This window comes from Pogona vitticeps, chromosome 2 (genome assembly GCF_051106095.1).
Source record: "Pogona vitticeps strain Pit_001003342236 chromosome 2, PviZW2.1, whole genome shotgun sequence".
In the NCBI taxonomy this organism is placed as follows: Eukaryota; Metazoa; Chordata; class Lepidosauria; order Squamata; family Agamidae; genus Pogona; species Pogona vitticeps.
This window is the reverse complement of record NC_135784.1, coordinates 64,238,690-64,456,903: the sequence shown is the minus strand read 5'-3', so window position 1 is coordinate 64,456,903 and position 218,214 is coordinate 64,238,690. Positions and strand designations below refer to the sequence as shown.

Below are 218,214 nucleotides of genomic sequence, written 5' to 3'. Positions count from 1 at the left end.
ACCTGCAGCTGCTATTGTAGTGCTATTTTTACTATTTCACAGGGAGTGGAGAAGACAAGGGATGCACAATCTTGGGCTGAAACTGACCACATACATGCGTGCACACACCCACCCACAAGGGCTGGAGAAGGAGAAGGAATGTGGAAGGCACACCAGTGAGTGGCAACCCCCCCCACACACACAATTTATGCTGACAGATTCAGAATAAATTGATTTTACATCTGAGTTAAAATAAATGACCCTCTGGGGAAAAGTAAAATACCTCACTCCCAAATAAAATAACATGATTTCCTATGAAAACAATCGGCACTTCCACATGTGTCAGGTATCACCTTTTAAATGTTTGGTTTAAAATATGCTACACCTGATTCAAAAATGGGTTGAGTCTAAAGAACACCATAAAAACAATGAAGAACCTTGGCCTTTTATAGATCACTTGATGTGAACTCATAGGTATGCTGCTTCACTTGAATCTGCTTGCCCCCCCCCCAATGATTTGTTTTATGGGGAACACTATCAAAAGGAAGCCAATGAGATCCATGGCGGTGCGTAGCAGTCAGCTACCCATGAAGGCTTCTCTTGGGGCCAGGGACTCTCGCAGCCAGATCTACTTCATGGAGTTGTTCTGTGAATAAGACAGGTCACACCTTAAACCCATGGCCAGAGTGGTTGGCTGTGAGCATTAACAGGGACAGAAAAAGAAAGCCACACATCTGGAATTCTGTGAGTTTAGAAGGGAGGATCTGCATCACAGCCTGGGATAAGCTGAGCCTCTCTGGGCGGTGAGAAATGCTTGTCTTGACTTTGTCTGGATAGGCCACACAATGCAGGGATGTGCACTGTGACTATCCAGGTCACAGTCAGTCGCATCTCTCCCCCCTGCCCACAGCTCCTCATTTGAGGGAACTTTTTTAAAACCAGAGATACAGAAAAACATGCAGACCCAGAGACAGAGTGGGCTGGAGCCTTTCTCAAAAGAGCACAGGGCAGGCTGGCCCCATCTGTCTGCCCTTTCTTTGGGTACATAAGTGGTTTGGGGGAGGGAGGAACCTCTGCACACCCCTACTCTCTCTGTTTGATTCGTAGTGTGTTTATGCACCAAACACAAACCTTGACCCTTTGGGTAAAGTTGGTGTAACTTGTTGTGGCTCATTGCAGCTAGTAGAGGAGGCGCTGGGACATGTCTCATACCTGCATACCTGGCCATGCACCTGATTGCACGACTGAAATGCATCCCAACATATCATCAGTTAGCCCTAATTAGCTGCAGCAAGTTATACAAACCTTACGTGGACTCCAGTAGGATTCTGGCCCTTGGCAGCACAACTTTTTTTGCAGTCCCATCATTTCCTTCTCCTGCTCTTTCGTAAACTTCCTGTCTGCGCCCTCGGCCCTTCTTTGTGCTTCTGTGCCCTCTGCCTTCGTTAGTTCAATTCCCCCCATGCTCCCAGCTAGGAAACGGGCTGCAGTCGTACGACACACTCTTTCATTAAAAACTTCCATGATGGTATTGTCTTCTGATACATAATGCTGAACATTAATAAGGTGATAAGCCCCTGTTATTCGTAAGCCTATTAGAGGCTTCTGTGGATTATAGTATGGTATTAGCTTTATCTCTATCAGCTGATAGCAAAAGTTGTGACAATGAGGTAGTCATCCACTTCCACAGATGCCATCAGAGTAGCAGCTTTTCTTTCCGTCCCATCCAGTGAGCAATATAGAGTGTTTCGGCTGTGCCCCCTGTCCTTCCTTCAAATGCAACAATTTTTTTTCCTGAAAAAAAGAGAGCATAGCACAATTTAGGTATACTGGTGTGCAAGCACTCAAGAATAGTGTCATGACCAGAGTTTTCCATTTGGACTCAGGACACTTGGCTTCAGATCCCTGTTGGGGGTGCAATGGTAATCCACTCTGTAAATATCTCATGCACTTTGAAAAACCCTTCAGAGTTGCCATAAGCCAGAAATGATGTGATGGTGCAGAACAGCAAGTACGCAAGGCCCTATGTGGAAAGCAAGCCGGCTCAACTCCTGACATGCTGTTAAGATTGTCAGACACATTTCTGCCCATATTGATCACAGCTGGACTCTTCTGAGTCTGTATGTCAGTGTTGCAAAAGCTGTTCCATGTTAACGGGAAGACTTGGCTGAAGAGACAACACGGGTCTGAATGTAGAAGGGATGCCATATATCGTTATGCATCACCAGTGATGAAGAATTATGGGAATCTCAGCCCCAGAACAAGGGCACAACATTTCCCATCCATGGCCTAAGTAAAACCTGTAGTTTGAAACTGTTTATCAAGAATCCACCTGGTATTGTGGACGTTGAATAGCAGGTGCTTTTTTGTAATCACCTAAAGAAGGCTTGGATGCATGGCTAGGCTCCACATCAGCAGACGCGTGAGTTCAGCCCATGAAATCCCTCTCTGTATAACAGGGACCAGGAAGAAGTAGGCCACCCCTACCACTGTTCTCCATGCCTGAGGAGCCGCAGGGGGGGAAATGCACTGGCTTTTTTAATAGGACCCTTCCAGGAATCTGGGAAGCTGCTGGTTGATGTGTTCAGATCCAGGAGGCCCAAAGATAAGGAATGTGTGACTCCAGGGCTGCCCTAAGCTTGCAGTAGAAGGAAAAAGCTTGATCAGATTCTGGAAGAAAATACAAATTCAATTTCCCACACTCGGTATCTTACCCAGTTCTTTTATCTGTTTTTCCAGATAAAACACCCTTTTATCTGTGAGGTTTATAAACACCCTTCTTTGTTTAGAATTTGAAATGCAAGACTTGAAACTGAGGGGAGAACACGTGGAAAAGTTTTGGAAGGGTTTGCTCTTTGTTAGCAGGAATAAGAGCCCAGCAAGAGTGGCAGCAAGCATACGTCAGAACTTTATGCCTTCTATAATTCTGTGTAGTTAGAAGGAAGACATTCTGGATACACGACCCAGTTTTCTAAGAACCTGTGTATGGCTGCTTTCTGTGCTAGACTAGAGGAAAGAAGCTTGCAAGTAAAGACCTTGGCCTCTCCTATAGAATGGGCATCCTGGAATTGACCAGGGGTGCCAGGCATGTTATGTGAAAACACCTGGAAGGTGTTTTCCAAAGAGGAAGTACAAGGTTATTTAGTTCTGCATCTTCCCTGACACGGTCTCATCATTCGTGAGCCACGGTCCATGAAAATATATGCCAAAGGAAACTAGTCTCAAAAGGTGGCACAGAACTATAGGTTGTATCTGCTGCAATAAATGAACAGGGCTGCCTCTCTGAATATTGTTGATGCAGCCTGGCTCCCTTCTTTGAGACCTATTTGATTTGGGTGTATACAGTCAGTGCTGGTGGTAACAGCATAGGGCTGTACTGTACAATCTAAGAGGCCAGACAAATCCAGGGCAGCTGAACCCCTGGATGGAATTTGCATCTGAATATTGACAAGCAGCTGAGAAATTGTTTGTTGTGCCTTCTTTCCCAGCCATGTTGGATCACTAACTTCCACGTCTGTTCAACAGACCTTGTTCACATATATAGGGCTCATTTGTATGCACTCCTTCCATAAATTAGCCACCTTTTAGGAATACTAATGCTACCGCTGGACACAATAGGAAACCAATCTATAATTCTCTAGTGCTGGGAAAGACTTAGGGTACAACTCCACAGTGAGAGAAATGTGAATTAACTTTCAATCTCTCACTGTAAAGTGGCACTGGGGGAGTCAGTTCTCCTTGATTTAAGGGGCCACACAAGCAAGAGAGTAAAAACCTTCTAACTGCAGTTCTGTGAAAGTGCCTGTAGGTGGTGTGGTTCAAAGGAAGTATCTTAAGAAGACTTTCCTGTCTCAATTTACTAATTTCCTCATCTTATCTTGCTGATATAAAGCTCATTAAACTATAAAAAACGTATAAACCAGAACTCTGTCTGAGGAGAAGCTATTAAAAAATAAAGACATGTCTTGAGAGATTAGTGCTTGTGTGTATGTGCGCGCACACTCTCCTGGTTTCCCTCATGAGGCAATAGGTGAGAGGGGCTGTGCCAAAGCACCACTTTGTGTGTGCGCGCACACATTCGTTTGGTCTTTCCTTTCTGCATTAGTTCAAGTGATCGCATGCTTTGAACTGAAGAAGACAGTAGAAAACCATCTGTTGAGAAAGAATATCTGTGGATCAGGGATATAAGACTCTGGACTGATTCACATTTCTTATTCTGTCATGAGGTCAAGAGGAAAAATGCAAATCAGCCCAGTCCAAAACACATAGTATTTCCCACATTCCCCCCCCCCGTGTAGTAAGGTTTTTAAACAGGGCTTTATTATTATTATTATTATTATTATTATTATTATTATTATTATTATTATTATTATTATTATTATTATTATTATTATTATTATTATTATTATTATTATTATTATTATTATTATTGTTGTTGTTGTTGTTGTTGTTGTTGTTGTTGTTGTTGTTGTTGTTGTTGTTGTTGTTGTTTTGCATTGTTGTTGTTAAAAAGGAAAATTACAAATAACAGAAATAACAGAAATAAACATAACAGAAATAAAACTAAAATATAAACTCAGTAATAACTACACACAATACACACTAAACTTTTTCCACCCATGCCACCTTAACCCTTGGGACTACAGTCATGGCCAAAAATATTGGCACCCTTGCAATTCTGTCAGAAAATGCAACCCTTCTCTCAGAAAATAGTTGCAGCTGCAAATGTTTTGGTACTCACATGTTTGGTTTGCATTGGAACAACACAGAAAAACAGAGAGGAAAAGTCACATCTGATATAATCATACACAGAAACCCAAATATCACATCCAATAATTTTTCTAATTTCCTTAAAAACCAGTGTCCATGCTTTCTTTCTTACTTCACACTTCCACCACATATGCATATAGGTCCCTTTTCCCCTTTTTACATCTCCAGCATAGAGATAGCATGCTTTTATTTATTATATTCGATATTAAACAGAGCTTCTATCTCACTTGTTCATTCAAACCATATGAATACAGCCTGAGAGGTTCTACTCTCCCTTAGCAAAGAATGTTGAATTTCTATGTGGCCAGACTCTTTCATTTAGTAAGATGTCATCTGCTGAATTTGGTGCATCTGTGGCATAGAAATAATGGCCAATCTCCACTGAAAAATTACACCAGCTGAAGTCCACTGGCATGCATTTTAGCTTTGAATTGTTGCAAATTAAGACGTCAGCACAGGTAATTGTTATTGTGCATTAAATCATGTGACTGCTTTGCCTACAGCAATTTCTTAAACTTCTGGCAATTCACAACGGGCATCTATGCCAAAGGAATTAGGTCAGTAGGTATAACTAATAGGATTCTGGTCAACAAAATTATATGGCGTATCAGCATAATCAAATATCTGATGTGGTGGTATATACAGCATTCCAAATGTAATACATTCTGAGAGAGAAAGTCATACTCTATGGAAGAGGGCTCAAGTTTAAATGCCTTTAGAAAATTAATACTGGGGATTATTTTGCTATGCCAGTAAAAATAATAGATATATCCACTGGAAAAATGTGAGCGTTTATTGATCATCAGTAAAATCCAGTTGTTTACAGCTGAAGGGAAATGTAAACCACTGAGAGAAATGAAATTACAGATAGGCAAAGAGACATGCAACACGACATGACACACCCATCAGCTACCAACAACATAGATACTGGGCATTAGCTATCACAGGACGGCAGGGAAGTTAGCAGCACAGCAACAGACTTTGTTTCGCAAAGCCAGTAACAGAATCATAGATTTCCCTCCACAGATGCAGACTGGCATGTGGCTGTGTGACAACATTAATAATTTACTCTGTGTGTCCTTATAATATGCTTAAAGCCTAAGATATGTGTTTTACTTTATACATCCTTACTTTTGTGAACTTTGATATTTTGAGGGAGGTATTCTCTGCTTTTCAGTGTGCATTTTTAGGCTATAACATCCTGCATTTTAGTTTGTTTTTTAATTTTTTTATTAATACAAAATGAACCTACTACTACACAAAAAAACCCTATATAAAATACAAAACAAAACAATACAATAAAATACAATTACCCATGTGCACCCGTCACCTTCAGGACTAGCATTACACTTCGTTCCATTCATTTTCACTCCAAAATTTCATTGTTTCTTCCCTCGGTGTAAACCCCCTCCCTCTCTGAAATACATGTTCCAGAAATACATTCCATATTTTCTTAAAATCATTGTTTTTCATTTGGCCTGTACTTATTTTCATATCACATGTCAGTTTATCATTAATTGCCATATCCCATAATTTTCTATACCATTCCTCCAAGTTAAATTGATTATCATTTCTCCAATTCCTTGCAAATATTATCCTTGTTGTCGTAATCATTATTACTATTAAATCCTTATTTTCTTTCACCAAGTGATCTTCCTTTAGAATGTAATTTATATATATAGGGAGAGTGGTCATAACAGCCAGATAGGCGGGATAAAAATAGAATGAATGAATGAATGAATGAATGAATGAATGAATGAATGAATGAATGAATAAATAAATAAATAAATAAATAAATAAATATGTGTATTTCTAGTAATTTAGATTGAAATCTGATTTAAATATTTGCCTGTAACTTAGGTTTAGCTTACATGTAGCTTAAAGCACTTGTGCCTACAGTTTTTCCATAGCTGTAAGATTTTTGGATAGACATTTAAGTATTTCTGTGGATATGGAATAGAGAAGCAATGTAGATATACAGAGTTTCTAGAGATAGACAAGCTGATGTTGCCTGGAATTATTGCATCAAGGAAGCAACTTTTACCTTGATAGCCAGATGAATTTTGATATGACTGGAAACGGCTATCTGATTTCTAGTAAACCTTTTCCTAGATAAAGGTCAGTTGTGACATTCCTCAAGGTCTATAACATTCTATACAGCTCTTGGGGAGATGTTCCAGCATCAGACTTTGTGACCTGACAGTGGACACAGGATGCCTTAAGCCTGAAGAAATGACAGAGAGAGAGAGATAGGATAGCCTTCTTCAAGTAGTTAAAACCCTATCTTGCAGAGGTTCTGGCAAATTCCCACCTTTCTGCTCCTCCCTCTTTTGAAGGACTGGCCTCACATGGGGCAGAGTCAAGCAGTTCCCTCCAATGGCAAATGCAGGTGGGTGGTAAGTGGGCATGAGGTGGCGTCAAGGTGTTGGAAGCTACAGCTGCATTCGCTAGGCAGCCTTGCCCCGATGCTCCCAAGTTGTCAGCTGCTTTCAGGGCCAGTATGGGACACTCTCCCCTTGTCAGTGTCAAAGAAAGTGTAGACTGACAGTCCCATCAGTTGACTAGCATCTTCTTTGCATCAGAAACAAAATATCCTGGGCTGAACTTGCTTTTCTGACCAAGCAGGGAGGCCCGCTCCTCTTTCACTAATGAACATTTTGTTCACTTTTTGAGGCAGCTATTACGTATATGGGTGGGTTTTTAAAAAGCAGCTGATGTAATATTTTGATGACTGCACTAGGGACAGCTTCTTGAGCTTCCCTGAACTTATTCATACTGCGGCAAAGCTTATTCCAGCCCCATTCTTGTCAAGAAGGCCCTGCTGTTGGTTAGCTGCCCCCCCAATACTCACACAGCACCTTGACTTTGCTCATTTGCAAAGTTCCAGCGTCCTTCTGCCCCCCTGAATTGAACTGCTGTTTAAACAGGCATTGGAGTTTTCATAGCATTAATTGGCCAGGCTGTGGCACTGTGATCTCTTATCTGTGTCATATAATTGGATTTTGTGAAAGTTGGCAGGATCACCCCATTATTCAAACGCAGGAATTTAAATGCAAAGTTATGGCTACTACATAGATTAAATGAACTGGGGACCAATTAAATACTATCTCATTTGAGCAAATAATTAAAGTCCTTTTCTCCTCCACCACAACCTGGGCCTTGGTTTGATTGGTATGACTAGAATTTGCCTCATTTTTGTGAAGCTGGCAGGCTCCTAACCCTGGCTTGTTTTGTCCTTCCTTCTCTTAAGAGTCACTGCAGGATTAAAAACATGAGGGACTTCAAAAAATTTGTACTGAGTGAGGTTAAACAATAAGGGTGAAACTTAAGCTCCAGAATCCAAGCCCTTGAGACAATAAAGAGCAGACCATCGGCTCAGGCTAGATGCGCTGGTGCGAGTGAAGAGGATGGCTTCCCTTCCACTGTAATAATGGGGACAATGAGCTTCTGATTGGAATTCTCTTTCCACCTCAGTTTCTATTAAATCATTGCAGCGGCCTCCTATTAGCCAGCTGAGTGCTGGCTTGTGCCATCCACATGCCATAGCCAGGGGTGAGTAGGGTTGTACCACTGGAAGCCATCATTGGAACTGGCAAGGGAGGATTAACCCTCTGTGCTCTGGATACTCACGTTTTTTCAGGCACTGTTTGGAAGATGGGGGGGATTTATTGGCATATCAAAGCTCTCAGGACCACCTAGGTTGGGAAGATTTAGTGATAAAATGTCTGCCACTTTGCATAAATTAACCACTTCTGTGATGCTAAGTGCCTTGAGATGAAAGTACGCATTTCAATCAGATGTCTTGGTCATATAAAATGCAGACACCACTCTTTCCCATTTATGAATTGCACTGAGAACACTGACATATTAGGAGAATATTCAAAAATTATAAACTGTGCAGCCCAAAAATATAAAAGATTCAGTTTTTAAAAAAAAAAACACATTTCCAGCAAACAATATGATTCGTTATGATGACTGAGTATTATGGGAGTTATAGTCCAATACATCTGGAGGTTGGCAAGTTAGGAAGGACTGTTTAATCGCCTTTGATTTTTGGTACTATCTAAAGCTGTGGGGGAGACTGATTGATTGATTGATTGATTGATTGATTGATTGATTGATTGATTGATTGATTGATTGATTGATACATACATACATACATACATACATACATACATACATACATACATACATACATACATACATACATACATACATACCCAGTGTGGTGTTCTAGATTGAGTGAAAGATTAGGACTCTGGAGAGCAGGGCTTGAATCCTCACTTAGTCATGGAGTCTCACTGAGAGAGTGGAATTCATAAAAACCCTCCTTACACATAGATCCGTTCTGACTTGATGGCAGACAAGAATAATGACAAAGTTGCCGGGGGGGGGGAGATTTATCCCATTAAAGAACTATGATGATGATTATTCCAATGCCAACAAAAGAAGACTGTTGTTGCACAGTGCTTGGCTTCTTGTATTTAAGAGTTCAGAACTATGGTTTCACAAGAATTATGCACCGTCCTATATAAGAATTTTGCAATTCTGTTCACTCTAAAAATCGATTTGTGTATCGTGTGCAGACCTTTTTCATGAGGCCAGACTTTGAAGCACATCTGGGAAAAACTAGTGGCCATGCTGGCTGTGGGATTATATATTTTATAATATATTTTACTTTTACTTCAAGAACTCTCCAGACAGATAGGGCTCAGCACCAAAACACCAAGTAATAATGAAGATTATGCCTCTGAGCTTATGCAGAGTGTGTTTCCCTTGTGAAGAAGACCCTCTGCTTGTCTGACCTGGAGAGCAAAGGCTTCTGTGGCAGAGGACTTGACTTCCAGGAATGTTTGCAACCCTGTCACTTAACTGTTTGAGCATGATAAACTGGATATATTCATTCAATGCATCCGTGGGATTACTATGGGACTTGTGGGCTAAAAAAAGTAGCATGCTTGAGCTTTGACTGAGCTGCTCTTCTTTCCTAAAATAAAATAATAAGTTCAGCTGCACTGATTTGTAAACAATCAATCTGAACTCTAAGCTAAGCTTGCTTGCTGGAGACTTCAGCTTACATACCAGTGGCAAAGGGTAGATTTGCTGATTTCATCCATCCTTTTGCATCTCTTTTCTCCTAAGGAAAAGAGAATTTCTTTAGCCATGCTCACTTCTGCATCTTCTGCCTGCAAGGATTGCAGCTCATTGGCAAAGTGCATGCTTGGTATGTGAAAGGTCCCAGATATCCTTTCCCTGACATCCCCAGTTAAGGCTGGGAAGGTTCCTTCCTGAAACCCAAGAGGGCGAGTTGATAGTCTGGAACCCCATGGGCTAAGGGTTCAGCTCAGGGGAAGGTACTTTATGTCATGTTACCTGTGAACCTTGAGCTTTATGTAAGTGTAATTACTTATGTGCTCTGGCCATTGATGGTCCTTCTCTACCTTGAAGAAGATGAGTAGCTGTCCTTCTGCATCTTATCTTGACTACTCTACCTCCCAGTGGTTGAGCTGCCAAAAGAGAGCGAGGAGCTCAGCCAGACATCACGCCAGACAAGGCTTTGGAAGGGAGTCTTCCAAAACAGGGAGCAGACCGAGTGCTTGGTTGGAGAGTGTGTTTGTGGGGGACAGAAATGCAGCAGTATTAACTAGCATTGGTCTTAAAGCTTGATCCTGTTCAGGTTGAATTTTGAAATAAAACCACGTTCTCATGTTTTGTGTCCCATCGCCACCGCCCCCCTACCTGGGGGGCTGGCAGCTCAGGTGATCCCGGGCAATAATTCCATGGGTTTCAGCCTGTTTTTGTCTCTCAGGGCAGCTTTTATTAAAAGTACACAGAGTCAGCCCCTCCTGCCCCTTCCCTTGCATTCACATGGGGTTGAGTTTCAGGCAGCGAACCTCTGGACAGAGTCCATTTGGCTGGGGCCCCAGTTGACTTCATTGGGGTTTCTGAAAGTCCATGTCCTGAGAAGAAGGTGGGAGGTATGAGTCCTGATCCAGGGCAGAGTCGTTTTAAGGAGGACTGGTACAAGTGGGTGTTGGGGGCCAGACTTTATAGTGCTGCTTCCTCCAAAACCTCCTTGGCTGCACTTGTTGCCATGTGAGTCTCCAGAGCCAAAGTCTCCAGAGGGTAGCTGCTGCAGCTTCTGTTGGGTAGCAAGGATGCCAAGGCTGGAGTGGCACTGGATCAGTTGGGGGGTGCATTACCAGAGCCTTCAGTCCCTGAACTGTTCACTGGCCGAACAAGCTGGGTGGGAAGAGGTGGCTCCACTTGTCCCCTTTCCCTGTTTGCACCTCTGTGGAGTCACAGAGTTGACCCTTTGTCTGACACAGTTGATGATGACCCTGAGCCCTGCAACTCCAGCCAACTTATTCCCACCCTCACGCCCTTCTCCAGCTGTCCCACATCAGGCAGTGGCCTTTCCTTCACCTGGAATGGCACATTCCTGCCAGCTAGGATCTTGGTTTACTCTCTCCTGGGCTCCTCTGAGCTTGTGGGGCAGGGACAGAAGGCCTGCTGGGTGACCCTCAAGGTGACCCTCTCGCACAAGGGTACAGAGAAATGAAACCTAATACACTTCGCTAGACTCAAAAATCAGAAATCTGCCTCCCTCCTTAAAAATGCTCTATGAACCTCTTCACTAGGCACAGGTTCATTAAAAGGCTCCCCTGTTGTTTGGTTTTCAAAAACCACAAGAATTTCTCAAAATCTTGGTCACCTTAGTTGGCAGCTCAGGGAATACAATTTTCCATTCCATGTATTTTTGTCGTATGTGTACTTCTTGCACACAGCAGACAAGCTCCTAGCACAAGCTCCAAAGAATCCTATATCAAGAATGAGAGGCAGAAAAGGCAGTGTGTGATTGTAATTTGTCTGATGGCCCATTTCCAGGAAATATCTGACGTAACCCAACGCTGAGCTCAGCGAGATACATACATTAGCCTTCTCATACAGGAGTTGTTGGATCTCATGATTAACAGAGAGCAATGCCTGTCCTGAGCAAGGGGAGAAAAGAGAGGAAAGCTAATGTGTTTTGTGCCATCCATCAATGCAAAGGGAATGTGTGTCCTCTTTGTTCCTGAGAGAGCTTGCACGTTCCTCTTCCTCCCAAACAGGCACTCCTGATTTTCCAAGTCAAAGTCTATTGCTTGTTGAAAGAAGATTTGATATTAAGAGGCAACAAGGTATTTCACAGTACTGTAAGGCTATAGAAGACTTTGGGATGGTATCGGTCTCTGCCCAATGATGCTGACTTGGGCTGAAGGAGCATCATCAGGGGCAGCACCCCATCATATCCATTGCTATCCAGCTTCCTTATTTGCCCGGTCTATGTGCCCTTTATAACCCTACCCTTGCTCACTGGAAGAAGCAGTGGGGTTGAGGTGGGCTGTGCTCCAGAGGCCCAAGCAGCTGGGCACACCCTGCTTTAAACAAAAGCCCCAATGAAAGCACCGATGTGACTCCAGGCTGCAGACAAGTTGTGTTTGTGTTTTGAAATGCCAACGGAATCCAGGCTCCCCATGAATAGTCTTCGGGGTCCAATTATTCTCCTTTAAAAGCAGGTACGAAACCTGAGATGTGACCTGTCCCAGGGCCATGGTGCACTACCGATATCCCAGGATCGTTCTTTTCTTGGATCATTCTGCAAATCCCCCAGATAGGACAGCAATTGGCTACTTTGTATACACTAAAGGTTAACCATGGCTTCAAAGTGGGCAAAATCTGGTCTCTGTTTGGAAATGGAAACAGCAACTTGGGACTGGTTCTTGCTCAAGTCCAGCTGTGAGCAACCAGTTCATGGCAATGGCTGGCTATCACAAACACCTAGTGGAGCAGTGCCTGCCCAGACTTTGTCTGCAGAATGTACCAGACGTTGGGGCAGCTAAAGAGGTCAGTTAAAGAAATGGATGAATACATTGAATGTACATATTGCTGCTGTTGTTTTTCACGGAAATAGCAAAGAAAGGGTGGTGGGCAGGTCCCCAACCTATGCTGTAAAGCAGAGGAAGGCAACATAGCCTCCCTCATGGGTTATTGACCTGCAACTCCCATCCGCAGTAGCTGTCATATGGCCAGTTGTGATGTATGATGAAGCTGCAGTCTAGCAGCACTGGGAGGACTGCAAGTTGCCCACTCCACCAGTAGGAGGTAACTTCCATGAAGAAAAGCAAAAAGTGGTGTGCTGCTTATAGACCACCGCCCCACCGCACCTAAAACATTTTCTGGAGGGGTTACCATTTAAATTGTGCAGGCTACATATTGCCCCCACCTTCAGCAAGCTGGGTACTCAATTTCCCGACCTTGGAAGGATGGAAGTTGAGTCAATCTCAAGCCAGCCACCTGAGCCCACGATCCATCTCAAGTCATGAGCAGAGTTTTTAACCACTGTACCAAGAGGCTTCTGGTCTAGGTCTCTACCATCACTGCATTCATTGCTGCAGGGCTTTCATCAAATTGGTCTTTCATGTCTCCTTTCTTCATTCACTGACTTTTTTTTTTTGAGTTTTGGCTTAAAGTAGAGATGGAGAAGTCGTGACATGTCAGTTGTTTGTCAGCAACTCCTTTCCTTCATCACGACTGACTATGCCAGTTAGGGCTGATGGTAGTTGCAACACCCAGAGGGGGAATGGGTTCACCAGCCATGGCTTCAAGGAGGCTCAGAACAACAGGCTGCTAGTGCCAGCCTCTCCCTCTTCACTAGGTGCTCATTTCCTTGCCAGCTGTGCACTACTTTTTTTTAGTTGAGTGCATACTGTGGTCTCTCTCATCTAGAGCTGAATTTGTGCATTAGGTGTATGGGAACAATTAAGTGAGCACGCCTCATTTAATTGTTTGTGTAGGCCTCTTTGGTGCATTAATATTTATTTTCCCTGGCCGTCTCAGCAGAAACAAAAATGTTTACCTTCTCCTCCAACCCCTGCTCTTCAGTTTGCATGCACAGCAGTCTAACCTTTGCCAGAAGCACAAGACAGGCCTCGTTAAGTGAGTTGTTATTCGTTTATTGGAATGGTCTGTTTTTATAAGCAGTGCAGCAACAGTGAAAGAGACGGATTTTTTAAAAAAAAGTGGGACAAAGCAAATGGAAATAAACCCAGAGCTTCCTGTCTTCAATCAACAATGTGAGCATGTCATTCTAGCAGCAATTTCCTGATTCCCTGGTTTAATTAAAAATTGAGCTTCCCAGGAAAGAGTTCAGCTCGCCCCCACCCACCCCCCACCCCCATTAAAAATGCATGTTTAGGGAGCTGCGATCGAGAAGGATGAGAGGAGTATGCGACGCCAACTAAAAAAAGCTGCCACATGGTCACCCCAACTGATAGGGAAGGAATAGTCAAAGGGCTCCCCAGAGTGCATGGCTTGGGGTGGTGGTGTGCGCTCACACTTGTATGTGTCTCTCTTCTGCAGAATCACTGAGTACAAAATGAGGACAGGTTTGGAGAGAGGGAAGGGGAAAGGACTGAAGGATTAAGGAGGGAGAGGGAAATGATCTTCTGGAAGGAATGACAATGTGTCAAGAATAAAGCCAGTTTATCTGAATAGGAGAGCTAAGAGAGACCAAAATGTCAACTTGGTATTTCATGCAGCTCCTAGAATTCCCCCAAGCTACCTTGACCATGAGAGATGCTTGTTAAGTATGCACAGACATGTATGTACACACACACACACACACACACACACACACACACACACACACACACACCATGTTTTTTTTTTACTGACTGATTTCAGACTCATTTTCTCCCTGTGTCCTCTGTCAGATTTCTCTTTCTTTCAAGTGAGGGGGTGGCTCTGTCATTAGGCAGGATGAGGCCACAGTTGCTGGGAGGCAGCAGCAAGGTATTGAGGAAAAGAGCTGGGTACTACCCCCCCCCCCGTTGTTTCCTACCTAAACTAGGCTGCTGCACCTGGATGTGAAGTGTTCTTTCCCAGCCACAGTACTGAAGGAAGTTTCAGTTGCCAACGGTAGGCTTTGCATCTTGCTTTTGCCCTAGGCAGCCAAATGCCATGAGCTGGCCATGTTTGGCATGGTCTGACCACCTTAGAAATGAAGGTGCTTTATTAGGCGAAGTAAGCCACCTAAGGAAGACATATTCTCTTCCCTTTACCGCTGAAAGTGGTCAACCACCCCTGGTGGATGCTCTGTTTTCTGAATGGATTCTGGACTTCAACCCCCAAGTCCTGCTGACTTCTTTCAACTTATGCGTGAAATTAATGGAGAGCTAAGTCTCCAATCCTATGGATAGTTGCTTGGGAAGAAAACTCATGGAGTTCAGTGGGATTTACTGCTGTGTTCACATGAATGGGAGCAGTCAGTCCATCTGTTAAAGCTGTGGCAGACAATCTGCTGCCCTCCAAATGTTTTGACTGTTGTTATGCACTGCCAACCCTACTAGGGTTTTCAAGATACATGGAATGTCCAAGAAGTGGTTTACTATTGACACCCGCCAGTGAATTTCCATGCTTGAATGAGGATTTGAACCCAGGTCACCTGAATCTAACTCTTTGCCCGCTACATGACAATAGGTTTCCAATGGAATTGCTGTTTTGACTACAGTTCCCATAAACCCTCACCACTGGTCATGTTGACACTGTACAGCAAGTCAGTCAAATCTGCTCTAAAGCTTAAACAGAGACACTGTTGTAATTTGTTCCAGGAGCAATTCATGGGGTCCTTATCTGCTCCAGCCCCAGGAGCGCTTGCAGGGCCACCCCCCAAATCTGTTTAGTGATGGAGAGCACTCCCTTTAATTCTCCTAGACAGCGCCTTTATAGAGCGAGCATTCTTACACGTGTCTATTCACTCCTACGGAATCCCATGGGCACAGGACTGTACACACCCCGCAACCCCCGTTGCAATCACTCTGAAAAGAACCCGGAGATCTAGGTCAGCACATCGGACAGTTCCCAGCCCTCTCGGAGAGCTTCGACCACGCCAGCCACTCTCAAGAACGCCCCATCTGAGACCCTCCCCTCAGCCCCTCGCCCACCCCGCTCGCTTCCTTTCCTCTGCCCAGCTAGCAAGACGACCTCTCTGCCAATCTAGCCCCACCGGTGTCCACGTCCGCTCCCTTCTTTTCGAGTCCCCCCCTGCCCACAGTGAAGATGGCGGAGGCGGTGGCTTCAGCCGCCTACGCCAGACAGGTGGGCGCTACCACGGCAGAGCGGCAGGAGGGGAGTCGTGGGAGGGAGGGCGGAGCGGACCATCGGGGCAGCCGGGAGCCATGTTGGGGCTGCGGGAGGGGGCGGGGAGGAGGAGGAGGAGGGTGCCGCCGCCTGCGCTCCTTCTGCCGCCGCCGCCGCCGCCGCCGCCGCCACGACGGAGCAGCCAGGCCCGCACGGAAGGCAGCCGCCGCCGCCGCCGCCGCCGCTGCTGCTGCTTCTAGATAGATGGTGGTGGTGGCGGCGGCGCAGGCGGAGAAGGGGGCAGAGCCAGAGGCGAGGCGGGGCCGGGGGAGCGCCAAGCCCGGGGAGCCGGGAGAGGGGGGCGGGGAAGGGGCCGAAGGACCATGGCTGAAGGGCGGCCGCGGCAGGAGAGCCACCAGTCGCCGGGACCGAGGCTCCGCCGCCGCCGGGGGCTGCCGCCGTGCCTGTTCCTTCTCCTCCCTTTGTTTCCCTTCAGCCTGGGGGAGCCCGGTTGCGCCCGGCGGGCTGAGCCGGGAGGGCCGAGCGGGGGGCTGCTCTGCCTGGCGGTCTTTCGGGGGCCGTGGGGAGTCTCCCTGGCAGACCGTGCCCGAGGGGGCGACAGGCGCTGCCCTGGTCTCCCGTCGCCTCGCCCGGCGGGGCCCGGGGGCAGCCCTCCCTCTCCGGCTGGACCCGTCGTCCCGCCCTGGCAGGAGGAGGAGAGGAAGAGGAGGAGGAGGACCCGATGCCCGGCAGGCCCCCGGAAAGAGTGGGGCACCGGCGGCGGCTCCTGCTGCTTGTGGATTATAAACGCTTCCGCACTTCTTCCGGATCATCATCCGAGCCGGGCGGGGAGCCTCGGCAGCTCCGCGTGTGGTTGCTGGACTCCCTGGGAACGTAGCGCGAGGCTCGACGGCGCGGATCCGGCGCTGCCAGGCACCATCGCCGGCTATTCTGAGCCCAGTGCCGGGAAGGGGCCGGAGAAGGCGGACAATGGGGCGTCGGAAGGGAAGCGCTGGACGGCCCCAACCCCACCCCAGCTAAGCGCCTCGCCCGGTCTGGACGCTTCGGCTGCGGAAGCCCGGAGCCGGCAAGTCTGCTTCTGTGTCAGACGATTTCCCGGCATTGGGAAGCGCCGCTGCCTCTCTCCGCCGCTGCCGACCTGCGAGTGCCCGGGCACAAGAGCGACGCCGAGTGCAGGGAAGCCCGAAGCGCCTTTGAGGTGCCCGAGAATGCGACTCGCTGCCTTTTCCCGTCCCGGCCCCCGTTCCCCTTTCTGCGGGTGGCTCACCCTGTTGACTTGCCTTCGGCTGGGCGCGGGCCAACCCGTGCCCTCCGGAGCTTCCCCACCCCGCTGCGACCGGGAGTGCTGGGGCGTCCTCCAAGACGTCTGCTGGCCCGGGCCCTGCGCTGGGCGGGCTTGGCCGGACGCCGTTTCAGCACCACCGGAGCCTCGGACAGCTCCCGGCACCGAGACAGAGCGGAGGCGGCCCCCTGCCTGCCTTTCCTTGCATCCGTCTGACTCTACCAAAGGCTGTTTACAAACTCTTTGTTTTGGCGTGGATTTTAGGAGCCCATCAACTCCGGGATTCCTTTCCTGTCTGCCATTAAAGCCTACCCATCCAGCTATGCAGAATGAGCTTACGCCTTCCTTATGTGCCAAGAAAAGGAGACGAAGAGAAGGACCCCTGCCCGCCTTGCTGAGGACTCGTAGGGCAGCCAATCGTCACCCCCTCTTCCCTCAATATAATTACCAGGTCCAAGTGGCTGAAAACCAGCCTCCAGGGACTCCTGTGATCACAATAGCAGCACAAGACCCAGATTCCGGGGAAGCCGGGAGGCTGCTCTATTCCATGGATGCCCTGATGAACAGCAGGTCTCTGGAGTTGTTTAACATTGATTCCCAAAATGGCCTCATCAGCACCACTGAAGTGCTGGACAGGGAAAATATGGACCTCCACTACTTCCGAGTGACTGCTGTGGACCATGGGCTTCCTCGCCTCTCTGCCACCACCATGGTTGCTGTCACAGTGGCAGACAGAAACGACCATAATCCAGTCTTTGAACAGAATGAGTACAGAGAGACGATCCGAGAAAATGTCGAAGAAGGTTATCCCATCTTGCAGCTGAGGGCCACAGATGTGGATTCGCCACCCAACGCCAACATCCGGTATCGTTTTGTAAATGAACAAGCAGCCCATTCTGTCTTTGAAATTGATTCACGATCTGGGCTGATCACCACGAGTGGCCAAGTGGACAGGGAGAAAATGGAGAAATATTCCTTGGTGGTGGAGGCAAATGATCAAGGTAAGGAACCTGGCCCTCATTCAGCCACTGTTAGAGTCTATATCACTGTCCTTGATGAGAATGATAACGTCCCACAGTTCAGCGAGAAGCGATATATTGTTCAGGTCAGAGAGGATATAAGGCCTCATTCAGAAATTTTAAGGGTGACAGCCACAGACTTGGACAAAGACAACAATGCTTTGGTTCATTATAACATCATCAGTGGGAACAGTAGGGGGCAGTTTTCTATTGACAGTGTGACTGGTGAAATCCAAGTGGTGGCTTCTTTGGATTTTGAAGTTGAGCGAGAATATGCCCTGAGAATACGTGCCCAGGATGCAGGGCGGCCGCCCCTGTCCAACAACACGGGCATGGTTAGCATCCAAGTAGTGGACATTAACGACCATGCTCCCATCTTCGTCAGTACACCCTTTCAAATATCTGTCCTGGAAAATGCTCCCTTTGGCCATTCAATGATCCACATTCAGGCAGTGGATGCAGATTATGGAGAGAATGCCCGCCTGGAGTACAAGCTTACTGGGGTCTCATCTGACACCCCTTTTGTGGTGAACAGTGCCACAGGCTGGATTACTGTGAGTGGCCCTTTGGACCGAGAAACTGTGGAACATTATTTCTTTGGAGTAGAGGCCCGGGATCATGGCTCACCCCCTCTCTCTGCTTCCGCTAGTGTAACCATAACTGTCATGGATGTCAATGACAATCGGCCTGAATTCACCCAGAAAGAATATTTCATCCGTCTCAATGAAGATGCTGCTGTAGGCACCAATGTCCTCAGTGTCACAGCCATTGACAGGGACGTAAACAGTGCCATCAGCTACCAGATCACAGGAGGGAACACCCGGAACCGTTTTGCCATCAGTACTCAAGGGGGAGTGGGGCTAATCACTCTCTCTTTGCCCCTGGATTACAAACAGGAGAGGCGCTTCGTGCTCACGGTGACTGCCTCTGACCGGACACTGCATGACAACTGCCACGTTCATATCAACATTACTGATGCCAACACCCACAGGCCAGTGTTCCAAAGTGCTCATTACTCGGTAAGTGTGAATGAGGATCGTCCTGTAGGCAGCACAGTGGTCATGATCAGTGCCACGGACGATGATGTTGGGGAAAATGCACGGATTACCTATTACTTGGAGGATAATATTCCTCAGTTCCGGATTGATGCCGACACTGGTGCCATCACATTGCAGGCTGAGCTAGACTATGAGGACCAGGTGACCTACACGCTGGCCATTACAGCCAAAGATAATGGGATCCCTCAGAAAGCAGACACAACTTATGTTGAAATCATGGTCAATGATGTCAATGACAATGCCCCTCAGTTTGTTAGTGCACACTACCAAGGCATCATATCTGAGGACAGCCCTTCCTACACCAGTGTGCTCCAGATCTCAGCCACTGACCGGGATGCCCATGCCAATGGACGGGTGCAATACACTTTCCAGAATGGAGAAGATGGAGATGGGGATTTCACAATTGAGCCCACCTCTGGAATTATTCGCACTGTCCGTGAGCTGGACCATGAAAGCATCCCAGTCTATGAACTCACTGCTTATGCTGTGGACAGAGGGATCCCTCCCCAGAGGACACCAGTCCATATTCAAGTTACTGTCCAGGATGTGAATGACAATGCACCCGTCTTCCCAGCAAAAGAGTTTGAAGTCTTGGTGAAGGAGAATAGCATAGTGGGCTCTGTAGTCGCCCAAATCACAGCTGTTGATCCTGACGAAGGACCCAATGCTCAGATCATGTATCAGATTGTAGAAGGCAACATCCCTGAAATTTTCCAGATGGACATCTTTTCCGGTGAGCTCACAGCTCTGATTGACCTAGACTATGAGACCAAGCCAGAGTACGTCATCGTGGTCCAGGCAACATCTGCTCCTCTTGTCAGCAGAGCCACAGTCCACATCAAGCTCGTGGACCAGAATGACAACAGCCCTGTTCTTAAAAACTTCCAGATCCTCTTTAACAACTATGTCTCTAACAAATCCAACACCTTCCCATCTGGGGTCATAGGGAAGATTCCTGCCTATGATCCTGATGTGTCCGACAGGCTATTCTATACCTTTGAACGTGGAAATGAACTGCACTTGTTGATTGTCAATCAGACTAGTGGGGAACTCAGGCTGAGCCGGAAGTTGGACAACAACCGTCCCTTGGTGGCTTCCATGCTGGTGACAGTCACAGGTAAAGATGGTTTCAGCTCTTCTGATAATTGTAGCAATGATGTATTTCCTTCAGTGATGACTAGCCTATTCAGTTCATGTTAAATAGTGTCAGCTTCTTATTATTTGGGCCATTGTGCCATTGGAGTTCTGGAGGTAAAATGGGGGGACGCTTTGATAGTAATTACGTTGGTGGATCTTTTATTTATTTTTCCTCTGGCTTCCTTTAGGGCGTAATTGCTCAGTTGGCTACCAAAAAGGCAAGACTTGATTTGCTTGCTATTATCTCATGGCAGACTCATTTCATAATTTATTAGACAGAGCCAGATTCTTGCCCTGAAGAGTTTGCAATCGAAATTAGATAAAGTGCACAAAAGGAAGGGAGAAAGGATGTAAATTGGTAAGATAAACCTGCTTGTTGCATGGAGAATTCAAAGAGGGGGTGGAGGAGCTTACCGATTCCTTTCTCAGCCTTCCGTTCCTATAAAGGTACAATAGTTCCACAAATCTGGAAGGTGTTCTGGTGAGGCCTTTGTAGGGCTTTTGAAACAGACACAGAAGAAACACAGTCAGTTCTGTTGCAACAAGTGGTGTAACCTGCAGAATTTGTCTGCACAGCCATTCTCCCTGTAGCTGTGGAGAATAATGGGAAGGCCGTGAAAGGGTGGAGAAGAAGGGTATCCAAAGAAAAAGCAACCATGGTCCACAGTTGCAAATTGGGTTGTGCTGCCAGGTTGATGTTGCAACCCCCCAGCCTGTCAGTGGACCAGCTAGGAGAAGTGTAGGGTTTGCCACTGTTCCCACGTCGCTTGTGAGTGTCATTGATTTAACGTGCCTGACACCTCCAAGATACCTTTTGTCTAAACTGGAAGCAGCTTCCACAGAGAACAGAAAGATATGGTTTCTTTTCTTAGCTTCTTTATAAGACGTGAAAGAGGTAAACAACAAAGGAAGGATTTACTATGGATCATTTAATTTGTTTTAAAGGATATCTGTTCCATTCTTTCTCCCTAGGGAGATCAGCAGCATGCAATACAATAATATAACAGACAGTCACAAAAATAAAATAAATTTCACAGCAGCAAAAAGTATCTAAGAGACCTGATTAAAAAGTTGTTCTAAAGAAGTTTTAGAAGTTCTCATTGCTCTCTTACATGTATTTATATTTATTTATTTATTGGACTTATATACCGCCCCATAGCGCTACAAGCACTCTCCGGGCGGTTTACAATTTAATTATACAGGCTACCCACATGTAAGCAGTGGGACGAGACACATGGAGCTCCTGTCTTTCAGAGGCAGTGGGGCACCACCACCAAAAAGGCCCTCTAATGTGTAGTCACCTTACGTGACCAAAGGGGCAGCAAGAAGGGCCTGTTTTCAGGTACGCTTCTACAGAAACACAACCTTTTTCTTTCCACTAACTCGTCCCAAGGCATTTAAGCTTAAAAGCAGCACTTTGTGTTACAGATGGAAATGATGAGCTAGCTACTGCAGTTGGTATAAACAGCTGAAATATTCTATCAAATTAAGACTCTTGGCTGCCGTGTTCTGAACTAATTAAAGTTTCCAAGTTGTCTTTAAAGGCTGCCCTACGTATTGCTCATTAAAATCATCAAGAGGAGAGTTGTAACATTTGTGGGAGTGAAATTGGCTTATGAATACTGACTGTCTGTTAACCTTCAACCATATGCCCACAAAAAATCCTTACATCCCATCTCCTAAGCCTCTGTTTTCCTATCTGAAGACTATGGCAAGACTGAGTTACCAGGTTAATATCCATTTACGTCAAGAGGTCTCCAGGCCATGAGGGCTCAGCACAAAAACATGAAGTAATAGTGAAGACAATGTCTCTGAGCTCGTGCAGAGTTACATTTCCCTTGCTGCAGGACAGCATCTGCTTGTCTGGCTTGGAAAAAAAAGGCTTCTGTGGCAGAGGACTTGACTTTCAGGCATGCTTGCAGCCCTGTCATTTATCCATTTAAGAATAAAGAACTGGACATATCCGGTAAATGCGTCTTTAAGCCGGTGGATCAACTATCTTTCCCAAGGGCCCTGATCTCATTCTCTTCCCGGTTTTTTTTTTCCCCTGCACTTTTCTTGTTCTCTGTCTTTCACAGCTAAGGAACATGTAATGTAAAGCTGGAAAATGTGGCTTTTAATGTTACCATTCCCAGAATCCCCAGGCCAGCACAGCCACCAGGAGTATCGACTGGGGGAATTCTGGGAAATGTTAGAAAAAGAAGGCAGCATTTCCAGACTCCGGTATAATTAAATTCTTTGGAGTTTGTCAAAGAAAAAGAAAATGAGGCAATATATCTATCTGCCCCCTGACCCCCAGGGCTGATCTCATATTATTCTGGCTGGTTCTTAGATGTTGTGTCTGGTCCGAGAATTCCGAAACAGGCAGCTGTGTTAGTCTGTTGTAGCAAAGGCAACAAAGAGTTGTATGGTTTCTTGCAGGCTAATAAATTTTTCTATGGCATAAGCTTTTTTTGGAGGCAGTGTGTCCTGCCGCCTGCTCCATAACATATACTTTGGATTGCTGATCCTTCTTGTGGACCCTTTGTAGGTATTGCTTAGCTGGTTCTACTAAACCAGGTGTTGGCCTCTTGCTCAGATTTCAACCAGAGTATTCATTTTCATTTAATTAGTTGAATCACTCACATCAACGTGTCTTGTCAGCATTTCTGGTTTTGGCTACAGTCCCTTCTTTGTCCACTCTGCCCTCCTAGAAAACAGGGTTTACATGGATCTGAAACATTTAATCTGCTCCTGTGTAAATGCTTCAAATGTAAGAGCAGATCATCATTTCCCCAAGTCTATTCTTCTAAGACCTGTTTGCTACACCTCCAGAAACTGGGTTGCAAACCTTCACCCTCTTATAAGACAAATTCTCCTGCCGATTGCCACATTGTAATATCATCTCTAGTACTGAAACTGGAGAATCCAGCACACATGTACTCCAAAGTCTCTGAAAAACGAACACGAACTGTGAGAAATTTGATTTTTTTAAAGACAAAACGGGGAGGGAGGTTTCCAGGACACCCAGCCAAAGAGCATTCAGGCATACCAAGAATAGGTACCCAAACTACTTGAATTCTACTGGTCTTGGGTGCTCACGATGCAACCACCTCCTTGTATTGCTATCCGTGGAGGCCAAATGATGCCAAAGAACCCAGGTGTGGTCTGTTTTCAGAGGCGGGGAGGGGGAGAGGAAAGGGGGAAGCTTGTATTAGTGGCACACAGGCTCAGCTCCCCAGCTGTGTCTAGGGAGATTTACATTATTCATAGCATTAGCTATCATCTAACCCTACTACCCCTCTCCCCCTCCCCACCCCGACTAATTTAGGGAGTGGGCTGGGAAAAGGCCACCCTTGTTTCCTTCAAAAGCAAAGAGCATGTGGTGCTGCGTTCAGAGCAAGCCCGCTCAGGCTCCTCGCTAGATTGGGGTTCTTCAGGGGTTAATTGTAACTGCGGGGCAGGGCGATATCCTATTCAGGAACACAGGCAAGAGAAGAGGGGGAGAGAGAAAGATTGAGGCATCGGGGCTGATTACCGGAGAGCGAGGGAGCTGACCTTTTCCTGCCTCTTCCAGGCTGTGCTGGCACAGACGCTGCCTCCCAAACACACTTAACCCCACACAAAGGCAGGAGGAAATCACATTTTCAGGTCTTGCCTTAAAGAGCCTTAGAACAACAAGGCTCTCTCGAAATGACACAACGTTGTATTTCCAGGGTGGGAGTGAGAAATAAAAAAAGGCCAAAGCAGGCAAGGGGAAACACAAAAAAGGAAATAGGCAAAGAAGTTCTCCCTCGGGGATGGGGGCATTTTGAGGCAGGGGAGGGCGAAATGGGCAGCTCGGTTGCCTTTTGTTGGTTCCCCTCATTTTGGGGGGGGGAGAGCTGTAGACCACTCCATTAAAGAACTAGCCCATTCTTGCAATGTATGGATTTTAATTTAATTTAATTTTTAAAGCTTGCTGTTGTTCCTTATATATCTTCTCTGCTAATTTGATACATTCTAAATACTGCACGGGAGTTCATGTCTGAAATCAATACACAACTAGTCAGGTCTAAAGGGGTTCAGGGACCAATTTATGAAATGGGTCTTAATGAATGGAAATCCAAGTCTTGGTGCATTGCTCGGTAATACCTAGCAGTTCTTGGTCTGTAATGTAGGGGAAACATTTACGTATTTGAAAAGATCAGCAGCGGTGTTGTCGTGTGTTTCCAATTGGTCACAGCCTCAGCCCCTGAGCTTCTTTCATTCTTGTGTGAGGATTTCTCATCCCATGAACTCAAGAAACTGTAACAGAGGCATCACTGGATACGGAATAAGAGGGGGGGCCAGCATTTCATTCCCAAGATTTCAGAGCCAGAACTTGAGATCAGAGAGGCAGCCCCTTGAGGGATGTCAGGGAGGCAGAGCAGGCAAAGGTTGGGTATGCAGGCAGAACTGTTTCCATGTGAGCTGATTGTGTAAGGTGATGTGAAGCACCCTGCTCCCTGCATTGCTCTCAACTGTATGACAGGCCAATGTGCATGCATGCACTGGCTTGCTCCGGTACCACTTGCCCTCAATTTGCTTCCCAGAGAAGCATACCAATCACCAGCTAGCACCCTAAGACCTGGCAACTTCCCAGGCCAGCTTTTCCTAACCTTGTACTCTCCAGAGCCCGCCCCCTTTCATCTCCATTCGGTATGGCTGACAGACTTCTAGAACTGGGCGCCTGTCTAGTTGTATTTAGCTGCCAGTCTTGGCCGCTGAACTCTCACTCCAACACTCATTCCATTTCTGTTCTGGACCCTGGCAGCTGCTCTTGCACAAGAGCCCATGGGGGCTTTCAAAGAAGCTGTGTATCACTCCCCATAAGAGGAGGCATATCCAGCCACCCTGGTAACAGTAAGATGAACATCCCAATCTAGCTGCATATCTCTGTACAGATGCCCCATTTGTTAAAGTTGTAAAGCATTTATATGGTATTGTTAAATTTAATTATAATGAGAGGAGATTAGTAACTGGCATGCATGTTAAACTGTACTCTTATTAATTTAACATATTACAGGGTAAATATTTTCTAAATGGTAGTGATGTTAATCTGTTGCAGCAATAAAATATAACATTTATTGTAGCCTGAACTTTCCTGGACTGTAGTCCACTTCATTTGCAATAATCCAAGTTTATGCACCAACCAGCATTGCTGAGGAGACTGAAATTGAACAATTCTATGAAGATTTACAACACCTTCTGAAACTCACACCAAAGAAAGATGTTCTTCTCATTCTAGGGGACTGGAATGCTAAAGTAGGGAGCCAAGAGATAAAAGGAACAACAGGGAAGTTTGGCCTTGGAGTTCAGAACGAAGCAGGACAAAGGCTAATAGAGTTTTGTCAAGAGAATAAGCTGGTCATCACAAACACTCTTTTCCAACAACACAAGAGGCGACTCTATACATGGAAATCACCAGATGGGCAATATCGAAATCAGATTGATTATATTCTCTGCAGCCAAAGATGGAGAAGCTCTATACAGTCAGCAAAAACAAGACCTGGAGCTGACTGCGGTTCTGATCATCAGCTTCTCATAGCAAAATTCAAGCTTAGACTGAAGAGAGTAGGAAAAACCACTGGGCCACTCAGGTATAATCTAAACCCAATCCCTTATGAATACACAGTGGAAGTAAAGAACAGATTTAAGGAACTAGATTTGGTGGACAGAGTGCCTGAAGAACTTTGGATAGAGGCTCGTAACATTGTCCAGGAGGCAGCAACGAAAACCATCCCAAAGAAAAGGAAATGCAAGAAAGCAAAGTGGCTGTCCAACGAGGCCTTAGAAATAGCAGAGAGGAGAAGGGAAGCAAAATGCAAGGGAGATAGGGAAAGCTACAGAAAATTGAATGCAGACTTCCAAAGAATAGCAAGGAGAGACAAGAGGGCCTTCTTAAATGAACAATGCAAAGAAATAGAGGAAGATAACAGAAAAGGAAAAACCAGAGATCTGTTCAGGAAAATTGGAGATATTAGAGGAATATTTTGCGCAAAGATGAACATGATAAAAGACAAAAATGGGAGGGACCTAACAGAAGCAGAAGACGTCAAGAAGAGGTGGCAAGAATACACAGAGGAATTATATCGGAAAGATTTGGATATCCCGGACAACGCAGACAATGTAGTTGCTGACCTTGAGCCAGACATCCTGGAGAGCGAAGTCAAGTGGGCCTTAGAAAGCCTGGCTAACAACAAGGCCAGTGGAGGTGATGGCATTCCAGTTGAACTATTTAAAATCTTGAAAGATGATGCTGTTAAGGTGCTACATTCAATATGCCAGCAAGTTTGGAAAACTCAACAGTGGCCAGAGGATTGGAAAAGATCAGTCTACATCCCAATCCCAAAGAAAGGCAGTGCCAAAGAATGCTCCAACTACCGTACAATTGCACTCATTTCACACGCTAGCAAGGTTATGCTCAAAATCCTGCAAGGTAGGCTTCAGCAGTATGTGGACCGAGAACTCCCAGAAGTACAAGCTGGATTCCGAAGAGGCAGAGGAACTCGAGACCAAATTGCTAACTTGCGCTGGATTATGGAGAAAGCCAAAGAGTTCCAGAAAAATATCTACTTCTGCTTCATTGACTATGCGAAAGCCTTTGACTGTGTGGACCACAGCAAACTATGGCAAGTTCTTAAAGAAATGGGAGTGCCTGACCACTTTATCTGTTTCCTGAGAAACCTATATGTGGGACAGGAAGCAACAGTTAGAACTGGTCATGGAACAACTGAGTGGTTCAAAATTGGGAAAGGAGTACGGCAAGGCTGTATATTGTCCCCCAGCTTATTTAACTTATATGCAGAATACATCATGCGGAAGGCTGGACTGGAAGAAACCCAAGCCGGAATTAAGATTGCCGGAAGAAATATCAACAACCTCCGATATGCAGATGATACCACTCTGATGGCAGAAAGTGAGGAGGAATTAAAGAACCTTGTAATGAGAGTGAAAGAGGAGAGTGCAAAAAACGGTCTGAAACTCAACATCAAAAAAACTAAGATCATGGCCACTGGTCCCATCACCTCCTGGGAAATAGAAGGGGAAGATATGGAGGCAGTGTCAAATTTTATCTTCCTGGGCTCCATGATCACTGCAGATGGAGACAGCAGCCCTGAAATTAAAAGACGCCTTCTTCTTGGGAGGAAAGCGATGACAAATCTTGATAGCATCTTGAAAAGCAGAGACATCACCTTGCCAACAAAAGTCCGAATAGTCAAAGCTATGGTTTTTCCTGTCGTGATGTATGGAAGTGAGAGCTGGACCATAAAGAAAGCTGACCGCCGAAGAATTGATGCCTTTGAATTGTGGTGCTGGAGGAGGCTCTTGAGAATCCCCTGGACTGCAAGGAGAACAAACCTATCAGTTCTAAAGGAAATCAACCCTGAGTGCTCACTGGAAGGACAGATCCTGAAGCTGAGGCTCCAGTACTTTGGCCATCTCATGAGAAGAAAAGAGTCCTTGGAAAAAACCTTGATGTTAGGAAGGTGTGACGGCAAGAGGAGAAGGGGACGACCGAGGATGAGATGGCTGGACAGTGTCTGCGAAGCAACCAACATGAACCTGACACAACTCCGGGAGGCAGTAGAAGACAGGAGGGCCTGGCGTGCTCTGGTCCATGGGGTCACGAAGAGTCGGACACGACTAAACGACTAAACACAGTCCACTTCATTGGAGGCATTAAGTGTTGTACTGAGTTGCAAGTATGTATATAGTGTACGTGAGGGAGTCTTCTCATGAGAAGAAACCCTGATGTTGGGAAAATGGGAAGGCAGGAAGAGAAGGGGGCGACAGAGGATGAGATGGTTGGACAGTGTCATCAAAGCGACCAACATGAATTTGACCCAACTCCGAGAGGCAGTGGAAGACAGGAGAGCCTGGTGTGCTCTGGTCCATGGGGTCATGAAGAGTTGGACATGACTTAATGACTAAACAACAATAACAATATAGTGCACATGGTTGTGGTGAGAGACTGTAGACATTGAGCTCAGCAAGAAACACATATTAATGCATTTTTACCCAGCTACTGCCAGTTTCTGTCAAAGGAGATTGTATTTAATTCTATACATGGGAGGAAGAAAAGTGAGGCGTGTAAGCCAGTGCTACCCCACAGGTATCGACTTTACCAAACCAAGGATAACTAGAGATGAGCGATATCATACTAATAGGTTTGACTTAAACTTTATATTACTCTGATCAAAATTATTCATCCCAAAGGGAAGTGAATATGAATAAATTAAGAGAATTTCCTTGAATGAGGAGGACAAGATGCCTCCCAGATTCTTCAATTATCTCTGCGAAAATTCTCATGTCAAAACAAGGAGTGCTGAGGCGGTAACTGGTGCCGTAGAGACAGGAAGTGCCGCAGATGTCTGCAGCTTGGAACATTAATCTGGGGATACAAAGCCAAGTAACCAGCATGGCAGTGAGATCCATGTCTGCCAGACGAAGGGCCAAGCAAGACGCTCTGAGGAACATGGGTTCTGTGACAGAAGGGAACAGGTCTGTAGGTTGTCTTCCCACTCCCCCACTGTAATGTCTAGTTCAGCTTACCTAGTGACCTGCTGTCACTTCACTTGCCCCTGTTCCTCCCCTGCACACACACACACACACACTCCCACCAGCAGGGGCTCATGACAAGGAGCAGGAATAGAATAACACAGAATGATGATAACTGTGCGGGTGAATGGGGCAGCGGGAGCTCAACACCGCACTGTCCTTTGGGGCAACCATCCTGTTTTCCTTTTAAAGCAAGGGTATGCAACTGGCTATTTGAATGTGCCAAAACCTAAAAGCAGGTCATATTGTATGAAACAAGGTACAGTAAGTATGTGGAACATGCTGATGAATAGCTGTTTTAAAGCAAACAAACTACCAAGCCCTATACTTCAGAGTTCTTGCTTCCCCCCCCCTTCTTCCTTAATTGACTCCATGAATGCTTGCTAGAATGCAAAAACAAGACCTTAGAAATGCTAAGACAGGTCTTTGATCAGAGGAGTACCTGAGCTTGATATGACGTAGCAAGAGCTGTAGGTCCAGATTTATAGCTGGAATGGAGGTGCCTCTGATTTTTCCATGTCAGGCATGCTAGTTCACAGCCAGGGATGCTGCTGTTAATCATGCTCAAGCAGCACAGGCAAAACCTCAGTCTGAGAATGTGGGGACTACTGCAAGTTAAGATGGCCTTTTGGCCTGAATCTCTTGGAATCTAAGACTCCTGGCAGGAACTGGCTTAAGAAAGAAGAATTTCTGGCCCAAAGAATACACTGGGCAGGAAGCATATCTCTAAAGCTGCAGAAAAAATTCACCTGAATTATTCTTCATCTAAGATTTGTGATAGGACTGGGACATTTCATGCAGCAACCCTGCTTGTGGTAACTAAGCCAGTGCTATGCTAAACCGAGGGCCATCAAAGGGGACCATTATGCATTGCCTAACCCAGACTGCACATGCACCAGGGAGCCCTGGCGAGCACAATTGCCTTGTCAAATGGGAAGCACATCTGTTCCTGCCTGAATATTCTTGGCCTTGGGGCATGACATCCAGAGAGCAGCCAAAGCCTATACAGGCTACCCTGTAGTCTGAGGCTCAAACCAGAAGTGTCAGACAGACCTCTTCACATTCCCAGTGTGACGTGGTGGAGAGAGTGTTGGACTAAGTCTCAGGAGGCCTGGGTTCAAGTTCCAGCTTGGCCATGAAAACTCACTGAGGAATGTCAGCAGTGACTCTAACAGGATTTCCAAGGCATGTTGAGATGTTTAAACATCTATAAGTCAAAAGTGACTTGATGGCACATAACAACAGCTGTCTTCATCTGTGGCTAAAAAAGCAATTGAGTCTTTTTTGAAGACTAAACCATTGATTATAGCAATAGGGTGTGTGTACTGGAGTCACTTCATCAGGTGCATAGAATGATGGTACCCTTAGTTGGCAGTTATGGGTATACATGTGTACAGAAAGAATAAGAAGAAAACGTAAGCCGTGAGGTCAAGAGGGAATGGAATGAAAGCAATACAAACAGCGATAATCATGCTAAACTTCACTGTACATAAAATAGTTGTGGAGACCATTGACAAAGTATTGTTGATAAACAAGCTGGCTTTGATAGGTTAATTAACATCTATAGTGAAATAAAAATCTGTAATTCCAGTTCCCAAGGCACAGCTGATAGAATTTAGCTACTTGATAAGTCTTAATGCAGAAGTTTCACATTAGATTTTCTCTTCAAAGTTTCTTTCTAACGTTAGCAACAGCATTTTCTGGGGAAATGAAACATTCTTCTACTGGGTTTTCTGCATTCTGCCTTTTCTGCTTTCACATTTCTGTCTAGTTAGCCTTTTGCGTGGAGACTGACTGACTTGTCCTGTATTGAACACAAAAAGACATTGCTGGGAGATGCCGACTGATATGTTGAGTTGGAAGAGGAACAAAAGAATGTGTCTTTTATGTTATGGCTGATACTAATAAGCTTTGTGATGCTGTTGGCTGGGTAGACAGGGAAACATAATTGGCATCTGGACGTGTTGTAGGATCTGGTGCCTCTGTCTGCATCTCTTTAAGTGGCTTGTTGTTGATCTTGTTCCAGATTAAGGGGCTGTCTGTAAAGCAAGGCAGGCCTACCCTGCTAGATGGCTGACCCATTAGGGCAAAGAGCACACTGCTCCCACCTAAGCATCATCTTATGCCTACCATTCCTGTCATTCTAAGCCAGCTATGAAAATACCTTTCAGCTGCAGTAAGTTGCCTACAGCATTTCATCCTGTCCTGGGACATTTCATGTGAACACTAGAAATCAGGATGAGCTCATCAGAGGTAATGATGAACACCTGACAAGAGTGCCATGGATTGCATGAAGGACCACAAAGAAGTGGCTTCATGCATTGGCTGGTCTAGCTTATTCTTGTCTGCGCTGATTGGCACCAACTTTCAACTGGTAGCAGTGCCTAGAGGTTCTGGAGACCTCTTACATGCAAAGCATAGAGTAGGTTCAAACACTGAAACAGATGAGATTCATAGTAATTATAAAGGTTGCCTATTCCTCATTTGCAATCATTCTCACTAGAAGATTTTTTAAAGAGAATGTCTTTTTTAAAAAACTTTTTTCCACAGGCAGTTGTTATATATTTTTGTGTGGCTGTTTTTGGATCTTGTGGTTTGTGATAATCTGAGGGCAGCTCATAACTAAACCAACCTGGACTACCACGAATCTCTCATCTTTTCCTGAGGATTGCCAGAATGCTACATCCAATGCCCCGTGAACTGAATGGGGAAAGAGTTGAAATTCAAATGGAAAATTAAAGATCTGGAATTCTAGAAGCATCAGATACATCTTGATGCACCAGGACGTATTTGCTCTCATGCTGTCAGTGTTTTAAAAAACCATTGCATGTTTCTCTACTGAAGTCAAATAAATTACCCCAGGCCTGAATTCACCCTCTCTTTAATGGCAGATGTTTCTCTGGAAGGGTCCCATTTTTGAGTTTTGCTCCCTTGTAGGTCTGCCAGAGCACCAGGCTAGTCATTTTTAGGGTGTCATGCAAGTTGAATTTATTTAGGTTAGTTGTTAATTAACAGTTTTGTAGTGTCCTTAGACAGTATATTTTTAATCTTGGTTAAAGTTTCCAAGGCAAGAGGCACTTTAATTAAATTAGTAATAATGCATTGTGAAGGCCGATTTTTACCTGATTTGCAAATTGCTTAATTCCCTCACATCAGGAACTTTGAAGAGCTCAAGGTGCCTTGCAGAAATGATGGGGAGGGGGAACCAAGCAAATAACAATTTGCTTCAGGAAGCTTTTGGGTCCCGTTCCCTCCCTCGCTGCTTTCCACATTCTTTCACATTGTACAGAGCAATTAGGAGTGTATTTCTTCAGAAGCGAGTGCCATTGAGTGCAGGTGACAGAATCCATCCAGTCTGTTCCTTCTATTTGTGCAGCAATTGGTTGTTGGAAACATTTTACAATGTGAGCCTGTGCAAGGAGGCATCTAGGAACCTAAGTTTGCAAACAGTTCAACAGTCCACAAAACAGACCATTGTGCAATGGTCCGTTTATTTGTTTGTTTAGTAATTAAGTAAAGTTTTATTATGCGATCATAGACCTGATTATACAAAGATAAATACATAGAGTAAATACATAGTATAGTATAAAATCTTGCTATAGTGTTTTGCAAATTCTCATAGTTGAAAATAAAAACTTAGCTACTAAGTGTCTTATTATTTGATTCTCTCTGGGCAACAGAAACTTTAGATAGCCTGTGGGAAGTAGACCAATACATTTACGCATGATGGAACCAAGATATGGAATACATTCGTTCCTATATAAGCTACATTCTAAAATGATGTGCACCAAGATCTCAATAATTTCTCAATATGTAACTTTGGTCCACAAAATATTGCATGGAAACATTTAGACTTAAACTGTTTCTTCTTTTTCTTACACCGGTACCTGAAAATCATTGGCCTCTATGTATGGTGTTAATTCATGTCAGCTGGGCAAATATTATTATGTGCATTTGGTGCTGCACAGGAAAAAAGAGAATGCTCTTAGCCCTGATAGCACTGGTGAGTTGTGGGGTTAGGGTCAGCATCCTGCTACCATCCTTCTGAAGTTGAGTTCTAACATTGCAGCATCACAGCCCCATGCTGTCAAGCGCCCCCTGGAGGGCTTCTCCACTAGAAAGCCAATATGGATGGTCCCACATCAGGGACCAATTAGTTCCATCCATTTGGGCAAAAATTCATGGCTGTAGCTTCCCTTTGTCAGGATCAGAATCTTCTTTTGTGTAGTCTGATGGCCCTGGGTAAAGCAATCAACAAAGCAGGGTTATTCCCCAGCAAATGACCAAAACAAAACAAAACAAAAACCCAGCTAGCCCTGTCCAAAGTCCTCTCCAAGTCAATTCAGGTATTGTCCTATATAGCATTTGCATGGATCAGTTCACTTCTGTCTTATTTATATGCAAAAGACTACAGTCAGCAATATGTTCTACCTCCATTTTCCCATTTTTCGTAAATGTGACATGTGTTTCATTGACAGTATGACTTTAACAGTGCATGGATATGACACAGGTACAGTTGCTATTCAGATATCTACTCTCAGCCTGTATAGGATGCATCAGAAATGACGGAGTACTGCAGCCACTGCTTTTGGTCTGGCAGTACTTCTTCCTCACTGGATGTTCTTCTGGCACAGAGGCCAATTGCAGTGGCATTGTTATTTGTTTTTTTTTAGGCCAGTCACTTCACATATACAGTAAGTTCTTTAAGATCTCCCAGATGGATACTATAAGGACCTGGTAATTTGTTTACATTCTAATTTTTCTCTACAATTTAGAACTTAGGTTATTTTCTGCAGTGGAGACAGATGAAAGGTATTTATTCAGTTTCTCCCTAAATGTCCTTGTCCACCACTGTAACATCCAGTGGTGTAAATGGCAACTGCCTTCCTAGCTAGTTTCCTGTTTCTGATGTCTCTAAAGAGTTCCTTCCTTGTTGGTCTTGATATAAATGCTTCCCCAAATTGTTTCTTGCAAACATTACCATTTGTTTGCATTTCCTCTGTGCAGGCTCTTGCTTCTTTTTGTTTCCCTGTTTGACCATATCTTTCTGTTCCCTAAGAAAGGTGTTTCTCCTTAATACCTTCATTGACATTTCTTGTTAAATATGCTGGGGGGTCTCTTGGACTTTGGGCTCACTCTCCAACCCTGTGGTTTATCACTTTTTTGTGATAAATTGTGGTGTTCAGTATCTCAACTATTTTGGAAACATTTGATCCCTCTTTCCTTCCCTTCCTCCTTCGTCTTTGCCAGTTTCCTTTTCTGAAGTGAAGTAACATTCTGTTAGACACCGTCACCCTAATATTTAGATGCAAATGAAGCCTGATAATCACTGTTTCCATTATTATTTTTTTAAAAATCTCCTATCTTATACTAGGTCCTAGGGGGCATCCCACAGAATTAAATCCACAGTTGCTTCCCTTTTGATCAGTTCTGCGACTAGCTGGTTTAGGGCAGTGGTTCTCAACCTTGAGTAACTGAGGTGTTCTTGGACTGTGACTCTTGGAAGCCTTCACCACCAGCTGTGCTGGCTAGGGTTTCTGGGAGTTGCTGTCCAAGAAGATATGGGTTATCCAAGGTTGGGAACCACAGATTTAGGGTATCAGTAAATAACTCTGGCGTGCTCTGGTCCATGGAGTCACAAAGAGTCGGACATGACTTAACGACTAAACAACAACAAATACAGTAACTAGAACAATCAATGCCGTGTCAGCTGAAGTCCCACTTTTCTTTCAGTACTCTGTCCTTCAGATGCTGCTTTCACTCTCCAGCTCAAGATCACTTTGAACACTTTGGTCAGGAGAACAAGAGTGTATCCCCAACCTCAACTACTTTCAGAGTCCACTGTCAGAGACTCTGTGGAGGCAGATTCCTTTCAAAGTTTCTCATTGGTTTGGCACTCTGACCGCTTCACTCCAACAGTGACACATATGCACCCAGCAGGCCATTTAAAAAAAGAACCCAGTAGGGATCCAAGAAATTGCAGACCACTAACATCCGTCTTCAGGGCTGCTCTAGCTGTGAGTTTCCTGATTTGCAAGGAGGTTGGTCTCGATGACCCCTGGGATCCCTTCTAGCTCCTTAGTTCTCTGATTCTGTGTCTGTTACGGGTGTATTGGAGGAAAGCAGTATTAAAGATAAAACTGTCAAGCACATGAAAAGGTAGTCTGTGCTGGAAAAAGAATCAAGGTGGTTTCTGCAAAGGAAATCCTATTTCACTCAATTATTGGAGTGTCAATAAACGCAGGGAAAGAATTAATCTAATAGACATTGTTCACTTGGACTTCCAAAAGCCCTTTAACAAAATTACCAAATACTCCAGAGCAAACCTAGCAGCCATGGGATAAAACTGATCCGCTTATGGATTCATAATTTGTTACAGAACAGAAAGTAGGGGGTAGGAATAAATGGCCAGATCTTGCAATGGAGGATGCAAACAGTGGGTGTCCCCAAGGATTCATATGAGGATTCATGAAAAATAAAGAACTGCTAGCCAAAATGGTTATATATACTTCCTCTAATATCGAAGGTAATATGCTTCCAAATACCAGTCATTGGAGAACACAAGTGAGAGGGTGATACTGACCTCAAATCCTGCTGGAGGGCTTTCGATTGGCATTTGATCACCGTGGAAACAAAATGCTGCACTAGAAAGGTCTTTAGCCTAATTCAGCACATATCTTCCACCGCCACCCCTTAAGGCTTCATTATACACCTGCCACATCAGAAGTGGTGCACAGGTGTCATGGATGCCTTTTCCAAAGCACGTTGTTCAAGTTGACTCAATGTGCAACAGATAAGATCTACGTAGATTCCTTAACTTGTGCCAGTTCACATGTAAAATTCATACCTTTTGCATAACTGTACAATAAGATTTCAACCAGTGCGTCTAATCCAGGAGTAGAGAATATTTAGACTGTTTTAGCTTGTGGCTCCCAGCACCTCCATCTTGAATGATCAGTCATAAGGTGCTGTGGGAGTACTTAGAATAAAATGACTGGAGAATCAACAGTTCCCCACTCCTGGTCTCTCTGAGGTATGATTAAGTCTGAAACCGATATTTCCACCCTTTAAACATCAGCTGGTATTTCACTTGACTGGGGTGGGGGTCTTCTTTTCCCAGAGACTGACCATTGGTTCAAGCTCTACCTTTGCTTTCCTACATTGTTTGATCAGGAATTTTAGGGACTAGCAATGGTGGGTGATGGGAAGGGGACTGGTTCATAGAGCAGTAGAAAGGCAGACAGCAGTCTAGAGGGAACCCTCCTGAGAAACCTGTGCAGCTCCACCACAAGGGTACAAAATAAGAAAGACACAATTCCCTCTCCCCCTGGGAAGACCACCACCTGATAGGCTGAGCCATCCTGAAGTGAAAAAGACAAATGGCACACGGAAGTCAATCCACGCTGATGCTGATATTGTCCCTGTAAAGCCATTGACATGTGTTACCTATGTATCAATATACCAGCCCCCCCCCCACCAAATAAATTTAAAAATTAATTGCAGGGCAGCTGTGCGCCAATAATGGTGGTTGCCTTCCCCAGTGACTTGGCTTCAGAAAAAAAAATTGGTAGATTCATGCACACATAGGAATGAATTGACATGTAATCAGAACAAAATAACACAACCCTCTCAGAGAGGGGGAAATAAGCCACAGGAAAATGTTTTGACCGTGTGTAGTGTGACTGGAAATTTATGCAATGATCTAACTGGGGTATAACTAGGGTATGTTTGGCTAGTATGATCAGGCCCTCAGTTTGCTTCTATAGTTCCCTTGGGAGACACTGTCATAAGTCAACACAAATGCTGGAGAACGTGACACCTTTATTAGATCACTTAAAAAAAGTCAAAGAATGAACATAACGTTTTCGTGAACTAAAATCCATTTCTTCAGGCTTGCACCGGCATCTTTTGCACAGTGCAGAAAAATTTTAAATAGAAGTCCCCAAAATTCATGGCAAATATTTGCCAGTTATGCTTCTTAAGGTGTGTTTAAAGCTGGTTACAACTGAGATTTTGGGGTGTAGTTTCATGCTTCACCTCTGGAAATATATAGCTGGAATTTTCCACCCAGATATTCAGACAGAGGTAGCCCATCAATCTGCACAAACCTTTTCTTCTTCTCTCCCCCCACACCGGCATTCTACACTGCCTGTTTTTGAAAAACAAGTGTGAGTTTGACTGGGGGTGGAAGAAAGATCAGACACTGACATGGCAATCTCCATCAGACTGCTGGGATAAGGTTTGGTTCAATCGCCAGGTAAAAGCCTATTAAAGCCCGATTAATAAATGTTAGTGACTGTGTAAACAGATGTTATTCTCAGTTTGTAATCCAACTTGGTTGATGTGAATAGTACATATTGTCTTCTCGGAGATGCTGATTCAGTACCTCATGGGCCAAGCCCATCCTGGATGGGAAGGTTGTAATTTTCATATATCTTAAACCATGAAAAGAGTATGTAGCGTGGTGTGTTTGTGTGTATGTAGCATGTAGCACAATATACATAGTTTATAAGAAGTGCTTATTTCCTGGGGGGCCAGATGCAATCAGAGGAGCTGAGAATTTACTCTTTTTTACCATTTGTATACTTGGGTATCTTGCGAGGCCAGGCCAACAAAAGACAGCCGAGGGCTCACACTGTGTCACAGTAGTAGGCCAAGAGTAGGGAGGGGGTGATCTGCTTTGCTTCCTGTAAGTGTTCCCTGCTCTGGAAGTATGTATATTTCTCATAATAATACATGAAAACCACTGTTTGCTGTTTCTGGCTTCTTGCTCCTGGAAAAAAAAACCACTACATGTTGAGGAAACTAATCTGAGAGGGACATGAATATTCAGCAGCCTGTAGCTCTTCATCGGTTGCCAGGGCCTGCGTTTATTCAGAATGGCTGAGGCTCTCTGATTAAAATCACTCTTGGAGGGGTGGCGCTGGTGGTGGTTTGATGCTTCCAGCCAGCTTGGGGCTTTCTTTGTGTGTTGATTGAAAGGTGGAGAGGGTAGAAGGGTCATTTTCTTAACCATCTGCTTCGCTTTAATGTAGAACAGATTGCGAATCTGGGCAAAAGGCCTGAGCGACAGCCAAAGTTGCACTGCAAGTGTTATTCATATTAACACAGACAGTAAAAACTAATCCTCACAATGTGTGCGTATCCATGTGCGTGCATGCACCCGTGTTTGTCTGCCCATGCACTGATTTTTTTAAAAATGACATATATTGCCTAGAGATAGCCACACAGTGGGTTTCCGCCATGTACATATAGCCCTGTGGAAAACTAGTTGAAAAGAGAATTTGCCACTCTCTTTATCTCAGACATTTTTTTCTCTAATGTTTATGGATGGCAAATCAAATTCTCTTTTACACTTTGCAGGACATTAGGTGCATGGGGATGAGATTCTTTTTTGGCCGCAGTTGCTCCTTGCTAGATACGGATCATCAGTTCACTAAGTGATTACAGGCTTTCCAGAAGATGTCACTTCTGACTCATTGCAATCTAATGTTTTCTCTCTATCTTTTCAAAGGCCTGGTCAGTGCGGTGGTTTTACTGGCTGCAGATGCAACAGCTCTTGTCTCTTTCATTAAACGCTTCCTGTTAGCTTTTATTAACAATTTGGTATTTCATCGGTTGACTCCTGTTTTTATATATTTATTCTTTTTCCAATTAGCATTTTTCATTTAAAAATGCTCTATGTGTCTAACAACAATAATTGGCACAATAAACAATGACAAAGCACAATGATTAAACAACATCATAGTTAAATCAGCTAATAGGTAAAATGACAGTCAGCTCAAAAATATTTTTATTAATACAAAATTTAATAAAAATGCAAATCAAAACAAATGTAGTAATATAGAATTCCCTACGTGACACACAAGCACTTCTAAGATATGTGGTTTTTTTTTTTTTTTAAATAACTTTACCATTACAATTGCTGTTCCAGAAAGTTCTTCTCTCTCTTTATTTCTGCCTGGAGAGGATGAACTCTGCTCAGCCCAGGCTGGGAAGTTTTTTGGAGGTGCTTCCTTCTCCCTTAGTTGCTGTTTGTCCCCGGACTACAATGAGAAGGAGAAGAAAAAGAAACTAGCCATGGAGATCTTTCACCATGCTCTGCAATTCGTCTCTCAAGAATAACACTTGAGAGGGGGGGGGCTGTCAAGCATAGCAGCTAGAGTGGCAAAATAATTCAGTGGCTAGGGTCTTTCTCACTGAAGTCCTGGAAGAAATAAGGAATTTCTCATGGCCACTGGTTGGCGATAAAACCTAACCAAGGGCCACCAGGGATGAAGCTTGAAACCTAAGTTTCTGACTTGTGTCTGGCACCCTGTATTTTTGAACTCACCTATAAGAAGCAGACCTGGCACAAACATCCATGATGACTTTTTGCAACTTTTGTATATATATATATATATATTGGTGCACAGCATAATGAAAAACAGAATAGGTTGAAAACTAGCTATTTTAAAAAAGGATTATTGGTCCAATAAAGTTATTAGCTGTCCTTGCTTTTGCTAAATATGGTTTGCAAGTGCACAAATGTTTATTTAAGTATGTGTTTGTTTAACGGAACTCTATCTCTCTCCTTGATGAATGCAAACCCTTCCAAGATGGTTTATGGCTATGCTGTTTTGCTAAGCTACAGCCCCAGCCTTCAGCTGCATCCCTCCCTTATTTGAATAAAGTGTCAGTAGCTCCCTCTGTGCTTTGCTGTGACAAACATGATCCATGATTCACTGCGGTGCCTGTGACCTGCTGTGGCAAATCAATGTCTGGTATTGATAAGTGGCAGGTGGGCCATGCAGTTTGCCTTCCAAGTCCCAGGCAAATATTAGGAAGAAGAGCTGTGGAAGGGGTGTGGAAATGAGGCAGCTGAGACATTGGGAAGGTGGCCTTACAAAAAGGCCACACTCAGGATCAAAGGTGAGTGTGGAGTAAGTGAGATGCAGAGTGAGACCGAGGGAAAGGAGACCCTCTTTGTTCCTCAGGAACCAAGACCTATGAAGGGGCTCCAGATACCGCATCAGAGCAAGGAACGGATATTTGCATTTGCTTCTTGTCCTTATTCTGGTGTAATATCCATGTTGCACATCTCTTCCTTGGGGGGATGCAGGATCCGTCCTTGCCCAGGGAATAGTTTAAAAGCACATATGGTGATGTTCCTTTGGGAAAGCTAAATAGATCTCCTCTTGGTCAGTGCTTGGTTGGAAGATTGCTTGGAATCCCCATGTAAGCTAGGTAAAGGTAAAGGTTCCCCTTGACATTTTAGTCCAGTTGTGTCCGACTCTAGGGGGCGGTGCTCATCCCCGTTTCCAAGCCGTAGAGCCAACGTTTGTCCGAAGACAGTTTCCGTGGTCACATGGCCAGCACAACTAGACACAGAATGCTGTTACCTTCCCACCGAGGTGGTACCTATTTACCTACTCGCATTTTTACATGCTTTCAAACTGCTAAGTTGGCGGGAGCTGGGACAAGCGACGGGAGCTCACTCCATCGCATGGATTCGATCTTATGATAGTTGGTCTTCCAACCATGCAGCATAGAGGCTTCTGTGGTTTAACCTGCAGTGCCACCACATCCCTTCTAAGCTGCTCTAAGCTATTTAAAGTGTGTGGCTAGGGTTGTCCTACTTTTGAGGAGCATGTCCTCCGTCCGGCAGGCAAAACTAAAAAACTTCAAAATGTCCGGCTTTTGTATCTCCACCCCCACCCCACCCCCTCCCCCACCCCCTGCAGCCAAACCTCTCCCTGTTACAGTGGTGCCCCGCATAGCGATGATAATCCATTCCAAAATAAAAAAATCATCGCTATACAGATTCGTCGCTATGCGGGGCAAAAAAGCCCATAGGAACGCATTGAAACCCCTTCAATGCGTTCCTATGGGCAAAAAACTCACCGTTCTGCAGAAATTCTCCATGTGACCGCCATTTTTGCTGCCCGGTAAGCAAGGAAAGGGCGTGAAAACACTGAGGGCAGCCATTTTTTCTGGTGGCTATTTTGGAACTGCCAATCAGCTGTTTTTAAAACATCGTTATGCGATAATCTGTAAGCCAAACGCTTACCGATCATCGCAAAGCAATGTTTTGCCATTGAAAACATCGTTATACGATTGCTTTTGCGATCACAAAAACCTCATCGCTATGTGGATTCGTCATTAAATGAATCGCTCGTTATGCGGGGCACCACTGTACTTCCTTGGTTGCGGCCCTTGTAAATCCTCCGGTTCTTTCAGAGAGATGGAGATAAGGTGGCTTGATTGTTTAGGGCTGTAGAACAGTCCTGGGCAATCAACCCCTGGCTTGTGGATGGCTGTTTCTGCCTGGGAGCTGAATAAGGCAGGAAGGTGCAAGAGAGATGGATGGATGGATGGATGGATGGATGGATGGATGGATGGATGGATGGATGGATGGATGGATGGATGGATGGATGGATGGATGGATGGATGGAAACCTGAACAGGAGTGAAGTTGGTGCACTTGCTTGCCTTCACTTTTTTTTTTTTTTGACTTATATACCGCCCCATAGCGCTACAAGCACTCTCAGGGCGGTTTACAATTTAATTATACAGGCTACACATTGCCGACCTCGGAAGGATGGAAGGCTGAGCCAACCTTGAGCCGGCTACCTAGGATTTGAACCCCAGGTCGTGAGCACAGTTTTAGCTGCAGTACAGCGTTTTAACCACTGCGCCACGAGGCTCTTACTTTATTACGCTTTTATTAAAATTAAAAAATCAACAAGTAAAACAAGGGGGATGGGTCTCCATTAAAGGAAGGAATAGATTGTCTCCATTGGTCCTGGGAGCCCAGTAAGTGTATATGTAGATTTGTGTTGTTTTTATTTTTTAAACATTTTTAAAACAAGAAAACACAGTGGCCAGTGGATTCTGAATTTTGTAGTCCAAAAAAATGTAACTTTCCCAGTCTTGACCTTTCAAGACTGAGTAGGTTGAATGGTTATGGTATTGCCCCATGATCAAAGAGCTATTTTCCCCAATACCTAATTCCAAAAGTGACACACACCCCCAATATGTCCTCCTTTGTCCTCCTTTTTGGCTTTCTATGTCCTCCTTTTCATGCACATGTATCTGGCAACCCTATGTGTGGCAAACAAATATAAGAGTATCTGGTTCCCATATGTCTCCTTGTCAAGAGACAGGCACAACTTCTGCCATCAGCCATTACACTGGAATGTGGAAAGCAGAGCTGCCAGGCACTGGCACACCGAGTGGCACGTCTCCTCTTGAAGGCGAGGAGTCACACTGTCCTGTGCCCAGCAAGTAGCCCTCAAGGCGATGCCAGGCTTGCAGCCCCGCGGAGCAGCTTCAGAGAAGCAGCCTGCTGTGAGAAGGATAGCAGAAATGAGCAAAAGTAACAGCTGTGCGGCACCTCTAAGATAAACAGACACGTTTCAGTGGGAGCTTTTGTCATTTCTGTTTGGGCACCATTTGAACTCATGGACTATTTCTATGGGTCTGCTTCACTACTTTTCTTGATGCTTTTCCTTATCTTTAAAATAGCAGGGCAAGGAAGAGCACATGCCAGCAACTTCCTTGCAGACAGGTATTTAACAGCCAAGGCAGTGTTTTCCTCAGTGTGTGGCTTCTCCAAAGTCTAAGATGAGTCCTGTCCCCAAGAAAGTTGTGTCTGAAGAAATGGGTTGTAATCCACAAAAGCTCACACTTGTTTGTCAGTTGTTTTGTCTTTCTTTTTGTTATACATGCTAGAACAGAGTAACATGCCTATATTTTTAGAAACGATATAACATGTCAAATGTTTTATTGTGGGTTGACAGAAGACATGCACTAAAAATGCGTGGAGCAGACTGTCCGTGCATTGCCTTTAACTGGCTCCGAAACATTTGTTAATGATTGTGTGAGGAGGGAGAGCAGATGGCCTTTTGTTTGATGACTTGGGAAAGAGAATCCAACCAATGCCTACCAGGGATGTTATTTGAAAGCTACACTTCTCACTTGTTTTTGTAATGCACCTTTTGGTGTAATTGCACTATGGTTTGATTTGCAGCCTGTATTATATTTGAAATTGCAGCCAGCGCTGACACAGGGCTGCAGTTTGATTTGGAAGTTCACCCTTATACTGGGTGCGATGCAATTCATATTCCAGCCCACAGCCACCCATCTTTTCTTCCTTCCTCTGGTCCCTCCTCTGCCAGTCCTTTTATAAGATGTAAATGTGGGAAATGATAATTAGAAGGAACCGGTGATAAAGCAATAGGGCGATTTAGCGCTAATCTCATATAGGTAAGAATTTAAAAAAATTACAATGGAGGATGGTCAGGGGAAAGAATGTGGAGGCTTTTTCTCCTGGTTGTGAGCATCACACTGCCAAAGCCTACATCACCAAAGCATCACCTACATACATGCTCCCCCCCCCCTTTTTTTACAAGAATATATCAGAACTAACTGCATGGGGAAAAGCCTATTCTAATTGTTCCAGCTTGAAAAAGTAGAAACCTCCCAGCAGCAGAGAGAGAAAAAAGCTGCTTTGGGAGCAAAAAGGCCTGTGTAGATTCGAATCAGCCATTGTATAATGTGGTCAGTGAAAAATACATTGTATTCACCCACTTTATAAATGGAGCAAATCCCATGGTATTTGAACACACAGTTGCAGCCTTTAAGAAACTGGCCTAGCCTGGACATCTGCCATGGGTTTCGATATGTTCCTATATCTTTTTCTGCACTATCAACAATATATTGGTACACAGGCACTATAACAGAAATATAATCATAACGGGGTTCCATTTCTGAATGTGGATATGAGTGCATGAACTCTGCTACTCCTGTTCCTGAGACAGAAAGAAGTGTCGTTCTAAAAGGCATGAGGATGCATGTGATGGAAGGGTTATGCACACCCCACACATATCTCTCTTACTTGCCCCCAAAGCAGTGTTTTAGACTAAAACAAAAAAGATTATAGGATACCATTACATGTCAGTGTATCAGGTGTTTGGCCCACGCTCCCATAAGAACTCTGATTGCATATTCGCATAAACTGTTGGCCGCAATCCCCCAAATGTCAATAGCTCTGCTACTGCAGTCTCAAACACTTGCAGGTGTGAAAACAATGACGTGCAGATGATTTTGTGGCCATGAAGCACTTTGGGTTCTTCAGTTTGCTGATGTGAACCTCAAACTCAGCCTACTCCAGTTTTCTTGCATGATCACATGCAGGCACGAGACAGATGTTCATCTCTGAAGATTATTTTCCATTTACAAGAATGAAAAACATCTGTTCAATATCTTCATTTCCTTTCTGGATATTTTCTAACCCAGCAGAAAATAGAATCAAATCATTGGTAAGTAACCGGTGGTCTTTTATTTCAAGACTAGAATCCGCTCTTTCATCACGGTGGTGCCAGAAGACAATGCAGCTCCATGGGATCCGCTGAGATTCTCAATCCAGCCCATGGCTTGTAAAATATTAAGTCAGAAGTGAGGGCCTCAGAGAAGCTCCGTGTGACCCTCCGTGTGACCCTCACCTTTCGGAATGAGTCATCCACAAGCCCAGTCAACGGGAAATGCTTTGCAGAAATCTACTTCCAACCCATTGGGTGGATTAAATTCTCGTGCCATGGACCAGGGCAGGCCCTAACATTAGGCGCAGTGAGGCTGCCTTTCTTTCCTGTGGCAAATACCTGGAGCGCAAGAGTAGTGGCCTTTTACACTTCATCCCACCACCACAGCTGTACTGGAGTCTCTGTGTTAGCCTGATGCCTCAGGTGAAAAGCATGGGGGAGATGCTGCATTGGTTTTGCTGGCTATGGAGGATTATGGGAGCTGTAGTCCAAAAAAGTAAATTTTCCAAGCTTTTCCCCAGGAAATGGGCAAATAGTCTAACCTGGTCCAAAACAGCTTCCTCTGACTTTGGAAAGCATCTCCGAGTTCCCTCCAGAGGGCTGCCATTCACCGACTCTTTTAACTGGCACAGAAACAAGGCAAACATGCAACAGGGGAAGCATCACAGTACAATTAAGTAATAAGGGACTCTTTACCTGTTGCATTTGTGTCTGTCATCCAACAATTAAAGAGCTATCCCAATTTTCCCAGGAAGCAAGAAGTATGGCTCAAGCAAATTAGCTTTCTGTATTTACTTGCTTGTAAACAGGCAGCTCTTTGAGGGTGTTCTCCAGGGCCTTGGATGATATCGGCTAATGTATTAAATGTGTAGTGAGTGAGAGAGCCTGTTCCACAAAAGCCCAGGCTCAGATCTGCTTGCCCGTCCAGTCCTAATGCCTGTGTCTGCTGTGATAATGGCTTGTGAGAAATATCCTAGCAGGAAACTGAGAGGCAAGGCACTGTAATGTCCTAGCTAATGTAAGCCATAAACCAGAAAGGCCTAGGCTTCAATCTGTGAACTCGCTGGGGGGCCGTCAGAAAGCCACCTAGGCTTTCACCTACATCACAGAAATTATATCAAACAACTACAGTACTTTTCATTTCTTTCTTTCTTTCTTTCTTTCTTTCTTTCTTTCTTCCTTCCTTCCTTCCTTCCTTCCTTCCTTCCTTCCTTCCTTCCTTCCTTCCTTCCTTCCTTCCTTCCTTCCTTCCTTCCTTCCTTCCTTCCTTCCTTCTTGTGGGGGTTAACGAGTACTTTCCCTATCAGATACTGTACTAGCATTACCTTGCCAGTACGGTATCTGATAGGGAAAGTACTTGTGATTATGCGTATAACTCTGAGAAAGTGTGTAAAGTCCTTTAAGTTTTCTAAAGGACTTTGTATATTATTATAGGTCATGTTTATATATAAAGGTACAGTACTTCCTTTCCTCTAGTGTGTTCAAAGTGGCATATATGTCTCTCTTGCACCCCCAATTTGTCTTAACAACAAACCTGTGAGTTAGATTGTGCTGTGAGAAAACATTTTGTGAGACTCGACCCCAAATCTCCCAAGTTCCTCATTCCTCTACTACACCCCGGTGGTTCTCCTAAATGCAGTTAATTCACAAATGCACCTTTACGTCTCCGAATCTCCCCTGATCTTGCAGCCTTGCTCTGATCAGCCTGCTGCTGCTGTGGCCGCTGCTGTTGTTCAGCATGACAAGCGAAGCGTTAACCCCCTTGTGGGTCTCTCCTGACAGACAGTGCCCATTTGTTGTGTGCTCTGCCTTGAAGCCGAGGTTATGTCAGCACTGCAGGAGACGCTGAATGCAATTATCTGCCATTCGGCAAGGTTGGCAGCTCATATATCCAAGGAGGGGAGCAGGAAAAGACATCCCGCTGGGCTGTCCTTAGAATACAGTAACTCTCTCTGCACCGTGCTAAACAGCACATGAACCACCCACCCACTGACCCACCCCTGAGCCTTTTTTTTGGCTCAAGTCCATTGCAAGAGCAAACTTTGCTTAGGTCTGACTCAACTTCATTGCAAGACTTCACCCCTTGGAATAACAGGACTGTGATGCTAGCACCTAGGCAACGGGATTTGCTGCTAAAAAACCACAGTCTTTTGGCCTGTCATTCACCATTCACTCATCCTCCTATTTGCTTCTTTGCAACCACCGCTATGTAGTATTTCTTTAGCACTTGAAAATACTAAACTCTGTACAGTGACACAGTTGACAGAGACCTGCTTGGAACAACCTGTTGGGATAATCCATAGTTACATGCTAGAGCAGGATCTACTGTAGAGGAGAGAGCAATTCTCTGTCTTCCCAGAGTGGACTCTGAAGTTAGGCCAAGCAAGGAGGCTGCCTCTGGCACCAGATGTTGGCTGTTATGAAAAAATGAGAAATTGTCATTTACTGTACTATTTTTTAATTTTAAAGGAAGGTCAGCTTTGGGAAGGCATGCCAGTAAAACTTTCTGCCTCATATCACAAACTAACTTGGCTGGATTTGGGTACTGTTTCCCTGGGTGGGGGCAAGGGTGCCATTAGCTACTCCCTCTGAGGCAGCAAAATGTCTTGGGGGGCCCTTGGGGGGCCCTTACTCCTCAGGAGAACCTGGATCTCCGGCCAGGAAGTGACTTGTAACAATTAGATGGGCCTACTCTCTTTCTTCTCACATCTCACAAAATTACAGTATTTTGTTATGTGTTTGCTTGTCATATATATCCCCACCCATGTGTTCATCACTTCACAAGGTACAAGAGAACAGGTCTCTGCCCAGAGAAGTTTAGAATCAAAAATTCCACACAGAGGGAGAAAATGGAGGCAAAGAGGTGGACATTTATTTCTTTATTTCTTTCCAGTTGCAAGAATTTGTTCAATATTTATTTATTTATTGGGTTTCTACTTCCCAGTTAGTGATGTGCACTACTCTGGATGGTGTACATAACAATGCATGCAAACCCCAGTCACCTCGTCCCTTCCAAACCATCAACATAACAGGAAAGATTAACAAGAAAACAATCTTACTGAAGACAAACAAATAATCAGCCCCATGTAGACATCCAAAGAAAAAAAGAAATGAAGGCACAAAGTGTTATGGGTAATAAATCCCTGCTTATGGCAGTGTATTCTTAAAGGCATTTGTAAAGTTCTGCCTTAGCTAATTTTCTGAATACTTGGAGGAAGAGGGGCTGGTGTATCTCTAATGAGAGTTTGCTCCATAGGGACAGGGCCACCAATGAGAAGGGCGGAGTCCTCACTGAGACCTTTCTCACCTCTCTTAGTGTGAGCACCTTCACTCATACCTGATTGGTACGAGTGAAGGTGAAACAAAACAAAGGGAACTGGTACATCCACAAAAATCCAGATTATAAATGAGAGACAACATCTCAGAATGAGTAAGTAGAAACAAGATCTTTATTCTGTATTTCTTGAGTCGTTAAAAAGCTCTGGCTCAACGCGTTTTGGCAAAGCCTTCTTCAGGAGCTGAGCATAATACAAAACCACACATTAGATAGTGAATCATTCACATTTTCTTTTTCTTGCTTTCTTTCATTTTAATTATAGAAGTGTTTGATATTTTATCATGTCTAATGTGCTTAGTATAAATGCATGTATTTATATAAAGTTGAGAGTCCCACCTGGCTTGGGACTCTCAACTTTATATAAATACATGCATTTATAATAAGCACATTAGACATGATAAAATATCAAACACTTACCGAGCTCCTTTATATTATCTGTACCTTTCTTTGGTCTATATCAGCTCCAAAACTAATTGAAAGTGTTTGAAAGTGCAGCCATTAGGAGAGAAGGCATTTGTACACAGCTTTAGAGGGTGGCCAGATAAGCAGCCCACCAGTATTATCATAATAAAGGGAGAAAGTCTATTTCTTTGTTTAACCCATGAGGTACTAGGGTGTTCAATTTCAGGATCCAGTCAATTTCCCTTGAAGAAAGACCTTTCACAGTTCCCAGGAACTTTGTCCATGGCCCAGAACACCAGATCTTTTATTGTATGTTTTTCCCCCCTGTAAAATGGCAAACTAGAGGACTGCCTAGTCATTTATTTCTTAAGTTATTAAGGTAACCTTAGTTACTGTGAAATACAGAATAAAGAGCTTGTTTCTATTTTCTACATCCTGAGACTTTGTCTCTCATTTACGAGTGAAGGTGGCCGTACCGAGAGAGGTTGGTATGAGTGAAATGTATAATTGTTTTTTGGATGAGATATTTATAGAGGTATTGAGGTCCAAAACCATTGAGTCCCACATAGGTTGGAACCAGCTCTTTTTGAATTTGACATGGAAACTAAAAGAGAACTGATGCAGGCAGGCCAGGGTGAGGGATAATGTGTTCGAAGATCTACTTTAGTGTTCTGTGAGGGATGAGACAGAGGAATGCTGTACATCTAGCAAGCCATTATCAGCATGGAGCCTTCTGTAGATGTTTGACAATCACTCCCATCATTGTCTGAGAATAGGGTCTGGGATTATGGGAGTTGCATTCCAAGACCTCTGGGGGAAACTAGGTCAGAGGAGACTGATTTGGATTATCTTAATTTTGGTGGCAGGCCTGGCTTTTTCTACTGCTTTTGCTGCTGCTCTAAAATATTGCAAAGCACCCCAAGCTCTCTTCAGAGATTTCATCTTGAGCAATTCAGATGAACATATTAGATTGAGCATATTGGACTCCACTGTGCCTGTTTGCTAATGGATTGGCGAGTTCCAACTCTTGTTGGCACTGTGATGCTTCTAAAACAGCTGTTCCTCATATGCTGTGGGAATGCAGAGTCATAAAACCGTTTTGGCAAGGAGTTCTTAAGATATGTTAATTTCATCTTAAGAACAGTTTGTCTCACTAAACCTTTGAATATCATCCTTGGGTATTTTCCAGTTGTATGAGGTCTGACTGAACAATAATGAGAATGTTTTGTCTGCAAAAAAAGGAAAAACCTACTCATAGAATAAGATACTCCTTCAAAAGACACACATCCCTTTGCGTCCCACCCAGAAGTGAATGGCTATGGTGGCCACTTGCATATTGCTCATTTTTTAAAAAAGTAAAAAAATTAAAAAAGGAAAAATGTATTAAAAATGGAGGACACAAGAGGATGTTTGCACTCACAAGTCCACATAATAATGTATATGCCTAGATGCACATTTAGAAATAATTTAAATAGAAATAGAAATATAAAGAGATAGTACGCTGTATTGCTTTATCTCTTAAACTGAAATTTCTCACTCTAGTGGGGAAAACTGGAATTAGGTGGCCTGTGACTACATACCCCATCTGCTCTCCAGGGGCTGCTCACTCCTTATGGGCCACCTGATAGACAAATCCCTTCTAGTCTTCTTATATCTTGGAACCAAACTTGGACCAGTCAACCTTTCATTTCTCCTATGGCCACCCCGTGACTGACCTGTGTCCTTGTTGTTCTGTAATACAAGGGCAGGAAACCTTCAGCCCAGACATTTTGGCCTACAATCAGCCTCGCTCAACACGGTCAACTGTAAGGTTTTGAGAGGCATCTTCCAAAACATCAGGAGGGCTCAGTGTTTCCCCCATTTCTGCTATAATGATTAAGATTAACTATGGATGGGATATTTTTTAAAGGGCTCCTTTTGTAATAAATCAGTCACAGTGCAGTGGTGTGGAAGATCATTCATGTGTGCTGCAGTAGTTCATTCATTTTAATTATTAAGAACCCCATTCTTGCCATGATTTATACATAAAAACACATTTTTCTTGTTAGTTGTTTGTTCAGTTTTTCTTTGTTCTTGGTTGGTTGCATTTATTTCCCTTGCTGTTGGAATTCATTTGTGCTTTTTTGAAGAAAAAAAAACTTGTGATGCAAGACATGATGGCAACAGAGGAGCAGATTCTGGGGCATGGGGGTGGGTGGGTATTTTTGACAGTCGCCATTTTATTTTGCTTTTACTTTTTTGGTTGGAATTCCTTTTTAACAACCTAGATTTTACTGTCCTGGAGCATTGGATCAGGAGGAGAGAATGGTGGCCACCACGGAGAGTGTCTACGATCCTCCTTCAATAGCTGTTAGCAACACAACTCAGTGCTTAATAACACAACATCTAGAGCATTATCAGAAAACAGCTCACTTCTGCATGGGCAAATAATTGTATGAATGGGCGACACACATTTTTCCTGTTTGTATGCATGTATTACTTATCATCATGTTTCCTTGAAAAGGAAACGAAGCTGAGCAGAACCACTGGCTAAGCTGGGTGCAGGAGTGTGATCGGGTTCTTCAAAAACTGGCAGCAGTTCCCCATTTTGGCAGGAATGAGAGAAGGAGACGATTTTAAAAACTTAACAGGTTCAACTTTATTCACATTAACTTCGACATCGACTATATTAAACGGGTCAAAACAACTGAATTCGGGTAAAGTCTTATAACTACGGATCTTAACATCTGGTGTGAACAAGTCACTCCTTACATTGGGGCCGGGCCAAAATGCTCTTGATCGGTTATCACCCTCAAAGGGGTGCTCCTTATTGTACATACTGTCCCGCAACAGGGGTGTCTCGCCCAGTCCCCTTTGAGAGGTGGATTGTTGAAAGAGGAACTGAGAGGAATCACCTCCCTCCCTCCACCTTGACTGCAGGGGTAGACCACCACCACCCATTCTAGTGGTCTAACCCCCTTGTCTTCTTGCTTCAGAATATTTGGATCCGGGAGCAATCCTCCACCAGTATTCAAGTTGGGGAATTCCTTTGACAGATCACAGATATTATCAGTGATGGCTTATCTTTCTTCCTTTTGCACCGTCCAATCCCTCGTACACCTCTGTGTCTCATCCATTACCACCTTGATCTCCCCGCCCCGCACCCCTCTTTTATAACGTCTTCCCATACTATCAAGTCTCACTCCTCCCCTTTCTCCTCCCCTTTATCTTCAGCTACACATACTTCTAATGCCTTCTTCTCCCTCCCTCCCTTCTTCTTCTTCTATCTCTATCAACACTCCCTCTGTACATCTGCATGTCTCCTCCTGTATACCCTTGTGTGAGGACAGCGCACTAGCCTCCTGTCCTTCACAAGGAGCCTGGGGATTATGGTCTTCGGAAATCAAAGAGCAGAGTATTTGACTCCCCACCACCACCATGCCCAGCAGCAGTGGCACACTGGCTTCCAGGGTAGACTTAGACAGACCCTTGTCTCTGGAGGTGAAGAGCTGTGATTGAAGGATTGGTTTGAAAGGTCTTCAACCGCAGCATGGGAAGGGGGTGGGATACAAAATCTGTGCTTCTGGAGTACAAATGCTCAAATGGCCTCCTCCCCTGCACCCAGTGCACAGTTGAATAGCCCTCTGGAAGCAGCAAACGGAGGGGAGGTGGAAATCAAAAGCAGTAACTGTTGCACAGCAGCAGCATACAAGCAGACCCTGCCACAAAATGTTGCAGCACAGAGTATTCCTCTTCAGGATTTCAGAGCCACCCCATTCCTTTCCCCTTACCATAGCCTTTAAAAACCCGTACTTTCACCCCAGCATTTTGCAGCCAGGATTTCATAGCCGCCCAGCAGACTCATGCTTCACTGGGCAGTTCAGGTTTCTCCACTCCATTTACCTTTCATTTCCCCACCCCACTCCATTTTTTCTTCTGAAAACATTTCGGTTATCTTTTGAAAACACGGATGTTTTCCCCTTTTCCCTCCTGTGCACGTCTCGTGCCATTTGGGCTGCTTACAGACCAGCCCTTGGAGAACTGAGAATGGTGTCTGCGCGTACGTTGCTGAAGGCACAGCTTCTGTTAATGCAGTGGCAGTGCTGGATAAGTACGTATCCCAAGGTGTTTCTGTGTAGCAGAGAGGAGCACATGCTGCGGTTATAAACAGCCACTACCGCGTCTTTCAATTTTTCCGCCTCAGGAAAAAAAATGTGAAATGTGTATAAATAAAAGCAGAAAGAGAGGGGAGACATATGGGCTGGAGAGTAATGACTTGACTTCTTATTCCTCAGAAACTCTTTTCCAGGAGGGGTGCATTCCATCATAGTCATGCCATCCTGGGGCTGGTTCCCCCCCTTTCTGCTATTACTCTTGCAGGTTGTTAGGGACAAGGAGAAGTTAGCTAGAAGGTGGGAACCAATGAAAAAGCATAAGGTTATGTTCATAATGCAGCCTTCTGTGTAGCCACCCAATATGAGGAACATGGGAAGCTGTCTTTGATCAGTGGTGGAGCACCTGGTCCAGGAATGGGCAACTGGTAGCTGTCCACATCTTATTGAAATACAGCCTCTTTTATCTCTGGATGCCGCAGCCAATCATGAAGAGTGGCAAGTAGACATGGACACAAAATGAACCACGAAGTAAAAAAAAAAATCCCACAAATCGGGCCATTTCATGGTTCCTATTGGGGCACTTTGGGGAAATGTGCCTGCCCAGAATGAAATGAAATGGATGTCCCAAATCCATTTTTTTTCCCAAACTTGGACTGACTCTTCAGTTGACTTTCCTCCCCACCCCTTCTAAGTTTGGTGAAGACTGGATATTGTATGTCCAAGATATATCCAAAAGAGGTTCCCAGCAGAAAAGTGCTATTTTGCCAAGCTTGAGCCTGTATCAGACCTACCTTGTATGATGGGTCCAAAAAATTATAAAAATTATAAAAATTATAAATAAATGCTTGACTAGGCAAGAAGAGAATAAATGGGTTTGCATTATATATTATTAGTCTATAAAGATCTGAGAAAGAATGGTCATAATTTACATAGAAATACACTGTATGCCAGCTGAATGGGGAGGGCTGTGATCAAGTGATCTGCCTGCCTTGTCAACCCGTGCCAACTTTAAATGGACACTTTCAAGGTAGATTCCTTTCCCTTCTTATGGTTCTCTGTCTTTAAACTAGGCTTGGATGAATTGCCCTGTCAAATACAGATTGTATCTGTCTTCAGTGTGGAGGGGATTGTCACTCTCAAATTGGCGTTCTCAGCCACACTAGACGCTGTTCCAAGTCCTCCATGCAGAGCACGTTACCCTAGTCTCTCAAGACTGAAGGATGCCTACACACACATCTGACTGTCCTCCAAACAGAGGACAAACTGCCACCTGACTACTTTCAGACACCCGTGGGTTGAACCTGGAACTTTCTGCATGCAACAGCATACACTCCGCTATTGTCCAACCAATCCTTTCAAATATCACAGAGATGGAAAGGGGATGCCACATAATCTAATCTTCTGTTCAACCCCATGAAACAAGACCTTCAGGCATCTTATGCCTCTCCTTGACCTGGATTTCCAGGTGTGGTTTTATAACCATAAGAAGGATTGTGTTTCGGCTCTTGAATTCCAGTGCAAAGCTGCCACGAGGCACAGGATGTTGTAGCACCCACAAGGGGTGTGTCTAAAAGCCTTTAAAAGAAAACTCATAAGGTAGCCAGTATTTTTTTTTTAATGGCATTTTGCCAAGTGTTTTTATTGTAATATTTTATTTTCTCCTTAAGCGGTAAAGAGCCTCTTTAAACACAGTTTAAGTACAGTGCAAGATATATTTAACATGCTCATTACATTTTATTGGTTCAATTAAATATTAGATCATTAGTAATCCATGTTAATGATTTACATTACAGAACAGAAAATGTTGCATGGAAATTACCCTGGAGTAATAATTGTGGAATGCAAAAGTATGAAACTGTGCAGAGCAGGAAAAAATGTATGTGTTTAGATCAGGGTTGTTTTTTTTGGGGGGGGGGAGATCATTTTTCATACTATAGTTCTTAGAATTTGCTTGATCGAAATAGCACTGGTCATAATAGTTGAGGAATTCTCAGGAATTTCAGACCAGAAAAGAAAAGAGATTTTCCACAATCTCATCTGTTATGTTTAAGTAAATTTACAAATAAAGGAAAGCCTTTGGTTGGTTGGTGAGTTGTAGACACACATTAAAGTCTGACGTTTGGGTGATTCCTTTGCCATATGGGAAGAGAACCATTTTATTTCTAAGAACAACCTTAAAGATTGGCAAAGTTTATCATAAACTTTCCTTGATTGAAAAGATGGGCAGAGTATGGCCTCATTTATTATACAGTGGTGCCCTGCTTGACAATTACCTCGTTAGATGAGGAAATCGCTTAACGATGAGTATTTTGCAATCGTTGTAGCGATCGCAAAACAATATTTGTATGGGGTTTTTTTTGTTTAACTATGATCAGTTCCCTGCTTCGGGAACCAATTTTCCACTTAACAATGATCAAAACAGCTGATCGTTGGGTTTTCAAAATGGCCACCCGCTGTGCAAAATGGCTCCCCGCTGTGTTTTAGGACGGATTCCTCGCTATACAGGCAACGGAAAATGGCTGCGTTATGGAGGATCTTCGCTGGACGCTGAGGTATTTTGCCCATTGGAATGCAATGAACCGGTTTTCAACGCATTTCAGTGGGTTTTTTACTTTCGCTTGACGACGATTTCATTCTACAGTGATTTTGCTGGAATGGATTATCCTCGTCAAGCGAGGCACCACTGTACATGTTTGATCAGGAGGGTGTGGCCAGCTGGATAACATACATAGTATGGAAATACAAAACAAACATTACCTTAAATTTGGTCATTAATTATTTACTGTTGGATGGTAGGCCGGACATTTTAGCATGTATGGACTGGTTAACCCACATATTCAGATGAAAAGTCACATCAGACAAAGAAAGCTAATAGACTATTTTAAATAATAATAAAATAATAAATCTTTCTCTGAAGTAACTCACACTTACATTTTTGTGGTGGTTTTTACAGTTGGACCTCACTTTCTTCTACATTTCTTCCTGCAAATTAGAGTGCAGTGTGTCACCTGTGGGAGATTTCGCTAGCATTCCCAAAGATCATTTTTGTCATTGATAGAAACTGACCGCAAAGAACAACAGTGATCTAAATGAGAACATAACCAGAATCCTCCAATACATGACAAAAGGCGATTATTTATTCATTTAAATACACAACCAAATCCAGCACATGTTTGCAGGATAATGGCTCTTTGAAACCAATTCTACGGTATGTAAACTGTGCCAAGGATGAAAGGTAGTCATAGGGATGGAAATGCAATTATTAAACCACCTGATTTGTACAATATGCAAATTTTCACATGTAAATTAGGCTCTCCGGAATCCAAACACCTGTAGATATTGGCAACTTATTGTTGAATTCATACATTCTGTCACTACTGACTCAACTGTCTGGGTCTTATGGGGCCAACAGTTAGTACAGTGTTGCCTTGATTTACGAACTTAATCCGTAATGCTATGGTGTTCGTAAATCAAAATGTTCATAAATCAAAGCAGCATTCCCCATAGGAATGCATTGAAACCTGATTAATCCATTCTGGCTGTTTTTTGTTCTTATGTCAAGGCATGGTTTGTAAGTCAAAGCATTCATTCCCATAGGAACGAATGCAAAACCGGTTAATCCATCCTCTACCACTGAGGGGAGAATATTTTTTTAACCTAAGATGACTTAAGGAAAGGAGGGAGACAGAGAGAGAGAGAAGACAATGGGGAAGGGAGAGAGTTTGAAGTCTAAAACACATGCTAAACCAACACATTTTAAACCAAGCCAGCACAGACTCTTGCAAGAACCTTTTTGATTTGCAAGGGAAGCATGCAGGAACCATTGCAAAAGCATAGAAAACAAATGGAGCAGATCAGAAATGCAAAGAGAACAAAGCAAAAAAGCAAGGGAAGCATGCAAGACACATCGAAAATGGGGAAAAAAAAACTCAAACAAACAAACCCCCCAAGACCAATCACAACACAGAAACATAACCCCCTCAGCCAAATACCCAGAACAGTTTTTTAAAAGTATAAAGCCGCACCTTACCTTAGTAGGCGACCTCCTTGGATCGCACACTCTCTAACTGCTGGGGCCAAAGAGCTACAAAGAAGCAGCCTTGTCACCACATACAGTTAGCTATTTGAATTTCCCGCCTTTTCCCCCTGCCTTTTTGTGTTCGTAAGTCAAAGCTCCGTTCGCAAGTCAAAGCAAAATTATGTGAACGGAGCTGTTCGTAACTCGAAATGTTCGTAGGTCAAGGCGTTCGTAAGTCAACGCACTACTGTATAGAAAGCCACAGGTTGTTCACTTGCCTGAAAGCCTCAGTTTAGTTGTTATGTTTTCCTGTGTTTTGTATGCATGTGTGACTTTCAATAAAAAAGCAGCATCAGGGAAAGGGCTAACATTTGCTTTCAGTGTACCATGGTTTTGATCACAGTTGTTGCATGCTCCCCAGCCCTACTCCCTCGCTGGATGTTTTTAACAGCAAACTTAAGACCTGGCTCTTTAAGCATGCTTTCCCTCCTGTCATCACCTGATTATTTTTCCCATGTTGAACTATATTATTACTGTTGTTTTTATTTTCTTTTATTGTTTTTATTTTGTCTATTATTGTTAGCCATCCAGGGTAGACTTTGATCTAGATGGGCAGGGTATAAATTTAACAAATAAAATACATTCATTCAAAGAGAAATGGAATGGCAGAGAATCCCAGGCACAGGACTCAATGGTGCATTTGAACGTATTTTGACCTCTGTGACCATTATCCAACTGAATAAACACGAGAAAGCTTAGCCTAGGGAGACAGAGAGAAAGCCAGGATGGTGCCCAGATTGAAATGTTCAATGGAGACCTGAGAGACTCAGGTTCCAGCAAGCCACAGGAGTGAGTGGTTGATGTTCAGCCACTTCCCTTCTAACCTTCTACACAGGGAAAAGCAAAACAGATCCCCAACAAAAAACAAATCCACAGCTATGGAGCCCTTGAGCAAAATCCCAAAAGATCCTTGGGTGATACTGTTAGTGAAGCCGTAAAACATAATTAAAAGGGAACCTCTGGACACCCGCCATTCTTCTTTTCTAGAGACAGGGAGAGTGAGTGAGAGAGAGAGAGAGACAGAGAGGGAGAGAGAGAGAGAGGTTGGATTGAGTTAATCTCATTTTCCACCTCATACATGTCTGAAGAAATGGACTAAGATCCACAAAAGCTTACATTAAAATATTATAGTTAGTTGAAGTTGCCCCAATGCTTTTTTATTTTATTTTGCTTTTGCCTGATATGCTTGCACAGACTAACACGACCAGCTCTTCTAATACTGCATTGATTCTGTGTCCTCTGAGGGGAAATCTGATATCACTGCTTGTCAGACATATTCTTTCAGTTTTCCAGTTTCTATCTAGAAACTTCAGTTTATCGGCAGATCCTGCATCTTTTGAAATATTCCATTTTTTCCCTCACACCTCTGCATTGCCCAGCTTCATAAAGAGACCTAAAAAATTAGGTGAAGAAAGGGGAAGAGTAAAGGGATGAGACTAATGAAACTAGAAAGGAAGATCATGAAAAAAAGATGAAAAGAAGGATGATGAATGGGATTTTTAAAACTTGACACAGGTCTTTCTTTCACTCCAAAGTTCAGGATGTATGAAGGGCTGGAGGAACAGAGAGCAGTAAAATAATGGATGGGATTTTTTCCTTGCATCTTGATAAGCGTTTCATTTTATAATGTAACTTACATGTAAGCAGCAGTTAAAAATTAATGTAAATGTTGAAAATGCACTCCTTTCAACGTGAACATACTTTAAATGGTTTTTGAAAAGCATATTCAATTCATTTGTGATCTTTCCCCACTACTCTTTCCATTTCTAGGAGAAATCATGTGAACTTTATCACATCATGAAGAAACCTTTTAAAACGAGGGATTTAGAAATGCAGAAATCTCATGCAAGAGCTGACTGAAACAAATATGAAAAACAAATGGAAGGATTTGACCATTGCACCTTATGAACTGACATAGGGGACGTGACTTATCCCAAAATTTCAGGATGGATGCAAAAAAACAAACCACAAAGCATTTGCTTATATACAACTCCACAGCACTTAAAGCACTCTTTGGGTGGTTTACAAGTTAATTATGCAGGCTACACATTCCCCACCCCACCCCCAGCGAGCTGGGTACTCATTTTACCAAACTCAGAAGGATAGAAGGCTGAGTGAACCTTGAGCCAGCTACCTGGGATTGAACCTGGGGTTGTGAGCATAGTTTTGGCAGCAGTGCAGCCGTTTAACCACTGCACCACGAGGCTCCTTTGAGATGGCCTCCATCCCAGTTACAACCAATCACCGTATTTGACCATATTTATATTTAATTTTTTGGCTTCTATATCACTCACCTGGTTACTATGCCACTCTGGGCCGTTTACATATTAAACAAATAAAGTATACACAATTCCAAACAATGGACATAATAATACGTCCATTTAATCTTTCCATCTTGGCAAGGCTTTTATATAACTATATTCACGAAGGCTTTCACGGCCGGGATCTAATGGTTGTTCTGGGTTTTTCAGGCTCTCTGGCCGTGTTCTGAAGGTTGTTCTTCCTGACGTTTCATCAGTCTCTGTGGCCGGCATCTTCAGAGGACAGCACTGAGACCAGAGCAGAGAGCCCAAAAAACCCAGAACAACTTTTATATAACTGCAAAAATTTTAATGTCCAATGCTTTTAAGATGTAATTTGTTATGTTTTATGTATGTAAGCCGCCCCGAGTAGACCTTGTCTAGAGGAGCAGGGTATAAATCTAATTAAAGTAAAGTAATATAAAATCAAAATAAAGATAAAACAACCCATTTAAATAATAATAGTTAAAATAATATAAAATCATATAGAACAAGACAGCAGGACTGATAGTACAGTATAAATGTTGAGACGACTCACTGTAATTAGGTGTTGTAAGGGAAGGCTTGTCGGAAAAGCCATGTTTTTGTCACTTAAAAATTCCCAGTGAAGGGTGGATTTTGGGATGGAGGTTCTTCCACAGTTGCGGGGCAACCACTGTGAAGGCCCGGTTTCCGGTTCTCTCTTTCCGGGCCTCTCTCGTGGTCAATACTCTCAACTACCTGGCCTAGAAAGATTGTATGGGATGGGCAGATCACATTGGGAGGAGGCGTTCTATTTGGTATTGAGGTCCTAAACCATTTATGGCTTTATAAGTTAACACCATCCCCTTGAAGTTGGCATGGAAATGAACGGGTAACCAGTGCATGGTGGCCAGGGTGGGAGAAATGTGTCGATGTTTCTTAACGCCACTCAGTAATCTGGCTGCTGTGCTCTGGACCTGCTGAAGTTTCCATAACAGCCTCCTGGGCAGCCCCACGTAGAGAGCATTACAGTAGTCTATTCTCAAGACTACCAGTGCACGAACCAGTGTGGTGGGGGACCCAGTGTCAAGGTAGGGACACAACTGGGCAATCTGCCTTAGGTGGAAGTAGGCAGAATGGACTACAGACGCTATCTGAGGCTCCATAGACATCGCTGGGTCCAGTAGTACACCCAAGCTGCGAACCTCAGTGGAGAGAGTAGCCCCCTCCAAAGGAGAGGGAGGCACCCAATCCACACTAGGGGCACCCACCCACAGGATCTCCGTCTTGCCCGGGTTCAGCCTCTGTCTATTATCCCTCATCCACCACAGCACAGCATCCAGGCAGTGCTCAAGGGATGGGACAGCATCCTCTGCAGAAGGGTGGACGGAGTGATAGAGCTGGGTGTCATCTGCATATTGGTGACACAGAGCTCCAAAATTCCTGATGACCTCCCCCAGGGGCCTCGTATAGATATTAAACAGCATTGGGGATATGATCAACCCCTGAGGGACTCCACATTTAAGGGTCCAAGGGTTGGACATCATGTTGCCAAGCTGTACTCTCTGAGGACCATCCTCAAGGAAGGATCAGAGCCAGGCCAAGGCCAGACTGCCAATTCCCAACCCACAGAGCTGCCCAAGGAGGATACCAGTGGTCAACGGTATCGAAAGCCACTGATAGGTCGAGGAGGACCAACAAGGACTTTATGCCCCTGTCAGTCTCTCTCAGAAGGTCATCTTGCAGGGCAACCAATGCCGTCTCCATGCCATGGTGCGGCCTGAAGCCGGACTGGAATGGATCGAGGGCATTGGTCTCCTCCAGAAGGGCCTGACGCTGATCGGCCACCACTCTCTCTGCTAGCTTGCTGAGGAAGGTAACATTGGCAACGGGTCAATCATTGTTAATATTGTCCGTTGGCAATTTAGGTTTTGAAGGAACAAAGAATAAAGATGTATCTGCCCTTGGCATGTCTTTTGACCAGGGGAATGCCACCCCGCACACCCCTGTTCAGGTCAAAATAAACAGTTGAGTGGGTTACATCCATTCCCAGGGGATTTGCCAGGACTGAACCCCACTATATTTTTTCCTCAGGACTGAGTTCCACTTTACTCCACTATAGCAAATTTTATGTTGCAAGATTTCATATTTTAAAAGTGACTGCCCTTACTTTTCCATAGGTTTTCTATTCTCTAAGATCTCACTAGTGGGGGAATTTCAAAGATACAAGTCCCTACGTACTCCTGGCCCCTCCATTATCATTTAGCATGCTTATTTTCTCCAGTCCACCCCACTACCAGCAGCTTATTTGACTTAATTTCAGTCCACATAACCAATTTCAGTTCACTTTGATGTGGGAAATTCAACCGGCACGGATCTCTCTTCATGGCCATCTGGTCTCTAAATCATAGTTTTCTTATATTCTTCAAAAGATCTGTGGCTGGGAATCACATAGAGACCATCACATGATTGCCATTTCTAGATGCGAATCTATGTTTCTCTGTCACAGTGACTTGAAAAACATATTTATTTTGACATACTGATTTAGTAGAATCCATTTCATTCCATGCATCTGGTGGAATGGATTCTAATCTAATGAAAATTGATGCCATAATAAAATTGTTAGTATTTTGATTACATGGTTGGTTCACCATACTGGAAAATAACTCCAAATGTTAAATATGAATTGATCTTCTTATTTCAGGGGTGCACAGCATTATTGACTTTGAGGGCCATGTGTTTTTGTTAGCTAGGAAACTGGCTCAGTAAGTAGGATTGTGTGTCATTTGCCATCAAGGATTGCTGGGGGCTGGGAAGAATAAAAACCACTTGTGTCTTCTGTGTTTGCAAATTAGGTTGCTGTTTATTTCGTTGCTGCTACAGTAGGTATGGAGAAGCAGCCATTTTGGAAGTGGGATCATGGTCGTTAGTTGTTTTCTTTCTCCTATCCCAAACAGTATTCAGCAAGCTGACAGGATGATTTTTAAATTCTGCTACTGGCTATATAAATACAGCAATGGAAGCTCAACTGAAAGTGAGGGAAAAGGCATGGTATTCTGCCAGTTTCAGGGGGCAGGTTATATATCATTGTCCTACATCATAGGAATCAAATGGATTTCATTTTCATGGCCAAGGTATCTCTCCTGCCAAATATTGGCAATTTAAAGACTGGGAAGATGTGGATTTTGTTAGATATAATCATTTGTATTATGGTTGTTACGGTAGCGGTGACATCATCTGCCCGTCATTGCAGTGGCTGCGTGTCATCTGCCAATAGCGTGACGGGAGGTGGGACATAAGAGGGTGGAGTTAAGATATTTAAGGGGGAGTGAATGAGGTGTGAGTGAGATAGGGTTTGAGATAGGAACTTGATAGGGTCTGGATAGGGACTTAGGGAGTTAGGGCTTGTACATGTTGTGTAGTCCTGTGCTATATATTAGAGTGAAAGTCTGAGAGAGAGTGTGTGTGTGGGGTACTTTATTATCACTGATTGCCTTTTATTTTAATTATTATAGTGATTTACCATTCCTTTTGTTATTATCAATAAACATGTTTTTTATTTTAAAAATCATACCTTTGTCTGAAGAGTCTTATGAGGGAATGGTTGGTGGCAGCGTGAAATAAAGTGAGTGTGAGTGTGACGTGGCAGCTCCTTTGTGTCCTGTGAGGAGGCTGTCACAGTGGTCTTAAGCCGATTAATAATAATAATAATAATAATAATAATAATAATAATAATAATAATAATAATAATAATAATAATAATAATAATAATAATAATAATAATAATGTGCCATCAAGTCAATACTGACTTATGATGATCCTTTTTCAGGGTTTTCCAGGTAAAGAATACTGAGAAATGATTTACCATTCCCTTCTTCTGGGGGCATCCTGGGATTCTGCAGCTCACTCAGGCCAAAAGGCCAAAAGATTTAGGAAGTATTTTTTCAAAATAAAATATCATGGTTTTGTTTGCATCAAGTGCTACATTTCATAAACAACCCAAAAGTAGTCCAAAAAAGCACCAACTTTTATTGCCTTTGAGGACGTAATACTTTCTTATAAAAAGTATCTAAAAATAACTTCCTGTATTTGTAAAACTATTGAATGGCAAATCATCTGGATGGCTTGTAAGATTAAGTATGGGAAATACGTATCCACAGACGGATCACAGATGAAGAATGAGTAGCAATATGGAGAAGTCCAGCAATGAGATCTATTTCATTGAATGTCAGTGAAAATACTGTTAAACTTTTCCATAGGTGGTACTTAACACCCACAAAATTATCTTGTAGAATGTTGGCTGGGGCGTGGTGAAAGAGGCACATATATGCACGCATGGTGGTTCTGCCCAGGAGTAGCAAATTTTTGGGAAGAGTTCAGGCAGGAGAAATGTCAAATAATAATAATACTTTAATTTAGTTTTGAAACCAGAATTAGCTCTTTTAAAGACCTTGATACTTAGCAGAATGCCTTCTCCCACCTAGATCTACTTGTGTCACTCGCTATAGCCAGGAAAGACAGCTGAGGGGCCTAACTCTGAGAGAGACCCAGAAAGAAACACCAAGAAACCGGGCCTTCTCGGCAATGGCCCCTCAGCTTTGGAAAAGCTTGCCATCAGAGATCTGCCTGGCACCCTCGCTGGGTGTTTTTAAGAGCCAGTTAAAGACTTGGCTCTTTAGGCAGGCCTTCCCTCCTGTCAATACTTGACTCTTTTACTTTTACTTAGTCTTTTTTCCATCTTGTTCAATACTAACATTGTAAATTTAGTTCATGGTTTTAATTGTTTTATGAATAATTTTATTATGAGCCGCCCTGAGTAGACATAGTCTAGAAGGGCTGGATAAAAATCAAATAAATAAATAAATAAATAAATAAATAAATAAATAAATAAATAAATAAATAAATAAATAAATAAATAAATAAATTTAACTATTCTTCCAAATGAAAACATGACCCCCGTAACAATTTGGTGCTCTTTTTATTAATAGCTACTAGAATGGAAATGCGGTAGCTAAAAGAGGGAAGGTTAAAACTCCAATATCTGTTAATATTTGGTATGAGAGGGTATGGATGTTAGCAGTTGCTGAACATTTAAGAGATGAAGTAAAAGTAAGAACGAAACAGATGCTGAGAAGTTTATTAATAACTTGGTTTGTCTTTATTCAGTTTATAAGCAAGAATGAGAACCCTAGAGTAAAATTATCTACAACACATCTGAATGTTTAGTAAGGTTATGGCAAGTGAAATGAAATATGATACTAGAATCTAGCAAATAGGCAGAGTTATATAACTTAAAATATTTTTACTGCATTTATGATATGGAATTAAATTTTTGTATTTCTTTCCTAATTTTTAATAGTTGTATGCCAACACTGTGATTTATTTTTCTTATGCTCTGCACTTTGTATGTTTGCAATTATTATGATAAAAATAAAATAACATTTATTTTTGTTTTTAAAGGCTTTCTCTGGCTCAAGTTGTCGGCCCTTGTTCTAATATCTGATACGATCTCTGTTCATTCACAGATGGGATCCACAGTGTGACCGCCCAGTGTGTCCTACGTGTCATCATCATCACCGAGGACATGTTAGCGAACAGCATCACAGTGCGCCTGGAGAACATGTGGCAGGAGCGTTTCCTCTCCCCCTTGCTCACCAACTTCCTTGAGGGCGTGGCCACTGTCTTGGCCACGCCCAAGGAGGACGTCTTCATCTTCAACATCCAGAATGACACCGATGTTGGTGGCCAAGTGCTGAACGTCAGCTTCTCTGCCATGGCACCCAGGAGCGGCCATTTCTTCAGCTCGGAGGAGCTGCAGGAGCAGCTGTACATGAAGCGCATGACTCTCACCTCCGTCTCCATGCTGGCGGTGCTGCCCTTTGACGACAATGTCTGCCTTCGTGAGCCCTGCCAGAATTACATGAAGTGCATTTCCGTGCTCAAGTTTGACAGCTCTGCGCCCTTCATTGCCTCCCTCTCCACCCTCTTCCGACCCATCCACCCTATCACCGGCTTACGCTGCCGCTGTCCCGAGGGTTTCACGGGCGACTACTGCGAAATGGAGATCAACCTCTGCTATTCCAACCCTTGCCATAATGGAGGTGTCTGCACTCGCAAGGAGGGTGGCTACACCTGCATCTGCCACCAGCACTTCACAGGTAAAAAAAAAAAAAAGGTTTGATCCTCAGCTAGAAGAAAGGATTGCTGTGCCTGGAGCACAACTTGGAAAGCTCCTTGCATTGCATTGCAAAACCCAGAACCGTCCCCTGGAATTCTAAGAGATTCATTGTGCAGAAAAAGACATTTTCCAGGCTCTGAGATGGCAGCCATGCTCCAAATGAAGGAAAGTTCTGGCTTCAGATGCTTCTGGAAGGGGGGGGGATATCCAAATTCTCTGTCAGTTCAGCAGAATTTAATAGGGTATGGGATTCTCTAGGGAATCATGGGTCAAGTAGTCTCACTGTCTCTTAGGCTCTACAGAAGCAGGCTCCCAAAGGATTACCTGTCCCATGCTCCCATGAGACATGAACCCTTGTGCCACTCCTCAGCACCAGTAGGAGCACTTTCCTTCTTCTTGAAAGGCCAGTCTAATGGCGATGAAGGCCCACATGGAGGTGAGCAAACCTCCACATTAGGTTACATCTTTCGGGCTGCAGCTCCCAGGATGCGGCCTACCTTTGGGAATTCTGACAAAGGGAGCTGCAGGCCAAAAGAAGCAAAAGTCCCTTCCCTGTCTGACACCTTGCATTTTGAAAAGAAAAGACTGCAGGCCAAAATAGGGAATGCACTGTGGACTAGAGCAGCGGTCCCCAACCTTGGGCCTCCAGATGTTCTTGGACTACAACTCCCAGAAACCTTCACCACCACCTCTGCTGGCCAGGATTTCTGGGAATTGAAGTCCAAGAACATCTGGAGGCCCAAGGTTGGGGATCACTGGACTAGAGAACAACACCGCTCAAGCTTTCTGTCAGCTGTTGTAGATCGGCTCCCCAGATGTTGTTGGATTCCAATCCCATCGGTGTCTTAGGCACAATGAAGGATGTTGAGTTTAATAGTGCATCAACATCTGGAGGACTGCAGGTTCCCCAGGACAGCTCTTTGGAAAAGATGGAGGGTTGGAAGAGAAGATGTATGGTTGGATCCAATACCTATTTCTTCCAGGGTTTGGGCCTAGGGAATCTCAAGTACAGCTGCACACCATCTGACTGCTTACCTTTCATGAACTTTCATAGGTTTTAAGAAGCCTCTTTGTGTACAGAATTTCAGTCCAGCCTCTGAGGGAAGGTTTATTGAATGTGGTGGAACTTAAACCTAGATTCACAGAACTCCACCATTACTTTTTTTTCCACAAAGAAGGCTGATCTAGCAGATCTATTCATGGGACAGCACCCTTATTTCCCCCTTTGCATTCATGTGCAGAGGGCTAAACAACATGATAAGAGTTAACACATAATCCTCCATTGCTTGTGTTGGTCCTGAGCCATATCATTGCTGATCACGCTTACTTGAATGTGAAATGCTGTTCAGGTAGTGTGGCACATAATTTAGTTCTAAGATGGATGTGAACATATTACTGTCTAAACCAGATGGATATATATTAACTAGACAGACCATCAAGAAAACAGCCACCAGCCAAGGTCTGCTGGTATAGAGACGGAGAGTGAGTCAGTCATGCTGGCAGGGGATTCTGGGAACTGTAGTGCAAGAAAATAACTTCTAGCAATTTTTGCAAGCTGCAAATGTAGAAATGGTTTTCATGACTTAGCCCTATATCTCCACCACCACCACTAGAAAAACTGTAAGGCAGTAGTAATTGACAGGCGGAAAAGAGGCTCTGTGGTGCCTTGTTGGTGAAGAGATAACCAAAGTCAATGATAATTAATCTGGAATGTCAGGAAGCATGAGCTCCCATTAGGAGAAGGGTTAATGATATGCTTGCTACCCTGTCACTCTCTGATATCTCCCTGTGCTCTTATACAAGTGGACAGGAAAGAAGGACTTTGTAAAACCAACCAAAGAAACAAAAAAATCAAAGGGGAAACCAGAGGAAGAAAAGAAATGGGTCTTTCTCCCCTCCCCCCTGCCCATCTCTTTTGAGACTATTGCAATATGTAGGTTGCACAGCTTGGGGGAACTCTGGAAAGTGGAGTCCAAAAGCATACACCTGCACCCTTCTAGCTTTTTAATATCAGATAAGACCGTTGGTCCATTTAGCCCAACCTTGTCTGCCTGATTTACAGCCAGTGGCTCTCCAGAGTCCAGGGCTGATCCGATCCTTAAAGATTGCTGATTTGGGGAATCGTGAAGGGACAGCATGTTTCATTTATTTATTTATTTATTTATTTATTTATTTATTTATTTATTTATTTATTTATTTATTTATTTATTTATTTATTTATTTATTCCCTGCCTATCTGGTCTTTGCGACCACTCTAGGCGGCTATTTAAATTCTTGTTACTGTATTTTTATGCTGAGGCAGAGTTGTTTGTGATATTTTCTGCCTCAGCTGCTAAACTAAATCAGGCAAGCTTGGTTAGTATGCACGGTCAAACGGCTGTTTGTCATTTCACACGTCAGGCAGCAAAATGCCTTGAGCCAACCTTTCCAGGGTTTCAAGTAGAAGCGTTGCCCATGGCCTGCTTGCTACCTTCTTGTTTTCAAGTGGAAGTGCCAGGGATGGAACATGAGACCATTGGGGTGCAAATCAGGCACTCCTGAGCTGCGGATGTCTGTGGAATTTTACACAGATGAAGAGGAACTGGCAGGGGAAACTGAAGAAGGCTCTCTGTGCTTTATCAGGCTAGTTATTGATGTGGGCATCCAGAGATTGGATACAAAGACACAAGGGCATAAGATGGTAATGGTGTTTAAGAGGGAATTTTACCATATGTTGTTTTTATTCGGTTGTTGTTGTTGTTGTTGTTGTTGTTGTTGTTGTTTTGAAGTTCTTAGATTGCCTCTAGATTCAGAAAGAGGGTGTAAAACTGAGATCTGGCAATGCTAGGTATTTCCATCTTGGAATGTGAACCAGAAGTGTTCCATCTTTAAGGACACGAAACAAGCTTTTCTGGATCAAACCAAAAGCGCACTTATTCCAACATCTTGTGTCTTGTTTTCCACAGTAGCCAAGGAGTGCCTTCTGGAAATCTGTAAGCAGGACATCAAGTTATTCTCTCCCCTGCCCCCAACACACACATACACACACACACACACACATGTTCCTTTAACCAGCAATTGACATTCATAGGTGTAACACCACGGAGATTTCTCCAGGGAGCAAAACTGCATCACCAGCTGCAGTGCATGGTCAATAATGGTTTCATGGGTATGGGGGGAAAGGATCTTTCAATGGACCATATTGAAAAAAGTGTGCCTTGTGAATGACACAGGAGGGGACTGACCCCTCCCCCTGGCTTTGGTTCAAGAGAGCAGGAAGTTTTACATACATACATCCAGAGAGAGAGAGAGAGAGAGAGAAGGGTAAGAATAGCAGCTGTTGCTGTTATGCAGGCATGAAGACATAGATTTATTGTGTAAAGGAGCCAGTTTCTGATTGTCTAGTCCAGTTTATGGCATCTCCTCCCATCCCCATGCAACACCTTTCCCCACAGTTAAAGAGACGGTAGTTTTCTCCATGACCATTACACCTATCTTCCTTGATATGTAACAGAAAGTTGATGAAAGGGTCTGATTAAGGCAGGCAAGTGTGTGGTGATGGGAAGGTTAATGTGAATTTATTTCTGGCTGGTGCTACTGTTCTTAGGTTACCAATTAACTGTGGCACATCCTATGGCTGAAATGGTTAGCATAAGAAAATGTGTTACTTTCAGGCCATTCCTTGTCAGTCAATAAAGAGTCCCCATTGCGATTCTCTCGGGGGGGGGGGGAGAGTCACTCACACCAAGGCAGTGAGTGACCCTAGGATCTTGGTGAGGACTCTTCATTTACCGGCAAGGAACAGATGGAAAGTTATCAATTTTCTTGCACTAAGCAATAGGATCTCAGTCTGTTTATACTTCGAACAGCAGTTTCATTTGCAGAAATCAGTACACCATGCTTTTCACAATACAGAGATAAGCATCATTGCCAGTTGATATCTGCAAATTTGGTTGTTGTTCAACACACAGAAGTAGGAGTAACTTCAGGTGAAATGTAACCCATGGAAAAAAAGTGACATTTGTTTAACTATTCAGAGAAACGTCTGAACTCAGGCCAGAAACAGATGTTAAGGTCTCCTCATAATTAGAAGTGAGAGAGGTGACTGAGGCAGCCTTCCTGTGTTTGTGGAATCAGACTTCAAAGGTCAGTCACCACACCATGCCTTGCCTTGCCTTGCCAAGTTCCCTCCCTCCCTGGCCACCCACCTTCCCTCGTATCCCCCTCCCTCATTGTTCTAGGCTGCTGTCCACCAAGTAGAGAATGAGAAAAAGGAAGGGGGGAGAGTGAGGGGAATCTGATTGTGAGATGGGAGGAAGGGGAGGGCGAGGGCGAAAATACTGAAATTCTGGACAGCTGTCAGATATGAAATACAGGCTACTGGAATTCAGACTGGGAGAAATGATTCGGGATACATTTACTCTGACACAGGAAAGTGTTCATATCTGTCCCAGGCATAGATCCTCATGGATCCACATGATTTTATGTGGGATCATCCCCAGGCCACTGTCCAATCTGTGGGCAGAGATTGTGCCAATGACTGAGAGTGGTTGATTATCCTACCAAAAAAATTCATGTGGATCCGTGAGGAGTTGTGCCTCAGACCTTTTTAATTTTTATTTATTTGCCCTGCTGCAAAGACAGCTCTTCGCATCTCACCTGTCTCATACCTCCCACACTTGCTCCTCAGGGTTTCCCATTCGCCTCCCTCAAGTTCAGGGAGCTATACAAACACAGACATGCCAAAACAATACATGGTAAATTGGTTTTTACAAGTGAATTAAATTAAACAACCCTCATCCCAGCCAGTAAAATACTTCACTTTTGGACAAAAAGGGGGGGGGGGTCTGAGCTTCCTTGTACATTGTGTTGTCACCTTTAAAATAATCACATTAAAACATGCTAAACCCAATTCAAAACCCATTTCTTTTGGTAATGGGATCCAGTCATGGGTAATCTGTAAAGCTTGTTTCTGGTCTCAGATACTCTGTGAGGCACAGAGTATAAAGCTTCCCAGCAAATGATGTCAGGAATTATTTATTTAAACTATTTTTACCTTGCCTTTCTCCTTAAAAAGGACCCAAGGCGGCTTACATCATTTAAAAAAACAGTATTTAAAGCTCAAAACAATAAGTATCCAAATACTAAAAAGAATAAAACAAATTCCACACTAAAAGGTAGTCAACAAAAGCAACATCAAAAATGTATTTAAGGCAGTAAGGCACAGTCATCTGTTAAAACCCCCCATATCGTTTAGACCAGATAGGCGGGGTATAAATAGAATAAATAAAATAAAATAATAAAAATAAATATCTATTTAAAAAGCCAGTACTTGAGGGAAGTTTGCCTGACAAGAAAGGTCTTCACCTGTCTGCGGAAGAACAGTAAAGACGGGGCCAGCCTGGCTGCCTGTGGGAGGGAAATCCAGAGTCTGGGAGCAGCCACAGAGGAGGTCCTCCCCCGTGTCCCCACCAAATGCACTAGTAAGGAAGGTGGGACCAAGAGGAAGGCCTCTCCTGGTTATCATAACAGCTAGCCAGCCAGGCTCGTAAAGGAGACACAGTCCTTGAGACAGCTTGACCCCAAGCTGTTAAGACTTTGTAGGTTACCACTTTGAACTGTGCACCGGAACGGGTTGGCAGCCAGTAATAAGGGGTTATGTAATCACTATGACCAGCCCCAGTTAGCAATCTGGCAGCTGCGTTTTGGACCTGCTGAAATTTCTGAACAGTTTCTAGAGGCAACCCCCACATAGAGTGTGTTACAGTCATCGAGCTGGGATGTAACTAAAGCATCTCTCACCATGGCCAGATCAGAACTCTCCAGGAAGGGGTGCAGCTGGCGCACTAGTTCTAATTGTGCAAATGTACTCATTGCCACCACTGAAACCTGGGCATCCAGGCTCAGAGATGAATCCAGGAGCAACCTCAAGCCGCGCACCTCTGTTTTCATAGGAAGTGCAACCCCATCCAAGCATCCCTATCCCTTGATCTGCCTTTTGACTGACCAGGAGCACCTCTGTCTCGTCTGAATTAAGTGTCTGAATTAATTCTCTGCTGTGTCAAACAGCCGCAGGCTCTTGTGAGCTGTCACCAACATATCTCTGAGAAAGAGAATCCCCTTTCTGCTACTCTATGTCCCTGTTCAGCCAGGGAGAAACTTTTGCCGCAGACCTGACATGTCCTCTATTTGTGAGGACAGAGGAGAGTTTGTCTGGTCAGAAGGACAGTGGAAGAGAATTCTGATGATGGCCTCTCCAGCTCTAGTTCAAAAACCATGGAATGGTAGAGGCTGACACCAAGTGGCCATTTGGGCAAACAACAATGTAGACATGGCTAGAAGCTCTGAGAAGCTTAAGGTGCAATCTGGATAGTTCCCAGGGTGGGTGCCTGATTGCGAGTTCCCTTGAAGTGACCCTTCTGTCTGCCAGGAAATCACTCCAGGCCAGCCTTCAAAAGAAGAAGGGCACAGATCAGGGTCGGGATGAAGAACATTTCCCCATACATAATGGGATCACCAGGAAATAGATTGCACCAGATTGCTCCACAAGCAGTCTAAATTACAAACAATTTCTCTGTGTGATCATACCCTTAGAAACCCAGTGTGGTATGGTGAACAGAGTGACAGCCTAGGACTCAGGAGACCTGGGTTCAAAACCCTGCTTGGCCATTGTAACTCATGGCAGGGGTGCGGGAAGGAAATGATAAAACCACTCATTTACCTTGAAAGCCTTGTTAGGGGCTTCAAAAAGCAACATTTAGGTCTAGTCTGTAGTTTCTGATTGCAGTAACTGAGCCTTGAAGCTATTTCATTTGGCATATTTAACGGGTACCACGTTTTCATAAGGGAAACAATAGTACACACTAAATGTTTTCAAACCAAACAGTTATGTATCATAAGTTATGTTGTAAGCCGCCTAGAGTGGTCGAAATGACTAGATAGGCGGGGTATAAATATAAATATAAATATAATAATAATAATAATAATAATAATAATAATAATAATAATAATAATAATAATAATAATAATAATAATAATAATAATAATAATCCCAAAACAGCTATAATACCTGACCTTTAAGAACAGATTGGTTACTAGTACCACAGTGGCTCTGTTCAGTCATGAAGGAAGCATATAGAGGCCACATGTTTTGAGGGAAGCACATTATGTTCACAGTTGCCTGAAAAGAGAAAGGATGCTCTAATGAGGTGACCGCTTCACATGAGCCCAACCCTGCACTCCCATTGCAGGCTGATCCATGTAGAGAGTTGACCCAAATAGAAGCAACCTCCTTCGCTTCAGATTGCTGGGCTGCCATATTTACTGTGGTGAGGGAGGGGCAGAATTCTCCCTTCATGCATGCAGACCTCACACACTTCTGTCAACAGTGGCCTGCTAGCAGGAAGGCTTTCTGAACTTGCCTGTTGAAGAGATATATGCAGAGAAGCACAATGGCTGCCACGTGGTATGATCTTCAAAAGAAATACGTCATCCCTCAATACCTCCTGGGCTACTGCCTAGCAGTGGTGCAGGTAACTATATACTCAAACCTTAATAGTATTATCCTATACCCGTACTCCAAAGGTTTTATGTGGGCTGTTACTTGGCACTCTAAAGCCTTGCTCTGGATGGCACCACTGCTTGGAGATAGGAAGCCCAGTGGCCACGCTGGCAGTCAGATTCTGCAAGAGTTAGTCCAAAACCTAAAAGCCTTCCTATTTTGTGAACTAGTCCAATAGCTCTCTGTCCCCCCATCCAACCCCACCCTTCATAGTGAGCAAGGCTGATACAGCAACCTTATCCTCTGAAGGACAGCACCCGAGTATGTCCATTGTTAAGGCTAGCTCTTACATAAAGCTCTTTCCTGAAATTTCTTTATGGGTTGAGTCTTAGTGTTTCATGAACTACTAAGGTAATGATTATTCTGCAAATGACATCTTGGACAATACTTTGGTGTGTGAAATGCGAAGGTCACTGATGGGCCACATGCCACACTGTTTTCCAATAGATGCCTGGAAATGAGGCCTGCAGAATCCCCAGAAGAGCCGAGTGTGCCTGTAAGTGGGTGGTTTAACATGACCACAGACTTTTGTGGTGTTCATGATCTGTTCCCAACAAAACAAAACTCCTTAAAGTGAACTGAGCATAAGGTGTTTTGTAAGGAGAACCACATATTGGAATTTTGTTAGTCACTAAACATATGCAAATAGGTTGTTTTTGTTATTCTCATTCTGCTTTCTTCCTCCTCTGTACTCTCCCTCCTTTTCCTCTCCATTTTTTCTCCTTTTCTCCATCTTCTTTCTACTGGTGACCTCCCAAGTCAAATCTCTTAAAAACAAACAAGGAAACACAAATAGCTGTAATAAACAATACAGGAGGCTTACGTAGTCTTGTAGGCTGGGAAATTCACTTCACAGAATCAACATTAAGTATAGGTTTTCTCTCTCTCTTCTGTGTAATGACCCACCTACCACACTATGTCATGATAATCCAATCCTAAATAATCTTCTGTGGAAAAAAAACCCAAAACCCACAGAGGAAGAGGGAAGGAGGTTTTAATCTGAATCCAAGGTGGACAGGTTGTTACCTGGAGAATTATGAGAGTTTTAGCCCATCTGCATATTTCCATATCATATCCTTCTCCATCCTGAGCCTCCTGATGTGTTGGAATCATGGCCTACTGTCCCACCCCCACCCCAGTTAGCTGAGGATCTTACATGTTGCCCTGTTCATTGGGAAGGCTTCAAGCTCAAGAAGGCTGACATATCACAATGGTACAGTATTAGCTCACATTAAAAAAGGTGTCTTCCTTTTAACATCGGTGACTGAGAAGACTGTAGCCCTAGAGGAGCAGCTAACACTTCACATGATGTGATAGGTTAGAGAGAGTTTGCTCTACAGTCTCCAAGGCATTTGAAAGGTTAATAACTGATTCTTTTCTGTGAAGTCTGGGAACTGCTGTGAGACCATGATGTGCTGCTAAAGGATCTGGTGACATTTGCGGCCCTTCAGAGATCTGATCTCTCTTCCACAAAATGTCAGCTTCTGGGGATATATCATTGTGAATGCCGAAAATGTGAACAAAACTTTCCCTTAAATTTAGGGGAACTGGTTTAATGGACCTTTGGGAAATAATTCAAGAAGCCCTAATTCAGAACTCAGCCATGCCAAGAGACTAATAGTTTTCAGAGTGACATAACCAACCTCCTTTAAAGAAGAAATGTTTAGGTTTCTCATCACTTCCCCCTGATATTTATTTGTGCAGAAATAGCCAGTGTTTTTTTGATCTCTGGAGCATGGTTTCATATAACATTGCTCGGATGATACAGGAAGTTCATGATAACATAGGCTCCTTCCCTCCAGATTTTTGACCTACAATCCCTGTCATCTCCGGCCATTGGTGCTTATGGGTCGAGGTGGTGGATGTCATAGTCCAGATATCTAGAAAAAGCCAAGTTGGATAAGGCCGCTGTAGGGAATAGTCGCAAGGAAGAAAGTCATCAAACTGAAGGATCTTGCAGCTGACTGACCTTTGTGCAGCACCTCAAACAAGATTGAGAACGTATAGGTTATATCCCCTGTCGTGGCTATATTTTCCTAAATACCAGCTCTTTTGTCTGCCATTTCCCCTTGGCTTTGCATCTTCTGATCCCAGAGTGCCACCTGATCATTTTTCTCTCTTCTTTTTACCCGACAGGTGACAATTGTGAGGTGGATAGTCGGGCAGGACGCTGCGTCCCAGGTGTATGTAGGAACGGTGGCACCTGCACCAATTCAGCAGATGGGGGCTTCCAGTGCCAGTGCCCTCCTGGGGGTTTTGAGAAGCCCTACTGTGAAGTATCGACACGCTCCTTCCCTCCAAAATCTTTTGTCATGTTCCGAGGACTCCGTCAGAGGTTCCACTTGACTCTCTCACTCTCGTAAGTTGTCTTCCATCTTGCTGGAGTGGATGGTTCTCCTCAGTCCAAAATCTGATCGCCCTAAGCTTCCGGATTTTAGTTTCTCACTAGATCAAGCTACCTGAGATATGGGTTCTGTCCAAATATGTGTTCTTTGAGCTGTACTTTATAATCTGGATAGAAAAAAAACAGAAGGTGATAAGGATTGCTAGTCACTTTCTTTTTTTTACCTGGAAAGAAGGGCTTCTGAATGTCTAATGAATGGAAACCCAGCATGTGCACCTTGGGCTTAGTGACAGGCTTAACTACTGAATGTTGGCCTGTCATTTAAGCAGTTAGAGCCCTGCCAGTAAGGCAGAAAAAAAGATGTCAACTCTATTTTCTGTGGTTGGATCATAAACTAAATATTTTAGCAATGGTGACATATTCTTGAGGTGACTGTATCCTGTGGATGAGTTCCAGGCACATGCAGCCCAAGGCAATTTTTCAGTCATAGGCTGTGACTGTACTAAAATATATTAATATGCTTCATCTGATTACATTTGTGTGGACGTGGTTTGCCCTACTTCCTGTTTCTTCACTCTGTTGCTTGTATTAGATTTGCCACCTTGGAGCACAGCGGCCTTCTTCTCTACAATGGACGTCTAAATGAGAAGCACGATTTTCTGGCTGTGGAGATTGTGGATGGACAGGTCCAGCTGAAGTACTCCACAGGTGGGTGTGGTGGATACGTTGACACTCCCCACATGGGAAGTCTCTAAAGATCCTGACTGATACTGGGAGGATCTGGCCAGCTTAGTAATTACAGAATATGGCCCTATTTCACACCTAGTTGCTATAGAGATGAACTATTGATGTTCTTACTTTAAAACCTCCAGCCACTCAGAATGTCCCTCTATCCCAAAAAGAGATCTTATTTTCAAACAAAAGAAAATTTGAATCTCAATACCCTATGGCAAGAAGCCAACTGTTTTTTCTGTACCCCACTAGGGAGAGATGGGTTGTATCTTAATTCCAGTTATAATAATTCGTTCCAAACTTACAACTGTACATATAAATTATCACATGTCAGTCATATGCGAATTTGTATCATCCGCCTCCCTCCTTTTTGGTGCTACAGGAGTGGCCATCAAATTCTGAGAGCATAAATTGAAGAAATTACAAGAGCAGATTTATACATAGAGGCATGTAGTGGGTACATGTATAGATCTGGGGGAAAAAACATGCAAAAAAAGGAGGCAGTGAGAAAACATAGTTATATGTGCACCAGAATTTGTGTTTACACGCCTCCCTATATGTTCCTGTTGTGGTGAATCTAAAGGTCCCAAGTAGTCAAATTACATTGCATTACAGAAGATTAATTGAGTGCACTTTTAGTGTCAGGTTGAATGACAGAGCAGCATGGGTGGAGAACTGTTCTTCTGTTTAAGCTGTGGTATAAAACATCATCCTGTCATGTGATATAATGAGACCCCCAACCACATCCCTCATTTGTCTGGTTCTGTTTGAAACCATCAAACCTTTTATGGGCTATTCTGCTTCGAAAGTAATGGTCAGATGTAATAAAGTGACTGTACTGAAAGAAATGACTATTCCTTCCTGGATTCTAAATGTATCTGAGTGAATAAGCTGTCAAATTAGCCCGAGTCCCAAAATAGAAACCTAGAGCATCCATTGCCTTGCTTAGTTGCAAAAGATATATATATACACTGAATGGTCATATATATATATAATATATATATATTATTGCTGTACATTGCTTTGAAATCTTCATTTCTATGTGGTTTATAAACAATTATAAATAATCACACACACACACATATATAAAAGCATCTTCTGCCTTGCTTAGTTATATATATATCTGTGTGTGTGATTATTTATAATTGTTTATAAACCACATAGAAATGAAGATTTCAAAGCAATGTACAGCAATAATTTTGTACCATATGAAACACATAAGCTACAAAATGTGCAAAATTAAAATACAACATGTATGTTGTTCATGAAATTGATAGTAGGTTCAAGTAAGTAGGAATGACAGGTAAAAATAAGTGAGTTTGAAGACTGAATCAGAAGACAATCCATCTCACCTCTGATGGGACAAAGTTACGCGGAGGCATAGAGAGGGCGACCACTGTCCATGTATCTGTGCTCAGGGGTCCCCAGCAGCCATGACACCATGTGGGTGGAGTAGGCTCCGTGTCTCCAGCTCTGACACTGAAGCCTGTCACATAATGAGAATGCCATAATACAATATCACTGTCTGCTGTCAGGATGATGTTGACTTATGGCAACCTTTGCCAGTGTTTCTGGGTAGAAAGTAATCAGAAGTGGTTTCCAGTTCCTTCTTCTGGATTCGGCTCTAGGACGGTGCAGATTGCCCCAGGCCACGTAGGCTAGCTCTCCTCCTGGGAGGCATCGTGGAGAATCAAACTGCCGGACTCTGTGCACTGAGCTATCCAGCCATTAGGGTATCATATGGATAAGTCTAATCTGTATGCCGTCTTCGCTAGATAGGATATGGAAGAAAAAGCAATGAAGATTTCTACCAATGGTGTGCATGCATGTGCGTGTGTGTGTGTGTGTGTGTGTGTGTGTGTGTGTGTGTGTGTGTGTGTGTGAGAGAGAGAGAGAGAGAGAGAGAGAAAGGTTATAAAAGCTGCAAATCACATCCTATTGATTTATTAATTTCTAAAAGAGGACACAGAAGTTTCCTTGTGCCAAATATTCTTTGGCTATTATGAGCTGTTTTCATTACAAGCTGCTCAAGAAGGAGAGCTGCTGCTTGGAAAAGCTGAGTGGAAGATTAATACCAAGGCAGACGTCTTTGCCAGGTTCTCCAGCCAATACATTTGGAATGATTCACGTAAATACCAATATGTGGCTGTGAAGGGCGTATGCCTTCCTTCATAACATTTTAGTGCTTGATCCATTTCTTAGAAACAACTGAAGAACACATTGAGTGAGTTTCGCAATATATATCATAGCAAAACTCTAGGTCTTCTCCTTCCCTTGAGCTGGGCTTGTATGCATCAGACATCCTATTGTGCTGGGACCTGCATGTATGTGGTTTTACCTACACGTCTTCAGAGGCTGAAATACGGACAATGATGGATATCTGTCATCTTGTTGTATTTGGAAGAGTGACACCACTGCACATGCAGCGTTCTCTTGGGATTGCCAAGGGGCCACTTAGAACCCATGCTTCTATACTGTTTTGTTTTAGTGGTGCACTGAATGGTCAAATATATACTGTCACATTGAAAAGCCTTGGCCTCTGGAAAATTGGTGTGTCAGTGAAAATAAGTAGTGGCCTCATGTGCTAGTTGTCTCAGTGAAGGACATTGAAAAAGTAAATGAATGGGAGGGAGAGACAGACAATAATTCTCCATGTCTGAATTTACATTCAGAACCAGTATGGAATCTGAAAAGTTAGCCTCTTCCTTCTTCGATGTGTTCTTTGCTTTTAGTTTGCAAAGTATGATTTTCATGCTGATATGATGCCTCCTCAGTTCTTGTTTTATCCCAAGAGCAGCTTTGCGGGTTCAGGATGAGGACCTTGCAAATATGATACCTTAGTGCCTCCTACTAATCTAGTTTTCTTTTTCTCCAAAATTACTGTAGCAGGGGTGAGAAACTAATCCAGATTAGCATTGTAACATATGGCAACTGCCACTGAGGTTGCAGAAACTGGGAAAGACTCTTTCATCTCTACTGTTGTCCTGATTTGTTTACTTACAAGTTTCCTATTCATGTGTGTATGTGTGGATATATATGGATATTTATGAACTGTCCGTCATTAAAAGATATTAGGGCAATGAAGAACCTATTACCCAAAATGGTGATCCCATCATTCAGTACAATACATATGATAAAGCAGAATCATAAAATAGTATTTTGAAAAGGCTGTTAAAAACACAGTATAATGGACTGGTCAGCTTAAATTGGCCAGGCAGATATAAAAGTTTTGAACTGGCACTGAAATTATTGCAGGTTTGATGCCTGTTGCTTACCCGTGTGAGTGTTATGGGGTAGGGGGACCTGTGACATGTATCCACACATGTCACATCTCAAATATTTGCATCCAACATCTGTTCTTCTGAGAGGATATGATATTACTCCACCTTACAGGTGAGTCAAGTACCATCGTTACTCCCTACGTGCCAGGAGGGGTGAGTGATGGGCAGTGGCATACAGTTCAGCTTCATTATTACAACAAGGTAAGTGCCAAGATGATCTGCTTCTGTTGTTGTGATTATTCCTTTTCCCCCTGGGTGTGATTGGCTTCAGCGGGCCACATTTCTCTCTCGCATTTCTCCGTCAAGCGCACAAGCAAGTGCTGATTCCGCCCATCCTGGCTCCATCCATACCTTTTAAAAACTGTAATATTCTAAAGATAGTTCAACAAGAATTATTTTACTTTCCCAGAGCATTGTTTGTTTTAGCAGAAGAAGAAGCAACTGAGTTAATTTGTGGATTCAGCCCCCAAGTATTGGAATAGTTAACAGTGCACACTTCTCCCCCACTTTTGGAAATAAATCACTTATACAGTTTTTATTCTATTTTTATTTTTATTCTAAGAAAATAAGAAAAAAGTTAATGTTTCTTAGAGAGACACATTGGGGCAGAAAAGATAATGGGAAGCCTAATTTTAACTGGGATAGTGACACAGGGAGTAATGGGCACCCCCACCTCCACCCCTATGGAGGCAAGACATCTCCTGTGACCTCTTTCAGAGAAGATCACAAAGAAATGTATGAGAAGGAAAAGCCGTAACATCAGCAACCTTAAGATTAGTCTAGATTGAAGGAAGGTCAGCATAGGTCAGAGCAGGAAAAGGACAGCCTGGGAAATCTGAGAAGTTCCTTCTTTCTCTACCTGCCCCTGCTCATGGACAAGACATTTTTTTTTGTATCTCAATGGCAATGCATGAAAGTAGAGATGGAGAAAAATTTCTGGTTCGGCAGTTCATCCCAGTACATCTACTGCTGCAACAGGTCTTCCCTGCCAGGTCTTCTCCAAACACTGCTTCTGAATGGCCACCACCATCAGCTGAACTGCCAAACACTTGTTGCAGCAGTAAATGAACTGGGTAAACCTCCGGACTAGCGGTTTGTGCCCACCTCTACATGAAAGCATCCACTGAAATAAATATGCTAGTCCTTAAGGTGCCACAACTCGCTGGTTTGTATTTTTGTGTCCCCATGCAAAGACACGAATTTCATCAGTGTCAGCTGAATTGCACCCCATTAGGTCCAACAGCTTCAAAATACACAAAATGCAACAGCCTTGCTAAAGCTAAGTAGGTCTGAGTCTGGTTAGTTCTTGGAAGGGGACTGCTTGAGGAGACTGTATGTACCATCCTGAGTTCCACAAAAGAAAGGTAAGATGCAAATGCCTCTAAAGAAATGAATGCACGTATTTAGAAAAAGCAGGGAGTGACTTCTAAGAATTCCAACCTATGGTTGAGATGCCATCTCCTGTACCATAACCGCTGGCTGATCCTGCGTCATGAGGTGCATTTCCATGCTCCTGCTCCCTTGGAAGGAGCACGCTGTTGTCAAATCGGAGCATGTGACGGAAGAGGAGAAGAGGAACTCAATTCAGGGCTATCATCTTTGCGGCAATCTAAGTACATCATCATGTATTCGCGAAGGCGAAACATTAGGAAGAACAATCTTCAGAACACGGCCAAAGAGCCTGGAAAACCCACAGCAACCAAAACATCATCATGTCTTGTTCTCCACAGTTGTTTGGAGCTATTGACACTTCATCGTTTTCATTCTTCTGTTTGTGACTTTTCTCCCTATTCGCCGTTCAGCTTAAAGGCTGCCATGGCATTAAAGAGATTTATTTATTTACTTATTTGAATTTTATAATGCCCATCTAGGATCTAGCAAATTGCTACTCTGGATGGTGTACAACAAAGGTACAGAAACAATATACATTTCCTGATCTTGGAGAATTCGGTTAGAAGTTGTGAAAGACGGGGATGTGCTGTGAGTTAGTTTGTTTGGGACTGCAATTCCCAGAATTATCCTAGAATTCCCAAGGGTGGAATTCTAGGAGTTCCAAATCCCAGAATGATGCTTCCAGACACCAAGATTAAGGCCTAATTCTCAGATGCTGGATGGCATTGAGGGCTGCATTCTTACTGCAGTGATTCCTTGGAGAAAGCTATTACAATGCTTTCTAGAAGTGTTTGTCTCACCACCCCTTAGCCTTCTAGATTAAGTGACAGATACAATCTATAAATATATATTACAGTGAATGTCCAAAATTTTGCAACAGTCACATTCATATTTAAATTTTGACAAATCCTGATGAATTTTACAAATATTTGAAAAATCAGTGTTAATGGTATGTTTCTGGAAAGTGGAAAACATATAAAAAATTAAAGCATTCCCATAATAACTCAGATCTTTTTAGTATTTGTTGTGACTATTTTGAGTTGCCATATTTCTGACATTAGCTATAATATGCAAATGGAAAACACATGAAGGTAAACATTTCTGTTATACTTCCCATTATTTTATATTCTTCTTGTGTTTTGCACCATGATTCTACATTCTTCCCCCCCCCCAACACTGGGGGAACTGAATGATTAAATGCATAGGTTAAAAACTCCCTGCCTCTAGAAAATCTGTCGGGGGAAATTAATGTCTCTCATGTGCTAGATTTCTGCCTGGATGTTGTGTGTTGTCCTGTGTTGTGTTGTAGAAGAAGGTCCCATTTCATTCCAAACTTGTATAAAGTGATACTCTGCCATTTTTCCTAATATGTATTTTGAACTGCAGTTCATGGAGACGATGACGATTCAGGCTCAAATCTTGCTTTATTGTTTCAGCCCAAGATCAGCTCCCTGGGCTCCGTGCAGGGACCTTCCAAAGACAAAGTGGCCATCCTAATGGTGGACAAATGTGATGCATCAGTGGCACTGCAGTTTGGAAGCGAGATTGGCAACTACTCGTGTGCAGCAGAAGGAGTGCAGTCCAGTTCCAAAAAGTGAGGGTTTTTTGCCTTTGCGAAATGTTAGGAAATTACCTTTTCTGTCTATTCTCCCCTCTGCCCCCCACCTTAAGCTCCATCTCCAGTTCATGCTAAAGTGCTTATGGGAAAAGAGGAAGGGGAAGCTTTGAACAATTCCTTACACCCATAGCCTTCTGGTCACTTTGATGTCCAGAGAAAAAATAGCCAAAGCCATTTTGCTGCTTGAGACATAACACCTCCCAAGAAGACATATTGTAGCCAAAATTATAAAGCACCTCTCCTCAGCTGGCAAGAAAGAAAGAACAGAAAATGAAAATGAAAAAAAAAATATAACAAATTAACTAACAATTTGTTGTTCTTCCATGACAATGAAATGCACTGCATAGCTGGTTCCATGGAAGTCAACATTCAGCAAAAGAGCTAAGAAGTGTGGTGAAAAATGGGGAAAATGGCACCAAGGAAACACACCATCTGCAATATGCAACATATGGGTATAATAATATGGGTGCAGATTATTCTATTGCATGCTAATTTTCAGAGAATACGTTCTGGAGAATAGAGAAGACGTGATGTTCAAAATGATAAGATGTAGTTTAAGATTAAGATCTCTAGAAGAGTTTGATCCAAGACTCTGTACCTGCCTAACTTCATTTCAAGACAGCCAGTCCAAAGCTGGTGCTCTCCAAATGTGCTGGGCTACAGCTAGTGTCATCACCAGCCAGAATCATCAAAGAGCTCATCACACGTAAACTTAATAATACTGCCTACAATGATCTTGTTAGGTTGATCAGTATTATATATAGGTTCGATGTAGATAACACTCCAGCATGGTAGAGGATTCTGTACACAACAAATGGAGAATGTATAGCCCTCCAGATGCTGTTGGAGTGCATCTGCCATCAGCCTCAGTCAACATAGGCAATGGGTGAGGTATCATGGGATTTGCAGTCTAACAGCATTTGGAGAAGAGCTCATGTTCCTTACCTCTGCTGTGCTTGGCTGAGTCAACTTGATATTGAGCTTTGTGAGAAAGACTTAGCTTGCTGACAGTAAAGTGAATATGGGAAAGATCTGGTGTCCCACAACAGTCATGACTGCCATTGCTTTGTCTCTATTTCTGCATGCCTAGCTGAGGGAACTGTTTGAAGTGTGTGGCTGATTTCATGCCAAAACACCAAAGCATGAGGCTTCTGCATTTCCTTGTGCTTGAGCAAAAGACCTGCTACTTTCTCCATTAGACTCCCATTGCTCGCTTCAAGCCACCATTGCAGAAATCGGACCCACATGGCGGTCAGTGGGTTGAAACAAGGAGTTGAGCAGGTGTTGCAAATGCCATTTACAGCCTTTTCTTCCTCCAGATCGCTGGACCTCACTGGGCCTTTGCTCCTTGGAGGGGTCCCCAATCTGCCTGAGAATTTTCCAGTGGAACACAGGGAATTTGTGGGGTGCATGAGAGATCTATACATTGACAATAAACGCATTGACCTGGCTTCCTACATTGCAAACAATGGGACCTCTGCAGGTAATGTCCACTGCTTAACCATGACCCTTGCAAGATCATTCCTCTCCCAAATCTTCCCTCCCTTTCCCTTGCCAAAATTGAAAACAGCTCGGCCATCCCTGCCTTGATACTTCAGGACACACCGAAACACCACACCCCTTCTAAAGCCATTGTCTTGATGCTGGCATGAACCTCAGCGGGGCCAGAGCCCACCCCACCCCCGGCTTTGTCGGCTCTGAGAGTTTATTGTCAGCAATAAGACAGCTTCAGTCGCGTATGCACCTGTCTTCTAGCAAAGCTGCATGGCCATTTGGCTGAACTCTGCTAATACTGGCATAAGTGCTTTTTTGCTTTTTTTTTCCAGCCAAAGCATGAACCATAACCAAACTGCTGTACCCCTGGATCACTGATACTCCCCACCCCACCCATCTTCTCTGTTGTGTATTTCTTGGGACTGGCATGCTTGTTGTTTCCAGCCAGATATCTATTGCTGCTTGGTACTCTTTGTCTTTGGATCAGTGGGCCTTTGGGGACAATTGTTGGTGTCTGTTGCAACTCCTGCACTTTGAGTAGATGCCTTGAGATCAAGGGACTGGTTTCAATGTGTCCGCACTCTAAATATGGATACATCTGGATCCAGCTGCAGGAGAAAAAAAATTGCATTGAGAGCCAGAAGACTGACATTAGGAGACATTTCTGCCCATTATTAATGAGATATTTCAAGGAAGCAGTAGATGAACTCAAGTCCTCCACACATTTTGTGCAACAGTTCTCAGAAACTGTGACTGCTGGCCATGGGGTTAGCGCTTGTGGGAGCTGTAGTCCAAAATATTTTGAGTGCAGCAGTTTGCTTACACCAGATTTTCAGCCTGTTTTCTTAATTTCCGCAATTTAGGGATTTGGGCTTAAATAGAAACAATCCCACGTTAACAGTGTGGTCCTTTGCCTCTACCTCTGTGCCATTTGTCTACCTTGTTCTTAGGTTGCCATGCCAAGCACTCCTTCTGTGATTCAAACCCTTGTAAGAACAGTGGCACCTGCACAGTGGGCTGGTCGTCCTTTGCCTGTGAGTGCCCAATAGGCTTTGGAGGCAAGGACTGCAGGCACGGTGAGTGTGCTGTCAGGTGGGCAGGAGGGGCTGGAAATAGACGTGAGCATGCGGGAAGGTAGTCTGGACTGTGAAGGGAGCACAAACTAGAAAATCCTAAGTTAAATATGTCATATTGGCTCTCAAAATATGTCATGTTAGGTCTCTGCTGGAAGGTGGAGTAAGGAAGGTAAAGTGATGAGGATGCTATTAGTCTAGTTGTGCATTTGGAAAAAATGGACCAGAAGGGAAGCATGGGGAAAGTGGCTTTAAGGGATAGCTTCCTGTATGCTCTGGTTTCTGAACTTCTGAAGTGTGTTTCATGGCCAGAGTTGGCCTTTATGTTTAATGAAAGCTTATATGTTCTTTTGAAAGATCTCATCTGTTTTCATAGGAGCCTTCTTAAAGATGTTCTATCTGCACATACAACTGTTCAAATACAAACACACTAACATGTTCATAGAGGGTGTGCCTTTACCTGGATCAGACATCACTCTTTTCCACTGGTTCGTAATCTTGGGTCCCCAGATGTTTTTGGACCAAAACTCCCAGAAGCTTTCAGCACTAGCTGTGCTGGCCAGTTCTAGTCTGAGAACATCTGGGGACCCAAGATTGAGAACCACTGCTCAATTATACATACCATGTGCTGTTTTTAACTGGGATCAAGTAGCTGTAACCTAGAACAAAACATATACTTTTAAAAAAATCAGCCCCCAGATGTTCCAGAGTCAGTAGAACCTGCTGAGGGTCCAGTTGTTAAGGGCAGGGCCCATATCTGATTGTGTCATCATTTGATGAAATGTTCCTTCTGGGGAACAGTCTTTCAACGTAGAGAGTTCCAAATTGATTTAATCTTAAAATACAAATATCAGACTGCATTTTCATGTGTTCTTATAAACAAGTGTAATGCAAAAAATTCAGAGAACTACAGAATCCGGAGGATAGCTGAAATCTGATGTAAAGTCTTTGAGTTTCTTCCGAATGGAAGGGGTCATTGGGCTTTCCCTATCACCATTCTGTACTTCCACACCTTTTATGCTTCTTTTCTTTGCTAGTCATGCATCACCCTCACCGTTTCCATGGCAACAGCATCCTCTCATGGGACTTCAAAAACGAGGTGAAGATCTCCGCTCCTTGGTATCTGGGGCTGGCATTCCGGACACGCCAACTGAATGGAGTGCTACTCCAAGCACATGCTGGCCAGTATACCACCATCCTCTGCCAGGTAGGGTCCTGGCACCTTTCTCTGTAGCAGCTCTGGCTCCGTGCTTTTACCAAAAGTTCTGGGAGTTTTCCGGGTCTTTCTAGGAGAGATGAAGTTCCCTTTCATACCTGAGATTAGAAGTAGCTATGGAGGGTGGGACTTTATTGTGTAGAAAATTTGTGACACTGTTTGCCAGTGCAAAATTCTATTTATTGTGAGTCTAGGATACCTTAAAGTTGTGTAAGTGTACCTTAGCCCAACATCCTTCCGTATCTGCTGTCTGTGAGCAATTAGAACCATGAGGTAAATCCAGCCTGCACTGTCTCTGTGTTGCTTACTCGATTGAACTTCCTCTGTTCTGACTTCATCGTCTCTTTAGCTGGACTCCGGCCTGCTCTCCTTTGTGGTGAACAGGGGATCCGGACGCACCACCAAGCTCCTTCTGGATCAAATGCAGCTGAACGATGGGGCATGGCATGATCTCCAGCTCCAGCTCCAGGATGTCCGCAGTGGCCGAGAGACTCGTTATATTGTCACCCTCAATCTGGATTTTGGCTCCTATCAGGTGAGCCCAGAAGACGGTCGTCCAGGGCCTTTGCTGGGACCAATATCCACATTAGGGCGGGAGTCTCTTCCATGAGTCCAGGCCTTCCCATCTGCCTCTCTCTTTTGAACTCCCATACACTCACGTGGAAACCTACTGTGCTTCTGTTTGTCTCCATCTCTCTATCAAGCAGAGGATGGGCAACCTGTGGTCTTCCAGATAATGTTGGACTGCAATTCCCATCTTCTTCCATCACTGACTGTCCTTTCTAGGTCTGGTGGTGACTGTTGTTCAACAATACCTGAGGGAACCAGAGGTTGCCTGCCTCTCCTCCATTTTCTTAAGCACCTGCTAGGAATCTGTTATTGATCCAATAAACAGTAATCTTTGAACCCTGGTAAAAGGTATGAGTAGTGGACGCTCATATAAAATTTCTATGAGCCTGGTTTCTTTTTTTTTCTTCCCCAGGATACTGTAGTGGTTGGCAATGACCTGCATGGTCTGAAGGTGAAACACCTCCATGTTGGGGGAATCCTAGAATCTGGTAAAGTGCACCATGGTTTGGAGGGCTGCATCCAGGTGAGTCCCAGCAAGCTTCTCCGCATTTTGGTTCAGAGATGGGCAGAGCATTCAGAAATGGGAAATTTAAAACCTACAAAGCCAGAGGACTACAAAGTCACAGGCTCTTCCTTTTTCAGGGGCTGTGCCCGCTCTCTAGGTAGACAGGGAGATTTCTTTAGGACGGCCTGAGCCTGTGGATACTTGAAAGCAAAAGGTTTGGAGAATTTAAAAAGAGGAGAACACTTGGCAAAGCGACTGGATCATTTTCCAAAACTGCCGCTGCCACTGGGGGCGGGGGGGGGGGGAATGACCCAGCAGCGTGCTTCACAAGAGAGCCTGGATGACTGGCAGCTTCACAGAGCGTGTTCTTGTAAAACTGGGAGAGCTCATAGCTCCATGGTAGAGCAGGTGGGTTGAAAAAGAAAAGTTGCCACAAGCCCTGGAGAGCTGCTGCTAATCAGGAGGCTGGCCTAATTGGATCGTTGGCTCGACGTGATAGAAGGCAGCCTTCTCTATACTTCTGACCGGACTATTTGTGTCACCCGAGTTCTTTTCACGGACGTCCAGCCCTTACAGTGGAAATCAGAAATGCTTTTTCCCCCTCCCACTTGGGTTTCAGGGAGTACGCTTAGGTGAAACAGCCACAGGGACTGCATTGCCCAAGCCCAGCAGCACTTTGAACGTGGAGGCGGGATGTACGGTGCCCAACCCTTGTGACTCCAGCCCCTGCCCTCTCAACAGCCTCTGCCGGGACAAGTGGCAAACCTACTCCTGTGTATGCAAGCCAGGTAGGAGATGGACCAAGCAGCCCAGCCTCCGGTTCCTGTCTGTTACCTTACATTTTGTCTCCCTTTTTCTAGTTCTCGTTCTGATCACAGCTTTTGGTATTTTAATTTGAAGGGGGGCTCTTATATGTTGGGGTCCATCTTAATAACTTCTCACTTGAGTTGTTTCCATACTTTCAACGCGTTTCTAAATAGAGGCTCTTGCATAATCTCTCTCTCTCTCTCTCTCTCTCTCTCTCTCTCTGTGTGTGTGTGTGTGTGTGTGTGTGTGTGTGTAGTTGGTTGGTTGGTTGGTTGGCTGTTTTTCTAGTCTGAAGTGATTATCCGTATCTCGTTCCAGGGTATTACGGGGGGAACTGTGTTGATGCCTGTCATCTGAACCCATGCAAGAACAAGTCAGTATGTCGGCGGAAGCCAGGGGCTCCCCATGGTTATATCTGTGAGTGTGGAGAAAATCACTTTGGGCAGTATTGTGAACACAGGTGAGATCAAGAAGCCTTCATGGATTTTCCGGCATACATGCATGGGGCCCGGTTGAGATCTGCTATTCCTCCACTTTCTATGTTCCTTTCCATGCTGGGCATATCTAATCGTTAATGGGTAGGCCACTGAGAAGAGGAACGGTGAAGTCCCGCTTTTGTTCCTGATGACTGAATTTTGCTTTCTGTGTCTTCTTATTCCTTGTCTAATGGCTGGTTCACAGCCTACTTTTGACACAGTAAATTCTCTTTGAAGTAATTTCAACAAATAGGTTTCAGGTGCAGCATGCATGGAAATTATGTTTTTCTCTTTCCTCCTAATCTCTCTGTCTCCCTTCTGTCCTTCTCCCTATCTCTCATATTCTCTCACAAACACATCAGCACACATACACACACATTTTTTTCAGTCTTAGGAAGGCAGGAAAAAATATATATGGTGAACTCTGTGCTGTTTTGTAAGCCCCACATTTTGCACAGCATTTAGGAAGTTGCATGGAAATGTAACTTAGAGCATGGCTACAAGGACAGACAATGTTGTGAATGCTCAAGGTTTGGGAAAGTCTGATCCACATTATTTCCCATTTATTGGAGCTGGACCATAAAGAGGGCTGACCGCCGAAGAATTGATGCTTTTGAATTGTCGTGCTGGAGGAGACTCTTGAGAGTCCCCTGGACTGAAGAATAAACCTATCCGTTTTGAAGGAAATCAACCCTGAGTGCTCACTGGAAGAACAGATCCTGAAGCAGAGGCTCCAATACTTTGGCCATCTCATGAGAAGAGAAGATTCCCTGGAAAAGACCATGATGTTTGGAAACACCAGGCCCTCCCATCTTCCACTGCCTCCCGGAGTTCGGTCAAATTCATGTTGGTTGCTGCGATGACACTGTCCATCCATCTCATCCTCTGTCAACCCCTTCTCCTCTTGCCCTCACACTTTCCCAATAACAATAACAATAACAACAACAACAATAATAGTTATTATTATTATCATTATCATCATTATCATTATCATAATAATAAAAATCATTGTCATAATCATAGCAGCTACGCAACCAATTATTTGTAAGTAAGTTCTGCTACTGCCAGCCTGATGCTGAGAATCCATGTTGAAAGCTCATAGCTGCTATTTCAGAACAGACTTTCCGTTTCCAGTGCTTATCAGCTAGCTCTCTCTGCATTTTACAGCACACCGTCCTGACAGTATTTTCCCTATGCAAAATAGGTGTGATAAAGATGCATGGTGACATACGACACAGAATATAAGAGGCATTCCGTCTTTTCTTTCTTATCAATGTTCACCTCCTTCTGGCCTGATTGTTGTCTGGAAGAATGGGTGATTGCTTTTGGAATGTTTGTCTCTTTTTAGGTGATTGTTTAGTATAATGAGAGCAGATGGGGAAGAAATAGTTAGATGGCAATCTTAATAAAAATTTACATCATAATGGATGATAATAGACACACCGTGCTTGCTTGATTCCATGTGCTGCACACTGTTGCAGTTATTAGGTTTCTGTGCCAAATGTCTGCCTATTTTGTTTTGGGGCAAGGAGGAGACACGAAGGGCAGCTTTTAGGTAAGGCCAAAATATTACCTCTGAGAATCCTTATGTGCTGCCATGATTTCTTTAACGTGCTGCTGCCTCTGCACCATAGATAAAGAAACAGAGGCACGTCCAACTCAGAAACAATCGACCAAGCTCATTGGAAAGCCATATAGTAAACATGCTTATACTGGGACACCATGGAAACAATCAGATTTGGCTTTATGATACCGCTGGAAATGAGGGGAGGGCTTCCTGGGTCAATACTGTCCTCACTCTGAATGGGCAGAGCAATTTATGGGGAAAATGTGCAAAGTGGGGGCTGGAAACATTCTTCCTAGCAATTGAAAAATGTCCCCCAAAAGTATTATCTGAACATTGTTTTCAAAGCGGCTGAAATCAAAGAACTGTACCTGCAGTGAAACACAACTATGCCTTACATCAATTAAGTAGAAAAATCATTCCCCTGCCGCGCTGCTGTATTTCTGCTGGCTGTCGGACCTGCAAGCATGTGGTGCCTTGGGTGCAGAACAGCAGGCATCCCTCCATCTGGCATTTTCCCCTGCAGGATGGATCAACAGTGTCCCAAGGGCTGGTGGGGGAATCCAACATGCGGACCCTGCAACTGCGATGCAGCCAGAGGATTCGACCCGGACTGTAATAAAACCAGCGGACAATGTCATTGTAAGGTGAGCGGATGGATACGCTGAGGGCTTTGCAGAGGTGTTTTGGAGCTCTGCTATGCTTAAAATCCAGAATAACACTTATTCCTCTTATAATCTGCAGTTTTGCCTTTCGGCCCCATTTCTGGCTCACTGCATTCATGTATGGCCGTAGTGGAGACACAGCATGTCACCTTGATCTCCATTTCCACTACCTTTTCATTTTTCTTGTCTGGCCTCTTTATGCTGTGGGGCCCCATGCAAGAGCAGCCTCCTTCTTCCAAGGGCTGGCCATTCCCTTTGCTTATTGCCTCTCGCCGATGGTCCTTCTGCCCATATCAGCATGTCACTCCTTGACCACAATCCAGTTCTGCAACTTGAACCCTTTAAAGCAAGTGTAGGGGACTGCCAGAAATCTGAGAACTGTACCCATCCCTCTCTAGACCTTGGAGGGCAGTTTTTTAAAAAAATCAAAAAATTCTCCTCTGGGCCCTCTAAGTGGTCAACTTTTTTTTTCTTTGAAAAATTAAAACTCTGGGAGAGCGTTGGGGGACACACCCTCAAAACAAAACTGCCCACATACCTCCTGGTGCACTTAAGATTTTGAGCCAATTTGGAGGGCATAGCATTTCAACCTCACTTCATTTCAACAAAAAAAAAAATTAAAATGGGTGGGAGGGATTGGGGAGGTGAGGGTGCCGGTGAAGATGAATTCCTCTGGGGGCTGCATGCTGTGTGGGTACCTGTGCATGGTACCTATGTTGCCCACCTCTGCTTTAGAAAAAGAAGGTGCCCTACATGCTGGTGCCTCGGATGTCATGTGGTCGATAAGGAAAGTCCACTGCAGCAAAAGATGTCCGAAAGCATTGTTAAACCTCAGAAGGGACAGAGCTTTCGAAAAGAGAGGAAGACAGTGCTCATGTTATTGTATAATCTTCCTGTCCTAATGGCGGCACTCTCTTTGTCCCACCAGGCCTCCCCCATTTCTCCTGTGAGGCTCCTTGTTTTGGCCCTTTCCCCTTTGCCTGCAGTCGTGTCTGCCCTTTGCCCCCTCCATTCCTCTTCCTGTGACCCAGCTCTCTAACCGCCTACCCTGCCCCTCTCTCTCCCTTCGGCTTTCAGGAATTTCATTACCATCCGAGAGGGAGTGACACCTGCCTTCCCTGCGACTGCTACCCCATTGGCTCCTCCTCGCGTTCCTGCGATCAGGAAACGGGCCAATGCCACTGCAGGCCAGGTGTGATTGGCCGACAGTGTAACAGCTGTGACAGCCCTTTTGCAGAGGTGACTCCCAGTGGCTGCCAGGGTGAGTACGTGTCCGAGAAGATGTGTGTGTGTTTAAACAAATCATGAGGTGGTCCCTTCTGTCAAAATTAGGATCCTACTTTCTGGCAAAGATAGGCTTTCTCTGGAACCAAAACAAAAACAAAACAGAAACAGTCCTCCTAAACGTTCTTGAAGGACCCAGTGAGTGTCGAACTCAAGGTCAAAGTCATGGGGTGGTGCTGCCTACTAGAGCAGTGGTTCTCAACCTCGGATCCCCAAGTATTCCTGGAGTAAAACTCCCAGAAACCTTCACTACCAGCTGTGCTGGCCAGAATTTCAGGGTGTTACAATCCAAGAACATCTGGCTGCATTCACATCTGATATTTTTACAGTTAGCCTTACATATCATGATGTAAAGACTAAAAAAAGAACCACTAAACTAGAGGGCAACAGTTCTTTCATCCCATATTTTGGAAGGAATAGTATGTCTCTTTTCATTAAGTAATATTTTTTGGCATACTTGGGTTTTGTAATGAAACAGAGACCAAAATCTTGTTACTTAGCATAGTAAGTCACAGCTAGAGCAGGCCCACTGAAACAGTATGGAATTTGGTGAGCTGATTCTGTAAGTTCCATTAATTCAAATGGGCCTACTCTAATTGCAACTTACTGTGCTAATCAACAAGATTCCAGACATGTATCTTAAATTGATTCTTCTTAGGAGAACAACTGTGGTAATAGAATATCTGGTAAGATTACAGAATAAAATTTAAACAAGACATTGATGGTGGTAGTATCTTAGTCTATCTTTTTTTTAAAAAAAAAATAGATACAATAAGCAACATGAACAATATTAAAGATAACACAAAGCAATACATGTTCCACAACTGAATACATAGCCAGTTGGGTTGTGCAGTATGCTTCTGAAATTTAATCCCGGTGTTTTGGGGAGCAACAAAATAGCTTTGGGAGCTGGGTATGGTCCATGTTGTTCTCCTCTCTTTTTTATACCTGATTCAGTGGAAGTTCCTTTGGAAGTTCAAACCCTCATACTTAACTTAATTAGTTCTATATGTTCCCTCCAATAAGTTTGGATTTTCTCACACTGGGCCATTATGTGTGCGTAAAATCATCTGCTTGTGTAGTCTTGGTCTTATATTACTGTCTTTTATATGTTGCTTAGCACTGGCTTGGTACAATTTTATCCAGATCCTTTCTCAATGTTAGGCTGATCTGTTTTGGGAGATCCTTTAGAATCTCTCCAAAAGGCTGCTTTCCCTAGATTTAAAGTGTTCTGTATAACATAGCCTCTTCTTCAGTCTTCAGGTAATGTTGTTTCTGTGTTTGGCTTTACAGTCCTCTATCATGCATGTCCTAAGTCTCTAAAAGCCGGGGTGTGGTGGCCTCAGACCAAGTTTGGCCTTCCAGCTGTGGTGCCTTGTCCCAAAGGTTCACTGGGTAAGTGTTTTCCACCTACTGGAAGATGTGTTTGTGGGCAAGGCATAATATCTGTCCTCCTAAGGCATTGAATAGTTTCTGTTTTTGTTGTGTGTTTTTGGCTTTGTCTTGTAGTACTGCCCTAGCATATTGCTGGGAGCCATTACTATCAGCAAAGTTTTGAAGAAATTTGGATTTGAGAACTAGACTCAAACAGGTTTGGTACCCTCAGAAGTGATAAATGGAGTATTATTACAGTAAACAAGGAACTGTATGATTGAGGCAGCCAGAGTTCAGAGGTCCCAAAAGAGAGCCCCTTCCTTTTTCTGCTGAAATTTGCTTAGAGGTGGGAAATGCCAGTAAGATAGACTGCTACAGCCTTCCTCATGGCCACAACACTGTGCATACCAAGCCGTCTAGAGCACTTCAGTTCCCAGGCCATCTGCAGCATGAAACATTGCTGCTGCTGCAGAATTCTGGGGCCTAAGTAAAGCCACAGCCCTGACAGTTTTTAGCCTGTACCAGGGAAGAGTGTTAGTGAAGGAGCATAGAAGGTGGAGGATTCTAGGCCTCACTGTGTTTATGATGACATCACTGGGAACATGGTGAAATCTGGAACTCAGAATGGGCTCATATTGTAACAGGAGCTGATGAGGATTGTTCCAAATTAATTGCAGGTCTGTTCCAAGGCAAATCCACAGAAACTTACCCATCACAATGTTGTACATGTTCTGTTCTAAGCACTGAAGTTGGAGGGAGAGAGCTTTACAGTATATTGTACTGTATACAGTATCTGTGCTCATACATTTTCTCACACGAATGATTAATGATTCTGAACACGGTAATGAGGAAAGTTTGATTTCTTAGGTCCCTGGAGATGGTAGGCCTCCCACCTCAGAACATTTACCAGTGTAAAACATTATACCAAACCTTGCCTCAAACCAAAGATGTGTAAAAACACTGGATTATTGTATTTAAGTGGGAACTTCTGGTACAGTTCCATCTTCTAGAGAGATGCCCCCAATCCCAGGAGACACACATGGCATATCGATTGCTTTAAAGCTTTTAATGTTGTCCCTTTTCTTTACATTTTTCTCTTCCCCCTGCACAGGCTTGCGTGGTGCAGGTAAGCCCCGTTGCTCTCTTCCCTGCTCTCTGCTTTCCACGGCTCTGTGTGGCTTTTCCATTCCCTGCTTCCTGCCTGAGGCTCCCCCCGAACCCCACTCTTTCCCCAGATCCTGGCTCGGCCACCAGCTCTCTTAGGAATGCCGTGCCTGACTCCGATTTCCTTGTGTGCCCCTCAGCTCCTTTACCTTCTCACTACACACTAACCTGCAAAAAGTAACCCTCCCCCCTCACATACAATGTGCTTCTGCTTGTGCTTATTTCTTGCTGTTCTTTTATTTTATGGATTTGGGAATGATCTAATCTGCTGGAGAATTCAGAGCTCCAACCAATTGATGTTTGGTATGGAAAGCCCCTGGCCTTCTCCACGAACCTTGACCCTTGGTAGGGAATGGCTTTGGGGGGCTGTTTTGTTTAGACTTGGTAGGGAAAACTAGGAAGAACTTGATAAGTTCATTGCTACCTGATCTCTCGGGTTTCATGCTGTTGGCTCATTAGGGAAGAAAAAAGGAAGATGCGCTTTGGCTTTTCCATATATTTCACCAAATGTACATTCAGGAAGGAGCTGTAATCAAGTCTTGCTTACAAAATAACTCTATCTAAATCTAAGTGTTTGCAAACACTTGATGGCTGCAATCACATGTGATATTTTTATACTTAGCCTTAGACATCATGATGTAAAAACTAATAAAGTAATGTGTGGAGCATCCCCCCCAAAAAAACTGCTCTCTAGTAAAGAAATAAAAAGGAGGCAGCAGCATAATTATAAGGGGAGACATTTGGGACTCAAGACAGCTATAACTTCAAATAGGAGGGGGAAAGTTCGTTTCTCACCACCAATGTCTTTGCTCTTCTTGTGACACATGTACAGTATCTGGCTGCATCTCTCCCCTCTGTTCAGTAAGCAGGCTCACTGCTCCCAAAACAAACAACACTGTTCACTATTTATATTTTACACTTTAGATTTTATCTAAATTTTATAGCTTTTTCACACTTTCAAAATTGTCCACCACATAATTGATTAATCTGAGAACTACACCACTCATCATCCCAGTGTTGGGTGATGAGGATGGTGGACATTGTAGTTGACACATATGGAAAGTATAGGAAAGAATAGATGATCATATTGCTGATGCCACTAGATACTTTTTCCCCAGAGTTGAATCCCTAATATATATTAAACAGCTAGAATATAGAGCTCCATCCTCCAAGGCTAGTGTGACTCTCCCCACTCTACATTTAAAATTAAATACTCCCAAGCCCAGAAATTTGTTTGGAGTACCAGACCCAAACCCAGCTCACAGCGCTTCCATGTGAAATTCCATTCTTCTGTTATCCCAGGCTTTTTTTTTCATTTCAGCAGTATAATTTAGGGCAAGTGGAAAAGTCATTTTGCTGCTGCTATTGTTAATTGGGATGCACAAATCTTAACTACTGCTGTCACCCGGAGGCTGGCCACTGATTCAGATCTACATCTGCTTGCCCTCTGATTTTGACAGCATTTGGCTCATTCCATTCAGTGTTTTTTTATTCTAGTTGTCAGCAGGCCTCTTGTGGAGGAAAGGAGCCTCTCCTGCACTGTCTAACTGAGTTACTTTAACACGAGTGGCCTGGAGAAGTACCTGCAATCTTGTGCTTGCAAATTTTGTGCTGTGCTACTGTGAAGCTCTAGTGACCTCTGGGAAAACCGTACTGTGCCAGATTTGGCTCATAGACAGTCTGTTCAACATCAGCGTCCTCATGTGGGGACTCAGTCACACCTAACACATTGCTATGGCCCCGGTGTTGATTTGTGTGAGCCTCATCCTGGAAAAAAACAAAACCTTTTCCATTTGAAAGCAGCCAAAATGACCTGCCACACCTAGAGTTATAAGGCATTACAAATGTTATTGCCATACTGATGTCTTTCTCATATGGGCCATTGCTCTCACAGGTCATTGGTGAAGTCACTACTGGTGCCACTGGGGAGGAGGGTGTGGGTGATCCTAATCATGGTACTGGTGCTGTTTGCCATATTGATGATGACATGAAGCATGCCTAAAAGCTCCCAGTAGATATCTGCATTGCTTCTGTGTGGATATCATTGATGTGGGCCTTCTGGCTTTGGGGATACTGGTGACCTTCAAATGTTTTAGAAAGCTGCATAGCCATGATTGTGTGATAGAATGTGGGATTTTTTCACTATAGTGATACATTGTGTGCATTAAATTCAATTTGGGATCATCAGCTGTCTTTGATTAAAATATGTAAGTCTCTAAGCCTCAGGCTTGCTTTTACACACACACACACACACACACACACACACACACACACACACACACACACACACACACACACACACACACACACACACTTACTTGCCCACTGCAGATCGTTCTTGATGTTTTGCTTGAAAAGCAGCTTCAGCAGAACGTTACATGGAACAGAGAAGCTGTGGACGTGGAGCAGTTCAGGGTGTACCTCAAATAGCACTGCCAGGATTTGAAAGCTTTGTTTTTTCTGTGGTGGGTTCCACAGCTGCTCAGTGTGTGTGTGTGTGAGAGAGAGAGGGTTCATTCACAGGAATGCATGACCAGGAAAGGTAACATTCAGCCAGAAGACTGATAAAGGGATATATCAGCCAATAAAATCTGAATTCCACATTGACTCCAGTTTGCAGCAGTTCTGCCTGTATCCACTATCATGGGCTTGAGTAACTGAGTAACTGATAATCATCTTCCAGAAAGACTTAGGGATTTGAAAGATCTCAAAGACTTGATGCCTCAGTGGCATACATTCACATAACATGGTGTCTTACTCTTCTTTCATCTATTCATTCATGGAGCAACTGTTCGATCATGTGATATGCTAGACACATTAGAGAAAATCTGTGACTAATGAATTCCTTTCTCTGTGACTTTCCCGGCTTGAAAACAATTGATCCCCGCACTTGGGGGAAACTCTTACAAAACTGGAATTAATGAAGACAAAATCAGGACTGTTAGCATCACAAATGCTTCTTAGATACTAATGAAATGTACTACAGTGCATATATATCGCCTCCTCTGAACCTACTGATCTTCACGGTTGGTTTTATTGCCAATGCTTTGCTCAGTGTGTCTGATTTGGCATAGTGCTCTCATTGTGGCAACTTTCTCCTGGGCAAGAATAGGAAGGAAACAGCCTTCTTGGCCTCTCAGAGTCTCACTTAGATATTCCTCCTTATCTCAGGTGCAGCAGTTCGACACTGTGATGAGGCAAGAGGCTGGCTGGAACCTGATCTCTTCAACTGCACCTCTCCTGCCTTCAAGGAACTCTCAGCCTTGGTAAACCTCTTTTACTGCACCATCAGATGGGGGATTTGTCCCATAGTTTGGTTCGTTGGGGGGGCTTGGGCTGGTTAGCTCCTTTTTCTGGCAACCACATGATGTGCAAGCAATCTTAAAACCAGTCCATTCCTCAAGGTCTTCCCACACCTTTTTTGGTCAATTGTCAGGAGCTATTCTTCTTTGTTTATTTTTTTACTGCAGGTATGATTGCTCCATTTTAATTCAGTTTCCGGCACGTGTGATCAACAGTATTCAACCAAAGCTGCACTGGGATGGGGTTTCCCTCACCAGTTTTCACTGCTGTGTCACTTGAGTGTTAAGCCAAGGAAGTGATATGTCACTTTCCAAAAAATAGGACCAATCCAGTTTTCTCCTGCTTCCCATAGAGGGAATGATAGGAGAGGACATAGGAGGCAATTTCCCCCTTTACAATCTAGTGCTATTTCACTTTGATAGCAAACGGATGCAGTGATATGTCAGTTATCCATCAATAAATTTTTAAAAAGAAAATCCAGCTTTCCGTTCCTTCTCACGGTGGGGAGAGATAAGAGAGGATTGGGGGTTGTGGAGGCTGAGAAGGAAGAATGGGTAAATAGGGTCTCTTTGAGGTGTGGTGAGACGTCTTGTTCTGAAACCACCCAATCCTTGCATGTGGCTGCAAGGATCAGGGGATTTCAGAACAAGAAGCCTGGCCACACCTGTGGCTGCAAGGATCTTTCTAAATTCTTCCGGTAACCCAGTTTAGTCCAGTCCAGCCCAGGACAACTTCACCATTTCCTTGCACCCTTACCATGCCCAGGTGAGCTGTTGGGAATCATCTCTGTGAGGCTTATTCACTCCATCTGGTGTGTAAATACTATACAGTGACTGTGGAAAGCCCACACCAAACATATCAGCCTCTGGGAGCCATAGTATAGTCTGCACAATGATGTGACATCTCTCAAAGTGCTGTCCTCAGCCTTATTTGTGCATTTGCACTAAAGCAGTAGCTTTCAAATCCTTTATCTTTCAGGAATGTTTATGCATTGATTTGTTGGCAAAAAAAAACAACCCTTGATTATTGGCAGCAGAGTAGTTTATGCAGATCACCAAGCAACCATCCTTTTGGGTCCACAAGAATGAAGAATCAAACTGGCAACAAGCAAAGCGTGCTTCTAATATACCGCCCCATAGTGCTTCAAGCACTCTCTGGGCAGTTTACAAGTTAATTATGCAGGCTACACATTGCCCCCCCAGCAAGCTGGGTACTCATTTTACTGACCTCAGAAGGATAGAAGGCTGAGTCAACCTTGAGCCTGGGATTGAACCCTGGGTTGTGAGCACAGTTTTGGCTGCAGTACAGTCTGCACATTTTAGACAGAAGATTAGAGTAGTGTTGGGGGATATTGTCCCTGAGGAATCTCATGGGAAGGAATCCTGTGGATCACAGAACAGAACTAAAATATAATAATTGTTGGGCTAAAGCACCAAATCAAGGATACAGGAATCTTTTGTATGTTTGTGTGATGGAAAGAATGTAGGACTTGCAGTCAGCACCTTTCACAGGGGACAGCATTCCCAGCTTCCCTCCCAGCTCAGACTTGAGAGATCTGCAATGTGTTTTAGTGTAAAAATCAGAAATTAGGTGCAAAATAGTGGCTGAGAGAAGCAGACATTTGCTGTGAGTTCCTTGGAACACATGCTTAGCTTGGGCATTGGGGATCAGTACCAGAAATAGGCTTGCAAGTCATTGCACACAAAAATCCACTTGGGTTCCCCCACTTCACCATGAAATATTATTGTCTAACAATCTAACTTAGAGGAATGGACAGTAACTTTCAAAGAGATAAAGGAAATTGTGGGTATTGAAGTACAAAGGTGTCCAAAAATACGGTAGCTCTGTTATGCATGATTGGAAATATTCATTTAGAACCAGGGCAGTAAGAATTAATCATTATTATGAGAACAGTAGCAACATTGATATTTGCAAAGAACTGGAAAAATTATAATCAGTTTAACATCAAAGATTAGTACAAAGAAATGTGGGATATTGCTATTTATGCTAAATTAATCTGTTAACTGAAAGTTAGAAAGAGAATATTGAAAACAAATTGTTTTAAGGAGATATGGAATGCTTTCTTAACACATGTATTTGTAAAAAAAATTTTTTTTAAAGCATACCCCCAGCACAAAAATCATTATATTTCCAGAGTGAGATGGAGTATATAGCATGAAATACAAAACAAAACAATACAGTGTAACAAACAAATAAATCCTGTGGGGAATTTTGATCTTTGGTGGGGAGGCATGGTATATTGTGACGTATGTTTGTATTTTAATGTATGTTTTTGTTGTTTATTTTGGAAAATAATGTACATTTATTACAAAACAAAACAATCTTACTTAGGAAATTGTTGGTATTGTTAGACAGCTGGGGGTCAGAAACCATTCCTCATATACTGTACATCAGGGTTTTACTCATTAATCCCAATCTGTTTACTGCTCCTTCCTGTCCTGGCTGAGTCATTAGTCATGCTGATACTAGCAGGCAGATTTTCCAGAGAAGCATAACTGAGCTGAATTCAGTAGCTCCCCTAGGCACAGATCTCATTCAGAAAGATTGCTTTCTAAATATGTGTGTGTGTGTGTGTGTGTGTGTGTGTGTGTGTGTGTGTGTGTGTGTGTGTGTGTGTGTGTGTGTGTGTGTGTGTGTGTGTGTGTGTGTGTGTGTGTGTGTGTGTGTGTTGAGGGGGATTGGTGAACTTGTTTTTGTGAAATGCTGCATGAAACTTGGTAGCCTGCTTCCATTGACTCAGAATAGGTGAAATAGTGCAAATTGTGGTTTGTTACGGTCATATGAAGGACGTGGTGGCACTGTGGGCTAAACCGCAGAAGCCTGTGCTGCAGGGTCAGAAGACCAAGCAGTCGTAAGATCGAATCCACGCGACGGAGTGAGCTCCCGTCGCTTGTCCCAGCTCCCGCCAACCTAGCGGTTCGAAAGCATGCAAATGCAAGTAGATAAATAGGGACCACTTCGGTGGGAAGGTAACAGCGTTCCGTGTCTAAGTCGCACTGGCCATGTGACCACGGAAGATTGTCTTCGGACAAAACGCTGGCTCTATGGCTTGGAAACGGGGATGAGCACCGGCCCCTAGGGTCGAACACGACTGGACAAAAATTGTCAAGGGGAACCTTTACCTTTACCTTTACCTTACGGTCATATGAAAAAGAAAGCACACCCTCTTTGAATTCTATGGTTTTACGTATCAGGACATAATAAAAAACATCTGGTCCTTAGCGGGTCTGAAAGTTAGGAAAAAACAATCTCAGAGGAACAACAACAGCTGCCATATTATACTGTGCCGTGATTTATTTAACAAAAATAAAGCCAAAATGGAGAAGCCATATATCCTGTATAAATCTATTTGGGCTGAAAGAGTGGACTCCTGTCAAGCTGCTATTGAAATTCTCCTCCTCCCCAGTGAAGAAAAGAGCCATTTCTTCCTGTTCTCAACAGAGTTTGTGTATTTTTGGCAAGAATGATGTTTTCTGCAAAGTTGTAATGTTTTGGGCAAAAGAAGAAAAATGGACAGAGCCAGTTCTGGTGCATCATATCCCATCTTTTCCCCAGACTGCACCATTTGTGCATATATGCAAAACACACAATTGTACCAATTGCCAAAAAGTAGGATGAGCACCTTTTTAAAAAATTGAAGCACTGGGTAGGATCCTTGCATGCTGCTTAATAATCAGTTGGTCCTTCTGTGTTTGCCCTGTTGCTTCTTGAAGGGAAAGGATGTTACAGGTTAGATTAAATGTAAAAAAATTGTTGAGTGAGTATGGTGAGTAACCTTCCTATCGTTTCTCTTTCCCCCTGCTGTCAACGCAAGAGGTTTCTCATGTTTAGCTATATGCTTACACTGGATCAGGACCAATGTCAACCTAGTAAAGGGAGAACTGGTCCCATGGAGAAAGAATTGTCTATACAGATCCCTTGAGGAGTTTTCTTTATATCTGAGCAACACTCATATCATTTTGTAACCAAATAAAATATCTCCATATTGATTGGCCCAGTCTGAAGGGGGAAGACATTAAGCAGAGCAAATGTTCTCATCATGGGTAGCTCTAGCTTAGATTCACCTAATTTCTTCAAACAGGATAGAAAACAAAGGGGGGGGGGAATAATGTAATAAAGGAAAACAATATTAGATTAAATGTAAAAAAATGTTGAGGGAAGAGACAGACAAGACATGTTCTTGAAACTGTTTCAGCAGTCTCTTATTTAAATTGGTAGGTTCCAGCATGAGATCATTGTTTCACCCTGCCATCTTTTAAGCTGAGGATTAAATTGCAGCACCATCTGTTAACCAGATGTTACTTTTCTCGTGAGGAAAAAAAATTGCTGGGATATCATTTCTTGATTAAGAGACTAAGTGCTAGCTGTGGGCCATTGACACAAGGATTTTTCCCTCTTGGCAACAGCTTGTTCTGAATGGTGCTCTCTCACTCCCAGAGTCCAGGTTTCCAGCAATCTCCAATGCTAATGTACTTCAGAATAAGAAGTCCCTTTTTACTCTAACATGTGCCCCTTTAAAACAGCAGGTTGGGAACTAGATTTTGATTCTGGGAGGTTCTTCCTGACTCCCTTCTCTGTTTTCTATGTTGGTAGCTTGAGGGTCTGGAGAGGAATGAGACAGAGCTAAACACCATAGAAGCCAAGAAGCTGGCCCTCCAGTTACGCGCAGTGACCGACCAGATGGAGCGCTACTTTGGCAACGATGTGCACATCACGTACCGCCTGCTTTCCCACTTGATGGCATTTGAGAACAGGCAGCACGGCTTCGGCTTGACAGCCACCCAAGATGCCCACTTCAATGAGGTGAGGGGCTGTTCACATTACCCAACATTTTATGGAAACACCTGGAATAAAAATTTAGTTGATGGAAAGCTCGCGCTCCTGCCCGACCAGCAGCAGGATAATTCCTAGCTTAGATCAGAGGTGAAGAATATGGGACTGCCATATTCAGGCTGCTGCTCTTGTAAGGATTCACAAACCTGGGTAGCTTCCTCTTTTCTCACAACCTTTCCAATGTTTTAAGCACATATATGAAATTATATTGTCTGCTGACAATAAGAAATTCCTGTAACAGAAGCAGTTAGTCTCAAAATATGGTGCCCTTTCTTTATCTAGATTCCCTCTTTCTGCATGTATCTTAGTCTATACTTCATCTTGATTTGTTGTTACACACTTTCAAATTGCTTCTGACTGATGGGTGATCCCATGAGCAAGTGACCTCCAAAGTGTCCTATCATGACCAACCCTGCTCAGCTCTTACAAACTCAAGACCATGGTTTCCCTTATTGAGTCAATCCACCTCATATCTAATCTTCCTCTCGCTGCCTTCTACTTTTCCCAGTTTTTCTATAGAGTCTGGTCTTTTCATGATGTGTCCAAAGTATCATTCTTCATGGCATGAGTGTTGGGTGGCTTTGCACACTGCCCAGAACCCAAGCGGGACCTTTTTAAAAAATCAAATAATCTTTTTTTTTAAATTCTAAAGGATCCCTACTTACATTCCAGGTTGTGTGTGAAGCCACCCAACTCAGGTACCACCAAGAAGCACAGTGGAGACTCTAGCCCAGTGGTTCTTAACCTTTGTTACTTAGGTGTTTTTGGACTGCAACTCCCAGAAGCCTTCACCATCAGCTCTGCTGGCTGGGGTTTCTGGGAGTTGCAGTTCAAAAACACCTGAGTAACAAAGGTTAAGAACCACTGCTCTAGCCCACTGCTGCTGCGGCGGCATCATTTCCTCTATGCCAGCATAAATTACATGGCAGGATTTGGGCTATTATGGAAGGAACAGAGGTATAAATGCAATAAACAAAAGAATAAAATGTGTACCCACTGACTTCCAAAGAACTGGGGTGGTGATTTTTCAAAAGGCAGGGGATGTTCATTGATACAGCCTCAAGGCTTCTAACATTCTACCTCTGCAGAACCTCTTGCGGGTTGGCAGTTCAGTTCTGGCCTTAGAGAACCAGGAGCACTGGGATGTGTTGAGACAGAACCACCATGGCAGCGCGGGCCTGATGGAACAGCTGAGAGAGTACACAGGCACCTTGGCCAGCAACATGAAACTCACCTACCTCAACCCTGTTGGTGTGGTAACTCCCAACATTGGTAAGTATACGCACTATAGGGAGTGAAAGGCTCCCTGACTGATTTTGAAATGGTAGCTAATGAGCCACCCTGATGGTCTGCTTGACATGGTCTAGCTTCTCTAGGTACCTAGAGTGGAGGCTGGTGACTAGACCAGGGAGCTGTTGTGTTGGTTTGCAAAACAGCACAAGAATTAGGGAACTAGTAGCCCTCCAGATGTTGCAGGTCTCTCGTCCCTATCTGTCCCAGCTGGGTTGGCCAATGGGGAGGTAATAGTTCATTAACATTTGATGGGCGATAGGTTTCTCAGCCTTGTTTTGTTAAGTAAATGCCGAAGCACAGAAGTCTCTGGTCCATGCAGGAGTCTCTCTCCCTTTTAGCTTCAGGAAAGGAAAATACATTAGATTTGCACAGAGATATTTTGCACAAATTGCAGAAATCTTAAGGGAAAAGTGCACATTGTGTTCTTCCCAGGCTGGAGACAAGGAATGTCACAAGACTTGAACATTCTTGAACATTTCCTGTGTAAAGAGAGAAAATATGATAATAATAACCACATGCAACAATTCTGACTTCAGGCAAGGTTTCACAGGTTTTTCTTGGTACAGAGATGGATGTATATATTACTGTAACTCCATGGCTTATGCTCATCTTTGTGGTTAGAGAGTAAGATAGAGGCTGCCCCCGTAAGTGGGTGAGACATACCTCACAGATGAACATACATCAATGTGTGCTTTCCAGTCAAAAATGGGAGCCCTTTGCTGTTCCTCTTTATCCACACTGAAAGCTGTGCTCTAAAACATCAAACCCCTCCTCTCTTTTTTTTTCCCCATATAGTGCTCAGCATTGATCGCATGGAAAACCACACCCACTTCAGGAGACGCTACCCCCGATACCACAGCACCCTCTTCCGTGGCCAAGCCATGTGGGATCCACACACCCATGTCGTCCTTCCTCTTTCAGTCCTTACACCCCACAAAGTAGAGGGTAAGGAACTGACTCTTCCAAATGCCACCAGACCTAAGGCCAGGGGAAAGCAGAAGTCATTCTCTCCGTCCCAGTGTGCTTGGTTTGACATACGGAGGTGTTGCAGGCCCAGCCTTTCATCATTCCCTAAGCCAAGTTGAGCGCTGAGACAGTTGTGCCCTTACAAACATTCCTGCCACGAGGTTGCCATTCTTCTTTCAGAACTCAGAGAGGTCCTTGTTCAGTTACCACAGAGGTTGTGTGAGCTTATTAGCAGAAAGCTTTGTGAGGAAGTTCCCACAAGAGAGGTGCCAGGAGAACGTGTGATCCCGGAGTGGGAGGCCACAGGAGCGCCTTCTCAGCAAGGCAGCGTCCATCCTAGAAAACTGCTATCCTCTTTGTCGGGAAACGAAACTTCCTCACAATTCAGAAGAACCGAATGTGGTCTTTTGGGTTCACAGGGTACAGCTGAAGTCAAAATATAAGACCAAAGAGGCTGTAGAAGCAGAGATGGCCACCTTTATCTTCTTTGATCTAACGTAGTTAAATATCCAGCAGGGCAAGAGGGCTGCTATTGGTTTCCTCCTGTTTTGTTCCCCCAAATCCAGCTCCAACCACGGCTGTGCCTATTCCTGTAAACAGCGAAACTAATGACACGGTGGAAAGTTCACCTCCAAAGCACTCCCTGCCAGAACCTGAACCTGCTGTAACCATCCTCATCCTCATCATTTACCGTACCCTCGGAGGGCTCCTGCCCGCCCGCTACCAGGTGGATCGACGCAACCTCAGGTACTGCCCCCCCCCTTGTTTGTTCCTCTGCTGGGCACAGGGCTACTCTGCTCAGGACAGTCCACCCTGCTGAGCCCTGTAGAGGTGCTTGGTCTTTAGAACGGGTAAGAACCAGGATGTTTGAGGCTCAGCAGTAATAATTTGTATCCTGCCAGTGACCTGTCTTGAAACAAGCCAAGTGAAACTGTGTTGCAAGCAGCATCCCGTAACAAGACTTCTTTGTTCTTTCCAGGCTGCCCAAGAACCCTGTGATGAATTCCCCCATTGTGAGTGTGTCTGTGTTTAGGAATCACACTTTTCTCCAGAACACTTTGGAGGCACCCTTGGTGCTGGATTTCCACTTGCTTGAGACTGCCAACCGTAGCAAGCCTCTCTGTGTTCAGTGGAATCGCTCTAGCCAGTAAGTGGCCTTCTTGCTTGCACCTTGGCTTCACTCTCTCCTCCAGGGTGTTGCCAAGCACTGCCCTTCACCCCTTTTTTTATTTATTCCTGTGACTATTGAAGTAGACAGGTAACAATCCATTCATAAAATCACAAGCCCAGAGGATGCGATCGAAGGGTTGCAAAAAGTGTCAGTTCATTGAGTGACTCTTTCCGTATATCAGCATGTGATGCAGGAGAGTGACCCCTTCATTTCCATTTATAAAGTCTATAACTCGGCACCGGGTTTTATAAAACTGTGTGCACTTCTTCGCAGAGCTAGGACTTGAGCAGATAGCTTTTCCATGAATCCTAAATCACACATTTTGGCATAACAATGGGAAATTATAATATCTGTCATGTCCCTCCAATGGGTGGCAATCACCAGCCTCGCAGCTGAGCTGGAAGTTGAGGTCAGCTGTTTATGTGGTAAAGTTGCATTTCCCCCTTGAAACAACATCCTCAAACCAGGACTGTTTTTTTTTAAATTTGTCATTATTCAAAAACGTTGGCCCTTGGGGCACCACCACTACATGTATTATGAGCCATGGCTCTGACAGGCCTTCCAAGGTTTAGGATTAATTGTGCTATTAGATTTAATCTTTGAAGTCAGATACTACCTGTATATTAATTTGAAACTGTGTTCCCAAAGTTTGGTTGCTAAAATACTTGTTTGAAAGTATGAATTTTTTTTATTGTTTTCTTCAGATTGTGATGTTTATTTTGTTGTTAGCCGCCCAGAGTGGCCTGGTTGCCAGATGGTGCAGGGTATAAATCCAATAAATAAATAAATAAATAAATAAATAAATAAATAAATGAATGAATGAATGAATGAATGAATGAATGAATGAATGAATGAATGAATGAATGAATGAATGAATAAATAAGTAATTAAATAAGTAAATAAATAAATAAATATGTTCTGGAATATTAACTTCCTCCCTATCAAACCCTACTGTCATTTACTTGATGCTCCTAAAAGGAGATTGGAAGTGCCAGCAGGACCCACAGGGCAGATCCAATCCCCATGATCTCCTCCTCCTTACTCCAACTTTTTTGTGTTATGCTGGTGGTGGGTCAGGAAGAGCTCATGATTTTATCTTAGAATATACAGAATTTATGCTTTTGAATTGTGATGTTGGAGGAGACTCTTGGGAGTCCCCTGGACTGCAAAGAGAACAAACTTATAAATTATGAAGGAAATCAACTCTGAGTGCTCACTGGAAGGACAGATCCTGAAGCTGAGGCTCCAATACTTTGGCCATCTCATGAGAAGAGAGGACTCCCTGGAAAAGACGCTGATGTTGGGAAAGTGTGAAGGCAAGAGGAGAAGGGGATGACAGAGGACGAGATGGGTGGACAGTGTCACTGAAGCTACCAGCATGAATTTGACCCAACTCCAGGAGACAGTGGAAGACAGGAGAGGGCCTGGCGTGCTCTGGTCCATGGGGTCACGAAGAGTCGGACATGACTTAACGACTAAACAACAACAACAGTACAGGCAGGGTAGCATTCACATATGCATGTTCATCATCTGACAACTACACTGACAAATGATGACTTGCAATGGTGAAATAGCTGCCACAGGTCAAATACCAACAGAGCTTTTGTGCCACTTTACATCAGAAAGCATACTCTTGTATGGAGGATTCTGTGATAAGTTGTCAGACAGTGTATAAAATATATGAGGGTAAACTGATTCTCGGTTTTCTTCCCATACTAGGCAATGATACTAGTTTTTATTTAATTTAGTTAAATTATCTTACATCTCAATTTACAGAATGAAGAAGGTATCAGCACAATATATCATATATATATGATCCTCCCAATAAAATCCAATTCAGATTAATATGAGGGGGGGGGAAGTAACGTGGTGTTCATATGATCCTAGGATTATTCTGTCTATGGTCCTCTGTCATGGCATTTTGCTCTCCCCACTGTTGAGACCTGAGCTGTTCAGATCCAGCTCTGAGGATTTTCATTCATTAGTGCTCTCCTGTACTCTTAGAACAGATACTTGAGATATCCTTGTTGAAAGCTACTTCAGTCACAAGCAAGCCCAAGTACAGTACTAGGCATATTTCTAAAATTCTCTAGGAATGTCTTCTTGTCTGCCTCTAGATGTCCTTTCCTTTGAAGGCCTCTGGTTGGATTTCTCTGTGATTGCAGGATTGAGCCCATGGGCTTCTGGACAGCACGGGATTGTGATCTTGTGTACCGAAACACCACACACGTCCGCTGCCACTGCTCTCAATTTGGCACTTTTGGGGTCCTGATGGACAGCTCCCACCGAGAGGTAACTCTTGACTCATTAGTAAGGCCAGGCTAACAAGTAGCAATGAGCAGTAATAGGTTTTGCAGCAAGTGGGTGGAGAGGAAGCCGGGGATTAAAACTGAAACAATGGACAGGAGCATCAATAAAACTGTATATGACAGAGATAGCCATGTTTGTTTATTCATGTGCCCCACTCGTGTATAAAGGCAGAGTGATATGAAGGTAGCTATTTCTACAATCAAAGAAGAGGGAGGCTGAATTGTACTCTTCCTTTGCCTTATTCTACCGTACATCAGGAGGATTCCTCCCCTGACTGACGACTCCTAGTTTTGGGACCTGGGGGCAGTGCCCAGAGGGGGGTAGGAGGCTGCTGCTGAGTGGGCATCCACTGGAGGGGACGGGGCACCAAACAGCAGATCAGCCGTGCAGCAGCTGGTAAATGAACTGCGCTGAACCAGTATTTCATGCCCATCTCTAGTCAGCCCCATTGTGCCTAGTTTGGTCCTGGTTCTTAGCAGAATCCACATGGGCCAGGACTGATAAGGGTGTGGTTTGCTGGCTGTGGGTTTTTTGTTTTTGTATCTGTATCTGTGTGTATACATTTTAAAGAGGAGTGAGGCAGACATAAGTAAACAAACATAACCGTCTCCATTGCATCATTTTCAACCCTTGACAATATCACAGCATAGTATTTTGTTTAGTTGGCAACATTGACAGTCTAGTCCAAAGGTAACCTTCAGCACCACAACAACCCACCAATATATAAACAGACCGACCGATAGATTTAAAAAAAAAGATGAATGGGAGGCAATTTTGCCATTTCTGAAGTACCTCCAGCATTCCTGGTATCCCATTTCAAATACTGTTGTGTGATTGTTTGTTTTTAAATGCCGCTAGAGGGTGCAAAGTGGCTTTTTCTGTTAACCCCCACCTCTGATTTTTGTAAGAGAAGTTGGGGTGGTGTCACAGAAGCAGGTGCCGTTTTTCAAGGTCCAGGAACGGGCATATGTAGCCCCCAAATCAGGGGTGGGGTGGGAAATATGTTGGTGTTGAACCCCATTTCTGCTGGTTTCACCCCAATCAGCAGCCTTGGAGGTGGGTTGTCAAACAGAGACACAGCTAGGAATATTTTAAACAAGCAAATATATATTGACTGACTTAAGATTATTGTATGTTAATATAGAGGCTATTTTGGCATCCCAGACTGGAAATGCTTGTGCAACACCCGTATAGACCTGCTTGTCTCTGACGCCTGCTTTTGTCCTTTGGGTTCTCCTGACAGCAGCTGGAAGGCAACCTGGAGACCTTGGCCATTGTCACCTATTCTCTGGCATCCGTCTCCCTTCTGTGCTTGCTGCTGACTTTCTCCTTCCTGATCTGCCTGAAAGGCCTCAAGTCAAACACCCGGAGCATCCACTGCAACATCTCTGTCACACTCTTCTTCTCTGAATTACTCTTTCTTTTGGGTATCAACCGTACTGAAAACCAGGTGAGGAGAGTTGGAGAAGAAGGAAGGTTCAGGCCTAGAAACAACAGGGAAAACTCTGCCAGGACGAAACATGGGACCTCGCTTGCTAACGTGTGAAGGGTGGTAGTGGTAAACGTTGTTATGTGCTGTCAAGTAGCATCTTAGGTAAAAGTTAAGGTTCCCCTTGACATTTTTTAGTCCAGTCGTGTCCGACTCTAGGGGGCGACACTCATCCCGCTTTTCAAGCCATAGAGCCAGCGCCTGTCCGAAGACAGTTTCCATTGTCATGTGGCCAACGTGACTAGGGAACGCCGTTTTACCTTCCCACCAAGGTGGTACCTATTTATCTACTCGCATTTGCATGCTTTTGAACTGCTAGGTTGGCGAGGAGCTGGGACAAAGCGACGGGAACTCACTCCGTTGCATGGATTCGATCTTATGACTGCTGGTCTTCTGACCCTGCAGCACAGGCTTCTGCGGTTTTGCCCAGAGCACCACCACATCCCTTAAGTAGCATCTTACTTGTCAGTAATTCTAAAATGGTTTCAAGTCGTGTGAGATGTTTATGGAGTACCATTACCATTGCAGCACCCACCCTCAGTGAGTTTCCATGGCCAAGCCAGGATTTGAACCCTGTACTCCCAGGTTTTAGGCCAACACCTTGTCCACTACACCACACTGGTGGTGAATATTCTGTAAAATAAGGGGCCAATCACCTAAGGAGTAGGTGATAGTCTTCACCCAGTAAGGAAAGAGTTACTACAGCTTGGAATGCCTACACAGACTTGGCAATGTGTTCCCATTTTTCCCCTGGAACCCTGATAGAAATTGAGATTGCCAGCACTCTGTGGAAATGTCTAGAATCTACATTTGATGCAAAACACCACATTATGGGGCTCAGTTTTATGGCAGAACTTCATTAAAACCAAACCAGTCTGAGTGTAGGAACATAAGACAGCAAGAATGTGCCACTGCTTTTCCTCAGTTTTCTCAAAGTCAATGGTAAGATTATCTTTGAAAATAATATTTCCAGGTAAGGTGACAATTACTTACAGTTGTCTGAACCTTGTGGTTTCAAAGGAGCTGTTTGAACAGGGTCATGATTTTGCTCTTTACAGTTCCTCTGCACTGTGATCGCCATCCTCCTGCACTACTTCTTCCTCTCCACTTTTGCCTGGCTCTTTGTGCAAGGCCTGCATATTTACCGCATGCAGATGGAAGCTCGCAACATCAACTATGGGGCTATGAGGTTCTATTATGCCATTGGCTGGGGGGTCCCTGCCATCATCACTGGTAAGATCACTTGTGTTTAGGAAGCCAGAACTATGGAAGTCGATGTATCCTGTCAGCAAGGATGCCAAGCCTGCTGAATATGAAGCAACGCTATAAAATAGACGTCCTCAGCCTGGTTCCTCCTCGTGGTGTTGAACTACAGTTCCCATCATCTTCATTGGCCACGTTACCTGGGCCAGTGGATGCTATTGTCTGGCATATGTGGAGACATCAGTTCTCCATATTATATTTCGTTAATTTGAATGTCTTTAAGATATAGTAAAAATACTGACCGCATATATATATCATGTCATACCATGATGTGGCTTGCTTAAATCTGGTTTGTTGTAATGTGTGAACCAACCTCTGCTATCAACCATGGGTGAGAATCCTTTTGGTATTCGTGTTCACAAAAGGCTTGAATAGCTTGGTAACAGAATAAGCACGTTGTCAATTCCAACGTAAGGTGACCCTTTGCAGGGTTTTGTAGGTACAGAGTAGTCATGAGTAGTTTACCATTCTCTTCTGCTCTCTCTCTCATGTGCACTTGTGCAAGGTCTGGCCCTTCTACTACAAGGCATAGTGGGGAATTAATGTCCTGAGCCCTTACCCAGATGCTGTAAATTGGCCACATCTAACTGTAGCTTTTTGAGAATGTACCAGGGCATATCCTGGTCATGCACCCGATTATACAAGCAAGATGTGTCCAACACTTCATAAATAAGCAGTAATTAGCCATAGGAAGTTAATTGCCTAAACAAAGATTCCTGCCACGGTTTGTTAACAAGCCAGAAAGCATAGTCAGAAGCCATGGAATGTTGCTGGCTTGCAAACTCTGACATGCTTAACCCATGACTTGTTCAAAGCTTGGAAAAAATCTATTCTTTGGACCGAAATGCCCACAGACCTTCACCTAGCTCACTGACTGAGATTCTGTTTTTTTTTTATCACACACATTTTTTCCCAAGCTCTGGGCTTGTGGTTTTTTTCCAAGCTTGTTTTCCCAGCTAACCACCATGAAGCTGACAAAAGAGAGAGGAGAGAAAAGGGGAAGACCTATAATGATTTTATCATCTATCACATGCTTCATGGCTTAATCAAGAAGCCATGTTTAACATGAACAATAGCTTACTGTGACATATAAACATGCCAATTTCTTGGTTTTGCTGTTAAAGGATGCACTGCCTGTCTGAAAGTTGAAAACACCTGAATGTGTGATCAGATGGCAGGAAGCATGCATGTCCAATCACACCAGAAAGGGTTGCTTTGCAGGGAGCGATCCCCCTTAAGGCAACCCTTCCATCAATTGAAGAATTGCTCCAAGCACCCTCCAAAATTAGTAGCCTTTTAGCTGAAGCAAAAAGACCCAACTTGGGTACAGATTGGGGTTAGGCAAGGGCACAATTCCCCCATACATCATGTGATTGCCAGGAAGCACTGTGGATCACACTGGACCACTCTACAGGAAGTCCAAAAGGTCATTTACTTCTCTGTGTGATCACACATTGAGTTTGGAGTACAACGTTTTAGATCTCTTTTGTGAGGCTGATCAGGAGCAGCCTCACCAACTTGGGGCTCTCCAACTGTGATTGTTCCTGAGTATAAATTCCTTCTCAGAAGAAAGCCAGAAAAATCTGCATGCAGCATTAGAATGAAGGGATTTTAAAGGGAGGGGAAGAGGAAAAGTAAGCAGATTTACACTGAACCACAGAGATGTGGAAAATATATTGACCATAAATGCAGCTAACCTTCCTCCTTCCTTTCACTCAGGGCTATCAGTTGGCTTGGATCCAGAGGGTTATGGGAACCCAGATTTCTGTTGGATTTCCATCCACGACAAACTGGTCTGGAGTTTTGCAGGGCCCATTGTTGTCGTCATTGTGGTGAGCAATTCTGGGTTTGTTTGTTTTATTTAGAGGGGGGAGGGGGTCAGGATGTGTCTGCCTTTCCTTTTCTTTGCTCAGCACCTCTTGTCCTCATACTGCCGTTCCTCTGCTTCCTTTTCCTCTCACAAATGTTTAGATTTCGATAACTTGCTGTCTTCCCTACCCTGCCCCACCCCACCTCTCTTGGCCCAAGCTCCCTTTGGGCCTTCGATCGCCTGTTCTCATGCCGTTTCTCTCATGTCTGTGGAGATTCGGAACCTCAGCCCAGATCCTTTTTCTGGGGACTTGATGAAGCTTTGTGACTTCACCATTTATATAATACTGTATTCTTCTTCCACACTTTGCTGTGAGACTCAACAGGAGTTGGGGGTAGTGGTGAGAAGCCTATGCCTCAAATGCAGAGTCAGGGCATGTTAGCTGAGCCTGCCCCGCACAAGGCGTCCTTCCTTGGGGAGAAGGTGAGGAGGGCAGAGCCAAGGGAAGCCCCAGCTCAGAACCTGACTCTTCCTAACCAGCCTGTCTGCTTCCAGATGAACGGGGTGATGTCTCTGCTGGTGGCAAAGATGCTGTGCTCACCAGGCCAGAAGGAAGCCAAGAAGAAATCTGTTCTGTGAGTACTGACAAGCTGAGGTAGCCAAACTGCTTCTGGTATTAGGCATTTCTTTTTGCAAGGAACCAAGCATTCCTTCTGCTTTACTTCAGTGGATTTGCACCTCAGTCCCAATCCGTTTTTAATCCCAGCATGCTATTGGCCTTACAAGGCTATCCCTTGTTGGCCTTCTAAATGTCATCGGGAGTGTCTGCCTTTGTGACTGATGTGGTTCAAGGCAGGAACTATGGGTTTTATCCATAGTCAAAATACATTGATATGCGCTACCCAGGTTTTGTGCTTGAAAAGGCTCTTTTCCCCCAATGTGGTCACAATGTGCCTGGATGGTGAAAGATAGGCTTAGTTTACTCCTCCTCTTGTGTTTGTGTCTCTTGAGCGGCCATGTAACTAATCGTAGATTCTAACTTCCATGCCTGTCCTTCTGGGTGGCTCTGTCTCTCTGTCTCTCTCCAGCATGACGCTGCGCAGCTCCTTCGTTCTGCTTCTAGTTATTAGCACTACTTGGCTTTTTGGCCTCTTGGCTATCAACAACAGTGTCCTGGCTTTCCACTACCTCTACACTGTCCTCTGCGGTCTTCAGGTAATTTTCTGTGCCAGGATGAAGAGGGTTAGGCAGAATACAAGGGAGCAGGTGGAGAAGAAGCTAGCTACGTGGTAGTTCCTTGGGGGCAGGGAGCTGCCCTGCAGAAGAGGGTAACTCTCACTACTTCCCCATACCCCTTGGTTGAAGCTGTCTGGAAAATATAAGTCTATGCCTTTACACGTACATAGGGCCAGCCCTACTGCTGGGCAGAGTAACTACTTCAGGTAGATGCCATTCCCCTTCAGCCCCCATGCCATTTGTTTCTTTCAGAAGACAGAGCAGTGTGAGGTACACAGCCAGTCCTGCACCTCACTGCCCCTGTTAAACTAAGTGCCAGGAACCAGCTCAGTTGACTTTGACACCTAACAGGGAGACAAGCAGTGTCACGTCTCTCATGTCAGGCAGCAAAATGGCTTGGGCTAGCCCTGAATGGACAGCACTGGTTCAGCAAACTCAGCAAACTGGTTCAAGCCACTGTCTCAGCAAACTCAGACACCATTGCTCCTTTTCATTGTGCAAACAGTGTGCAAATGGGCAAGCACAGTTGGCATATTTGCTGAACTTTGCAAAAATGTGTTGTCAGTTTTGCAGGCTATGTAATAAGCATTAAATACACCAGCTGACAAGCACACAACCAGATAGTGTACTAAATAATGCTTAACAGCAATATCCTAGCTGGAAGCATGATTGTTTGTTAGATGTGTTAAGCATTTCACCAAAAAAAGCATTTATTGAGCAAAAAGCAAATTGGAAACCAAATGAATGAATAAATGTATATTGGGAGGGAGCAGAAATGACTCTTTTCACCAATCTAGAAGTAATTTTCTACAATTCTTGCAGAATATTATTTTAAAAGAATGTGCAATAGCATAATTTTTCAAACAAATCTGAATATGTATTGGGATGTTTCGCTAGTTCCAGTATTGTTAATTTACTGCTCTTGGTAGATCTCTTTTCTTGTGGGGCTTTTCTTTACTAACGTTTAGATTCCTGATGTAGACTCAAAATCCTGTCCCTCAACTCACCTAGCCTGGAGCTTACATTACAAGACCAATTTTGCCCTCTAGTGGAAAGTGGAAGCATTCATTCTAGTAATTAGAATTCTTACAGTTATGAAACCATGAAAAATCTAATTTCATAACCACAAGAAATCTAATTACTAGAATGAATGCTCCCACTTCCCATTAACTACATAACATTTGATTTTTATATAGTAGGATTCTGTGTGACTTTTATAGCAAAGAGGAAGAATTTGTATCATCCCTTCTCATTCGACAGGAGTGGAAAGCAGGTAGTTCAGGATCTGTTGGTAGATCTCTAGGTGATTTGCAGTTAGATCACCAGATAATTCTAGGTAAGTGACAGTAAACCAGGGAGGAAATAGGAGCAAGTGTAGCCTGCAGCTGCATGAAGCCCACGGGGGTCTCTAAAGTAGACCCTTCACCACTGCCCCCCCTAGAACTCCATACAGTTTTTGTAAATTTGGGGGGAAACCTTTAAAAATCCACCATCTGGCCTTTGAGAGTCTGGGTGGCAACTTTGCCATGTTTGGGGAAACACCAGCAACCCCCCGAATTGAATTGAATTGAATTGAATTTTCTGCTAAAGGATCTGAAGGGAATTTTTGTTTTTGTTTTTAAACTTTTCCTAAAGAAAGTAAATAAATGAACAAGGGTGGGGGGGGAAGAGGGGCAGGGGCAGTTCTGTTGGTTCAGGCAGGGGGCAGCCCTCCAGTCTCTGGAAATTGCCTACTGGAGATGGGCACAAGGTTAACAATGAACCAGGAAATCTATCAAAAATTGCTCATTCATTGATTTGGATGGGTTCAGGTTTGTCCAAACTGGAGAACCAAACTTTCTCAAACCAAGGAATTTTTGGCAATATCTGAACCTCCTGATTCATTGACACACCCCCCGCCCAGTCTGCTCCTTCCACCTGACCCTCATCCTCTTCCCACTGCTCCTGTTGCCTCCCTACCTTTTCTGGCTGCTGCCTCTTCTTCCTTCACTGCCACCTCCATCTTGAGACACTTACCACACGTCTCTGCACGTGTCCCCACCTCTCAGCTGAGAGGTGGGAACATATATATGCAGAGCCCCCACCCACCAGCTGACAAGCCAGCTAAAAATTTTTTTAATTATTTTTAAAAATGGTTAACCATCCTGTCAGCTGGCTGGGCTGCCTCTCTGAGAAGCAGGGGCATGTGCAGAGACTGGCAGGCTGGCTGGTTGTCAAGATGGCAGCGGCAGCAGTGGATGAGGAGGCAGTGGCAGGAAAAGTTAGGAAGGCAACGTGGGAAATGGGTGGGTGGGCTGTGTGGGTGGGGAGGGTGGCCAGAGTTTGTTTGTTTGTTCCCAAATATTCCCAAATGAACCAATGACTCGGTTTGTGGTTCATCTGGGGAAAATTTGTGGACTTTCACAAACACACGAACCAGTTCCCATCTCTATTGCCTACTCCTGGTGTAAGGCATCTCCTTTCCACCAAGATTCACAGCCTTTTCCCCTTTTCTCCACAGGGCTTAGCAGTGCTGGTTCTGTTCTGTGTGCTAAACAAAGAGGTCCAGGAAGCCTGGAAGCTGGCCTGTCTTGGCAAGAAGGGTCAGGGTGAAGAGGCCACCAGAAGTGGTCAGGTGAGAGTCACGTTCAGTATTACTCATTTGGTAGAATTAAAGGGAAGTTGTCTTGCTCCAGGCCTCAGCTTTTGCTCTCCTATTGCCCTCTGCCCAAGAAATGTAATTTTTTTGTCCAGGAAGTACAAGAGTTGTGTTCTTGTCACCATGGTATATCAAAGATTGGCATAATTATGATAATGATTTGGGCCTTCTGCTGCCACCCAAGGGTCTTCCTCAGGACACATAACTCTTAAAGGTCCAACAGCCTCGCTGCCCATCCTGGAACATAAATGGCCTCACCTGCTTTTCTACCTCAAAACGTTTTCTTGAAGACAAGCTTTTTGAAACACTAAAAAGCTTTCCCTTTTAAAAAAAAGAATTTTGTGGTATGTGGAGGGGAACATTCTAGAATGTACATTAGAACATTGTGTGTGTGTGTGTGTGTGTGTGTGTGTGTGTGTGTTTGCTCTTCCCCTCTAGGGCCCAAATGCCTACAACAACACAGCCCTTTTTGAGGAGAGTGGTCTCATCCGTATCACACTGGGAGCCTCTACCATCTCGTCTGTCAGCAGCGTGCGTTCAGCTCGAACACATTCCAGTCAGCGGGGTTACCTCAGGTAAGAAGCAGGAGGAATCAGTGCCCCGTTCCCAAGTCATCATCTCATCAGCATGCCTGGAAACACACAGTTGTGGAGAAGTAATGGTGTCTTCCAAAGTAGATCTTGTTTTCCAGGAAATCTGGGCAGTCCTTTGGAGCTTAACGAGGGCATCTCTGTGTCTGAGCATGTATCCATTTGCTTCTATGCCATGTCATCTTCACCCTTTCTTATTGTTTTTCCAAATTGAAATGCTTCATTGCCCTGGTCCTTCTGGCTGCTGTCCTGATAGAACTCTGTGACATAATGTAGAAGACGGAAAGTGCCAGAACAGTAGAGCCCATGGAATATCTGTTCAAAGTAACAAGATTGCATGGTCTAGGCCTGGTTAAGAAATGGCTTTTCCTGCTCTAGTCTTTGTCCACTGAGTTTGTTGTGAATTTGCTTGGCTGGTGCTGTGCGTCTGTGAACAAAGGCTAATTGGTTGTTGTGGGTTTTCCGGGCTCTTTAGCTATGTTCTGAAGGTTGTTCTTCCTAACATTTTGCCAGTCTCTGTGGCCGGCATCTTCAGAGGACCTGGAGTAATACTCAACTCCCAAGCCAACTACACCAGAGCACAGAGTGCTGTCCTCTAAAGATGCCGGCCACAGAGATTGGTGAAACGTTAGGAAGAACAACCTTCAGAACACGGCCAAAGAGCCCCGAAAAACCCACAACAACCATGAAAGCCTCCGCGAATACAAAGGCTAATTGCATCATACCTTTGCTAAGAAGTGCCCTTCGGCTTATTAATAGCGGCAGCTCATTTTTCTGAATCAGTGGCAAGCCATGGTCCAAGTTGTGGAGGTTCCTGATTCTACCACTGCTAGATGAAATGCTTATTTGCCCAGACCATGGATGTCCAGTAGTCTGTCCTTTAAAATAAATTATGTGCTATCAACTGAATTCCAATTTATGATGACCCTTCATAATTTTTTTTTAATGTACGAAGTACTCAGAAATGTTTACCAGTCCCTTCTGCTGGTGGTACTCTCGGACCATGAAGTTTTGCCCAAAGCGGAAGTGGAGAATGCAGGTTCCAACAGTTTTTTTTTCCTTTTTGTTATGAGTTTCAGAGAGAACATGATGGCACATCAGGGCTCAGCTCTGGATCACAACCTGCTGAATCATGCTGGCCCCACAGATCTTGACGTAGCCATGTTCCACCGGGATGCAGGGCCAGGTAAGGTGTCCTTCTGGTGGGGCAACTTGTAGGTCTGAAAGGCAGTGTGCTGCTGGGATATTGTCGTTTCTGTTTTAGGCACACAGAGCCCCTTATGGGTCATGCTGCAGCAAATGCAGTTTGACACTGCAAACGTGCTCAGGCTTTTCCAGAAAGTGAAGTAGTAGCTAGCCTTAGCCAACAACACTTCACCCTCCCCCGCCAAAGAATGCACCTGGTCTTTCTGGTGTGGTGTGATAAGACTTGGCAGGACAATGACTGATGTGGTTGGTGAAATATTTTGATGTTTTACACTTTAAAGATTTCTCTGGTTGCATGCGGGAGGGTGAAGCTGCGAGCCACCATGTCCCAGAATAGAAGCCCTGCCACCTCTGCTCTCTCTTCTTCCATTCATTATATATTTTGTGTAGATCAAGACTCCGACTCAGACAGTGACCTCTCCCTCGATGAAGAACGCAGTCTTTCGATCCCCTCATCAGAGAGCGAAGAGAATGTCCATCTCCGGGGCAGGTTCCAGCGCCAGTTCAAAAGGGCAGCGCACAGCGAGAGGCTCCTCACCAATCCTTCCAACACCACCCCCAAAGGCAAGTGCCACTCGACGGAGAACCCTTTTTGAGTCCTAGAGATATGGGGGCCCCCTGGACCAAAGTGGGTGCCATAGGCTGGAGAAAGCCCAAAGCCCGTGAGCACTGAGCACTGTATCCCATGTTAGAAATGGCAAACCAAATACTGTATTGTAAGGTTTTGATGAATAGCAAAAGATAGTTTTCTCAGCTAAGAGTAGAAATTTTTACAAAATAAAATGTGGATGGCCAATTAAAATAAATAGGGTATATGTATGGGTGGCACTTTTGTTGCAAAGTATAAGAATAATTGTGCACAGAAATGGGGGAAATTAATGTATACATTTTTGTTTTAACATTTTATACATGGGCATGATCCTTCCCAACTCATGAAGGTGTACAGTGCTAACCACAATCATCCCAAGGGGCTCAACCAAAGACCAGTTTATTACCTTTAGTGTGAGTGGATCCCAGGCAATGCATGCTTCCTGTCGGCTTTCTATAGGTGGGCAGTGCAGAATGTATGCTGTAAGGGCATTCTAGCAGAACTCAGCAGCTGTGTGCCACTTTACCAGAATTGGAACACCACCTATCAAAGAGGATGAAAATCTATCAATAGTTACCAAATATTATGGCAAATATTTTCATTGTTTGCTGAGATGACATAGACGTCACAATCTATATGTGCACACATTATATTCTTCCACAGATGTAGATGGCAATGACCTGATGTCCTACTGGCCAGCGCTGGGTGAATGTGAAGTTCATCCTTGTTCCCTCCAGAAGTGGGGCTCAGAGCGGAAACTTGGATTTGATATTAACAAGGATGCTGCCAACAATAACCAGCCAGACTTAGCCCTGACCAGTGGGGATGAGAACTCTCTCACCCAAACGCAGCGACAGAGGAAGGGTAAGGAAGATCAAAGACAATTTGACGCAGTGGTGAAACTGTTTGTGTAGCACGGAAATAATGTGGGGCCAAATAAAACCTTGGATAGTCGCCCATTCTCACTCTTCTGCTGTGTCCTCAGATTGGCAGCAGCTTTCCAAGGGTTCAAACAAAGCATTTGGGTTCAGCTTTTGTGAGAACTGGAACCTGGAATAACCTTGTTAAAATGGTTAAGGGGAGCAGAACTCCCCAAGCCAGCAGACCCCATAGCCACAGCAGCTGTGAGGAGCCGTCAGACTCATGCATCATCCTGACCATGGAGAGCTCGGCACCGGTCCCTTGAGTTCCTTGCTGGCTCTTTCCACCCACCCACAGGATAGTGGGAATGAATGCAGCAGGCAGGGGCTTCAGGGCCACCAGCAGGACACCTGGTGAGCTGCCTTCCAGTCTTCAGTATCAGAAAAGAGAATTTGTGGCACCACTTGCCCAGGCCTCAGCCAAGAACTAGGAAAAGGTCGACTCCTGTGCAACTCCTGTGAAAACGGTTCACTGGAATCAGAGTGTGGAGTCTTTAAAAAGCACTTTGCCACTTGTTGTTCAGTTTTGCAGACAGCAAGCTGTGAATAATCTAACACATCATTAACACATTATCAACTCCTCCACCCAGAAATGACCCAATTGCCCTGAAATAACATTTATGTAATCATGCTACTTTAGCATAGTAAGTTACAGTTAAGGTAGGCCCATTGGAATGGATGGAACCTACAGAGGAGTTCATTCACCAAATCCCCACTGATTCAGTGGGCCCATTCTGGTGTAATTTACTATGTTAAACAACAGGATTTTGGCGAACGGGTGTTCGTATTCATGCAAAATCACTAATTTGCTTTATTTTCATTAAAACACTTAAAAGTGAATGGCACTCGACTTCCTTACTCAAAAAGTAATGACAACAAATGGAGCAGCAAATCCGTGCTTTTCTCATCTTTGCACACAAGGTTAAAGAATGATATAATTCTTCTCAACGTTGAGGGGTAACAGATGATGTTTTGTACAAAATTATGTATTAACCTAAGCTGGCCAGTGGTTTCATATAAAAATTTGAAGCACTGCACAGATTGTTTCTTTTTTTTTCTTTCTAAACAGTCAGCCAATCCTTCTCTGTTTGCTCTGTTTATAGATTTGCTACTCATAAGGAAGATAACCAGTGTTATGTAGATACAGTGATGGATTAGAACTCAGGAGACCTGAATCCTCACTTGGGAGATCTATGTCTTTAATGCATTGTACATGCATTGACTTGGTACTATCATAAGGCTGACTCAGAAAGAAGCCCACAAAGAAGCCTAAAAGATGTACTGTAATTTGTCAGTAAATCCCTTATGTCATGAGCTGGCAAGGACATCTTTTTGTAGATAGTATAAATACCCTCTGGTTGTGGGAGCATATACCACCTTCAACCAGAATCGGAATGTGTACAACCAAGCTTGGCATTCCACCGATTGAAGGCCAGCCTCCAAACGCAAGGCAGCTGAAGAGATGCATCTTGGCATGGCGACTAGGAGTCGCAGCGAGTTTGACAGAACACTTTCAAGTGAGGAATTGAAACCATTTATCCAAATCGCAATACCATACAGGAGCTGTGCAAGAATTTTCTACTTAACTATCTGTAGAGCAGCAGGTATGAACTGCCCAACATTGACATAGTGGTACTGTCTAAGAACTTTGCTTGTATTATTAGCCACCTGCACTGCTGCTTGTCTATGGTGAGACCAGGAGAGGGTACGTGAGAAGACAATTCCCAAGTACAGTATTTAAATGTTTTAACTTGCTCTATATACTGGCCCTCATTAACCCATTCTTTAACTTTACTATGCCTAGAGAAAACCATTATTTTGGTTTTCTCGAAGTTAATTGTTAATAGGTTGTTCCTGCAGTAACTCATAAATGCACGTAGAATTTAAGACCAACTTCCGACAGTGACATGATAACTGCGTCATCTGTGTATAGATGGCCATGGAAGCTCACTGGGCGCTTGGAACTGGAAAAAATAATTTCTTAAATGTCTCACTTACCTTGAAAGCCCTATTAGGGACACCATAAGTTGGTTCCTACTTGAAGGCACAGAACACGCACACATTCAAAAGGAAAAAACCGTAGAAATGTTCTGTGACAATTACGGAGACTTTTGTAGAGGAGAAAGAACTCCTTTTTTGTCTACTGGAAGCGAAGAATTTTGTGGGGCTTTAACATTCCTTCTCAGGATGTCTCATCATAGCCTACATTAATAAGAATGAGGAATTTAGTCAATTCCTTCCATCCCTAGTAAGAAGTAACAGTATTGCTTTTAATACCTTACTTCCAAACTCTGCACTTGAACTGTTACTTAAACTGCACCTTGGCTCAAGTAGACATCATGTTCCGGTGCAAACTCTTTCTGAAATGGAGAAATGAACGCAGAGCTTCTTCCTAGTAGTACGTAGTTCACAGCCCCATAAGTAGGACAGGACACGTGGGGTTCTGCCCCAAAGCACCAAACTGTAGAGGTGAAACTAATGGTTAGTGTTTACAAAAATAAACAGGTCTCTAAGCCCTACTCATTGTGGGTGGGGTGTTTTTTTTAAAGACATAAACTTTTTCTTTTCTGGGTAGAACCACGTTCTCCTCCTCCTTTGTCTTGGCGGGTCTTGTGCCCTTGTCTCAGGGTGGAGCGGACAGGAGATGGCTCCACTTTCCTGGGTGCCGAAATTGCCAATTATGTCTCTACTCGTTCAGCACGGAACCACTGGCTCTGGATCTTGATGTGTGGAAACCTGGATCCCCCTACCATGTAATGAACAAGAAACAGTTGGGTTCTGTGTATCGTGTTCATAATCTTTTCTGCTTACAAACAGACTAAAAGAGTGTCAGATGGTAGCTTTGCTCGAAGAAAGCACAAGCAGCGTGGAACCCTGGAAATACTCCTTTCACAATACATACAACAACAAGGACAGCCTTTGAAGTTAATGATTTTCAAACCTGGCACTGAATGGGCACTTTCACATTCAGTGAGGACTTGCAATAACAATCTGTGTGCAGTTTCTACACTACCGAGCACTACTCGTACGAACTATTTAATGTAGGATGAGGAAGATTATCATTGGTGCTGCTGGTGGTGGTGGTGGTGCTGTTGCTGTTGACAGTACCACCGCCATTTTAGTCCAGGCTGGAGAACTTCATAGGTGGCACTCCCATCAGCCCTAGCCAGTCAGGAGGCTGGGTTGATATGGGAAGAGTGTTGTTTAAAAAGTAAGCCTTGAAGGAAAACACTGGAACAGAAAACAGAAACACATCCTGAAGGAGCCTGTTCCATGCATGGAAGTGAAATGATGGCAGAAGCTGGAGAAAGGCATAAGAGCTGACAAAGCAAAGAAGACAGAGAATGGTATACAGCTGTAGTTCAATTTAGTGCCCCCTCAATATGTGGGTCTCACCACCCCCAGCCAGTATAGCCGTTGGTAAGAATGTGATTCTGGGAGCTCTAAGAAACAGAATGATGCCTTGCAGACACCTAAAAGTGACTCACCTAGGAGAAAGACCCAAACTAGAAGGCTTTATGGCCTAGCTAGGCCTAGCTCCATCCAAGCTTCCTGTTCCTGCCCCAGTGATAGCTGGGAGCTTTCTTTCTGAACAGACCCTTCTAGTTTTGGCCTTTCTCCCAGGTGAGCCATATTTAGGTGTCTGTAAAGTGTCTGTCTGTCAGAATGGAGTATTGGAGTATTTTCAGAAAATCTGAAAATGCCATTCCTAGTCATGGGCTACAACATCTGGAAGGCAACAGATTGGAGAAGGCTGGGTTAGAAAGGATGACGAGTTTACAATGCTGAGCATAAAAATGAATCAGAGGATGGCTGGAAGCTTCTCTCGTACAAAACCAAGGAGAATTGACATAGCTGTAGAAAAGAAAAAGAGTGGCAAGTTTAGCAGGGATGATTGTATGTGAAAAGGAACCCATAGAATAGATCTCAAATGGAGACTGCTTTTAACTTTCTCTTCGTTTTATGACACAGGCATATTGAAGAATCGTCTCCAGTACCCTCCAGCTTTGCAAGGCCTCTCATCCGTGAGCAGAATGACCAATGACCTTTCCTGGTATAGAACGTCCACTCTGGGTCACAGAGCAGTTCCTGCTGCTTCTTATGGCAGAATCTATTCAGGTGCAGGCAGCCTTTCTCAGCCAGCAAGCCGTTACTCTTCCCGGGAACAACTTGACATGCTGATGAGGAGGCAGATGTCTAGAGAACAGCTGAGTCGGAATAACTCTGGCGAATGCCTAGATGTTATAGGCAGCAGACATGGTTCTCGGGAGCAACTGGACACCATCTTGAACAGACCTGGGTCGAGAGACCACCTGGATACAATTCTTAGTCGACATGGGTCTAGAGAGCACCTTGCAAGCATACCCAGCAGGCATGGGTCTAGAGAAAACTTGGCTGAAGTAGCTACTGGACATGATAAAAGAAATCACAGAAACACTCTACCCAGGAGGCAGGGATCTAGAGACCATCCAGATACTCTACCCTGTAGATTTGGGTCACGAGAACATCTAGACTGCACTGGGGCAGTAAGAGACATCTCCAGAGAATGGCTAAACACTATGCCAGCCAGGCAAGCCTCTAGAGATCGAATGGACACTTTGCCAAGTCGAGACACTTCTCGAGAACAGTTGGATCTGCTTTCTAGAAGGCAGCCTTCAAGGGACCAACTAGCTTCAGCTAGACAAACATCAAGAGAGCAGCTGGACTTTTTATCCAGAAGATCTAATTCCAGAGAGCCTCTGGACATAGTGCCTAGCAGGCAGGCTCCTCGGGAAAATCTGGAGCCCTTTTCTAGACAGCAGCCCTCTAGAGAAAATCTTGAACTCCTCTCTAGAAGGCTCCCTTCTAGAGAAAATCTAGAAGCAATCCCCAGCCGTCACCCCTCTACAGAGCAATTAGACATCCTTTCTTCCATCCTAGCTTCTTTTAACTCCTCTGTCTTATCCTCTGTGCAATCATCCAGTACTCCCTCAGGCCCACAAACCACCCCCACTCCTTCTGCAGCACAGACGTCCTCCACACCTTCCATGCCTTCTATACCATGCCCGTCACCGCCTCGCTCTGCTACATCTCACAGTATTTCCGAGCTGTCACCAGACTCAGAGTAAGTACCTTCCACTTCTGACAGAGGGTTCTCATCTTATAGTTCAGTTCAGGCTGTGGTTTCTCCATTCAGAGAAACAAGCTGAACTATTGAGAAGCTTAGTTCATAGTTGGAGGGATTTCAGAAAATAATATTTCAGAAAAGCTGTGCTTGGTTCTACATTTGTTCTGCTAGCTATTCTCAGGGTTCATCATTGCCCACTATGGTCTAAAGTAGCAATGGCAAACCTGTGGCACATGTACCACAGCTGGCACACAGAGCCCTCTCTGTGGGCACGTGAGCCATAAGTCACCATCAAGAAATACTTACATGTCCTCCAATCCTGGAATTTGACATTCCCCTCTGCTGAGGTAGTGGTCCAGCGGAGGGGTGCAATGGCGACCATTACCGGACTAGCCTAATGGGGGATTGGAGGACCGGTAAGTTCACAGGCATCCTTCAGTCTCAAGAGACTATGGTATCGTGCTCTGTATGGAGGACTTGGAACAGCGTCTAGTGTGGCTGAGAAGGCCAATTTGAGAGTGACAATCCCTTCCATACTGAAGACAAGTACAATCTGTCCCCTGTCTAGCTCCCTGATTTTGCTGCTTTTGTGACTGCCTCTTTGCCTCAGCCTGCTGGGCGAGGGTCTCTTCAAATTGGGAGAGGCCATGATGCACCGCATGCCTCCAGGCTGAACGCTCAGATGTCAGGGTTTCCCATCTGTTGAGATCCATTTCCAAGGCCTTCAGATCCAACTTGCAGATATCCTTGTATCGCAGCTGTGGTCTCCCTCTGGGGCGATTTCCCTGCACTAGTTCTCCATACAGGAGATCCTTTGGAATCCGACCATCAGCCATTCTCACAACATGCCCAAGCCAACATAGGCATTTCTTTGTTAATACCACCCATAGAAAAAAAAAATATGCAAGCATTTAAGCTTTGCAGTACAGGAGCAGTTGTTTTTTTTAAAGTAAAACCTCAGTATTTGGGTTTTAATTGCAGTGTTGGCACTTTGAAATAAATAAGTTGATTTTGTGTTGCAGTTTGGGCTCAAAAAGGTTCACCATCACTGATCTAAAGTTTTCCATATACAAGGGTTCCCCAGAGAACTTTCAGCTTAGAAACATATCACTACTGTGATAGAGCTTGATATATATACCCAATGTGGTGTGATGGGTAGAGTGATTGATTGTCTCAGGAGACCTTGTTTCAAATCCCTGCTGAGCCATGGAAACTTCGGGGGGGGGGGGGCGTGGAGTTGGAACTAATACAACCAAACCTTAAATATTCCATTCCTTAAATATTCCCTATTAGGATCACTGTGAGTTGGTTCCGACACATCTCTCTCTCTCTCTCTCTCTCTCTCTCTCTCTCTCTCACACACACACACACACACACACACACACACACACACACACACACACACACACACACAGAGAGAGAGAGAGAGAGAGAGAGAGAGAGAGAGAGAGAGAGAGAGAGAGAGAGAGAGAGAGAGAGTTATATAACTGCAGGTCTTTGTTATAGCTTCTAATATCTGATTGTTCCATACTCCATTGACCCTGACTGTAGTTATGTTTTAGATTGTCACAATAACTGAGGAGGAGGAGGAGGAGGAGGAGGAGAGAGAGAGAGAGAGAGAGAGATGCTTTCTCAAACCAGATAGTGTGTACAATTGATTCTGAATGCACAGTCTCTGTGGAGCAGCTTTCTTAACTATGCCTTTTTTTCTCCCCCTCCCCCCCCCCGAGAAGAGTCACAAGAAGCGAGGGTCATTCCTGAGGGCCCCAACTGCTGGGACCAAGGAAGAATCAGCAATGATTGCTGGGCCAAGAACTGCCAGTGGAGGATAGGGATCCTGAAGGCACCTACAAGGAAAGGACTGAGTCTGACTGGAGGCCCAAATCAACTGCGTCCTCCCCCAGCACTCGGCGGTGGAGAACTCATGGATGAGAGTCGGGCAAGAAGCGCAGACCTGGCTGTGGAAGAAAGGCGTCCCTTGGGTATCTCAGTGCCAGACTGGCCACTCTCCCGGCCCAGAGGCCCACCCTCTATGGACGGTGGGGCAAGGCAGTAAACCCACCATGAGCGACCTCCCAGACCATAGTTACATATCAGAACCAGACCAATTGAAATCTTCCATTGTGAAACTTTCCTAGACTCTGTGCAAATGTGGAAGGGCAGGGGAGGGGCAGGGGAAAGGGTTTTATACATTTTTGTATCTTTGTAATCAGAAAGAAGAGAAATATCTATGGTTATTTTTACGCTTCTTCTGTTCCCGTTGCTGTGATACCAGTTTCATTTCTCTTGGCAGTGACATATTGAAATAGTGTCAAGATACTAGGCAGGCTTGTCTCCCTCAGAAGATTTGGGGGGCAGGAAAATGGAGCAGCACCTACTTTGCAAATCGTCTTGAGGTTGTCCTTTTTGCCGGTCCTGTTGTGTATTTGCCCTATGTTCTGACAGCCATCTTTCTGAGGAAGGGATGGGGAAAGAAGCCTTCACCCCCACACACAACACTGTTTAAAGCCAGTATTGGTATGTGTAGGTGCTAGTATCCACCTTCTTTTGCCATTATCCCCACATTCACTTAACCTGGACCTCTGAAAATTCTTCCTCCTGTTGGCCCAACTTCACTATTTTAATCTGGGGCCATTATTGTTTACATACACTTCCCTATATGGCATAAATACTTTTTACCTTCCATAGTCATTATCCATTATGTCAGCCTGCGATTGGATGAGTTTTGTAGAAATGCATCCACCCACAGACTCAGACCTTAATCCACTACCATCCCCAGCCAATCTGTCTAATCCTGGTCGTAAGTGAAGACCAAGTTTAGACTTATCTAAAAGCCGTCTTGCTCTGGCTGCGCCTTATGGAACACATGAGGAACTTGGCTTTTTTTTTCCTTTTTAAAAAATGTGTTTCAATTTTCTTTCATCCTAACCAGGAAACAAACACTGGCTGAAGTCTTGTTGCTCCCAGATGACTATTTGAAGAGCGACAGTTGCGACAGCAACTCCGTTACACTGCGTAAGGCTGATGAGGTCATCAGCTCTGGTGATTTTTCACCCCATTTCTCATTTCATCCCTCCTTTTAAGGTCCTTAGACTTCCTTGGGCTCACCTTCCTCATGGGGAAATCATTAGGGGCAGTGGGCTGCAATGGGGGAGGCTTTAGTTTCCTAGAGACGATTTTACCAGCATGGGTAATTTTCAGAAATCAAAGACTCCCTTCCCACCTTGCACCCCCCAGCCACTTCTCCATAACACAAGAGGTCCTGGGGGGGGGGGGGGCTTGGGATCTGCAGGAGCCATTATCAGCCTTATGCAGTGTTATGTTGTACAGCAGGATCTCAGCTACTGTGTCTTGCCCAACACCATTGGTGGGGAATGCATGACTGTCTGGATGTTTCTTGACTAGAATGCCCATCAGCCTTAGACAGAATACTCAGTGCAAAAGGATGATGAGAGTTGCAGCCCATTGTTACCAGAAGGACCACACTTTTTCTATCCCTCGGCTCTAGGCTCTCTGATTTCTATATCTGGGTCTGGATAAGTGTGAGAGAGTGAAGGGTGTGGAACCAATCTTGGAGTGAGGAGGACCTCCTCATTCCTCGCTGGCTTTTGTTTTATATGCTGCATGACTAGAGGAATTCAGAAAGTCCAGATTTCATCCTCATAACTGCTGCAGAGTTTTGAATTTCTGGTTAAATTTCTCTAGCTACACATCAGAAGTACAGGAATTCACAAAGCAGGATAGCTTTAAGTTCCCCAGAGTAGCCCACCCTTTTATCATTAATTAGCACATACAGGGTCAATAACCCCACTCTGAGACATTTTAAAAAGACAGGTTAAAAGGTTTCATTACTTAGAATTGAATAGATCAGACAGCAGCCTGGCAAACATGACTGCTTTCAGCAGCAGACTTCAACAGATTCCAGAGAGGGGGAAAGTGGCACAGTGTAGAGTGGCAGAGCTCTTTTTGAAATCAGGGGCAGGGAAGACATGATTGGTTAGTGCTGGATAGATTGACAGTCACCCCAATCCAGAAGAATCCCTTCCAGCCAAACCTACTAAAAGCAGCATGCAAGGTTGAAAAAACTCCAATGATAATATCTACATGCTGGATTTCTATATGTTGCTTGACTGTTAAATTTTCAGGAATCCTGACGGAGGGAAGTGGGGAGATTAGCAATCTTAGCCAAAGCCTAAAGAGCCATCTAAGACTTCTTTTTAGGTTGCTATTTCCAGTGTTCAAGAAATTATTTGGGAGAACATGCGGGTGTTCAAAAGAAACCCAGTACTGATGTGTTATGTTTGTCTTCCTCCTGCTGCATGTTCCCTCTCATCAATGTGAAGGAAGGAAGCATTTATTCAGCCATTGTTTGGAAAGTGCTCAAACCGCACCCACCCCCACCCCCCACCCCGTGCCTACAGCAAAAGGTTGCTTAGCATACTTGCAGTAGTATACTGTTCATGTAATCCACATGCATCAAGGTTCTTGATTACCCAGGAAGTGCCTATACCAACCTGGTGCTAGTCCCAGTAGTGGCCGGCATCCCACGCTTCTGTAGGAGATGCATCTGGCACATTGCCCCCCTCTTCTCCCTTGTGAGCCCCAGCCTAGGGATTCCATGGGCTATCCTACTATGTACTCCTATTGAGACAATTTCATCAAATAAGTCCGCTCCACTAGCAGTAACCGGCTAGCAACATGGTTCTGCAGGTATACAGGCTGGATACCGTGGTGGATCATGAAAACCTAAAAAATATGGGCTATAGAACACAGTCTAGTTAATGAAGGAGGAAATTCACCCTCCACTCCTTTCATTTAATACTGTTTTTCCTGACATGCATAGTCTCTCGAGACGGAAGAATGTCTATGATGATGATGTGCACTCATGCAACACAAACAGGTTCTCTAAAAGCTGCTGGGAGCTTGGTTTGATTTACAGTGATGGGGAACCTCTGGCCCTCCAGCTGGTTTTGGACTTCAACTGTCAGAAGACCCAGCCAGCGGTACAGGATAGCGGAGTTAGTCTAAAACACCTAGAGGGCCATTAGTTCCCCATCCCTGATTACCTACTGTTTCCCTAGCAAGCATAAGAAGTATTCCAACCCGAATCTGATAGTAATCTACTGTTCTTAAATGTTTAACTAAGTAGGTCAGTCTTTTTAATCAGAACTCACCTAGGTGTGCCTAAAAATTGCCTGCTATTTCACAGTGCACTGTTTCTTACTCCCCAGAACAGAAGCCTCTCTCCTATCTGAAGCAAACTGGATATTTACTATATCTGTGACAGCACAGACACTAACACATACACACACCTGCCCAACATTAAGCAAAATCGATTTCCATGTATTTTATTTGGACAGAATCTAGTTTTTACAATACTTTCTCGTTTTCTGTTGTTGCTAGGTTTTATTTTTTAATAGGCAGAAAACATGTTTCTCAGTCAATGGCTTTCTGACTTGTTAATGTCACCTCCTGGTATTCAGGAAGTAAAGGAAATGACTGTTGTCACAGCACTCATACTCAGAACTGAAATCAAACAGCAGGTTGTACCAAACAAAAGAACTATCACTGTTAAATGTGTGTTTTGTACAGATTTCTACTTCGATGCTCATGTCTCTGTTTCTTCTTCATTATGGAATTATTATGGCCTGGGTAACGTTCAGAGTTGCCATTGGGGCCTTACTGTAGAACTTGGGTGTTGTTCTTTTTAATGTTGTTTCTGTGTACAGTAGCCGACTGTTGGGGATGTTAACCCCTACTGAGAGAGTAGACACAGCCAAGGACAGCAAAAGGAACAACGGTAGTGAGAGTTCTTAATGGTGTGCATAAAAAAAACAGATATCACAGGCAGTAAGGGAATGACATTGCATTCCCAGAGGAGGGGAACAGCTGATCTTCCTGGTTGTGCTTCAGCTCCCATCATGCCTATATCAGCTAGGACTGACAGGAGTTCAAGTCTGACAACATCTGGGACCCACTCAGATCCCACCAGGATGGCCACATGGAAAGGAAAAGAGGGTTGCTGTGCTTTTAATAGCTTTCAGGAGGAGGGAATTTTCAAAGGTGTTGCTTGCTTGACAAGCTGTACCTGCTCAGAGTCCTGCTTTCATAAAACCATTTAAAGTACAGAAACCTTGTTTTCCACATCACATGGCCACCCTAATCGCATGGGTGGTATTGTCCTTTTCAGCACTGACTCCTGCAATCGAAGATATATGTGCAACTAGTGTCTCAGTTATCATGGTGGCATACCACTGGTGGTAATTTAGCTGTATATCTAAAATAATCATCTTTTCTAGTTTATATTCCTGGAACTGCAAACAGGATGCCAAAACATCAAGGGTTCTGTTACACAGGTAGTTTGAGAAAGGTACGTTTTGGAGCACAATGTCAAGAATCTCTCAGGAAGAACAGCTAGGGGATCTAGGAGTTATCCTCCAAAAAAGTAATTTTCCCAAGCTTTGGAAACCTAGACTTGTGTATATGGCCTTTGGCCATGATGCACCACAGTTTGTTTTTGAAACCTCCCCTTTCTCTCTTTCAGATCCAGGAACAGACTAAAATAGTTATGAGAACACATGACCTAGTAGTCCCTTCCTATCAGCACACTGGAATGCTTGCCAGGAGCAACCTCTTGAAAGCATTACAGTCTCCATGTTTGATGTGCTGCTCTTCCAAATACAAAGGAAGATTTCACTAGGGTTTGGTTTCAAACCTTCTATGCCCCGGACACATTCTGAGGAGGACTATACCACATCACTGTCTGAATGTTTGACTGGCTTGCCAGCTCCAATAGCCGAGAGAGTTGTGCTTATCCTGGTGCTCTCATGTGTATCTCCAAACTCAGGCCCCCTTCATGTCTGTGTGTCTCGCTCACCTAGAGCGGCAACAGAGCGGCTCCATTTACTGCCTTATTAGCACAGAACACTGTAGCTTAATTGTTAAGCAAAACTGACTTAATGTTTACACTAAGAAGCTTTCCTCTGTGAGCCCACAGCAGTGGGTGGCAGCTGCCTTGAAGATGCCCCTTCCCGTTACTCAGGCCAGAAGCCTTTGAATTGGTCTAACTGCAGTTTAGAAATGGGGAGGATTTTAATTATTCTCCAATGCATTCCATAGCCTGTAATTCTGGGACAGGAAGGCCTCAGTTAAGCCCGCTGATCTTTCACGTTTGATGGCTGAGCAAAGGTGGAGTCTTTGCCGTCTCTGATCCGGCGAAGGCTTTTGGCCGTCCTCTTCCACTAGAAACAACCGAGGAAGCCATTCTGTGCCAAGCCCAGAATAAGAGGCCGTATGTATAGATGTCCCTCAGCAGGAAATGGGAATCTGGGCCAAGAAATTTCAGTAGACCTTATTTGTTTACAAGAATCAAACTAAGAAATAACAAAGCTAAGAAGAAGCAAGCGCTGGCTTATGCAAAACATAAAATGAAACCCCTTCCTCTTGTGAAAGTGCAGATCATTTCAGACATGCTGAATGCAAAAAAAATTAAAATAAAAAAATCTTTTGTGTGCTCATCATTCTCTGAATATGATGTATTGGGCTCTATGAAAGAGCTTGTTTACACTATTTTTCCTCCAGTTTGTATATGTATATATATAGCCAAACCTGAACCAATTTTTTTTTTGCTATTTGTTACACTGATTTCTACAAAGACTGTCTCCTACTTTCTTTAGGTACTGCATATATACTTACCATCCCCTTTGTGACTCAATGGATGTCTGTAGTATTTATTACACACCAAAAAGCTGGTTTGTTGGTTGATTGATTCCTGGATTTTGTTGTTGTTTTTAAATGGATTTACATTGGGAACCAGACTTTTTTTCAAAAAAATCTTCCAGGAGGGGCTTGATTGGGTGGGTGGTTTGTATTCTTATGGATTCAGTTAATACAGAAGAAGGCATGCTATCAAAAGAATGCCCATGTTACACATACACACATCTGTGAGTGTGGCTGAAAACCTGATATTTCCTTGTTTCCAGAACTACTTATATGGGTTACATTTGTACATCATGATAAGTCATGGTGTCATTTGTTATAATCTGGTGTGTTGAGATGTGCAAACCCACTTTTGCCAACAAGAAATAGTTTGTTAACTGACCACAAACTACAATCAGAATCCATGATTTGTTGTTAGCTTATGAAATCTGGTTTGCTTAAATCATGGCTTGTCATAACATTGAAACCCACAACTTGGCTTGTCCCTGACTTGTTTCTCCAGTTCATTATTTTGAAACAATTGCTGACAAAGGAACTGGGAAAGAAACAAATCAGAAATGGGGAAGGCAACCCAGTGTTTGTTAGGTCTTCTACCATGAGATATATATCTTAAGCAGACAAGCATGGTTAACTCAATCAATGACTTTTCATGATGAGCAAATGTGCTGTACTTTCCACCTTGTTGAATACTGGTGGCTTCCCACCTCTTTAAAAAAACTGAAAAATAAAAATTGAAGGAAACTTGTGTGCAGATCTTGCTGGTCATTGAAATAAATGTACAGAATCTTTCAATAACACTTTGCCACTTTGTAAGTCTGGGGTGGTGTGGTGGAAGTCCTCTGCAGTTTCCATACGCAGCATTTCTGCCTAACTGGTTTCTATGCTTCTTGAGTATCAATGCTCTCAAATGCTTAGCTAGAAACAAAAAAGGAGAAAGACACTGAGCAATGGATAGAAGTCCCAGCCTCTCTCATGCCTTCCTAGTGTTTGCTGTGTTGCTGCTGACAGCCAGCACTCTTAGCGCTTGCCTTGAAATTCAGAATGTTTCTGGAAAGAGGCATTTCCCATCTCTTTCCTAGGAGTTGTAGTTGATTTGCAAGTCTACAAAGCATTTCTTTGATTGTACATGTGGTGGCCTAGGCTCTGGAGAGCATTTGTTTCAGTTGGTGATTCTCTCTCTTCTCCCCCCTTTCCCTCCTGGTTTGTCGGCAGGGGGCAGAGAGGTCCATGGGCTTCCTCCCTAGCCATGTAAAATTGTACCATGAAAGCAACAGATTTGGAAATAAAATATAAAACACCATATGTCTCCCTTATATATGTCTGTGCATGCATGCGCATGATGCCTTTTTATTTCACTCTTCTCTTTCAGTTTTTTGTTAATACTGTAAAGCATGAAAGAGGTATCTATGTGACAAGCCACACTATAAGAAAGTTGGAATTCTCTGTGATGGGTGCATGGTTAGTGAAAGTCTCTCTGCAAAATAGTATCTCATAGAAGATTGTAGACACTGCTTTATTGAAGATATATAGACTCATGGCCTGTCCACTCAACAGAATATTGGTTTTGGTGGTGGGAGAACCCACAGGACCAGCTTTGACATTATGCTGAGTGAGGCCTCAGCTGCCCCAGGTGATGGAGTGGTGGACCTGCATCGTTCTCTCCCCAGGAAAGCCCAGCCCTGCCCTTCCTGCTCTTCTCTGTGCCTCTGTTTGCAGTGGATATTAGCGCCACTAATTCATTTAGCCTCCCCATCTCTGTTCCACATCACTCTCATGTGCACACTTACCCGGGGTTTCCTCCCTAATGCAAAATTGATTTCACAGATAACTGAGTGAGAGCATCACATCATTCAGGAGAGCTGCCTCTTTAAGAGGAGCAGTGAGTGGAGTGGCATATGTGTGTGGCAGAAAGAAATGTGGGGGTAGCAGTGGTACTCTTTCTCCCACCTGAAGTGATAGGAGCCCTTTGGCAGTATCGGAGAAATATGTCCACAGACCTACTCACTAGAAGACTAATTGTCTACATCACAGAGCTTGGAAATCAACCTTGTGGCAATACATGCCGATGTGAACGTAAACGGTGACTACAGTAAGGGAACAAAGAAAATAGGAAGGCAAAGGAGAGAGTGAAAAACTAAAGGATGAAAGAAGATTGAAAGGTTATTGAGTTCTTTGCAATAGCATATTTTATAGCTTAATTGTGGGGTTGTGTCTCTTTTGATTGAGTAGCAAAGTCAGCATTGAGTGTATTGAACAAACAGATAAGAATATAAATACCATAATTGTAACTTAATAGCCAGAGAAGGAAGCCTGATAGGAGGATGGGTGAGAGCAATGCCTAAAATACCATTAGGCAGACAGAAAAAGAAGTCAGGTATAAGTTCATATATGAGTACCCAGCTCGCTGGGGGGGGGGGCAATGTGTAGCCTGCATAATTAATTTGTAAACCGCCCAGAGAGTGCTTGAAGCACTATGGGGCGGTATATAAGCAGCACGCTTTGCTTTTGCTTTGCTTTATACCATAACAATTGCCCCTGTATGTACATGTGTATGCATACACATGGTTCAGGAAGAGACATTACAAATTATTTCTTATTAAAAAGAGGAGATCCCTTAACTGCCTGAGTGCATAGCACAAACCTTTCTTACATTATGTAATTTGCAAATTAGTTTCCCTTGTTTTGTTATTAGTTTTCAGGAAATTGGGTTCTGAAATCAAATGTGAAAGTCTGCCTGAATCAAGTCTCTCCAACTGTTTCTCCAACATTAGCATGAGTTATAGTAACATGGGTTATTTGTAATGTTTGTTCTTCTTCATGGACCCTGTGAATCCACACTAATGGGTTAAACTGCGCCTGCGCAGGAACTTCGGAAATATCTAGAATTTATTATACCAACTAATAAAAACGTTTCCATACACTGCGCATGCTCCACCCACCCTGAGGTACCTCAGTTCTAACTGTCCGCTGCTGCCAATTCACAGAGTACCACTCAAAGAACCAGAGTTACAGGTAAGTAACCTCTCTTTCTTGCTCTTTCTCTCTCTAGCTATCTCACTCACACATATACAGACACACATTGCTGAATTTGCATAACTCATAGAAGTCACAGAGACCATTTTGTCCCGGAACATTATTTTGATAGATCAGTTAATATGTTGAGCTCTAGACATAAACCTTATTCATATTCAAAAACACGCAGCCACAAAATTCCCCTCTCCTTTTCTGGAACTTTTGTTGTGGGGCGAGCTTGCAGGTGTGAGTGGGGATAATGTTATTTATTTGTGACAGACCGTCTCTGATACTGTTTGATGCTTCAGAAAGGGTTTGTAGTTTCAGACCGTCCACTTAACTTCAGATTACTTCAGAGAAGACCCAGTTCACTTTGTACAAGGTCCACATTTTTTCAAGGTGACTCATCTCAATTCAGCCTTTGGGCTTTTAATTTTTTTCAGCGTGAACAGCCCACCCTCAGAACTTGCCCTATCAGAGAAATTTGGATGCTGAAAAGCAGGACCCAGGTAAATGTGTCAGGAAGAAGTCTATGATTAATTCAAAAGTTTATTGACATTTGACATATTGAAAGAACAACAAAGTGGTGGCGTTTGCTGCTTAGTATCCAGCATTGACACTGGATTTCTTTGAGGTCAGTGGTGAGTTTTTTTCATCTGGCAAGCTCTCTGGAACTTTTTCTTCCAACTCACCCACTGTGCATAACCATACCTCTTGCTCATGTCCAGGTTTTAAGGCAGATGTAGTTATTTTTGATCAGGAGCAAGGAACGGGCATGCTTATGACCAGGTCTGGGACAACTATGAGGCAGAGACCTCAAGCAGCAGCTCAGGGTATCAAAAAAGAACAAGAAATGTTTATTTAATTTCTCATGATTGCATTTTTTACTGTCAGAGATATAAATGGGTATTTATGGGATTTCCTACTTCGTTTGCTGAAATGGCTGGGCCCGGATGCTGCACACCTTGACAATGAGCCTGTCCAGACTGGCCTATAGTTAAAGTACAGTATACAGTTCCTTGATAGCACTATTTGGCACAGAAACAAAGACCTCTTCCGTTTCTGTTTCTACTTAAAATTAGCCATCCTTCCCCTTTAGGAGCTGGCCCGCATCTATCTGGCACAGGCCTATGGCATGCAGTCTTTTTGGCACACTTTATTGAAATGCAAAATAGCTTTTGTTTAGCCTTCATGGACAGGTACTTTCATCAAAATGAGACTGGGGGCAGCATTGACTGAGGAAACCACCCTGTGGGTTGTGGCATTAAAATGGAGGGTGGACAAAAAAAACTCTTCTAATTTCATTTCTTTTTTTATTTTTAATATTTCCCTAACTGACATAGTGAAATTTTAAAACCATGTCAGCTTGATGCATTGCTGTTTCAATATTCAATACTCTTAAGAAATGAAAGTAACCCCAGCTCCCTCCATGAGGTCTGAGAGAAAAGGCAGAGAAGGGGGCAATATTGACTCCATGGGCTCTGCCCCCACAAGACAGTGCAGCCCCAGTAGAGGCTGGGCTGAGGAGAAAAGCAGGGAGGGAAAAGGGTGATTACGTCCCTTCTGTCTCCGCAATCTTACCTCCAATGTTCTCCTCAGTACTGTAGCTGTCCTAGGCTGCTGCTGCTATCTCCTTACTTACAAGTTAACTGAGTAAACCTTGCTTTTTATGGATTCATAGCACAGAAATGAGGACCCACTTTTTCTATCCCTTCATAATTGATAGCTGATTGGGTTACAAGGGGTCCTTTGCTGCGGGGCCCTGAGGAGAGTGCCAAATGACACATTACTCCTCTGACCCAGCTCAGCAGACCCTTTGTAACCCAATCCATCCTGCATCCAATCCAGCCAAGGAGGGATGATTAGGGTTTGCTGATCAATCCTAGGAAGCAATCTGAGAAACAAAAATTAGAGCCTTAAAAACAATTTGTTATCAAAATTCTAAGCACCATAGTAGTAGCAGTAGGTTTTTCAACCCACTAGGGATCACGGTGACACAAAAAGTGGGATGAATTCTGATTGATTAATTGCTTACATAACACAGGATCTGAGTAAAGAGTGGTGTGTGAGTGTGTGTGTGTGTATGAGAGAGAGAGAGAGAGAGAGAATGGCTTATAGAGCAGGCTTGACCTGGCTCCCCATTTGGAGTCACAAAAGCCTGAAAAACCCACAACAACCATCGGATCACGGCCATGAAAGCCTTCGAGACTATAATGCATACAACTTCTTAAGCAGCGTACTTGTCTTAATTGTCCCAGAATATTTTAGTACAGTACTTCATTTTGATCTGATCTCCCTGTTTATAGCTGTTCTCCTGCACACATACATGCACACACACAAACACCTTCCAACTGCTGACAGCACTTGATGCAGATAATACAAGTAGACTGTATAACAATTTTAAAAACTGCAGAGTTGGAAGGGATCCTCCATCCTCTGCCAAGGAGGCACAGCAGAGGATCAAACTCCAAACTTCTGGCTCTGTAGCCAAATGCTGAAACTATTCAGCCATTTATCAGTTCATTCCACAAAACATGTGTTCTTTATAATGGGTTATGGAACATAGTCCTTCAGATGTTGTTGCAATGCAACTTCCATCAGACCTAGCCAGCAGCTCACTAAATTTGCAGTCCTACAACAGCCTAAGGGCTACAAGCTACCCACCCCTATCACTAAGGAGCCAGAAAAGCTTTTCTAGACATAGCACGGTTATAAAAACCTCCTTAAATTGCTTCACATATTTCATTTGCAAATTATCAAATTGCAGAAATTGTAGATGATTTATGTTGATCTACTCTTCAAACCTATTATTATTCTCCTTACTGTATATCAGAGTTTGGCCACAGGGTTTACAAAGCTTGACCTTGGCTGCATAACCCCAAGCTTTATTGCTGTGATCTATTTCTGCCTTAGAATATCTAAAAATAGTAAAGAGAAATAATCTCCTCAGGCCTTGAATCAACATCAAAGTACATAATGAAATACCAGAAGCACTACACTACTCCAACATCTGATCTTCTCATTATCACAGTCTTGGAGTGCACAAAGGGTTTAATTGTCCTCAATGACCTATAATTCTAAGACATGATATCAGTGGGCATGATCCACACTCCCACAGGAAAGAGCACAACCTGTTCAACAGTGTTTAGTAAACACAGCCACTTGCCAATTAATATTGATTGTGGCACATGGTTGTCAGGGGTGTTCACAGTTTGCCAGTGTGATTCTCTCGTAAATACAAAGGCCATAGATATGCTTTAGATCCCCATACTAGGTTCACGTGCTTCAGCAATTGGCCCATTTTTTATTTTTTGCTTTGATCCTTTGAGAACCAGTTCATTTTGATATAAGCCCAGGATCTGAGTCAAGATTTGGCAGTCTGAAGGTTCATGCCTCCCAGTGAAAATACAAAAATGGCTGCCGCTATTGTTCTCTGTGTCAAGGTTAGATGTGAATTTTTATCTGTCCAATAATAGCAGATAAACAGATGCAGGGGTTTCTGTGCTAGGTGCCTTTAAAATGTGACTGCCTGCTTAACATTTCTGGTGGTTAATGGGAGAAATTTTTAAGCCTAGATGCTTCTTTCAAGACGATTACCAGCACAAGTTCAGGTGAAGAGGTGCAGGGATTTTTGTATGTGGGCTTTCTTTTGGAAGAGGCATCCAGCTTTCATTTCTGTTAGCTTCAGGAAAAGCACACCTTGCCTCAGGAAGTATCCAAACTGCTTCCTGCTTCTATCTGGGGACTGTTTCTGCTTGCACGTCCACTGAATCTGAGGTACATTACTTTTAAAATTAATCAATCCATAGGAAATGGAGGACACAGGATGCAGAGACTCAACAGCTTTCTTATGTCCACAAGTGATACCAACTCCAAATTGTTTTAAGCATCTTCAGAAATACTGGATAGAGCTCATGAAGAAAAAAAAGGAGGAAGCCGTGTGGCCATTACAAAATGCAAATGCAAGAATAAGCGAAAGTTGGCATATTGTATGATTTTTAAAAAATTTTATTAGTGGCCTATAATGGTATCATCTGTTCTTGCATTTGAACACAAGAAGACTCACAGCAACTTCTGTTATGCTGCTAATAGGTGATGTTATGGAATTCGCCGCTGTTAAGATGTGGTGATAGCCAATCTCAACCTTACATAGTTTTGAAGGGGGACAACTTGTCACTTAGAAGGATTAGAACATAAATGGTTAGCCATAAAGGCTAAATACTAAGTACTGTACCGGTAGTATTACCACAACGAGTATGCTGCTGGATGGCACTTACTGGCAGGAATGAGCACAAAGGTCCTATTCCACCCATATTCTGTCTGTGAATACTGTATCCCGTAGTTAACTGGTTTTCCATTATAGGAACAGACTGTTAAACTACATCCCACAGGACCCTTCTGATCCCACTCTCAGTGAACCTTTCCTGTTCTAGTCTGGGCTCCACAATGTAAAGCTTGTCCGGAATAGAAGAGACATGTGTTTGCTAAATCAGACCAGAATGTCCTTTTAGACTTATGTTCCTTTCCAGAGATTAACCAACCACATGTTTCTGGGTGCCTGGTAGCTCAGTGGTTTAGTTATCTGGCTGTGGAGCCAGAGGTTGGGAGTTCAATTTCTCCACTGTGCATCCCAAGAAAAGAGCCATCCTGTGTGGCCTTGGGGGCAAGCTGCACAGTCCCAGGGAGCCCCCATGAGAAGTGGCAAGCCACTTCTGAGTGTTCTCTACCTAGAAAACCCTGAAAAGGCTACCATAAGTCAGATGGTACATTATCATCATCATCACCATTTGCCTTTGCCTCGATATCTTGTATTTAGCTGGTTACACCTGGGCAGCATGGCTCAACCACCAACAGACATGTGAGCAAAAGGGACACACTGTCTTTTCCAAGAATGGACTACACTGTCCCAGTGTTTGGATGCAGTTTGTCTACACAGACTTTGCACCTAATTGAGTTAGATAAACAAGAACTGAAAACTAGCTTTGAGGTTGTTCTTTAGTCGTTTAGTCGTGTCTGACTCTTCGTGACTCCATGGACCGGAGCACACCAGGACCTCCTGTCTTCCACTGCCTTCCAGAGTGGGGTCAAATTTATGTTGGTCGCTTCAATGACAGTGTCCAACCATCTCGTCTTCTGTCATCCCCTTTTCCTCTTGCCTTCACACTTTCCCAACATCAGGGTCTTTTCCAGGGAGTCTTCACATGAGATGGCCAAAGTATTGGAGCCTCAGCTTCAGGATCTGTCCTTCCAGTGAGCACTCAGGGTTGATTTCCTTCAGAATGGATAGGTTTGATCTCCTTGCAGTCCAGGGGACTCTCAAGTGTCTCCTCCAGCACAACAATTCAAAAGCATCAATTCTTTGGCGGTCGACCTTCTTTATGGTGCAGCTCTCACTTCCATACATCACTACAGGAAAAAACATAGCTTTGACTATGCGGACTTTTGTTGGCAAGGTGATTTCTCTGCTTTTTAAGATGCTGTTGAGGTTTGTCATCGCTTTCCTACCAAGAAGCAGGTGTCTTTTAATTTTGTGGCTGCTGTCACCATCTTCAGTAATCATGGAGCCCAAGAAAGTACTAGACATCATATGTGGGCAAGATGGGCACATAAGCAGCAAAGGAGGAAAGAAAATAGGTAGGTCAAAAAAGGCAGAATGAAAGTGTAAGGAATGGGATAAGAGGGAAAGTCACGGAGTTCCCCTCTGCCGAGGCCTCATTTATAGCTTAATAAAAGTAGCAGATGCAGGAGTCACATGGCTATAAATATCTAATACTGACAAACTGGGGTATAGGGTGGGGAACCTGTGCCCTCATAGAAACAGAAGAGCCACTTCTAATCATCCACCACTATTGGTCTGTCTGGCTGGGACTGATGGGAATTAGAATCATAAAGATTATTAAATTTCTCCTGCTAAGATTATCTTCACTTTTCATTTTATCTACTTCTACTTATTCCAGTAACAATGATTGTTGGCATTGGTCTCCCCATGGAATGCCACACATCCTATAGGTTGGCCACATCACCAAAAAAGGGAGGGGAATGCACCCCTTTAAAAAGACTGCATTTTACAAACTCACCTCATTAGAGGTCAAAATCTTAAGTATCTTCTCCAGTCCTGTCATGTTCTGAGGCACATTTGCTGAGAACACCAGAGAGGGCCTTTTCAGTGGCTGCCCCCAGACTACAGAACTCCCTGCTGATAGAGGCTAGGTTGGCCATCTCCCTGTGTCCTGCCACCAGTACATAAAAAGCTCCTTATTTAGGCAGGCCTTTAGCAGCAACTGACAGCCTGCTCATGACAAGAGCTTTGGAAAATGTGCTGTATATTTTCCTTCATTGTTAATTGCAATTTTTATTTTTAACTGAGAATTTTTAATGGAGTGTAAAGGAATTTATCTTAGGGAGCACAGATGGTATTTATCCCACTGTCTGCACCATATACCTTGCTGTTCTTTTGATCCCCCCCCCCCATCAGTTATACAACATTAGCCAGTTTTATCTGTTTTTATTCTCCTAAGAAGTCTGTAATCTGCCTTAAGCATCATCTTTTAGTGGAAAGACCAGGTAAAAATGGAATATATAAATAATAGATCTTAACTTTTGGTAGGTGAATGCAGCCAACAGGACTTGTGCTTTTAGTACCATTCTTTATTGCATTATTTTTCTTGCTTCCGTATTTTGTCCGTATTGCTCTTTCAGGCAGTTTTGGGGTATATCTGGATCGCTTAACTGATAACGTGTAGCGTGGGGTGTGGAGGTGAACCCTAGTCCTTTGACTTGCCTTCTGCTTACACTGGCAACACAATTTGTAAAGTTGTAATTTTCTTCCTCCCAGTTTAGTGCGACAGTTTAGATGCTTAGCATGTCTTGAGAGTGCTACTTCACTTGCTAAACAAGGGGATTTGAATGCTGGTGAAAAGGGTGGACAAGAAGCTAGTTATATTAGCTGAGAAGTATGAGGGTTGTGTTACAGGCAGGCCCTTGTAATGCACCTTCCCAGGATAATCAAACATTTCTGTGCAAATGGCAACAACAGTATGTACTGTATGACTGGGTGCAGTATAGAGATGTTTGCATTCACCTGGGACACATTTTTGTATGGCCATGCTTTTAATATAATCAATTTAATTATGTTTTAATATTATATTTATAATATTTATTCTGAAATGCATGCGGGACTTCCTCGTCGCAGATGATGCAGCCATTGTTGCCCACTCTGCTGAAGACCTCCAACAACTCATGAATCGTTTCAGCAAGGCCTGCCAAGACTAACAATCAGCCTGAAGAAAACACAAGTCATGGGCCAGGGTGTGGATTCACCTCCCTCTATTATCATATCCACACAAGAATTGGAGGTTGTTCATGACTTTGTGTACCTTGGCTCAACGATCTCTGACACACTCTCTCTAGATGTCGAGCTGGATAAACGCAATAGCAAAGCAGCTACCATGTTCTCTAGACTCACAAAGAGAGTATGGCTCAATAAGAAGCTGACGGCACATACGAAGATCCAGGTCTATAGAGCCTGTGTCCTGAGCACACTCCTGTACTGCAGTGAGTCCTGGACCCTTTGTGCATGGCAGGAGAGGAAGCTGAACACCTTCCATATGCGTTGCCTCCGACGGATTTTTGGTATCACCTGGCAGGACAAAGTTCCAAATAGAGTAGTCCTAGAACGAGCTGGAATTTTTAGCATATATACATTACTGAAACAGCACCATCTACGTTGGCTTGGGTATGTTGTGAGAATGGCTGATGGACGGATTCCAAAGGATCTCCTGTATGGAGAATTAGTGCAGGGAAATCACCCCAGAGGGAGACCACAGCTGCAGTACAAGGATTATCTGCAAGTGGGATCTGAAGGCCTTAGGAATGGACCTCAACAGATGGGAAACCCTGACATCAGAGCCTTTAGCCTGGAGGCAGGCAGTGCATCACGGCCTCTCCCAATTTGAAGAGACCCTTGTCCAGCAGGCCGAGGCAAAGAGGAAGTTACAAAAGCAGCAAAACCAGGGAGCTGGACAGGGGACAGATTGGATTTGTCTTCAGTGTGGAAGAGATTGTCACTCTCGAATTGGCCTTCTCAGCCACACTAGACGCTGTTCCAAGTCCTCCATACAGAGCACGATACCATAGTCTCTCGAGACTGAAGGATGCCTACAATGAATATTTATTGTTTTAAAATTATACTGTAAGTCATTTTCATTTCCAGTTTTTGGGAGAAAAAAATGCAGTGTGTAACTGTTCTGAAGACACACTTGCCCCATGTGCTCTGCTTGATTTCTGGCTCACAGTTTTGCAAACTTGAGACCGCCCCATTCACAGCAATGGGGGGTTCCCTTGCATAGCAGGATTGTGAATATCCCCTTACTCAAACATCAGGAAAGAACCTATAACTTGTTATATGTGTCGAAAAAGCAAATAGGATTCTGGCCATTAATCTAAAAAGGGGACACATGGGGGACACAGATGTGCACAACATTTCTATAGATGCAAAGTTAGAAATAAAAACTAGCATATAAACAGAAATGCAACCCATTTTACGCCACTAGGTGAAACTGTGTCCAGGTCATTAGTGTGTTACCTGCTCGGCTTGCCAGGCAGGTGCACCTGTTGATGGACAACATCAAAGCCCCTGCTCTCCCTTCTTCTTGTTCTTTAACCTTTAACTGTACCTGGATTGAAAACTATTCTCTTACAGTTCTTGAAATAGACCTGAAATAGAGAAGTGCCCCAAAACAAAGTGGGACAGACACCCCAAACACATGTAATGCCAAAATTTGCTTGAGCTTCTTGCCATGTTTTGCAAGCATATACACACAGTCATTTTTATACCTGTCTTACTTAATTGGAACATGTTAGCACATTTGCCTGCAGTACACATAACATAAAGCAAACCATTTGTAAAAGGTAAATAACTACTCCTAGTCCTTGCAATTTCCAGCATATAAAAATGACTTGAATTGGGGGGGGGGGGGAGAGGATACTAGGGAGATAAACATTCTAGGTGTTTTCATTTCCTCCTCTTTCTTAGTTCTATATGTAGATCACTCCTCCTAGGCTTTCTTCCTTCTTCTTTCTCTGAGATCACTTCCAGCTTCTTGCTTCTCCATCTTATTTGACAGAAAGGTCAATCTTCACTTATGGAATCCAGCTCTAGAGGGTTCAGTAAGCAAGTTTAAGAACTCCCCCCTCCAACTGTACTATCCTAAATGGATTGCCTAGTTAGTATATGAGAAGTATTAATTTTTGCATTAATGCCAGTCACCAGACTAGTCATTTAATAGTCACTAGCTGAGTGCTAGGCTTCAGCAATCAGTAAAAAAAACACAAAATAATCCAAACAGTCCTGAGATTTGACATACGAATCTCCTTGATGGTTTGCTCTCCTGGTAACTTGCCTTGTAAGTTTTATTCCCCCCCCCCCCCCACTGCTGTCTGGTGCCTTCAGAGAGACTCCTCTAATAGCTCTTCGCTCCAGCAATTCAGATGAAAGTTCTATTGGCACACAATCGGGCGCAGCAGCTTTTGAACGGACAGACACAGGGCGGGGGTGGGGGTAGGGCAGCAGGCTCCTTCCCCTTGGCTCCAGCCACGGGAGGCCTGACTGGTTCACCACCCACAGTGTCCTGAGGCCAAGCTCAGAGGCCTACCCAAGCCCTTAACAACAACCTTCTCCCCCCCCCCCAACCCAGCTGAGGTATGGGATGAAACTCCCCATCATTCTTAGCCAGCATGGTGGTAACAGGGATTGTAACACTACTACCCATCAAGGAGGGGGTGCCTGGTTGGAAAGGCTGCCTAGCAAACCGCCAAAAGAAAAACGAAGGGATACAGGAAAAGTTCAAGAGCCAGGTTCATGGAGATGAGCTGTAGAATAAATTGGTATACGTGAGATCTGCAACAAACTCTTGCAATATGAAGTGCCCCTGTTCTGGCAGTCCTGTTGTCTACATGCTTGAGGAAAAAAGGAATAAAGCAGCTGACAGGCTCCCTTTGCTTTTACTTCTGACTTCAGCCTGTGTCAGTCCCTGTGATTGCACTGGGATTGGCTGGGAGCCGAGCAGCTACTTAACTCCAGTTGCAAATGATTTTTGTAACTTGCACAGAATTACAATACACCTTACCTAAATGGAAAACATGACCCGTGCGCCTGCTGCACCTCCACTCAGGGGCTTCCCCCCTCTGGGGGGAATGGTCCATCCAAAAGCCACTAATCTCTCTCCCTCCTGGGAATTCTTTATCTTTACATTGGAATTGGTCTGGAGAACAAATGGGAGGCATCTTCCAAAAGAGGACTGACCATTGGCAGTCTTTCAAACAAAGCAACACCTTCAGTAAAAGAGAGCAGCCACCCAAATGTGTACCCATGCTCTATTTATTTATTTATTTATTTATTTATTTATTTATTTATTTATTTATTTATTTATTTATTTATTTATTTATTGGACTTATATACCGCCCCATAGCGCCCCAAGCACTCTCCGGGCGGTTTACAATTTTTAATTATACAGGCTACACATTTGCCCCCCCCCCCAGCAAGCTGGGTACTCATTTTACCGACCTCGGAAGGATGGAAGGCTGAGTCAACCTTGAGCCGGCTACCTGGGATTTGAACCCCAGGTCGTGAGCACAGTTTTAGCTGCAGTACAGCGTTTTAACCACTGCGCCACGAGGCTCTCCTTTCTCCCAGTGGACCTTTTACCTCCCGAGGGGCACAAATGCTCAACACAGAAATCCCACCAATGGGCCCCTCTTACCTGAAGGGTGAGGGGGAGTCCAGCCGACCAGCTCAGCTAGCAGCGGGTGAATGTTCTGCCTTATACACTTGGACTCCGGTTCTAGCAATCTTCTGGTGCCTGGGACTAATATGGGAGGACCTGGCCACAAGGATTCATGTACAGTGGTGCCTCGCAAGACGAATTTAATTTGTTCTGCGTTTAATGTTGTCTTGTGAAAAATTGGTCTTACAAAACGCGTTTTCCCATAGGAATGCATTGAAATCTAATTAATGCATTCCTATGGGCAAAAAAAGTCAGAACAAAGTCAAATTTGGTTTACAAAGGGTTTATTAAGTGCTCTTTAAAACCATACATATTGTGCAGATGATTTTTTAAAAATTAAATCAAAAAACGTTAACATTTTAAACAACATAGAAAAACATTTAAAAATCAGCAAACATGAGGCAGAAAAAAACCCCGAAAACATTCGTCTTGCGAAGCACGGCCATAGGAATATTTGTCTTGCGAGTCATCAACCTCATTGGCAAAACCATTTGTCCTGCAACATTTTTGTCCTGCAAGGCATTTTGTCTTGTGAGGCACCACTTTACTAGTAACTTTTCATTTAGACTAGTGTAATACACCCTACCTAGGGCTGCCCTTGGAGGCACCATGAAGACAGCACTTTATACAAAAATTACTGACAAGAACATATAGGAACAATACAAATTTGGATGTAAGCTGCCAGTACACCTCCCACTGAAGTTCAAAATGTTGTTGGGTGGGGACCTCATCTCATCTTATATAGGTCTGCTTAAGAACGGAAATCTACTGGGAATCCTGTGTTTCACCATCAGGAGTAATCTGTTACACCAAGATGGGGAAGAGAGATTTCTCTGCTGTGAGCCAATCAGGTGCAGACGATGGCCTCCTTTCTGTGCCAAGATAAAATTTGGTGCCTGGCTCAAAATGTTTCAAGTCTAGTATTCATTGTTTTGGTTTGGGTCTATTGGGTTGTGGGTTTCGTCTGTTATCCTACTTGGGAGTTCCCCCCCCTTTTTTTTTACCTTTTCCCTTGCTGATGTTGAATTTAGCTAATGTGACCTTTTAAAAGTCAGTTTAAAATGTTTTGAAATTTTGCTCTTTTGCTTAACAGTGTATAAATGTATCATCCAATGAACCAATCTCATTTTCATTCAGGGGACAACCTGCTGTTTTAACAATGCCTGTTTCACACATATATCAAAGCAGATGATGATGATGATGATGATGATGATGATGATGATGATGATTGCCATTAGTCCTGTTGGGAAAACAAGGCAGGTACCTGATGGGACCTGTGCTTGGTTCTCCCCTGACCTACTAGCTGCTTGGGAGGAGATGTAATTGGAAAAATTCCAGAGAAGAAGATTACACAACTTCTCTTCCTCCCCCTCCCCTGGCAAAATTAAAGCCCCTGCAGAAGGCTTAAAGAAAAAAAACCACACACATTAATATCAGGTGATGCTACTATTATCACGCTTCCTGGTGGAGAAATGTATCTAGATTCTCTGTTAATCTCTCCTTAATCTCTGTTAAGGTTAATGAGTCGAACCACTTGTTAACAGAGGGGCTCTGCTCCAAGAAGCCCAGGAACCAAGGTGATGGCAACTGCCTCTTCAGAAAACCCAGTGACCCAAGAAGCTGTGGAGCCAACTTAACCAGGGAGGCAGGCAAGGAGGGAGTGGTGTCTCAAAGATCACTGTCAGGTATTAATAGTCAGCAAAAGGGAGCACTCCTTTACAATGCTGTCCAGCTAGGCACACACAGCACCCGCTGCTAGCTGAGCTGGTCGGCTGGACTCCCCCTCACCCTTCAGGTAAGAAGGGCCCATCGGTGGGATTTCTGTGTTGAGCATTTGTGCCCCTTGGGAGGTAAAAGGTCCATTGGGAGAAAAGAGAGCTCTACTGCCTAGAAAAGGGGCAGGGTGGCAGTGAAGGGTGGCAGAGATCCATCTTAGGGCCCCAGCTAAGTCTTTTCGCTCCATGGGTTTTAAATCTAACCATTAAGTGTGAGTGTTAACAAATGGGCATGTTAAAAAGTGTGCCTCACACAGACGTACTCAGTGAAGAGAAAGAAGGAGGGAGCTGGGACGGCTTGCAGATCCTTGATGGGTCCCCACATGCTGGGAAATCTGGTTTTGTTCCCATGTAATAAGGGATATAACTGGCTGGACAGCTCAGTGGTTTAGGTATCCGGCTGCAAAGCCAGAGGCTGGGAGTTTGATTGCCCACTGTGTAGAGCCAGCCTGCGTTCCCGTGGGCAAGCTGCGCAATCCTAGGGTGCCCCCAGAAGAAAGGGGCAGTAGGCCGCTTCTGTGTACTCTCTACCTGGAAAATCCTGAAAAGGGTCGCATTAAGTCAGAATTGACTTGATGAAATGTGATTATTATTAATATGGGGTAAAAGTAGGCTCTGCAACAAAGTGTTGTGCACAGTGTTTCAGCCAGTCAGCTAACCAGACCCTTTCCCAAGATACTGTACTCTGTTCCATTCTGCCTCCCCTCCTTGTTTGTCAGACCATGTCTCTATTACAGTCAACGCTATATCTTCACACTGAGCCTACTCAGTCCTTGTTATGTTTTGATTTTTCCCACCCTCCAAATATTTTGGAATACTTCTGCACACTCTGAGTTTCCCCCATGCCTCTGATATTTCAGTCTTGAGCACGGATGGTGACCTTTGAGCTACCTAAGGATTTACCTTGAAGAACTGAGTTCACCGTTACTGCACATGAAAGTGTTTCTGCCTACATATGAAAGGGAGGAATCAGAGGTGCTTCCATGTAAAGTTTTTATTCTGTGATTGCCCTATCTCATTTGTGGGCTTTTACAGGGCTCCACAACATGTGACCTCCCGTTTGCAATACTCCTATATTTTTCTATCACTCTCTCCATCTCTGTTGCTTTCCATTGAAAATAGCAATAAGAACAAAAAACCCACAAAACATACCTTGTAAGGAGAAGGCAGAGCGGCAGCACAAGTTGTTTGTGAAAAAAAGGAGCTCTTCATTTGGAATACCAGATCTCATTTTTCTTGGAAAGCAGTTTCACTTATGTATAAGAGAGAGGTGGGCAAGTGCAGTCTTCCTGATGTTAGACTATACCTCTCATCAGTCTTAGCCAGAAGAGTCAAGAAGGAGGGATGCCAGGAACTGCCGTCCAACAATATCTGATGGGTCATACTTGCTCGCCCCTGGAGCGAGCAGAGGTGTACCTATCCTTAACCACTGTCATAGTTACCAATCAAACTGGGGATGCTAGAGGTCACATCGGTTCTAAAAGGAAAGGGGGTGGATGCGGGAAGCTGCCATGCAAATTCTGAAATCCATATGAGCAGTATACATAGAGGAGGTCAACCAAAGGGGTCTGAAACAAATAAATGGACTATGCTAATATTTGGTTCAGGATCTGATTACCTGGTTAGATTCTGGGATTAACCTTTTGCTGGCATAATAAAATCTGTTCTCTTTACCCAGGAGATCTAAAAATCTTTGTAGGACTCCTGGGGGAGTCACTTCTCCTCATCAGGTTCTGACACCAGCACCAGCTTGGGTCTCATTTTAATACATTTTGCTTTCTGTTCTTTTCCTGAATTGGGAGCATGTTATTTTCCTGTTCTTTTTCTGAACTGAGTCTGGCTTGACACCATCAGAGTCAACCATTCAGTCCAGAATCAGCCCCAAACATTTTGTTGCCTGAAGTGTAGCAGATGTCATTCTATTCAAACAGCCTTTTTCTTAAAACTAGATGAAATATTTTGGCACAAGGGGCAGAAAGTTCAACAGGCATCTCTCCCTTCTGCTGATGGTGAAATACAATAATGTTTCAGTAAAATTGGCAATTTGACACCCAAAAAATTCTATCCAAGGTGCCTCCCTCTCTCTATCTAATAGTAACCATGGTCTTGAAATCATTATATTACTCAAGTTTGGAAAAGTCATTTTTGGAACCACAACTTCCAGAATCTCCCAGCCAATATGGGTACTAACTATCCCTGTTGGAGGATTCTGGGAGTGGCAGTTAAAAACACCTGCAAGGTCTGTACATGAGAAAGCTTTCCAGATCTCCAAATCTGTTCATCAGTCAAGAGGCTGCAAAAAGGAAGTCTAAGGTGGGGAATTTGAGAAGAAGCAAATCTTTTGTTGTTGAAGTCATGCTATATGTAACCATATAGAGGCATGAGGGAGAAGGTACCTGCAGACAATCAAACGAAGCTTTAGCACTGATGTGATGCGTTTTAGGTGTTACCTGGCATAACCCATGATACTAAAAAAAGGCAGAAAACTTGGATTGCCCAGTTTTGAATATACAAAATCCTTTTATCTATGAAAAATAGAGAGAAATGAGGCAACTATTATTTAAGGTCTTCAGTCAACTATTGAGCTATCACAACTATAATTCAAGGAAGTGGACTTGTCCACAAAAGCTCATATTAAAATGTAACAGCCTACAGCATTTTCATCTTCTTTATTTTTTTTCACCTGATAAACTATCATTTGGTGGCCTTAGGGTCAGAGAATGACTCATAAAACTTTCATCATCAGGTTGAAAGAACCCCTTGTAGGAAGAATAAAATACAGCCATAGCAAGTATGTAGTATACAGTCCAAATAAGATGCAGTCTCAGTCTGAACTTTGTTTATGACAGAGGGGGCTGTAAAAGTACAAGGGATGCAAGAGAGTTGCTAAAAGCTACATAGGTAAAGGTACAGGTTCCCCTTGATATTTTTTGTCCAGTCGTGTTCGACTCTAGGGGACAGAGCTCATCCCCGTTTCCAAGCCATAGAGCCAGCATTTTGTCTGAAGACAATCTTCCGTGGTCACATGGCCAGTGCGACTTAGACACGGAACACCGTTACCTTCCCACCGAGGTGGTGCCTATTTATCTACTTGCATTTACATGCTTTCGAACCGCTAGGTTGGCGGGAGCTGGGACAAGCGACGGGCGCTCACTCTGTCGCGTGGATTCGATCTTACGACTGCTGGTCTTCTGACCCTGCAGCACAGGCTCCTGCGGTTTAGCCCCCAGCGCCACCACGTCCCTGCAGCACCACCACGTCCCTAAAAGCTACATACATGAGGATAAATGAGCAACTGGCCCATGGGATGAAGACATGCAGCTACTACGTGGAGGTAGCTTCGCAGTGAAATCACTGTTAGCACCCACACACTACAAAAAGAATGTTGTTTTAAGGGATAAGATTTTAGGATTTTCTGGACTACAGACATAATTCTTCATTCTGTGTTCTACTTACCTTAAAAACACCTTATAAACATGTTGTTGTGTGCCATCAAGTCATCTCCAACTCATGGCAATCCTATGAATGAGAGCTGTCCAAAATATTCTGTCCTCAAATGTTTAGGGATTCAAACCATCTTGAATTTGGTCTTTCTCTTTTTCTGCTGCCTTCAACCTTCCCCAGCATTACTGTCTTTTTCAGAGAATCTTGCCTTCTCACAATGTGCCCAGAGTATGACAGCCTCAGTTTGTCATTTTTGCCTCCAGAGAAAGTTCAGACGTGATTCGTTTATGGCAAACAAAACAACTTGTTTGTGGCAGTCTTCGTGGCAGTCCAGGGCATCCACAAAGCTATCCTTAAAAACCACATTTCAAACAAATGAATTTTCTTCTTGTCAGCTTTCATCACTGTCCAGCTCTCACACCTGTGCACAGTGTCCAAGGGTATGGATGGTCCTGGTCTTCATCTCCAGTGACACATCCTTACACTTGAACATCATTGCTGCACTTCCAAGTCTCAGTCTTTTTCTGATCTCTTGGCTACCTTCTCCATTTGGATTGATGGTTGAACCAAGGTATACAAAATCTCTTAACTTTTGTCAATTCTAAAGTTGTATAGGTGCGTTACAGACATTTAAATATGATGCATTTCACAGAAAGGCCTAAATTAGAAGGCTCTGAGGAAGCTTAACTAGGCCAAGCTCCCTGTCCCTGCCCCAGTGCTAGCTGGGAGGTTTCCTTCTGAGCAGGAAATTGCCAAACATAACTGCAATAGCATAGGTAGACAGGAGTATATCCGGGGTATAAAAAGACAATGAGGTCAACTTTCACAGCTTAACACAAAGATGCCTATTAATTGTGGTTGACTAAGTGCACCTGAGAATTTTGTCAGTTAAGACTCACAGAGTTAGTACAGTTGTCAATGTTCCCTCAAAGAGAGGAGAGAATTAAAAATCTTATATCTTTCTGACTGAGCAATATTAAAAATTTTTTAGACATGTAACATCTATCTCTTTGTTCTGTTAACCCCGAAAATCGAGGCAATTCTCCGGCAGAGGCAGCAGACTAAGACACGAGACAACCAGCTGTATAGAATGCCAATTATTTATTAAATTACACAGCTAGGGCCCAATCTCTTAAAAGCAGAGAAGAGCCCCGAAGCACGGGTGCATAGATGTTTTATATGGATACACACAAAGGGCCATAAACAGTTAGATTCTGATTGGTGTCCTGAACCCGAAACTTTGGATCTCTATGCCCATTGGCCCTAAATGTTCTGTGGGTCTGACTTATTGGCTATACCTGAATGTGCATATGATACGCATGCCCCCTTGGCCTTAAGGTTATGAATTACTCAGATGGCGACTATGTGTCTGATTTGACAGTACCCAGATATTCGTTATCTCTGTCGTTTTGTTTATTGTTACATTTCGTATATGGCCTTCAAGTAACAGCTCTTCCCTTGGTGTCAAAATGGAAGTGCCTTAGCTTCCTCCCTTCGCATACCAAGGGTGCCAATTATCTTCTTAACTGCCCTGTGAACAGGCCTGTTGTTTTGGGAAGTGAAAGTATTGTGTTCTGTTCCTTGGGGCGTTATCTCTCAGCTAGCAGATGGAAGGCCATTGAGGCACTATGTGTTTTGATATGCAAGGGTGTGTTTGTAAAGCACTATGTGTTTTGATATGCAAGGATGTGTCTGTAAAGTTAGCACCCTGGTGTGATTGTGGCAAGAGTCAGGAGAAGAGATCCAAGTCAGGGTCAGTCTACGGTAAAAGCAGTTTCTAATACAGATCCATTCGGATACAGATACATTCAGATACATAAAAGATACATAAAGTTACACAAGTATGCGTGTGCAACACGTTACAATAATTAAGTTGTATTGAAACTAAATACAATTGCTGCGTTGTGGAAGAAGCAATGGGAATACAAGCGGTGTATGAAGTGAGATACAATAATAATAGAATGCTTATTTGTTAACCCCGGAATGGCCAGCCTTCAGTTCCTTAAAATAACTGAACTAATGATAGCATTATCAAATTAATGAATTACCTGGAAGACAGGAGTTTGTATGTACCATTTTCATAATTAACATTGGGGTTAACATAATGAAATAATAAGCATATTGTCCTTTCATAGCTTCGTTTCACAGCCATTTGATCACAGCACAGAGATCAAGACTGCTTCTGCAGTCTGGAAAGTTAAAAACTAATCTTTAAAAAGGAGGTTCTCATAACATGAACTGCAAGTGTAACAAGAATTTTAAAGACCTACATTTGCAGTTTTCTGCAGAAGGTTATAATGTGCAATTTTGCTAGACCTACTCTATGGTATTGGTCCTTCTGGTGTTATTGCCAGCATGCACAGACATCCCCTCCCCCTGCCCCAGTCAACTGTTTGTATGCAGATGGATGTTTTATTGACAAATAGAACAGGATGGATTTGTTGGCTTGTGATCATGCATGCATATCCACACACTTCTGAGAGAATGCATATTTGAAAGCCATCAAAGAAGGCATCTTAGGCAAGGGTTTTTGCTGGGAAACACTGAAATTCTTGGCTCTTCATCAGAAGGGGGGGGCAAAGTCCAGTTTTCCTGACTCAACCATGGGATTAGAAGAAAAGGAAGTCTCGCACCCAAGCACCTCCTATTAGAACCAAAGTATACGAAATCACTATTTAAATTTCTTAATTGTTGACGTTAATGCTGTATAGTTGTTCTATTGTCATGTTTTTTGTCTTCTTAATGTTTGGCTACAGTCCTGCTTTGGCTCTTCTTTCCCTTTCACTAAAATTTGTTTCAAGTCCCTCCTGCTTTCTGCCAGTAAGAGGATGTCATCAGCATAGTTTAATGTATTCATCTTTCTTCCACCAAATTTCATTCCTCTTTTATCTGAATGTAGTCTGGCTTTCTATACAATACATTCTGCATAACAGATTGAACAGATAAGCAAATAAAAGGCATCCTTGTCTCACATCTTTGCATATAGGAAACCATTCTGTCTCTCCATATTCTGTCCTAACAGTAGCTTCTAGTGCACAACACAGGTTACACATCAGGACAATCAAGTGCTGAGTACACCCATTTCTTTCAAAACAACCCACACTTTCTCATGATCCACACAGCCCAAGGATTTGCTGTACTCTGTAAAGCACAGACTGATCTTCTGAAATGCTTTGATGCACTCCAGTACCCAGCAGATATTTACAATAGGACACTGACTGCCTCTTCTTTTTTGGAATCTTGCTAGACTATCAGGTATTTCTTGCTCTCTTTGTTGTAACATCCTGAGCATCACTTTGCTTGCATGGGCAATTAAGGCAACGGTTCTGTAGTTACTACATTTCTTGGCACTCCCTTTCTTGGGGACTGGAATCTATAGTGAACATTTCTGTGGGCCATTGTTTTGTTTTCCATATTAGTTGGCATATTCTTGTTAGAATTTTGACAGATTCAGTCTCTGTGGCTTGAAATAGTTCTATTGGCACCCTACTCCTGGTATTTTATTTCTTTCCAGTTTTTTCAGAGCAGCTTTCACTTCACTTTCTGGACCTGCAGGTCTTTCGTCATGGGATTCCTTTTCAAAGGAGTCTGTCATCCTTTTATCTCTTTTGTATAGGTCTTCAGTGTACAGTTGCAACCTTCTCTTTATTTTCTCCTGGTCAGATAGTGAGCTTCCCTGTTCGTCATTCAGCATTTCTAATCCAGGCTTAAATTTCCTTTTGATTTCTTAGGTCTTCTGGAAGAGATATCTTGTTTTTCACTTTTTGTTGTTCTCTATTTCTTTGTGCTGCTTATTGCAATAGTTCTCTTTGTCTCTATGTGAAAATTCCTGAAATGCTGCATTCAGGTTTCTGACCCTTTTTATGTCACCATTGATTTTTGCTTCTCTCTTGTCTTTTGCAATTTTATCTGTTTCTTCTATCATCCATAGTTTTTCTCTTCTTACTACAATAAATGTATTTTTGGACTCTTCTCTAATATCTCTAGTTTCAATCCACAGTTCTGGTTCACAATCAATTGAATTTAGTAGTGCAGATCTGTTCCTTATGTGGACTTTAAATTCATCAGGAATATTGTTTAAATTAAATTTTGGCACTACAATTACTTTAGTGTTCTTTTTTTCAAATTTACTGTAATATTAACGGTTCTGATCAGTACCACAATCTGCTCCTGATTTTATTTTGGAAAAATACATCTTCTCCATCTACTGCTTCCAATGGCATGGTCTATTTTATTTCTATATTGACCATCTGATGACATCCACGTGTACAGCTATCTCTTTGGTTGCTTGAAGCATGCATTTGCAATAAGTTGTTGACTTCACAGAACTCTGATTAGTTCTCCTGCTTCATTTATGTCCCCTAGGTCAAATTTTCCAACAACATTTGGTTCTGCTTTGTTCCCTACTTTTGCATTCAAATCACCTATGATTATAAGCACGTCTTGTTTTGGTGTGTGATCAGTTTCCTCCTTAATGCTTGCACAAAAGCTTTCACTTTTGTCTTCTACAACATCTATAATCGGAGGAGTTCAAATCAGAAATATTGAAGTAAGCCCAAAGAGACCAGGTAGGGATCAGCAGCAGAGTCTGTCTGTCTGTCTGTCTGTCTGTCTGTCTGTCTGTCTGTCTGTCTGTCTGTCTGTCTGTCTGTCTGTCTGTTTGTTTGTCACCTTTCTCCTAAAGGATCCAAGGCAGCTTACAGGTTCAGATACAGCAAGAGGATTCACCCCATAACCTCAAATATGGCTACTGTGCATATTTTTATATGTTTTCTGGCCAGGCTGACTCAGTGGTAGCCATGTATCCACTTGGTAGTCATGTGTCCACTTAAATTTTTTTCTGCCCTGATCATTATCCTGCCCACCTAGCTAATCCTATCTGATGGCCCATGGGCAACAGAGACAGTAACAAGATGGGCACATACTTACACATACAGCACATATGCACAGTGCACTGAACTTTCATTCCAAGGCACTACTTTCAAAAACTGACACTCTTACGACTTCTCCCCTTCAAGGACTATTTCTCCTGGCTATGTATTAGTGATTCTAGCTCTTTGGGCCTTACATTTTTTGCCTTAAGGCATCCTCCCCTTAGCTGGTTCCTTCCAGATGTGATGGACCCTGACTCCTAAGCACCCTCACCCAACTTGGCCATGTTGTTCAGGGATGTTTGAAGTTGCAGTTCAACTCGTCTAGAGATAACAATGTTGAAGGAAGCTATACTGGTCTATTACCTTTTTAAAATATCCAAATTGTATTTATTGTAAGTACTCTCTATTCCTAGGCCCCCTCTCTTGGGAGAGGGGAAAGCAAGCAAGGTTGGCGTCCCAGGCATTTCAGATTGCCAAGTGGGGTTCACTCACATCCTCTCCTCTTTTCTTCCTAGTTCCAAAGCCCAGCCCAAAAGCAGGTTTGCTTAGTGCTGTCAAAGGGATGGAGGAAAAAAAGATGCCATCTCATTCTATGGCAGTGCATGATGCATTGAATGAAGATGATCTAGAGGCCATCGGCCTGAGAACCCGGGCTTCCCCACCCTCCATTTGTTCCAAGGTCCAGAAGATAAGGTACAGTGGTGTTTCTGCATTTCTCTGCAAAGGGCTGGTTGTAAGAGGCTTGCACTTATATTGTTGAGGAAATGATGGACTGCCCCTGGAAATGTGGGATGTTGTGAGAAATCATGCAAAGAAGTTCCCTTTGGGCCTTGATCTTAGAAATAAATGGTAGCAGAATACCTCCTGCTACTACTGTGTTTCCCTGAAAATAAGACAGGGTCTTATATTAATTTTTGCTCCAAAAATGCATTGGGCTTATTTTCAGGGGATGTTTTATTTTAAAGTCATGTCATCTTCTGGTTGCTGCACAATGCTGCACAATGGTGGAGGGTGGGATTTCACTTAACTGGGGCTTATTTTTGGGGTAAGGCTTATATTACAAGCATCCTGAAAAATCATACTAGGGTTTATTTTCAGATGAGGACTTATTTTCAGGGAAACAGGGTAGTGTTGAACAACTTCTGGTCATCAGTGGTGGGTCACTCAGAGAACCGTTGACCAGTGCTCTAGTATTTCCATTGGCTTCTCATTATTCCCCTTCCAATGAGTGCCTTTGCTTATCAAGCAAATATTGAACAGCCCATGAGACGCAAAATGGAGATACTCAATGAGGAGACTCGGGGGAACCTTGAGGTTTGCAAAGACACATTAAATAGTTAGGCAATGACCTCAACACAGTTCAAGGAAGACCAGGCACATGCTCAGTAGGGATGCCATGCTTCCTGTAATGGCAAGGGCTTCTGGGAGTTGCAGTCCAAGAACATCTCGGGACCCAAGTTTGGAAACCATTGGAATAAAGTATCATGGGAGAAGGCCCAGCTGACCAGCTGCAATTCTCTGCACACTTGCCTGGAACACAGCAGGCCTTAATTCCAAGCACATGTGTATAGGGGTGATCTGCAGTTGGCCCAAAGGTCTAAAATAAATGGACTATGCTAATATTTGGTTCAGGATCTGATTACCTGGTTAGATTCTGGGATTAACCTTTTGCTGGCATAATAAAATCTGTTCTCTTTACCCAGGAGATCTAAAAATCTTTGTAGGACTCCTGGGGGAGTCACTTATCCTCATCAGGTTCTGACACCAGCACCAGCTTGGGTCTCATTTTAATACATTTTGCTTTCTGTTCTTTTCCTGAATTGGGAGCATGTTATTTTCCTGTTCTTTTTCTGAACTGAGTCTGGCTTGACACCATCAGAGTCAACCGTTCAGTCCAGAATCAGCCCCAAACATTTTGCTGCCTGAAGTGTAGCAAATGTCATTCTATTCAAACGGTCTTTTTCTTAAAGCTAGATGAAATATTTTGGCACAAGGGGCAGAAAGTTCAACAGGCATCTCTCCCTTCTGCTGATGGTGAAATACAATAATGTTTCAGTAAAATTGGCAATTTGACACCCAAAAAATTCTATCCAAGGTGCCTCCCTCTCTCTATCTAATGGTAACCATGGTCTTGAAATCATTGTATTACTCAAGTTTGGAAAAGTTATTTTTGGAACCACAACTTCCAGAATCTCCTAGCCAATATGGGCACTAACTATGCCTTTTGGAGGATTCTGGGAGTGGCAGTTAAAAACACCTGCAAGGTCTGTACATGAGAAAGCTTTCCAGATCTCCAAATCTGTTCATCAGTCAAGAGGCTACAAAAAGGAAGTCTAAGGTAGGGAATTTGAGAAGAAGCAAATCTTTTGTTGTTGAAGTCATGCTATATGTAACCATATAGAGGCATGAGGGAGAAGGTACCTGCAGACAATCAAATGAAGCTAGCACTGATGTGATGCGTTTTAGGTGTCACCTGGCATAACCCATGATACTAAAAAAAAGGCAGAAAACTTGGATCGCCCAGTTTTGAATATACAAAATCCTTTTATCTATGACAAATAGAGAGAAATGAGGCAACTATTATTTAAGCTCTGGAAAGGGCAGAAGCTGTGACAGTGGGCAGTGCTGAAGAGCCCCTTTGGCTTCTTCTGCCCTTTCCAGAGTTAATTCTTCCAAATTGGCTCTCAGGGCCACCAAGTTACATTTAGGAAGTTCATGTGAGGGCTGTGACGTCAGGTGAATTCCTGGCCATGTTCTGAGCAGACAGCAACAAAACAAGTGAACACTGTACTTTGTTCGTGTCTCATTGTTTGTGGGTGGACCAGCTGTCTTAGTCCTGAGCCAACCCAAGGCATTTTCCTGCCTCAGTTGCCAGACCAGCTCAAGACTGCAGCTGTGGAATCTGGTCTTTTTGCCAACCAAGAACAAAAATTGAGGGGCATGTGCTTAAGAAGACTTCAGTCAGATGTCCTTCTAGGGTAGGACTTCCACCACATTCTACAGGATATTTTTGATGTTTCTGAACCAACATCCCAGTTCCGCTAGTGACTCACATCACCAGGCCCTGAAGCAACTTGGAAACAGTGCACTGCTCCTAAAAATCACTTTTCACACCTCTTTTCCAGGTGCTCACCATCAATCGCAAAGTCCTTGCTTTTCAAGTTCCTCCCCATCCTGAGCTGGCTACCACGCTACCCATTCAAGGAATGGCTCTTTGGGGACATCATTTCAGGATTCAGTGTGGGGATCATGCATCTCCCACAGGGTAAGCAGTTACTATCCAACAGTTTTCACCAGAAAGCAGCAGCAAAAGAAAATGTTTGGATTGTAGGCACACAGTGTAGTCTGGAGGATCTGATGTACGCTCTCACATATGGTGGAAATAGCCAGAAATGCATACAAGGTGTCTAGATGTAGTGCTTTGAGAGAAGGCAGGTGGAATGCATGAAGTATATTCTAAGCCACGGGACTGAGCATAAACGTGTAATAGTGAGCCTCGTGGCGCAGTGGTTAAAACGCTGTACTGCAGCTAAAACTGTGCTCATGACCTGGGGTTCAAATCCCAGGTAGCCGGCTCAAGGTTGACTCAGCCTTCCATCCTTCCGAGGTCGGTAAAATGAGTACCCAGCTTGCTGGGGGGGGCAATGTGTAGCCTGTATAATTAAATTGTAAACCGCCCGGAGAGTGCTTGTAGCGCTATGGGGCGGTATATAAGTCCAATAAATAAATAAATAAATAAATAAATAATAACCTGAACCTTTATTTTGTCTAGGTTTGGCCTATGCTCTTCTGGCCGGCGTTCCTCCTGTCATTGGCTTGTATTCATCTTTTTACCCTGTCCTGATATACTTCTTCTTCGGGACATCCAGACACATCTCTGTGGGTGAGCAGGGGGGGCAGGCACTGCAACAAAAGGCCTGGGGCATCCAGAAGTCTTGGACAGCACCCCCAAACGTTACTTGCTTGGATTACAACTCCTCCCAGTCAGTGGGATTCTGGGAGATGTAGTCCAAAAAGGTAACATTTCCAATGAAGTTAGGTTCTCTGACTGTTTAGCTGTGGTTTCATAACGTCTTAGCCTGTTTTTAGAACTTCCATTTGGTAGAAGAGAGCACATCCTCTTTTCTAAAATGGTTTTAGAAGCAAAAAGCTGCGATCCTTACCCTTTTTGGACATAAACTACTTGTGCATATGCTTGACCCTGTGGCATCAAATGTACTAGTGCACACCTGGCCATCCGGAAATCAACGGACAAAGAACGCCAGCTACACCTTATCCAAAAAGAGGGTTGGCTCTCAAAGTCAGATAGGCCACTGAGCTCTTATGCCAAGCCTCATTCTCTTTGTCTGTCTGTCTGTCTCTCTCTCTCTTCCTCTCCCCTCCCTATAAGGCCCATTTGCTGTCATCTCTGTAATGATCGGGAGTTTGACACGTTCACTGGAACCCAGTTCAGACTATGTGGAAATAGCCAATGGCACAAATGAGACGTATGTCAATGAAGAGCGGAGAGACGCTGCCAGAGTGGAGCTGGTGGCTGCCATAACCGTCTTGGTGGGCATATTTCAGGTGAGCAAGAAAGACCCAACCTTGTACCAGACTGAGGTGCAGTTGTTCTTCTGCGTCACTTTTGGATGAGTAAGGTTACAGGATGGGGGACACCAAGAATGAACCAGGTGCTGGTGCAGTCCATTTTTTTTTCAGGATGTCCCAGCAGGGCAAAGTCCCAAGTCTAATGCCAACTCCTGGACGGCTCAGAGGTTTAGGTCTCTGGTTGTGGAGTCAGAGATTGAGAGTTCATTTCACAGAGGTTGGACATGATGATTCATAGGGCCCCTTCCAGCTCTGCAGTTCTAAGATGATGATGATTCAGAAATACCAGGCATAGTCAACCAAAATTATAAAAACATAGACTAGTATTACATAACATTATTATTATTATTATTATTATTATTATTATTATTATTATTATTATTATTATTATTATTATTATTATTATTATTACTACTACTACTACTACTACTACTACTACTACTACTACTGCTACTGCTGCTGCTGCTGCTGCTGCTACTACTACTAGTAGTAGTAGTAGTAGTAGTAGTTGTTGTTGTTATTTAAAAACTTCAGGGACAGTCAAAATTATAAAAATATTGACTGGCATTATATAAGAGATACAAGTTTTAACCAAAAACCTAAGTATCTGTTAAATATTTACCTAGTATGTATGCTGTTCCTAATATTGTTGTTTTTTGTAGTTCTGATGGTGTGATTTCTGAGATCTGCAACTGCTTATAGTATGGTGTGAAATGTCTTGATATTGTTCCCAAAGCCCCAATGACTACAGGGACCATTGAAGTGTGTTTCTTCCAGAGGCAAGATGTTTCGATTGCCAGGTCTCTGTACTTTGTTAGTTTTTCTTTTGTTGTTGTTTAGTCATTAAATTATGTCCGACTCTTCGTGACCCCATGGACCAGAGCATGCCAGCCCCTCCTGTCTTCCATTAGCTCCTGGGGTTTGGCGAAATTCATGTTGGTTGCTTCGATGACACTGTCCTATGTTGTCCCCTTCTCCACTTGCCTTCACACTTTCCCAGCATCAGAGTCTTTTCCAGGGATTCTTCTCTTCTCATGAGATGGCCAAAGTACTGGAGCCTCAGCTTCAGGATCTGACCTTCCAGTGAGCACTCAGGGTTAATTTCTTTCAGAATGGATAGGTTTGTTCTCCTTGCAGTCCAGGGGACTCTCAAGAGTCTCCTCCAGCACCACAATTCAAAAGCATCAATTCTTCAGTGGTCAGCCTTCTTTATGGTGCAGCTCTCACTTCCATACATCGCTACTGGAAAACCATAGCTTTGACTATGCGGACCTTTGTCAGTAAGGTGATGTCATCTTTTAAGATTTTAAATAGTTCAACTGGAATGCCATCACCTCCACTGGCCTTGTTGTTAGCTCTGCTTTCTAAAGCCCACTTGACTTCACTCTCCAGGATATCTGGCTCAAGGTCAGCAACGACACTATCTGGGTTGTGTGGAACATCCAGATCTTTCTGGTATAATTGCTCTGTGTATTCTTGCCACCTCTTCTTGATGTCTTCTGCTTCTGTGAGGTCTCTACCATTTTTGTCCTTCATCATGTCCATATTTGCACAAAATGTTCCTTTAATACAGTGGTGCCTTGAATTATGAACTTAATTGATTCAGGAAGATGGTCGTAACTCGAAATGGTTGTAAGGCGAAGCATCATTTCCCATAGGAATGCACTGAGATTCAATTAATTCCTTTCCAACCAAAGAAAAAAATAACAAAAAAAATCACTGCAAGACCGTTCAGAAAGGTGATTAATCCCTTTCAGCCGAAGGGGGTGGGGAAAAAAAAGAAAAGCAATCAACTGTGCAAGACCGATTGCAAATGGAAAAAAAAAAAACAAAAAGCAATCAAGGATGCAAGACTTAATTCAAAGAAAACAAACCAAAAACCAATCAACTGTGTAAGATTCATTGCAAATGGAAACAAAGCAAAGCAAAAAGCAATCAAGCAGATCGTGCAAGATCGGAAATGGGGAAAAAACTAAAAAGCAAACAAACTCCCCAATATCCATCGGAAATGGGGGACAAATAAAAAAAGGAAGGAACCCACCCCAAGACCCATCACAGCACAGAAACATAACTCTCCTCAGCCCAAAAACACCCAGAACAGCTTTTAAAAAGCAGAAAACAGCACCTTACCTTAACAGGCAGTTCCAAGCCTTCCTGCAAACACACATACACTCAGATCGCACACTCACTAACTGCCGGGGCAAAAGAGCTACAAAGAAGCACCCTCTTTCGCCACCTACAGTTAGCAATTTGAATTTCCCCACCATTTTCCCCTGCCTTTTCCTGTTCGTAAATGGAAGCTCTGGTCGCAAGTAGAAGCAACATTTTGCGGCCAGAGGTGGTCAGCCACTTTGCTTTCTTGCATTTCCTTTTCTTTGGGATAGTTTTTGTTGCCGCCTCCTGTACAGTGTTACGAGCCTCTATCCAAAGTTCTTCAGGCACTCTGTCCACCAAATCTAGTTCCTTAAATCTGTTCTTCACTTCCACTGTGTATTCATAAATTTGGTTTAGATTATATCTGACTAGCCCAGTAGTTTTCCCTACTTTCTTCAGTTTAAGCTTGAATTTTGCTACGAGAAGTTGTTGATCAGAGCCACAATCAGCTCCAGGTCTTGTTTTTGCTGACTGTATAGAGATTCTCCATCTTTAGCTGCAGAGAATATAATCAATCTGATTTCAATATTGCCCATCTGGTGATGTCCATGTGTAGAGTCACCTCTTGTGTTGCTGGAAAAAAGTGTTTGCGATGACCAGCTTGTTCTCTTGACAAAATGCTATTAGCCTTTGCCCTGCTTCGTTTTGAACTCCAAGGCCAACCTTATCTGTTGTTCCTTTTATCTCTTGACTCCCTACTTTAGCATTCCAGTCCCCTAGAATGAAACATCTTTCTTTGGTGTCAGTTCTAGAAGGTGTTGTAAGTCTTCATAGAATTGGCCAATTTCAGCCTCTTCAGCATCGGTGGTTGGAGCATAAACTTGGATTACTGTGATCATGAAAAGTCTGCCTTGGATTCGTATTGAAATCATTCTATCATTTTTGAGATTATATCCCAGTACAGATTTTCCCACTCTTTATTGACTATGAGGCCTACTCCATTTCTTCTATGGGATTCTTGCCAACAATAGTAGATGTAATAATCATCGGAATTGAATGCACCCATTCCCATCCATTTTAGTTCACCGACACCCAGGATGTCAATGTTTATTCTTCCCATCTCCTGTCTGACCACATCCAGTTTACCAAGGTTCATATATCTTACATTCCAAGTTCCTATGCAGTATTTTTCTTTGCAGCATCAGACTTTCACTTCCTTTCACTTCCACGCACGTCCGCAGCTGAGCATCCTTTCAGCTTTGGCCCAACCACTTCATTAGGTCTGGAATTACTTCTACTTGTCCTCCGCTCTTCCTCAGTAGCATGTTGGACGCCTTCCAACCTGAGGGGCTCATCTTCCAGCATCACATATTTTAGCCTTTTGTTTCTGTCCATGGAGTTTTCTTGGCAAAGAGACTGGAGTGGCTTGCCAGTTCCTGCTCCAGGTGGACTGCATTTAATCAGAACTCTCCACTATGACCTGTCTGTCTTGGTTGTCCCTGCATGGCATCTCCCGTAGCTTCTCTGAATTACTCAAGCCCCTTTGCCACGACAAGGCAGCAATCCATGAAGGAGGTTAGTTTTTCTAATTCTTTATTTTCAACTCTGGCATTCCCTGGAATTGCAATGTCAATAATCTGGACATTTCTTTGTTCTGTTACTATGTCTGGTGTGTTATGTTCAAAGTGTCTGTCTGTTTGGATTCAGAAATCCCACAAGGTCTTGACTTCCTCATTTTCTGACACCTCTATCTGATGCTCCCGGGGGTTTTTGGAGGCTGGCAAGTTATATTTTTTGCATAATGCCCAGAGCACTAACTTTGCCACTCTGTCATATCTAACTTTGTAATCTGTTTCTTCAATCTTTGGACATTCACAGATGAGGTGTGACACAGTTCCATCTTATTCTTAGAAGAGTCGACATTTGTTGTTTGCACTAATTTCTTGGATCATAGCTTTCATCACGTTGGTTTGGAGTGCTTCTCCTTGTGCAGCAAAAATCAAGCCTTTGATTTCTTTCTTAAATGTCCCTAGTTTTAGCCATGCCCATGTTGAATTGTGATCATGCTTTCTATCAATATTTCTCAGGTGTTGTCCATGTAGTAATTTATTTTTCCAGCTGTTTAATTTCTTTTTAAATTGTTGTTTCTTATATTTAGCCTTTGTTTCTGTTGTTTTCAAAATAGTCTCTATTTTCACTGCTTTCAGTAATTTTTCTCTGCTTGTACTGATATAATCATTTAGGCTTCTTTTTTCTTCCTCTACTACCTCCTGTGTTTGCAGTAATTCATGACCTCCAATGTTTCTTGGCAAATATAATATATCCATATCGCTTTTTGGGTGTGGTGTGTGATGCATGATCATTAGTTTTCGTGTTTTTCAATCCAATTCTTCTAATTCATTTTGAGTCCAGCCTATTATTCCAGCCAGGTATCTAATTACTGGAACTATCCATGTGTTTATGGCTTTGATTGTATTTCCCCCATTTAATTTTGATTTTAATATTTTCCACAGCCTTTTGATCTATTTCCTTTCTGTCATTTCTTTAACCTTTGTGTGCAGGATATTATATGCTTCTAAGATTCTACGATATTTATAATTTTCATTACTTAAGGATGGTTTTATAATATTGCCACTTTAAAACTCTACTTCATCTAGTTTTTGGATCTTGCCACGGTGCATAGACAGAGCTGCACATTTATAAATTCCAAATTTCATTTGGATAGCTTCACTAAAAATTGGCACTTTGTTCAGCAGTGTGTCACAGTCCAGGATATCCCAGGCACTCTCACACTAGGGGGAAGGGCACCAGGACCACCACGCACAGTGTCAAGTCCCACAGCGCTCACTGTGCAGTTGGTCATGACTAAACAAAGGCAGGTGCACAAGGCTGAGAACATGTAGCAAGAATCAAGTGTTGAGATTTAGGGGGCAAGCAGCAGCAGGAGCAGGGACCAAGGCAGGAACAGGAACAGAAGCAGACACAGGAACACCGGAGGCAAGACGCAGAGATGTAGATGGCAAGAGCCGGGACCAAGGCAGGAACAGAATCTGTAACTCAGGAGCAGCAAATACAGCACAGCCAAAAGACCTTTGTGGCTGAGGCAAGTTCTGGGAGGGAGAACCACTCCTTAAATAGGCCTTCCCTATTTAGGCAGGTGTTAATCCAGTTGTGTGGCAATTAGTCAAATGCCTTTTTATAGTCTCTCCAGGTCATGTTAAGGTTTGTTTTTCATCTTTTTTCATTCTTCAGGATAATTTTATCAATAAACAGCTGATCTTTGGTGCCTCTTGACATTTTAAAGTTCCCTTTCTGTTCTGTTGGATATAGGAAGTTTTCAGTTAAGTATTTATATATAGATCTTACAAGTACTCCTGTGAGGAGCTTGAACATTGTTGGAAGGCATGCAATTAGTCGATAATTACTGGGTTCATTGTGCTTTTGATGATCTTTTATTATCAGAAATGTGTGGCCTGTTGTCACCCAGTCTTCAGTTGTAGAATTTTGAAGTAAGTGGTTAAATTGCATTGCTATATGTTGATGGAGACTTCTTAGACACTTTAACCAAAACCCGTGCAGCTCATCTGGACCAGGTGCACTCAAATTTTTCACATCTTTTACTTGCCTCATAATCATTTCAGTTCTTATTACAATATCCTCCATTTGTTTTCCTTGAGTTTCTTTACAAGCGTCTTTAATCCACGAGGCATTTTTGTTATGTTTTGTTGGGCTTTCTTACACTTCTTTCCAAAATTTTATATTCTTTATATTGGCCTAATTTCTTTTGCTCTGCATTTTCTCCTAGTGACATATAGTTATTTTGACGTTGGTTATTTTGAAATGGTGTCTTCTTCTTCTTCTTCTTCTTCTTCTTCTTCTTCTTCTTCTTCTTCTTCTTCTTCTTCTTCTTCTTCTTCTTCTTCTTCTTCTCATTATTACTATTCAAAAACTCCAGGCACAGTCAAAATTATAAAAACATTGACTGGTATTATATAACAGATACAAGTTTTAACCAAAAACCTAAGTGTCTGTTAAATATTGATGCAGTATGTATGCTGTTCCTAATAATGATGTTTTTTATAGCTCTGATGGTAATGATGATGAACATAATGATTAAAAAACACCAGGCACAGTCAATCAAAATGATGGTTATGATTATGATGATTTCTGAAGGTCTCTGGACACTGTTTAAATTGATTCATTTGGTGCCTACTGTTGTCAAGGCAACTTTAGGGGGAAATGTGTAATTTCCCCAGAAATAGAATTCTGTAATTGATAATGAAAGCCGTGTATGGAGTTTCTATTGCTGCTGCTCTTTCTGGACCTGAACTTTGAGGGAAGGCTTACAACTGTTGTACCTCACAAAAGGAAAAGGAAAAGGGAAAGGGAAAAAAAGGAGGAGCTGTGCCATGGGAGATAATCTAGCAGACTGACCAATTGAGTCCAATCCACCCTGAATGTATTTTTTTCTTTGTTTTTTGACTCCAGCAATAGCCTGCATGGGAAGACATGCCTGTAGCATATCTTAAAATCCTCTGTGATCCAGAGATATAGCATAAGCAATCCTAGCAGGAAATCCCTACAGAAAACATTTTATCTCAAAATGTTGTTATCAAGGCTGATTGTAATTTTTGCTGCGCTTTTTTGTTCTTATTTAATATATTTGGGTGGTGTTTAAGTTACGTCTTTAGTTTTCCCCTGCTAATTGAATATTGTAATCACCACCATCATCATTGATCTTGCTCTCCTGACTGGTTACTTTTCAGGTTGCCCTTGGTTTGCTGCAGTTTGGTTTTGTGGCCACCTACCTTTCAGAGCCCTTGGTGAGGGCCTACACCACAGCTGCCGCTATCCAGGTGCTGATTTCCCAGCTGGAATACATATTCGGACTGGAAGTGAAAGAGTATTCAGGACCATTGTCACTGATCTATGTAAGTACAGTTGGATCTGAGGAATGGTGGGTGATAATCAGAGAATTGTTGGTGGGGGAGTTTCCAGTGCTTACAATGACTATCTTTGAATTAAAGCAGACTTGATGTGAATTGCATGTGTTGTCAGAACCTCATTTGGATAACTGACTCCCCTGAAGTCCTACAAAGATTTTACAGACCTCACAGGTAAAGAGAGCAGATTCTATGACATGTCATAGCTGACAGTATCCCAGTAAAGGGTTAATACCAGAATGAAACCAAATAATCAGTAACAGGCTGTTTGTAAATTCATCTGAGTATCTCATTATAAGGGTCTTCATAGTTGCAATAATTTCAAGCCATTCCAGAACTTGATAATTATCTACAAGTTCCATTTAATTACATTCTTTCTAGATTCCATATGGAAAATATAAAGTCCAAAAATTACAACCATGTAACTTTTAAGAAATCACAGGCATGTTGCTTTATCATGCAAAATCATCCTTACACATATGAACAAAGCTGTAGGCAAAAATACTTAAATGCTTAAAAGGTGAACGTATGCTAAAACATAGGAGTGTTGAAATACAGGAGCATCTTCATTAAGAATACAGACTCTTTTAAGAGTAAAATTGAACAATAAGGGCTTAGAGCTTAATAAGGCAAAGAATACATCTTTATAATATTTCATTTAAAAATAAAAAGCAATATAACTTTAAAAGCTTCAAAAGCTTTCTTAAAAATACATTAAAGAGCATCAGAGTTTTTATATAAGAAAATTCAAAGTGAAAAGGATTATTAAATTCTAAGCATGTAGTTGATACACAGAAAACATTTTATCTAAAAGAGAATAGCTCACTCATCCTTCCGAGAACGTCTAAGGAGAGAGCTTTATGATCTGATGCAGCGTAATCTCTTTGGTGCGTTCGGTTCGTATGCTAGGCATGAGTCCCATTCTCCATCTCACTCCATGAGAACAAAGCTTGTCTCCTTTTCAGTCCCTTCTGTATCCTTTAATATGTTCATCTTACATGATAGAAATCTCTTGTTTATGTACCTCTCGATGTTACACTTAGTCAAAACATTCTGACATGGGAGTTCTATGGTGCTTCTTTGTTAGTTAACATTATAGGTAAACGTAACTCAAGCAGTAAAATAGAATGCACTCCATTATTTTCTCTGTTGTTGTCTCTGTTCACATAAAGTAAGCATTATATTGTTTACTTTTTTTCACCGTAAAAACTGGCACGAAAATGAATGAGTAACTTCTGCCTTCTTATCTTATCAGTGTTCCAAAACAACTAGCCATGTTTTGGTTTTGCAGTATAAACAATCTTCACAGCGCACTTTCCAATTGAACTTTCACCTTTAATGTACTTCCCTGAGGCATCTCTTAAAAGGTAGTTTTCATTTTTAGGGCAGCACCTCTGCACTCCAAAAATTCAACTTTTTAAAACTCTAACTTGTATTCTAATTTTTCACAATCTAAATAGTAGCTTTGGAGAGATGGAGCTCAGAAAAGTTGCTTTTTGGGACTTCCAGAATTCCGAAGCTAACATGACTGTGCTAACTGGAAATTTTGGGAATTGTAACCACCAGAAATAATGTTTCTGTGCTTGGCTAACTGGTTGTGGGGAAGGTAAACAGAAGTGGGACTGCAGGGGGCAGATTAGGCAAATTTTAACTCCTCTCCATGTTAGTCAAGGTCCCATTGGCAGTTACATCTCTAAAGCTGCTTTTTGCATTGGGAGGGGAATCTCCATCAATGTCAGTTACTTTTCGTGTCATTTTTGGAAGGCATTTTGACACATACTTGCAGTAACGTGTCTAAATAAGCACATTCCCTCACACCACTAATAGATGTATAAAACAGCCATCAGAAGCTGGTTGCAGTTGCTACTAAGGAGAGCATTCAAGGACATTATGCCCTACCTCTAGTCTTAGCTCAAACAGTTCATATCACCATCTTACTTCTCCTTTATTCTGCTGCATGAGAACACTAGGCTTAACCCTCAAGGCCTGAACTACTCAAGAGTCAAGGGGAGGGGAATCATGGTGTTCCTCTATGTGCAGACCAGTTCAAGATCCACAGGAGACTAAAAAGGAACAGCAGACTTAAGTAGATAGTGATGGAGTATTTAGAGAGTCTTTGGCCAGTTTTCTTCATCTCTAGCTGAAGATATGTTCAGAACGGAAAGGGAGGGACAGATTTTCAGCAGCATCTAGGTACTGACAATGGCAAATAATATCAAGTTTGATGGTTTAACACAGCTGGCAGATTTGAGGGTCAAGCCTTGTTATTAGTGGGATGGGAGATCACCAGGTAATACCAGAGGTCTCTAAGTAGGGCTGCAAAAGGATTCTAAGTTTTTATATATTTTTAACTTTATATATTTTAATTGTATTTTAATTGTTCTGAATTTTTATTGTATTTTAAATGTTGTAAGCCGCCCAGAGACCTTTGGGCAGTGTGGGCGGCGTATAAATAAATAAATAAATAAATAAATAAATAAATAAATAAATAAATAAATAAATAAATAAATAAATAAATAAAAGCTTGGAGAGCCACTGCCAGTCAGAAGTGATAGTGTGAGGCTTCATAAATTAAAGGTCCTGCTCAAGGCAACTGTAAGGCAACTGCCTACGTTTTTTCGTAAGTTAACACCATAGTTTTGTGCAGTATGTATTGCCTAAGGATCCTTGGAGCTTGGAATCAGATATCACCATTTTGCCACAGACTTTGAAGAATAGCTGCAGGGTCATCCTGGTCTTCACCTAGCAGGTGCTTCCAGAAAAAAGGGGGAAATGTCTTTGTGGAGAAGGGGAAGGGATTGAGAGGTTGCACTTCTTCAACATGGTGGTGTCTCACAATTATCCTTTCTCCTGTCTTGCGCTTTCCTCTATAGATCGTTCTGGATTTGTGCTCAAAATTGCCAGGGACCAACATAGGCACCCTGGTCACTTCCCTGGTTGCCATGGTTTCCATTTTGATTGTGAAGCTTATCAATAACAAGTTGAAGCTTCGGATCCCGATCCCTATTGAACTTCTCACGGTAATTTCTTTCATTGACTCCTGGATTGCTAACCTGCCTTTCTGTAAAATTATCAAGGTGGCTTGTCCACCTTGGCAATAATAACATCATAAAGGCAATTAAATAATAGGGTTTCAAAAATGACCACAAAAACTATCATATAGTACTTAAAAACAAACACAAACCATAGCACTTGAAACATTATGCTGAAAGGGCCCATTGAAGTAGAGTTGTTTGGACAAAGCCGCAAAGAGGTGAGGTGTGCACTGAGAAATGCTGCCATGATTTTGTTTCTGTAGTCCATTGTGGAAAGTCAAGCCTGTCTACCTGCCCTAAATTTGATCAGTCTTCAACTGACTTTGGGCCTACTGAAGAATCTCAATCCATCTCATGCTAGAAAACTTAACTCTAGTTCGTTCAGAGGCTAGAGCATTCAGTCTCCCTTTGAATGCCAACAACTCATACTCATACTCTGTAGTAGTATTTGGCTAGTAATGGTGGCTAACAAAAGACAAAGAGTGGCTAGTTTTCTCAGGCCTACCCATGGTGCTGAATTTGTCACTGTAGCTCTGAATTTTCTGCAGCAATAAAGCTAGCATTGCCTTGAAAGCAAATTTACTGGGAGCCTTCATCTTGTTTTTCTTTAGCAAACACATGCTCCAGAAACCTGTCCAACAACACAAATTCTGATTTAAAACAAGCCATAGGCTCCTTATGTGCCTTGTTTCCAAAGAAATGAACATTTTTGCTGCCACCAACTCCCAATGTTCAGGAGTGGCCAGATGTAAGCCACAGTAAGTTGTATGGACCAGGAGAGAGAAAGATACACAACATACAGGAAGCTGTCCATTCCTATAATCTCTGTTTGGTTCTTATCTCTTGATTTGTATCTGCATGCAGATAGAACAAGTTCATGCAGATACAAACCAGTGGTTCTGAAACTAAAAAGAGTGACTTTTGTCTCTTTCTCTCTCACACTCAGATGCTCACAGGTAACCTTGCCTCACTGTGCTCCCTCTTTTCAGATTATTGTCTCCACGGGGATCTCCTATGGTGCTGGCCTGAACCAACATTTTGGGATTAGTGTTGTGGGTGAAATCCCAAATGGGTAAGTGCTTGGCCTCTCCCAATTTGAAGAGACACTTGTTCAGCAGGCCAAAGCAAAGAGGCATTCCCGAAGCCAGCAAAATCAGGAAGCTGGACAGGGGACAGATTATATTTGTCTTCAGTGTGGAAGGGATTGCCACTCTCCAATTGGCCTTCTCAGCCACACTAGACGCTGTTCCAAGACCTCTATTCAAAGAATGTTACCATAGTCTCTCAAGACTGAAGGATGACTACAAGGGCTTCCAGCTGCTCCCCATAAGACCTCATTCAAAAGGTCATTTGCTAGATGGGTTTGTTTTGAGATTGATTCAGACCTCTTTCCCCTTTGCTTCAGTTCAAAGAATAAACATGGGGGCCTTTTCTTGCTGCTGCCTCCCAAGGCCTCCCTCCAGAGGGCAGGGAGGTATCCCCCTCAGGGAAAGAGCACTGTCCTCCTTGCCTTATGTTCCCTTCGGACTAGACCAGCCAGCCAGCTGTTGCGCTTCTTTATTATAGGTTGACAGTGCCCAAGGGTCCCAATGTCAGCTACTTTGGGAAGGTGGTAGGAAATGCATTTGCCATCGCCGTGGTTAGTTATGTCATCTGTATCTCTCTTGGCAAGATTTTTGCCCTCAAGCATGGCTACAATGTGGACAGCAACCAGGTAAGCAGCCGCCTCTCTTAGTTGCTCTTCCTGGATTTTCTTCCCCATTCCCTTTACCTTTTCTTCTGTCTTTCTGCATTGAACATCTGCTGGTATGCCACATGCATGTTACAAACTGAATTTCCAAAGCTTCAAAGAAGTGTGTGGGTGTTTTTATTTGTTTGTTTGTTTGTTTGTTTGTCTGCTTCCTTGTTTTTAGAACTTGAAAAACTTTCCAAGCTACAGCTCCCATGAGCATATTGACTGGAGGATTCGGGGAGCTGTAGTTTTAAAAAGGTAACTTCTCAAGCTTTGATCTTCCTATTCAATGCCCACATAATTGGCGGCCATGTGCTTTTTTGATCTGTGCCTCTCACTGTTTTCTTTATATGACAGGTGCAATGTAATTAAGTGAAGCTTGTTTCATTCTCATTTCTGGCTGTTCAGGGTTGCTATAACCCCTTGTCCCATTATATTTATCGGTTATTTATAAGGATGGTATGCTGTATATAATCTCATATAGTCTCTACAGTCTCAAAAAGGATAGAATGATTTCAATACGAATCCAATGCAGACTTTTCATGATCACAGTAATCCAAGTTTATGCTCTAACCACTGATGCTGAAGAGGCTGAAATTGACCAATTCTACGAAGACTTACAACACCTTCTAGAACTGACACCAAAGGGGTGACACCAAAGGACATTCTAGGGGACTGGAATGCTAAAGTAGGGAGTCAAGAGATAAAAGGAACAACAGGTAAGTTTGGCCTGGGAGTTCAAAACGAAGCAGGGCAAAGGCTAATAGAGTTTTGTCAAGAGAAGAAGCTGGTCATCACAAACACTCTTTTCCAACAACACAAGAGGTGACTCTACACATGGACATCACCAGATGGGCAATACTGAAATCAGATTTATCATGTTCTCTGCAGCCAAAGATGGAGAAGCTCTATACAGTCAGCAAAAACAAGACCTGGAGCTGACTGCGGTTCTGATCATCAGCTTCTCATAGCAAAATTCAAGCTTAGACTGAAGAGATTAGGAAAAACCACTGGGCCACTCAGGTATAATCTAAACCAAATCCCTTATGAATACACAGTGGAAGTAAAGAACAGATTTAAGGAACTAGATTTGGTGGACAAAGTGCCTGAAGAACTATGCATGGAGCCTTGTAATATTGTACAGGAAGCAGCAACAAAAACCATCCCAAAGAAAAGGAAATGCAAAAAAGCAAAGTGGCTGTCCAATGAAGCATTACAAATAGCAGAGAAGAGAAACAAAATGCAAGGGAGATAGGGAAAGTTACAGAAAATTGAATCCAGACTTCCACAGAATAACAAGGAAGAGACAAGAGGGCCTTCTTAAATGAACAGTGCAAAGAAATAGAGGAAAATAATAGAAAGGGAAAGACCAGAGATCTGTTCAAGAAAATAGAGATATTAAAGGAACATTTTGTGCAAAGATGGACATGATAAAGGACAAAAATGGTAGGGACCTCACAGAAGCAGAAGACATGGAGAAGAGGTGGCAAGATGATTTTTTTTTTTTTTTTTTTTTTTTTTTTTTTTTTGCAAGACAGTGATTCTTGCGGAATGAATTACATTCATCTTGCGGGGCACCACTGTAGTATGGTTACTGACCTGGAACCAGACATCCTGGAGAGAGAAGTCAAGTGGGCCTTAGAAAGCATGGCTAACCACAAGGAGGTGGAGGCGGGGCTTGTCACGGTGCAGTCAGTTGCCTCTGGGAAAGCTCCTGGGGGAAACTGGAACCGCCCAGTCTGGGGGTCCCTCATGATATCAAGGATCGCAGGTGACGCTAGGAGAAGTCTCCATGAGCTGCAAGTGAGCATCGGAGGAAAAAGCAGAGACATCACCTTGCCAACAAAGGTCCACATAGTCAAAGCTATGGTTTTTCCAGTAATGATGTGTGGAAGTGAGAACTGGACCATAAAGAAGGCTGACCGCCAAAGAATTGATGTTTTTGAATTGTGGTGCTGGAGGAGACTCTTGACAGTCCCCTGGACTGCAAGGAGATCAAATCTATCCATTCCAAAGGAAATCAACCCTGAGTGCTCATTGGAAGGACAGATCCTGAAGCTGAGACTTCAATACTTTGGCCATCTCATGAGAAGAGAAATCTCCCTGGAAAAGACCCTGATGTTGGGAAAGTGTGAAGGCAAGAGGGGAAGGGGACGACAGAGGATGAGATGGCTGGACAGTGTCTGTGAAGCAACCAACATGAATTTGACCCAACTCCAGGAGGCAGTGGAAGACAGGTGGACCTGGCGTTCTCTGGTCCATGGGGTCACAAAGAGTCAGACATGACTTAATGACTAAGCAACAACAATACAGAGATTATTTTTACAACAAATGGCACAACACGGATTGTTAAATAAACAAACAAACCTGGATATGAAACTTGCCTTTTCTAGTGAATTTGCAAAACTGCTTCTTAATTCTCCTGCTTTGTTTCACAGTCAAGATGTAAACCCATAGAACTTAAGTCCATCTTCACCTCATGAAGAGGCTTCTTTGTTTTACAAGATGTTCCCAGATGGATGGCTCCTTATGCACAAAGATCCTATGCTACTGTTCTGTCTTTTTCTCCTTAATAAGTTGTGGGGGTGGGGTTGGTAGAAGTAGGAAAGAATGGATAGAAACGGCAGAGGGGAAAAAACGGGGAGGTCACAAATAGGAGGCAACAGGGACCCATGCAAAATTCCTACAAATGAGGCAGAGCATTTCCATGACAGAGACCTTGTTCAGCTGCACGTGTTCCTGTCCAAACCTGCCACTGGTCTTTTTTCTGCCCTCCTGTATTTTCCATGGTGTTATATATCTTTTAAAAAGACAGAGGCAAAAGTGGGAGAAACATGATTTGATTACAAATGAACCAAGGTGTTATTTGGATCTTCCATTAGATTCCAAGAATAAGACCATTGTACCACAAAAGCCTCCTTTTGACAGTCCCCCAAGAAACCAAGTCTGGGTCTGTCCTCCCTGCTTGGGAGAGAATGCCAAACCGAACTGTGAAGGGTGAGACGGTGAAAAAGACACAGTGGAAGAAGGCTGTTAGAAGGGGGCATTTCATCCTGTAGATTTGCTGCATGTGCTGTAGCGGCACTTGTGTGCCTTCTTGCACTTTGGCCTGCACTATGATTATTGTGCACTCGGGAATAAGGCAATAAACTGAGACTGACCTGGGCTCACCAATCTGCTGAGTCACTGCAAAAACACAACATGCAAGTTCAACCCAGGAAGCCACGATAGCTTTGAATAACTGGAACGCTGGCATTTCTTCTACTTACTCTGTATCTTTCACATCAGGGCTAATAATATTGGATGGCTTCGTTTCTCTTGCAGGAGCTGCTAGCTTTGGGGCTCAGTAACTTTGTAGGTGGTTTCTTCCAGTGCTGTAGCATCAGCTGCTCCATGTCACGTTCCCTGGTGCAAGAGACCACAGGAGGAAACAGTCAGGTAGGTCCTAGAAAGGTGTATATTCTTTCCTGGTACAGCAGGAACAAAACTAGATGTCAGAGCTTATGCAGCTCTGCAGCACAAAACTCAGTTTTCCTGAATCAACTTGTGTAACAGGGGGAGCAGCTAACCTCATGCATCTTCATCATCAGTTTTTCCACATGAGTAACACATCTGAAGGGGGAATGTGTAGGGTCTACCTATGAGCAAAAACCCCCACCATTTCCCAGAGTTATGCATAGAACTTGCACGTAAACGTGTCCTTATCCCCTCCAGGGAGAACCTGGCCATGGAGATGACCAGGGTTAGCTGGTCTCCTCTAAATGTACGTAGAAAACTGAGCTCTGTAACTCCTGACTGGGGCTTCTAAATCAGGCTGCTGACCACAGCAGTAGGATTGTGGAAATCTCATCTGGAGCAGATTGAAATGCAGGTTGGGATCAACTAGGCAATTTTGATATGTGCAGTCGTGCACTCAGGTGACTATGGGCCCTAAAGGGGTGTGTGTTTCTTTGTTTACTTCAAAGTAAAGCCTAAATAGTTTGGAGGCCCTACTCTTCGTTCCACTAAGTAGAGCTCCAGATGTCATCTGGGTTATATCACCAGATTAGTGGGTCATCTCTCATGTCTAATGTGTAGTTCAAATATTCCACTATTTTCTCAGTATGTAGGACAGAAATATTATGTATAATGCAAGCCCATTTCCATTCACTTCAAGAGCAAAGGGGAGATAAATGATTTAGTCTACAGTAGCTTTGTCCAACTAGTACCTGCCAAATGTTTTGGACTAGAGCTGCCAGCATAGTCATTGCTCATATTCCTGGGGATAATGGGATAGGTAGTCAAACATACCTAGAGGATTCCCAGCAAAGGAAGGTTGGTTTAGGGTTTTTTGAAAGCAAGACACATGAAATGTCCGTAGTATCTCATGATCATCTCAGACACAGCAGGAAAAGGAAAGCAAGGTGTGGATTCTGCAATTCTTCTCTGCCACCCCAATTTGCCCTGCACACAGTACATATCTGTCTTTTCTTTCCTACAGGTAGCAGGGTTGGTCTCCTGTCTTATCATCCTAATAACCATTTTGAAGATTGGGGAGCTTTTCCGAGAACTACCCAAAGTACGTTCAAACTCCTGTTACTTTCTATCTCTGGTCGCTACCCAAAGCACACTTCCTTGGGAGTAACTTTGGCGGAATTCAGCGAGACAGATTTCAGCAACTGTGCACAGGATTGCGCTGTTTTCTCTTTCCGCTTGAAGGGGCTTGATTATTTTTAACTATTTGCATCTTTATATATGGCAGCATAAGTGGAAGATCAAAAAATAGCACAAAGAAGCAAATATCATTATTATTTAACTATTGGAGCTATTGCCACACATACCTTGAAGGGGTTCAGCACTATTGGATAAAAATATCTATATCTTCCTCTCACGTTTCAAGGATTGATTTTATAGTTTAAATGCAGGCTCTTGTCTCGCCATCCACCAACTTGGAATGACCTGCTCTGTAAATTCTCATGTTATATCATCACAATTTCTTTTTCAGGCCATTTTAGCTGCCATCATTCTTGTCAACCTGAAAGGCATGTTCAAGCAGTTTAAAGATATCCCCACATTGTGGAGATCCAACATTATCGACCTGGTAAGAGTCTTCTTATAGGAATCAGGGATAGTTCAAAGGCAGTGACAATAGATGTGGCTTTTGTAAGCCAGCAACCCTGCTGCGTTCTCTGAATTTTATGGGCTTCGGATGTCCTTGGCCTCCATGCCAAGCCTTCCCTCATTTTCCCATCACTTTTTCTCCCATCTTTTTCTTACTGGGGAACATCTGCTCAGGAGAAGAAGAAGAAGAGGGAACATCTGCACTGTGCCTGGTCGCTGCTAGCATGGGGAGCTCCTCTCTCAAACAGCCTAATTTATTGCTTGCCTGCTGTGATCCTGTCCTGATGCTGACAGCTGATGAAAGCTATATGATCAGCAGTGAAGTAGGGGATCCATGGCTACCAGGGACAAAGCGTCAGCACTTTCTAATTAGCTAGAGAAGGACATCATCTATCATCCTCTTTCTGGTTCTCTTTGACCTGAGCTGCAACCCTTACAGTCACTGGTAGGAAGTGGATTTTCCTAGGAGCTGTAGATTTTAGTGAGCTGACCTTGTTTGCAACGCAAAGTATTCTGGGAGTGCCTTGGTCCTGAATGGAAATTCAGACCTATCACTTTACAAAAGGTTTGTTCTTGGAGATGACAACTGCAAGAACTGGCTCATTAACTGTAGATAGTGTTTGCCCCTGGTAGAGCCTCGTGGCGCAGTGGTTAAACCGCTGTACTGCAGCCAAAACTGTGCTCACGACCTGGGGTTCAATCCCAGGTAGCCGGCTCAAGGTTCACTCAGCCTTCCATCCTTCCAAGGTCAATAAAATGAGTACCCAGCTCACTGGGGGTGCAATATGTAGCCTGCGTAATTAACATGTAAACCATTCAGAAAGTGCTTTATACATTATGGGGCAGTAAATAAGCAGCACACTTTGCTTTTTTTTTTCCTTAGTGAGAAAAGCAATTTCTGAAGACTAATGAGCTTTTGGTCTCCCACTGTTTGAGAACATATTGCACTGCTCTCTTTGCTTTCCTCATGAAATCTCATGTCTCTCCTGCTGAGGCCCAACATGCTCGGCACTACACTGCCCCTTACCAGATCACTGCCAGCTGATGCCAGAAAACTGGGTATTCTACTATGTCCCACTTTTTTTGGAGCACCTGTTTGTACACAAACCCACCCACCTGCATGCATGCAAATCTATGCAAATCTAGACTAGAACAACTTCTCTAGGTATGCTACTCTTCTATATATGGGAAGTTTTTCAGGTGAATTGGTAATGAACAAGCCTTCACTATATAATTCCTGCAGTTATAGAAATTATATAATGAATATAATGAATAATGAATGTAATTCCTATAACTGCAATTGTAGAAGTTATATTCCTATATTATAAAGCCTATAATTGTTATATACCTATTATAACTCCTGTGTTTGGAAGAGTTATAGGAATATAGGAATTATATTATTTTATTCTTATATTCCCATTATATCCCTATATAGTTTAATATAAATTAAAATAATATATTATTTTCATATTAATATAATTTAAATAAATTATATTCCTATATAGTTCCTATAATACTACAGTACTACTCCTAATATAGGAGTTGTATTATAAAATAACTGTTATAACAGTTATCATTCCTATATTGGAATGTATAGTTTTCTAGACATTGGTTGTTGTTTTTTTTGGGGGGGGGTCCATAATTCACATGTGGCCCCTGCAAAGTGGCCCTTTGCTCTAGCTTAGTAAATACTGCAGCAAGCATGGAAGCAGAAGCTGCGCCTTCAGTCATGTATTTAATTATGAATGGTTAGATCCATATCCTGACTTTCCACCCTCCCCCCTAGTTAATCCTCTTTACAACTCTGTGAGGTAAGTCAGGCCAACCAAGAGTGGCCAGCAGAAGGTCCACCGTTGAGGTCCATGTACCCAAGGGAACTTGAACCTGGATTCCACAAGACCCAGTCTAACTTTTTAATGACAGCCACACACCAGCCTTCTCTGAGCGAGCCTTTCCACCGGCACACCCATGGACCAGGGGTGCATATCAGGGGAGCAGAACATCATCCAGCACAAGAACAAAACTTGACATCCAGCAGATCCCTAAAAAAGTATTTTAGGGTGTGGTTTCTGACTGGATTTGTTGCATTTCATTGATTTCTGTTGCATTTCATTGATTTCTCTACATGAGACAATAAAGAGCTGAGAAGAAATATAATAATTGGAAATTATATTCTGCAGGGTCCCAGATTTCTGGAGCTCTAGCACTTCCTGCAGGGCGTGTGGACTGAAATAACCTCCTCACCATCACCCTTTGTAGCTGTATGGTGTCACAGATGGGTTAACAGTAGAGTGTGTGCAGAGTCCAATCTATAGTGCTGGCCTCTGAGTCCTGGCCTCCAGCCTACACACCTCTGGCCTTATGTTTCATAAGATGGCTTTTTTGAACTGCTATATACCCAGAGCCTCTAACCAAGCACCAAAACAGTAGCATTTTCTGTATCAAAACACTAATAAGTTCTCAACTTTGTCATTGACTTCTAGGCTTTTCTGGAATTTAGTGTCAGCACTTACTTATGCCTTTTCTTTTGTCATTGTTCTTGTTGTTGTGTTCCACACCACCTCCATCACTGCCTCTAGCTGATCTGGATTGTAACCTTTGTAGCTACCATTTTGCTAAACCTCGATATAGGACTGGGCGTTGCTGTGGTCTTTTCGCTTCTCACTGTCATCTTCCGGACCCAGATGTGAGTATTGTGTTGGCTAGAAAATGGGGAGGGAGCTATATTGACTGTGAGTTTGATTTTAGTAGATTATGACCCTGTAAGAAAACAGTAGGTAGAAGGAGGCTCTGAGGCTTTTCAGAAAGCAGGGTGCTAACCTCTTTCTCTTTTTCTGCTTTTTCTAAGGCCCCACTATTCCATTTTGGGGGAAGTGTCCAGGACAGGCATTTACAAAGATATCGCTGAGTACCAGAAGGTAAGCTTGCCATGAAAACAATTGAAGATGGTGGCTATGGTGGCAGTTCTGCGTAAAACAGGTTACAGATATTTTGCAAAACAAAGTACTGTTCCTCGTGTGGAGTCAAACCTACATGATCAGGGGGAGCCAGATTGACATTCTTGCTGGAGAAGTGGAATAAGGAGACCTCCAAGAGCAAAAACCTATTCTTTTCCATTCTCTCTGGGAAGACCAACCATTCCTCAATAACAATGTATTCCTTTATTGCAGTGGTATGCCTCATCCCTTCATGGAGCAGAGATCAGGGCACAGAACAGGTCTATTTTCACAGCTTAGCTTTGGAGGACATTAAGTTGAGAAACAGTAGATCGTCCACTGCCACCTCAGCATCTGAACACTGTCCCCTAGTGCACTGGTTCTTAACCTTGGGTTACTCAGGAGTTTTGGACTGCAACTCCCAGAAGCCTTCACCACCAACTGTGCTGGCTGGGGTTTCTGGGAGTTGCAGTTCAAAAACATCTGAGTAACAAAGGTTAAGAACCACTGCCCTAGTGTATTCATTGCATTCACTCCTTATTTTGCTTTGTTTCTAGGCTGAGGAGGTCCCAGGTGTGAAGATTTTCCGCTCTTCAGCCACAATCTATTTTGCAAACAGCGCTCTCTACACAGAGGCCCTTAAAAAAAAGGTGAGGAAGGTTTGGAAGACTCTCCTTGATTTCTTCTGCTACAGTTTCTGTATCAGCTATATAATTTTTCTAACTTTTTTTAAATTAATTTTCCAGTCTATCTACATTGTTTGTGCTTATCAGACATCGTGTTACATACTTGCTTACAATTATTTGTTTTTTACATCTCAGTGTCTTCTCGATTATCCCCCCAAATTCCGACCTTCTTTCAAACCATTCATATACAGATTTTAGTATATAGTATAGCTACTATCATAATATTACTCTCATATTATATAAAGTTCTCAAGATCTTCTAATAACATTCTTATTGAAAGTGGTTCCAGATCCATGACCCAGCTTTATATCTACTTTAGTCTGCCTAAAATAAAAAGTCACCATATTACATCTTTACCCTGATTCGGGCTCCCTTATTTCAATTTAGTTCTCCTTTTAATATATAGAATATACCCTTTTACAGATCCAAATGATAAATATAAACATGTTTCCAATATTAAGGGGCCCTTCCTTGTTTTCCCTTTTTTCATCTTTCTAGGTAATTCCTTCTCTGGTTCCTCTTTTTTCATTCCCTGCTATATCTCTAAACATGCTGTCATCTTTCATGTCCTCTAAAACCATTTTGTAGATCTGATTTATGTCCATTTTTTGTACTTGGTCTATCTTCAATGAGTCTTCCAGGCTTTTTTTGGTTAATTTTGCTGTTTTTTCCCCTTTGTCTTCCCTTGGTACTCTCCTCTGGTCCAAGACTGATGTTTCTCTTAGATTAACTTTCTTAAGCTGCTGCTTGGTTTGGCATGCATCATCTGTGATACTCCCATTTCCTTCCTTGTTGTTTTCAGTTGCTTGTGGACTATAGTCCTTATGTTAATTTTGCCTCTTCATAATGAGATGTCATGGTGGTTAATATTTGTTGAAGCCTAAATTTTACTTCATTCCAGAATTCTCCTTGTTGTGCCATTCTGTTTCTGCTGCCTAGATGCTTATAAACAGATATTCCAAATTTCCAGAGTCATTTCAGGAGTTCCGCTTTGGCTATGTAGAGTTGAACCAAATTCGACCCAAGGAACAGTTTTTGAAAAGTCCACTTTAGGGTTAATTCCGGCCAAATGCAAAGAGAAGCTCACGAGGAGATAAACAGTTTTTCAGCCTTAAGCAACAACAGAATGTCCAAGGCCACCTCTTCTGGGAATCATTCCAAACACTTTAGATAGACAAAACAATGTCCACACTTAATTTGCATGAAGGTCTCTTAAGCTTATAACGCCAGGTTGTAAATATTCTTAAAGTATAGTTTTAAAAAGTTACTTTCTTCAGCTATCCCTCTCACCAGATTTTCTGCCGCTTTAGAAAGTTACTGAGATAAGATAGCAATTCTTTTTTTTCCATATGTAGGGGTACATAGGCAATTAGTTGCAAAAGAATTCTCACCCGATGGAAAGACAGCGATGCCAGGTGCTGTTCCTTGCTTCTCTCGGACGGCTGCCAGTGACTTGGAAGCTAGCCGAAGCTGCTTATTTCTGCCCATTGGCTGATTAGGGAGTTTCCTGGATCGAACCGGGGTGGCCGCCGCCCCCCGTGATCAACAGGCTTTCTCCCCCAGTTCACCACCCCTCCAGGGTGGTTCCGACACCCTACGGTGTCCCAAAACGGGTCAGAATTCAGCCCAGGGGACAGAGCTCTGTCCTCCTGCTGCTGTCTCGTCGTGACGTCAAGCCGGAAGTCCTGCTATATAATTTTTTTAGTGCATGCAATGGGCAAACTTTTTTTGTATTTGTTTGTTTATCCACCCATCGTTATTTTATTATTGTTTTATTATTTATTCATTATCAGTGCACAAGAGTGCAGCAGTGATGTTGTTGCAGAGCACAGAAATTTGATATTCTACGTGGCAATTCTAAAAATGAGCCCCCCCCATTATGAATTTCAACTGTACTTTGGATAAGCAGTAAATTTGGCACATGAGGCAGTTTGTTCTTACTCTGTGCTAAACTGGTGGAAATATGCAGTGCGAAGGGAGAGAATATACTGACCTGTGCCCAGAGTTTGATGGAAGATTCCAGGAGTTGTGGTTAAAAAAAAAACCCTTAACATTAGAAAGCCCTGATGAGCATGAAGTCATTTACCTTTCTAAAGTCCCACAATGTTCATAGAGGGAAAGAGGAATGGAAAGCAGGCATGGGAAATGTAAGGTCCTTCTGGCATTGTCGGACTGCAACTCCTGTCATGTTCTTACTTTGGCTGTGCTATCTAAGTTTGACAGGAGTTGCAGTCCAACAACATCTGGAGGACCATCTTTTCTTGACCCTTGCCATAGACTAAGGCTCCCAACACCATTAACATTATGCACCAGAAGCAAGTAAATGGTCGATATTCTTTAGAGTCCTGTAGGGATAACGGTGGCTGGTGCATTAAGGACCTGTCTCTTTTTTTGTAGTGTGGCATTCCTGTGGATCATCTCATTAAAAAGAAGAAGAAAGCCCTAAAGAAGCAGAAGAAGAAAGAACAGAAAGAAGAAAAGAAGAAACAGGTGCAATTTTCTGCCAAGCATTTGTTATTTAATTTGCAACTGATGTGCATGTTTTCCATTAAGCTTCCTGTGAACAATTAATCCAGACCAGCAATCCTCAGCTGGGTGCCCTCAGGAAATGTTGAATGACAGGTATCATCACCTCTAGCCCATGGCAGACACATGTGGAGGACACCCAGTTTGGGGAATTGGTGGACTGGGGGTGTGACTTCATAGGGAAATATTTCACAATTTGCTGTGCAATTAGCATGGGTGAATTTGAAGTATTTTTTCCATGATTACACACCATAAAGTTCAATGTGAATCAGCTTGTCCTTTTTTTCCTTCCAGTTCAGACTTTTCCTCCCTGCTGCTGCGGGTATTTTACTTTTTTCTTAACTGCTACAACATGACCAGTGTTTTGTCTGATGATAGTTTATTTTTGTTCTATAAAAGGACTGTATGTGTGTGTGGGGGGGGTTACTGGTGACATTATAAGTTGGGAAGTGATGTTTTGGGGGCAGTGGGGACATTCACCCCTGTGATATTTCTCCTGAAGTATTTTTAAAATTAAAAAGAAAAAGACTGAGTCTAGTGCTAGATCACCTCCACACAGACCAGGAAAAAAAATCATATAAAATTGCGACAGCTCTGACAAACTCCGGCAGACCACAATGCTCCCATGGTATGTGTGTATGTTTCTGGATGTATGGAGAATTTTAGAAAACTATTCCTTTTTCCTTACCGCCGTGCAACCCTTTAAACAGTTCCAGCAGCTTGACAGCAGACCCTAAAAGAAGAAATAGGGACTAGCCGGAGGACAATATCAAAGGCAGGGGGCTGTGGAATTGCCTTGGATTGAGGGGCCAGTGTGGATGATGATAGCAAAACAACCAGAGGGGCTTCATGCAGTCAGCTAAACCAAATGCAGTTGACAAAAGAGACACAGAATCAAGCTGGTGACAAGCTGAATCACTCCCCTCCAGCTTGCCAATGTAGTTGCACCCTTAGGAATTAAGGAACTCATGAACCTCCAGATATTGTTAGACTACAACTCCCATAATTCCTTATTCTTGGCTGTTCCAGCCAGGCCTCACGGGAGCTGCTGCTGAACAACCCCTTCAGAGCAACGTGGTTCCTGATTTTGATTTTGAGCATTGTTTTAATGTTATTGGCATTGCCACAGCCAGTACTAAAAGAAGATACAGCTTCTAGGAGCACTTATAGGCATTTGTATGCACTTGTGTTGTTGATCTGAGTCTGAGTGCCTACATCCTAATTTCATACATGAAAAAACTGAATAGCTCCCCTATCATCTAGCATGTGCAAAGATATTGTGTGATATCTTGTTTTCAATGAGCATGAAATAAACGTGCATCTTTCGTCTCCCCTCCCCCTTCTAATGCTTTGTTCTGGGAGTCCTTTACCTGTTTCTGAAAAGGTCACAAAGATGAAAGGTTGTTGTGGCTTCAATTCTAATTCATGCCTTTCTCTTCTTCTGGTTACAGAAAATGGCTTCTAAGACCAATGCAGTATATGATGCTGGAGTCAACAACCTTGGATTTGTGGATATCACTATGGAAACAAAGTCTTCGGTATTTATCAAACTGGACTTTTTATATATACCATATTTTTCGCACCATAAGACACAATTTTTTCCCACAAAACAGGGGGGTGGAAAGTCTGTGCGTCTTATGGAGCGAAGAAAACAGATTATATTTTCCTGTTTTCTTCTCCTAAAAAATTGGTGCGTCTTATGGAAAGGTGCGTCTTATGGAAAGAAAAATACGGTATATACATTAGTTTTATTCGCCTTTCCTTGCTGAGGAGATCTGTATACTCCCACTGCAGGGGTTCAGCAAGCTAATAGGTGGCGACTCTTAGCCCTGTCCAGCACCCTGTACATTTCCTGAAAGATACCAAGAGCCAAGATTGCTTGGTATGTCAGGCAAAATAAAATAAAATAAAATAAAATAAAATCTAAAGAAGACAAAAACACTGTGGCCCTTTGAAGTGTCACATTAAATATTTTCATGTGAACTTTTGGGACAAGTCCATTTCATCAGACATTCTTCTGAGATTACCTGGGAAGCTTTGTGGGCCTGTAAACAGTGACATGTTGGAAGCTGACTGTGCTTTCTCTCTCTCAAAGGAACCTGGGAATGACATTTCAGTGATTGAGTCTAATGGAACGGTGAAGGACTGGGAGTCTCAAAATCACAACGAGGCACAATCTTGTTCCACACCAGACCTGAAGGCCCTGGGATTGGAAAAGCCATCTGTTCACACAATTATACTGGACTTGACACCTGTCAGCTTTGTGGATACCGTCTGTGTCAAGACTTTAACAAATGTAAGGGATAACAAGAAACCGATGACTACTTTTGAGGCAGCCCCTCTGCTATGCTCTTCCTGCTGTCAAACCTAATGGGGAAATCTATCCCTAAGGCCAACAGTGTTGAAGGCTAGAGTTTTCCCATGCCCAGAGAGGTTTGCTGGCATCTAGATGGTTTAAGATCAAATACTTTAGAACACACAGATTTTTAAAAGTACAAAAATCTGAAAGGCTAGAGGATGATTTTTGTGAGACAAAAAAAAGTAGAGGGACTGGACCTCTTTTCCTTCCTGCTGCAATCCTGAGGAAAATCCTTCTTCTGAAGCTGGTATTTGCTTGAGAGGAAATCCCCTCAATTGTAGGGGACTGCCCTCTTTTATTTTACCAAGAATGGCTCAGGAATCACATGATGCCATGAAATAGCATTGTTCCCACTGGGCCATGCTCCAAACATCCATCCCCTGCAGGACTCCAACTTCACCCTGCCCGTCCGTTGTTTGAAGCAGCAGCAACATTTGTTCTAACAGGGTGGGCATCCATGTCCCTCCAGATGCTGTTGGGCTGCAATTCCCATCAGCCCTGCAAAGCTTAGTCAAGGATGAGGGATCAAGGGTGTTACAATCCAGCAACATCTTAAGGGCCACAATCGCCCACCCCTCTCTTACAAGTTTTTTTGTTTTTAAAGAAATTGTTTCTATTCTCCTCCTACCTCTTATTTATCACAATAATAACTTCCATAGCTCTTCAGAATTATTTCTTTATTGAGGAAGGATATTTATATTCTACTCTATATCCTGAGACCTCAGGGTGACATGATAATAATGTGTGGTCAAGTCAATTCTGACTCACAGGGACCCTTTTCAGGGTTTTCCAGGTAAAGAGTCCTCAGAAATGGTTTAGCATTCCCTCCTTCTCCGGGAGTGCCCTGGGGCAGTACAGCTTGCTCAAGGTCACAAAGGCTGGCTATTCTGGACAATAGGAACCTGAACCCCCAACCTCTGCCTCTGCAGCCAGATACCTAACCCACTGGGTTATCAGCCAGCCAGGGTGAAACAAAACCATAGAAACAATGTAAAACTACTCCGTTTTATATTTGATTCAATAAATTACTGCTGATTTCTCAAGGAAATCTCTATCTCTGTCATCTGCTGGAGTAGCCAGTTACCAAAAAGAGGGCAAAAGAAGACACAGATTTTCATTCCTTCTGCACAGGGTGTTGGGGAAATTATTTTTATTTTATGCATTCCTGTGCATGTTCAGTTATTTACTTTAGAATTTTCCGCTCAAAACTATAAAAAGAATAATTATCTGGTTATTCGGAGACCCACTTTGCTCATGTGCTGTGGGCTAGCGGTTCTCCACTTTGAAAGCAATGAAATTTTATTGTTTTATTGTTGACATTCACTCAGCATCCTATTGACCTCCAGGCAGTGAACATGAGCTGGGCTGAAGGGCCATCCTTTCCCAATAAGGGTGAATTAGATGTGTGTATAGAAACTGAGAAATGATTATGGCTATTTAAATAGAAACACAACTTTGTATTTCTTGTCCTTGGCAGATATTTAAAGATTTCCAGGAGATTGAAGTGGATGTATTTCTTGCTGGCTGCCAAGGTAAGGTGGCTTAGGATGACCAGGTTGGCTAAAATGCAGTAAACAAGCAATCACCTCAGAGCAGATCTTGCTAATTTTATTTAAAAACAAAAACCCTACAATTCCAGACTTCCCCAGTCAACATGGCCTCAGTAGGAGAGAGTAACAAGAATTAAAAGGGATGAGGCATGCACACCAGCTACACCCCTTCAGTCCTTGACCTCCACTGCTTCTTAATCAGGATTCCCAGTCACACAAGAGGTTGAACTCCAAGTTAATGTTGAACAAAAGCTTGCTGCAGATATTGGGATTCAACCTGGGGGATTTCAGAAGCTAGAAAGAGGGCCAACTCATACAAGGAGGTCAGGAGCAGGGCTTGTGTGGACAGTCTCGTCTGTTGTGCTCATTTTAGTCTACCATAACACCAGAACAGAGCTGTTGTATTGGGTAAAAATCTTGGTATACCACTAAGATTTTTTCTAGTTCTAGTTTCTATATTAGAATTAGTTTTTAAAAAGCAGGACACCGTTAACAGTAATATAGACAAGGAAATTTCAGGAGATGCTGCTTGTGACATCAGCTGCCTTTCTGTTCAAATAGCCTTTTTTGTGCAACTCTTAAGGGCACAGGACCCCTGTCTTTACTTGCATCTGGACATCCGACACTATACCCAGTTTTGAACTATGGGCATTTGTGGGTCCTAGTGTGGACATTTTTGCCATTGTCATGGGCCAAACTAGATGTGACCTGGAAGATTTCTGACCCTCCTACCCTTTTCTGGGCTACTAATTAGGACCCTCATGTGGAGACTTTGAAGTCTGTGGAAGAGGTATTCTGGAAAAGTGTCAAGCTTCTTCTCCCATGTAATCCCCCCCCCCACACACACATCAAGAAACTACTAAAGGGCTTTGCTGTCTACCTCACAGTAAAATTGACATCAGGTGTTGGTGATTTAAAACAGGTAAAGGGCAAGAGGGTTAAACCAGAAGGAGGTAAATGGTGCCCCCTCCCAATGTTGTTGGACTACAATTCCCATGAACTCTCACCAGCACCAGCAAGTGTGAGAAATACTGGCAATATCTGGATGGCCATGTTTTGCTCACCCCTTTGCCTATATTAAATAGTTTTTCCCAGAGTGTCAGTTTGTGATCTTCAAAGGAGCTGCATGGGGTTGCTAAGCTGCACAATATAACATAGTAAACACACAGAGAAGTAGATCCTAATCATGCTAATGTGGCCCTGAATAAAGAAGGAGTGAATCTCCTCTGTCCTTCATGTATTCATTCATTTCATTCAGGTATGGGGAACTGTGGCTCTCCAGATATTGATGGACTTCAGCTTCCAGAAGTCCTAGCCAGTATAGACAGTGGTAAAGGATTATGGGGATTGAAGTCCAGCATCTGGAGGGCCACAGTTGCCTTCCTTTGGTTTAATTCATACCCCAACTTTCCACTAGGCAACAAAAATTCAAGTTACTTAACAGTCATCATGACTCTTCTATCATGCCCAGATTGTGAACTCCTAGAAATACCTCATGTAGGCGAAAAACCCTAGATGTGATGAACTAGCAAGTAATGCTTATGATCTTGGCTCAGCAAAAAATATAGACAATTTATGGACTGAGCTTTCATCATTTGCACTGCTAGTGTGGAATGGTGAAGGGGACTCAGAAGGGCCATATCAAGCTATAACATCACACTTTTGCATGCGTGTTCTTTACTTTTCTCCCCACAGCTTCCGTGATTTCCCAGCTGGAAAGAGGTGGTTTCTTCAGCAAAACTATCACCAAGCAACACCTTTTTGCAACAGTCCATGATGCGGTTACCCATGCCATCAGGAAACAGGGCTTGCCACAAAATGACACAGTAAGCATCAAATTATTTTCCTCATTGCTCATAACCTCTACTTCTGCACTATCCCACTGGTCTCAGGAATGCATGTATGTGTCTCTCATTGTTCATTTCATGATAGATATACTTCTCAGTTCTAACTACTGTACATACTTTGCAATCTCCCTTTAAACAGGGAGGGGAAGCTCTTCCAGCATGATGGCCATTCCTTTTCAGTCAAGTCCTTGCGGGCCACATTCTGCTTTTTGATGAAAGGAGAGTCTAAAGAACAAAAAGAGGGAACCAAAAATAACATGCTTTAACATGCAGCCTTGTGGTGCAATGGTTAAACAGCTGTACTGCAGCCAAAACTGTGCTCACAAGCAAGGGGTCAGTCCCAGGTAGCCGGCTCAAGTTTGGCTCAGCCTTTTATCCTTCCAAGGTTGGTAAAATGAGTCCCCAGCTTGCGGGAGGAGGGGGAATGTGTAGCCTGTATAATTACCATGTAAACTGCTGAGAAGGTGCTTTAACCACTATGGTATATAATCAGTACACTTTGCTTTTTGCTTTGCTTTAATTTGAAGCTCTTCTGCCAGTAACTAAGCCTTGGGAGAAGTATGTCAGCCTTTCAAAATGTGTGTCTGTGCGTGAGGGGGGGGGGAACAAAAGCTGAGGAATAATTACTTGATGTTTCTCAGGGACTTGGCTGCCTGCAAAACCTTAGCTGCAGCACCTGATGTTGCCCACCCTATTTTAGACCAAGGGAGTATATTCTATTTCATCACAGATGCCACATCCTTACACTGCAGAGTTAATGCAATCTTTTTGCAATGAACTATAAGGGGTGTTCTCTGTCTTATGAGCTAAGAAGATTCTATCTTAGGCCAAAAGTATGTGTGTCCTCTACATTGTGTATTTGCTTTAAAACCACGACACTAAGAAAGTACAACCTGTGCAAATCAGGAGGCAGTGGAGGCTAGTGACTCTGATGTCACACATGCAGGTATGAGTGCATGCATGTGTCCACTCTGAGCTCTAATCCAAACATTAAATGAGCTATCCACGTTAATGAACCTATGGGGAGGATAGGTTTCAGCACCTTGGACAGTTCCTATAAAGTCTCTACTATCAGATGATCTAGTGCAGTGGTTCTTAACGTGGGCGATAATGCCCCCCAGAGGGCGATTTCATTTTTCAGGGGGGCAGTAGAACAAAAAGGGGCGGCGTGGGGGCGCTGGAGCAGAAGGGGGCGGTAGGGGGGCACTGGAGCAAGCCAAACCTGTGAAGATGGCTGCAGCCTTTTTACAGTGTGAATGAATATATATTTTCGTCCAATTTTAATTTAGTTTCAGACTTTTTGTCTTGAAATTTTTAGTTCCTGCATTTGTTTTTATGCCCTTTTTATATTTCTTTTTGCGTCTTAAAATTCACTTGCAACTAAATAATTAAATGTTACTTTTTGGGGGGCATTTCGTTTTCTTGTAATTTAATTTTGTTTTCAGGGGTCATTGGATTTAAGTGTCTTAAATAAATAAATAAATAAATAAATAAATAAATAAATAAATAAATAAATAAATAAATAAATAAATAAATAAATAAATAAATATATATATATCATCACCACCGGGGGGGCGATGATAACTTCCTCAATGGCTCAAGGGGGCGTTTCTTTCAAAAAGGTTAAGAACCACTGATCTAGTGCACTGGTTCTTAAACTTGGGTTACTCAGAAGTTTTGGACTGCAACTCCCAGAAGCCTTCACCACCAGCTGTGGTGGCTGGGGTTTCTGAGAGTTGCAGTTCAAAAACATCCGAGTAACAAAGGTTAAGAACCACTGATCTAGAGCAGGGGTCCCAACCACCAGTCCACGGCCCAGTGCCAGTCTGTGGCCTGGGCCAGACTAGGCTGCGGAGACAGATCTCCCACCCACCCTGCACACACTCCCCACCGCACAGCCCCTTCGCACATGTGCACAAGTGCACGCAACCCCACGCAAGTGCCCCCTTCGTGCATGTACACAAGCGCCCCCTGCCCTTTGCACATGCGTGTGTAGGTGTGCCCGCATGAGCGCCCCCACCCCTTCGCGAGAGCACATGCCTGCTCCTTCGCGCATGTGTGGGAGTGGGGGGAGATGCCCCACCTTCCCCAACCAGTTTGCAATGTTAAAAGGGTTGGGGAGCACTGATCTAGCGCTCTAACATTCTTTTCCATGAACTTGCTGAGATGCCCTGAAAGCCAAAACTTTTCAGCTTCAGCTTTTGTTCGTAGATCTGTAATACTGGGCTTATAATATCGAAAGCTTTCTTCACTGTATAGATTGGTGCACCAATACCTCTGTCATCATGTCAACGATCAGCACTAGTAGGTTTTATTTTTAAACCTAACCAAAGAATAAAAAGGGAGATGGATCTTGTGCTCTGTGCTGAGAAGTCAATTCTGACTTAAGATGACTTTTGTAGGATGTGCAAGGTGAGGAACTGAAGGTGTTCCCACCCTCTAGTGAATTTCCATGGCTAAGCCAAAATTTAAACCCAGATCTCTTGAGTCTGACTCTGACACTGTCCACCCCACTCCATGCAGTTTCGATCTTCAAAGGAGAGAATGCTATAAAAAGAGGGAGACTGTTCCTTATCCTATTTGTACAGGATGTTTACCCTGGATAAGTTTTCTCGGGAGTGTCTTCAATGGATATGTAGAATGCTATTGGTGTGCTGACTCTGAAAGAATATGTCTGTCTTATACTTATGAATATTTGGGGTGGTGATCAAAAACTAATTATAAAGTTGTTTTCAGCTGCTGTCAGAAGAAACCAATGCCAGTTATCTTTTTCCCCCCACCTTCCATAGGTCAGCCTTAGCACAAAAATCTAAACAGCGGATTCATCTGCTCCTTTCAAGGAGCAGAAAACAGTGCTGCACATTCACAGATGTGACTGATGAAATCTTGTCAAAGCAAATGATGAAGAATTCTCCACCACTGGGAATCTACTGAAGAAATGAAGAGTACTGAATACATGAGAAATTTGGAGAACTTGATGGCTTTCCCTGGAGATTCTTCTTTTGACTTTGGAAAACCTAAAAGATCAATCATTGCTGAGAACATGTTTTTAGGCACCAGATCTTCAGGTCTTCCTGTGGACACATTGCAAGGCCCTACAGTTCTGGACAAAGAAAAATTCTTCAGGGATAAGGATGTTCCACTTGGCTGGGGAGCATCATATTGTCAGCCAATGTGAAAGTCCTTTCATGTGTGCATAGAATACCAGCAACCATTCTCCATGGAAGACATCTGTACCTTATTTATGTCTGTTCTCTTATATCTGAATTTTAAAGCAAGCTATGTATAACTTGAATGTATACATTCCTGTTTGGATACAAAGGAATAGGCCTCTGCACACACTTTGCAAATAGCAGGACCTCTGTTTGATACTTGCCATTTCTGATTAAAGTGATTAGGTTGTAGGCAACAGGCAAAGCCTAGTTCGGTGCCTGTTTGTACCCCTTGGGAGTCACCACTGGCCAGAGTGGGCGACTGTCCAGGGGTTGGACTCTGTATGAGACAGCTTGACATACTAGCTTTCACTGAACTTACCTCACTCCACTAAACCTAAGTTCAGCATGTCAAAAATAACTGCACAGGATGCAAGACATGGATCCGTCAACTATAGATAATAAGCATCTTGGTGTTTACATTTCTGAAAATCTATAAATATTTGAAATAATAAATGAAATATAGTCTGAATGGTTTGCGGCATAAATGTCCCATTAGTGGGATGTGCTGGTGAATTGGTTTTAGGTAGGTGAAGTAAAGTTTAGTAAAATTGCTTTTTTGCACGACAGTTCCCAGAATCCTCTGGCAGCATGGTCAGTGCTGGCTGAGAGGTTATGTGAATTGTGGTCCAAAGTAATTTTTCCAAGGTTGGAGTGGAATCTTGTATGTCAGACATCTTTGCCTATTCTGCACAAAGCAGTACAGTAAATAATGGAGTTGAGCAGTGAGTGACTGGTAACCTATAATGAGCACCTAACACTTGGATCACAAGGTGCACCCAAGCCAAAGGAAACTTGCTCCAATTTTATTTAGAGAGAAAATATCTTCAGAAATTGTAGACATGTCATATGTGTTTATTTATTGTCAATGAAACTTGTGTTTCAGTCATGCAGTGTTGTGCAGTTCACAGCTCAGCACATGACAAACCTTTTTGCTGTGCTCCTGGATGCACAAGTAGAACCAACATGTTTTTAATTTGGCTTGAAGCCCAGACAGACACTGTACAGAATGGAGTGTTAGATCAATACGGTAAAGTTCTGGCAAATGCAGTTTTTAGAAAATAACTACAACTGTGGTAGTATTATTTTCTTTTTAATGGTTCCCTATATAGAAATTTCCCTGCATACAGAAAAGAAGCACCCCGGGAAATGAGCTAAATTAAACTTTCCCTGATATAGCAATGCTCCACAGAATAATCCCCTTTTTATTCCTTCGGATATTTTTAAAGAACATTTGTCATGAGTTTGAATAATATGATTTGTGATATATCTAGCAATAAAATATAAATACATTTTTAGAAGTGTTACATGTTTATATGTCTTAATTAATGATGTTCATCTGCTTCTGGCTTTAAATCATTCTGTTTTATTAGAATTATCTATTGTAGCAAATTTTCCATATAGCAGTTTCTCCAGGGAGAAAAGATTCATAACAAGAAAGCTTGGTTTTAGTTTTCCTTTAAAACTAATATTTGTTTATAGTTTTTGACGGAAGGACAAAACTATAGTGTTTTATATGCAGTATGCTATTGAATACCTTTTTATAGTTTGAAACATCTTACTCTTTGGTAAATTGCATAAGGTTCCAGGTAACATTTTGTTTGTCAGACACAGAGCTGACACAAACTCCTTACCACTTGAAGTGAAACAGAAGGGCCGCTGAGCCAGTTATTGGAGGGAAAGGAGGTGGAAGAGGCATCTAGCTCCAGAGCCTAGATCAGTGATGGTGAACCTTTTTGAGCCTGAGTGCCCAAAGAGCAACACAAAATCAACTTATTTATTTCAAAGTGCCAATACTGCAATTAAAACCAGAAAGCAGTGATTTTAGTTTAGAAAAAACAACTGCCCTTGCATTGCAAAGGTTAAATGCTTGCGTATTTTTTTTTCTATGGGTGGTATTAACAAAGAAATACTTACTGGTCCTCCAATCCCCCATTGGGCTAGACCGATAATGGTCACCATTGCACCCCTCCACTGGACCACTGCACCAGCAGAGGGGAGTGCCAAAATCTGGTATTGGAGGACGGGTAAGTAGTTCTCTATGGCGACTTATGGCTTGTGGGCCCATAGAGAGGGCTCTGTGTGCCAGCTGTGGCATGCGTGCCATAGGTTCGCCATCACTGGCCTAGATCTTTGGACGGGCGACTCAACAGCAGGGTCATTTTTCTTTCTGCTGTTCGAATAATGCCTGGTTCTTAGAACTGCAGAGCTGGGAGGGACCCTATGGATCATCCAGTCTAGCCCCTGTCAAGGAGGCACAGTTGCGGAACTGAACTCCCAATTTCTGGCTCCACACCTGAGTGGGTGGGTGGGGTGGGGGGTGGGGTCTCAGAGCATTGCCTGTTTGAAAACCAAGCTGTTTTACAACAAACCATAGAAGGAAAGCCAGAGGCGGGTCTAGGAGGAGGAAAGGAAGAAGAGCGGCTGTGAGCTGGACCGCCAAGAGCAACAGTGGGTGCCATACGAACCCCGAACTCCCCAAAAACTTCCCCCGGAGTCTCTGTCGCCCGCAATGATTCCGGATTTAAACGCAGTGCAGAATTCCAAGCAAAACCCAGTCCTTCTGATGCGCTCCCATGTAAGTCACGCACACAGGCGACCTTTTGGGCAATTTAATTCAGACACAAAATTTAAAAAGGAGAGGGTTGAGATTTTTTAAAAATAAAAATCATGGGAACGATTCTAGACCAAGGAAATAGGTGATCATCTATTCTACACCACGCGTAAATCCTGACAGAATGAAAAGCATATCGAATATTTGGGATTGAGATGCCGGAGTGATTTTAAAACGGAATTCTGCTGCCACCAAAGGAGGGTCCGTCCCAGAAAAATGCGGGAGAGGGAAGAGCCCGCAGCAGAACGTCTGCCTTTCACTTCCAGTGCAAGACATATAAAATATTTACGGCATTTAAAACATATATGACAATATTTAAGGTTTCGATTTCTGACGGCGATGCCAATGTGAGTTTAACAATCCCCATAAAAGGCAAATACTGTAGTACCAGCTTTTCGCTTTCACACACTCCCACCCATCCTTTGGGAGGAGGGAGCCACCCCCTCCTGCGCATGCGTTTCTCCGGCCTTCGCGCCGGTAACCCGTCTTTTGGCGCAGGCGCCGTAACTCTTCTCTCTCCTTCCTGTGGTAAGTCAAGGAGAGAAGATGGCGGCGTCCTCGGTCTGCCGGGCGTCAGTCTCTGCGGCCAGATGGGCCCTTCTGCGGGGGCCTCACGCTCCGGTAAGTGGACGGCTGGCCCGGCCCGCCCTTCGACAGGTAGGGGAGGGAGGACGGATGAGGCCTGTGGCGGAGTCCACAGGAAAGCGCACCTCTTTTCTCCTCCGCCAAGGTCACGTCAGGCAAGGCCCAGTCCAGCCCGACCCTCCGCGGGGTCAGAGGGGCCCTCAGAGAGGCCTCAGAGAGTGGTGGAAGCAGCAGCAGCAGCAGAAGGTACCCCTCGTCCTTCAGCCGTGGCCTTTTAGCACAACACTGGGGCCCTCCTGCGTTGGCTGTGCTTTTACTTCGGAGGATCACATAAAGGTGGCTTAGAAAGAAAAGTGCCTCTGAGCATCCGCAGAGTAGTTTTCATTAAATGTTCAGCAGCTGCTTTCTCTTCGCCCTTCCTTCACCTTGTTAGCTGTTAATAGATTAAGTGGAGAATATTGCATCAGAAATTATGTGTTGCTCTCATTTTGCTTGACATCTTTTTGAGGATATCGTCCTGAAGGTTTGAAAAGGTGTTAAGATTGCAATTTCATGAGACATGCCTCTACCAGTGTTTGTGATAGTACTCCAAAAAAAGACTGTGCTGCATCCAGGTACAGAAAGCGATAAAGCCACATAAATGTGTTACATTATAACCTGGGGAGTATTTTTTTCTGTTTGCTGCAGTATGAATTTGGGCATGTCAGGTGCATCAATTTAGAGGCAATCGGTTAAATATTTGTCAGTGAGTGTTTGAGTCCCAAAGTTTTAATCTGGTTTATTGTGTTTATCTCTACTAGCAAATGAGTTCCAGGCATAAGGTTATTAAAGAACTATGCAAGATCAGGTCTGTTCTCAAATTTGCCAGTTAGTTAGCTGTAGAGGCATACAAGCAGAACATAAATGCCATAGATTTCTCCATAGTTATCACCAATTTCTAGGTGGGCATATGTGTTTTAAATAAATGTGACAAGAAGAAATTTAACAGCACATCTTACCCAGTCTGGTGTAGTGGATAGAGTGACTGACTGGGACTGAGAAGCCTGGGTTCAAATCCCTACTCATCAATGGAAAATCACTGGTGGTGTAGAACTGGTAAAATCACTCCTTAAATACAGTATCTCGCTTACCTTGAAAGCTCTATTAGGATTGTTATAAGTTGGTACTTACTTGACAACACAGAACAACAACAATATCTTGTAACAAAAAGTAGAAACTTACAGTGTTACTGTTTCTTGCCTACTGTTAGAGGCATGGGAATACTACCAGAGAGAAAAGTTCCAAGTACAGTCGTGGAAACTGTTAATATTACTCTATATGAAAGATGCAGGAATCACATATACAATTCTGCCATCATATAGACAATTTTCAAACCCAATCGTACAGTATTTGCTTAGCATCCATTATGGCCTAATTGAAGAGTCTCGCACCTTGGCCCTTAGGGCTTCTTCTGATAAAATACTTTGCTCGGAGAGGTGTGCAGAAATCAGTGGTGACAAAATATGAGGAGTGCATAAGTAATAGCATGCTGAATTTTAATTTTTTTTCTTTCTGGCAATATTGTGTTTTTAAAATGGTTTTGAAATATCATCATTTAGTCGTTTAGTTGTGTCCGACTCTTCGTGACCCCATGGACCAGAGCATGCCAGGCCCTCCTGTCTTGCACTGCCTCCCAGAGTTGTGTCAAATTCATATTGGTTGCTTTGATGACACTGTCCAACCATCTCATCCTCTGTCATCCCCTTCTCCTCTTGCCTTCACACTTTCCTAACATCAAGGTCTTTTCCAAGGATTCTTCTCTTGTCATGAGATGGCCAAAGTATTGGAGCCTCAGCTTCAGGATCTGTCCTTCCAGTGAGCACTCAGGGTTGATTTCCTTTAGAATTGATAGGTTTGTTCTCCTTGTCGTCCAGGGAACTCTCAAGATCCTCCTCCAGCACCACAGTTCAAAAGCATCCATTCTTCGGCAGTCAGCTTTCTTTATGGTCCAGCTCTCACTTCCATACAACACTACAGGAAAAACCATAGCTTTGACTATTCGGACTTTTGTTGGCAAGGTGATGTCTCTACTTTTTAAGATGCTGTCAAGGTTTGTCATCGCTTTCCTCCCAAGAAGCAGGCGTCTTTTAATTTTGGGGCTGCTGTCTCCATCTGCAGTGGTCATGGAGCCCAAGAAAGTAAAATCTGTCACTCCTCCATATCTTCCCCTTCTATTTCCCAGGAGGTGATGGGACCAGTGGCCATGATCTTAGTTTTTTTTTATATATTGAGCTTCAGACTATTTTTTTTTTTTGCACTCTCCTCTTTCACCCTCATTACTAACTAAAGGCTGTCTGTAGTCCTTCAGATCAAATTTTCTGTCCTAAATGTACCATTGTGCACTGCAATCTCAATGTAGTTCTACTTCTACCTTTACTACTGCTTTGAGGATTTAATAGCCTGTCAGAGCTGGCTTTTGAGACATATGGGAAACTGCAACAGGAAAAAGGGATCATTTTGTACTGGATGTTTTTGGGTCACCAGCAGAAATGCAGCTTTGGATACTGTCTTTTTGGAAGATGTCTGTATTATTTAGCAGTCTGTGTTATGTTTGTTTCTGATTCACATTTAACTATGTTGTAGAGAATAAAACCCAAATGTAGTGTTTGTTTTTCTATGTGTGCTGTATGAATTAGCAGAGAAAGATCTTAGATTATGCATGAACATCAGGAAAATTAGATTCTAATTGCTTTATGAGAGTTCAGTGGTGCCCCGCATAGCGACGATAATCTGTTCCAGAAAAATCGTTGCTATGTGGAATCGTCGCTATATGTAACATAAAAGCCCATAGGAATGCATTAAAACACGTTTAATGCGTTCCTATGGGCAAAAAACTCACCGTTATGAGAAAATCCTCCATACAGCCGCCATTTTCGCTGCCCGGTAAGTGAGGAATGGGCGCGAAAATACAGCGGGTGGCCATTTTGGAACCGCCGATCAGCTGTTCTAAAAACATCGCTATGCAGAAATCAGTAAGCGAAACAGCTTACCGATCATCGCAAAGCGATGTTTTACCATTTAAAACATCGCAACATGATCGCTTTTGCGATCACAAAAACTTAATCGCTATGCGGATTCGTCGTTAAACGGGGTGCCCGTTATGTGGGGCACCACTGTATAGGTAATTGTCATCCATCATGTGATATCTGTTGTCCCATACATTTGGGGGCATCATATTTATTTAATGTGCAGTTATCACCAAGATATGATACTTTTGTGTTTATTACTACATGATTTTTAGAACTGCACTTCTCCATGTGTTTGTATTATTGTATAAATAGTGGTTTGACAGTAGACTTCTCTTTAGCCAGTCTTATGGAGTTTGGCAAGAAGAGGAAGTACTGCACCATATGCACATGTCCTCTACAACCTTCCTGAAACACAAGTGACTACTCTGGACAATGGCCTTCGTGTAGCCTCCGAACACTATGACCAGCCTACCTGTACAGTAAGTTTTTTTAAATTGAAGAGTAGTTGGCTTCTCTCTTGTCCCATTTGGGAACATATTCAGTAAATAACATATTCAGTAAATGAAAAACAGGAAAGAACATGCTCAAACATAGTTACAAAATTAAATGAGCAACAGATTGTACATTTTCCTCTTATTTAAATCTACCTGTACTGATTATTTCTCTCAGTCTAGGATTTTAAGTATAGAAATGGCAAAATATGCCCCTAGCGTAGCTGGGCAAAGCCTCATGTGAATGACTTTACATGTTAAAGTTCGCTCCAGATTTTCTGCAATGCACAAGGCTAGCTCAGTATACTGGTCAATGTAGAAAGAGTTCCCTCAACAACAAAGCACTGATCCAGGGCAGCTATAGACATAATGATAAAACACAGGAAGTCGGTGATGTGTTTTAAGTCAGCTTGAAATATGATTGAAAATTTATATAGAACTGCACAGATTCTGGTGTCTGTGCTGCAATAATCACTTTTCTGAGTATTTACTTATTTGATATCTGTACTACCTATCTGGCTACCAAAGACACTCTGGGTGGTTCACGACAGAAAAGTTACACAGCCACAAGTAGTAGCTGTAAGGACTGCAAGGGAAAATTACTTACTAAGATGCCCTCTTATAATGTACCGTTTCCCCAAAAATAAGACCTAACCTGAAAATAAGACCTATTATGATTTTTCAGGATGCTTGTAATATAAGCCCTACCCCCAAAATAACTCCCAGTAAAGTGAAAGCCCACCCTCCACCATTGTGCAGCATTGTGTAACAACCAGAAGATGGCACGACTGTATTTGAATAAATGTAGCTTGTTGTACATGAAAAAAAATCCCCTGAAAATAAGCCCTAATGCGTTTTTCTGGTGCAAAAATTAATATAAGGCCCTGTCTTATTTTGGACAAACACGCTACTTCTCATTCTAAGTGGATCCAGAAGAGGAGAAATATGGACACATTTGCTAAATTTGTAAATATCAGTCAGTTCAGTAGTTTGGAATTTTTTATGGAATCTTTTGTGGATTCCAGTAGTTGTTTCCTTGTCAGCACTTATGTGTGATTTCCGGGCATTTTAGATATTTCAAAGCAGTTTCCAGTGCGGACTGTCACCTTTAATTCTTTTATATTAAACCTCAGCAGTGAACAGTTGCAATGAACAGAAACATTGTGCTTTGCTAATGATAGTTGTGTGAAAACTCACTGTAACATGTGAGATACTTACAGATGTAGGGTCTTCAAAATGCAATTGCCATTCTCTGTAACATAAGCCTTTACTTTCAGTACAGTCTTTTAAAGCAGGTGTAATATTAATTATATTTAAAGAGTTATTGTTTTTGTCAGGTGGGAGTATGGATTGGAGTAGGAAGCCGCTATGAAACTGGAGATAAAAATGGAGTTGGCAACTTTGTAGAACATATGGCTTTCAAGGTGAGGTGACAAACTCTTATCTTTTTAGTATGATTTGCACAGCACCACTGTTTCCATATATTTTCCCAGTGCATCTTTAGAGACTTTGAATACTCATTTGCTTCAATTATCAGATTTTGAATACATTAAATATCATTAGTTGACTTTTTCCCCCATCTAATAGACAACTTGTGTGGGTCCGGGATTGAAATGAATTCTACATGTTGGTAGCAGATTTTTGACTTTTCTACATATAGCACAAATATATTTAAGATTGAAACAGAGTGATCCATTCACAGTCGCATTCTCTGTGGTAATACTTCCTTGCTATTCTGTTTAAGGAACAATAATTTATTGATAAATATAGCTTAAATAAATCCATTTGGATTTAATCAGAACTTTGGGTTTCTTCTCCACTGATAGGCAATTATTTAGTATGCAGTAAAAATAGGAGGCTGAAGATACCTGCTTTAAAATATTTGACTAAAATCTTGTTGACCACTTGTGCAATGGAGATTGCAGAGAGTGCCAGTTCAAATTTACAGGGCTTCTTCCTGCACATGGAGGTATTAAATGGATCCTCAAATGTGAAACTGCACAAGTGGAACAATTCAGTAGGATGTTGGCCTGTAAACATAAAACAGGCAAATGTTGCTAATAGGTTAAAAAGGAGATAATTACACAATTAGTAACATATATTACCAGCTTCTTACTGCATCCAGATAATACTGCATTTGGGATAGGAAGTCAAAGTACAGTTGTCCTTAACCAGTAGGACCTAAGTGAATAAAATATGGGCAATACCAATTAACAGGAAAGCAAAGAACTATGCAGACCTCATTGAATTCTACAATAAATGTTAAAGAAACTGAAATAAAAATTAATTCCTGATGTGTTCTGAATTTAAAAGTTAGTCTTCAAGGGAAAACAAATATGTTCATTTCATAAGAGTGGTGATTCTTTTTTAAAAAATTTATAAGTACTGGCCTATGTTTTCATATTTACTTCTACACAACTGGTAAGTCTGTAGTAATAGATGCAATTTTGAGCCTTAGGAGGACACAAGCCACCAACTGGGAAATGGTATGCCCTTAGCTGTTTGTTTCCTGATACACCCTTAGGGTACAAAGAAACGCCCTGGTCCTGAGTTTGAAAAGGAAGTGGAGAGCATTGGTGCACATCTCAATAGCTACACCTCTCGTGAGCAGACAGCCTACTACATGAAAGCTTTATCCAAAGATTTGCCAAAAGGTAATTTCATAGGGCTGCATTCTTTAGCATTTGTTTTTTTTTAATGTGTAGAGGAGTAATTTCCTTTCTGTGTTTTATTTTGTTTAATTCTCTGAAACGGCAAAAGGCCATATTTCAATAAAATGATGGCACAATTTAAGACAATGTTATCCAACAGATACCAGTTTTACATTTGGTTAGATTTTGGCATCCTGTGCTTTATATTTTTGAGAAAGCCATTTACCCAAGAATGGACAAGTGGTTATAACAGTAGTACAAGAAGCAATTATTTTTAGATGGCCAACATTGGCTAAAAATAAGCCCACTGGTGATCAAAAGATGTAAAATTGTGCTGTTCTTACAGATTTGAATTGGGTAGTTGAGCTTCTCTTTAAGCATGCTGGGAGCTGCTGTCTTTCCAGGAGACTTTACATTTTTACAGTAGTTGTGTTCCTTCTCTAGCAAAAATTGGCTTTGCAGCTTTCCTTATCATAAAGTACAAGTTTCAGAAAACTCTTTTAGAGGTTCTTCTAGGAAGTAGATTGATTTAAATGGATTTCTACTGAAGCAGTTGAAATGAAAGGCAAAAAAGGTGTGTAGAACTGGGAGATGTTAATAAAAGGATTTCAGTAATCAGACCTAATGGGATGTAATGAATGAAGGTGTATGGGAGGAGATGCAGAAGGAGTAAGAGTTTTGTATGTCATTGTGGTGATGATGAAACAAAAAAGGGGTTTGTTACAACATTGTGGTGCCACAAAAGCACTCTTCTTTGTCTAGTGGTATACTCCTTTTTCAACCAGGAAGGTATGTTTTCTTGTTGGGTTTAAGATACAAGAATACTCAGATAGCACTTTTTTTTAAAGCAATAGAGATTTTGGGTGATGTAATACAAAATTGGAACCTGGAAGACTCTCAGATTGAGAAGCAACGGAATGTCATCCTGCAGGAAATGGAAGACAATGATACCTGCTTGTCCAATGTTGTCTCGGATTACCTTCATGCTACAGCTTACCAGGGCACTCCTTTGGCCCAGACTCCTGAAGGAACGACTACAAATATAAAGTAAGAAGGCCAGACAAGTGTTTCTTGGGTGTGGAGAAATAATTTCCTCACCACACATAGGTTATATTTTACGGAGATGATAGTTTCAAAGAGAATTGGAGAAAAGGCTGTGTGAATCTGGTGTAATAATAGGTGTTGGTGTGGACCTAAGAAACATGGAAGCAACATTTGTGTTTCCATGGAAAATGTTGACCATTATTTACCTCTGCTGTTACAGGGTTCATTGTCAGTTGATAGACCTGAAATAGACAGCCTGCTTCCAAGCAATTGTTTCTGTAGAAAGGGCATTGACAAGGTGGTGTACTCTGTATTTTTTTTTTTAAAACTGATCCAAGAAAAATCTTCAATTTAAAAAACTTCCAGTTTATGAATGTGGAATATAGTGCTTCTGTACCCCTGATTCAGAAACCCAGGAAATGGCCTTGTATCGCTGCACAATATTGCATCCACATTGTCAGCAGGAAAAAAGATGTCAAGCTTTAAATAGCAAAGGGTGGCCTGAATGTTGACTACACCAATGGCCGCAGCCAAAACGGTCTACAGCATAACCCCCTTCTGTTCACTACTGTTCACTCTTGTTGAAAAATAGTCATGACAGTTGCTTTGTGTTTGCCTGAAGATTGGTTAACTAATGAAAAAAAGGAGTTGGCTTCTGGGATTTTCCCCCATTGTGGTGTCACTTTGTGAATGGCACAGAGCAAGAATATACTTTCTGCTACATCCATGCCAAATTTGGTCCATCTTTATTTTTTGTTTGGCTTATGGAATGCTGCTATCAGCACAATATATTGCTGCATCCTGTGCAGCAATAATATACATGCTTCTGCAGCAATAATGCACTGGTTTTTATACTAATATAGTTGTGATAAAATTGGCTTATGTCAGTAACGTAGGCTTATTTGCCATCAATTTTGTAGTCATCAGCTTAAGGGGTTTGTGAAAAGAAGAGGAACAATAATTTACTGTTTTTACTCCAGAGTAGAACAAAAAAACTTCATTTTTCAGTAGGAGAAAGCAGTCTTGGTGAATGATTAGAATAATATTGAATAGCTAAGCAATAGAAATGTGTGGAAGCTTGATGTTCTTTATTTCTTGCAATTTTTATTATTGATTGGTCAGTGTTCCTATTTTCAGATGAAGCACTGAGAATGAGGAACATTGCTGCATTGAACATTATTTGTCTAAGTCACTCAGTAGAAATCCGCACTGGTGTCTTTCATTTCTAAGCCCAGTACACATTCTCATGCTGATACAGTTGTGATTGAGATCGTAATTATATCTACTTACATCTGCCTCAGAACTGCTTGCTTTTAAAAAAAGGGATGAAACATCATATAAGGTTGATTTCAGCAAGCATCTATTAAAAGGGATTATGGCTAGGAACAAGAAGATAGTCAGTGTGTTGGACAGAATGAGGGACAGGACTCAGGAGACTTGGGTTAAAATCCCCACCTAACTATGAAAATTCACAGGAGGAGTGGTGGAACTGGTAAAACAGTCCTTAATTTTTTCATTATGTGCTTGATTGTTCCTTATAAAGTAGTGGAATGACCTCTGGTTGCTTCAGACTAGTCCAAAGTTATAAATAGCCAGCATCTAAAATACCTTTTATATATCCTCATGTACTGCTACATAAAGGGTGTAACTTTGAAAGCAAATTGCCTCAGATTAAGAAATCTCTGTAAACATCTGTTGCATACTGAGGCATTCCAGACAACACTCTCTACTTCTTTGGCATATTGCAGGGTGTAAGAAAAATGTTGTGTATTTTCCATAGGAATTTGACTCGTGCAGATCTAACAGAATTCATTGAAAATCATTACAAGGCCCCTCGTATGGTTCTGGCAGCTGCTGGAGGTTAGTACTAATTTAATTATAATAGCTGGCCTTTAGATTGAGCTAATAAATCCCCTTAATGGATTGCTGCCTTGTCATGGTGAAGGGGCTTGATTAATTCAGAGAAGCTATGGGCTATGCTGTGCAGGGACACTCAAGATGGACAGGTCATAGTGGAGAGTTCTGACTAAACGCGATCCACCTGGAACAGGAACTGGCAAGCCACTAGAGTATCTTTGCCAAGAAAACTCCATGAACAGAAACAAAAGGCTAAAAGATATGACACTAGAAGAGGAGCTCCTCAGGTCGGAAGGCGGCCAACATGCTACTGAGGAAGAGCGGAGGACAAGTACAAGTAGCTCCAGAGCTGATGAAGTGGATGGGCCAAAGCCGAAAGGACGCTCAGCTGTGGACGTGCCTGGAAGTGAAAAGAAAGTCCGATGCTGGAAAGAAAAATACTGCATAGGAACCTGGAATGTAAGATCTATGAACCTTGGGAAGCTGGAGGTGGTCAAACAGGAGATGGCAAGAATAAACATCGACATTCTGGGCATCAGTGAACTAAAACGGATGGGAATGGGTGATTTCAACTCAGATGATTATCATGTCTACTATTGTGGGCAAGAATCCCGTAGAAGGAATGGAGTAGCCCTCATAGTCAACAAAAGAGTGGGAAAAGCCGTAATGGGATATAATCTCAAAAATGATAGAATGATGTCAATACGTATCCAAGGCAGACCTTTCAACATCACAATAATCCAAGTTTATGCACCAACCTCCATTGCTGAGGAGACTGAAATTGAACAATTTTATGAAGATTTACAACACCTTCTAGAACTGACACCGAAGAAGGATTTTCTTCTCATTCTGGGGGACTAGAATGCTAAGGTAGGGAGTCAAGAGATAAAAAGAACAACAGGGAAGTTTGGCCTTGGAGTTCAAAACGAAGCAGGGCAAAGGCTAATAGAGTTTTGTGAAGAGAACAAGCTGGTCATCACAAACACCCTTTTCCAACAACACAAGAGGCGACTCTACACATGGAAATCACCAGATGGGCAACATCGAAATCAGATTGACTATATTCTCTGCAGCCAAAGATGGAGAAGCTCTATACAGTCAGCAAAAACAAGACCTGGAGCTGATTGTGGCTCTGATCATCAGCTTCTCATAGCAAAATTCAAGCTTAAACTGAAGAGAATAGGAAAAACCACTGGGCCACTCAGGTATAATCTAAACCAAATCCCTTACGAATACACAGTAGAAGTGAAGAACAGATTTAAGGAACTCGATTTGGTGGACAGAGTGCCTGAAGAACTTTGGATAGAGGCTCGTAACATTGTACAGGAGGCAGCAACAAAAACCATCCCAAAGAAAAGGAAATGTAAGAAAGCAAAGTGGCTGTCCAACGAGGCCTTACAAATAGCAGAAAAGAGAAGGGAAACAAAATGCAGGGGAGATAGGGAAAGTTACAGAAAATTGAATGCAGACTTCCAAAGAATACCAAGGAGAGACAAGAGGGCCTTCTTAAATGAACAATGCAAAGAAATAGAGGAAAATAACAGAAAAGGAAAAACCAGAGATATGTTCAGGAAAATTGGAGATATTAGAGGAAAATTTTGTGCAAAGATGGACATGATAAAAGACAAAAATGGAAGGGACCTCACAGAAGCAGAAGACATCAAGAAGAGGTGGCAAGAATACACAGAGGAATTATATCAGAAAGTTTTGGATATCCCGGACAACCCAGACAATATAGTTGCTGACCTAGAGCCAGACATCCTGGAGAGTGAGGTCAAGTGGGCCTTAGAAAGCCTGGCTAACAACAAGGCCAGTGGAGGTGATGGCATTCCAGTTGAACTATTTAAAATCTTAAAGGATGATGCTGTTAAGGTGCTACATTCAATATGCCAACAAGTTTGGAAAACTCAACAGTGGCCAGAGGACTGGAAAAGATCAGTCTACATCCCAATACCAAAGAAGGGCAGTGCCAAAGAATGCTCCAACTACCGGACAATTGCACTCATCTCACACGCCAGCAAGGTTATGCTCAAAATCATACAAGGTAGGCTTCAGCAGTATGTGGACCGAGAACTCCCAGAAGTACAAGCGGGATTCTGAAGGGGCAGAGGAACTCGAGACCAAATTGCCAACATGCGCTGGATTATGGAGAAAGCCAGAGAGTTCCAGAAAAACATCTACTTCTGCTTCATTGACTATGCAAAAGCCTTTAACTGTGTGGACCACAGCAAACTATGGCAAGTCCTAAAAGAAATGGGCGTGCCTGACCACCTTATCCATCTCCTGAGAAACCTATATGTGGGACAGGAAGCAACAATTAGAACTGGATATGGAACAACGGATTGGTTCAAAATTGGGAAAGGAGTACGACAAGGCTGTATATTGTCACCCTGCTTATTTAACTTATATGCAGAATACATCATGCGGAAGGCTGGACTGGAGGAATCCCAAACTGGAATTAAGATTGCCAGAAGAAATATCAACAACCTCAGATATGCAGATGATACCACTCTGATGGGAGAAAGTGAGGAGGAATTAAAGAACTTCGTAATGAGGGTGAAAGAGGAGAGTATAAAAAATGGTCTGAAACTCAACATCAAAAAAACTAAGATCATGGCCACCGGTCCCATCACCTCCTGGCAAATAGAAGATATGGAAGCAGTGATTTTAGTTTCTTGGGCTCCATGATCACTGCTGATGGTGACAGCAGTCATGAAATTAAAAGACGCCTGCTTCTTGGGAGGAAAGTGATGAGAAACCTAGACAGCATCTTAAAAAGCAGAGACATCACCTTGCAGACAAAGGTCTGGATAGTCAAAGCTATGGTTTTTCCAGTAGCGATGTAGGGAAGTGAGAGCTGGACCATAAAGAAGGCCGACGGCCAAACAATTGTTGCTTTTGAGCTGTGGTGCTGGAGGAGACTCTTGAGAGTCCCCGGGACTGCAAAGAGAACAATCCTATCCATTTTGAAGGAAATCAACCCTGAGTGCTCACTGGAAGGACAGATCCTGAAGCTGAGGATCCAATACTTTGGCCATCTGATGAGAAGAGAAGACTCCCTGGAAAAGACCCCGATGTTGAAGGCGAGAGGAGAAGGGGACAACAGAAGACGACAGAGGATGAGATGGTTGGACAGTGTCATCAAAGCGACCAACATGAATTTGACCCAACTCCGAGAGGCAGTGGAAGACAGGATGGCCTGGCGTGCTCTGGTCCATGGGGTCATGAAGAGTTGGACACAACTTAATGACTAAACAACAACAATAAATCCCATTAAGGGAATATGATTTTAACATAGTTACTGAAGCTGCTGAAAATTTATTTTTAAAGTTCTCTTCTTAGAAGTCATCTTTTGATTGCTGTTAGCCTTTTTGTTCTTTTTGCTAGGTGTTGATCATAAACAACTTGTGGACCTTGCTAAGCAGCACTTCGGCAGTGTTCCTTATGAATACAAGGAAATTTCACCCCCTCTTCTTTCACCTTGCCGCTTCACTGGGAGTGAGGTAGAGTCTTCATTACTTAGCACCTTAATCAAATGGAATGTGAATGTTGGAAAGAGCTATATGGAGTGCCCAATTGAGTATTTTTTAAAACTAGTCAAATGGCCTCTTGATAGTTTAGTCTTGAATTCTCCTTTTAGCCATTTTTCCAAAACTCTGTTTGAACAAAGTATTTTAAGAAGCTAGTGGGTGATAATTTGAAACCAACAATATATAATATTGAAGCCTAGGTTAAGGTTAGAAACAGACTAGAGGCTGTGTGTACAGGCTGTCTCCTACTCCTTTCTCTGGGTTAAATTCCCATCTTTTCCATCCTGTATCATTAATAAGTGGTATGAGAAAGGATGGTGCACACAATTTCACCTGAACCTTGAATTCATGTTTGTTACCCTAAAATTGTTTATTAAGATGTAGAATGAAAATGCTTTAAATACTTTTAAAAATGTGAACATAGGCTTGGCTTCGCTCTAATAAACAAAAAGAAATATCTTTGCCTTTTTACAGAACAGATTCAACTGTACATTTTGATCTCCTTTTCTATCTGTAATGTATTTTAGATCGAAGACAGAGATGATGCTTTTCCATTAGCTCATGTTGCTGTTGCAGTGGAGGGACCAGGCTGGGAAAATCCAGATATTTTTCCTCTCCTAGTAGCTAGCGCACTCGTTGGGAACTATGATCATACTTGTAGTAACAAGGTAAGACACTAAGACAAGAATGTATGTTTCTCTTTATCTTCTGTTTTGTGTTGAGATAAGCAGGTTTGGAGAAGGGGCAAGACTGCATGTTTTCATTTCAGGTCCCATGGGATGAAATGAAAACATTGTGTAGAATGTAGCTACCCGATAATGTTGCTGTGTTTACTGATTGTAGAAGTGTACTACCATTCCTGATGTCCTGAATGAAAAGATTATGATTGAGGCTTTTTAGCCTGTCATTATATGTGTGTACTTTGGCAGATGCAGAACATTTTAACTTCCCATGACAACTATCTGATATTTTCATGCACCTGAGAATATGAGAACCAGAAGCACAGAATGCATGTTTTATTTTGATCAAGAGCATAAATGTAGTTTTGTTGAGAGTATAGTGTACTCCTTGATGCCTTATGGTAGTTGCCAAAGAGATCTCGTAAAGAGGCATCTCCAAGTTTAGCTTTTGTGATCTTTATATAAAGGGTAGTAATGGACAATAATGCTGGAGTAGAACTGGGATTCTGCTGGTTTACTATGCTCCCTGCAAGCCATCACTCTCCTTTCCGGAGCTGGCAGGCTTTGCCTTGGCGGTGCAGCTGAGGCCCCTCAGACTTGTTGATCTTGGTGACTTCAACATCCATGATGAGGCTGAGGTTATCAGACCGGATCTTGAATTCTTGGAAACTATGGCTTCCTTGGACATGTCCCAATTTGTCAATGGCCCCACCCATATGACAGGTAATATACTGGACCTGGAGAGAGTGACCCAAGAGTGACCGACCTTGTGTCAGTCCCTCTGTCATGGTCAGATCACCACCTGATCAAATGCAGCCTCTTGGCGACACTACCCCCTCGTGGGGAGATGAGACCCATTAAGAAGGTCTGCCATGCAGGGTACAGTAGTGCACCGCTTGACAACGACCCCACTTGAAGACAAAATCGCTTGACGACAATTTTTTGCGATCGCTATAGCGATCGCAATACGATGGTTCCTATGTTTTGTTTTTGTTTTTGTTTTTTGCTTTATGTCGATTAGGTGCCTGCTTCGCGAACCGTTTGTTCGCAAAATGATTTTTTTCCGGCTCCGCAAAATGGCTTTCCTTTGCAAAATGGCTTCCCTCCCTTCGTAAAATGAATGGGCCTAATGAGTGTCTCCTTGAGGGCAAGGGGGACCTTGCCCTCCTGAAGAGACCCATTAATTATTGCAGTGGCCCATTCAGTTGTTACAGGCCTGGCTGCTTTGATTAGCCAGGGCGGGCAAGGGTCAAGAGAAGAAGTGGTGGCCCGACAGCGATCAAGCGCCTTGTCCACCACATCTGGTGTCACAGGCTGAAAGGAGTGCTGGACATCTCTGCTCGATCCATTGTATTTTAAAAAAGGAGAAAGGTCACGGCGGATGGCCTCCACCTTTGATTTAAAAAACACTGCAAATTGGTCAGGTGAGATGCTAGCGGGATGATATATTGTAAACTAGTGATTCTGCCATCTTGACTGGTTTTTGTTGTGGCTTATTTTTAAGTCCATAATGTTTATAAGTAATTTATAATGTTAAGTATTTTTCTTAATTTTGACATATTTTGATTTGTTGATGTCATTTATTACCTTATTTTCTATTGTGAACAGACCAGAGTGCCCTTGGTAGCCAGATGGGTGGTATAGAAATCAAATAAATAATAATAACAACAAACCTTGGAGAACTGCTACCAATCATTGTAGTTTGTAATGGGATAAATGGTTTAATATTCATAAAATATTGTACTGTCTTGTAGCCAGTCTTCTCTTTCTATTAGCGATGCTGCCAGTTTTCAACATAGCAGCTGTAGCCTGTGGCAAAGATTTGGCCTTCCCACATGCCAGCTCTGAGCTGCTCTCTAATTGCATGTCTTCCCCATTATAGATATTTCACTTAGATTTCCAAGTTATCAATAGAGCTGTTCTGTTCCAGAATCAATGTATGTGCCTTTTATCTATATTTCCTTTGGATAATTATTTGTATGTTTTCTGTTTCATGTTTGACTTTTTTTATAAATTTAAGCTTAGTACTGTGGATAACTGAATCACCCTCACATCTTAGAATTATCAATTTACAGCATCAGTCCAATATGATGGCCGTAATTGGTGCACAAAAAAAGTTATTTCAACTTTTCCAGTCCTTCAACACATGCTACACAGACACAAGTCTCTTTGGTTTCTATTTTGTTACTGATGGGATGCATATTGATGACACAATGTATTTTGCCCAGGCTCAATGGTGAGTATGATTTCATTCAGTTTGCTCTGCTCCAACAAAGCTGCAATATGCATGGCTTAGCTTTGCAGATGCTAAGTACATACAGAGGGAACTTATAATATGCATCACAGCATGCTGTTTGTAATATTTTTATTTTCCTGAGACTCTCTAGGGCCTGTAGCCAGTAAAATGGCCATTAACATTTGATTAGAGCAGGGGTGGGCAATTAATTTCTGTGTGGGGGGGGCACATGAAAAATCTGAACTGTGTTCAGGGGCCGAACCAACTTTACTTAAAAATAAAATGAAACTGTGATATTATGATTGTTTTTATTTTAAACTTGTTAATCTTCACAAATACTAAAGAGGTCTTTTGTGGTATCTGGCCAGACTGGAGTGACGACCGGCGGGCCGGACAGCAGTGGCTCACGGGCTGCACTTTGCCCAGGTTTAGATTAGAGGCTTCTGTTGACTTTGAGTGTAAACTGAACAAAGGAACTTTTCTTGGTGCTCTTTTTATCTCAGTTGCTCTCCTTTATCATCTTGGAATTCCGACAGAAAATAATTTTCCATTTTTGTTTACATATTCTAGTTTTAAAAGTTTGTACCATATTGTTATGTTCAGATGCATAAGGAAATTCTTAAAATCATGTTGAGATTCACTTGGTAGATATGCTTGTAATAGAACAATTAATAACTTATTATCCTCCTATAAGAACAAATACAATTTGTATTTCAGTACTCTAAATTTGAGGGCTCTAGCTCCATGAAAGCTGAGTGAATCAGAGCTTGTTTTATCGCAGGAGCTTCCTAGAATGTTTCTTTCTTTTGGCTCACTGATCGGAGAGAGAGAGAGATAAACAAAATAGCAGGATAGATGGAGAACCTCTGTGAAGCTAATTAGTGCTGGATGTTCCCCTCTGCTCTGTCAAAAGAGTAAACATGCACTCTTTGCCATAGACTGCTGAGAATATTGTTGAAAATGAGTGCAGGTGGGGTGGAATCCTCCAGCCTTGTTGCTGACAGGATTTCTGCACTAGATTCAAATTGCTTGTATTGCCCAGACTATAGCAGAGCGTATAGGAGATGCTTCTTGTGAATCCGCTTTCAGCTGTAGTAGCATCTCAGGCAAAAAGAGTGGCCTTTTAGGCCAGATGGGCGGGGTAAAAATTAAATAAATAAATAAATAAATAAATAAATACGAAGACAAAAATGTTAAGGCACCTTAAAGACTAACTGCTATGTTTTAACATGAGCTTTCATGGCCTTCCTCGGACATAAGAGTGGGACAACATGGCAAATATACTAGAGATAGTATTCACATTCAAATACAGTGGTGCCTCGCATAGCGATCACTCCGTTTTATGATGAAATCGCTTTGCAATGGACTTTTTGCCATCGCAAGAGCGATCGCATTGCGATGGCCCCTATGGGGAAAATTCGCTTTGTGATGATCGCGGGGAAGCGATCATCGCAAATGCCCCATTTTCGCACAGCTGATTGGCGGGGCCTTGGCAATCATTGCAGAGGCCCCGCTGATCAGCTGTGCGAAAACGGGGCGTTTGCGATGATCGCTTCTGCACAATCTTCGCAGAGGCCCCGCCGATCAGCTATGCAAAAATGGGGCGTTTGCGATGATCGCGCGGAAGCGATCATCGCAAACCCCCCGTTTTCGCACAGCTGATCGGCGGTTCCAAAATGGCTGCCGGAAAAACAAAATGGCGACCGCTGTTTTGCCTCGCTTTAAAGGCACCAAAAATGGCCGCCCCTATGGAGGATCTTCGCATAAGATCAGTTTTTAAGCCCATAGGAATGCATTAAACACGTTTTAATGTGTTTCTATGAGCTTTAAAAAATCGCTTAGCAACTAAATCCCTTAACGATGTTTTTCCTGGAACGGATTAACATCGCTAAGCGAGGCACCACTGTACAAATATCCCCCCACAGATGCAGATAATGAGGGCCCTGCCCCCTGGAGCCAGTCTGACCACTCAGCATTCCGGCACTGCTGTGAGCTCTGCACTCTGTTCCTATCACTCCAGAGCTCACAGTGGATTAGCCACTCTTCAGCCTGGCAGAGAGGCTCGTCATCTTCTGCCAGGAGTGACTAATCCATTGCGAGAACCGGAGCGATCGGAACAGAGCCTGGAGCTCACAGGAGCGGTGGAATGGTGAGTGGTCAGCTTGGCCCCAGGGGGCCAGACCCTCGTTATCTGCACCTATGGGGGATATGCATATTCGAACACAATTTCTATGTGACCCTAAAACAAAGCGACTATTTTTTTACTGGGCACAAAATGTTGATAGCTTGGCATTTCATACCTGGCAATAACATTTAAGATCTCTGGTGGTATTTACTTCACCTCCTGGGAAATATTGTTCTGTGATTAAGTGCACCTGAATTCATTATAGGCTTTAACTCAAAATATGCCTGCTGACTGGCAACCATGGTAAAGTTTTAATGTTGAGAGTATTTAAAAATAAAAGTGACATTTGCCATTTAAAAGTGGATTGTGTTTTATTAACTCTTCCTCCCTTCTATTCCTTGAGCAGGATGAAACTCTGTACCAGTGTAGTTGAGAGTGATGTGACAAGAGCCAAAAATACTGTTCGAAACGCTTTCGCAGCTCAACTGGATGGTGTGTCTCTTTAAGATAAGCAACTCCCAGTTTAATCTTCTAAGCATATTTTTATGTTTTGCACTCTGTGAAAAGTGACTCAGTGTAATGTTTCTAGGGATTCCTGATTTCTCCTTCAATGAAAGCCTTGCTGCATAGTATACATAAATTCAAATGGCTTATCTGTGCTGCCCTGTTTCCCGAAAATAACACCTAACCTAAAAATAAGACTTAGTATGATTTTTCAGGATGCTCGTAATATAAGCCCTACCCCCAAAATAAGCCCAATTGAAGTGAAACCTCCCCTTCACCATTGTGTAGCAACCAGAAGAAGATGACATGACTGTATTTGAATAAATGTAGATGGTTGTACACGAGAGGGGAAAAAATCCCCTGAAAATAAGCCCTAATGTGTTTTTGGAGCAAAAATTAATATAAGACCCTGTCCTGTTTTTGGGGAAACACAGTAATGGCTCACTACTTTTCAAAGCATTATGTGCAGGCTGTTAGACCAGAAAAAGATTAATGTTTGTGCACTCATTTTCAATTCCATTGTAAGCATCCTTCAGTCTTGAGTGACTATGATAACATGCTCTGAATAGAGGTCTTTGAACAGCGTCTAGTGTGGCTCAGAAGTGAAATAGTAATAGTTTAATTATAGATGTATTACAGAACAGTTGGAAGTTTCTGAGAGTGACAATCCCTTCCACACTGAAGACAAATACAATCTGCCCCTGTCCAGCTCCCTGATTTTGCTGTTTTCAGGACTGCCTCTTTGCCTCGACCTGCTGGACAAGTGTCTCTTCTAAATGGGAGAGGCTGTGCTGCACCCCCTGCCTCCTTGCTGAACACTCAGATGTCAAAGTTTCCCATCTGTTGAGGTCAATTCCTAAGGCCTTCAGATCCCGCTTGCAGACAGCCTTGTATCGCAGCTGTGGTCTCCCTCCGGGCCGCTTCCCCTGCACTAATTCTCCATAAAGGAGATCTTTTGGAATCTGACCATCAGCCATTCTCACAACACACTCAATTCCACACGCACACACACACACACACACACACAAATACTTTTAAATCTAACACCCTATATACATAGTGGTTCTTTAGTGAGCAGAACCTTTTGGTTCCATATTATCTCCCCGTATATATTGTCTTCCCTTTTCCTCCATCCGTATCCTTATGCAGTGCAGAAGTTAAGATATGTGCCTTCCTAGGTGTCACTTACTGTTTCTATGCTGGAAAATAAATGCAGCTACAGACAGATGAAATCCATGGTTCCAAGATAAGACTAGACTTTAGGTGATGCACAGATTCACTGAAGAGGTATTCTCTTATAAAAAAGAAAAGATAGCGTGTGCCATCTTCAATTCTTACAAGTACTGATACTAAAATTGCTTTTGAAAACATCCTGTTTCATTAATCAGCAGTGCTTTTTACTTTTAAAATCAGTTTTTCTATCTGATTATTCAAACCTATTGCTATACGTGCATATAGCATTCTTGCCAATTTTGTTTAAATTGTATAAAATAATAAATGAATGAATATATATCATCTAGGGAGCAACCTACTTTTCCTGTAAAATAAGGATATCTTTAAATTGTTTAAATTGTGTAGACACAGCCCTACACAGTTGACTCACCCACATAAAAATGAGAGTTGTGTTCCCTTAGTAGCTTGCATTTCAAAGGTTATGTACCATTATAATAAACAAATTGCCATTTGTTGTTCTTGAAAGGTACAGTATATAGAAAATGTTGCTCTTGAAAAGTATATAGAAAAGCAGCAAAAGGGCTTCTGTACAATTGTGTTTCACAAAACTACAACTAAGTCTCCAGAAAGCAACTTACATTATCAGTTTCTTCTTTCAACTCTGCTTGTTTATAACTAATATTTTTCAGGCACCACTAATATATGTGAGACTATTGGAAGGCATATTTTGACTTACGGGCGCCGGATACCCCTGGCAGAATGGGATGCCAGAATTTCTGTAAGTGATATTGATCTGTGGGAGAAAAATTAAACTTACTAACATACTGGCATTGCTAGCACTTAAGACGTTTACTAACAGCTATGATTATGTAAATGTACTACTATAACTAAAACTAGGAAAACAAGTCATCCCATCACCAGATTGTGAAATTATTCTCTACACACAGTTCTAATTTAGAGGCCGCCATTTTCTGCAAATTAAGAGCTGTCATCATAAGATGCAGAAACTCTTCAGAGAAAATGGTCTATTCCATCAGGTATTATACATGTGTCTTCTGAACTATGTGAATGCCTGCTGGGCAGTAGCAGAAAAAAAAATAAATGTATTCTTCCTCCTTCCCTCCTTTTTTTTCTTTGAGGGTTAATGCTGTCCTTTTGTCTGACATTTGTTTTAGGAAGTAGATGCCAAACAGGTGCAAGAGGTCTGTAATAAGTACGTGTATGATAAATGCCCAGCTGTTGTGGGAGTTGGTAAGTGGTGGTCACTTAGAGGGTTCAGAAGCAATGGGGTAGATGATGTTTGCTGTAGATCTGCTTTAATTTCTTTGAGATTTCACACACCTACCTGTCTATTCTGGCTTTTCTTAGCTATGTGTGAGCTGCTTCATACCAGCTGCACCAGCGTAGTCATTAACTTGTTGCTAGTCAGAGTCCAGTCTGAACACTGAGGGAGTCAGAAAGCTGCAGGCCAGTTTTCACCCATTCCTATTCCAGTAGAGCTACGGCTGAAACAAAGTTGGGTCATAGCAATGTTTGTGAAATGTTCATTTTGGGTCATGTTTGCATGACATTAGCAGGTAAGCTGGCTTTGTGCAGCCACACTGCTGCCATTTTTTTTTTTTTTTGACTTATATACCGCCCCATAGCGCTACAAGCACTCTCCGGGCGGTTTACAATTTTAATTATACAGGCTACACATTGCCCCCCCAGCAAGCTGGGTACTCATTTTACCGACCTCGAAAGGATGGAAGGCTGAGTCAACCTTGAGCCGGCTACCTGGGATTTGAACCCCAGGTCGTGAGCACAGTTTTAGCTGCAATACAGCGTTTTAACCACTTCGCCAAGAAAATATTCCTCTTAGAAAACTTGTCTGAACACCATGATTACTTAAAGTAGCATGTGATTCCCCTTTCACATAATTGTAATCATTAATAATCCTGCTGAGCTTCCAAAGTAAAATTCTTTGAAAGGAAGTCAACAAAATCCATGAAAACCCTTGTATGAAACCTTTCAGACTTGGATTTTGTCCTGTGATTGATTTATACTTTGTGGATTGGAGCTGATGGGAAAGCTAGAATAGAGATGTGTTATTACTGTCACTCTTAAGAACATTTATAGTAGCTTGGTAAGATTTATTTCTAGTTTTTCTTTTATTGTATCATAATAGTTTTATTATAGATGTATAACAGAACGGTTGGAAGTTTCTTTGCAGTGTTTCTAATGACCAATTAATTGTCTTCTCTCAAAGGTCCTATTGAACAGCTGCCAGACTACAACCGTATCCGCAGCGCTATGTACTGGCTCCGTCTCTAGCGTGTTTTAATGCAGAGCAGAAGTGGGGCAACGGGACATTCTTTAACATCTGTTCTGGTGAATTTATTGTGTGTCAGAGATGTTGGGTCCCATAATTGCTGTACATTTTTCTGTACGCTTATGTAAAGTGATGTTTCCAAGAGAACAAAATAAATTTAAATTAAAACAGACACGGCATCTATTTTAAATTAAAACAGACACAGCTCAACAGTTTAGGGTTAGATGGCAGTGAAGATGAGTCATAGAAGCTGAGGGCATCTTTGATATATTTCCAAATAGGCCATTTTAAAAAACTTTAAGTATTTGTTGTGTTGCTTTTGCCTGAATTGTGAGCCTCTTGGTGAATTCTGAGCACTTAATTTGACCGTCTTCAGCTTCTAGTTCAGTGTTGCCAGAATCTTATTAGCAGTCATGGAGTGTAATTGCTCTGTGAGCAATCTCTCGCTTTTACTTGTTACAAGCCCAGAGACTGCCCCATTAGAAACAGAGTTTACAATGTATGCTGGTGGTAGTGGATGTCTCCTTCTGCAGTTGGCAGTGTACATGCAGTGAACTGTTGTGCATGCAGAAAAAAGAGTTTTTTGGTGGGGGAAAGCTGAAGAATGCAGGAGTAGGTTTTTCTCATTTGCTTTGGCAGGTGGTTTTGATCTTTCATTTTTCTGTATCAGATTGAAAGCAGGAGATGTTCCTTTTTTCTATAGGGGAAAGCAGTGTATACTTTCCTACTTTCTGTGCTCCTAA

At 43.0% G+C, this 218,214-nt stretch overlaps 3 protein-coding genes across 8 annotated transcripts; all 3 read left to right on the top strand.

The window, feature by feature from the left end:
- The first annotated feature begins 16,014 nt into the window (after positions 1-16,014).
- Positions 16,015-133,463, top strand: CELSR3 (cadherin EGF LAG seven-pass G-type receptor 3). 5 transcript variants are annotated; one of them, XM_072989568.2, is made up of 36 exons: positions 16,015-20,367; positions 63,948-64,580; positions 74,277-74,499; positions 75,077-75,192; positions 78,610-78,698; positions 81,326-81,483; positions 82,827-82,990; positions 83,952-84,077; positions 85,112-85,281; positions 85,640-85,825; positions 86,273-86,383; positions 86,985-87,153; positions 87,491-87,632; positions 89,739-89,859; positions 90,955-91,138; positions 92,455-92,556; positions 93,647-93,661; positions 96,871-96,965; positions 101,617-101,826; positions 102,945-103,128; positions 103,945-104,094; positions 104,682-104,862; positions 105,095-105,262; positions 107,452-107,578; positions 108,840-109,046; positions 110,144-110,318; positions 112,068-112,180; positions 112,714-112,793; positions 113,247-113,373; positions 115,895-116,008; positions 116,471-116,607; positions 117,702-117,808; positions 118,219-118,392; positions 119,081-119,281; positions 123,310-124,441; positions 126,178-133,463. In XM_072989568.2, exons 1-36 carry the CDS (start codon positions 16,254-16,256, stop codon positions 126,203-126,205), a joined length of 10,533 nt encoding a protein of 3,510 aa, XP_072845669.2. In that variant the 5' UTR covers positions 16,015-16,253; the 3' UTR covers positions 126,206-133,463. The 5 variants fall into 5 exon arrangements, 4 of the variants coding, with proteins under 4 accessions (XP_072845669.2, XP_078241393.1, XP_078241394.1 ...); XM_078385267.1 differs by having other exon boundaries at positions 117,696-117,808; XM_078385268.1 differs by lacking the exon at positions 93,647-93,661 and having other exon boundaries at positions 117,696-117,808.
- A 13,218-nt stretch (positions 133,464-146,681) lies between these two features.
- Positions 146,682-193,969, top strand: SLC26A6 (solute carrier family 26 member 6). 2 transcript variants are annotated; one of them, XM_072989570.2, is made up of 21 exons: positions 146,682-147,754; positions 156,568-156,745; positions 159,178-159,317; positions 159,825-159,935; positions 160,443-160,618; positions 167,503-167,667; positions 170,553-170,699; positions 171,704-171,786; positions 172,281-172,428; positions 175,771-175,884; positions 176,927-177,004; positions 177,431-177,526; positions 180,126-180,232; positions 180,395-180,464; positions 181,040-181,132; positions 183,566-183,658; positions 185,146-185,232; positions 185,790-185,990; positions 187,531-187,585; positions 189,299-189,429; positions 192,240-193,969. In XM_072989570.2, exons 2-21 carry the CDS (start codon positions 156,615-156,617, stop codon positions 192,261-192,263), a joined length of 2,250 nt encoding a protein of 749 aa, XP_072845671.2. In that variant the 5' UTR covers positions 146,682-147,754; positions 156,568-156,614; the 3' UTR covers positions 192,264-193,969. The 2 variants fall into 2 exon arrangements, with proteins under 2 accessions (XP_072845671.2, XP_072845670.2); XM_072989569.2 differs by having other exon boundaries at positions 146,683-147,754; positions 175,771-175,888; positions 176,931-177,004.
- A 1,764-nt stretch (positions 193,970-195,733) lies between these two features.
- Positions 195,734-217,643, top strand: UQCRC1 (ubiquinol-cytochrome c reductase core protein 1). The gene is made up of 13 exons (XM_020798068.3): positions 195,734-195,897; positions 199,208-199,348; positions 200,698-200,784; positions 201,885-202,014; positions 202,860-203,058; positions 204,836-204,915; positions 208,300-208,415; positions 208,970-209,110; positions 211,198-211,358; positions 213,890-213,975; positions 215,850-215,938; positions 216,336-216,411; positions 217,409-217,643. The coding sequence occupies exons 1-13, from the start codon at positions 195,823-195,825 to the stop codon at positions 217,471-217,473; spliced, it is 1,446 nt and encodes a 481-aa protein (XP_020653727.3). The 5' UTR covers positions 195,734-195,822; the 3' UTR covers positions 217,474-217,643.
- The last annotated feature ends 571 nt before the right edge of the window (positions 217,644-218,214 follow it).

Excerpts from the sequence above, each read along its gene's own strand:
- CELSR3 (XM_078385267.1), top strand. The coding sequence starts at position 16,254 with ATGGCTGAAGGGCGGCCGCGGCAGGAGAGCCACCAGTCGCCGGGACCG. Across the intron at positions 105,263-107,451 it reads CAGTGGAATCGCTCTAGCCA|GATTGAGCCCATGGGCTTCT; the intron begins GTAAGTGGCCTT and ends CTGTGATTGCAG. Across the intron at positions 119,282-123,309 it reads AACGCAGCGACAGAGGAAGG|GCATATTGAAGAATCGTCTC; the intron begins GTAAGGAAGATC and ends TTTATGACACAG.
- SLC26A6 (XM_072989570.2), top strand. The coding sequence starts at position 156,615 with ATGGAGGAAAAAAAGATGCCATCTCATTCTATGGCAGTGCATGATGCA. Across the intron at positions 170,700-171,703 it reads TCCCTATTGAACTTCTCACG|ATTATTGTCTCCACGGGGAT; the intron begins GTAATTTCTTTC and ends CCCTCTTTTCAG. Across the intron at positions 187,586-189,298 it reads ATTTCTTGCTGGCTGCCAAG|CTTCCGTGATTTCCCAGCTG; the intron begins GTAAGGTGGCTT and ends TTCTCCCCACAG.
- UQCRC1 (XM_020798068.3), top strand. The coding sequence starts at position 195,823 with ATGGCGGCGTCCTCGGTCTGCCGGGCGTCAGTCTCTGCGGCCAGATGG. Across the intron at positions 195,898-199,207 it reads TGCGGGGGCCTCACGCTCCG|CCAGTCTTATGGAGTTTGGC; the intron begins GTAAGTGGACGG and ends ACTTCTCTTTAG. Across the intron at positions 200,785-201,884 it reads TAGAACATATGGCTTTCAAG|GGTACAAAGAAACGCCCTGG; the intron begins GTGAGGTGACAA and ends ATACACCCTTAG.